Source organism: Trichomycterus rosablanca, chromosome 2, assembly GCF_030014385.1.
Source record: "Trichomycterus rosablanca isolate fTriRos1 chromosome 2, fTriRos1.hap1, whole genome shotgun sequence".
NCBI classification, from domain to species: domain Eukaryota; kingdom Metazoa; phylum Chordata; class Actinopteri; order Siluriformes; family Trichomycteridae; genus Trichomycterus; species Trichomycterus rosablanca.
Window position 1 is genome coordinate 59,361,290 of NC_085989.1, and position 288,358 is coordinate 59,649,647.

At 38.4% G+C, this 288,358-nt stretch overlaps 4 protein-coding genes, 2 long non-coding RNA genes and 2 pseudogenes across 7 annotated transcripts; 7 read left to right on the forward strand and 1 right to left on the reverse strand.

The window, feature by feature from the left end:
- Positions 1-14,048: 14,048 nt before the first annotated feature.
- LOC134302956 (zinc finger protein 345-like) lies at positions 14,049-30,227 on the forward strand (annotated as a pseudogene).
- Positions 30,228-35,654: 5,427 nt separating this feature from the next.
- On the forward strand, positions 35,655-84,366 carry LOC134302972 (zinc finger protein 271-like). Its single transcript, XM_062988200.1, has 8 exons — positions 35,655-35,685; positions 44,198-45,303; positions 56,722-57,454; positions 59,476-59,486; positions 63,942-64,903; positions 79,819-79,828; positions 83,121-83,635; positions 83,718-84,366. Exons 1-8 carry the CDS (start codon positions 35,655-35,657, stop codon positions 84,073-84,075), a joined length of 3,726 nt encoding a protein of 1,241 aa, XP_062844270.1. The 3' UTR covers positions 84,076-84,366.
- On the forward strand, positions 67,503-69,499 carry LOC134336256 (uncharacterized). Its single transcript, XR_010015704.1, has 3 exons — positions 67,503-67,547; positions 68,646-68,749; positions 69,272-69,499. It is a non-coding gene; the product is annotated as an uncharacterized LOC134336256 (long non-coding RNA).
- Positions 84,367-91,170: 6,804 nt separating the features above from the next.
- On the forward strand, positions 91,171-94,191 carry LOC134335974 (zinc finger protein 271-like; the record flags this gene model as incomplete). The annotated part of the gene is made up of 2 exons (XM_063018637.1): positions 91,171-92,769; positions 93,262-94,191. A coding segment is annotated over one exon (1,461 nt), but the record flags the coding sequence as incomplete, so codon positions are not given.
- A 996-nt stretch (positions 94,192-95,187) lies between these two features.
- On the forward strand, positions 95,188-171,970 carry LOC134302988 (zinc finger protein 721-like; annotated as a pseudogene).
- Positions 149,791-154,437, forward strand: LOC134336055 (ribonuclease inhibitor-like). 2 transcript variants are annotated; one of them, XR_010015683.1, is made up of 7 exons: positions 149,791-150,157; positions 150,807-150,980; positions 152,171-152,344; positions 152,777-152,950; positions 153,191-153,367; positions 153,557-153,915; positions 154,007-154,437. XR_010015683.1 is itself a non-coding variant. In XM_063018732.1 (5 exons), coding segments are annotated over exons 1-5 (609 nt in total). In that variant the 5' UTR covers positions 149,791-150,071; the 3' UTR covers positions 153,192-153,438. The 2 variants fall into 2 exon arrangements, 1 of the variants encoding a protein (XP_062874802.1); XM_063018732.1 differs by lacking the exons at positions 153,557-153,915; positions 154,007-154,437 and having other exon boundaries at positions 153,191-153,438.
- A 5,854-nt stretch (positions 171,971-177,824) lies between the features above and the next one.
- Positions 177,825-227,321, forward strand: LOC134335862 (zinc finger protein 271-like). Its single transcript, XM_063018474.1, has 7 exons — positions 177,825-177,886; positions 178,648-178,808; positions 181,317-181,432; positions 189,456-189,584; positions 192,490-193,376; positions 214,145-215,015; positions 225,365-227,321. The coding sequence occupies exons 3-7, from the start codon at positions 181,327-181,329 to the stop codon at positions 226,297-226,299; spliced, it is 2,928 nt and encodes a 975-aa protein (XP_062874544.1). The 5' UTR covers positions 177,825-177,886; positions 178,648-178,808; positions 181,317-181,326; the 3' UTR covers positions 226,300-227,321.
- Positions 179,538-180,106, reverse strand: LOC134336226 (uncharacterized). Its single transcript, XR_010015699.1, has 3 exons — positions 180,036-180,106; positions 179,769-179,840; positions 179,538-179,641 (listed from the first exon to the last, which is right to left on the reverse strand). It is a non-coding gene; the product is annotated as an uncharacterized LOC134336226 (long non-coding RNA).
- Positions 227,322-288,358: the final 61,037 nt, after the last annotated feature.

Sequence of the window (288,358 nt, forward strand, 5' to 3'; positions counted from 1 at the left end):
ATCCACAGCACATCACTGAACCCGAGAAAGACAGGATGTTGCAGCAGAACGGCGTATGTGACACTAATGAGATTGACGAGGAAGAACAGTGCTCAACCGGGGAAAAATTCGTTAAGAAAATGTGTTTGCTTGTAAATGTTATTCTAGCAGTAGCAGCAATAGCAGCAATAGCAGTAGTAGCAGTAGTAGCAGTAGTAGCTGCAGCAATAGTAGGAGAAGTAACAGCAGTAGCAGTAGCAGTAGTAGTAGTAGTAGCAGTAGCAGTAGCAGCAGTGGCAGGAGTAGTATCAGCAGCAGTAGGAGCAGTAGCAGCAGTAGTAGGAGCAGTAGAAACAGCAGTAAAATTAGCATAATAGTAGCAGTAAAACTAGCAGCTGCAGCAGTAGCAGCAGTAACAGAAGCAGCAGTAGTAGCAGCAGCAGCAGTAGCAGCAGTAGTAACAGCAGTAGTAACAGAAGCAGCAGTAGTAGCAGCAGCAGTAGTAACAGCAGCAGTAACAGAAGTAACAGTAGCAGTAACAGAAGCAATAGTAGCAGCAGTAGTAACAGCAGCAGTAACAGAAACCAGTAAGAAAACTATGATGATAACACTGAGTGGAGTTATATGAGGTACAGTTGGTGCTGGTGTGGCTCTATGGATAGATAAATACTGTAAAAATCACAAAGGAAATTAAGGATGAACAGATGTATGATGGGATTTCCTTGTGTGCAGTGTTAATAAAAGCATTACATTAATTAAACAATTAAATTAATACATGAATACATTTGTTTGATGTCACATTTGACTGAAACAACTGATCAAACGGGTCATAAATCAGATCTCATTCAAATTTTAACAAAAAGTTTTAACACTGGTGAGCGTGTGAGATGGTGTTGTGGTAATAATGAATTAAACAGATCATTTATTTCATCTAGAATGTAAAACAAACAAGTGGTGGAGCAATTTACCACATTTTACCTGTCCTGTCTGGTAACTTTTATTCTATAATACAAAGCAGAGAATAAAAATATTTACATACCAACCAAGTCACATAATTTTAAGGAAATGTTCCTCGTTCCTCATGTTCCACCAAACCATTAACAACAGAGAGTCGTTTACCAGAGTAAACCAAGAAGCAGCAGGTAGAAAACAACAGTAAAAAGCAATAATGTACTGTATTGTTTTTCAAGTGATTTAAATGAATCATTAAGGAGACACAGCAGGTAGTGTATGTACTGCACAGCCTCAGGGTCCTGAAGATTTGGATTTAAACCTCACCTTCAGTTACACTGTAAAAAAAAACACCTATAGGATCTACTCAAAAAAATTGAGGTAACAATTTGCTCCCAGTTTGTTTGGGTAGATTTTACTCAAATTGAACACCTCTGAAATACTAAATGAAAGTAGGTTAAACCTACTTAAAACATTTTATTACACAAATAATTTCTTTAAAAAAGTGTGTAACATTTATTCTTCAATTGCCAGTAGATAATATTAATCTATTTAATAATTATATCTATTAACTAATCTACTGTACAGTATATAACTAGCCATTACTCATTCAGGAAAGTTTTGCTTTACCTAAAAATATTGTCTACACAATACACAATATTCAGTATTTATATTGTAGAATTAATCATGTCGTAAAAAAAAATAAGCACAAAAGACCCTCTGTACTTCGCATAGTTTACTGAACAACTCAAACGTTTATAAAAATACTAAATACAAAGTACAAAATATTGTCGCATCTGCGTTGAAGAAACAGATGAAACAACTCTTTTATTGAGTTATGTGAATATAAACTCATTCTTACATGTAGACATTCATACCACATTCATACATCAATGTATTCATATATACTTCAATGTTTTTCTCAGCATAGCTGCACCATTCCTAACGCTGAGCAGCCCGGTCACGGTAGATCTGGATATCACTGCCGCAAGTCCTTCTGGATATACTCCGCCCCCTTCTAGTCCACAGCAGCGGGTCGCTACCCAGTGAATATGGTTAACATTAGATGTTTTTGAAATTATACAGTGCTTATGCTAATTATGTCTACTTAGGTACAGAAACTTAATTGAAGCATTATCTATAAAACATTTAAAAAACAAAAACAAAACGTTATTGTGGAATTAATTATATTCTCCAAAGTTCTCACTAGTTTTACTCATTTCACTTTAACAGTGAAGATGGTGCATTGCTTTCACTTAAAACCTGAGCTGAATGCGATTCTTGGCTCAATACATCACATCAATTACTTTAAATTCTTGTCTCACACAGCCGACTACATATCTTGTGATAAACCTTAAATACAGTATGCAATAAACAGAAAATATGGTAAATACCAACCTTACATCTAACACCACAGTCTGAAAGAGATGTGAGGGGGAAAAAGAAGCTCATAACTTCCCAAGTCGTGTGCATGTGCACAATGCAGGGCAGAACCAACAGTTTTTGAGTAAAGTTTATTAGATTTTTTAGGGTTGTTGTTGTTACTTTTAACAAATAGGTAGTATGGGTAAGATTTACCCGTTATTTACTTTTACATGCTGACTAATAAACATAAGTACATTTTAAACAATTTGTATAAGTTATTTCTACAACCCTCCAAAATCATTTTTTACAGTGTACTGTTCACATGAGCTCCTCTATAAATAAGAATAAAGGATGAAAGAGTGTCCGGCATTAAAATTGTACCAAATCAAGTATAAAGAAAAGAATAAAACACAACTTATAGATATTCAACAATAAGATAAGATAAGATAAGATAATCCTTTATTAGTCCCACAGTGGGGAAATTCACAGTGTTGCAGCAGCGAAGGGACAGTAAAGCACTCAGTACAAAAAATAGACAATAAAAAGTACAGTGTATAACAATAATAATAATAAAAAGTCAAAAACTCTGAAAAAACTAAATATTTACAAATAATTACAAACAATAATTGCACATGGGAAAAAAATATTGCACATATTGCACATTGCACATTGCACATTGTAATAATTACATGGGGAAGAAGTTGCACATTGTTATGAATAATGAATTATTTAGAGTGTGTGCGTGATCTGTCTGGAGCAGTGCTGGTTATACAGTCTAACAGCAGCAGGAAGAAAGGACCTGTAATACCGCTCCTTCACACATTTGGGGTGAAGCAACCTGTCACTGAAGGAGCTGCCCAGTGCTACCAGAGTCTCATGCATGGGGTGGGAGTCGTTCTCCAGCATGGATGCCAGCTTGGCTAACATCCTTCTGTCTCCCACCACCTGCACTGGGTCTAAGGGGCTCCCCAGGACAGAGCCGGCCCTCTTAATAAGTTTGTCTAGTCTCTTCCTGTCCGCTGTAGAGATGCTGCTGCCCCAACATACCACTCCATAAAAGATGGCTGATGCCACCACTGTATCAAAAAAAGTCCTCAAGAGTTCCCCCCGCACTCCAAATGACCGCAGTCTCCTGAGTAGGTAGAGTCTGCTCTGACCTTTTTTATAAAGTGCGTTAGTGTTAACTGACCAGTCCAGTTTGTTGTTGAGGTGAACACCCAGGTACTTGTAAGAGTCCACTCTCTCAATGTCCATTCCCTGGATGTTTACCGGTGACAAGGTGGGTCTGCACCTGCGGAAATCCACCACCAGTTATTTGGTCTTCCCCACGTTTAACTGGAGGTGGTTCTGCAGACACCAGTCCATGAAGTCCTGGATCAGTTCTCTGTACTCGCTGTCCTCGTCATTGTTTATAAGTCCGACAATCGCTGAGTCATCAGAGAACTTCTGGAGGTGACAGTCCGGTGATCTGTACATGAAGTCAGCCGTGTACAGGGTGAAGAGGAACGGTGCCAAGACCGTTCCCTGAGGGGCCCCTGTGCTGCTGACCACCATATCAGACACACAGTCTACATATGGAATACTATATGGAAATGTAATACATGACATATCTGTTTCTATATCAGTAATGGTGTTTCCACATATGTTACATGTAAGGTGATTTATTATTATAACATACGTGTCCTCTGGATATGTGTAATGTATGTAGGTATAAGATTATAACTATCACTGGTGGGTAAACCAGACTGGACATAGGGACAGCCCTTCCTCCCACCTTAAAAAATCTTTTAAGCACCAAGTCGCTTCAGGGGGTTACAGCCCAAAAAATAACAAACAAAATTAGTTCTAACTGGTGTAAACAAAAAAAAAAACTCAACTACCAAAACAAAATACAATGTTTTCCTGCCTCCCTCTCTACTGTAACCAGGAGAAAACATCATTAAACAAACAGGGCCGTACCCCCTACTCCGATTTTAGGCTTGATTAAAATAATAATAATAAAGAATTACATACATAATTTAACTTTTAACCAGAGAAAATACACAACACAACAATAAGTTTGGCGTTTTTGTGGCTGGCGGCGCAGGAGGGAAAGAGATGACTCTCGTTCAGCCGAAAGAAAGAGTCTTTATAGTGGCGGCTTTTTCCACTCCACCAATTACCAGGAGCCACGTCACAGACCAAGGTGGATCCTCTTAACTCCAGTGACCTGTCATTCAGAACAGACAGAGAGAAAAAAACCACCATACACAATAACGTAACAATAACATATATGTAATACCCATAATAAAATGTATGTACATATATTAAATATATCTATAGGATAACATTTTATATACTATGATATGTTGTATCCATATATGTTAGCATAAATACTTAATTTATAGATACAATTTTATTAACATAATATACAGTATATAATAATAATTCTTATTTACAGGCACTTATGTATATGTTTTGTTTTTGTAAATGTTGTATAATATCCACATATATTGAGGATATATTTATATAAAAACAGCTTATTTCAGTGTAAACCCCAGACCTTGCAACATATACTTAAATATAAAATTAAAAATGCACCCAATAATGTTATGCGGATAAAAGGAGCAGGACCCAAGATGCGGAGAACAAACGTAAATATCTTTATTTAAATGAAAGTATATTACAAAAGGTAAAAAGGAAACAAAAAACAGATCGGGCGAACCCCGATTGAAGCCGCTGGCGCCGCAGGCAACTGAAAAAGAAAGCAAAATGAAAAACAAAGATGCAACTCAGTGGAGCTGCAAACCCTGATCGCTGGCGTGCGAGGCAGATGCGTACTCCACAGAGCTATTACACAGTGCTGAAAAAGCAAGAGAAACTCGCGGTAATAAAGTGCGGTATAAACAGGAAACGCAGAACCAAAACCCGCAATGGAGCGGTTCGGGAGATGCTCGCGCTGCGAAGCACGGTAGTAATGAAATGAAAAATAAACAAAGCCGAAACTCGCAAGCTGCGGTTCGGGAGACGCTCGCACTGCAGAGCGCGGTATCAATAAAATGAAAATAAACAAAGCCAAAACTCGCAAACTGCGGTTCGGAATTGTGGATCGGCAGTGTCACCAGAAGCGACTTGCTGTGTCTGGGAAGGACCGAGCTGAAACAGAGCACATAAGAAAGGTAAATCACCGTTGCCAGACTCAGAGGCGACGGCTTTACCTGCTGGGCTACGCCGGTAGTGTGGAACCTGTGTGATTATTAGACACAAGGCTGTGTTACAGTTAGGCGCTGAACCGAATCCCTGTTAACAGTTCAGGAAGGGATTATTAGCGCAAACCCAAAACAACAGCAGCGCGAGGGCCGCGTGAAATCGCACCACCTTACCCTGGCAATAAAGGAGAAACAAAATGGTTCCTGGCTACCTCAGCCCCTCGGCTTACCAGCCCGACCGTCCTACAAGACGTCCGGGTTAACCGCTTTCCCTGCCAAACAAGGTGAGAGCGCACGCTACACACCGTGAAAACAAAAGGTGCGACAACCTGCGTCTGTGCAATGCCTGCTTAAGTAAGCGAGGCGCAGATGCAGGTTGTCAGCCCTAATTAGTAGGCCTCCTATTTGAGACCTTAGTTTGCGTTGTTCTGTAATTCCTGCGACGCCGGGAACTGGAGGTAAGTTCACCAGCCGCCGCAGGAACCCTAAAGGTACCCCCCCCCCTCTAGGGACAGCTCCCAAGGTCCCCAGACCTGCTGCTTGGTTCCTGCGGAACTCGCAGATCAGTTCAGGGTCCAGGATACGCCGAGCCGGAACCCATGAACGTTCCTCGGGGCCGTTACCTTCCCAATCCACCAGGTATTGGGTGCTACCCTGCACCCTCCTGCTATCCAGGAGGTGGCGAACCGTGAATGCAGGGGCACCCTGGATGATACGAGGGGCGGGAGGTTGGGGAGGGGGTGTAGCTCCCTCGCACGCAAATGGGCGAAGTTGGGAGACATGAAAGGTTGGATGCACTTTCATCCTGGGAGGAAGCTCCAACCTGAAGGTCAACGGGTTTATCCGCCTCACTACCTTGAACGGGCCAATGTACCTAGGTGCCAACTTGTGGGGGGTGCCTTTAACGGGGAGATCCCTCGTCGATAGAAGGACTCTTTGGCCCGGCCGGAACGTGAGAGCCGGCTGCCTCCTGCGGTCCGCATTGCGCTTCATGGTGCGCTGGGAGGCTAGGAGTGCCTGCTTAGCTTTGCGCCAGGCAGCGCGGCAGCAGCGGACATGTTGCTGCACGGTTGGGACTTTAAATTTAAATTAAACTTTTAGCTTCACCTACTGACCACAAGGGGTTAACTTGTCAGTTTTTTCAGCAGGTTTAGAGCTCTTCCAGGGTTCATCCCAGCTAACAAAATTATGTTCTGAGAACGTTCCCCAAACGATCTATTTTGGTTGTATGAATGTTTTATTAGAACGTTCCTTCATTGTTATTTTGTCAGTTTTTTGTCAGTTTTCTTTATATTCTCAAGATATTTAATACAAGTTAAAGAACCCAAGAACATGTTTAAATGTTTTAAATGTTACTTTAACATCCTTTTAACATAACTACAGAAAATGTTAATCCAAGACAATGTTCATCCCATATCTCTGTGATATACTGGATGAAGGAGATTACAGGCAGAGAGAGAATCTGTTTAACTCTGCACATTTATTCTCAACATATACATACAGTGGGGGAAATAAGTATTGGATCCCCTGCTGATTTTGTAAGTTTACCCCCTTACAAAGACTTGAACAGTCTATAATTTTTATGGAAGGTTTATTTTAACAGAGAGAGACAGAATATCAACAAAAAATCCAGAAAAAAAACATTAAATAAAGGTTATAAATTAATTTGTATTTAATTAAGGGAAATAAGTATTTGATCCCCTACCAACCAGCAAGAATTCTGACCCCCACAGACCGGTTATGTGCCCATGAGGCTACAAATTAGTCCTGTCCCTGTATAAAAGACTCCTGTCACAGAATCAGTTTCTTCCATTCAAATCTCTCGACCACCATGGGCAAGACCAAAGAGCTATCAAAGGACGTCAGGGACAAGATTGTAGACCTGCACAAGGCTGGAATGGGCTACAAGACCATCAGCAAGAAGCTTGGTGAGAAAGAGACCACTGTTGGTGCGATCATTCGAAAATGGAAGCAATACAAGATCACAGTCAATCACCCTCACTCTGGAGCTCCATGCAAGATCTCACCTGGTGGGGTAAGAATGATTCTGAGAAAGGTGAGGTCAGTCCAGAATTACACGGGAGGAGCTTGTCAATGATCTCAAGGGAGCTGGGAGCAGAGAAATGCTGGATATGACCCCAAGAACACCATCCCCACCGGGCATTTCTCTGCCTCCAAACACGGCGAGTGGAGTTGATGCCAAAGAGCTCAATTTTGGTCTCATCTGATCATATCACATTCTCCCAAGCTTTCTCTGAATCATTCAGGTGTTCATTGGCAAACTTCAGACGGGCCTGTACATGAACCTTCTTGAGCAAAGGGACTTTGCGGGCACTGCAGGATCTCAATCCATTACGGCGAAGTGTGTTACTAATGGTTTTCTTGGTGACTGTGCTCCCAGCTCCCTTGAGATCATTGACGAGCTCCTCCCGTGTAGTTCTGGACTGATCTCACCTTTCCCAGATACAGCATGGGGATTCGAACCCACGCCCACCTGCCACGCCCGGTTTTCAGCCCCATTCACTTCCATTCATTTTTTGAAAGTTCGAGATATCAACGCCATTCCAACTCTAAATCATGAAGCCCACTGATGTTACCCCGACTCAGATACAGCATGGGGATTCGAACCCACACCCACCTGCCACGCCCGGTTTTCAGCCCCATTCACTTCCATTCATTTTTTGAAAGTTTGAGATATCAACGCCGTTCCAACTCTAAATCGTAAAGCCCACTGATGTAACCCCAACTTGGGTACAGCATGGGGATTCGAACCCACGCTCACTTGCCACGCCCGTTTTTTGGTCCCATTCACTTCCATTCATTTTTTGAAAGTTCGAGATATCAACGCCGTTCCAACTCTAAATCGTAAAGCCCACTGATGTAACCCCGGCTTAAATACAGCATGGGGATTCAAACCCACGCCCACCTGCCACGCCCGTTTTTCGGCCCCATTCACTTCCATTAATTTTTTGAAAATTTGAGATATCGACGCCGTTCCAACTCTAAATCATAAGGCCCACTGATGACACCCCAACTTGGACACGGCATTGGGAAATGCGCACCTGCTTGCGCGCTGCACCGCAATCACACTCGCATTTTCTCCGGAAATGCACTCTCTAGTTATTATTACAACCCCAAATCAGAATGCAAAAACAATAAAAACACAGAGTTTCTTACATTGACTTTGACTTTTATTTGATGTCAGACAGGATGAATCTGAGATATTTAATCTTTATTTGGTCACTGGACACTGACACGCCCCCATACCATGACAGACCCTTGTACTGACACACCCCCATACCATGACAGACCCTGGTACTGACACACCCCATACCATGACAGACCCTGGTACTGACACACTTCATACCATGACACACCCTGGTACTGACACACCCCATACCATGACAGACCCTGTTACTGACACGCCCCCATACCATGACAGACCCTGGTACTGACACACCCCATACCATGACAGACCCTGGTACTGACACACCCCATACCATGACAGACCCTGGTACTGACACACCCCATACCATGACAGACCCTGGTACTGACACACTTCATACCATGACACACCCTGGTACTGACACACCCCATACCATGACAGACCCTGTTACTGACACGCCCCCATACCATGACAGACCCTGGTACTGACACACCCCATACCATGACAGACCCTGGTACTGACACACCCCATACCATGACAGACCCTGGTACTGACACACTTCATACCATGACAGACCCTGGTACTGACACCCCCGCATACCATGACAGACCCTGGTACTGACACGCCCCCATACCATGACAGACCCTGGTACTGACACACCCCCATTCCATGACACACCCTGGTACTGACACCCCCCATACCATGATACACCCTGGTACTGACACACCCCCATACCATGACAGACCCTGGTACTGACACACTTCATACCATGACAGACCCTGGTACTGACACCCCCGCATACCATGACAGACCCTGGTACTGACACGCCCCCATACCATGACAGACCCTGGTACTGACACACCCCATACCATGACAGACCCTGGTACTGACACACCCCATACCATGACAGACCCTGGTACTGACACACTTCATACCATGACAGACCCTGGTACTGACACCCCCGCATACCATGACAGACCCTGGTACTGACACGCCCCCATACCATGACAGACCCTGGTACTGACACACCCCCATTCCATGACAGACCCTGGTACTGACACCCCCCATACCATGATACACCCTGGTACTGACACACCCCCATACCATGACAGACCCTGGTACTGACACACTTCATACCATGACAGACCCTGGTACTGACACACCCCATACCATGACAGACCCTGGTACTGACACACTTCATACCATGACAGACCCTGGTACTGACACACCCCATACCATGATAGACCCTGGTACTGACACGCCCCCATACCATGACAGACCCTGGTACTGACACACCCCCATACCATGACAGACCCTGGTTACCATGATTACAATCACCTGTTCACATCACCTGTTTAAAATCACATCATTATTTAGTTTTTTTTACCTCATTACTAAACTTTTTTTGGAATGTGTTGCAACTACTAAGCTGCTGTTCAACTCCAGTCCAGTTGGTGGCGCTGGTGCGTCTTAAGTTGTTCTGCCAACCGCCATTAAACATCATCAGAAGAACAAGAAGCTGCTGTGTTTGTACTGTAGAGCCTCATCTGTAAGTAAAATATGTATTTAATTATAACCCTTATATTTAATTATAACTACATTCTAATTAATAATAAAACTAGAGTTCATAATAAAACATCACTGTGAGTATTTGAGGAGCTTTAACTCCAGTTTCATTTAAACACACGAACTGCTAGCTGCTCCGCTAACTGTTAGCATCACACATGATTCTGTACTGATGAACCGATGAATCAGTCGATCGTAACGGATTCAGAGTTTCTCCATTATGACATCTCACATTTTTTATATAAACACATTTCTTATGTTTAGGCTGATTCATGTATTTTGGAAATGTTTGATTGAACCAGTTTTAAGTTCGACTTAATAATTTAACTTTGGGCCACAAAACTGCTTCCACCAAACTCAAGAAAGTTCTACTGGAGATCTCTTCTGTCTGATGCTGCTCAGTTCCACAATAGTTTCAACATTTTCATCATGTTTACAGTTAAAAAAATAGGCAGTTAAAACAGTCTCATTCCCTTTAATGAGAAATAAAATACATCTATCCATCTGTCTATTAGATCTTTAATAATGGAGTCAGCAGAAGAGGGACACATCACCCCTGTGGATCTACAACATGAAGAATTCCAGAAGAAAATAATTAAAAAGGAGGAAGAAGATGGAAGTTACTTCTGTAAGTAAATGTGGAGCATGATGCCACTTTTTCACCAGACAGTGTGGTTAGTATAGTGAGGTACAGTATGGTACAATATAGTATGGTACAGGACAATGTGGTACAGTACAGTGTGGTACAGTACAGTATGGTACAGGACAGTGTGGTTAGTACAGTATGGTACAGTAAGGTACAGTACAGTGTGGTACAGTAAGGTACAGTACAGTGTGGTACAGTAAGGTAGAGTACAGTAAGGTACAGTACAGTGTGGTACAGTAAGGTAGAGTACAGTGTGGTACAGTAAGGTAGAGTACAGTGTGGTACAGTACAGTATGGTACAGTACAGTGTGGTACAGTAAGGTACAGTACAGTGTGGTACAGTAAGGTACAGTACAGTGAGGTACAGTACAGTATGGTACAGTGTGGTACAGTATGGTACAGTACAGTGTGGTACAGTACAGTGTTGTACAGTATGGTACAGTACAGTGTGGTACAGTAAGGTAGAGTACAGTAAGGTACAGTATGGTACAGTACAGTATAGTACAGTACAGTGTTGTACAGTATGGTACAGTACAGTGTGGTACAGTACAGTGTTGTACAGTATGGTACAGTACAGTGTGGTACAGTACAGTATGGTGCAGTACAGTGTGGTACAGTATGGTACAGGACAGTGTGGTACAGTATGGTACAGTACAGTGTGGTACAGTATGGTATAGTACAGTGATGTACAGTGTGGTACAGTATGGTACAGTGTGGTACAGTACAGTGTGGTACAGTATGGTACAGTACAGTGAGGTACAGTACAGTATGGTACAGTACAGTGTGGTACAGTATGGTACAGTGCAGTGATGTACAGTGTGGTACAGTATGGTACAGTGAGGTACAGTACAGTGTTGTACAGTATGGTACAGTACAGTGAGGTACAGTACAGTATGGTACAGTACAGTGTGGTACAGTACAGTGTTGTACAGTATGGTACAGTACAGTGATGTACAGTATGGTACAGTATGGTACAGTACAGTGTGGTACAGTATGGTACAGTACAGTGAGGTACAGTACAGTATGGTACAGTACAGTGTGGTACAGTACAGTATGGTACAGTACAGTGTTGTACAGTGTGGTACAGTACAGTGATGTACAGTGTGGTACAGTATGGTACAGTACAGTGAGGTACAGTATGGTATAGTACAGTGAGGTACAGTACAGTGTGGTACAGTATGGTACAGTACAGTGTGGTACAGTACAGTGTGGTACAGTATGGTACAGTGCAGTGAGGTACAGTACAGTGTGGTACAGTACAGTGAAATACAGTATGGTATAGTACAGTGAGGTACAGTACAGTGTGGTACAGTATGGAACAGTGTGGTACAGTGCAGTGAGGTACAGTATGGTATAGTACAGTGAGGTACAGTACAGTGTGGTACAGTACAGTGAAATACAGTATGGTATAGTACAGTGAGGTACAGTACAGTGTGGTACAGTATGGTACAGTATGGTACAGTATGGAACAGTGTGGTACAGTACAGTGTGGTACAGTACAGTGTTGTACAGTATGGTACAGTACAGTGAGGTACATTATGGTATAGTACAGTTTGGTACAGTACAGTGTTATACAGTATGGTACAGTACAGTGTTGTACAGTATGGTACAGTACAGTGTGGTACAGTATGGTACAGTACAGTGTGGTACAGTACAGTGAGGTACAGTATGGTACAGTACAGTGAGGTACAGTACAGTGTGGTACAGTATGGTACAGTACAGTGTGGTACAGTACAGTGAGGTACAGTATGGTACAGTACAGTTTGGTACAGTACAGTGTTATACAGTATGGTACAGTACAGTGTTGTACAGTATGGTACAGTACAGTATGGTACAGTGTGGTACAGTACAGTGTTGTACATTATGGTACAGTACAGTGTGGTACAGTACAGTGAGGTACAGTACAGTGTTGTACAGTATGGTACAGTACAGTGTGGTACAGTTTGGTACAGTACAGTGAGGTACAGTATGGTATAGTACAGTGAGGTACAGTACAGTGAGGTACAGTGCGGTATAGTACAGTGTGGTACAGTACAGTATGGTGCAGTCCAGTGTGGTACAGTACAGTATGGTACAGTACAGTATGGTACAGTACAGTGTGGTACAGTACAGTATGGTGCAGTCCAGTGTGGTACAGTACAGTATGGTACAGTTGTCTCCAGAAGCTACAAGAGCACTGATCTCTTGAGAGCCAGTCTTGCCACGACTTATGTTGGCAGGATTCAAACCATTATCCAGTGCTACGCAACAACCAATGTAGCAAAAGAAGAGGAGAAGGAAGAGTTCTACAGTTCTCTGCAACCGCTGTTCAATTGCATGCCATGAAGAGACTTGAAGATCATCATGGGCGATCTGAACGCCAAAGTAGGCGATGACAACACAGACAGAAAACCTATCATGGGAAAGCGTGGTGTGGGCCCCGGCAACGAAAACAGAGAGCTTTTCACAGACGTTCAATGACCTGGTCATTGGCGGCACATTTTCTCTGCGCAAGAAGATCCACAAGACCACTTGGACATCCCCAGACGGAAAGGTCAGAAATCAGACCACATCACCGTTGACCAGAAGTGTAGAAGATGTCTGTTAGACGTCAGAGTGAGGCGCTGATTCAGCCTCAGACCTGCAAATTCAACGTGCAGTTTTTGAAAGATAATAAAGAACAGGTTTGAGGGTGCTGGAGGGGCTGATCGAGGAAACAGTCACAGAACATTGGATAAGCTTTAAGAAAGCTGGAAGACCACCTACACTGGAGTTCCTGGAAAGAACACTTGACACCTGGACAAAGATAGAAGCGAGGATGAAGCTGAAGCAGAAGATCAACCAGTGCCAAGACAAGCAGGAGAAAGAGCTCAGAGCAAAGTACTGGGAAGTGAAGAAGAGTCAAGAAGAGTGAAAGGCGAGAGACAGTTCATACACAACATGACAGAAGAAGCAGCTAGCCAACACAACATGAAGAGGCTGTACGGAATTATACGTACCCTGTCTGGAAAAAAATTCAACCCCAGCAAACCAGTCAAGGAGAAAACCGGCAGAATCATCACCACTGAGACCGAACAGAGATCGTGTTTGGTGGAACACTTTGAGGAGATTCTTAATCAACCACCATCAGTAGCTGACATCCCACAGCTACCGTTTGAAGCTGAGTCAGACTAAGGCAGTCCTCCTGTATGGGTCTGAGACATGGCGAATGACAAACACCATCACCAATAAGCTTCAGACCTTCAGTAACAGATGCCTACGGCACATTCTCAACATCAAGTGGCCTGAGAAGATCTCCAACACAGACCTGTGGGTAAGACCTGCCAGAAACTCATTCAGCCAGGACGTAAAGAAACGGAAGTGGAGTTGGATTGGCCATACCCTACACAAACCGGCCCGGTAACATCACAAGACAAGCCCTGGACTGGAACCCACAGAGGAAACGCAGAGTGGGAAGGCCAAAGCAGACGTGGAGGGCAAGGCAAGAGACCTATCATGGACCCAGCTGAGGAGGGATGCACTGGGTTTGGAGGGGTGTGGTTGCAGCCCTTTGCTTCACAAGGAGCCTACAGGCATAATGATAATGAATCAGTAGAAATAATAAGAGAATGTGGATAGTGGGATTAGAACCTGTACTGTACCGTCCTGTCCTGTGCTGATACACTCCAGTCTGGATTTAAGTTTTAATCTAACTAGGATTTATTTGTGATTGGAAAACCAAACCCACAACCTTCAGTTTCCTCCAGTTGTTGAGTTTCTTCTTTACATATTAATGGAATTTCAGATGAAGGATCCATAATCCCTGTGGAACACGTCACCTCTGAGGAACACCTCACTCCAGTGGACCAACAGTGTGGAGGTTTCCAGATGAAGCCTGTGAAGAAGGAAGAACCTGAAGATAAAGATGAACTCAGTAAGATTTTTCTTTGGGTGAACAATGTGTTTCCTTTCTAACAATTACTAACAATGTTTATTATTTATAATGTTATAAATGTACAGTGGTGCTTGAAAGTTTGTGAACCCTTTAGAATTTTCTATATTTCTGCATAAATATGACCTAAAACATCATCAGATTTTCACACAAGTCCTAAAAGTAGATAAAGGGCACCCAGTTAAACAAATGAGACAAAAACATTATACTTGGTCATTTATTTATTGAGGAAAATGATCCAATATTACATATTTGTGAGTGGCAAAAGTATGTGAACCTCTAGGATTCGCAGTTAATTTGAAGGTGAAATTAGAGTCAGGTGTTTTCAATCAATGGGACGACAATCAGGTGTGAGTGGGCACCCTGTTTTATTTAAAGAACAGGGATCTATTAAAGTCTGCTCTTCACAACACATGTTTGTGGTAGTGTATCATGGCACGAACAAAGGAGATTTCTGAGGACCTCAGAAAAAGAGTTGTTGATGCTCATCAGGCTGGAAAAGGTTACAAAACCATCTCTAAAGAGTTTGGACTCCACCAATCCACAGTCAGACAGATTGTGTACAAATGGAGGAAATTCAAGACCATTGTTACTCTGCCCAGGAGTGGTCGACCAACGAAGATCACTCCAAGAGCAAGGCGTGTAATAGTCGGCGAGGTCACAAAGGACACCAGGGTAACTTCTAAGCAACTGAAGGCCTCTCTCACATTGGCTAATGTTAATGTTCATGAGTCCACCATCAGGAGAACACTGAACAACAATGGTGTGCATGGCAGGGTTGCAAGGAGAAAGCCACTGCTCTCCAAAAAGAACATTGCTGCTCGTCTGCAGTTTGCTACAGATCACGTGGACAAGTCAGAAGGCTATTGGAAAAATGTTTTGTGGACGGGATGAGACCAAAATAGAACTTTTTGGTTTAACCCTTTAAAGCCGGCCCATTCAAATTTCGAAACAATAATTTCGATGGCTTAAAGCCTTATATCTCCGCCGTCCAATCACTGATTGTAAATCTGAAAACTGCTCCAGGTAGCTGACAACCCAGGCTAAAAGGCAATGTCATTGGTCAAGCGGTTTGTGTCGTGGCTGGTTTGCATATTTAATGAGAAGGCGGATAATTAATTTTTTTCATTCGCCCCGCCCTCACACGGAGCGCAGCTGAGACGGTCGACTGGATAACAACACAGAAAGAGAAATTCTGTCAGTGAAATAAGGTAAGATTTATTTTAAAACTGTTTATTAGTGTTATTACTCTTCATTTCTACTCAGAAAACTTGGCTTTAATGGTAAAATTGTAATATTATTAGTGCTTTATGCTTTGGAAAAGCTGAGGTGATTCTGAGAGTTGCGTTCTAAGTTTAGTCAGTCAGCTGCACAACTCTCCTTTCTGAATCGATTGTAAGGTTTTTTATGTCCATCTAGATGGAAATAAATATGTGTGGAGAGTTTATCAGATACCTTTTTAGTCTCGTTTGTTTAGTAGTTTGTAAAGTATGCAGCAGTTTTACACAAATAAGGGAATAGCAGTGAGCTAAGCTAAACTACCGGAGCTGTGTGTTGCACCCTGCAGCCATGTGGTTTGAACAGGCTGCTCTCAAACTCCAAAGTTAGATTTTATGCATGTAATCTTGAAATCAGTTATAGCTTACTTGTTTTACTTCAATACTGTCTAAAGTCTGCTTAGAAATCACCTTAGCTTTGCTCATAATAGCATTACATTTTGCATTACATGCATTTAGCTGAGGCAGAAAGCATAAAGGTGGATTACATGTCAGTCTGGGCAATTTATAACCTTTATTTCCATGGTATATTTTATCTGTGGTAATTTGTACTTATAACAGAGAAATATTATTTTATCTATAAAATATTTCTGTGAAATTTGCATCATTTTCTAAAAAATTGCTGCATTTATTTGAAAGAGACTAAAGTATGCTATGCTACCATATAGGTGCATATAGGTAGATAACATGTCAGTCTGTGCAATTTATAACTTTTTCTTTACCATAATATATTTTTTTCTGTGGTAATTCTTACTTGTATCAGTGAAATATAGTTTTATCTATAAAATATTTCTGTCAGATTTGCATAATTTTCTAATGTATTGCAAGAGATATTTGAAAGGGACTAAAATATGGTATCAAGCTTTTTTTGAAAGCTTTTTTTGAAAGCATACAGGTGCATAACATTTCAGTCTGTGACTATTTACAACATTTTTAAATATAACCATATATTCTTGTAATTATTGCTCCTCTTAGATAATTATTGTTTTATGTGTAAACCATGTGCCAGATTTGAGAAACTTTTGTCATATGTATTGGTTCAGTGTACTTGAGTTTACTTTAAAACATGAGCCTGTGGACATTAGCGTCTCTGACAAAAACATATAGCGTATTTGTGATTGAATTCTACATATATGTAATTATTTTTAAAATAACATCACTGTCACCACCTTTATTCATTGTAATCTCTTTTCTTTTATTATTCTGAGATGGATGGAGACAAGGCTCAATATGCACACCTTATGGAGTCTCTGAAGAGGAGACAGCGGCTAGGCCCTGACGAGCTTAGGCTTATTGCTGAACATGACAGCGATGAAGATCATGAAGGCATGACCATTGAAGAGGAGGACTTCATGGACATGGAGCTCCTGGATGAAGGGGAAGAAGAGGATGAAGAAGAGCAAGATGAGCAGAGGAATCAACCAACAACCTCCTATCGGTAAATACATGTATTCCAAGTGTGTGTATTTGTAAATGTGTTTGTGTACATATATGCTGACAATAAATGTCAGCATTTGCACCCACACACACAATCAGGGCTGCCAACAAAATATAAAATCAACAAAAGAGTACAAACTCAGATTATGATTTTTACTAATGTTTGTTTTCTTTTATGGGTTTGGTTAGTCTTTCTTGTCCCATGTCAGGTAGGAAGCGGAAACGCTTTCCTGAATCTGTATCCTTTCCTTCCTATGCTGATGTAGACACAGAAGCACCAGAGCCCATACCATTTAATCCTTCTCGTCCAGTAGGTATAGATCTGGGAAGTGTGCACAGGGCTGTACGGTCAGCCACAAGTACCTTGCGTGAAATAGACTTCTTTAAGTTCAGGGCTCTAGAGTGCGACCAATTTGGTCGCACATGCGACCTAATTTCTCAATGGTGCGACTAAAAAAAATCTCAGGTCGCACCGGTGCGACCAGGCGTCCGAGGGAAAAAAAACAACAACAGACACACATTAGGCCAATATCATGGTCTAAACCAATCAGAGATAGTGAAGGGCGGGACAATATTGTAGCGGTGATATGTGAGCGACATTCAGCTCAGCCAATCAGAATGCAGCACCATGTTTCTACATGTGCGTTCGGACGTTCTGCAGTAAGTTTAGTTTTGTATATGAGACTCGCCGGATGTCCCCAGAATGGAAGTTCGGGTTCTGGAGCTCAGCGGTGTAAAGTGTTGTAACGCTCACTTAAGTCCTGACTAAACAGTTAAAGTGACTCTACCCTGTCGTGTGCCTTTATTCCCACACCTCCACCACCGCACAGCAAAAGACCCGCAGCATCCCCACCGGACAGCGGCTAGGTGAGCCGACCCTCTACAGTAGCAAGTGGCTAATGCTAGCGGTAAAGTGCGGCGATAGTGAAAGTAAAAACACGACAATATTTTCGTTAAGTAAAATATATAAATAACTAAAAGACCAAAATATATTACAATACATGTAGTCAAAATACGCAGTGAGTGCACCGCAAGCGATTTTGGGAATCTGTGTAAAAGATTCAGTAAAGCCGATAATATAATGCACTGCATTTAAGATTACACTCTAACACACACACAAACATATACATATAATTTTAAATATACACACACATATAAATAGATATACACACATACATACACATTTACTCTATTATTTTTATAATTTTTATAAGTGTGCTATAATTAGTCTGTAATACTATAATTAACTGTAAAGAGCATGGGAAGACAGTGGCCGGCAATAGTAAATTTGTGACTGGTTCTAATACATTTCGAATTGAAAGGCTGAAAAAGCCCAATGCATCTATAAAACACATTACATGCGGCGATAAATGCACTGCCCAAGTGTCCCCCTCTCCCCACTGCCCTTCATTGTCAGGCAGCAGCAAACAGATCATCAGACGAGGCCATGTTGACCAGATTGTTAGTTATTTCCAAGTCAATATTGCCTGTATGGACAGTGATTTAAAAAAAAAAAAAAAAAAAAAAAAGTGAACCTGTAAAACTGCGGTGTTAAATGCGATGCGGTCGAAAATTTGGGTGCACCTAACTTTTGTGCTGGTGCACCTAAGAAAAAAAGTTAGGTGCACCAGTGCAACCAGTGCAAAACGTTAGTCTAGAGCCCTGAAGTTGTTTTTCACGTACACCATTGTTGCTGAGATTTGCCAGTTTACAAACTCTAAGGGGTGGGAGCTTGTACTGAATAGGCCGTCTTATGTGAAACATCATGGGGGATGGGAAGAAGTGACCCCAGATGAATTCTACCGGTTTCTTGGGCTCCTCATTTACATGGGTTTCACGTCCCTCCACAGCATTCACAGATATTGGGGAACCAGATCTCTTCAGGGTTCATGGGCCAAGTTATTCATGTCCCGTGACCGTTTCAAGGAATTGATGGCAGCCCTCCATGTTGTAGATCCTGCCACAGAAAATAATCTTGATCGTCTTAGGAAGTTGCGTTACCTGATGGACCACCTCAAAACCAAGTGTCAGCAGCTTTTCCAGGCTGATGAAAATCTGAGCATAGACGAGAGAATGGTAAAATCAAAAGGTCGATCAGGATTCAAGCAGTATATGAAGAGCAAACCTACTCACTGGGGTTTCAAATTGTGGGTCATTGCAACTTCAGATTCGGGATATACCTTAGACTTTGATGTATACACAGGCAGTCTTGATGGCGCATAACTGATTTGGCTATAAAAGTGATCGAAGACCTTGTGCAGCCATTTAAAATCAAGGTCACACAGTTTGGTTTGACAACTTCTATACATCACCAACTGTTATGGTCCGACTTAAGGAGTGGGGAATCAATGCTTGTGGGACATGTAGGATTAATCGTAAGAAATTCCCAGTGGATTTCAAAGATGTGAAGAAATGGGAGCGGCAAGCTAACCGTGGTGATATGAGGTGGTGTAGAATTGACGGAAATGTCTTAGTTGTTCACTGGAAGGACACGCGAGCAGTTACATGCCTCTCTAATTTCCACAATGCTAATGATTCATCAGAGGTTTCTAGGATGGTAAAGAATGGTGCCACGTGGGACAGAAAAGTAGTCCGTCAACCAGCTGTAGTAAAGGACTACAATAAACACATGGGAGGTGTTGACAGATCTGATCAGATGTTAAACACATACAGTCTGCTTCAGAAAACTCAAAAGTGGTGGAAAACACTTTTCTTCCCTTTTGTGGACATAGCCGTCGTTAATAGTTTCATTTTGTTTCAGGACTGGCATCATTCCAATCCAGCATCACGTTATGGGTTTAGTTTAGCAGGCTACAGCCAGATAAACTTTAGGAAAAATCTTTCGCGCCAGCTTGCAGACATTGCAGTCGATTCAATTTTGCCATCTCCGCTTTCAGTAGCTCCAACCACTTCCTCATCGTTTTACGTCACCCACATTCCTCAGATGGAGCAAGTATCAAGAAATTGCTGGCTTTGCTACAAAAAATTCAAAAAAGAAAATAAAACAAAGATTGCATGCATGGCTCCTGAGTGCCAAGGTAGAAGATTTTGTTTAGTTGGCAATCGAAACTGTTTTCAGTCTTGGCATTCTAGTGAAGGAGATGAGTTTCGCAGTTAGACCTACACAGGGCTTCTGTCTTCTACTGTCAGTCCCTCTCATCTTTCCTCAACCCCTGTGTTTGTGTATATGTTCTTTGTTTCTCTTTCTCTTCACAGGTCAAAGTTCAGTGTGCATTGTTCATTGGAAGGAGGTAATTTGAGGTAATTATCCATTGTGCATTGTCTGTTAAATATTTTGTAGTGAATTTTTGGCAAAATGGCTTAGATGAGATTTGATATCCTGTTGCCTCTGAACTGTTTACTGAATTGTTCAATGATTATCCTGAACAAATAATTGCTTTTTCTTGTATTGTTGAATTGGATTATTTGAGAGTTTGTTTTATGGAGTGATGCATTGTTCATTGTTCTTCAATAGTGCTGAACTATATTGTATTGTTGTTTTAAAATTATTTCTAGAATGAGAAGTGTATATAATTCTAATAAAAATCTTTAATGTTTTTGAACTATACACTGTTGTTAGAGTGCTTATTTTGTCAAATACATTTTATCTGCTGTCTTATTTCAAAAATATGGATGTTGACAATTTAGTAATAATTAAGAAAAAAGTACACTTTCATTGGTTTATAGTGTATGCTGACATTGGTAAAAAGTGAAGTAAAGGAGCGACACGAACATTCTAAATTGCTAAATGACACGTTCTGCTAAATTGATCATAACTTTTGAATAGAAGATGATAGATTCAAAATTATTTTCTTGACAAATGGCTCACAAAATTGCAAAAATTTTATATATTCTATATTGTTCTCTATATTGCACAGAAATGTGTTAAAAATGTAAGTATTTATGAATTAAATAAAAAACGAGAGATTTTTTAGGTTGATTTTGAAGGTTTTTTGTAAACATTTATTATATTACACTTGAAAAACATTGTGTTTCATATAATTTTTAAGAACTGATTCTTCTGGTTATAATGGTGTGTATACAGTGCCTTGCAAAAGTATTCAGCCCCCTTGAACTTTTCAACCTTTTGCCACATTTCAGGCTTTAAACATAGAGATATGAAATTGTAATTTTTTGTGAAGAATCAACAACAAGCGGGACACAATCGTGAAGTGGAACGAAATTTATTGGATATTTTAAACTTTTTTTAGAAATAAAAAACTGAAAAGTGGGGCGTGCAATATTATTCAGCCCCCTTGCGTTAATACTTTGTAGCGCCACCTTTTGCTGCGATTACAGCTGCAAGTCGCTTGGGGTATGTCTCTATTAGTTTTGCACATCGAGATACTGAAATTTTTGCCCATTCTTTCTTGCAAAACAGCTCGAGCTCAGTGAGGTTGGATGGAGAGCGTTTGTGAACAGCAGTTTTCAGCTCTTTCCACAGATTCTCGATGGGATTCAGGTCTGGACTTTGACTTGGCCATTCTAACACCTGGATATGTTTATTTGTGAACCATTCCATTGTAGATTTTGCTTTATGTTTTGGATCATTGTCTTGTTGGAAGATAAATCACCGTCCCAGTCTCAGGTCTTTTGCAGACTGCAACAGGTTTTCTTCCAGAATGGTCCTGTATTTGGCTCCATCCATCTTCCCATCAATTTTAACCATCTTCCCGGTCCCTGCTGAAGAAAAGCAGGCCCAAACCATGATGCTGCCACCACCATGTTTGACAGTGGGGATGGTGTGTTCAGGGTGATGAGCTGTGTTGCTTTTATGCCAAACATAACGTTTTGCGTTGTGGCCAAAAAGTTCGATTTTGGTTTCATCTGACCAGAGCACCTTCTTCCACATGCTTGGTGTGTCTCCCAGGTGACTTTTTATAGATATCTTTGAGAAATGGCTTTCTTCTTGCCACTCTTCCATAAAGGCCAGATTTGTGCAGTGTACGACTGATTGTTGTCCTATGGACATTTTCTCCTACCTCAGCTGTAGATCTCTGCAGTTCATTCAGAGTGATCATGGGCCTCTTGGCTGCATCTCTGATCAGTCTTCTCCTTGTTTGAGCTGAAAGTTTAGAGGGACGGCCGGGTCTTGGTAGATTTGCAGTGGTCTGATACTCCCTTCATTTCAATATGATCGCTTGCACAGTGCTCCTTGAGATGTTTAAAGCTTGGGAAATCTTTTTGTATCCAAATTCGGCTTTAAACTTCTCCACAACAGTATCTCGGACCTGCCTGGTGTGTTTCTTGGTCTTCATGATGCTCTCTGCGCTTTAAACAGAACTCTGAGACTATCACAGAGCAGGTACATTTATACGGAGACTTGATTACACACAGGTGGATTCTATTTATCACCATCAGTCATTTAGGTCAACATTGGATCATTCAGAGATCCTCACTGAACTTCTGGAGTAAGTTTGCTGCACTGAAAGTAAAGGGGCTGAATAATATTGCACGCCCCACTTTTCAGGTTTTTATTTCTAAAAAAAGTTTAAAATATCCAATAAATTTCGTTCCACTTCACAATTGTGTCGCACTTGTTATTGATTCTTCACAAAAAAATTACAATTTCATATCTTTATGTTTAAAGCCTGAAATGTGGCAAAAGGTTGAAAAGTTCAAGGGGGCTGAATACTTTTGCAAGGCACTGTATATAGTCTATGCTATGTACGGTATTTACACAATAAGGTTTTTTCTATGACCATGTTACATAGTGTCCGAAAATGGAATGTTCCACTCAGGCATGAAAGGGTTAAATGAAGCGTTATGTTTGGAGAAAGGAAAACACTACATTCCAGCATAAGAACCTTATCCCATCTGTGAAACATGGTGGTAGTAGTATCATGGTTTGGGCCTGTTTTGCTGCATCTGGGCCAGGACGGCTTGCCATCATTGATGGAACAATGAATTCTGAATTATATCAGAGAATTCTTAAGGAAAATGTCAGGACATCTGTCCATGAACTGAATCTCAAGAGAAGGTGGGTCATGCAGCAAGACAACGAGCCTAAGCACACAAATCGTTCTACAAAGAATGGTTAAAGAAGAATAAAGTTCATGTTTTGGAATGGCCAAGTCAAAGTCCTGACCTTAATCCAATCGAAATGTTGTGGAAGGACCTGAAGCGAGCAGTTTATGTGAGGAAACCCACCAACATCCCAGAGTTGAAGCTGTTCTGTACGAAGGAATGGGCTAAAATTCCTCCAAGCCGGTGTGCAGGACTGATCAACAGTTACCGGAAACGTTTAGTTGCAGTTATTGCTGCAAAGGGGCGTCACACCAGATACTGAAAGCAAAGGTTCACATACTTTTGCCACTCACAAATATGTAATACTGGATCATTTTCCTCAATAAATAAATGACCAAGTACAATATTTTTGTCTAATTTGTTTAACTGGGTTCTCTTTATCTACTTTTAGGACTTGTGTGAAAATCTGATGATGTTTTAGGTCATATTTATGCAGAAATATAGAAAATTCTAAAGGGTTCACAAACTTTCAAGCACCACTGTATATATATATATTTAAATTTTCAGCATTTAGCAGACGCTTTTATCCAAAGCGACTTACACAGTGAGCAGAACACAATGAGCAACTGAGGGTTAAGGGCCTTGCTCAAGGACCCAACAGTGGCAACTTGTTGGTGGTGGGGCTTGAACCGGCAACCTTCTGTTTACTAGTCCAGTAAACAGATGTATTACAAATGTAATGTAAATGGCACAGTCGGCCGAGTGTCAGAATCGGCCAGAATCAATGTAGCCAGATCCGGCCCAGTTGTTACCACAGCTGGGTTTGGCTGGTGCTCGTAGAAATGCGTGCGCGTCGACGCTGGTTGTCCGGCTGTGGCCCAGCGTCCAGTCTCTGATTCAGTGGCGGCAGAATCACCCCTGTTGGTAATGCAGATCAGTGTGAGCAGGAAATGATGAATGCAGGATGAATCACGTTACAGGACTTTAGCATCGGATCTCAGTTTAACATTTACTAACAATCTTTATTATTTATAATGTTATAAATGTATTTTATTATTTATAATGTTATAAATGTATTTTATTATTTATAATGTTATAAATGTATTTTATTATTTATAATGTTATAAATGTAGTTTATTATTTACAGTGTATCACAAAAGTGAGTACACCCCTCACATTTCTGCAGATATTTAAGTATATCTTTTCATGGGACAACACTGACAAAATGACACTTTGACACAATGAAAAGTAGTCTGTGTGCAGCTTATATAACAGTGTAAATTTATTCTTCCCTCAAAATAACTCAATATACAGCCATTAATGTCTAAACCACCGGCAACAAAAGTGAGTACACCCCTTAGTGAAAGTTCCTGAAGTGTCAATATTTTGTGTGGCCACCATTATTTCCCAGAACTGCCTTAACTCTCCTGGGCATGGAGTTTACCAGAGCTTCACAGGTTGCCACTGGAATGCTTTTCCACTCCTCCATGACGACATCACGGAGCTGGCGGATATTCGAGACTTTGCGCTCCTCCACCTTCCGCTTGAGGATGCCCCAAAGATGTTCTATTGGGTTTAGGTCTGGAGACATGCTTGGCCAGTCCATCACCTTTACCCTCAGCCTCTTCAATAAAGCAGTGGTCGTCTTAGAGGTGTGTTTGGGGTCATTATCATGCTGGAACACTGCCCTGCGACCCAGTTTCCGGAGGGAGGGGATCATGCTCTGCTTCAGTATTTCACAGTACATATTGGAGTTCATGTGTCCCTCAATGAAATGTAACTCCCCAACACCTGCTGCACTCATGCAGCCCCAGACCATGGCATTCCCACCACCATGCTTGACTGTAGGCATGACACACTTATCTTTGTACTCCTCACCTGATTGCCGCCACACATGCTTGAGACCATCTGAACCAAACAAATTAATCTTGGTCTCATCAGACCATAGGACATGGTTCCAGTAATCCATGTCCTTTGTTGACATGTCTTCAGCAAACTGTTTGCGGGCTTTCTTGTGTAGAGACTTCAGAAGAGGCTTCCTTCTGGGGTGACGGCCATGCAGACCAATCTGATGTAGTGTGCGGCGTATGGTCTGAGCACTGACAGGCTGACCCCCCACCTTTTCAATCTCTGCAGCAATGCTGACAGCACTCCTGCGCCTATCTTTCAAAGACAGCAGTTGGATGTGACGCTGAGCACGTGCACTCAGCTTCTTTGGACGACCAACGCGAGGTCTGTTCTGAGTGGACCCTGCTCTTTTAAAACGCTGGATGATCTTGGCCACTGTGCTGCAGCTCAGTTTCAGCGTGTTGGCAATCTTCTTGTAGCCTTGGCCATCTTCATGTAGCGCAACAATTCGTCTTTTAAGATCCTCAGAGAGTTCTTTGCCATGAGGTGCCATGTTGGAACTTTCAGTGACCAGTATGAGAGAGTGTGAGAGCTGTACTACTAAATTGAACACACCTGCTCCCTATGCACACCTGAGACCTAGTAACACTAACAAATCACATGACATTTTGGAGGGAAAATGACAAGCAGTGCTCAATTTGGACATTTAGGGATGTAGTCTCTTAGGGGTGTACTCACTTTTGTTGCCAGTGGTTTAGACATTAATGGCTGTATATTGAGTTATTTTGAGGGAAGAATAAATTTACACTGTTATATAAGCTGCACACAGACTACTTTTCATTGTGTCAAAGTGTCATTTTGTCAGTGTTGTCCCATGAAAAGATATACTTAAATATCTGCAGAAATGTGAGGGGTGTACTCACTTTTGTGATACACTGTATATCGTTATAAATGTATTTTATTATTTATAATGTTATAAATGTATTTTATTATTTATAATGTTATAAATGTATTTTATTATTTATAATGTTATAAATGTATTTTATTATTTATAATGTTATAAATGTATATTATTATTTATAATGTTATAAATGTATTTTATTATTTATAATGTTATAAATGTATTTTATTATTTATAATGTTATAAATGTATTTTATTATTTATAATGTTATAAATGTATTTTATTATTTATAATGTTATAAATGTATTTGATTATTTATAATGTTATAAATGTAGTTTATTATTTATAATGTTATAAATGTATTTTATTATTTATAATGTTATAAATGTATTTGATTATTTATAATGTTATAAATGTATTTTATTATTTATAATGTTATAAATGTATTTGATTATTTATAATGTTATAAATGTATTTTATTACTTATAATGTTATAAATGTATTTGATTATTTATAATGTTATAAATGTATTTGATTATTTATAATGTTATAAATGTATTTGATTATTTATAATGTTATAAATGTATTTGATTATTTATAATGTTATAAATGTATTTTATTATTTATAATGTTATAAATGTGTTTTATTATTTATAATGTTGTAAATGTAGTTTATTATTTATAATGTTATAAATGTAGTTTATTATTTATAATGTTATAAATGTATTTTATTATTTATAATGTTATAAATGTGTTTTATTATTTATAATGTTATAAATGTATTTTATTATTTATAATGTTATAAATGTATTTTATTATTTTCTGCTTCAGAACTGAACAAGGATTCCTCCTGCTCCTCGTGTCCACGTTCCTCTACAACCCAAAATCACCTCCACAATCACATCAAGAGCTGCAACCATGATAAATATGATGCGCTGGTGAAGATTAAGACTGAACATGAGGATCTGACGCCCACCAGAAGCTCCAGTAATCAGCAAACGTCCTCTGGTACTGTCAGCATTAACACCTCTCTCAGTCCCACACAGGAAGAAGGAAACGTCTGCTCACAGTGTGGGAAGAGCTTCAGGTACCAGAGTGATCTCAAAAAACATCAGCGCATTCACACTGGAGAGAAACCGTATCAGTGCTCACAGTGTGGGAAGAGCTTCAGTTCACAGAGCACTCTAAAAAGACACCAGCGCATTCACACTGGAGAGAAACCGTATCAATGCTCACAGTGTGGGAAGAGCTTCAGTACCTGGAGTAATCTGAAAGTACACCAGCGCATTCACACTGAAGAAAAACCTTATTCCTGCTCACAGTGTGGAAAGAGCTTCAGTACCCGAGGTGCTCTCAAAATACACCAGCGTATTCACACTGGAGAGAAACCTTATTCCTGCTCACAGTGTGGGAAGAGCTTCACGTTCCTGAGTGCTTTCAAAATCCACCAGCGCATTCACACCGGAGAGAAACCGTATCAGTGCTCACAGTGTGGGAAGAGTTTTAACCGTCAAAGTAATCTCAAAACACACCAGCACATTCACACTGAAGAGAAACCGTATCAGTGCACACAGTGTGGAAAGAGATTTAAGACACCGTGTCATCTCAAACAACACCAGCGCATTCACACTGGAGACAAACCGTATCACTGTTTACAGTGTGGGAAGAGGTTTTATACACAGAGTCATCTTAAAGAACACCAGCACATTCACACGGGAGAGAAACCATATCAGTGCTCACAGTGTGGAAAAAGTTTTAATACTCGGGGTTATCTGAACTACCACAAGCGCATTCACACTGGAGAGAGACCGTATCAGTGCTCATATTGTGGGAAGAGTTATATTGATCGGAGTCATCTTAAAAAACACCAGCGCATTCACACTGGAGAGAAACCATATTGCTGCTCACAATGCGGAAAGAGTTTTAATAAACACATTCATCTCAAAGAACACCAGCACATTCACACTGGAAAGAAGCCGTATCAGTGCTCACAGTGTGGGAAGAGTTTCATAAGTGAGAATTATTGTAAAATACACCAGCGCATTCACACTGGAGAGAAACTGTATCAGTGCTCACAGTGTGGGAAGAGTTTTACTAGTCAGAGTGCTCTCAAAACACACCAGCACATTCACACTGGAGAGAAACCGTATCAGTGCTCACAGTGTGGGAAGAGTTTTATTACACAAAGTAATCTCAAACTACACCAGCACATTCACACTGGAGAGAAACCGTATCAGTGCACACAGTGTGGGAAGAGTTTTATTACACAAAGTAATCTCAAACTACACCAGCACATTCACACTGGAGAGAAACCGTATCAGTGCTTACAGTGTGGGAAGTGTTTTAATTATCAGTCTACTCTCAAAGAACACCAGCGCATTCACACTGGAGAGAAACCATATCAGTGCTCACAGTGTGGAAAGAGTTTTATTACACAGAGTTATCTCAAAATACATCAGCGCACTCACACTGGAAAGAAACCGTATCACTGCTCTCAGTGTGGGAAGAGTTTTGTTACACAGAGTAATCTTAAAAAACACCAGCGCATTCACACCGGAGAGAAACCGTATCAGTGTTTACAGTGTGGAAACAGTTTAATCACACAAAGTGATCTCAAAACCCACCAGCGCATTCACACTGGAGAGAAACCGTAGCAGTGCCCCGAGTGTGGAAGGAGTTTTAGTAAACAGAGTAATTTCAAAATACACCAGCGCATTCACACTGGAGAGAAACCGTATCCGTGTTTAATGTGTGGAAAGGGTTTTAATCGACCGAGTCATTTAAAAAAACACCAGCACACTCACACTGGAGAGTACCAGCTACTGAAGGTGTCGGAGGGGGCGTGTGTAGCAGTAGAGGTGAATTATGATCAGGTAATTGGATACGACTAGATTGGGATTTGACTGATGCTCTATCCAGGGTGAGTGAGTGAGGGTCTCTGGGTTTGAGTGAGTGATGTAGTAACTTTAGATGGATTGTATTAGGGTGCCTGCGGTAGCTGGTGAACGTACCCCGGGTTCCCCGCGCAGCAGCAGGCGTCGCACCTTTTGTTCTCTTGTTCTCATATGGCAGCTCGTCCATGCTCCTTTCTTAGGGCCAGTAGGTTACCCCGGGTGATACAAGGTCATTCGGGTGTGTAGACCGCAAGTTCGAGGTAGTTAGTCTTTTGCTTTTACCTCTGTTAGGATTAGAGTGGTGCGACGCCGCGCAGCCCTCGTGCTGCTATTATTTTGACGCTTAGCTTTAGCACTAGCGGCTTTGTTTAGCAATTTACAAGCGCTTGTTGTGATCTCCGCTATAGTATATTATTGTTAATGGATTCCAGAACCGCTGGGTGGCGACGCCGTTAAGCGTTCGGTTGTTTCGCCAGCAACCCCGGTTCGAATCCGCATCTATGAGCTTACCTAACTTAACCATTGACTTTCTGTCTTTTTTCAGTTTGGTGCGCCCTAGCCAACCGCTGTACTGGGGCTAGTCTTCCGCGTCAGCTCTCTGTAGCGCCTTTAGCGCTTTCTCATTCTCTCTCACCCGCGCTACAATAGCGCGGTGGTATCGCACCTGGCTCTCACCCAGACGACCGGGGTTCGCGTCCAGCATTCTTTATTTTTTCCTTTTCAGTTTTCGTTGCCTGCAGCGCCAGCGACTACCATCGGAGTTTGCGATCGGGTTTTGTTGTCTCATTTTTTTCTGTTTTTTCTTTCATTTGTCTTTAAAAATAAAATTATTATTTAATTTAATAATCTGCATTTGAGTCCTCCTTTCTCCCACGTAACAGATTGATGATTTATCCTGCTGACTGTGGTGAGAAAGTAAATCAGGACTTTTCTGCTCCTCAAGGAACTTCAGCTTCCATCTTCTCCATGTACGAGCTCCTTCATCTCCACTATCTTTAACCTTCTTAAATCATGTTTTTACTATATTATTTTCTTGTATTAAATATTCATTACATATAGAAATTATCTGAGTTAATAATGGATTAATAAGACTGGATTAGTAATAAATAAATATGATTTTCTTTAATAAAACACGTTTTGGTGTCATTGTGTTTTATAAATGTGATTTGCTGTTATTAGTATCACTTCTCTATAAATGTGGTTATGAAACAGTTCTAGTGGTGAAATTTAAGACTCAAATACACCTGAGCCATAAATAATAACATCACAAATCCCATCCAATCGCTGCACTGGTCAAGTCAACCTCATTCAAACTTTTAGCTGTTTTAATGTGCCAACCGTTATTCTTTGCCACTATACTGGGATGAGGGGACCACATAAAGAACCATAAACAAGAAGACACACGAACCAGACACAAAGATAGACAGGGAATAGGACTTGCTAAACAAACCCTATGCCAAACAATAATGCTAATGCTTATTACCATGAAACTAACAAGAGGTTCCTACTCTCAAGCACTACATGAACAGAAAGTGATAGTCTTGATGCTAAAGCCAAGTCTAAATACAAACACAGAGAGTCACTAGCCAAGAGACAAAACTTAAGTCTGGAGCAAGGAGGAACCCAGACTGAAACAAGAGTTTTTGGAAACACAACGCAGGATTACAGAGGCAGAAGTAATCACAGAAACCCACATGGAAGACATCAGACAGAGGTACATATTTACACAGTGTAATTACTGACGAATAAGGAACAACTGTAGTCATAAACATTGACACCAATGAGGGGGAAGAGGGGGTCTGAAACCACAACAAAAGCAATGAGTCTATGTGTTTAACCCTTTGATGTAGAAGCTAAGCAAACCCCTTCTAATGCACAACATGGGTCAAAAATGACCCATATTCATCCAGTCAAGAATATTTTCATGTGCACATTATTCAGTTATTCATGTATTTGCTGTCTTAGCTAATAAAAGCTATCTATACTAGAATATGTAAACAGCTTGCAAGCAAATAGTATTGGACATATTCAAGATTCAATAGCCTAATCTTTGGTTGTCTTTCAAAAGATCAGTAAATATGTTTTTGACTACAAACACTTACAAATGTCAGTAGTTTCTGTCAAATTCCATAGTAAATACATAAGAGTCATTTTTGACCCATGTTGTGCATTAGAAGGGTAGTGATACAAATTTTTTTTATTAAAAAAGTAAAAAATATAAAACTGAAATAAGGATTTGTGATTATCAAAAACAAGTTAATTGAGGAATTCATGGAAGCTTGAATGACGAAATTAATTTATTGCAAAGATGTAGAAAATAAAAACTCAGTTGGGTCACTTTTGACCCAGGTTGTGCATCAAAGGGTTAAAGAGCAGGGTGAGGAGACAAGATTACAGGAGAGCTGCCTGGAAGCATTAACCAAAGCGAGTTGGAGGATGAGGTGAGAGTCACTACAGTCATATTCCAATACACAGGGCAACATCAGCGTCTGATTCAAACATTATACAGAATAGGGAATCACCCCACTGGACTCTGTAACACTGTAATACACAGGAAACAGTCAAACTCAGATTAACAGATTACAAAAGGTATCAGAAAGAAAGAACAGAGTTAGAGAAACATGTTGGAAAACTAAACATGACATTAGAGAAACTGCTTGGAAGAACGTCTAGGACTGACTGTAGTCCTCTCTAAAGCTACCTGAGAGATACAGGGCTAATGAAGGTTTATTACTGCTAAGCTGCTGTTCAACTCCAGTCCAGTTGGTGGCGCTGGTGCGTCTTAAGTTGTTCTGCCAACCGCCATAAAACATCATCAGAAGAACAAGAAGCTGCTGTGTTTGTACTGTAGAGCCTCATCTGTAAGTAAAATATGTATTTAATTATAACCCTTATATTTAATTATAACTCCATTCTAATTAATAATAAAACTAGAGTTCATAATAAAACATCACTGTGAGGATTTGAGGAGCTTTAACTTCAGTTTCATTTAAACACACAAACTGCTAGCTGCTCCGCTAACTGTTAGCATCACACATGATTCAGTACTAATGAACCGATTCATTTGAGACGATCCAGCAAAATGAATCAATTGATTGAACTTAGTTTCTTCATTATTAAATCTAACATTTTGATATAAACGCGTCACATTTTCAGCTTTGTTTACAGTTTTTTTATGTTTTATGCAAACACACCGAGTTCTTTTAGCCTTGGTTACAGGTTGTTTTAGAGTTTTTTTAGTTAAAGTTAGAAGTATTAGTACATTAGTACACTATAAAAGTATTAGTACATTAGTACACTATAAAAGTATTAGTGCACTATAAAAGTATTAGTACATTAGTACACTATAAAAGTATTAGTACATTAGTACACTATAAAAGTATTAGTACATTAGTACACTATAAAAGTATTAGTACATTAGTACACTATAAAAGTATTAGTACATTAGTACACTATAAAAGTATTAGTACATTAGTGCACTATAAAAGTATTACTACATTAGTACACTATAAAAGTATTAGTACACTAGTGCACTATAAAAGTATTAGTACATTAGTGCACTATAAAAGTATTAGTACATTAGTACACTATAAAAGTATTAGTACATTAGTGCACTATAAAAGTATTAGTACATTAGTACACTATAAAAGTATTAGTACATTAGTGCACTATAAAAGTATTAGTACATTAGTACACTATAAAAGTATTAGTACATTAGTACACTATAAAAGTATTAGTACATTAGTGCACTATAAAAGTATTAGTACATTAGTACACTATAAAAGTATTAGTACATTAGTGCACTATAAAAGTATTAGTACATTAGTACACTATAAAAGTATTAGTACATTAGTGCACTATAAAAGTATTAGTACATTAGTGCACTATAAAAGTATTAGTACATTAGTACACTATAAAAGTATTAGTACATTAGTGCACTATAAAAGTATTAGTACATTAGTGCACTATAAAAGTATTAGTACATTAGTACGCTATAAAGGTATTAGTACATTAGTGCGCTATAAAAGTATTAGTACATTAGTACACTATAAAAGTATTAGTACATTAGTACACTATAAAAGTATTAGTACATTAGTACACTATAAAAGTATTAGTACATTAGTACACTATAAAAGTATTAGTACATTAGTGCACTATAAAAGTATTAGTACATTAGTGCACTATAAAAGTATTAGTACATTAGTACACTATAAAAGTATTAGTACATTAGTGCACTATAAAAGTATTAGTACATTAGTGCACTATAAAAGTATTAGTACATTAGTACACTATAAAAGTATTAGTACATTAGTGCACTATAAAAGTATTAGTACATTAGTACACTATAAAAGTATTAGTACATTAGTGCACTATAAAAGTATTAGTACATTAGTACACTATAAAAGTATTAGTACACTATAAAAGTATTAGTACATTAGTGCACTATAAAAGTATTAGTACATTAGTGCACTATAAAAGTATTAGTACATTAGTACACTATAAAAGTATTAGTACACTATAAAAGTATTAGTACATTAGTGCACTATAAAAGTATTAGTACATTAGTGCACTATAAAAGTATTAGTACATTAGTACACTATAAAAGTATTAGTACACTATAAAAGTATTACTACATTAGTGCACTATAAAAGTATTAGTACATTAGTGCACTATAAAAGTATTAGTACATTAGTACACTATAAAAGTATTAGTACATTAGTGCACTATAAAAGTATTAGTACATTAGTACACTATAAAAGTATTAGTACATTAGTACACTATAAAAGTATTAGTACATTAGTGCACTATAAAAGTATTAGTACATTAGTACACTATAAAAGTATTAGTACATTAGTACACTATAAAAGTATTAGTACATTAGTACACTATAAAAGTATTAGTACATTAGTACACTATAAAAGTATTAGTACATTAGTACACTATAAAAGTATTAGTACATTAGTGCACTATAAAAGTATTAGTACATTAGTGCACTATAAAAGTATTAGTACATTAGTACACTATAAAAGTATTAGTACATTAGTACACTATAAAAGTATTAGTACATTAGTACACTATAAAAGTATTAGTACATTAGTGCACTATAAAAGTATTAGTACATTAGTACACTATAAAAGTATTAGTACATTAGTGCACTATAAAAGTATTAGTACATTAGTACACTATAAAAGTATTAGTACATTAGTACACTATAAAAGTATTAGTACATTAGTACACTATAAAAGTATTAGTACATTAGTACACTATAAAAGTATTAGTACATTAGTCCACTATAAAAGTATTAGTACATTAGTGCACTATAAAAGTATTAGTACATTAGTACACTATAAAAGTATTAGTACATTAGTACACTATAAAAGTATTAGTACATTAGTGCACTATAAAAGTATTAGTACATTAGTGCACTATAAAAGTATTAGTACATTAGTACACTATAAAAGTATTAGTACATTAGTACACTATAAAAGTATTAGTACATTAGTACACTATAAAAGTATTAGTACATTAGTACACTATAAAAGTATTAGTACATTAGTACACTATAAAAGTATTAGTACATTAGTCCACTATAAAAGTATTAGTACATTAGTCCACTATAAAAGTATTAGTACATTAGTGCACTATAAAAGTATTAGTACATTAGTACACTATAAAAGTATTAGTACATTAGTACACTATAAAAGTATTAGTACATTAGTCCACTATAAAAGTATTAGTACATTAGTACACTATAAAAGTATTAGTACATTAGTACACTATAAAAGTATTAGTACATTAGTACACTATAAAAGTATTAGTACATTAGTACACTATAAAAGTATTAGTACATTAGTACACTATAAAAGTATTAGTACATTAGTACACTATAAAAGTATTAGTACATTAGTCCACTATAAAAGTATTAGTACATTAGTGCACTATAAAAGTATTAGTACATTAGTACACTATAAAAGTATTAGTACATTAGTACACTATAAAAGTATTAGTACATTAGTACACTATAAAAGTATTAGTACATTAGTGCACTATAAAAGTATTAGTACATTAGTACACTATAAAAGTATTAGTACATTAGTACACTATAAAAGTATTAGTACAGCACTATTTTCTACATTAGACGTAATTCTATTTAATCTAAATTTAGTAGAAAAGTTTCATGACATCCAGTTTTATGTCATTTACACAATCCTCAATCGTACTGACTGTGTTGATAAAAGTAGTAAAAAATTACCAGTAAAATTGTTTATAAATAATTTTTTCCTAATGGTAGCATGTAGAGCAGGGGTCACCAACACGTGGGCACCTGGTCGGCCGCAGGGAATGTTCTAAAATAGCACTAGTGACTATAGAGCTCCGTCTAAAAATTATTTAATCATTACTTTTGAATCAATAACACTTGCATGTAGATTTTAAAATGACAACACTGAATATAACATTTAAAAACTAAAATGTTGGATGTTTATATGAGCTCTGATCTACTCTGGGTGCGGAGTTTTATATTGTGCGCGTAATATAAAATAAATTAATATTTTCACAATGATTGGGAGGAACGTGGAGCGACACCTCAGTATGTGTTACTAAAACTTCCCTGTACATCACAGCTTTTATTTAAATCGTACATAACTGATAATAAACATGATTTGTTCTAAAATGTTGCAGGTAGTGATAAGTACAAACACGTCAGTATCTGACTGCGGTGAAGTTTAATATTCAACATTCGTTTAACATTTGCCATTCCGGTCTATATAAATGGTTGAAAAAACACCTAACACCTACTTTATTTATCATTTCTTACACAGATACATTTGGGCAACATACTACAAAAACTATTTTATGGTAATTTTAAGATGACATGTATTTATTTAAAGAAAGCTTAAAATTAAACCGCTGATGAAGCTCAGAAACAGATAAATAAATCCATTCAAGTCTTGTAATATATTGATGGATTAATGTCAAACTATTTTTTATACAAACACATTAAATACTACAAACCATATTAAAAAAAAAAAATAACGTTTGTATTTATTTTCCATTCATTTAAAAGTATCAATAAAGTATGAAAAAATGTATAATGTAGATGAATACATCTATAAAGATCTCAAGAAATTTTTTAGCATTTTTATATACAAACAATCAATCTTCCTCACCTACTACAAACCTTGTTTTAAAATTAATTTTTTTATTTATTTTATAATAATTTTATTGTGCAAATAAATAAATCTATTAAAATCTTGTATCATTTTATTAATTAATGTCTAACTATTTTTATATACACAATTAATGCCCCTTACCCCAACAAACCTTGTTTTAAAAAGATCATTTTATATATATTTTATATTAAAATATAATAAAGATCAGTAAATCCAAAATAAGTGTGATGATCATTTGTAAAAAATAAAAATAAAAAAAGGTGTGATTTTGATCAAAATGCTACATATGTGCTCATTCATACAAAACTGTCAAGAAAGATATTTACAAACATATCAGAGATGTGATCGCTCTGACTTTCAAATATTGAAATAGATTTAGATTAATAAAGATAAATAATGTTACATGTTGAAATATATGTTTCCTACCATGGTAAATCATTGTTACTAATTTTTCTGAGGAATCATTAACATTAACATATGATCAGACAGTCTCTTCATATACAGTGTATCACAAAAGTGAGTACACCCCTCACATTTCTGCAAATATTTCATTATATCTTTTCATGGGACAACACTATAGAAATAAAACTTGGATATAACTTAGAGTAGTCAGTGTACAGCTTGTATAGCAGTGTAGATTTACTGTCTTCTGAAAATAACTCAACACACAGCCATTAATGTCTAAATGGCTGGCAACATAAGTGAGTACACCCCACAGTGAACATGTCCAAATTGTGCCCAAAGTGTCAATATTTTGTGTGAGCACCATTATTATCCAGCACTGCCTTAACCCTCCTGGGCATGGAATTCACCAGAGCTGCACAGGTTGCTACTGGAATCCTCTTCCACTCCTCCATGATGACATCATGGAGCTGGTGGATGTTAGACACCTTGAACTCCTCCATCTTCCACTTGAGGATGCGCCACAGGTGCTCAACTGGGTTTAGTCCATCACCTTTACCTTCAGCTTCCTCAGCAAGGCAGTTGTCATCTTGGAGGTTGTGTTTGGGGTCGTTATCCTGTTGGAAAACTGCCATGAGGCCCAGTTTTCGAAGGGAGGGGATCATGCTCTGTTTCAGAGTGTCACAGTACATGTTGGAATTCATGTTTCCCTCAATGAACTGCAGCTCCCCAGTGCCAGCAACACTCATGCAGCCCAAGACCATGATGCTACCACCACCATGCTTGACTGTAGGCAAGATACAGTTGTCTTGGTACTTCTCACCAGGGCGCCGCCACACATGCTGGACACCATCTGAGCCAAACAAGTTTATCTTGGTCTCGTCAGACCACAGGGCATTCCAGTAATCCATGTTCTTGGACTGCTTGTCTTCATCAAACTGTTTGCTGGCTTTCTTGTGCGTCAGCTTCCTTCTGGGATGACGACCATGCAGACCGAGTTGATGCAGTGTGCGGTGTATGGTCTGAGCACTGACAGGCTGACCTCCCACGTCTTCAACCTCTGCAGCAATGCTGGAAGCACTCATGTGTCTATCTTTTTAAAGCCAACCTCTGGATATGACGCCGAACACGTGGACTCAACTTCTTTGGTCGACCCTGGCGAAGCCTGTTCCGAGTGGAACCTGTCCTGGAAAACCGCTGTATGACCTTGGCCACCATGCTGTAGCTCAGTTTCAGGGTGTTAGCAATCTTCTTATAGCCCAGGCCATCTTTGTGGAGAGCAACAATTCTATTTCTCACATCCTTAGAGAGTTCTTTGCCATGAGGTGCCATGTTGAATATCCAGTGGCCAGTATGAGAGAATTGTACCCAAAACACCAAATTTAACAGCCCTGCTCCCCATTTACACCTGGGACCTTGACACATGACACCAGGGAGGGACAACGACACATTTGGGCACAATTTGGACATGTTCACTGTGGGGTGTACTCACTTATGTTGCCAGCTATTTAGACATTAATGGCTGTGTGTTGAGTTATTTTCAGAAGACAGTAAATCTACACTGCTATACAAGCTGTACACTGACTACTCTAAGTTATATCCAAGTTTCATGTCTATAGTGTTGTCCCATGAAAAGATATAATGAAATATTTGCAGAAATGTGAGGGGTGTACTCACTTTTGTGATACACTGTATATGAATATTGATGATGATGATGATGATGATGATGATAATATCATTAAAGGTGAACCATGCAACTTTATGTTAATAAGGAAGTTTGTATCACCAAGTAGCTCTTCATATTATTCAGTAGCCTTGAAGTAGCTCTCGGTCTCGAAAAGGTTGGTGACCCCTGATGTAGAGTGTAAATAATAGAGTGTAAAGTTCCAGCACTAACCCATGTGGAACACCATACTTCTCTAATAGAACAAAAAAGCAGACATTAATAAGTCTATCCTAATTAATACAGTTTAGTACTAACTTAGCAGAAAATAATTGTGTTTGAAGTCATTATTTTTTTACCAAAGTAAAAAATTTTTGTTTACTCAGGTTTTTTATTTGTTAACCAGGAATGTGTGGGGACTGCTTAATAGGACTATGTGGCATTTTTTCTATCGTTAAAAATATTTTTAAAAATCATGGTGAGTGGCTGGTAAACTAGATTTAAAGAACTACAGAAAGGTTTTAACTAAACTTCTGTAAACAGATTCTGTAATTTGGCATTAATCCAAACGTAAGAATCTGTGATTTCTTCCAAGTTGCAAAAACACATTTCTTATATTTAGGCTGATTAATGTTTGAATGTGATGCCTGCAAAACACTCAATGTGTGGAACCAGCCAATATAAAACTAATAACATGACAAACAATAGACAGCTTCATTGTCTGTTTGTCTGTCTATCAGATCTTTAATAATGCAATCAGCAGAAAAGGGAAACGTCGCCCCTGTTAATCTACAACATGAAGAATTCCAGAAGAAACTAATAAAACAGGAGGAAGAAGATGGAAGTTACTTCTGTAAGTAAATGTGGAGCATGATGCTACTTTTCCACCAGACAGTGTGGTACAGTACAGTGTGGTACGGTATAGTACAGTACAGTGAGGTGCAGTACAGTGTGGTACAGTATAGTACAGTACAGTGAGGTGCAGTACAGTGTGGTACAGTATAGTACAGTACAGTGAGGTGCAGTACAGTGTGGTACAGTAGAGTGTGGTACAATACAGTATGATACAGTGTGGTGCAGTACAGTACAGTGTGGTACAGTACAGTATGGTTCAGTGCAGTGTTGAACAGTATGGTACAGTACAGTGTGGTACAGTACAGTATGGTACAGTACAGTGAGGTACAGTACAGTGTGGTACAGTACAGTGTGGTACAGTACAGTACAGTATGGTACAGTACAGTGTGGTACAGTACAGTGTGGTACAGTACAGTGTGGTACAGTGAGGTACAGTACAGTATGGTACAGTACAGTATGGTACAGTACAGTGTGGTACAGTGAGGTACAGTACAGTATGGTACAGTACAGTATGGTACAGTACAGTATGGTACAGTACAGTGTGGTACAGTGAGGTACAGTACAGTATGGTACAGTACAGTATGGTACAGTACAGTGTGGTACAGTGAGGTGCAGTATGGTACAGTACAGTATGGTACAGTACAGTGTGGTACAGTACACTATGGTACAGTACAGTATGGTACAGTACAGTGAGGTACAGTACAGTATGGTACAGTACAGTATGGTACAGTACAGTGTGGTACAGTACAGTATGGTACAGTACAGTGAGGTACAGTACAGTATGGTACAGTACAGTATGTTACAGTACAGTGTGGTACAGTACAGTATGGTACAGTACAGTATGGTACAGTACAGTGTGGTACAGTACAGTATGGTACAGTACAGTATGTTACAGTACAGTGTGGTACAGTACAGTATGGTACAGTACACTATGGTACAGTACAGTATGGTACAGTACAGTATGGTACAGTACAGTGTGGTTAGTATTGGAGTCACTCATCAGTAGAAATAATAAGAGAATGTGGATAGTGGGATTAGAACCTGTACTGTACCGTACTGTCCTGTGCTGATTTAATCTAACTAGGATTTATTTGTGATTGGAAATAAAACCCACAACCTTCAGTTTCATCCAGCTGTTGAGTTTCTTCTTCACATATTGATGATTTTCAGGTGAAGGATCCATAATCCCTGTGGAACTTGTCACCTCTGAGGAACATCTCACCCCAGCAGACCAACAGGATGGAGGTTTCCAGATGAAGTTTGTGAAGAAGGAAGAAGCTGAAGATAAAGATGAACTCAGTAAGATATTTGTATTGAATAGAATCAGAGGCACCTGGGATGAAGCATCATACAGCGAAAGCTTGTATTGTAAATACCACCCAACATTTTCTGCAGCTTATACGTGGATGAGATGATTTATGTATAAGCTACAGGAATCAGGATATAAAAACAGTAGAACAAAAGCTTCAACCCTGTATCAATAAAATACACAAATGGTTTTAAAATATCCAAAAGTAAAAAGACATGCATCAACTTCTGCCAGAACAGAAAACTACACCCAGATCCCAAACTCTTTTTAGAATGAGAACCCATAAAAATAGCAGAAACTACACGATACCTGGGCTTAACACTAGACCAAAGACTCACATTCACTCCTCATATTAAAGCACTAAGAGAGAAATGTTTCAAAAAACAAAAAATACTAAAAGTACTAGCCAGTACTAAATGGGGAGCAGATCTTAATATACTGTTGCGCCTACACAGAACATTAATCAGAACAAAACTAGATTGCGGATGCTTCATATATGGATCAGCCCAAAAATCCTACCTTAAGAGCCTGAACACAATACACCATCTAGGGATTGCCCTAGGAGCATACCGCACCTCTCCCATCCAAAGTCTCTACATAGAGTCACAAGAATAAAACTAGCATTACAATATACAGTCAGAATCATGAGCAACCCCAGAAACCCAGTATACAGAATAATACAGCCACCACGTCCCTTAACTCGACATAATAGACAAAATCAAATCCAACCATTTGGTATCTGAATCAAACCATACATAGACGACCTAAAACGTCCGAAGTCCAAATACAACAGCCCAGAACCCTCACAATACCGTACCTCCTTGGGAAATCAGAAAACCTAGCATCATCTTTGATCTTTGACAAAAGGAAAGGAACCACACATCCAAACAATGCAACATACCCGCACCACCAACCTACCGTCTACACGGACGGATCCAAAACCACAGACCAACAGCAGCTGTATATGGGTCAAAGACGAGACGTAACTTTTTAGTGTCCCCACTTGATAAATAATATACAATTATATTAATATAAGTGGATTTACCTTCAATCTACTCCATTTGTACATCTTTACTGAAACCTAAAGTAATTTTTACAGAAAATGTATGATTTAAAAAAAATAACCCTTGAAACCCCCAAAATGTCATTCAGTGCAACGGTCCCCCTACCTCTTTAAGTAATAAAACATTAAGAAAAAACTAATTAATCTTAAGTAAAACTTAAAATTTACTGCTTTGGCATAATTGTACAAATGTCATGTGTGACATATTAAATAATATTTAATCAGATGTGTTTTTTAATATTAATAATGTTCAGGATACTTTCAGTCCCCATTTTCCCAATCTTCAGTTGTCATTCAGTACAACGTTAATAAAAAGCCTTATTTTAATATGCAATCAAGCTACTGCAGTCATGTGACCAATTATAACAACAAAAGACTCCTGGGGACCCTTCAGCACACACACGAGGTCAATGCATTTTAACATTATCTGATAAAAATGTCTTTTTACTGACACAGTACATTAAAGAACAAAACTGAGTGTCATTCAGTACAACACAGAAAACTTAATATTACGGTTGATCTTGTAAACAAACAAGGTTATTAACATTTAAATGTGAATATGTGTAGAAATGTCTTTGAGCTAAGGTAAATGTTAGCTTTGGCTAACTACTGGGATAACTGTAAAATGTGCTAAAGTAAAATTTCTGTCATTCAGTGCAACAGAATTTCGCTGTTGCACTAAATTGACAATGACATAGTTATAAGAACTTAAAAACAAATTAAGTCATGAATATTCTGATGTAACAGGATAATTTGGAGTGTCATTCAGTGCAACATAAAATTATCATACAGTGCAACAAAAACATTTGCTTAAAATAACTGTAATAAGTAATTATTATATATTTTTTTCATGTGAATGCAAGAGAATCCAGACCTGCTTCATAGGAAACAGAGTTTGATTGGGTTTCAAAAAGAATAGAATGTGTAGCAAAAACATCTTGTATACAAATAAACAAAATCCAAAGACGCATTAGAGTACAAACAATGCACAGAAAATTCAAAACAGAGTAAGTACAGTTTCTTCTGAGGTTTTAAATCTTTTGTAAGAGATTTACTAAACTTATAAATTTGAAATGGCTAAGATTGTTCCTTGTGTGTGTATTTTGTCATAAATTAGTCGTTGCACTGAATGACATTTTTGTGCCCTTGTTGTGTGTCAACAACACTAAAATGATCAAATAAGCAAAATGCTGATTTACATAGGTGACACATTTGTGCACAATATTAAATGAAAAAATTATACAATTTAACCATTTAATTTTTTTGGTACTTGGAACACCCTATTCGTCTTTCACCCGTATACAGACAGATACACAGACAGAGTAAAATTACCCCAACCCAGCTCTATCCACAGCGCAGAAGCCCAGGCCATAGTTATGGCACTAAAATATGCGGAAGGAAAACAAAAACACAAAATCTTAATATGCACAGACTCACAATCACGCCTTTAAGCCCTGGAATCATGCACATCAGACCACCCTATACTTAACAATGTACAAAGGACAATCATCAAGCCAACAGAACAGCGGAATAGAAGGGAACGAAAAAGCAGATCAATTAGCTAGAGAAAAAACAAACCAAAATACGGCAAACATCAAAATCCCATCCACAGACTTAAAACCACTAATGCACACCTTCATCAGCAATTTACATAGGCAAAATGAATGGAACGCTCAGACCACCAACAAACTCAGAGAAATACACCCAATCATCAATACCAAACCAAGAACTCACCAGGGACGACGCATAGACCAAACCATACACACAAGATGCAGAACTGGCCAATCCCAGTAACCCACAAATACCTGGTAAAAGGAGAAAACTTACAACATGTAAAACACATTCTGAAAGGACGCCCTAAATACACCAAAGAAAGACAAGAAGTGCACATGCCTGAAACCATCCTTACACAAGACAACACAAAAACGGTATTATCCTACCTCACAGCTATAAAAATAAATATTAAAATATAAAATTGACCAAAAGATAAAGACAAGATAAAAAAAGACATATATAATACCCAGTTCCTGCCATTAAATAACACACATGTTTAACATGGCGTAAAAATCCCAAATAAATAAATGAAGTAAACAATCTTTATTATTTATAATATTATAAATGTATTTTATTATTTATAACGTTATCAATTTATTTTATTATTTAATGTTATAAATGTATTTTATTATTTATAATGTTATAAATGTATTTTATTATTTAATGTTATAAATGTATTTTATTATTTATAATGTTATAAATGTATTTTATTATTTATAATGTTATAAATGTATTTTATTATTTATAATGTTATAAATGTATTTTATTATTTATAATGTTATAAATGTATGTTATTATTTATAATGTTATAAATGTATTTTATTATTTATAATGTTATAAATGTGTTTTATTATTTATAATGTTATAAATGTATTTTATTATTTATAATGTTATAAATGTATTTTATTATTTATAATGTTATAAATGTGTTTTATTATTTATGATGTTATAAATGTATTTGATTATTTTCTGCTTCAGAACTGAACAAGGATTTCTCCTGCTCCTCGTGTCCACGTTCCTCTACAACCCAAAATCACCTCCACAATCACATCAAGAGCTGCAACCATGATAAATATGATGCGCTGGTGAAGATTAAGACTGAACATGAGGATCTGACGCCCACCAGAAGCTCCAGTAATCAGCAAACGTCCTCTGGTACTGTCAGCATTAACACCTCTCTCAGTCCCACACAGGAAGAAGGAAACGTCTGCTCACAGTGTGGGAAGAGCTTTAGATTCCAGAGTGGTCTCAAGGAACACCAGCGCATTCACACTGGAGAAAAACCATATCAGTGCTCTCAGTGTGGGAAGAGCTTTAATACACATAGTGATCTCAAAAAACACCAGCGCATTCACACTGGAGAGAAACCGTATCAGTGCTCACAGTGTGAGAAGAGTTTTAATCAACAGAGCAATCTCAAAATACACCAGCGCATTCACACTGGAGAAAAACCATATCAGTGCTCACAGTGTGGGAAGTGTTTTAATTGTCAGAGTGATCTCAAAAAACACCAGCGCATTCACACTGGAGAGAAACCGTATCAGTGCTCACAGTGTGTGAAGAGTTTTAATCAACAGAGCAATCTCAAAATACACCAGCGCATTCACACTGGAGAGAAACCGTATCAGTGCTCACAGTGTGGGAAGAGTTTTAATCAACAGGGTGATCTCAAAATACACCAGCGCATTCACACTGGAGAGAAACCGTATCAGTGCTCACAGTGTGGGAGGAGTTTTAATCGCCAGAGTCATCTCAAAGAACACCAGCGCATTCACACTGGAGAGAAACCGTATCAGTGCTCACAGTGTGGGAGGAGTTTTAATCGCCAGAGTAATCTCAAAGAACACCAGCGCATTCACACTGAAGAGAAACCATATCAGTGCTCACAGTGTGGAAAAAGTTTTAATCAACAGAGTGATCTCAAAAAACACCAGCGCAATCACACTGGAGAGAAGCCATATCTGTGCTTACAATGTAAGAAGAGTTTTAATCGCCAGAGTCGTCTCAAAGAACACCAGCGCATTCACACTGGAGAAAAACCGTATCAGTGTTCACAGTGTGGGAAGAGTTTTAATCAACAGAGTTATCTCAAAATACACCAGCGCATTCACACTGGAGAAAAACCCTATCTGTGCTTACAGTGTGGGAAGAGTTTTAATCAACAAAGTAATCTCACAATACACCAGCGCATTCACACTGGACAGAAATCGTATCAGTGATCTTAGTGTTTGATTAAATGAGCAAGTGTGTGAGCAGTTGTATGTGTATGTGCAGGTGAGTAAGTAATATCTTCAGGTGGAGTAATGTTGTATCCAGGGTGTGTTTATGTGAAACTATTGAGAGGATGTGATCTAATACTGATCTGCAGGAAGTGGTTAATAAAAATAAATGAATGAATCACTTTGTTGTCTCGTATTGACCATCCTGTTACCTGCTCTAGGATCACTTCTGAACCCTCTACAACTTGGCCTGCCCACAACTGGCGTCACGGTTTGGGCTGAAACCTAGTATTATTTGGTGCCTTCTAAAAACCTTCTAAAATCTTCTGACTGCATCTCTATCCACCTAGCATCAAGATCTTCTTTAGGCTGGATTATTCATCAGGGTTTAATCAGCATTAACACAGCTAAATATTTTATTATTTAAGAAATACAGGGTTGGTGAATAGGATTCAGTAGTAAATGGTTAAATACAGTAAACTATAATAAAGAGCACTGCAACCTTGACCAGGGTTACAGTGAATGTGGTGTTGATATCAGACTGCAGTCCAGTAGAGGCACCAATTAACCTGAAAAGACTGTATAGAGTTTTTTGCAAATGACTCAGTAAAATATCAAGTTGTTGATATACAAGTGCCATTAAGTAGAGGTTACAACTATCATAAGTACAAAACATGGAATTATGGGAAATAATCGATACAGGGTGTCTTGCTTGAAGACCATTTTCAGGTAATATCTAAACTTAACAGAAAAAAACAGGACAGAAGTTTTCCAGAATCAATTATGAAACCAGTAGGTTATATATAATAAGGTCCACCTTTTAAATCTATCTTACCTGTGTCCACGGCAGCAGGACAGCCACACAGGCCAGTGTCTCTCCCCCCCCCCCCCCCCCCCCCCCCATCCCAACACAGACATATCTCACTGGTTTACAATGTTATGACAGGTTTCCATTCGCTCAGACTGTAGCAACCGCTCAGGTATGTGAAGAACAAGTTTTATAAGTAACATCTGAGTCAACATGTGATAAACAGTTTTTATAAGTGGGTCAGGATGATCGTGACCTCTCAAATGAGCAGAAAAACTAGTTTCCTAAGCGAGTTGGAGGATGAGGTGAGAGTCACTACAGTCATATTCCAATGCACGGGGCAACATTAGCGCCAAATTCAAACATTACACATAATAAGGAAACACCCCACTAGTGTCTGTAAACACTGTAATACACAGGAAACAGTCAAACTCAGATTAACAGATTGTAAGGGCGTCACGGTGGCTAAGTGGGTAGCACTGTCACCTCACAGCAAGAAGCTCCTGGGTTCGATCCCCAGGTGGTAGGGTCCAGGTCCTTTCTGTGTGGAGTTTGCATGTTCTCCCTGTGTCTGTGTGGGTTTCCTGCAGGTGCTCCGGTTTCCTCCCACAGTCCAAAAACATGCAAGTCAGTTAAATTGGAGATACAAAATTGTCCATGACTGTGTTTGATATGACCTTGTGAACTGATGAATCTTGTGTGAAGATAAACTACCGTTGCCTGTCATGAATCTAACAAGAAGTGTAAAACATGACATTAAAATCCTAATAAACAAACAAACAAACAGATTGTAAAAGGTATAAGAAAGAAAGAACAGAGTTAGAGAAGCATGTTGGAAAAAAAAACATGACATTAGAGAGACTGCTTGAAAGAACGTCTAGGACTGACTGTAGTCCTCTCTAAAGCTACCTGATACCCCTTTTCCACTGACGCGATTCCGGTTCAGTTCTGGTTTCCGAACTTGATTTTGAACCGGTCCCCGTGTTTCCACCGGAAAAAAGAGGTTCCAGATAGTGAACTAACGGGCCAATCTGGCACCACAGAATACTTGCAGTGTCAACCGTGACGTCACCTGTGGGCGTGTCATGTTGTACAGCATAGCGACAGCAACAATGGCGTCAGCTGGTGTCTCTTTTGGAGATTAATGCTTCATTTTTATATTTTAAAGTTCACCTGATTACATTTTGAGCCAATTTGCCGCTGATGTTTTCAAAGCACCTTTAAAAAGATGAATTGTGTGATACGATGTGGTAAAAGTGACCCGGACAGAACGAACAATGCTTAACGTGAAAAATAAAGCTTAACGTGGCTTATTATACTAAAACACTGAGCGATTAATTTGGGCAAATTCGCTTCTCACGTCAATGAACTAAAGAAAACAACAACTGCAACAAACACGTCACGTCTTCTTATCACCAACAGCTGATCCATGCTTTTGCATAAAAATTAACATCTGTAACAACAGCACAAATGTTCGCACATAATATACACACTCCGCCATGATATTACTACTCTTAACTTTTGTTAAGCAACGCCCACCGTTGATGATGCAGGCTTGGTTCTCAAAAACTGGTGGAAACGTGGGTCGGTTCTCTACAGAAAACCATGGTTCTAAGAAACCCGAACAGATCCGGTTCAAGAACCATGGTTCTTTTGGTGGAAAAGTGCTATCAGAGATACAGGGCTAATGGAGGTTTATTACTGCTAAGCTGCTGTTCAACTCCAGTCCAGTTGGTGGCGCTGGTGCGTCTTAAGTTGTTCTGCCAACCGCCATTAAACATCATAAGAAGAACAAGAAGCTGCTGTGTTTGTACTGTAGAGCCTCATCTGTAAGTAAAATATGTATTTAATTATAACCCTTATATTTAATTATAACTACATTCTAATTAATAATAAAACTAGAGTTCATAATAAAACATCACTGTGAGGATTTGAGGAGCTTTAACTCCAGTTTCATTTAAACACACAAACTGCTAGCTGCTCCGCTAACTGTTAGCATCACACATGATTCAGTACTGATGAACCGACTCATTTGAACAGATTAATCAATAAATCGTAACAGATTCAGAGTTTCTTCATTAATAAATGTAACATTTTTATATAAATCACATTTTCAGCTTTGTTTACAGTTTTTAATGTTTTATAAAAACACACCGAGTTCTTGTAGCTTTGTTTACAGGTTTTTTTACAGTTTTATAATCAAAGTTAAAAGTATTTGTACAGCACTATTTTCTACATTAGACGTAAATCTAAATTTAGTAGAAAAAAGTTACATGACATCCAGTTTTATGTCGTTTATACAATCCTCAATCGTACTGACTGCGCTTATAAAAGTAGTGAAAATTAACAGTAAAATTGTTTATAAATATTTTTTTTCTACTGGCAGCATGTATAGTGTAAATAATACCCAGCACTAACCCCTGTGGAACACCATATTTCTCTTATAGAACAAAAACGAGGACGTTAATAGACCCTCATTAATACAGTTTAGTACTATAGTTGGGACTAAATCCAGATTGTATTGTTTCATGACTTCAGTTTCTATGCAGAGTAGAATTGTGTTTGAAGTCATTATTTTTTGACCAAATTAAAAAATATTTGTTTACTCGGGCTTTTTATTTGTATTTGTTAACCAGGGATGTGTGGCTCCTAGGGGACTGTTTAATAGGGCTATGTGGCATTTTTTTCTTTCGTTAGAAATATTTAAAAAATCATGGTGAGTTGATGGTGAACTAGATGTAAAGAACGTCAGAAAGGTCTGAACTAAACTTCTGTAAACAGATTCTGTAATTTATCATTAATCCAAACGTAAGATTAATGTTTGAATTTGATGCCTGCAAAACCCTCTAAAATGTGTGGAACCAGCCAATATTAAACAAACAACACGACAAACAATCCCAGCTTGATTATCTGTTTGTCTGTCTATCAGATCTTTAATAATGCAGTCAGCAGAGGAGAGACACGTCACCCCTGTGGATCTACAACATGAAGGATTTTTAATAAAACAAGAGGAAGAAGATGGAAGTTACTTCTGTAAGTAAATATGGAGCATGATGCCACTTTTCCACCAGAGTGTGGTACAGTACAGTACAGTGTGGTACAGTATGGTACAGTACACTGTGGTACAGTACAGTGTGGTTAGTATTGGAGTCACTAATCAGTAGAAATAATAAGAGAATGTGGATAGTGGGATTAGAACCTGTACTGTACCATATTGTCCCGTGCTGATACACACGTCTGGATTTAAGCTTTAATCTAACTAGGATTTATTTGTGATTAGAAAATCAAACCCACAACCTTCAGTTTCCTCCAGTTGTTGAGTTTCTTCTTCACATATTGATGGAATTTCAGATGAAGGAGACTTAATCCCTGTGGAACTTGTCACCTCTGAGGAACATCTCACCCCAGAGGACCAACAGTGTGGAGGTTTCCAGATGAAGCCTGTGAAGAAGGAAGAACCTGAAGATAAAGATAAACTCAGTAAGATATTTTTATTGAATAGAATCAGAGGCACCTGGGATGAAGCATCATACAGTGAAAGCTTGTATTGTAAATACCACCCAACATTTTCTGCAACTTATACGTGGATGAGATGATTTATTTATTTAAGCTACAGAAATCAGGATATAAAAACAGTAGAACAAAAGCTTCAACCCTGCATCAATAAAATACACAAATGGTTTTAAAATATCCAAAAGTAAAACGAGATACATCAATTTCTGCCAGAACAGAAAACTACATCCAGATCCCAAACTCTTTTTAGATTGAGAACCCATAAAAATAGCAGAAACTACACGTTACCTGGGCTTAACACTAGACCAAAGACTCACATTCACTCCTCATATTAAAGCACTAAGAGATAAATGTTTCAAAAAACTAAAAATACTAAAAGTTCTAGCCAGTACTTAATGGGGAGCAGATCTTAATATACTGTTGCACCTATACAGAGCATTAATCAGAACAAAACTAGATGCTTCATATATGGATCAGCCTAAAAATCCTATCTCAAGAGCCTGAACACAATACACCATCTTGGGATCAGAATTGCCCTAGGAGCATACCACACCTCTCCCATCCAAAGTCTCTACATAGAGTCACAAGAACCCCCGCTTGAACTCAGTAGAATAAAACTAGCATTACAATACACAATCAGAATCATGAGCAACCCCAGAAACCCAGTATACAGAATAATACAGCCACCACGTCCCTTAACCCAACATAACAGACTCATTAAAATCCAACCATTTGGGATCAGAATCAAACCATACATAGACGACCTAAAACTCCAAGTCCAAATACAACAGCCCAGAACCCTCACAATACCATACCTCCTTGGGAAATCAAAAAATCTTTGACATTGCAGACAAAAGGAAAGGAACCACACACCCAAACATATATATCGACAACTTTATCAAAGTCAGAGAGGAATACCCGCACCACCAACCTATCTACATGGACGGATCCAAAACCACAGACCAGGTAACAGCAGCTGTATCTACAAACAGATACACAGACAGAGTTGAATTACCCCAACCCAGCTCCATCTACAGCGCAGAAGCCCAGGCCATAGTTATGGCACTAAAATATGCGGAAGGAAAACAAAAAAACAAAATCTTAATATGCACAGACTCACAATCACTCCTTTAAGCCCTGGAATCATGCACATCAGACCACCCTATACTTAACAATGTACAAAGGACAATCAATAAGCTAACAGAACTGACGTATGACATAAAGCTATGCTGGGTACCAGGACACAACGGAATAGAAGGGAACGAAAAAGCAGATCAATTAGTTAGAGAAACGCAACCAAAATACGGCCATTAAATGACACACGTGTTTAACATGGCGTAAAAATCCCAAATAAATAAATAACGCTTGTATTGTGGTAATCAGAGGCGATTTAACCTGCCTGTGGGCCCAGGGGCTACGGCTGGTTGTGGGCCCAGGGGCTACGGCTGGTTGTGGGCCCCCACGTATAGTTTTCATAAAATCAATACACAACGCAAGACAACAGAGTTCAGTGGCGTAACTAGGAGCTCATGGGGCCCAGTGCAAAAAAAAATGTTGGGCCCCCCTATATACAGTGGGGAAAATAAGTATTTGATCCCCTACTGATTTTGTAAGTTTACCCCCTTACAAAGACTTGAACGGTCTATAATTTTTATGGAAGGTTTATTTTAACAGAGAGAGACAGAATATCAACAAAAAATCCAGAAAAAAAAACATTAAATAAAGGTTATAAATTAATTTGTATTTAATTAAGGGAACTAAGTATTTGATCCCCTACCAACCAGCAAGAATTCTGACCCCCACAGACCGGTTATGTGCCCATGAGGCACACAAATTAGTCCTGTCCCTGTATAAAAGACACCTGTCACAGAATCAGTTTCTTTCATTCAAATCTCTCCACCACCATGGGCAAGACCAAAGAACTATCAAAGGACGTCAGGGACAAGATTGTAGACCTGCACAAGGCTGGAATGGGCTACAAGACCATCAGCAAGAAGCTTGGTGAGAAAGAGACCACTGTTAGTGCGATAATTTGAAAATGGAGCTCCATGCAAGATCTCACCTTGTGGGGTAAGGATGATTCTGAGAAAGGTGAGGTCAGCCCAGAACTACACGGGAGGTGCTTGTCAATGATCTCAAGGGAGCTGGGAGCACAGTCACCAAGAAAACCATTATTAACACACTTCGCCGTAATGGATTGAGATCCTGCAGTGCCCGCAAAGTCCCTCTGCTCAAGAAGGCTCATGTACAGGCCTGTCTGAAGTTTGCCAATGAACACCTGAATGATTCAGAGAAAGCTTGGGAGAATGTGATATGGTCAGATGAGACCAAAATTGAGCTCTTTGGCATCAACTCCACTCGCCGTGTTTGGAGGCAGAGAAATGCCCGGTGGGGATGGTGTTCTTGGGGTCATATCCAGCATTTCTCTGCTCCCAGCTTTAAAATAAACCCTCCATAAAAATTATAGACTGTTGAAGTCTTTGTAAGGGGGTAAACTTACAAAATCAGCAGGGGATCAAATACTTAATCTCCCCACTGTATATATATATATATATATATATATATATATATATATATATATATATATATATATATGGTGCTGGTCATAAAATTAGAAAATCATGAAAAAGTTGATTTATTTCAGTAATTCCATTCAAAAAGTGAAACTTTTATATTATGTTCATTTATTACACACAGACTGATATATTTAAAATGTTTATTTCTTTTAATGTTGATGATTATAACTGACAACTAATGAAAACCCCAAATTCAGTATCTCAGAAAATTAGAATATTACTTAAGACCAATACAAAAAAAGGATTTTTAGAAATGTTGGCCAACTGAAAAGTATGAAGATGAAAAGTATGAGCATGTACAGAACTCAATACTTAGTTGGGGCTCCTTTTGCCTGGATTACTGCAGCAATGCGGCGTGGCATGGAGTCCATCAGTCTGTGGCACTGCTCAGGTGTTATGAGAGCCCAGGTTGCTCTGATAGTGGCCTTCAGCTCTTCTGAATTGTTGGGTCTGGCGTATCGCATCTTCCTCTTCACAATAGCCTATAGATTTTCTATGGGGTTAAGGTCAGGCGAGTTTGCTGGCCAGTTAAGAACAGGGATACCATGGTCCTTAAACCAGGTACTGGTAGCTTTGGCACTGTGTGCAGGTGCCAAGTCCTGTTGGAAAATGAAATCTGCATCTCCATAAAGTTGGTCAGCAGCAGGAAGCATGAAGTGCTCTAAAACTTCCTGGTAGACGGCTGCGTTGACCTTGGACCTCAGAAAACACAGTGGACCAACACCAGCAGATGACATGGCACTCCAAACCATCACTGACTGTGGAAACTTTACACTGGACCTCAAGCAATGTGGATTCTGTACCTCTCCTCTCTTCCTCCAGACTCTGGGACTTTGATTTCCAAAGGTAATGAAAAATTTACTTTCATCAGAGAACATAACTTTGGACCACTCAGCAGTCATTTTTGTCTTTAGCCCAGGCGAGACGCTTTTGACGCTGTCTCTTGTTCAAGAGTGGCTTGACACAAGGAATGCGACAGCAGACGTCCAGCTACAGTCCACTCTTTGTGAATCTCCCCCACATTTTTGAATGGGTTTTGTTTCACAATCCTCTCCAGGGTGCGGTTATCCCTATTGCTTGTACACTTTTTTCTACCACATCTTTTCCTTCCCTTCGCCTCTCTATTAATGTGCTTGGACACAGAGCTCTGTGAACAGCCAGCCTCTTTAGCAATGACCTTTTGTGTCTTGCCCTCCTTGTGCAAGGTGTCAATGGTCGTCTTTTGGACAACTGTCAAGTCAGCAGTCTTCCCCATGATTGTGTAGCCTACAGAACTAGACTGAGAGACCATTTAAAGGCCTTTGCAGGTGTTTTGAGTTAATTAGCTGATTAGAGTGTGGCACCAGGTGTCTTCAATATTGTACCTCGTCACAATATTCAAATTTTCTGAGATACTGAATTTGGGGTTTTCATTAGTTGTCAGTTATAATCATCAACATTAAAAGAAATAAACATTCGAAATATATCAGTCTGTGTGTAATGAATGAATATAATATACAAGTTTGACTTTTTAAATGGAATTACTGAAATAAATCAACTTTTTCATGATATTCTAATTTTATGACCAGCACCAGTATATATATATATATATATATATATATATATATATATATATATATATATATATATATATATATATATATATATATATATATATATATACTGTATATACAGTATATATATATATACAGTACCAGTCAAAAGTTTGGACACACCCTCTTATTCAATGGTTTTTATTATTTTCTACATTGTAGATTAATACTGAAGACATCCAAACTATGAAGGAACACATATAGAATTATGTAGTAAACAAAAAAGTGTTAAACAAACCAAAATATGTTTTATATTTTAGATTCTTCAAAGTAGCCACCTTTTGCTTTGATGACAGCTTTGCACACTCTTGGCATTCTCTCAATCAGCTTAATGAGGTAGCCATGTAGAATGGTTTTCCAACAGTCTTGAAGGAGTTCACAGAGGTGCTGAGCACTTGTTGGCTGCTTTGCCTTCACTCTGCGGTCCAACTCATCCCAAACCATCTCAATTGGGTTTAGGTCAGGTGATTGTGGAGGCCAGGTCATCTTACACAGCACTCCATCACTCTCTTTCTTGGTCAAATAGCCTTTACATAGCCTGGAGGTGTGTTTGGGGTCATTGTCCTGTTGAAAAGCAAATGATGGTCCCAATAAGCGCAAACCAGATGGGATGGCATGTCACTTCAGAATGCTGTGATAGCCATGCTGGTTAAGTGTGCCTTGGATTTTGAATAAATCACCAACAGTATCACCAGCAAAGCACCCCCATACCATCACACCTCCTCCTCAATGCTTCACGGTGGGAACCACGCATGTACAAACCATCCGCTCACCTTTTCTGCGTCCCACATAGACACGGCGGGTGGAACCAAAAATGTCAAATTTGGACTCATCAGACCAAAGGACAGATTTTCACTGGTCTAATGTCCATTCCTTGTGTTTCTTGGCCCAGATAATTCTCTTCTAATTGTTGTTCCTCCTCAAAAGTGGCTTCTTTGCAGCAATTCGACCATGAAGGCCTGATTCACATAGTCTCCTCTGAACAGTTGATGTTGAGATGTGTTTGCTACTTGAACTCTGTGAAGCATTTATGTGGGCTCTAATCTTAGGTGCTGTTAATTTGCAGTTTCTGAGGCTGGTAACTCTGATGAAATTAACTCTTGACAAGGCACACATGTTGATTAAAAACCATTCTACGTGGCTACCTCATGAAGCTGATTGAGAGAATGCCAGGAGTGTGCAAAGCTGTCATCAAAGCAAATTTTGAAGAATCTAAAATATAAAACATATTTTGGTTTGTTTAACACTTTTTTGTTTACTACATAATTCTATACGTGTTTCTTCATAGTTTGGACGTCTTCAGTATTAATCTGCAATGTAGAAAATAAAAACAATCAAGAAAAACCATTGAATGAGAAGGTGTGTCCAAACATTTGACTGGTACTGTATATATAGGTCTAGTAACATTAAGCAGGTTACACAGATTCCCAAAATCCCTTGCTGTGCACTCACTGTGTATTGTGATTACATGTATTCTGATTTTTTATGTATTCATGTATTTCATTGTCTTTTAGTTATTTTTATATTTTACTTAACAAAAATATTGTCGTGTTTTTACTTTCACTATCGCAGCACTTTACCGCTAGCATTAGCCACTTGCTACTGTAGAGGGTCGGCTCACCTAGCCGCTGTCCGGTGGGGATGCTACAGGTCTTTTGCTGTGCGGTGGTGGAGGTGTGGGAATAATAGGCACACGACAGGGTCGAGTCACTTTAACTGTTTAGTCAGGACTTCAATGAGCGTTACAGCACTTTAGATCGACTAGTTCCAGAACCCGAACTTCAATGCTGGGACCATAAGGCGAGTCTCATATACAAAACTAACTGCAGAACGTCCGAACACACATGTATAAACCTGGTGCTGCATTCTGATTGGCTGAGCTGAATGTCACTCACATACTAGCTCTAACGTTCACATTGCTTAACTGAAACCACCAATCAGAATTACAGCAGCTCGTTTATCTGGCCAATCAACAGTTAGAAATATGAATAACGTGTAAATGATTTACAAAATCATTGGTTTGTAAGCTTCCCCCCGTTCTTATTAACCAAAATAACTAACGAAATAAATAAAAAATAAAACAGCCAATCCGGGGCCCTCAATTATTCGGGGCCCCTGGGCTGGAGCCCAGGTAAGCATGTGCATTAAATCACCCCTGTTGGTAATGCAGATCAGTGTGAGCAGGAAATGATGAATGCAGGATGAATCACGTTACAGGACTTTAGCATCGGATCTCAGTTTAACATTTACTAACAATCTTTATTATTTATAATGTTATAAATGTATTTTATTATTTATAATGTTATAAATGTAGTTTATTATTTATAATGTTATAAATGTATTTTATTATTTATAATGTTATAAATGTATTTTATTATTTATAATGTTATAAATGTATTTTATTATTTATAATGTTATAAATGTATTTTATTATTTATAATGTTATAAATGTAGTTTATTATTTATGTTATAAATGTATTTTACTTTTTTATTTTATAAATGTATTTTATTATTTATAATGTTATAAATGTTGTTTATTATTTATAATGTTGTAAATGTATTTTATTATTTATAATGTTATAAATGTATTTGATTCTTTTCTGCTTCAGAACTGAACAAGGATTTCTCCTGCTCCTCGTGTCCACGTTCCTCTACAACCCAAAATCACCTCCACAATCACATCAAGAGCTGCAACCATGATAAATATGATGATGCGCTGGTGAAGATTAAGACTGAACATGAGGATCTGACGCCCACCAGAAGCTCCAGTAATCAGCAAACGTCCTCTGGTACTGTCAGCATTAACACCTCTCTCAGTCCCACACAGGAAGAAGGAAACGTCTGCTCACAGTGTGGGAAGAGCTTTAGGTTGCAGAGGGAACTCAAAATACACCAGCACATTCACACTGGAGAGAAACCGTATCCGTGCTCTCAGTGTGGGAAGAGTTTTAGGTACCAGAGTGATCTCAAAATACACCAGCGCATTCACACTGGAGAGAAACCATATCAGTGCTCACAGTGTGGGAAGAGTTTTAAAACACTGAGTCATCTCAAAAGACACCAGCACATTCACACTGGAGAGAAACTATATCAGTGCTCACAGTGTGGGAAGAGTTTTAATTGTCAGAGTAATCTGAAGAAACACCAGCGCATTCACACTGGAGAGAAACCATATCAGTGCTCACAGTGTGGGAAGAGTTTTAATTGTCACAGTAATCTGAAAATACACCAGCGCATTCACACTGGAGAGAAACTATATCAGTGCTCACAGTGTGGAAAGAGTTTTAATTGTCACAGTAATCTGAAAATACACCAGCGCATTCACACTGGAGAGAAACTGTATCAGTGCTCACAATGTGGAAAGAGGTTTAATCAACAGAGTAATCTCAAAATACACCAGCGCATTCACACTGGAGAGAAACTGTATCAGTGCTCACAATGTGGAAAGAGTTTTTATACACAGAGTCATCTCAAAATACACCAGCGCATTCACACTGGAGAGAAACCGCATCAGTGCTCACAGTGTGGAAAGGGTTTTAATACACAAAGTAATCTTAAAAAACACCAGCGCATTCACACTGTAGAGAAACCATATCAGTGCTCACAGTGTGGAAAGAGTTTTAATCATCAGAGTGCTCTCAGAAGGCACAAGCGCATTCACACTGGAGAGAAGCCATATCTGTGCTTACAATGTGCAAAGAGTTTTAATTGCGATAGTCGTCTCATAGAACACCAGCGCATTCACACTGGAGAGAAACCATATCAGTGCTCACAGTGTGGGAAGAGTTTTAATCAAGGCAAGCAGTAGCCTAGTGGTTAAGGTACTGGACTAGTAACCAGAAGGTCGCTGGTTCAAGCCCCACCACTGCCAGGTTGCTGCTGTTGGGCCCTTGAGCAAGGCCCTTAACCCTCAATTGCTCAGACTGTATACTGTAATGTAAGTCGCTTTGGATAAAGGCGTCTGCTAAATGCGTAAAATGTAAATGTAATCAACAGAGTTATCTCAAAATACACCAGCGCATTCACACTGGAGAAAAACCCTATCAGTGCTCACAGTGTGGGAAGAGTTGTAATCAACAAAGTAATCTCACAATACACCAGCGCATTCATACTGGACAGAAATTGTGTCAGTGATCTTAGTGTTTGATTAAACAAGCAAGTGTGTGAGCAGTTGTATGTGTATGTGCAGGTGAGTAAGTCATATCTTCAGGTGTGTTAATGTTGTATCCAGTGTGTGTTTATGTGTAACTATTGAGAGGATGTGATCTAATACTGATCTGCAGGAAGTGGTTACTGAAAATAAATGAATGAATCACTTAGTTGTCTTGTATTGACCATCCTGTTACCTGCTCTAGGATCAGTTCTGAACCCTCTACAACTTGGCCTGCCCACAATTGACGTCGCGGTTTGGGCTGAAAACCTAGTATTATTTGGTGCTTTCTAAAAACCTTCTGAAACCTTCTGAATGCAGCTCCATCCAGCTAGCATCAAGATCTTCTTTAGGCTGGATTATTCATCAGGGTTTAATCTGTAGAACTTGTTACAGGATCAATCAACAGGGTTGCTGAATAGAATTCAGTGGTAAATGGTTAAATACAGTAAACTATAATAAAGAGCACTGCAACCTTGACCAGGGTTACAATGAATGTGGTGTTGATATCAGACTGCAGTCCAGTAGAGGCACCAATTAACCTGAAAAGACTGTATAGAGTTTTTTGCAAATGACTCAGTAAAATATCAAGTTGTTGATATACAAGTGCCATTAAGTAGAGGTTACAACTATCATAAGTACAAAACATGGAATTATGGGACATAATCGATACAGGGTGTTTTGCTTGAAGACAATTTTCAGGTACTGTCTAGAATTTTTTGCAAAATATCAAGAAGTCACTACAGTCATATTCCAATACACAGGGCAACATCAGCGTCTGATTCAAACATTATACAGAATAGAGAATCACCCCACTGGACTCTGTAAACACTGTAATACACAGGAAACAGTCAAACTCAGATTAACAGATTGTAAAAGTTATAAGAAAGAAAGAACAGAGTTAGAGAAGCATGTTGGAAAACAAAACAAGACATTAGAGAAACTACTTGGAAGAACGTCTAGGACTGACTGTAGTCCTCTCTAAAGCTAGCTGAGAGATACAGGGCTAATGGAGGTTTATTACTGCTAAGCTGCTGTTCAACTCCAGTCCAGTTGGCGGCGCTGGTGCGTCTTAAGTTGTTCTTCCAACCGCCATTAAACATCATAAGAAGAACAAGAAGCTGCTGTGTTTGTACTGTAGAGCCTCATCTGTAAGTAAAATATGTATTTAATTATAACTCTTATATTTAATTATAAACTACTATTAATTAATAATAAAACTAGAGTTCATAATAAAACATCACTGTGAGGATTTGAGGAGCTTTAACTCCAGTTTCATTTAAACACACAAACTGCTAGCTGCTCTGCTAACTGTTAGCATCACACATGAATCAGCACTGATGAACCGATGAATCAGTTATTTAGATATAAACGCGTCACGTGTTCAGCTTTGTTTACAAAATTTAATGTTTTATACAAACACACCGAGTTCTTGTAGCTTTGTTTACAGGTTATTTACATGTTGTTTACAGGTTGTTTACAGGCTTTACAGGTTGTTTACAGGTTATTTACAGGTTGTTTACAGGTTATTTACAGGTTGTTTACAGGCTTTACATGTTGTTTACAGGTTGTTTACAGGTTATTTACAGGATGTTTACAGGTTATTTACAGGTTGTTTACAGGCTTTACATGTTGTTTACAGGTTATTTACAGGTTGTTTACAGGTTGTTTACAGGTTATTTACAGGATGTTTACAGGTTGTTTACAGGTTGTTTACAGGTTATTTACAGGTTATTTACAGGTTGTTTACAGGCTTTACATGTTGTTTACAGGTTGTTTACAGGTTATTTACAGGATGTTTACAGGTTATTTACAGGTTGTTTACAGGCTTTACAGGTTGTTTACAGGTTGTTTACAGGTTGTTTACAGGTTGTTTACAGGTTATTTACAGGCTTTACATGTTGTTTACAGGTTGTTTACAGGTTATTTACAGGTTGTTTACAGGTTATTTACAGGTTGTTTACAGGTTGTTTACAGGCTTTACATGTTGTTTACAGGTTATTTACAGGTTGTTTACAGGTTGTTTACAGGTTGTTTACAGGTTATTTACAGGATGTTTACAGGTTGTTTACAGGTTTATAGTAAAAGTTAACAGTATTAGTACAGCATGTTATTGGGAGTGGATAATAAACTAGATGTAAAGAACAGAAAGGTTTGAACTAAACTTCTGTAAACAGATTCTGTCATTTATCATGAATCCAAACGTAAGAATCTGTGATTTCTTCCCAGTTACAAAAACACATTTCTTATGTTTAGGCTGATTCATGTATTTTGGAAATGTTTGATTGAACCAGTTTTAAGTTTGACTTAATAATTTAACTTTGGGCCACAAAACTGCTTCCACCAAACTGCAGAAGTTCTACTGGAGATCTTTTCTGTCTGATGCTGCTCAGTTCCACAATAGTTTCAACATTTCACCCTGTTTACAGCCTCACAGCTTAACAATAGGCAGTTAAAACATTCTCATTCCCTTTAAAGAGAAATAAACTACATCTGTCTGTCTGTCCATTAGATCTGTAATAATGCAGTCAGCAGAAGAGAGACACGTCGCCCCTGTAGATCTACAACATGAAGGATTCCAGAAGAAACTAATAAAAAAGGAGGAGGATGAAGATGATGATGATGATTTCTTCTGTAAGTAAATGTGGAGCATGATGCCACTTTTCCACCAGACAGTGTGGTACAGTACAGTATGGTCCACAGGGGAGACCATGATCTATTCCAGACATGAAGATTTAGACCATGACCACACCCAGGGAGTAGGGCTTACTGATGTCTCCAGAAGCTACAAGAGCACTGATCTCTTGGGTGCCAGTCTTGCCACGACTTATGTTGGCAAGATTCAACTCCAAGGGAAGAAAGATCACCATTATCCAGTGCTCTGCAACAACTAATGTAGCAAAAGAAGAGAAGAAGGAAGAGTTCTACAGTTCTCTGCAAGCGCTGTTCAATTCCACGCCATGGAGAGACTTGAAGATCATCATGGGCGATCTGAACGCCAAAGTAGGCGATGACAACACAGACAGAAAACTTATCGTGGGAAAGCGTGGTGTCGGAGAGCTGTTCACGGACGTTCAATGACCTGATCATTGGCGGCACATTTTCTCTGCACAAGAAGATCCACAAGACCACTTGGACATCCCCAGACGGAAAGGTCAAAAATCAGACCATATCACCATTCATCGTAAGTGGAGAAGATGTCTGTTAGATAATAAGGAACAGGTTTGAGGTGCTGGAGGGGCTGATTGAGGAAACAGTCACAGAACATTGGATAAAGCTTCAAGAAACCTGGAAGACCGCCTACACTGGAGGACCTGGAAAGAACACTTGACACCTGGACAAAGATAGAAGAGAGAATGAAGCTGAAGCAGGAAATCAACCAGTGCAAAGAAGACCTCAGAGCAAAGTACTGGGAAGTGAACTGAAAAGCTCGTCAAAACAACATGAAGAGGCTTTACGGAATTACACGTACCCTGTCTGGAAAAAACCTCAACCCCAGCAAACCAGTCAAAGAGAAAACCAGAAGAATCATCACCACTGAGACCGAACAGAGATTGTGTTTGGTGGAGCACTTTGAGGAGATTCTTAATCGACCACCAGCACCATCAGTAGCTGACATCCCACAGCTACCGTTCGAAGCCGAGTCAACAAAGTCAGGCTAAGGCAGTCCTCCTGTATTGGTGACAAACACCATCACCAATAAGCTTCAGACCTTCAGTAACAGATGCCTGCGCCACATCCTCAACATCAAGAGGCCTGAGAAGATCTCCAACACAGACCTGTGGGTAGGAACCTGCCAGAAACCCATCAGCCAGGACATAAAGAAACGGAAGTGGAGTTGGATTGGCCAGACCCTACACAAACCGGCCCGGTAACATCACAAGACAAGCCCTGGACTGGAACCCACAGAGGAAACGCAGAGTGGGAAGGCCAAAGCAGACGTGGAGGGCAAGGCAAGAGACCTATCATGGACCCAGCTGAGGAGAACACACAGGGTGTGGAGGGGTGTGGTTGCGGCTCTTTGCTCCACAAGGAGCCTCCAGGTATAATGATAATGAATGTCAGTAGAAATAATAAGAGAATGTGGATAGTGGGATTAGAACCTGTACTGTACCGTACTGTCCTGTGCTGCTACACTCCAGTCTGGATTTAAGTTTTAATCTAACTACATTTATTTATGATTATAAAACCAAACCCACAACCTTCAGTTTCCTCCAGTTGTTGAGTTTCTTCTTCTCATGTTGATTAATTTCAGGTGAAGGATCCATAATCCCTGTGGTCACCTCTGAGGAACACTTTACCCCAGAGGACCAACAGTGTGGAGGTTTCCAGATGAAGCCTGTGAAGAAGGAAGAAGCTGAAGATAAAGATGAACTCAGTAAGATTTTTCTTTGGGTTCTAATTTATAAAATCTCAGTTTGGGTGAACAAACATTTACTAACAATCTTTATTATTTATAATGTTATAAATATATTTTATTATTTATAATGTTATAAATGTATTTTATTATTTATAATGTTATAAATGTATTTTATTATTTATAAAGTTATAAACATATTTTATTATTTATAATGTTATAAATGTATTTTATTATTTATAAAGTTATAAATGTATTTTATTATTTATAAAGTTATAAACATATTTTATTATTTATAATGTTATAAATGTATTTTATTATTTATAATGTTATAAATGTAGTTTATTATTTATAATGTTATAAATGTATTTTATTATTTATAATGTTATAAATGTATTTTATTATTTATAATGTTATAAATGTAGTTTATTATTTATAATGTTATAAATGTATTTTATTATTTATAATGTTATAAATGTATTTTATTATTTATAATGTTATAAATGTATTTTATTATTTATAATGTTATAAACGTATTTTATTATTTATAATGTTATAAATGTATTTTATTATTTATAAAGTTATAAACATATTTTATTATTTATAATGTTATAAATGTATTTTACTTTTTTATTTTATAAATGTATTTTATTATTTATAATGTTATAAATGTTGTTTATTATTTATAAAGTTATAAACATATTTTATTATTTATAATGTTATAAATGTATTTTATTATTTATAAAGTTATAAACATATTTTATTATTTATAATGTTATAAATGTATTTTATTATTTATAATGTTATAAATGTATTTTATTATTTATAATGTTATAAATGTATTTTATTATTTATAATGTTATAAATGTAGTTTATTATTTATAATGTTATAAATGTATTTTATTATTTATAATGTTATAAATGTATTTTATTATTTATAATGTTATAAATGTATTTTATTATTTATAATGTTATAAACGTATTTTATTATTTATAATGTTATAAATGTATTTTATTATTTATAAAGTTATAAACATATTTTATTATTTATAATGTTATAAATGTATTTTACTTTTTTATTTTATAAATGTATTTTATTATTTATAATGTTATAAATGTTGTTTATTATTTATAATGTTGTAAATTTATTTTATTATTTATAATGTTATAAATGTTGTTTATTATTTATAATGTTGTAAATGTATTTTATTATTTATAATGTTATAAATGTATTTTATTATTTATAATGTTATAAATGTATTTTATTATTTATAATGTTATAAATGTAGTTTATTATTTATCATGTTATAAATGTATTTGATTATTTTCTGCTTCAGAACTGAACAAGGATTTCTCCTGCTCCTCGTGTCCACGTTCCTCTACAACCCAAAATCACCTCCACAATCACATCAAGAGCTGCAACCATGATAAATATGATGCGCTGGTGAAGATTAAGACTGAACATGAGGATCTGACGCCCACCAGAAGCTCCAGTAATCAGCAAACGTCCTCTGGGACTGTCAGCATTAACACCTCTCTCAGTCCCACACAGGAAGAAGGAAACGTCTGCTCACAGTGTGGGAAGAGCTTTAGATTCCAGAGTGGTCTCAAGGAACACCAGCGCATTCACACTGGAGAAAAACCATATCAGTGCTCTCAGTGTGGGAAGAGCTTTAATACACATAGTGATCTCAAAAAACACCAGCGCATTCACACTGGAGAGAAACCGTATCAGTGCTCACAGTGTGAGAAGAGTTTTAATCAACAGAGCAATCTCAAAATACACCAGCGCATTCACACTGGAGAAAAACCATATCAGTGCTCACAGTGTGGGAAGTGTTTTAATTGTCAGAGTGATCTCAAAAAACACCAGCGCATTCACACTGGAGAGAAACCGTATCAGTGCTCACAGTGTGTGAAGAGTTTTAATCAACAGAGCAATCTCAAAATACACCAGCGCATTCACACTGGAGAGAAACCGTATCAGTGCTCACAGTGTGGGAAGAGTTTTAATCAACAGGGTGATCTCAAAATACACCAGCGCATTCACACTGGAGAGAAACCGTATCAGTGCTCACAGTGTGGGAGGAGTTTTAATCGCCAGAGTCATCTCAAAGAACACCAGCGCATTCACACTGGAGAGAAACCGTATCAGTGCTCACAGTGTGGGAGGAGTTTTAATCGCCAGAGTAATCTCAAAGAACACCAGCGCATTCACACTGAAGAGAAACCATATCAGTGCTCACAGTGTGGAAAAAGTTTTAATCAACAGAGTGATCTCAAAAAACACCAGCGCAATCACACTGGAGAGAAGCCATATCTGTGCTTACAATGTAAGAAGAGTTTTAATCGCCAGAGTCGTCTCAAAGAACACCAGCGCATTCACACTGGAGAAAAACCGTATCAGTGTTCACAGTGTGGGAAGAGTTTTAATCAACAGAGTTATCTCAAAATACACCAGCGCATTCACACTGGAGAAAAACCCTATCTGTGCTTACAGTGTGGGAAGAGTTTTAATCAACAAAGTAATCTCACAATACACCAGCGCATTCACACTGGACAGAAATCGTATCAGTGATCTTAGTGTTTGATTAAATGAGCAAGTGTGTGAGCAGTTGTATGTGTATGTGCAGGTGAGTAAGTAATATCTTCAGGTGGAGTAATGTTGTATCCAGGGTGTGTTTATGTGAAACTATTGAGAGGATGTGATCTAATACTGATCTGCAGGAAGTGGTTAATAAAAATAAATGAATGAATCACTTTGTTGTCTCGTATTGACCATCCTGTTACCTGCTCTAGGATCACTTCTGAACCCTCTACAACTTGGCCTGCCCACAACTGGCGTCACGGTTTGGGCTGAAACCTAGTATTATTTGGTGCCTTCTAAAAACCTTCTAAAATCTTCTGACTGCATCTCTATCCACCTAGCATCAAGATCTTCTTTAGGCTGGATTATTCATCAGGGTTTAATCAGCATTAACACAGCTAAATATTTTATTATTTAAGAAATACAGGGTTGGTGAATAGGATTCAGTAGTAAATGGTTAAATACAGTAAACTATAATAAAGAGCACTGCAACCTTGACCAGGGTTACAGTGAATGTGGTGTTGATATCAGACTGCAGTCCAGTAGAGGCACCAATTAACCTGAAAAGACTGTATAGAGTTTTTTGCAAATGACTCAGTAAAATATCAAGTTGTTGATATACAAGTGCCATTAAGTAGAGGTTACAACTATCATAAGTACAAAACATGGAATTATGGGAAATAATCGATACAGGGTGTCTTGCTTGAAGACCATTTTCAGGTAATATCTAAACTTAACAGAAAAAAACAGGACAGAAGTTTTCCAGAATCAATTATGAAACCAGTAGGTTATATATAATAAGGTCCACCTTTTAAATCTATCTTACCTGTGTCCACGGCAGCAGGACAGCCACACAGGCCAGTGTCTCTCCCCCCCCCCCCCCCCCCCCCCCCCCCATCCCAACACAGACATATCTCACTGGTTTACAATGTTATGACAGGTTTCCATTCGCTCAGACTGTAGCAACCGCTCAGGTATGTGAAGAACAAGTTTTATAAGTAACATCTGAGTCAACATGTGATAAACAGTTTTTATAAGTGGGTCAGGATGATCGTGACCTCTCAAATGAGCAGAAAAACTAGTTTCCTAAGCGAGTTGGAGGATGAGGTGAGAGTCACTACAGTCATATTCCAATGCACGGGGCAACATTAGCGCCAAATTCAAACATTACACATAATAAGGAAACACCCCACTAGTGTCTGTAAACACTGTAATACACAGGAAACAGTCAAACTCAGATTAACAGATTGTAAGGGCGTCACGGTGGCTAAGTGGGTAGCACTGTCACCTCACAGCAAGAAGCTCCTGGGTTCGATCCCCAGGTGGTAGGGTCCAGGTCCTTTCTGTGTGGAGTTTGCATGTTCTCCCTGTGTCTGTGTGGGTTTCCTGCAGGTGCTCCGGTTTCCTCCCACAGTCCAAAAACATGCAAGTCAGTTAAATTGGAGATACAAAATTGTCCATGACTGTGTTTGATATGACCTTGTGAACTGATGAATCTTGTGTGAAGATAAACTACCGTTGCCTGTCATGAATCTAACAAGAAGTGTAAAACATGACATTAAAATCCTAATAAACAAACAAACAAACAGATTGTAAAAGGTATAAGAAAGAAAGAACAGAGTTAGAGAAGCATGTTGGAAAAAAAAACATGACATTAGAGAGACTGCTTGAAAGAACGTCTAGGACTGACTGTAGTCCTCTCTAAAGCTACCTGATACCCCTTTTCCACTGACGCGATTCCGGTTCAGTTCTGGTTTCCGAACTTGATTTTGAACCGGTCCCCGTGTTTCCACCGGAAAAAAGAGGTTCCAGATAGTGAACTAACGGGCCAATCTGGCACCACAGAATACTTGCAGTGTCAACCGTGACGTCACCTGTGGGCGTGTCATGTTGTACAGCATAGCGACAGCAACAATGGCGTCAGCTGGTGTCTCTTTTGGAGATTAATGCTTCATTTTTATATTTTAAAGTTCACCTGATTACATTTTGAGCCAATTTGCCGCTGATGTTTTCAAAGCACCTTTAAAAAGATGAATTGTGTGATACGATGTGGTAAAAGTGACCCGGACAGAACGAACAATGCTTAACGTGAAAAATAAAGCTTAACGTGGCTTATTATACTAAAACACTGAGCGATTAATTTGGGCAAATTCGCTTCTCACGTCAATGAACTAAAGAAAACAACAACTGCAACAAACACGTCACGTCTTCTTATCACCAACAGCTGATCCATGCTTTTGCATAAAAATTAACATCTGTAACAACAGCACAAATGTTCGCACATAATATACACACTCCGCCATGATATTACTACTCTTAACTTTTGTTAAGCAACGCCCACCGTTGATGATGCAGGCTTGGTTCTCAAAAACTGGTGGAAACGTGGGTCGGTTCTCTACAGAAAACCATGGTTCTAAGAAACCCGAACAGATCCGGTTCAAGAACCATGGTTCTTTTGGTGGAAAAGTGCTATCAGAGATACAGGGCTAATGGAGGTTTATTACTGCTAAGCTGCTGTTCAACTCCAGTCCAGTTGGTGGCGCTGGTGCGTCTTAAGTTGTTCTGCCAACCGCCATTAAACATCATAAGAAGAACAAGAAGCTGCTGTGTTTGTACTGTAGAGCCTCATCTGTAAGTAAAATATGTATTTAATTATAACCCTTATTTTTAATTATAACTACATTCTAATTAATAATAAAACTAGAGTTCATAATAAAACATCACTGTGAGGATTTGAGGAGCTTTAACTCCAGTTTCATTTAAACACAAACTGCTAGCTGCTGCGCTAACTGTTAGCATCACACATGATTCAGTACTGATGAACCGATTCATTTGAACAGATTAATCAATAAATCGTAACAGATTCAGAGTTTCTTCATTAATAAATTGAACATTTTTATATAAATCACATTTTCAGCTTTGTTTACAGTTTTTAATGTTTTATAAAAACACACCGAGTTCTTGTAGCTCTGTTTACAGGTTGTTTTACAGTTTTATAATCAAAGTTAAAAGTATTTGTACAGCACTATTTTCTACATTAGACGTAAATCTAAATTTAGTAGAAAAAAGTTACATGACATCCAGTTTTATGTCGTTTATACAATCCTCAATCGTACTTACTGCGCTTATAAAAGTAGTGAAAATTAACAGTAAAATTGTTTATAAATATTTTTTTTCTACTGGCAGCATGTATAGTGTAAATAATACCCAGCACTAACCCCTGTGGAACACCATATTTCTCTTATAGAACAAAAACGAGGACGTTAATAGACCCTCATTAATACAGTTTAGTACTATAGTTGGGACTAAATCCAGATTGTATTGTTTCATGACTTCAGTTTCTATGCAGAGTAGAATTGTGTTTGAAGTCATTATTTTTTGACCAAATTAAAAAATATTTGTTTACTCGGGCTTTTTATTTGTATTTGTTAACCAGGGATGTGTGGCTCCTAGGGGACTGTTTAATAGGGCTATGTGGCATTTTTTTCTTTCGTTAGAAATATTTAAAAAATCATGGTGAGTTGATGGTGAACTAGATGTAAAGAACGTCAGAAAGGTCTGAACTAAACTTCTGTAAACAGATTCTGTAATTTATCATTAATCCAAACGTAAGATTAATGTTTGAATTTGATGCCTGCAAAACCCTCTAAAATGTGTGGAACCAGCCAATATTAAACAAACAACATGACAAACAATCCCAGCTTGATTATCTGTTTGTCTGTCTATCAGATCTTTAATAATGCAGTCAGCAGAGGAGAGACACGTCACCCCTGTGGATCTACAACATGAAGGATTTCTAATAAAACAAGAGGAAGAAGATGGAAGTTACTTCTGTAAGTAAATATGGAGCATGATGCCACTTTTCCACCAGACAGTGTGGTACAGTACAGTGTGGTACAGTACAGTATGGTACAGTATAGTATGGTACAGTACAGTACAGTGTGGTGCAGTACAGTATGGTACAGTATAGTATGGTACAGTACAGTGTGGTACAGTACAGTGAGGTACAGTACAGTATGGTACAGTACAGTGTGGTACAGTACGGTATGGTACAGTACAGTATGGTACAGTACAGTGTGGTACAGTACAGTGGGGTACAGTACAGTATGGTACAGTACAGTATGGTACAGTACAGTATGGTTAGTATTGGAGTCACTAATCAGTAGAAATAATAAGAGAATGTGGATAGTGGGATTAGAACCTGTACTGTACCGTATTGTCCCATGCTGATACACTCCAGTCTGGATTTAAGTTTTAATCTAACTAGGATTTATTTGTGATTGGAAAATCAAACCCACAACCTTCAGTTTCCTCCAGTTGTTGAGTTTCTTCTTTTCATATTGATGGAATTTCAGATGAAGGAGACTTAATCCCTGTGGAACTTGTCACCTCTGAGGAACATCTCTCCCCAGTGTACCAACAGTGTGGAGGTTTCCAGATGAAGCCTGTGAAGAAGGAAGAACCTGAAGATAAAGATGAACTTAGTAAGATATTTGTATTGAATAGAATCAGAGGCACCTGGGATGAAGCATCATACAGTGAAAGCTTGTATTGTAAATACCACCCAACATTTTCTGCAACTTATACGTGGATGAGATGATTTATTTATTTAAGCTACAGAAATCAGGATATAAAAACAGTAGAACAAAAGCTTCAACCCTGCATCAATAAAATACACAAATGGTTTTAAAATATCCAAAAGTAAAACGAGATACATCAATTTCTGCCAGAACAGAAAACTACATCCAGATCCCAAACTCTTTTTAGATTGAGAACCCATAAAAATAGCAGAAACTACACGTTACCTGGGCTTAACACTAGACCAAAGACTCACATTCACTCCTCATATTAAAGCACTTACTAAGAGATAAATGTTTTAAAAAACTAAAAATACTAAAAGTTCTAGCCAGTACTTAATGGGGAGCAGATCTTAATATACTGTTGCACCTATACAGAGCATTAATCAGAACAAAACTAAATGCTTCATATATGGATCAGCCTAAAAATCCTACCTCAAGAGCCTGAACACAATACACCATCTTGGGATCAGAATTGCCCTAGGAGCATACCACACCTCTCCCATCCAAAGTCTCTACATAGAGTCACAAGAACCCCCGCTTGAACTCAGTAGAATAAAACTAGCATTACAATACACAATCAGAATCATGAGCAACCCCAGAAACCCAGTATACAGAATAATACAGCCACCACGTCCCTTAACCCGACATAACAGACTCATTAAAATCCAACCATTTGGGATCAGAATCAAACCATACATAGACGACCTAAAACTCCAAGTCCAAATACAACAGCCCAGAACCCTCACAATACCGTACCTCCTTGGGAAATCAAAAAATCTTTGACATTGCAGACAAAAGGAAAGGAACCACACACCTAAACATATATATTGACAACTTTATCAAAGTCAGAGAGGAATACCCGCACCACCAACCTATCTACATGGACGGATCCAAAACCACAGACCAGGTAACAGCAGCTGTATCTACAAACAGATACACAGACAGAGTTGAATTACCCCAACCCAGCTCCATCAACAGCGCAGAAGCCCAGGCCATAGTTATGGCACTAAAATATGCGGAAGGAAAACAAAAACACAAAGTCTTAATATGCACAGACTCACAATCACTCCTTTAAGCCCTGGAATCATGCACATCAGACCACCCTATACTTAACAATGTACAAAGGACAATCAATAAGCTAACAGAACTGACGTATGACATAAAGCTATGCTGGGTACCAGGACACAACGGAATAGAAGGGAACGAAAAAGCAGATCAATTAGTTAGAGAAACGCAACCAAAATACGGCCATTAAATGACACACGTGTTTAACATGGCGTAAAAATCCCAAATAAATAAATAAAGCTTGTATTGTGGTAATCAGAGGCGATTTAACCTGCCTGTGGGCCCAGGGGCTACGGCTGGTTGTGGGCCCCCAGGTATAGTTTTCATAAAATCAATACACAACGCAAGACAACAGAGTTCAGTGGCGGAACTAGAAGCTCATGGGGCCCAGTGCAAAAAATAATTTTGGACCCCCCATTTTACAGTGGGGAAAATAAGTATTTATTTTAGTCCTGTCCCTGTATAAAAGACACCTGTCACAGAATCAGTTTCTTTCATTCAAATCACTTGACTACCATGGGCAAGACCAAAGAACTATCAAAGGATGTCAGAGACAAGATTGTAGACCTGCACAAGGCTGGAATGGGCTACAAGACCATCAGCAAGAAGCTTGGTGAGAAAGAGACCACTGTTGGTGCGATAATTTGAAAATGGAGCACCATGCAAGATCTCACCTTGTGGGGTAAGGATGATTCTGAGAAAGGTGAGGTCAGCCCAGAACTACACGGGAGGAGCTTGTCAATGATCTCAAGGGAGCTGGGAGCACAGTCACCAAGAAAACCATTAGTAACACACTTCGCCGTAATGGATTGAGATCCTGCAGTGCCCGCAAAGTCCCTCTGCTCAAGAAGGCTCATGTACAGGCCCGTCTGAAGTTTGCCAATGAACACCTGAATGATTCAGAGAAAGCTTGGGAGAATGTGATATGGTCAGATGAGACAAAAATTGAGCTCTTTGGCATCAACTCCACTCGCCGTGTTTGGAGGCAGAGAAATGCCCAGTGGGGATGGTGTTCTTGGGGTCATATCCAGCATTTCTCTGCTCCCAGCTTTAAAATAAACCCTCCTTAAAAATTATAGACTGTTGAAGTCTTTGTAAGGGGGTAAACCTACAAAATCAGCAGGGGATCAAATACTTAATCTCCTCACTGTATGTACAGTGTATCACGAAAGTGAGTACACCCCTCACATTTCTGCAAATATTTCATTATATCTTTTCATGGGACAACACTATAGACATGAAACTTGGATATAACTAAGAGTAGTCAGTGTACAACTTGTATAGCAGTGTAGATTTACTGTCTTCTGAAAATAACTCAACACACAGCCATTAATGTCTAAATAGCTGGCAACATAAGTGAGTACACCCCACAGTGAACATGTCCAAATTGTGCCTAAAGTGTCAATATTTTGTGTGACCACCATTATTATCACTGCCTTAACCCTCCTGGGCATGGAATTCACCAGAGCTGCACAGGTTGCTACTGGAATCCTCTTCCACTCCTCCGTGATGACATCACGGAGCTGGTGGATGTTAGACACCTTAAACTCCTCCACCTTCCACTTGAGGATGCGCCACAGGTGCTCAATTGGGTTTAGTCCATCACCTTTACCTTCAGCTTCCTCAGCAAGGCAGTTGTCATCTTGGAGGTTGTGTTTGGGGTCGTTATCCTGTTGGAAAACTGCCATGAGGCCCAGTTTTCGAAGGGAGGGGATCATGCTCTGTTTCAGAATGTCACAGTACATGTTGGAATTCATGTTTCCCTCAATGAACCGCAGCTCCCCAGTGCCAGCAACACTCATGCAGCCCAAGACCATGATGCTACCACCACCATGCTTGACTGTAGGCAAGATACAGTTGTCTTGGTACTTCTCACCAGGGCGCCGCCACACATGCTGGACACCATCTGAGCCAAACAAGTTTATCTTGGTCTCGTCAGACCACAGGGCATTCCAGTAATCCATGTTCTTGGACTGCTTGTCTTCAGCAAACTGTTTGCTGGCTTTCTTGTGCGTCAGCTTCCTTCTGAAATGACGACCATGCAGACCGAGTTGATGCAGTGTGCGGCGTATGGTCTGAGCACTGACAGGCTGACCTCCCACGTCTTCAACCTCTGCAGCAATGCTGGCAGCACTCATGTGTCTATTTTTTAAAGCCAACCTCTGGATATGACGCCGAACACGTGGACTCAACTTCTTTGGTCGACCCTGGCGAAGCCTGTTCCGAGTGGAACCTGTCCTGGAAAACCGCTGTATGACCTTGGCCACCATGCTGTAGCTCAGTTTCAGGGTGTTAGCAATCTTCTTATAGCCCAGGCCATCTTTGTGGAGAGCAACAATTCTATTTCTCACATCCTCAGAGAGTTCTTTGCCATGAGGTGCCATGTTGAATATCCAGTGGCCAGTATGAGAGAATTGTACCCAAAACACCAAATTTAACAGCCCTGCTCCCCATTTACACCTGGGACCTTGACACATGACACCAGGGAGGGACAACGACACATTTGGGCACAATTTGGACATGTTCACTGTGGGGTGTACTCACTTATGTTGCCAGCTATTTAGACATTAATGGCTGTGTGTTGAGTTATTTTCAGAAGACAGTAAATCTACACTGCTATACAAGCTGTACACTGACTACTCTAAGTTATATCCAAGTTTCATGTCTATAGTGTTGTCCCATGAAAAGATATAATGAAATATTTGCAGAAATGTGAGGGGTGTACTCACTTTCGTGATACACTGTATATATACGTATATACTGTGTATAAATATATATATATATATATATATATATACAGTGTATCACAAAAGTGAGTACACCCCTCACATTTCTGCAGATATTGAAGTATATCTTTTCATGGGACAACACTGACAAAATGACACTTTGACACAATGAAAAGTAGTCTGTGTGCAGCTTATATAACAGTGTAAATTTATTCTTCCCTCAAAATAACTCAATATACAGCCATTAATGTCTAAACCACCGGCAACAAAAGTGAGTACACCCCTAAGAGACTACACCCCTAAATGTCCAAATTGAGCACTGCTTGTAATTTTCCCTCCAAAATGTCATGTGATTTGTTAGTGTTACTAGGTCTCAGGTGTGCATAGGGAGCAGGTGTGTTCAATTTAGTAGTACAGCTCTCACACTCTCTCATACTGGTCACTGAAAGATCCAACATGGCACCTCATGGCAAAGAACTCTCTGAGGATCTTAAAAGACGAATTGTTGCGCTACATGAAAATGGCCAAGGTTACAAGAAGATTGCCAACACCCTGAAACTGAGCTGCAGCACAGTGGCCAAGATCATCCAGCGTTTTAAAAGAGCAGGGTCCACTCAGAACAGACCTCGCGTCGGTCGTCCAAAGAAGCTGAGTGCACGTGCTCAGCGTCACATCCAACTGCTGTCTTTGAAAGATAGGCGCAGGAGTGCTGTCAGCATTGCTGCAGAGATTGAAAAGGTGGGGGGTCAGCCTGTCAGTGCTCAGACCATACGCCGCACACTACATCAAATTGGTCTGCATGGCTGTCACCCCAGAAGGAAGTCTCTTCTGAAGTCTCTACACAAGAAAGCCTGCAAACAGTTTGCTGAAGACATGTCAACAAAGGACATGGATTACTGGAACCATGTTCTATGGTCTGATGAGACCAAGATTAATTTGTTTGGTTCAGATGGTCTCAAGCATGTGTGGCGGCAATCAGGTGAGGAGTACAAAGATAAGTGTGTCATGCCTACAGTCAAGCATGGTGGTGGGAATGCCATGGTCTGGGGCTGCATGGGTGCAGCAGGTGTTGGGGAGTTACATTTCATTGAGGGACACATGAACTCCAATATGTACTGTGAAATACTGAAGCAGAGCATGATCCCCTCCCTCCGGAAACTGGGTCGCAGGGCAGTGTTCCAGCATGATAATGACCCCAAACACACCTCTAAGACGACCACTGCTTTATTGAAGAGGCTGAGGGTAAAGGTGATGGACTGGCCAAGCATGTCTCCAGACCTAAACCCAATAGAACATCTTTGGGGCATTCTCAAGCGGAAGGTGGAAGAGCGCAAAGTCTGGAATATCCGCCAGCTCCGTGATGTCATCATGGAGGAGTGGAAAAGCATTCCAGTGGCAACCTGTGAAGCTCTGGTAAACTCCATGCCCAGGAGAGTTAAGGCAGTTCTGGGAAATAATGGTGGCCACACAAAATATTGACGCTTCAGGAACTTTCACTAAGGGGTGTACTCACTTTTGTTGCCGGTGGTTTAGACATTAATGGCTGTATATTGAGTTATTTTGAGGGAAGAATAAATTTACACTGTTATATAAGCTACACACAGACTACTTTTCATTGTGTCAAAGTGTCATTTTGTCAGTGTTGTCCCATGAAAAGATATACTTAAATATCTGCAGAAATGTGAGGGGTGTACTCACTTTTGTGATACACTGTATATATACAGTGTATCACAAAAGTGAGTACACCCCTCACATTTCTGCAAATATTTCATTATATCTTTTCATGGGACAACACTATAGACATGAAACTTGGATATAACTTAGAGTAGTCAGTGTACAACTTGTATAGCAGTGTAGATTTACTGTCTTCTGAAAATAACTCAACACACAGCCATTAATGTCTAAATAGCTGGCAACATAAGTGAGTACACCCCACAGTGAACATGTCCAAATTGTGCCCAAATGTGTCGTTGTCCCTCCCTGGTGTCATGTGTCAAGGTCCCAGGTGTAAATGGGGAGCAGGGCTGTTAAATTTGGTGTTTTGGGTACAATTCTCTCATACTGGCCACTGGATATTCAACATGGCACCTCATGGCAAAGAACTCTCTGAGGATGTGAGAAATAGAATTGGTGCTCTCCACAAAGATGGCCTGGGCTATAAGAAGATTGCTAACACCCTGAAACTGAGCTACAGCATGGTGGCCAAGGTCATACAGCGGTTTTCCAGGACAGGTTCCACTCGGAACAGGCTTCGCCAGGGTCGACCAAAGAAGTCGAGTCCACGTGTTCGGCGTCATATCCAGAGGTTGGCTTTAAAAAATAGACACATGAGTGCTGCCAGCATTGCTGCAGAGGTTGAAGACGTGGGAGGTCAGCCTGTCAGTGCTCAGACCATACGCCGCACACTGCATCAACTCGGTCTGCATGGTCGTCATCCCAGAAGGAAGCTGACGCACAAGAAAGCCCGCAAACAGTTTGCTGAAGACAAGCAGTCCAAGAACATGGATTACTGGAATGCCCTGTGGTCTGACGAGACCAAGATAAACTTGTTTGGCTCAGATGGTGTCCAGCATGTGTGGCGGCGCCCTGGTGAGAAGTACCAAGACAACTGTATCTTGCCTACAGTCAAGCATGGTGGTGGTAGCATCATGGTCTTGGGCTGCATGAGTGTTGCTGGCACTGGGGAGCTGCAGTTCATTGAGGGAAACATGAATTCCAACATGTACTGTGACATTCTGAAACAGAGCATGATCCCCTCCCTTCGAAAACTGGGCCTCATGGCAGTTTTCCAACAGGATAACGACCCCAAACACAACCTCCAAGATGACAACTGCCTTGCTGAGGAAGCTGAAGGTAAAGGTGATGGACTAAACCCAATTGAGCACCTGTGGCGCATCCTCAAGTGGAAGGTGGAGGAGTTCAAGGTGTCTAACATCCACCAGCTCCGTGATGTCATCATGGAGGAGTGGAAGAGGATTCCAGTAGCGACCTGTGCAGCTCTGGTGAATTCCATGCCCAGGAGGGTTAAGGCAGTGCTGGATAATAATGGTGGTCACACAAAATATTGACACTTTGGGCACAATTTGGACATGTTCACTGTGGGGTGTACTCACTTATATTGCCAGCTATTTAGACATTAATGGCTGTGTGTTGAGTTATTTTCAGAAGACAGTAAATCTACACTGCTATACAAGTTGTACACTGACTACTCTAAGTTATATCCAAGTTTTATTTCTATAGTGTTGTCCCATGAAAAGATATAATAAAATATTTGCAGAAATGTGAGGGGTGTACTCACTTTTGTGATACACTGTATATATATATATATGGTGCTGGTCATAAAATTTGAATATCATGAAAAAGTTGATTTATTTCAGTAATTCCATTCAAAAAGTGAAACTTGTATATTATATAAATTCATTACACACAGACTGATATATTTCAAATGTTTATTTCTTTTAATGTTGATGATTATAACTGACAACTAATGAAAACCCCAAATTCAGTATCTCAGAAAATTAGAATATTACTTAAGACCAATACAAAAAAAGGATTTTTAGAAATGTTGGCCAACTGAAAAGTATGAAGATGAAAAGTATGAGCATGTACAGCATTCAATACTTAGTTGGGGCTCCTTTTGCCTGGATTACTGCAGCAATGCGGCGTGGCATGGAGTCCATCAGTCTGTGGCACTGCTCAGGTGTTATGAGAGCCCAGGTTGCTCCGATAGTGGCCTTCAGCTCTTCTGAATTGTTGGGTCTGGCATATCGCATCTTCCTCTTCACAATACCCCATAGATTTTCTATGGGGTTAAGGTCAGGCGAGTTTGCTGGCCAGTTAAGAACAGGGATACCATGGTTCTTAAACCAGGTACTGGTAGCTTTGGCACTGTGTGCAGGTGCCAAGTCCTGTTGGAAAATGAAATCTGCATCTCCATGAAGTTGGTCAGCAGCAGGAAGCATGAAGTGCTCTAAAACCTCCTGGTAGATGGCTGCGTTGACCTTGGACCTCATAAAACACAGTGGACCAACACCAGCAGATGACATGGCACTCCAAACCATCACTGACTGTGGAAACTTTACACTGGACCTCAAGCAACGTGGATTCTGTGCCTCTCCTCTCTTCCTCCAGACTCTGGGACCTTGATTTCCAAAGGTAATGCAAAATTTACTTTCATCAGAGAACATAACTTTGGACCACTCAGCAGTCCTTTTTGTCTTTAGCCCAGGCAAGACACTTCTGACGCTGTCTCTTGTTCAAGAGTGGCTTGACACAAGGAATGCGACAGCAGACGTATGTCTTGCATACGTCTGTGCGTAGTGGTTCTTAAAGCACTGACTCCAGCTGCAGTCCACTCTTTGTGAATCTCCCCCACATTTTTGAATGGGTTTTGTTTCACAATCCTCTCCAGGGTGCGGTTATCCCTATTGCTTGTACACTTTTTTCTACCACATCTTTTCCTTCCCTTCGCCTCTCTATTAATGTGCTTGGACACAGAGCTCTGTGAACAGCCAGCCTCTTTAGCAATGACCTTTTGTGTCTTGCCCTCCTTGTGCAAGGTGTCGATGGTCGTCTTTTGGACAACCGTCAAGTCAGCAGTCTTCCCCATGATTGTGTAGCCTACAGAACTAGACTGAGAGACCATTTAAAGGCCTTTGCAGGTGTTTTGAGTTAATTAGCTGATTAGAGTGTGGCACCAGGTGTCTTCAATATTGTACCTTGTCAATATATTCTAATTTTCTGAGATACTGAATTTGGGCTTTTCATTAGTTGTCAGTTATAATCATCAACATTAAAAGAAATAAACATTTGAAATATATCAGTCTGTGTGTAATGAATGAATATAATATACAAGTTTCACTTTTTGAATGGAATTACTGAAATAAATCAACTTTTTCATGATATTCTAATTTTATGACTAGCACCAGTATATATACAGGTCCTTCTCAAAAAATTAGCATATTGTGATAAAGTTCATTATTTTCCATAATGTAATGATAAAAATTAAACTTTCATATATTTTAGATTCATTGCACACCAACTGAAATATTTCAGGTCTTTTATTGTTTTAATACTGATGATTTTGGCATACAGCTCATGAAAACCCAAAATTCCTATCTCAAAAAATTAGCATATTTCATCCGACCAATAAAAGAAAAGTGTTTTTAATTCAAAAAAAGTCAACCTTCAAATAATTATGTTCAGTTATGCACTCAATACTTGGTCGGGAATCCTTTTGCAGAAATGACTGCTTCAATGCGGCGTGGCATGGAGGCAATCAGCCTGTGTCACTGCTGAGGTGTTATGGAGGCCCAGGATGCTTCGATAGCGGCCTTAAGCTCATCCAGAGTGTTGGGTCTTGTGTCTCTCAACTTTCTCTTCACAATATCCCACAGATTCTCTATGGGGTTCAGGTCAGGAGAGTTGGCAGGCCAATTGAGCACAGTAATACCATGGTCAGTAAACCATTCACCAGTGGTTTTGGCACTGTGAGCAGGTGCCAGGTCGTGCTGAAAAATGAAATCTTAATCTCCATAAAGCTTTTCAGCAGATGGAAGCATGAAGTGCTCCAAAATCTCCTGATAGCTAGCTGCATTGACCCTGCCCTTGATAAAACACAGTGGACCAACACCAGCAGCTGACATGGCACCCCAGACCATCACTGACTGTGGGTACTTGACACTGGACTTCAGGCATTTTGGCATTTCCTTCTCCCCAGTCTTCCTCCAGACTCTGGCACCTTGATTTCCGAAAACAGTACTTTGGACCACTGAGCAACAGTCCAGTGCTGCTTCTCTGTAGCCCAGGTCAGGCGCTTCTGCCGCTGTTTCTGGTTCAAAAGTGGCTTGACCTGGGGAATGCGGCACCTGTAGCCCATTTCCTGCACACGCCTGTGCACGGTGGCTCTGGATGTTTCTACTCCAGACTCAGTCCACTGCTTCCGCAGGTCCCCCAAGGTCTGGAATCGGCCCTTCTCCACAATCTTCCTCAGGGTCCGGTCACCTCTTCTCGTTGTGCAGCGTTTTCTGCCACACTTTTTCCTTCCCACAGACTTCCCACTGAGGTGCCTTGATACAGCACTCTGGGAACAGCCTATTCGTTCAGAAATTTCTTTCTGTGTCTTACCCTCTTGCTTGAGGGTGTCAATGATGGCCTTCTGGACAGCAGTCAGGTCGGCAGTCTTACCCATGATTGCAGTTTTGAGTAATGAACCAGGCTGGGAGTTTTTAAAAGCCTCAGAAATCTTTTGCAGGTGTTTAGAGTTAATTCGTTGATTCAGATGATTAGGTTAATAGCTCGTTTAGAGAACCTTTTCATGATATGCTAATTTTTTGAGATAGGAATTTTGGGTTTTCATGAGCTGTATGCCAAAATCATCAGTATTAAAACAATAAAAGACCTGAAATATTTCAGTTGGTGTGCAATGAATCTAAAATATATGAAAGTTTAATTTTTATCATTACATTATGGAAAATAATGAACTTTATCACAATATGCTAATTTTTTGAGAAGGACCTGTATATATATTAGGGCTGTCGAAGTTAAATAAAAATAGTGCCGTTAACGCAAATTCTATTTCATGTTGAGACTTGACTGGTAGAACAAACGTTTTGATGTCGGACTTGCCACCGTTTTTCATTTGCGGTTTGTTAACATAATGTAACCGAGCATTATAGTGATGCACTTGCTTAATAAAGAAATAAATACACGCTATATTCACAAGTTGTCGGGAGCAGAACACTTTTTTTTTACTTATTCTGTTACGGTACCAAATACCGGAAAGCTGAGTCAAGCACGTTAGTCCATGAACTATGGAAGCCCAAAAGGGTCAAAACACACTCACTTCGTGTAGAAACGTCCATCAAACCATTGTCACAATACAACCACAGAAAAGTCTGTTACAATAACTACGCCTTATCCCACCTAAAGCACCGCTGATCTACAATGTTTGCTGATGGAGAAATTTTAACCTACAATCTGACATTTACTGCCTAGTATGTGAGTAAATAAAACTCCCTTACAGTTTTCTCTTGTCCCAGCAGTTTTTAACATCAGTACATTTAGCATAAAATGTGTTCACCATTTTAATTGTAACATTTCACTTAAAAATCCTTGTTTTCTATAACATTTACACAGATTTTTTTTTAATGCGATTAATCGCGATTAACTATATGCAATTCTGAGATTAATCGCGATTAAAAAATTTGAATCGTTTGACAGCCCTAATATACAGTATATATATACCGTATATATACTACATTGTAGATTAATACTGAAGACATTCAGACTATGAAGGAACACATATAGAATTATGTAGTAAAAAAAGTGTTAAACAAACCAAAATATGTTCTATATTTTAGATTCTTCAAAGTAGCCACCTTTTGCTTTGATGACAGCTTTGCACACTCTTGGCATTCTCTCAATCAGCTTAATGAGGTAGCCACGTAGAATGGTTTTCCAACAGTCTTGAAGGAGTTCCCAGAGGTGCTGAGCACTTGTTGGCTGCTTTGCCTTCACTCTGCGGTCCAACTCATCCCAAACCATCTCAATTGGGTTTAGGTCAGGTGATTGTGGAGGTCAGGTCATCTTACACAGCACTCCATCACTCTCTTTCTTGGTCAAATAGCCTTTACATAGCCTGGAGGTGTGTTTGGGGTCATTGTCCTGTTGAAAAGCAAATGATGGTCCCACTAAGCGCAAACCAGATGGGATGGCATGTCACTTCAGAATGCTGTGATAGCCATGCTGGTTAAGTGTGCCTTGGATTTTGAATAAATCACCAACAGTATCACCAGCAAAGCACGGCGGGTGGAACCAAAAATGTCAAATTTGGACTCATCAGACCAAAGGACAGATTTTCACTGGTCTAATGTCCATTCCTTGTGTTTCTTGGCCCAGATAATTCTCTTCTAATTGTTGTTCCTCCTCAAAAGTGGCTTCTTTGCAGCAATTCGACCATGAAGGCCTGATTCACATAGTCTCCTCTGAACAGTTGATGTTGAGATGTGTTTGCTACTTGAACTCTGTGAAGCATTTATGTGGGCTCTAATCTTAGGTGCTGTTAATTTGCAGTTTCTGAGGCTGGTAACTCTGATGAAATTAACTCTTGACAAGGCACACATGTTGATTAAAAACCATTCTACGTGGCTACCTCATGAAGCTGATTAAGAGAATGCCAGGAGTGTGCAAAGCTGTCATCAAAGCAAATTTTGAAGAATCTAAAATATAAAACATATTTTGGTTTGTTTAACACTTTTTTGTTTACTACATAATTCTATACGTGTTTCTTCATAGTTTAGACGTCTTCAGTATTAATCTACAATGTAGAAAATAAAAACAATCAAGAAAAACCATTGAATGAGAAGGTGTGTCCAAACATTTGACTGGTACTGTATATATAGGTCTAGTAACATTAAGCAGGTTACACAGATTCCCAAAATCCCTTGCTGTGCACTCACTGTGTATTGTGATTACATGTATTCTGATTTTGTATGTATTCATGTATTTCATTGTCTTTTAGTTATTTTTATATTTTACTTAACAAAAATATTGTCGTGTTTTTACTTTCACTATCGCAGCACTTTACCGCTAGCATTAGCCACTTGCTACTGTAGAGGGTCGGCTCACCTAGCCGCTGTCCGGTGGGGATGCTACAGGTCTTTTGCTGTGCGGTGGTGGAGGTGTGGGAATAATAGGCACACGACAGGGTCGAGTCACTTTAACTGTTTAGTCAGGACTTCAATGAGCGTTACAGCACTTTAGATCGACTAGTTCCAGAACCCGAACTTCAATGCTGGGACCATAAGGCGAGTCTCATATACAAAACTAACTGCAGAACGTCCGAACACACATGTATAAACCTGGTGCTGCATTCTGATTGGCTGAGCTGAATGTCACTCACATACTAGCTCTAACATTCACATTGCTTAACTGAAACCACCAATCAGAATTACAGCAGCTCGTTAGAGTTTATCTGGCCAATCAACAGTTAGAAATATGAATAACGTGTAAATGATTTACAAAATCATTGGTTTGTAAGCTTCCCCCCGTTCTTATTAACCAAAATAACTAACGAAATAAATAAAAAATAAAACAGCCAATCCGGGGCCCTCAATTATTCGGGGCCCCTGGGCTGGAGCCCAGGTAAGCATGTGCATTAAATCACCCCTGTTGGTAATGCAGATCAGTGTGAGCAGGAAATGATGAATGCAGGATGAATCACGTTACAGGACTTTAGCATCGGATCTCAGTTTAACATTTACTAACAATCTTTATTATTTATAATGTTATAAATGTATTTTATTATTTATAATGTTATAAATGTATTTTATTATTTATAATGTTATAAATGTATTTTATTATTTATAATGTTATAAATGTATTTTATTATTTATAATGTTATAAATGTATTTTATTATTTATAATGTTATAAATGTAGTTTATTATTTATGTTATAAATGTATTTTACTTTTTTATTTTATAAATGTATTTTATTATTTATAATGTTATAAATGTTGTTTATTATTTATAATGTTGTAAATGTATTTTATTATTTATAACGTTATAAATGTATTTTATTATTTTCTGCTTCAGAACTGAACAAGGATTTCTCCTGCTCCTCGTGTCCACGTTCCTCTACAACCCAAAATCACCTCCACAATCACATCAAGAGCTGCAACCATGATAAATATGATGCGCTGGTGAAGATTAAGACTGAACATGAGGATCTGACGCCCACCAGAAGCTCCAGTAATCAGCAAACGTCCTCTGGTACTGTCAGCATTAACACCTCTCTCAGTCCCACACAGGAAGAAGGAAACGTCTGCTCACAGTGTGGGAAGAGCTTCAGGTTGCAGAGGGAACTTAAAATACACCAGCACATTCACACTGGAGAGAAACCGTATCCGTGCTCTCAGTGTGGGAAGAGTTTTAGGTACCAGAGTGATCTCAAAATACACCAGCGCATTCACACTGGAGAGAAACCATATCAGTGCTCACAGTGTGGGAAGAGTTTTAAAACACTGAGTCATCTCAAAAGACACCAGCACATTCACACTGGAGAAAAACTATATCAGTGCTCACAGTGTGGGAAGAGTTTTAATTGTCAGAGTAATCTGAAAAAACACCAGCGCATTCACACTGGAGAGAAACCATATCAGTGCTCACAGTGTGGGAAGAGTTTTAATTGTCACAGTAATCTGAAAATACACCAGCGCATTCACACTGGAGAGAAACTATATCAGTGCTCACAGTGTGGAAAGAGTTTTAATTGTCACAGTAATCTGAAAATACACCAGCGCATTCACACTGGAGAGAAACTGTATCAGTGCTCACAATGTGGAAAGAGGTTTAATCAACAGAGTAATCTCAAAATACACCAGCGCATTCACACTGGAGAGAAACTGTATCAGTGCTCACAATGTGGAAAGAGTTTTTATACACAGTCATCTCAAAATACACCAGCGCATTCACACTGGAGAGAAACCGCATCAGTGCTCACAGTGTGGAAAGGGTTTTAATACACAAAGTAATCTTAAAAAACACCAGCGCATTCACACTGTAGAGAAACCATATCAGTGCTCACAGTGTGGAAAGAGTTTTAATCATCAGAGTGCTCTCAGAAGGCACAAGCGCATTCACACTGGAGAGAAGCCATATCTGTGCTTACAATGTGCAAAGAGTTTTAATTGCGATAGTCGTCTCATAGAACACCAGCGCATTCACACTGGAGAGAAACCATATCAGTGCTCACAGTGTGGGAAGAGTTTTAATCAAGGCAAGCAGTAGCCTAGTGGTTAAGGTACTGGACTAGTAACCAGAAGGTCGCTGGTTCAAGCCCCACCACTGCCAGGTTGCTGCTGTTGGGCCCTTGAGCAAGGCCCTTAACCCTCAATTGCTCAGACTGTATACTGTAATGTAAGTCGCTTTGGATAAAGGCGTCTGCTAAATGCGTAAAATGTAAATGTAATCAACAGAGTTATCTCAAAATACACCAGCGCATTCACACTGGAGAAAAACCCTATCAGTGCTCACAGTGTGGGAAGAGTTGTAATCAACAAAGTAATCTCACAATACACCAGCGCATTCACACTGGACAGAAATTGTATCAGTGATCTCAGCGTGGGAAGAGTTTTAATCAACAAAGTAATCTCACAATACACCAGCGCATTCATACTGGACAGAAATTGTGTCAGTGATCTTAGTGTTTGATTAAACAAGCAAGTGTGTGAGCAGTTGTATGTGTATGTGCAGGTGAGTAAGTCATATCTTCAGGTGTGTTAATGTTGTATCCAGTGTGTGTTTATGTGTAACTGTTGAGAGGATGTGATCTAATACTGATCTGCAGGAAGTGGTTACTGAAAATAAATGAATGAATCACTTAGTTGTCTCGTATTGACCATCCTGTTACCTGCTCTAGGATCAGTGCTGAACCCTCTACAACTTGGCCTGCCCACAATTGACGTCGCGGTTTGGGCTGAAACCTAGTATTATTTGGTGTCTTCTAAAAACCTTCTGAAACCTTCTGAATGCAGCTCCATCCAGCTAGCATCAAGATCTTCTTTAGGCTGGATTATTCATCAAGGTTTAATCTGTAGAACTTGTTACAGGATCAATCAACAGGGTTGATAAATAGAATTCAGTGGTAAATGGTTAAATACAGTAAACTATAATAAAGAGCACTGCAACCTTGATCAGGGTTACAATGAATGTGTTGTTGATATCAGTATTAAGATGGAAGTCCAGTAGAGGCACCAATTAACCTGAAAAGACTGTATAGAGTTTTTTGCAAATGACTCAGTAAAATATCAAGTTGTTGATATACAAGTGCCATTAAGTAGAGGTTACAACTATCATAAGTACAAAACATGGAATTATGGGACATAATCGATACAGGGTGTTTTGCTTGAAGACAATTTTCAGGTACTGTCTAGAATTTTTTGCAAAATATCAAGAAGTCACTACAGTCATATTCCAATACACAGGGCAACATCAGCGTCTGATTCAAACATTACACAGAATAGGGAATCACCCCACTGGACTCTGTAACACTGTAATACACAGGAAACAATCAAACTCAGATTAACAGATTACAAAAGGTATCAGACAGAAAGAACAGAGTTAGAGAAACATGTTGGAAAACTAAACACGACATTAGAGAAACTGCTTGGAAGAACGTCTAGGACTGACTGTAGTCCTCTCTAAAGCTACCTGAGAGATACAGGACTAATGGAGGTTTATTACTGCTAAGCTGCTGTTCAACTCCAGTCCAGTTGGCGGCGCTGGTGCGTCTTAAGTTCTGCCAACCGCCATTAAACATCATCAGAAGAACAAGAAGCTGCTGTGTTTGTACTGTAGAGCCTCATCTGTAAGTAAAATATGTATTTAATTATAACTCTTATATTTAATTATAAACTACTATTAATTAGTAATAAAACTAGAGTTCATAATAAAACATCACTGTGAGGATTTGAGGAGCTTTAACTCCAGTTTCATTTAAACACACAAACTGCTAGCTGCTCTGCTAACTGTTAGCATCACACATGAATCAGCACTGATGAACCGATGAATCAGTTATTTAGATATAAACGCGTCACGTGTTCAGCTTTGTTTACAAAATTTAATGTTTTATACAAACACACCGAGTTCTTGTAGCTTTGTTTACAGGTTATTTACAGGTTATTTACAGGTTGTTTACAGGCTTTACAGGTTGTTTACAGGTTATTTACAGGATGTTTACAGGTTGTTTACAGGTTTATAGTAAAAGTTAACAGTATTAGTACAGCATGTTATTGGGAGTGGATAATAAACTAGATGTAAAGAACAGAAAGGTTTGAACTAAACTTCTGTAAACAGATTCTGTCATTTATCATGAATCCAAACGTAAGAATCTGTGATTTCTTCCCAGTTACTAAAACACATTTCTTATGTTTAGGCTGATACATGTATTTTGGAAATGTTTGATTGAACCAGTTTTAAGTTTGACTTAATAATTTAACTTTGGGCCACAAAACTGCTTCCACCAAACTGCAGAAGTTCTACTGGAGATCTTTTCTGTCTGATGCTGCTCAGTTCCACAATAGTTTCAACATTTCACCCTGTTTACAGCCTCACAGCTTAACAATAGGCAGTTAAAACATTCTCATTCCCTTTAAAGAGAAATAAACTACATCTGTCTGTCTGTCCATTAGATCTGTAATAATGCAGTCAGCAGAAGAGAGACACGTCGCCCCTGTAGATCTACAACATGAAGGATTCCAGAAGAAACTAATAAAAAAGGAGGAGGATGAAGATGATGATGATGATTTCTTCTGTAAGTAAATGTGGAGCATGATGCCACTTTTCCACCAGACAGTGTGGTACAGTACAGTATGGTCCACAGGGGAGACCATGATCTATTCCAGACATGAAGATTTAGACCATGACCACACCCAGGGAGTAGGGCTTACTGATGTCTCCAGAAGCTACAAGAGCACTGATCTCTTGGGTGCCAGTCTTGCCACGACTTATGTTGGCAAGATTCAACTCCAAGGGAAGAAAGATCACCATTATCCAGTGCTCTGCAACAACCAATGTAGCAAAAGAAGAGAAGAAGGAAGAGTTCTACAGTTCTCTGCAAGCGCTGTTCAATTGCACGCCATGGAGAGACTTGAAGATCATCATGGGCGATCTGAACGCCAAAGTAGGCGATGACAACACAGACAGAAAACTTATCGTGGGAAAGCGTGGTGTCGGAGAGCTGTTCACGGACGTTCAATGACCTGATCATTGGCGGCACATTTTCTCTGCACAAGAAGATCCACAAGACCACTTGGACATCCCCAGACGGAAAGGTCAAAAATCAGACCATATCACCATTCATCGTAAGTGGAGAAGATGTCTGTTAGATAATAAGGAACAGGTTTGAGGTGCTGGAGGGGCTGATTGAGGAAACAGTCACAGAACATTGGATAAAGCTTCAAGAAACCTGGAAGACCGCCTACACTGGAGGACCTGGAAAGAACACTTGACACCTGGACAAAGATAGAAGAGAGAATGAAGCTGAAGCAGGAAATCAACCAGTGCAAAGAAGACCTCGGAGCAAAGTACTGGGAAGTGAACTGAAAAGCTCGTCAAAACAACATGAAGAGGCTTTACGGAATTACACGTACCCTGTCTGGAAAAAACCTCAACCCCAGCAAACCAGTCAAAGAGAAAACCAGAAGAATCATCACCACTGAGACCGAACAGAGATTGTGTTTGGTGGAGCACTTTGAGGAGATTCTTAATCGACCACCAGCACCATCAGTAGCTGACATCCCACAGCTACCGTTCGAAGCCGAGTCAACAAAGTCAGGCTAAGGCAGTCCTCCTGTATTGGTGACAAACACCATCACCAATAAGCTTCAGACCTTCAGTAACAGATGCCTGCGCCACATCCTCAACATCAAGAGGCCTGAGAAGATCTCCAACACAGACCTGTGGGTAGGAACCTGCCAGAAACCCATCAGCCAGGACATAAAGAAACGGAAGTGGAGTTGGATTGGCCAGACCCTACACAAACCAAGCCCTGGACTGGAACCCACAGAGGAAACACAGAGTGGGAAGGCCAAAACAGACGTGGAGGGGGAGGCCAGAGACTGGTCATGGACCCAGCTGAGGAGAACACACAGGGTGTGGAGGGGTGTGGTTGCAGCTCTTTGCTCCACAAGGAGCCTCCAGGTATAATGATAATGAATGTCAGTAGAAATAATAAGAGAATGTGGATAGTGGGATTAGAACCTGTACTGTACCGTACTGTCCTGTGCTGCTACACTCCAGTCTGGATTTAAGTTTTAATCTAACTACATTTATTTATGATTATAAAACCAAACCCACAACCTTCAGTTTCCTCCAGTTGTTGAGTTTCTTCTTCTCATGTTGATTAATTTCAGGTGAAGGATCCATAATCCCTGTGGTCACCTCTGAGGAACACCTCACCCCAGAGGACCAACAGTGTGGAGGTTTCCAGATGAAGCCTGTGAAGAAGGAAGAAGCTGAAGATAAAGATGAACTCAGTAAGATTTTTCTTTGGGTTCTAATTTATAAAATCTCAGTTTGGGTGAACAAACATTTACTAACAATCTTTATTATTTATAATGTTATAAATGTATTTTATTATTTATAATGTTATAAATGTATTTTATTATTTATAATGTTATAAATGTATTTTATTATTTATAAAGTTATAAACATATTTTATTATTTATAATGTTATAAATGTATTTTATTATTTATAAAGTTATAAATGTATTTTATTATTTATAATGTTATAAATGTATTTTATTATTTATAATGTTATAAATGTATTTTATTATTTATAAAGTTATAAACATATTTTATTATTTATAATGTTATAAATGTATTTTATTATTTATAAAGTTATAAATGTATTTTATTATTTATAAAGTTATAAACATATTTTATTATTTATAATGTTATAAATGTATTTTATTATTTATAAAGTTATAAATGTATTTTATTATTTATAATGTTATAAACGTATTTTATTATTTATAATGTTATAAATGTATTTTATTATTTATAAAGTTATAAACATATTTTATTATTTATAATGTTATAAATGTATTTTATTATTTATAATGTTATAAATGTATTTATTATTTATAATGTTATAAATGTATTTTATTATTTATAATGTTATAAATGTATTTATTATTTATAATGTTATAAATGTATTTTATTATTTATAATGTTATAAATGTATTTTATTATTTATAATGTTATAAATGTATTTTATTATTTATAATGTTATAAATGTATTTTATTATTTATAATGTTATAAATGTATTTTATTATTTATAATGTAATAAATTTATTTTATTATTTATAATGTTATAAATGTATTTATTATTTATAATGTTATAAATTTATTTTATTATTTATAATGTTATAAATGTATTTTATTATTTATAATGTAATAAATGTATTTTATTATTTATAATGTTATAAATGTATTTATTATTTATAATGTTATAAATGTATTTTATTATTTATAATGTAATAAATGTATTTTATTATTTATAATGTTATAAATGTATTTTATTATTTATAATGTTATAAATGTATTTTATTATTTATAATGTTATAAATGTATTTTATTATTTATAATGTTATAAATGTATTTTATTATTTATAATGTTATAAATGTATTTTATTATTTATAATGTTATAAATGTATTTTATTATTTATAATGTTATAAATGTATTTTATTATTTATAATGTTATAAATGTATTTTATTATTTATAATGTTATAAATGTATTTTATTATTTATAATGTTATAAATGTGTTTTATTATTTATAATGTTATAAATGTATTTTATTATTTATAATGTTATAAATGTATTTATTATTTATAATGTTATAAATGTATTTTATTATTTATAATGTTATAAATGTATTTATTATTTATAATGTTATCAATTTATTTTATTATTTATAATGTTATCAATGTATTTTATTATTTATAATGTTATCAATGTATTTTATTATTTATAATGTTATAAATGTATTTTATTATTTATAATGTTATAAATGTATTTTATTATTTATAATGGTATAAATGTATTTTATTATTTATAATGTTATAAATGTATTTTATTATTTATAATGTTATAAATGTATTTTATTATTTATAATGTTATAAATGTATTTTATTATTTATAATGTTATAAATGTATTTTATTATTTATAATGTTGTAAATGTATTTTATTATTTATAATGTTATAAATGTGTTTTATTATTTATAATGTTATAAATGTATTTTATTATTTATAATGTTATAAATGTATTTTATTATTTATAATGTTATAAATGTATTTTATTATTTATAATGTTATAAATGTATTTTATTATTTATAATGTTATAAATGTATTTTATTATTTATAATGTAATAAATGTATTTTATTATTTATAATGTTATAAATGTATTTTATTATTTATAATGTTATAAATGTATTTTATTATTTATAATGTTATAAATGTATTTTATTATTTATAATGTTATAAACGTATTTTATTATTTATAATGTTATAAATGTGTTTTATTATTTATAATGTTATAAACGTATTTTATTATTTATAATGTTATAAATGTGTTTTATTATTTATAATGTTATAAATGTATTTTATTATTTATAACGTTATAAATGTATTTTATTATTTATAATGTTATAAATGTAGTTTATTATTTATAATGTTATAAATGTATTTTATTATTTATAATGTTATAAATGTAGTTTATTATTTATAATGTTATAAATGTAGTTTAATATTTATAATGTTATAAATGTATTTTATTATTTATAATGTTATAAATGTAGTTTATTATTTATAATGTTATAAATGTAGTTTATTATTGATAATGTTATAAATGTAGTTTATTATTTATAATGTTATAAATGTAGTTTATTATTTATAATGTTATAAATGTATTTTATTATTTATAATGTTATAAATGTAGTTTATTATTTATAATGTTATAAATGTAGTTTATTATTTATAATGTTATAAATGTATTTTATTATTTATAATGTTATAAATGTAGTTTATTATTTATAATGTTATAAATGTATTTTATTATTTATAATGTTATAAATGTAGTTTATTATTTATAATGTTATAAATGTATTTTATTATTTTTAATGTTATAAATGTATTTTATTATAATGTTATAAATGTATTTGATTATTTATAATGTTATAAATGTATTTGATTATTTTCTGCTTCAGAACTGAACAAGGATTTCTCCTGCTCCTCGTGTCCACGTTCCTCTACAACCCAAAATCACCTCCACAATCACATCAAGAGCTGCAACCATGATAAATATGATGCGCTGGTGAAGATTAAGACTGAACATGAGGATCTGACGCCCACCAGAAGCTCCAGTAATCAGCAAACGTCCTCTGGTACTGTCAGCATTAACACCTCTCTCAGTCCCACACAGGAAGAAGGAAACGTCTGCTCACAGTGTGGGAAGAGCTTCAGGTTGCAGAGGGAACTCAAAATACACCAGCACATTCACACTGGAGAGAGACCGTATCAGTGCTCACATTGTGGACAGAGCTTCAGTACCTGGGGTGATCTCAAAAGACACCAGCGCATTCACACTGGAGAGAAATCGTATCAGTGCTCACACTGTGGGAAGAGCTTCAGGTTCCCGAGTGATCTCAAAATACACCAGCGCATTCATACTGGAGAGAAACCATATCAGTGCTCACAGTGTGGGAAGAGTTTTAATCAACAGTGTAATCTCAAAACCCACCAGCGCATTCACACCGGAGAAAAACCGTATCAGTGCTCACAATGTGGGAAGAGTTTTAATCAACTGAGTCAACTAAAAATACACCAGCACATTCACACCGAAGAGAGACCATATCACTGCTCTCAGTGTGGGAAGAGCTTTAGGTTCCAGATTGCTTTCAAAATACACCAGCGCATTCACACCGGAGAGAAACCCTATCAGTGCTCTCAGTGTGGAAAGTGTTTTAGTCAACAGAGTGCTCTCAAAAAACATCAGCGCATTCACACTGGAAAGAAACCGTATCAGTGCTCACAGTGTGGAAAGAGTTTTAGTCAACAGAGTTATTTCAAAACCCACCAGCGCATTCACACTGGAGAGAAACCACATCAGTGCTTACAGTGTGGAAAGAGTTTTAGTCAACAGAGTAATCTCAAGGAACACCAGCGCATTCACACTGGAGAGAAACCATATCAGTGCTTACAGTGTGTAAAGAGTTTTAGTCAACAAAGTCATCTCAGAGAACACCAGCGCATTCACACTGGAGAGAAACCGTATCAGTGCTCACAGTGTGGGAAGAGTTTTAGTTGTCAGAGTAATCTAAAAAAACACCAGCGCATTCACACTGGAGAGAAACCGTATCAGTGCTCACAGTGTGGGATGAATTTCTGTCATCAGAGTGCTCTCAAAATACACCAGCACATTCACACTGAAGACAAACCGTATCAGTGCTCACAGTGTGGGAAGAGTTTTTATCGTCAGACTACTCTTAAAAGACACCAGCGCATTCACACTGGAGAGAAACCATATCAGTGCTCACAGTGTGAGAAGAGTTTTAATTGTCAGAGTTATTTTAAAACCCACCAGCGCATTCACACTGGAGAGAAACCGTATCAGTGCTCACAGTGTGGAAAGAGTTTTAATCAACAGAGTGATCTCAAAAAACACCAGCGCATTCACACTGGAGAGAAACCGTATCAGTGCTCACAGTGTGGGAAGAGTTTTATTACACAGGGTCATCTCAAAATACACCAACGCATTCACACTGGAGAGAGGCCATAACCGTGCTCACAGTGTAGGAAGAGTTGGAGAGTACCAGCTACTGGAGGTGTCGGAGGGGGCGTGTGTAGCAGTAGAGGTGAATTATGATCAGGTAGTTGGATACGACTAGATTGGGATTGGACTGATGCTCTATCCAGGGTGAGTGAGTGAGTGAGTGAGTGAGTGAGGGTCTCTGGGTTTGGGTGAGTGAGTGAGTGAGGGTCTCTGGGTTTGGGTGAGTGAGTGAGTGAGTGAGGGTCTCTGGGTTTGGGTGAGTGAGTGAGTGAGTGAGTGAGGGTCTCTGGGTTTGGGTGAGTGAGTGAGTGAGGGTCTCTGGGTTTGAGTGAGTGAGGGAGGGTCTCTGGGTTTGAGTGAGTGAGTGAGTGAGTGAGTGAGGGTCTCTGGGTTTGGGTGAGTGAGTGAGTGAGTGAGGGTCTCTGGGTTTGAGTGAGTGAGGGAGGGTCTCTGGGTTTGAGTGAGTGAGTGAGGGTCTCTGGGTTTGAGTGAGTGAGTGAGGGTCTCTGGGTTTGGGTGAGTGAGTGAGTGAGGGTCTCTGGGGTTGAGTGAGTGATGTAGTAACTTTAGATGGATTGATGATTTATCCTGCTGACTGTGGTGAGAAAGTAACTCAGAACTTTTCTGCTCCTCAAGGAACTTCAGCTTCCATCTTCTCCATGTACGAGCTCCAGTAATCAGCAAACGTCCTCTGGTACTGTCAGCATTAACACCTCTCTCAGTCCCACACAGGAAGAAGGAAATGTCTGCTCACAGTGTGGGAAGAGCTTCAGTACCCGAAGGAATCTAAAAAGACACCAGCACATTCACACTGGAGTGAAACCGTATCAGTGCTCACAGTGTGGGAAGAGTTTCAGTCAACAGAGTGCTCTCAAAATACACCAGCGCGTTCACACTGGAGAGAAACCGTATAAGTGCTCACAGTGTGGGAAGAGTTTTATTATGCAGAACACCAGCACATTCACACTGGAGAGAAACCATATCAGTGCTCACAGTGTGGGAAGAGTTTTAATTGTCATAGTAATCTGAAAGTACACCAGCGCATTCACACTGGAGAGAAAGCATATCCATGCTCAGAGTGTGGGAAGAGTTTCTATCGTCAGAGTCATCTCAAAATACATTCACACTGGAGAGAAACCGTATCAGAGTTTTTATCAACAGTTTACTCTTAAAAGACACCAGCGCATTCACAGTGGAGGAAAAAAAAATGACCTGATGTTCTATTCTGGGTGAGTGAGTGAGGGTCTCTGGGTTTGGGTGAGTGAGTGAGTGAGGGTCTCTGGGTTTGGGTGAGTGAGTGAGTGAGTGAGGGTCTCTGGGGTTGAGTGAGTGATGTAGTAACTTTAGATGAATTGATGATTTATCCTGCTGACTGTGGTGAGAAAGTAACTCAGGACCTTTCTGCTCCTCAAGGAACTTTAGCTTCCATCTTCTTCATGTACGAGCTCTTTCATCTCCACTATCTTTAACCTTTTTAAATAATGTTTTTACTATATTATTTTCTTGTATTAAATATTTATTACATATAGAAATGATGTGAGTTAATAATGGATTAAAAAGACTGGAATGGTAATAAATAAATATGTATAATATTTTCTTTAATAAAACACTTTTTGGTGTCATTGTGTTTCATACATATGATTTGCTGTTATTAGTATCACTTCTTTATAAATGAGGTTATAATTGCTGCACTGGTCAAGTCAACCTTATACAAACTTTTAGCTGTTTTAATATGCCAACAGTTATTCCTTGCCACTATACTGGGATGAGGGGACTACATAAGAAACCATAAACAAGAAGACACACGAACCAGACACAAAGATAGACAGGGAATAGGACTTGCTAAACAAACCCTATGCCAAACAATAATGCTAATGCTTATTACCATGAAACTAACAAGAGGTTCCTACTCTTAAGCACTACATGAACAGAAAGTGATAGTCTTGATGCTAAAGCCAAGTCTAAATACAAACACAGAGAGACACTAGCCAAGAGACAAAACTTAAGACTGGAGCAAGGAGGAACCCAGACTGAAACGAGTTTTTTGGAAACGCAACGCAGGATTACAGAGGGAGTAGTAATCACCGAAGCCTACATGGAAGACATCAGACAGAGGCACATAACTTGCAGCTCTCTAAAGCATAGATCTAGTCATTGGCAAATTCCACATCGCCGAAAATACCTGGAGGCTGGCATTACAGGGGAGGAAAAAACAAGACAAGGTGGCAAAGAGGAGCATGGAGAGTCGTCTGAAAATGGTGACAAGGTTACAGGAGAGCTGCCTGGAAGCATTAACCAAATCTCAGAAGAGCCGTCTAAAGGCAGCGATAACATGACAGAAAAGCTGTCTAGAACCTGCAGACCTTAGCCATCTAGAGTCAGCGGAGAGGACCCTAAAGAGGTGTCTGGATTCAGCTGAGACAGAACTGGTCTTTGGGGTACTTTTTGACCTTTAAAAAGAGACCACTGTTTTGTAACCATTTGCCCAGACTGTAGCAACCACTCAGATATGTGAAGAACACGTTTTATAAGTAACATCTGTTTTAACATGTGAAAAACAGGATGATCGTGACCTCTCAAATGAGCAGAAAAACTCGTTTCCTAAGCGGGTTGGAGGATGAGGTGAGAGTCACTACAGTCATATTCCAATACACAGGGCAACATCAGCGTCTGATTTAAACATTATACAGAATAGGGAATCACCCCACTGGACTCTGTAACACTGTAATACACAGGAAACAGTCAAACTCAGATTAACAGATTACAAAAGGTGTAAGAAAGAAAGAACAGAGTTAGAGAAACATGTTGGAAAACAAAACATGACATTAGAGAAACTGCTTGGAAGAACGTCTAGGACTGACTGTAATCCTCTCTAAAGCTACCTGAGAGATACAGGGCTAATGAAGGTTTATTACTGCTAAGCTGCTGTTCAACTCCAGTCCAGTTGGTGGCACTGGTGCGTCTTAAGTTGTTCTGCCAACCGCCATTAAAAATCATAAGAACAAGAAGCTGCTGTGTTTGTACTGTAGAGCCTCATCTGTAAGTAAAATATGTATTTAATTATAACCTTTATTTTTAATTATAACTACATTCTAATTAATAATAAAACTAGAGTTCATAATAAAACATCACTGTGAGAATTTGAGGTGCTTTAACTCCAGTTTTATTTAAACACACAAACTGCTAGCTGCTGCGCTAACTGTTAGCATCCCACATGATTCTGTACTGATGAACCGATTCATTTGAACCGTATGGTTCAAATGAATCAATTGATCGTAACGGAGTTTCTTCATTATTATTAAATTGAACATTTTTATATAAATCACATTTTCAGCTTTGTTTACAGTTTTTAATGTTTTATAAAAACACACCGAGTTCTTGTAGCTCTGTTTACAGGTTGTTTTACAGTTTTATAATCAAAGTTAAAAGTATTTGTACAGCACTATTTTCTACATTAGACGTAAATCTAAATTTAGTAGAAAAAAGTTACATGACATCCAGTTTTATGTCGTTTATACAATCCTCAATCGTACTTACTGCGCTTATAAAAGTAGTGAAAATTAACAGTAAAATTGTTTATAAATATTTTTTTTTCTAATGGTAGCATGTATAGTGTAAATAATACCCAGCACTAACCCCTGTGGAACACCATATTTCTCTAATAGAACAAAAAAGAGGACGTTAATAGGTCTACCCTAATTAATACAGTTTTAGTACTATGGCTGAGTCTAAATCCAGATTGTGTTGTTTCATGAATTCAGTTTCTATGCAAAGAAGAATTGTGTTTGAAGTCATTATTTTTTGACCAAATTAAAAAATATTTGTTTGCTTTTTATTTGTATTTGTAAACCAGGGATGTGTGGCTCCGGTCCTAGGGGACTGCTTAATAGGGCTGTGTGGCATATCTTGTTTAAAATATTTAACTAAACTAGATTTAAAGAACTTTATAAAAGTTTGATCTAAACTTCTGTAAACAGATTCTGTAATTTGCCATTAATCCAAACATAAGAATCTGTGATTTCTCCCAAATTGCAAAAACACATTTCTTATGTTTAGGCTGATTAAGTTTGAATTTGATGCCTGCAAAACTCTCAAAAATGTGTGGAACCAGACAATATAAAACAAATAACACGACAAACAATAGACAGCTTGATTATTTGTCTGTCTATCAGATCTTTAATAATGCAGTCAGCAGAAGAGGGACACGTCGCCCCTGTGGATCTACAACATGAAGGATTTCTAATAAAACAGGAGGAAGAAGATGGAAGTTACTTCTGTAAGTAAATATGGAGCATAATGCCACTTTTCCACCAGACAGTGTGGTACAGTACAGTGTGGTACAGTACAGTACAGTATGGTACAGTACAGTGTGGAACAGTACAGTATGGTACAGTACAGTGTGGAACAGTACAGTATGGTACAGTACAGTGTAATACAGTACAGCGTGGTGTAGTACAGTACAGTATGGTACAGTACAGTGTGGTACAGTACAGTGTGGTACAGTACAGCGTGGTGTAGTACAGTACAGTGTGGTACAGTACAGTATGGTACAGTACAGTGTGGTACAGTACAGTATGGTACAGCACAGTGTCGTACAGTATGGTACAGTGTGGTACAGTATAGTACAGTACAGTGTGGTACAGTACAGTATGGTACAGTGAGGTACAGTACAGTTTGGTACAGTACAATGTGGTACAGTGTAGTACAGTACAATGTGGTACAGTATGGTACAGTACAGTATGGTAACATATGGTACAGTACAGTATGGTACAATACAGTAAGGTACAGTGTGGTACAGTACAGTATGGTACAGTACAATATGGTACAGTACAGTGTAGTACAGTTCAATGTGGTACAGTACATTGTAGTACAGTATGGTACAGTGTGGTACAGTACAGTATGGTACAGTGTGGTACAGTACAGTTTGGTACAGTCCAGTGTGGTACAGTACAGTGTTGCACAGTACAGTATATTACAGCGTAGTACAGTACAATGTGTTACAGTATGGTATAGTACAGTTTGGTACAGTACAGTATGGTACAATACAGTGTGGTACAGTACACTATGGTACAGTGTAGTACAGTATGGTACAGTACAGTGTGGTACAGTGCAGTATGGTACAGTACAGTATGGTACAGTGTGGTACAGTACAGTATGATACAGTACAGTATGGTACAGTATGGTACAGTACAGTGTGGTACAGTACAGTGTGGTACAGTACAGTATGGTACAGTGCAGTATGGTACAGTATTGTACAGTACAGTGTGGTACAGTACAGTATGGTACAGTACACTATGGTACAGTGTAGTACAGTATGGTACAGTACAGTATGGTACAGTACACTATGGTACAGTGTAGTACAGTATGGTACAGTACAGTGTGGTACAGTACAGTGGGGTACAGTACAGTGTGGTACAGTACAATAAGGTATAGTACAGTGTGGTACAGTACAGTGTGGTTAGTATTGGAGTCACTAATCAGTAGAAATAATATGAGAATGTGGATAGTGGGATTAGAACCTGTACTGTACCGTACTGTCCTGTGCTGATACACTCCAGTCTGGATTTAAGTTTTAATCTAACTAGGATTTATTTGTGATTGGAAAATCAAACCCACAACCTTCAGTTTCATCCAGTTTGTTGAGTTTCTTCCTCTCATATTGATGTAATTTCAGATGAAGGATCCATAATCCCTGTGGAACTCGTCACCCCTGAGGAACATCTCACCCCAGTGTACCAACAGTGTGGAGGTTTCCAGATGAAGCCTGTGAAGAAGGAAGAAGCTGAAGATGAAGATGAACTCAGTAAGATATTTGTATTGAATAGAATCAGAGGCACCTGGGATGAAGCATCATACAGTGAAAGCTTGTATTGTGCTCATGCAGATCAGTGTGAGCAGGAAATGATGAATGCAGGTTAAATCACGTTACAGGACTTTAGCATCGGATCTTAGTTTAATACTAACAATCTTTATTATTTATAATGTTATAAATGTATTTTATTATTTATAATGTTATAAATGTAGTTTATTATTTATAATGTTATAAATGTATTTTATTATTTATAATGTTATAAATGTATTTTATTATTTATACTGTTATAAATGTATTTAATGTTATAAATGTATTTTATTATTTATATTGTTATAAATGTATTTTATTATTTATGTTATAAATGTGTTTTATTATTTATAATGTTATAAATGTATTTTATTATTTATAATGTTATAAATGTATTTTATTATTTTCTGCTTCAGAACTGAACAACGATTTCTCCTGCTCCTCGTGTCCACGTTCCTCTACAACCCAAAATCACCTCCACAATCACATCAAGAGCTGCAACCATGATAAATATGATGCGCTGGTGAAGATTAAGACTGAACATGAGGATCTGACGCCCACCAGAAGCTCCAGTAATCAGCAAACGTCCTCTGGTACTGTCAGCATTAACACCTCTCTCAGTCCCACACAGGAAGAAGGAAACGTCTGCTCACAGTGTGGGAAGAGCTTCAGTTCTCGGAGGAATCTTAAAATACACCAGCGCATTCACACTGGACAGAAACCGTATCAGTGCTCACAGTGTGGGAAAAGTTATAATCAAGAGAATCATCTCAAAGAACACCAGCGCATTCACACTGGAGAGAAACCATATCAGTGCTCAGAGTGTGGAAAAGGTTTTAATCAACAGAGAAATCTCAGAAGACACCAGCGCATTCACACTGGAGAGAAGGAATATCAGTGCTCACAGTGTGGGAAGAGTTTTAATCAACAGAGTCATCTCAATAGACATCAGCGCATTCACAATGGAGAGAAACCGTATCAGTGTTTACAGTGTGGGAAGAGTTTTATTACACAGATTCATTTTGAAATACACCAGCGCATTCACAGTGGAGAGAAACCATACCAGTGCTCCCAGTGTGGAACAAGTTTTAATTGTCAGAGTGCTCTCAAAAGACACCAGCACATTCACACTGGAGAGAAACCGTATCAGTGCTCACAGTGTGAAAAAAGATTTAATCATCCGACTTCTCTAAAAGAACACCAGCGCATTCACACTGGAGAGAAACCATATCAGTGCTCACAGTGTGGGAAGAGTTTTAATTATCAGAGTTATCTCAAAAAACACCAGCGCATTCACACTGGAGAGAAACCGTATCAGTGTACACAGTGTGGGAAGAGTTTTAATCAACAGAGTCATCTCAAAAAACACCAGCGCATTCACACTGGAGAGAAACCCTATCAGTGCTCAGTGTGTGGGAACAGTTTTAATCAACAGAGAAATCTCAGAAGACACCAGCACGTTCACACTGGAGAGAAACCATATACGTGTTTTCAGTGTGGAAAGAGTTTTAATCAACAGAGTGATCTTAGAAGACACCAGCGCATTCACACTGGAGAGAAACCATATCAGTGCTCACAGTGTAGGAAGAGTTTTAATCAACAGAGTGATCTCAGAAGACACCAGCACATTCACAGCTGAGAGAAACTGTATCAAGCTCTAAAAATCACCAGTGTGGGGCAATGCCTTTCCAGTTCATGAGTTTGAATCTCAGCTCTGCTATCAGCTAGCGAGGCGCCTATATAGAAAATAATCGGCTTGTCCGGGGAGGGAGGGTCGAAGTTCGCTTAACTGCTGCACTCATGGTCTCTTCTGGCTGGTTGATTGTGCCTGCACAGAGACGGGGGATGATGGGGGTCGGTGAGTTACTCTCTGTGTGTGATACAGATCCACATATGAACTCGTCTTGTACCTGTGAATGAAAACGATCAGGTAGAATGTAGAATGTTTTGTGATCACGATGATGTTTTATCATGTTAATTTTTATATTAAATTTACATCAGTAATGCTGCGGGTGTAGAGGGGATTCATATGATTGTAATGGTAATAACTGCCCAATTTGATTGATATGATGGGCAGAGCCGTTGGAACTCAGACTGTGACTATAAATCGCAATATGGATTCCATCTTGGAGAAACTAACGGCTTTGCAAACGGTGTGAACCAGAGACTGACTCAATCTGAGAGCATGTGTTAAAGAAATTGTACTCGTGCATAGATTAAAAAACAAGTCATTTCTGCTCTTTGGCTTCCCCTGTTATCAGCATCGGCCTTGCTGATAAGGAAATTCCTCCAGAGGATCTGTTGCTACGGGTCATCTCGTACCTACCCTCCCCTGCTCTCTGACTCTTTTTCATTCAGGGTAGCAACTGCTGTAAAACGCCATCTTATCGCGAACTTTGTACAGACTTTTTGCTTACAGGAATGAAGAGCTGACAGAACTTTTCCCAACCCAACGTCTCCACTCTTAGCTTAATCCCACCAATACGGCAGGACAGGTCTGCAGCGCGCGCCGGTGGCTACGAATCGCCGGATGGCTGCTTGTCGTAGTTGGTTACTTTTCCTATCCACACATCCCTAACCTGTGGCTCGTTGTGTGACTATGTTATGTTCTTATGTTTACATGTGCTTGTGTGCTGTAAGGGGCTTTTTTTCGTGTTACCATAGTGTGCTCCTCAGGGAGCACAATCTGGTTGCTGGGTTTTTTTTTATCTCCTACTCTCCTAATGTGTTATCATTTCTTGTTTCTTATCCTCTCTTCCCGTTCTGTCTCCTTCCTTGTCATATTGAATGTTCTGGACGGGTTGATGGCTAATTTCACTGTAACTGTACCTGTTGCAATTACAAGTGACAATAAAGTTCTATTCTTATTCTTATAAATCAGTATGATTTTTATTTTTAATAAATGATTATTTAATGATACGTTGTATTTTATAATAGAAAATGATTTGCTGTTATTAGTATCACTTCTCTATAAATGTGGTTATGAAACAGTTGTGGTGGTGAAATTTAACACTCAAATACACCTGAGCCATAAATAATAAGAACATCACAAATCCCATCCAGTCGCCTCTTTTAATACGCCGTCTTGACAGAGCCAACATGTTAATCCTTGCCAGTTATTTTTAAACTGTACATGATTTGACACTCAGCCATAAACATTGGGACCAAAGTCCCTAAGCCATAAGTATTAAGACAGCCAAATTCCCTGAGCATTAAGTATTTAAATCTAAATATTTTAGCACACTAGAGCCAAAATAATATTAAGAAAGGTATATATGCACCAAAAAAACTGCCTTTGTCAAGCCAATATAAACATTTGCTCACAAACTTTTACCTTTTCAGTTATGAGATTCAATCAACTTGAATAGGGCAGGGTAAAAAGTGCAACATAAGATTTACACATCTGATGGGTCCAGGTTAGCAGTGTATGTTGGGAGAACATTGGTGAAGATAATAGAGGTGATAGGGAGGTGTTGGGTAGATACAGGGTTAAGAACAGAAAGAAGGAAGGGCAGATGGCAGTGGTGTATAGTAACGAAGTAATAATACATATATATTTATAAATATAATATATAATATAAATATAAATATATAATATAAAAAATTTCGTTAACTTTCACTCTTACTCCGATACATTTACCGTATGTAAATTCGTTACTCGTTACTACAAAATAAAACGACAAGTTTTAGATTGAGCTGAATGATGTGAGATGTGTGACAGACTGCACGCAGGTTTGGCGAATCTGTGCTTGTAAATGAGATCTTCTGTGGTTGAACACAAAACAGCGCAGATGCAAACATGTTTTCTAAAAGTGATCAGAGGAAGCGCGTCTTTCACGCCGATCAAAGACACGGAAATATCAGCATTTCAGAATCTCCCCGTCCAACACACTGATGTAAGTTAAGAATGATTAACACAGTAAAGCATCAGTGTTTTATTATTGTTAGTATTAGCATTAACATTGTTCAGATATCTAGCTACCATTTTCGATTACATTCGAACCACAAGTATAAAACGTTTCACTAAATTAGTTTGTAATTAATTCATGAAGACGTGTCCATTATTTAAAACTCACCCACGGACAGATATTTCCTCAGATAACTTCTGCAGAGGAGAGATTCATGGTGCTGAGGAAAACATCTTCAACTTTTTAATGGTCTCAACAAGAACTCAACTTATCCCACTTATTATGGAGGATTTTTCAGCTGCTGCTTCAAGTTGACACATAAGTTAGAAATGATATTTTCTTAAAGTAGGAATACCAATATCTTTTTAGTTTAACACATGCCAATCAGGGAGTAGATACGGCCCATTATTTAAATGCAGCTTATTTTACCCAAATATTTAGATTTAAACTAACGGTTGAGCAGATCATTAAAGTGCTAAAAGTGCCACATGTTTTGTTAAACTCTCTTGAGTTTTGCTTCAAATTAATTCTGCCAAAATTCTGTTGTTTTAGGTTATTGGGATATATACAGTATCAATGACTTGAATGTACAATCTAAATAAAAAAATGTGACAGTATAAAAAATGTAAATAAAATAGACGCAGTGTTTCTTACATTTACATCGACTCTTATTTCATTGTTGTTTTGTTTTGTCTGGTCAACTTCATTACAATTCTTAACATACATTAACATGCATTTTAAGCCTACAACACATTCTAAAAAGGTTGGAACAGGGCAATGTGGGGCTAGTAATAAGGTTTTAAAAAAATACTAAATAATGATGTGATTTCAAATAGGTGATGAGAACAGCTGATTATAATCATGAACTGGCACAAATCATGTTCAGATGGAAGGAAGAAAAAAGGTTGTTAAGGTTTACAGGCTTAAAAGAACAATCTTAATAAACGACGGCTTCAGTTTAAACTAACAGCATTTACTTTTACTTCTACTTTTAATACTTAAGTACATTTAATATCAAATTACTTTTAATACTTAAGTACAGTAAACATCAGATACTTTTAGACTTTTACTCAAGTAATATTCTAAAAGGAGCTTTTACTTCTATCAAAGTAAATTTCTGGTAAATTCAGGTAAATTTCTGGTAAGATACTTCTACTTTTACTCAAGTATGGACTTCAGGTACTTTATACACCACTGGCAGATGGTGGTAAACACTGTAATACACAGGAAACAGTCAAACTCAGATTAACAGATTGTAAAAGTTATAAGAAAGAAAAGAACAGAGTTAGAGAAGCATGTTGGAAAACAAAACATGACATTAGAGAAACTGCTTGGAAGAACGTCTAGGACTGACAGTATATAAAATGAATAAAAGTGGACTTAGGATTGAGCCTTGAGGAACACCCTTAGTTACATTAAGACAACTGGAAGTAAAACCTTCTATTCGCACACATTGACACCTGTTGGACGAGTAATTCTCAAACCATTCTATTGCTTGCTTAGAAATTCCACTTTCAAAAAGCCTTCTCAGTATGATTTCATGGTCTACTGTATCAAAAGCTTTTGCCATATCAATAAAGAGGGCGGCACAGTGTTGCTTTTTATCTAAGAAATCAATAAAATCATTTACTACTTTCAAAGTTGCTGTAGTAGTACTGTGCATTCTTCTAAAACCAGATTGTAAGTTATTTAAAATACTATTTGTGATTAAAAAATCTTTCAGTTGTTCACTGACCAGGGACTCCAGAACCTTAGCCAATACAGACAACTTAGAGAAGGGCCTATAATTATTTAAATCCGTGAGGTCACCACCACTACATAAACAGATTTCCATATCAACGGAATATTGATATTCGACCAGAGCCAAAAAAATATACGTTAAAGGAGGTGTGATAAAATCTACAGCTAACTTTAAGAAAAAATCCTCCAATTGATCAGGACCTGCAGATTTTCTGGAGTCTAAATCTTTGATAGCGTTAAATACCTCCAAAACAGTTTGTCATTGTAATGGTAAAATATTTTAATAAAGAATTAGTCATTGTTGTGTTATTAAGTGTAAATGATTTGCTTGTATTAGTATCACTTTTCTATAGATGTCGTGTAGCGCAGGACTGACAGACTCGGACGTACTCATAGAGACGTACTAATTATCATTTATCAAAACGAACCCGATGCATCCTCAATAATTCAGGTACACAAATCCACAAAGTTGAATCAGTTCATCTGAACACAAGTTGGTTGTAGAGAAACGTTTCATCACTCATCCAAGTGACTCCTTCAGTCTGAGCGATTTGCATAACAATGGAACCGGTGATCAGGTCCATATGCAAATCACAATGAACATTAATTAGAGTGGCCATATGTGCCGTTCACATATGATTGGGGTTTAGATGTACTCTTCAACCCCCCCAAGGATGGTCTTTCACTCTTCACATAAATTCCCTCCTCCTTATCAAGGATCTGCACATCTTCATCATTAAATGAGTGGTCGCTGGCTTGCAGGTGAGTTAAACTGCCCATGTATCCATCTAAAATATTCTAAATGCAGCTCTATCCAGCCAGCATCAGGATCAAGGTCTTACAGGGAGAGTATTTTACTGCAGAGCTGCTGTTCAACTCCAGTCCAGTTGGTGGCGCTGGTGCGTCTTAAGTTCTGCCAACCGCCATTAAACATCATAAGAAGAACAAGAAGCTGCTGTGTTTGTACTGTAGAGCCTCATCTGTAAGTAAAATATGTATTTAATTATAACCCTTATATTTAATTATAACCACATTCTAATTAATAATAAAACTAGAGTTCATAATAAAAACATCACTGTGAGGATTTGAGGAGCTTTAACTCCAGTATCATTTAAACACACAAACTGCTAGCTGCTCCGCTAACTGTTAGCATCACACATGATTCAGTACTGATCTTCAGATCTTTATTATTAAATCTTACATTTTTATATAAACATCATATTTTTAACTTTGTTTACAGTTGAACTTTGTTTATAGTTGAAATTTGTTTACAGTTGAACTTTGTTTACAGTTGAACTTTGTTTACAGTTGAAATTTGTTTACAGTTTAACTTTGTTTACAGTTGAAATTTGTTTACAGTTGAAATTTGTTTACAGTTGAAATTTTTTTACAGTTTAACTTTGTTTATAGTTTAACTTTGTTTACAGTTGAGCTTTGTTTATAGTTGAACTTTGTTTACAGTTGAACTTTGTTTACAGGTGAACTTTGTTAATAGTTTAACTTTGTTTACAGTTGAACTTTGTTTATAGAGGAACTTTATTTACAGCTGAACTTAGTTTACAGGTGGTTTGTACAGTTTTATAGTCACAGTCAGGTGAAAAGTGTAAGCGAGCGTCTTTAATTGTGTACTAGCTTGATGAAATAAATAAAGTGTTGATGCACAAATGATCTGGAGCCTCATACTTTAATGACATAAAATTAGCAAACTGGTTTTGTTTTAAATGTCATCCTTATGATCATAAAGAACATTTACTCTAGTACTGATGTTGTAATTTATATACATTTTTACTGTAGGCATTTTGAGTAATGGGATAACAAACTCATGTAAAATGTCTATTCGGTTCTATAAAGACAATTTTTTGGAGATTAATAAAAAAAAGAAATCAAATTGTTATCAGGTGTCACCCCTATGATCATGCAGGACACTTACTCTAGTACTAATCTTGTGAGTTTGAGATAATTGTACTGTAGGAATTCAAAATAATGGGATGACAAACTTAGGCAAAGTGTCAGTTTAGTTGTGTACAGACTACTTTTTGCTGCCTGGAGCCACAGTAGCTTCAATTCATAACAATAACAACAGCCAGTTAAAACCATCTTAAGAATTTCCCTTTAATTATGAATACAGCACATCCATTTATCTATCTATTTATCTATCTGTCTGTCTGTCTGTCTGCCTGTTAGATCTATTAGTACAGTGTGGTACAGTACAGTACAGTATGGTACAGTACAGTGTGGTTAGTACAGTATGGTACAGTACAGTGGTACAGTACAGTGTGGTACAGTATGGTACAGTACAGTATGGTACAGTACAGTATGGTACAGTACAGTGGTACAGTACAGTGTGGTACAGTACAGTGAGGTACAGTACAGTATGGTACAGTACAGTGTGGTACAGTACAGTGTGGTACAGTACAGTATGGTGCAGTACAGTATGGTACAGTACAGTGTGGTACAGTACAGTATGGTGCAGTACAGTGTGGTACAGTACAGTGTGGTACAGTACAGTATGGTGCAGTACAGTGTGGTACAGTACAGTGTGGTACAGTACAGTATGGTACAGTACAGTGTGGTACAGTACAGTGTGGTACAGTACAGTATGGTGCAGTACAGTGTGGTACAGTACAGTATGGTACAGTACAGTGTGGTACAGTACAGTGTGGTACAGTACAGTATGGTACAGTACAGTGAGGTACAGTACAGTGAGGTACAGTACAGTGTGGTACAGTATGGTACAGTACAGTGGTACAGTACAGTATGGTACAGTACAGTGGTACAGTACAGTGTGGTACAGTACAGTGTGGTTAGTATTGGAGTCACTAATGAGAGAATGTGGATAGTGGGATTAGAACCTGTACTGTACCGTACTGTCCTGTGCTGCTACACTCCAGTCTGGATTTAAGTTTTAATCTAAGTAGGATGTGTTTGCGATTGGAAAATCAAACCCACAACCTTCAGTTTCCTCCAGTTGTTGAGTTTCTTTTTCTTATATTGATGAATTTCAGGTGAAGTAACTTTAATCCCTCCGGAACTCGTCCCTTCTGTGGAGCTGCTCTTCTCAGAGGACCAACAGTGTGGAGGTTTCCAGATGAAGCTTGTGAAGAAGGAAGAAGCTGAAGATAAAGATGAACTCAGTAAGATCTTTTTATATAACGTTTTTATAAAATAATTTCTATTAAAGTAATATTTTTGTGATCTAGTGTTTAGATTGTAGATTTTAGTGCATAAGTGAGCAGGTGAGTGAAATGAGGAGACAGAAGATAAAGAATATTAAACAGATCATGCTGACTGTACACTGTATAGATTAGTATATAATTACAGAGTAATGTGAGGTGAATAAAAGTGGCTGAATGATTGGGTAATGAATGAGAATAAATAAAGTCGAGTATATAAGCAGATATATTCAATATATACATGATTGTTTGTGCTGATTGTATATACAGGTGAGATGGTTCACTTGTGAATAGTACAGAGTTCCAGAATGCAGTGATACTTTTAAAGTGGTGTGGAAGAGTTTAGCAGGGTTACAGTTACAGACTGATGCGCTGATGCTAAGATGACTGAGCTGCAAGATAAATGCTGAACTGAAGTTGATGAAAAGCATCCTAACATAGGAGTTATGGCAGTTCAAGTGGGTCAGTGTAGTGAAGTGCAGTGGAGATAGCATCATCTACTGACCTGTTGAGATGATACGCTAATTGGTGTTGCTCTAGTGTAGCAGGTAGACAGGATTCCAAGTAAGAGAGAACTTGTCTTTCAAAGCACTTGGAGATGATGGGCGTGAGAGCAACAGGTCGGAAATCATTTAGTGTTGAAGCAGTTGAATGTTGGCACAATGGTGGCTGTCTTAAAGCTCAATGGAATCACAATCTGGGCCAGAGACAGATTGAAAAGCTGCTTAGCACAAGCTTTCAGCGCGTGGCCTCCATCAGGGCCAGCTGCCTTCCTAACACTTTGTTTATTCTCGGTGGAGAGTGTGATTGGCTGCTCATCTGGAGGAAGATCTGTGTTCAAAGCTAATGTAGAGGTTATCAAGCTCATCGGGGAGCGAGTCATCAACATAGGGAGCTGCATTGTGTGGGTTAAAGTCAGTGATTGTTTTTATCCCTTTGCCACATATGCCGAGGGTCGGCGGAATTGAAGTGGTCCTCAATCCGCTGTTTATAACTGTGTTTAGCCCTGGAGATACTTTCCTTCAGACTGGCTCTGGCTTTGCTGGGCCTTTTTGAGGATGGAGTTGGTGTTGGCAACTTGGCATCCCACTTTAGGTCATTGGAAATTGCAGTTCCCAACAACCTGAAGTGTTTGAGGCAGGATGGGACCTCACACAGCGCCAGTGACTCATTTGCATTTACATTTTCAGCACTTAGCAGAGGCTTTCATCCAAAGCGACTTACAGCACTGTGACAGTATACTGTCTAAGCAATTGAGGGTTAAGGGCCCAACAGTGGAAACCTGGCAGTGGTGGGGCTTGAACCGGCAACCTTCTGGTTACTGGACCCGTACCTTAACCACTAGGCTATACAGCTGCCCTGACTCATTAAAAAAGATCTTTGTAAAAATAGGAGCCAGTTGATCATAGGGCTGCAACTAACGATTATTTTAGTAGTTGACTAATCTGACGATTATTTTTTCATACCCTCCATCTCTGCCTTAACATAACAAAACTCTGTTATGTTATTTAAGTTCCAATATCAAATTAAAATACTGACCCATGAAACATGAATATGAAACTTAAGCTTGATAGTTTAATTAAATATATTTGAAACATTAATACACAATCACAATAAAAAAAATGCAATGAAATAAGAAAGCTTTGGACAGCATTAGAAGCTGTTATGTTTCAGAAGTTATCACTCTGGAAGTCAAAAACATTTATAACATCGTTGAGAAACATGTGAATGCTGTCTGTGAGGACCTCAGCCATTTGAGGGGTGCATGAACCTCTTCTCATCCACAATCCATTGCTTAGTGCTATTAATAGAAAGAGCAAAAGAGAAAGCTGTATTAATGATCACAAACTAAAGGCTATGTATCATAGTTTATTACAAATAGTGTACCGGCTATGCGAACTAAACCATAACTGGTTAAATATCTTAACTAAATTATCTGCTGAGCTAACTAGCTATCATTAAGTGGAGGAGGCTTATTATTTAGAATGAATGCTCTCATTAACGAGAGCAAAAAATATGGAAGACAAGACAGGGTAACGTTAGGCTATAATGTTGAGTTATATAACGTTACTCATATAAATTACTGATTAACTATTGCACTTAATGCGTTAGCTAGCTAAAAAACCTGGCTGAAATGCTCCTGAAATACTTTAGAAAGTTTCGGTCTCTCTATCTTTGCCTCTCTGTCTTCATAAACTCCCCGCTGCGCCATGGAAGCGATGCTGCGCCCCCCTGCAGTTCCTTTATTGTGTTGCAATAATAACGACGCGTCGACAATGAAATTCCACGTCGACAAATTTTTATAGTCGACGTTATCGATTATGTCGACTAATCGTTGCAGCCCTAGTTGATCAGCACAGGCTTTGAGACATGACGATGAGACTCCATCTGGGCCTGGTGCCTTCCTTGTTTTTTGTCTTTGGAAGAGTCGTCTCACGTCCATCTCACCTATTTGTAATGCAGATTGTGTATCCATGGGGGAATGTGTGGTGATAGCTGAAGGTGTGATATGGGCTGTTGATGTGCAGGGGTGGAGGGTGGGTGTGAATGTGTCCTTCTCAAACCTACAATAGAAAACATTAAGGTCGTCAGCCAGGTCTGTGTTTGCCTCAGTGGAGTTGGGTGATCTCCTGTAGTTAGTTGTCTCTTGCAGACCTCTCCATACTGATGTAAAACCTGTTTTTCAGCTTTTCAGTGTAGCTGTTTTTGGCGACTCTGATCTCCTTGGTCAGCATGTTTCTGGCCTGTGTGTACTGGGATCTTTCCCCACTTTTGTAGGCATCCTTCTTTGCTTGACGAAGTTTTCTTAGTCTGGCTGTAATCCATGGTTTGTCATTGTTGTATTTGCAGAAGGTTTTGGTGGGCACACAAACGTCTTCACAGAAGCTAATGTACGATGTCACAGTGTCAGTGAGTTCATCCAAACTATTGGTTGCAGTCTCAAAAACACTCCAATCAGTACAGTCGAAACAGTCCTGTAGTTCCTGCTTTGCCTCGCTGGTCCATTTCTTCACAGTTTTAACACAGGCTTAGCTGATTTTAGTTTCTGCCTGTATGTTGGAACAAGATGAACCAAGCAGTGATCAGAATGTCCCAGAGCTGCACAGGGCTCAGAGCGGTACGCATCTTTAATTACAGTGTAGCAGCGGTCCAATGTGTTATTGCCCCTGGTGGGACAATTGATGTGTTGTCTGTATTTTGGAAGTTCGTGGTTCAGTTTTGCCCTTTTAAAGTCCCCAAGTATGATAAAAAGTGAATCTGTATGTTTCTGCTTCAAATAGGTTATCTGGTCAGCCAGGCTTTTCTGTGTAGCATCCACATTAGCCTGAGGTGGAATGTAAACACTGACCAAGATAAAGGAGGAGAACTCCCGCGGTGAATAAAACGGCTTGCAGTTAATGAACAATGTTTCTAAATCGGGGTGCAGTGTTTGTTTAACACTGTGACATCTGTGCACCAGTTTTCATTGATGTAAAAACAAATTCCACCACCTTACGTTTTACCTGAGAGTCCCATTACGCGATCCGCTCGGTGTAGACGAAAGCCCGGCAGAAGTAATCCACTGTCAGGAATGGATTCACTGAGCCAAGTTTCAGTAAACCAAAGTGCAGTGGAATGTGCAAAGTCTCTTTTAATTTTGTTAAGGAGAAGCAGCTCATCCATTTTGTTGTTTAGAAAGTGGTATAAATGAATGTCCATCAGCATCTTTCTGTCGTATGTGTAGTTCACACGAATGATTCAAGTGAAAAAGCAGTAAATTGCCAGGTAAACAAACACTAGATCACTAAGCCTGGTGAGACGCTGAGGTACACGCGCTGCCATCTTACCCAAGGACGGAAATGTGTAATGTGGTCAGATGAATCAGCATTTTAAGTTTTTTTATGGAAAAAATTGACCATCCAGACTGTTATCAGCAACATGTGCTGCCTTCAAGACGTCATCTTTTCCAGGGACGTCCAGCATTTTTCAACAAGACGATGCAAAACCACCTGCTGCACACATTACAAAGGCGTGGCTGTGGAAGAAGAGGGTACGGGTACTGGACTGGCCTGCCTGCAGTCCTGACCTGTCCCCAATAGAGAACTGTCCCAACATTTTTTGGAATGTGTTGCAGGCCTGAAATGCAGGAATGGATGTTTATTAATAAATGAAATGAAGTTGAGCAGATAAAAGATTAAATATCTAAGGTTCATCCTGTCTGACATTTAATAAAAGTCAATGTAAGAAACTCTTACTATTTTTATTATTATTTACATTTTCCATCCTGTCCCAACTTTTTCTGATTTGGGGCTGTATTATTATTATTATTATTATTATTATCATTATTAAATCTGCTGAAACCCTGTTTGAACAAAGGTTTATAGGTCGTCTTTTTTGACAGATAGTATAGAAGTACGTGTCTGTTAGTCCTAACTTAAGTGCTTAATAAAGAAGTTGGTCGTTACTACCAACAATAACAACCTTATTTTTTTCTTCACAAAACAAAGAAATTTCAGGTGAAGGAACCTCAATCCCTGTGGAACACGTCACCTCTGTGGAACATCTCACCCCAGAGGACCAACAGTGTGGAGGTTTCCAGATGAAGCCTGTGAAGAAGGAAGAAGCTGAAGATGAAGATGAACTCAGTAAGATATTTGTATTGAATAGAATCAGAGGCACCTGGGATGAAACATCATACAGTGAAAGCTTGTATTGTGCTCATGCAGATCAGTGTGAGCAGGAAATGATGAATGCAGGATGAATCACGTTACAGGACTTTAGCATCGGATCTCAGTTTAACATTTACTAACAATCTTTATTATTTATAATGTTATAAATGTATTTTATTATTTATGTTATAAATGTATTTTATTATTTATAATGTTATAAATGTATTATATTATTTATAATGTTATAAATGTATTTTATTATTTATAATGTTATAAATGTATTTTATTATTTTCTGCTTCAGAACTGAACAAGGATTTCTCCTGCTCCTCGTGTCCACGTTCCTCTACAACCCAAAATCACCTCCACAATCACATCAAGAGCTGCAACCATGATAAATATGATGCGCTGGTGAAGATTAAGACTGAACATGAGGATCTGACGCCCACCAGAAGCTCCAGTAATCAGCAAACGTCCTCTGGTCCTGTCAACATTAACACCTCTCTCAGTCCCACACAGGAAGAAGGAAACGTCTGCTCACAGTGTGGGAAGAGCTTCAGGTTCCTGAGTGATCTCAAAATACACCAGCGCATTCACACTGGAGAGAGACCTTATCAGTGCTCACAGTGTGGGAAGAGTTTTATTCAACAGGGTCATCTCAAAGAACACCAGCGCATTCACACTGGACAGAAACCGTATCAGTGCTCACATTGTGGGAAGAGTTTTAGTTGTCAGAGTAATCTGAAAAAACACCAGAACATTCACACTGGAGAGAAAACGTATCAGTGCTCACAGTGTGGAAAGAGTTTTAATTGTCAGAGTAATCTTAAAACACACCAGCACATTCACACTGGAGAAAAACCCTATCAGTGCTTACAGTGTGGGAAGAGTTTCTATCGTCAGAGTCATCTTAAAAGACACCAGCGCATTCACACTGAAGTGAAACAGTATCAGTGCTCACAGTGTGGTAAGGGTTTTAATAGTCAGAGTCATCTCAAAACACACCAGCGCATTCACACTGGAGAGAAACCGTATCAGTGCTCACAGTGTGGGAAGAGTTTTAATAGTCAGAGTCATCTCAAGACACACCAGCGCATTCACACTGGAGAGAAACCGTATCAGTGCTCACAGTGTGGGAAGAGTTTTAATCAGCAGGGTGATCTCAAAACACACCAGCGCATTCACACTGGCGTGAAACCGTATCAGTGTTCTCAGTGTGGAAAGGGTTTTAATGGACATGGTGATCTAAAAAAACACCAGCGCATTCACACTGGAGAGAAACCGTTTCAGTGCTCTCAGTGTGGAAAGAGTTTTAATCAACAGAGTAGTCTCAAAAAACACCAGCACATTCACATTTTACAGAAATGATGCTCACAGTGTGGGAACTGCTTTGCTCATTTATCAGCTTTTATACACAAGTGTGACACATCAGATTGTACCAAGCAGGCTAAAATATATAAATCTTCCTTAAGTGAGTGAGTGTTCTAGTTTAATTAATGAATTTTATTGTGTAAGTAATAGCACCACTGTCAGTTTTAGGGAAATTACAAGGAAATCCAGATTTATAACAGATCAGTGACAATGTTGGAGTAAAGTTTGTTAGGACGATTATTTCTCTCACTTAGGGAATTAAACTCACAGTGCTAAATTCTGAATCATTAAAATATTTATTGAACTCTAAAACATAACACATACAATTACATAATTATTAAGTTAACTTAATACATTAATGAGTAAATAGTAATAATAAAAGTATAAATCTTAAGGTAAAACTATTACTGGGAAATAATGTGATTATTTATAGTGAAGTGAATGGTGGGTAGAACCAGGAGGTTTAGAGCCTGATGTAAGTAAATGCTATCAGCTGATATTGGAAGTGAATTGAAAAAAAAAGGTATTGAAAATAAACACCTCACCCTTGAGCACATGATGCGTGCACCTGTCAGCTGATGAAGGAAGATCTTGCAGGAAGAGGCCTGTAGTTGAATCACCTCGTCTGTTGGTTCTTTTCTCTGGCCCTGTTCAGTGGAGAAATTGACTTTCTGTACCTGCAACACTTCGCTCAGGTGCCTCGATCCATTGAAGTGTGTATATGTTTGGTTTTAGGGGAGTAAATCATCTTCGGTCTTTGAAAGTCCAGATTTGGGATTCCAGAGTGAAGGATGTTTGATTTGCATGCACAGAGAGGGAAAGTAGATTGAAGGTTTGTTCCTTCATGTACCAGTCTCTGGTCCTGTGTTTGCATCAGTTTGGCACCAGTTTTTATTCAAACCAATGATGTGCCTTCAAAAATGGAAGTAAACAGTAATAACAAGATGGCGGAGTGCATAGATTACCTAAGAGCATTTGTGCTATTGTTTAAGATAGGCAAGCCTACTTGCATGGTCAGGGTCATCCTGACCTGCTTAATTAAACTGTTTTTATATGTTGACACAGATGTTACTTATATAACCTGTTTTTCACACATTTTCATGGTTACGTTTATATAACTGTTTTCAGTTTGGTACAATCTGATGTTTTCATATACTTGAGCAGTTGCTACAGTCTGGGCAAATAGCTACTCATTTTTTTGTAGTAGATCTTGGAGTGTGTTTGCATCAGTGTAAGGGTGGGCATTTGAGCAGCGCAAAAAGACACTTAGCATGCACACTCAAGTTTGGTATAGAAATTAGGGGTCCATGTCCATGGCAGTGGACATACTGGGCAGTATTTTTCCTGATCAGCTGAGCTCGTGCCAAGACTTCACGTACCTCCCAGTCTAGACTGGGCAGGATGATGATGAGCTGATCTGTGAGGTTGTTCTTGTTTTTTTCCTTTTGCTATGTGTTACATGGATTAGTATTGTTATGATCATTTATGTGTCATTTATGTATTTAGCTTGTTATTGCTTGTTTGTTAATAAAATATCTACATATTTAACCTTAATCCTTGGTCTCATTATTTATTCATGAAAGCTTCTGTCCTGTTTTCAGATTAATAAAAACATGTTTAGCATTGATTGCGAACTGAAATTCTGTATTGGGAATATTAACATTTCCCTCAGTTCTGTTGGTACATTTTAACAAAAAGACTCCATATATCCAAAAAAACAATAATTACTATTAGCATTGATCGCTAACTGAAATTCTGTATACAGCTACATCGAGAATATCAACAATTACCTCAGTTCTGTTGGTACATTGTTAAAAACTTCCCCATATTCCTAATATAACATTAGTTACTACTAGCATTGATCGCTAACTGAAATTCTGTATACAACTACATTGAGAATATCAACATTTACCTCAGGTATGTTGGTACCAGGGTTATTATTGTTAACGAAAATGAACGAAATAACGAAAACTGAAATTGAAAAAACATTTTCGTTAACTGAAATAAATAAAAACGGTAATTAAAAGAAAAAACGATAACTAACTGAAACTGTATTATGCGTTTACAAAACTAACTAAAACGTACTAAAATTATAGATAGAATACCCTTCGTTTTCGTGTTTGTCAATTTATTTATGAGCTTTGTGAACTGATATGAAATCGATTATTTCCACTCGAGCAGTTACGTTAGCTGCCGGCTCCGTACGGTACCTCATGCGGCCTTTCCCAATCCGTTTCTGCTCACCACGCTAGCCTGCAAAATGACCACAGCAAAAGTTAAGTTGATGTTTTTCTCAGATTGAGCTCCCTGATGTGTGTCTCATGAATTAGTTTATATTATTATTAGGGCTGTCATTAATCACGATTAACACGTTATATTTTTAATCGCGGTAAAAAAAAAATCTCAAGATGAAACATTTTAATCAAACTATTTTTATTGGGTTCTTGTGCCACGTAAATGTGTGTCTTTGTGGTTAATTGCATTTCTTAAAAGTGCATGAAGCAGAACGCTGATTAAGAACAATATAATGGCCAGTGATAGCTCAGTGGTTAAGGTACTGGACTAGTAAACAGAAGGTTGCCAGTTCAAGCCCCGCCACCACCAAGTTGCCACTGTTGGGTTCCTGAGCAATGCCCTAAACCCTCAATTGCTCATCGTGTAAGTCGCTTTGTCTGCTAAATGCTGAAAATGTAAATATAAATATAAGCACAGGTGGACACGGTCAATTCTGAGACCTTCCCTACACACTTGCTCCGTATGCCCTATAGTACACTTAACATTCTTAAAAGGCCAGACAATATATTTGTAATTCACATTACATGACCAGTGAGACGTTAGAAAACAACATTCTTTTTCTTAGAATAGCCTCTTTTTAAAGAAAAATAGTTCTTGTGTGAATTACAAGGGCAGGAAAAACTATGGCAGATACAAAAGGTACCGGGGCCCATGGCAGGGGTGCCTCCACGACATGAACTCAACCACTCACCTCACTGCCCCCTCCACATTGGCTGCACTCACCAGGTCATCATTATTATATTACAATAATTTCGTTAAGTAAAATTTAAAGAACTGAAACTGTGCAGTAAAAATACCAGAGGCAGGAATTTGGACTTGAGGTGTAACTTCTGAGTAACTTTTAATTCATTCTGATCAGCTATCAGTATATGCAATTTGTTGAGGGGGCCCAACATTATTTATCGCGTGACAGCCCTAATTATTATGTTCATGTGTGTCCTTTTCAGCAGCAGTATTACACACATTTTGCACCTAAGGCTGCTATCTTGTGGACTGTTGCAGTTTTTGTGGACAGTTGATTGTTCAACAGTAATTGAATACATTTTTTAAATGGTATCTTTTGTTGAGTTTTTATTACACAATACTTACTCTGACCTTTTTGAATCCTGCACCTGAAAAATAACCCAAAGTATAAAAAAACTAAAACTAATACTAGAACTAATAAAAACTAAACTAAAACTAAGCATTAAAAAAAAAAAAAAAAATAATAAAAACTATCAAACCCACTCTAAAAACTAATTAAAACTAACTGAATTAGAGAGAAAAAAGTCAAAACGAAATAAAACTAAACTATAATGAAAAATCCAAAACTATTATAACCTTGGTTGGTACGTTGTTAAAAACTTCTCCATATTCCTAATATAACATTAATTACTATTAGCATTGATCGCTAACTGAAATTCTGTATACATCTACATTGAGAATATCAACATACAGTGGGGAAAATAAGTATTTGATCCCCTGCTGATTTTGTAAGTTTACCCCCTTACAAAGACTTGAACAGACTATAATTTTTATGGAAGGTTTATTTTAACAGAGAGAGACAGAATATCAACAAAAAATCCAAAAAAATAAAAGATAAACATTAAATAAAGGTTATAAATTAATTTGTATTTAATTAAGGGAAATAAGTATTTGATCCCCTACCAACCAGCAAGAATTCTGACCCCCACAGACAGGTTATGTGCACAAAAGGCACACAAATTAGTCCTGTCCCTATATAAAAGACTCCTGTCACAGAATCAGTTTCTTCCATTCAAATCTCTCGACCACCATGGGCAAGACCAAAGAGCTATCAAAGGACATCAGGGACAAGATTGTAGACCCGCACAAGGCTGGAATGGGCTACAAGACCATCAGCAAGAAGCTTGGTGAGAAAGAGACCACTGTTGGTGCGATAATTCGAAAATTGAAGAAATACAAGTCAATCACCCTCACTCTGGAGCTCCAAGCAAGATCTCACCTCGTGGGGTAAGAATGATTCTGAGAAAGGTGAGGTCAGCCCAGAATTACACGGGAAAGGGAGATCATTGACATTTGTGTGCCTCATGGGCACATAACCGGTCTGTGGTGGTCAATATTCTTGCTGGTTGGTAGGGGATCAAATACTTATTTCCCTTAATTAAATACAAATTAATTTATAACATTTATTTAATGGGTTTTTTTCTGGATTTTTTGTTGATATTCTGTCTCTCTCTGTTAAAATAAACCTTCCATAAAAATTATAGACTGTTCAAGTCTTTGTAAGGGGGTAAACTTACAAAATCAGCAGGGGATCAAATACTTATTTTCCCCACTGTATACCTCAGTTCTGTTGGTACATTGTTAAAAACTTCCCCATATTCCTAATGTAACATGAGTTACTACTAGCATTGATCGCTAACTGAAATTCTGTATACAGCTACATCGAGAATATCAACATTTACCTCAGATATTTTGGTACATTAGTAAAAAATCACTCCATATTGCTAATATAACATTAATTACTATTAGCATTGATCGCTAACTAAAATTCTGTATACAGCTACATCGAGAATATCAACATTTACCTCAGATATGTTGGTATATTGTAAAAAATCACTCCATATTGCTAATATAACAACAATTACTATTAGCATTGATCGCTAACTGAAATTCTGTATACAGCTACATCAAGAATATCAACATTTACCTCAGTTCTGTTGATACGGTAAAAAATGACACCATATTGCTAATATTACAATAATTACTATTAGCATTGATTGCTAACTAAGATTCTGTATACAGCTACATCGAGAATATCAACATTTACCTCAGTTATGTTGGTACATTGTTAAAAAATGACTCCATAGTGCTAATATAACATCAATTACTATTAGCATTGATCGCTAACTGAAATTCTGTATACAGCTACATCAAGAATATCAACATTTACCTCAGTTCTGTTGATACGGTAAAAAATGACACCATATTGCTAATATTACAATAATTACTATTAGCATTGATTGCTAACTAAGATTCTGTATACAGCTACATCGAGAATATCAACATTTACCTCAGTTATGTTGGTACATTGTTAAAAAATGACTCCATAGTGCTAATATAACATCAATTACTATTAGCATTGATCGCTAACTGAAATTCTGTATACAGCTACATCAAGAATATCAACATTTACCTTAGTTCTGTTGATACGGTAAAAATTACACCATATTGCTAATATTACAATAATTACTATTAGCATTGATCGCTAACTAAGATTCTGTATACAGCTACATCGAGAATATCAACATTTACCTTGGGTATGTTGGTACTTTGGTAAAAAAAATTACTCCATATTGCTAACACAACAGTAATTACTATTAGCATTGATCGCTAACTAAAATTGTGCTCAGCTATATTGGGAACATCAGCTATAAGGAGAATGAAGAGTAGAGAGGAGGAGGTGAGAGCAGCTATAAGGAGAATGAAGAGTAGAAAGAAGGAGGTGAGAGCAGCTATAAGGAGAATGAAGAGTAGAGAGGAGGAGGTGAGAGCAGCTATAAGGAGAATGAAGAGTAGAGAGGAGGAGGTGAGAGCAGCTATAAGGAGAATGAAGAGTAGAGAGGAGGAGGTGAGAGCAGCTATAAGGAGAATGAAGAGTAGAGAGGAGGAGGTGAGAGCAGCTATAAGGAGAATGAAGAGTAGAGAGGAGGAGGTGAGAGCAGCTATAAGGAGAATGAAGAGTAGAGAGGAGGAGGTGAGAGCAGCTATAAGGAGAATGAAGAGTAGAAAGGCAGTTGGCTCAGAGAACATAGGAGTGGAAGCGTGGAAATGTTCAGGAGAGACGGCAGTGGAGTTTTAACTAGATTGTTTAACAAAATCTTGTAAATGTGAGAAGATGAACGATGCTTTTTTTTGTGCTAAAGTGAGAGGAGAAGAGTCTACATGACAGTAGTTAGGTCTGTTATTTTGTAAGGCTTGGAGGCCGTGACACTGACAAAAAGAAGTGGGAGCTGGAGGTGACAGAGATGAGGATGCTGTGATTCTTATTGTTAGTGACGAGGATGGAGAACATCAGCAGGGAGTTTATTATAATAATGGTGCGGGTGGGATGTTTTGGAATTAGCAAGGTGAGAATGAGATAGTTTGAGCATGTGCAGAGGAGGGATGAGAATTATAGAGGGAGAGGGGTACAGAGGATGGAACCGTCAGGCTGAAGGAGAGGAAGGCCAAAGAGGAGCTTTATGGATGTAGTGAGGGAGAATATGCAGGTTGTTGGTGTGATCGAGGAGAATGTTCAGGACAAGATGGAGATGAACGTTAACCAACCAGAACCAGCATATTGTTTTTTAATGATTATTATTATTATTGCAAGAACCACCACACATGATGTTGGTAAATCATTTATCTTGTGCTTTTATGGAGCAATTAAACTTATTTTGCATTTTCTTGATGTTTTAATGTCAAACAATTTTCTCCATAAAACTTCTCACTTCTCACTTCTCACACACCTCTAACAACTAAGAGCAGAAATAACATTTATAGAATCTGTGTCAGCCATGTTCCAGCAGCTTCTAACTCATGACAGACCTGTTTTTGGTGCTTCCCCCAGACCAAATATTCCCTCAGCATAAAGTAAGAGTTTGGGGTACATTTTGACGTTTAAAAAGAGACCATTCTCTCATGTGCCTTTTAATGGTACTTTTTAACACACACACCCCCCCCCCCCCAACACAGACACATTTCATTGGTTTACACTGTTATGACAGGTGACCATTTGCTCAGACTGTAGCAACCGCTCAGGTATGTGAAGAACAAGTTTTATAAGTATCATCTGAGTCAACATGTGAAAACAGTTTTCATAAGTGGGTCAGGATGAGCGTGACCTCTCAAATGAGCAGAATAACTAGTTTCCTAAGCAGGTTGGAGGATGAGGTGAGAGTCACTACAGTCATATTCCAATACACAGGGCAACATCAGTGCTGGATTCAAACATTACACAGAATAGGGAATCACCCCACTGGACTCTGTAAACACTGTAATACACAGGAAACTATTGAACTCAGATTAACCCTCTACAGCACAGCATTGCTCTCAGGCAACAGAAAGTTTTCTTAAGCACCATGTCCAGTGCCTGATTTCTATCTAATACAGTTTGACATTCAACATCAAGCATCATTTTAAGGTGGGACTGCATTTCCTGACACACGAGTGGAGTGTAGAAAAAGGTTTGAGCAAAAATTAAAATATAGAGTTTTAATGTTATACAGCAGACAACATACAAAAAGTTGTTGAGGAATATTGGAGCAATATCAAGCTGTGACAATAATTGTTTTATTATTGTGTTTTTGTTGGCATTGGAAATATACTCAAGACACCAGTGAGGAAGAAGACAATTTGTCAGAAGACAGTAGTTCTTCCTAAATCCCTTGATGAAAAACACACCTTTGCCTCTACAGTACCCCTGAATGGCTACACATTTCTCCATCAGCCAGTGAAATGTTGGCATGTATACAGATAGAATTGTGCTAACAATGGCATAATAAGAAGTGACCTTGTGCATCTTTATGCCTTTAAGTCCCAATTTGCACATAGTTTGTGCAATTACAAATAAGATGTCAAGAAGAGAGAGCGACCCAGTGGTGGGATTTACCAACAGTATTAGAAGAAGAGGGGGAAGCAGGGCCCCACAGCACCTATCCCTAACCAACATATCAGACTGGACAACATCTCACACTGGCCAATAATGTGTGACAAGAAGGGAGGATGCAGGGTTCCTGGGTTCACAAGAATGATCAAAGTTATGTGCACAAAGTGTAACGTACCACACCACAGCAGAGAAGAACTGCTTTTTAAAGTTTTATGAGCGAAGTCTTAGTGCATGACACAACACACTACATAATACAAAGCTATACCCATGTCCAAAAACAATACACGTTTCTAGTGCTTTTTTCTTTCCTTTTTAATTGTTTGTTGACATTTTTTAAAAGATTTTCTGATTTAGTACTGCTCTCTGAGTAGTTCATTATGATCTGTTTATTCATCATTTTCTCTGAGAATACGTACCATTGTTGCACAACATTGCCTTTAGGCAACAAAAAATATTTTGTGATGGGGGGGGTAAAAAAAAAAAAAAAAAAGATATTTTATCAATAAAATGTCCCAAAATTAACCTAAAAATAATGTGGAATCATTTTTTTTTTCATGTACCACCAAAATGCATGCAGTAGAGGGTTAACAGATTGCAAAAGGTGTAAGAAAGAAAGAACAGAGTTAGAGAAGCATGTTGGAAAACAAAACATGACATTAGAGAAACTGCTTGGAAGAACGTCTAGGACTGACTGTAGTCCTCTCTAAAGCTAGCTGAGAGATACAGGGCTAATGTAGATTTATTACTGCTGAGCTGCTGTTCAACTCCAGTCCAGTTGGTGGCGCTGGTGCGTATTAAGTTGTTCTGCCAACCGCCATTAAACATCATAAGAAGAACAAGAAGCTGCTGTGTTTGTACTGTAGAGCCTCATCTGTAAGTAAAATATGTATTTAATTATAACCCTTACATTTAATTATAACTACATTCTAATTAATAATAAAACTAGAGTAATAAAACATCACTGTGAGGATTTGAGGAGTTTTAACTCCAGTTTCATTTAAACACACAAACTGCTAGCTGCTCCGCTAACTGTTAGCATCACACATGAGTCAGTGCCGATGAACCGATTCATTTGAACCGATCCAGCAAAATGAATCAATTGCGCGAAACTGATTTATTTTTTAATGTTTTACACAAACACAAGTTTTTTTAAACTTTGTTTACAGATGAACTTTGTTTACAGTTGAACTTTGTTTACATTATAACTTTGTTTACAGTTGAACTTTGTTTACAGTTTAACTTTGTTTATAGTTTAACTTTGTTTACAGTTTAACTTTGTTTATAGTTGAACTTTGTTTATAGTTGAACTTTGTTTATAGTTGAAGTTTGTTTACAGTTGAAGTTTGTTTACAGTTAAAGTTTGTTTACAGTTGAAGTTTGTTTACATTATAACTTTGTTTACAGTTTAACTTTGTTTACAGTTTAACTTTGTTTACAGTTAAAGTTTGTTTACAGTTGAAGTTTGTTTACATTATAACTTTGTTTACAGTTTAACTTTGTTTATAGTTTAACTTTGTTTAAAGTTTAACTTTGTTTAATGATCGGGAGCCTCATACTAATGACTTATTCCAGAAAGATAGTTAACGTGTTGGGAGTTTTGCTGCTCCATTGATCAAGGAAACCCCAAAAGGGACAAAACACAATCAACACGGAATTATCACTGCGGTCACAGCGCCATCTACACTAAACGTTTTACTGCACGTCTAAACCATGTATTAATGTCTGTTTATTAGATTTTTAATAATGCAGTCAGCAGAAGAGGGGCACGTCACCCCTGTGGATCTACAAAATGAAGGATTCCAGAAGAAACTAATAAAAAAGGAGGAGGATGAAGATGATGATGATGATGATGATTTTTTCTGTAAGTAAATGTGGAGCACCAGACAGTGTGGTACAGTACAGTGAGATACAGTACAGTGCGGTTAGTATTGGGGTCATTAATCAGTAGAAATACAGTGAGGAAAATAAGTATTTGATACACTGCCGATTTCGCAAGTTTTCCCACATACAAAGAATGGAGAGGCCTGTAATTTTTATTGTTGGTTCACTTCAACTGTGAGAGACAGAATCTAAAAAAAAAATCCAGATAATCACATTGTATGATTTTTAAATAATTAATTTGCATTTTATTGCATGAAATAAGTATTTGCTCACCTATCAACCAGCAAGAATTCTGGCTCTCACAGACCTGTTGGTTTTTCTTTAAGAAGCTCCTCCTATTCTGCACTCATTACCTGTATTTATTGCACCTGTTTGAACACATAGTCTGTATAAAAGACACCTGTCCACACACTCAATCAATCACACTACTACCTCTTCACCATGGCCAAGACCAAAGAGCTGTCTAAGGACACCAGGGACAAAATTGTAGACCTGCACAAGGCTGGGATGGGCTACAGGACAATAGCAAGCAGCTTGGTGAGAAGGCAACAACTGTTGGTGCAATTATTAGAAAATGGAAGAAACACAAGATGACTGTCAATCTTTCTCAGTCTGCTGCTCCATGCAAGATCTCACCTCGTGGGGTAAGGGTGATCCTGAGAAAGGTCAGGAATCAGCCCAGAACCACACGGGAGGAACTGGTCAATGACCTGAAGAGAGCTGGGACCACAGTCTCAAAGATTACCGTTAGTAACACACTACGCCACCATGGATTAAAATCCTGCAGGGCACGCAAGGTCCCCCTGCTCACGCCAGCACTTGTCCAGGCCCGTTTGAAGTTCACCAATCAGGGCTCTAGACTAACTTTTTGCACTGGTTGCACTGGTGCGCCTAACTTTTTTTCTTAGGTGCACCAGCACAAAAGTTAGGTGCACCCTAATTTTCAACTGCATCGCATTTAACACCTTAGTTTTACAGGTTCACTTGTTTTTTCGCTGTCCATATAGGCAATATTGACTTGTAAATGATTAAATAACAGTCTGGTCAACATGGCCTCGTCTGTTGATGTTTGTTGCTGTCTGCCGCTGAAAGGCAGTGGGGAGAGGGGACCCATGGGCAGTGCATTTACTGCGGCATGTAATGTGTTTTATAGATGCATTGTGCTTTTCATCCTTTCAATTCAAAATGTATTAGAACCAGTCACAAATACAATTTTGACGGCCATGGTTTTCCCATGCTCTTTACAGTTAATTATAGTATTATAATCTCATTATAGTACACTATTATAAAAATTATAACAATAATAATAGAGTATATCTATTCATGTATGTATGTATGTATATATATATGTTTGTGTGTGTGTGTGTGTGTGTATGGGGCTCTAGTGTTAGAGTGTAATCTTAAATAAAGTGCATTATATTATCGGCTTTACTGGATCTTTTACAGATTCCCAAAATCGATTGCGGTGCACTCACTGTGTATTTTGATTACATGTACTCTAACACTTCACTGTCTTTTAGTTATTTTTATATTTTACTTAACGAAAATATTATTGTGTTTTTACTTTCGCTATCGTCGCACTTAACCGCTAGCATTAGCCTATTGCTACTAGAGGGTCGGCTCACCACTGTTACGGGTCTCTTGCTGTGTGGTGATGAATGTGTGGGAATAAAAGCACACGACAAGGTAGACTTCACTGTAACGGTTTAGTCAGGACTTCAGTAAGCGTTACAACACTTTAAACTGCCTAGCTCCAGAAACCGAACTTTTATACTTTGGCCGTCCGGCGAGTCTCATATACAAAACTAAACTAACTGAACGTCCGGTGCTGCATTCTGATTGGTTGAGCTGAATGTCGCTCACATATCACCGATACAATATTGTCCCGCTCTTCACTGTCTCTGATTGGTTTAGACCATGATATGGGCCTAATGTGTGTCTGTTGTTGAACCACGGGAAGACTTTCAGAGTAGCGGAGACTTTTTTCCCCTTGAACTGCTGGTCGCACCGGTGCGACCTGAGATTTTTTTTAGTCGCACCATTGAGAAATTAGGTCGCATGTGCGACCAAATTGGTCGCACTCTAGAGCCCTGCCAATGACCATCTGGATGATCCAGAGGAGGCATGGCAGAAGGTCATGTGGTTAGATGAGACCAAAATAGAGCTTTTTGGTATCAACTGAACTCGCCATGTTTGGAGGAAGAAGAAGGACGAGTACAACCGTCCCAACCTTGAAGCATGGGGGTGGAAACCTCATAATTTGGGGGTGCTTTTTTGCAAAGGGGACAGGACGACTGCACCGTATTGAAGGGAGGATGGATGGGGTCATGTATAGCGAGATTTTGGCCAACAACCTCCTTCCCTCAGTAAGAGCATTGAAGATGGATCGTGGCTGGGTCTTCCAGCATGACAATGACCCGAAACACACAGCCAACTACGGAGTGGCTCCGTAAGAAGCATTTCAAGGTCCTGGAGTGGCCTAGCCAGTCTCCAGACCTGAACCCAATAGAAAATCTTTGGAGGAAGCTGAAACTCAATGTTGCCCAGTGACAGCCCCGAAACCTGAAAGATCTGGAGAAGATCTGTATGGAGGAGTGGGCCAAAATCCCTGCTGCAGTGTGTGCAAACTTGGTCAAGAACTACAGGAAACGTCTGACCTCTGTGAAGGTTTCTGTACCAAATATTAAGTTCTGTTTTTCCATTGTATCAAATACTTATTTCATGCAATAAAATGCAAATTAATTATTTAAAAATCATACAATGTGATTATCTTGATTTTTTTTTTAGATTCTGTCTCTCACAGTTGAAGTGTAACTACAATAAAAATTACAGGCCTCTCCATTCTTTGTAGGTGGGAAAACTTGCAAAATCGGCAGTGTATCAAATACTTATTTTACTCACTGTAGTAAGAGAATGTGGATAGTGGGATTAGAACCTGTACTGTACCGTACTGGCCTGTGCTGCTACACTCCAGTCTGGATTTAAGCTTTAATCTAAGTAAGATTTATTTGTTGAGTTTCTTCCTCTCATATTGATGAATTTCAGATGAAGTATCTTTAATCCCTGTGGAACTCGTTGCTTCTGTGGAACACCGCGTCTCAGAGGACCAACAGTGTGGAGGTTTCCAGATAAAGCCTGTGAAGAAGGAAAAACCTGAAGATAAAGATGAACTCAGTAAGATAATTTTTATAACTTGAGCAAAATAATTTCTCCTAATTTGGTCGTGTCTAAATTACTTGTAATATTTTTTGTGATCTAGTGTTTAGATTGTAGATTTTAGTGCATAAGTGAGCAGGTGAGTGAAATGAGGAGACAGAAGATAAAGAATATTAAACAGATAATGCTGACTGTACAGTGTATAGAGTAGTATATAATTACAGAGTAATGCAAGGTGAATAAAAGTGGCTGAATGATTGAGAATAAATAAAGTCGGGTATATAAGCAGATATATTCAATATATACATGATTGTTTGTGCTGATGGTATATACAGGTGAGATGGTGCACTTGTGAATAGTACAGAGTTCCAGAGTGCAGTGATACTTTTAAAGTGGTGTGGAAGAGTTTAGCAGGGTTACAGTTACAGAGTGATGCGTTGATGCTAAGATGACTGAGCTTCAAGATCAACTTGGATGGAATCACCTTGTTAAATGCTGAACTGAAGTCGATGAAAAGCATCCTAACATAGGAGTTATGGCAGTCCAAGTGGGTCAGTGCAGTGTGAAGTGCAGTGGAGATAGCATCCTCTACTGACCTGTTAAGACGATATGCTAAGTGATGCTGATCTAGTGTAGCAGGTAGACAGGATTCCAAGTGAGAGAGAACTTGTCTTTCAAAGCACTTGGAGATGATGGGAGTGAGAGCAACAGGTCGGAAATCGTTCAGAAGCGGTTGAATGTTTTGGTACTGGCACAATGGTGGCTGTCCTGAAGCTCTCTGTGCCAGAAACGCTGCTTAACCACAAGCTTTAAGCATGTGTCCAGATACTCCATCAAGGCCAGCTGCCTTCCTAGCATTCACCTTGTTTATTCTCGATGGAGAGTGTGATTGGCTGCTCATCTGGAGGAAGATCTGTTTTCAAAGCGAGTGTAGAAGTTATTGAGCTCAACGGGGAGCGAGTCATCAGCATAGGGAGCTGCATTGTGTGGTTTAAAGTCAGTGATTGTTTTTATCCCTTTGCCACATACGCCGAGGGTCTGAAGGCAGTATTCCTCACTTTTAGCAGAAAAACCTCACTGTTCATCCAGGACTTCTGGTTAGGATCTGTTTTATTTATTGTGTGTTGTTACATTGTCCACACAGTTATTAATATGGTCCAGTGTAGGAGTGGTGTAAAAAGCAACAAAGCAACTTTACAAAATCTAGGACCAACAGATACAAAAAAACCCTGTGCTGGCTGGTGTGGATGCAAACCTCCGTGTTTACCCCTGTTTTGTTTATGGTCTCGGCGCCGGGCTCTTCCCATTGGGATGAACAGCTTGCTTGGGTGCAGTGTTCTGCTGACCTCTAGAAGTAGCTGGTTAAATTTGAATGGACGGTCCAAAACAACGTTTGAGTGGTATAAATGAATGTCCAACAGCGTGTCTGTCGTATGTGTAGTTCACATTAGTGATTCGAGTTAAAATGCAGTAAATTGCCAAGTAAACACTAGATCGCTAAGCCTGGTGAGGTACACGTGCCGCCATCTTGCCCAAGGGTGGAAACGTGTATTGTGGTCAGATGAATCAGCATTTCAGGTCTTTTTATGGAAAAAAAATGGACGGCGTGTGATCCGGACCAAAGACGAAAAGGATCCAGATTGTTATCAACAACATGTGCTGCCTTCAAGATGTCGTCTTTTCCAGGGACGTCCAGCATTTTTTAACAAGACGATGCAAAACCACCTGCTGCACACATTACAAAGGCGTGGCTGCAGAAGAAGAGGGTACGGGTACTGGACTGGTCTGCCTTATTATTAAATCTGCTGAAACCCTGTTTGAACAAAGGTTTATGGGTCGTCTTTTTTGACAGATAGTATAGAAGTACGTGTCTGTTAGTTCTAACTTAAGTGCTTAATAAAGAAGTTGGTCGTTACTACCAACAATAACAACCTTATTTTTTTCTTCACAAAACAAAGAAATTTCAGGTGAAGGAACCTCAATCCCTGTAGAACACGTCACCTCTGTGGAACATCTCACCCCAGAGGACCAACAGTGTGGAGGTTTCCAGATGAAGCCTGTGAAGAAGGAAGAAGCTGAAGATAAAGATGAACTCAGTAAGATAATTTTATTGAATAGAATCAGAGGCACCTGGGATGAAGCATCATACAGTGAAAGCTTGTATTGTGCTCATGCAGAGCGGTAGAGAGAACAGAGTGGCGACACTCCCATAGGGAACCGTTGGAAAGGGGGCGGGACATATTTTCTGTGCAGCTTCCGGGTTGTGGAGCTCTGTATAGTTCCAAACATCCCATAGAGCCCCATTCATTTTCACTACTTATCAAGCATTTTTAGCTGTTTGTTGCTTTGTTTTAAAAAAATAATGAATTTGATGTCATTAATATACTTAATACTGTTATTGTTTAGCATTTGCTCAGCACTAAATGTTACATGTTTATCTTAATTAATAGGTGTAACTGAATTTAGCTTAGTCAGCTAAGCTAAATTATTGACACTAGAGTCTTTTCACCTAAAATTGATTAATTAAAAGTTGATTAATCAAGAGTCTTGTTACAGAAATGATAATAAAACATCAGAGCCATAATAAATCATGCTACTTTTACTTTCATTCTTAAGTACATTTGAAGGTAAATTTAGTTTAGTACTTTAGTGGAGGTAAAGAGTATTTTACTTTTACTACTACTTTTACTGGAGTAATATTTCACCTTGGATATCTCTACTTCAACTCAGCTACATGGTTTGTGTATCTTGTCCACCACTTACATTAGACAAAATGAACTAGTGCATATTAATTATGAATTAATTCATGTATTACATGTAGGAATAAATTATTACTTACTCATGAAATAAGACATGAATTAATGCTATTTCATGTACCTGCACTATAATGTTAAAGGTATTGGTACGGTAGTGTGTTTATGAATCTGTTCATTCAGTGCAGGTAAACCTTATGAATCCAGCCACATGGCTTAGTGTTTAACCAAAATGATTATTATTATGAATCCTCGGGAAAGTGAAGGGAGATTAGTTTATGTAAAAAACTAAACATAAAAAACTCTTTAATCTCTGTACTGTATATCGTCTCTACTACTTAATGATATCACATTATGTAATGTATGCTAATATAATGTACTGTGTGTTAACAAGAACGACCTATTAAGTCATTATAAACATCAATCTTCCACTTCATATACCAAATTGATATTAAAGCAGATGCAGTAAATGTAAAGGCAGGTGAAAATACCCAGAAATTGTACAAATGTTTATTATTTAATGTTTAATATTTCATTTACTGCTGCCGGTCCCATAGGAGAACATGACAGCGCCGGGTTTGTTTGGAACTATTGGAGGGTTACATGAACCACGTGACCGCGTGGCGGCGAGATCAAGGAGTGTCGCAACTCTCTCTATCTACGGCTCTGTGCTCATGCAGATCAGTGTGAGCAGGAAATGATGAATGCAGGATGAATCACGTTACAGAACTTTAGCATCGGATCTCAGTTTAACATTTACTAACAATCTTTATAATTTATAATGTTATAAATGTATTTTATTATTTATAATGTTATAAATGTATTTTATTATTTATAATGTTATAAATGTGTTTTATTATTTATAATGTTATAAATGTATTTTATTATTTATAATGTTATAAATGTATTTTATTATTTATAATGTTATAAATGTGTTTTATTATTTATAATGTTATAAATGTATTTTATTATTTATAATGTTATAAATGTATTTTATTATTTATAATGTTATAAATGTGTTTTATTATTTATAATGTTATAAATGTATTTTATTATTTATAATGTTATAAATGTATTTTATTATTTATAATGTTATAAATGTATTTTATTATTTATAATGTTATAAATGTATTTAATTATTTATAATGTTATAAATGTATTTTATTATTTATAATGTTATAAATGTGTTTTATTATTTATAATGTTATAAATGTATTTTATTATTTATAATGTTATAAATGTATTTTATTATTTATAATGTTATAAATGTATTTTATTATTTATAATGTTAAAAATGTATTTTATTATTTATAATGTTATAAATGTAGTTTATTATTTATAATGTTATAAATGTGTTTTATTATTTATAATGTTATAAATGTATTTTATTATTTATAATGTTATAAATGTATTTTATTATTTATAATGTTATAAATGTATTTTATTATTTATAATGTTATAAATGTATTTTATTATTTATAATGTTATAAATGTATTTTATTATTTATAATGTTACAAATGTAGTTTATTATTTATAATGTTATAAATGTGTTTTATTATTTATAATGTTATAAATGTATGTTATTATTTATAATGTTATAAATGTATTTTATTATTTATAATGTTATAAATGTATTTTATTATTTATAATGTTATAAATGTATTTTATTTTTTATAATGTTATAAATGTATTTTATTATTTATAATGTTATAAATGTATTTTATTTTTTATAATGTTATAAATGTATTTTATTTTTTATAATGTTATAAATGTATTTTATTATTTATAATGTTACAAATGTAGTTTATTATTTATAATGTTATAAATGTGTTTTATTATTTATAATGTTATAAATGTATGTTATTATTTATAATGTTATAAATGTATTTTATTATTTATAATGTTATAAATGTATTTTATTATTTATAATGTTATAAATGTATTTTATTTTTTATAATGTTATAAATGTAGTTTATTATTTATAATGTTATAAATGTATTTTATTTTTTATAATGTTATAAATGTATTTTATTTTTTATAATGTTATAAATGTATTTTATTATTTATAACGTTATAAATGTATTTTATTATTTATAATGTTATAAATGTATTTATTATTTATAATGTTATAAATGTATTTATTATTTATAATGTTATAAATGTATTTATTATTTATAATGTTATAAATGTATTTTATTATTTATAATGTTATAAATGTATTTTATTATTTATAATGTTATAAATGTGTTTTATTATTTATAATGTTATAAATGTATTTTATTATTTATAATGTTATAAATGTATTTATTATTTATAATGTTATAAATGTAGTTTATTATTTATAATGTTATAAATGTATTTTATTATTTATAATGTTATAAATGTATTTATTATTTATAATGTTATAAATGTATTTATTACTTATAATGTTATAAATGTATTTTATTATTTATAATGTTATAAATGTATTTTATTATTTATAATGTTATAAATGTATTTTATTATTTATAATGTTATGAATGTGTTTTATTATTTATAATGTTATAAATGTAGTTTATTATTTATAATGTTATAAATGTTTTCATTATTTATAATGTTATAAATGTATTTATTACTTATAATGTTATAAATGTATTTTATTATTTATAATGTTATAAATGTATTTTATTATTTATAATGTTATAAATGTATTTTATTATTTATAATGTTATAAATGTGTTTTATTATTTATAATGTTATAAATGTATTTTATTATTTATAATGTTATAAATGTATTTATTTTTTATAATGTTATAAATGTAGTTTATTATTTATAATGTTATAAATGTATTTTATTATTTATAATGTTATAAATGTATTTTATTATTTATAATGTTATAAATGTATTTTATTATTTATAATGTTATAAATGTATTTTATTATTTATAATGTTATAAATGTATTTTATTATATATAATGTTATAAATGTATTTTATTATTTATAATGTTATAAATGTATTTTATTATTTATAATGTTATAAATGTATTTTATTATTTATAATGTTATAAATGTATTTTATTATTTATAACGTTATAAATGTATTTTATTATTTATAATGTTATAAATGTAGTTTATTATTTATAATGTTATAAATGTATTTTATTATTTATAATGTTATAAATGTAGTTTATTATTTATAATGTTATAAATGTAGTTTATTATTTATAATGTTATAAATGTATTTTATTATTTATAATGTTATAAATGTATTTTATTATTTATAATGTTATAAATGTATTTTATTATTTATAAGGTTATAAATGTATTTTATTATTCATAAGGTTATAAATGTAGTTTATTATTTATAATGTTATAAATGTAGTTTATTATTTATAATGTTATAAATGTATTTTATTATTTATAATGTTATAAATGTATTTTATTATTTATAATGTTATAAATGTATTTTATTATTTATAATGTTATAAATGTATTTTATTATTTATAATGTTATAAATGTATTTTATTATTTATAATGTTATAAATGTAGTTTATTATTTATAATGTTATAAATGTATTTGATTATATATAATGTTATAAATTAGGGCTGTCGAAGTTAACGCGATAATAACGCATTAACGCAATCTCAATTTAACGCGATTAAAAAAATTTGTGCCGTTAACGCAAATTCTATTTGGCCCTGCGAGTCATCCGTAGTTCATGTTGAGACTTGACCGTGCACCAACGTTTTAACGTCGGACTTGCCACCGTTTGTTTCATTTGCGGTTTGTTAACATAATGTAACCGAGCGTGTAGTGATGCACTTGCTTAATAAAGAAATAAATACACGGTATATTCACAAGTTGTCGGGAGCAGAACACTTTATTACTTCCTCTGTTACCGAATAGCAAACAGCTAGAGTCATACTGTTAGCCAAGCATGCTATTCCATGCACTATGGAAGCCCCAAAGGGTCAAAACACACTCACAATGTTTGCTGATGGAGAAATTTTAACCTACAATCTGACATTTATACGAAGTCAAGGGTCTCTTGAGTGAATAAAACTCCCTTACAGTTTTCTCTTGTCCCAGCAGTTTTTAACATAAGTACATTTAGCATAAAATGTGTTCACCATTTTAATTGTAACATTTCACTTAAAAATCCTTGTTTTCTATAACATTTACACAGATTTAAAAAAAATGCGATTAAATGCGATTAATCGCGATTAACTATATGAAATTCTGAGATTAATCGCGATTAAAAAATTTAATCGTTTGACAGCCCTATTATAAATGTATTTTATTATTTATAATGTTATAAATGTATTTTATTATTTAAAATGTTATAAATGTATTTTATTATTTATAATGTTATGAATGTGTTTTATTATTTATAATGTTATAAATGTATTTTATTATTTATAATGTTATAAATGTATTTTATTATTTATAATGTTATAAATGTATTTTATTATTTATAACGTTATAAATGTATTTTATTATTTATTTATAATGTTATAAATGTATTTTATTATTTTCTGCTTCAGAACTGAACAAGGATTTCTCCTGCTCCTCGTGTCCACGTTCCTCTACAACCCAAAATCACCTCCACAATGACATCAAGAGCTGCAACCATGATAAAGATGATGCGCTGGTGAAGATTAAGACTGAACATGAGGATCTGACGCCCACCAGAAGCTCCAGTAATCAGCAAACGTCCTCTGGTACTGTCAGCATTAACACCTCTCTCAGTCCCACACAGGAAGAAGGAAACGTCTGCTCACAGTGTGGGAAAAGCTTCAGGTCCCAGAGTGCCCTGAAGGTACACCAGCGCATTCACACTGGAGAGAAACCGTATCAGTGCTCACAGTGTGGGAAGAGTTTCAGGTTCCAGAGTCATCTCAAAATACACCAGCGCATTCACACTGGAGAGAAACCGAATCAGTGCTCACAGTGTGGGAAGAGTTTTAGGTTCCAGAGTGATCTTAAAGTACACCAGCGCATTCACACTGGAGAGAAACCATATCAGTGCTCACAGTGTGGAACGAGTTTTAATACACAGAGTCATCTCAAAAAACACCAGCGCATTCACACTGGAGAGAAACCGTATCAGTGCTCACAGTGTGGGAAGAGTTTTAATACACAGACTAATCTCAAAATACACCAGCGCATTCACACTGGAGAGAAACCGTATCAGTGCTCACAGTGTGGGAAGAGTTTTAATACACAGTATAATTTCGAAATACACCAGCGCATTCACACTGGAGTGAAACCGTATCAGTGCTCACAGTGTGGGAAGAGTTTTAGGTTCCAGAGTGATCTTAAAGTACACCAGCGCATTCACACTGGAGAGAAACCGTATCAGTGCTCACAGTGTGGGAAGAGTTTTAATACACAGAGTGCTCTCAAAAAACACCAGCGCATTCACACTGGAGAGAAACCTTATCAGTGCTCACAGTGTGGGAAGAGTTTTAATACACAGACTAATCTCAAAATACACCAGCGCATTCACACTGGAGAGAAACCTTATCAGTGCTCACAGTGTGGGAAGAGTTTTAATACACAGTATAATCTCGAAATACACCAGCGCATTCACACTGGAGTGAAACCGTATCAGTGCTCACAGTGTGGGAAGAATTTTACTGCACAGAGTGCTCTGAAAAAACACCAGCACATTCACATTTTACAGAAATGATGCTATCAGTGTGGGAACTGCTTGTGTGACACATCAGATTTTACCAAACAAGCTAAAATATAAATGCCTCAAGTGAGTGAGTGAGTAAATTAGTTGGGGAAAGTGTTGGGGAAAATAGTTAGCAGTCAATGAATTTTACAGTGTAATTAATAGCCAATAATCAATTACAGGGCACCACTGTCAGTTTTTGTTAAGGTTGGCACTAGGGAGCGGCAGCAGGGGTGATCAAACCGCTGAGCAGGGAAGAGGGAGGAGATGAGCAGGAACCAAGGAGAAGGCAGGGAGAACCGGCAGGAGTGCTGGAGGCAGGAGGGACTGGGAGGATGGTCGGAGAAGGCAGCAGTAGAGCAGGAGGCGGATGGAACCAGACAGCCGGCAGGAGGATCGGTGGCAGAGTTGGAGCCAGGTGAATCCAGGTAGAAGGCAGGAGAAACCGGCGGAAGCACTGGAGCCAGGAACAAGGAACACCGGAAATCCAGGGGAAGCAAAGAGCTGTAGAAAAGTTCACAAAACCAAGAGATCTGAGCAGTCTTTCAAACTGGTATCATCAGACAATCTGGTGAAGAGTGGTGGAAAGTCAGAGCCTTATGAAGGCTGGGGAATGAGGAGTTAATTGGGAACAGGTGAGCTCAATCAGCACTGGGAGAGATCTATTGGCTGGGGAATTGGGCTGATGATCCCCTTGGCTCCACCAGGTGTCGCCAGAATGTTCCAATGCAAGGTATAATGATAAAATCAGCCTGGTGGAACTCCTAACAGTTTTAGGGAAAATTACAATGAAAACCCTTATTTATAACAGATCAGTCACTTCCTGTCAATTAATAGTGGAATCGAATTTTAAAAGAAGGTATCAAAACCAAGAAGTGAGCTTTCTGTGCCTGCAACACTTTGCTCAGGAGCCACGATCCAACGACTGTCGGTTCTGAGGTGTTTAAATAATAATGAAGCACTCTTCTTTGTTTCAAACGATGTGTAGAAGTGGGGCACAAAGGACAGTGAAGAGGTTGGATTCTCTACATGCAGCCAAAGAGGAACTTTACCTTGACTGCTGGTAGAACTCTTCCAAAACTCTAAAACTTCTTCTATTTTAAAAAAACTCTCCTTTGAAACTTTCTAATTTTAAATGACCGTGTCGCCACTTTTTTAACTCAATTATACCCCTTTTCCACTGATGCGGTTCCGGGTCCATTCCGTTCCCGTCCGTTCCGGTTCCCGAACTTGATTTTGAACCGGTTCCACATGTTTCCACTGAATAAAAGAGGTTCCAGACTGCGAACTAGCGGGCCAATCTAGCACCACAGAATACAGCAGAGTACAGCATAGCAACAGCAACAATGGCATCCGCTGGTGTCTCGTATGGAGCTTAATGCTGTCTTTTTTGTATCTGTGGGCGTGTCAGAGTGTAGAGGTTTGAAGTGGATGTTTTCACATAACACTAATTCCTGTAATCACCTGATTACATTTTCAGCCAGTTTGCCGCTGATATTTTCCAATGAACCAGCACACGTGAAGTAAATCCAGTTAAACACGGATACATGTGGAGTTTGACTGGGTTTGATGGTTATTTCACACAGATGTTTGTTCGTGTCGTGGAACTTTAGTGTTTTATCGCTCAAGTCGAGCACTGAGCGAATCGACTATTTAAGCCGAGAGTCGCGTGAGAGCGAAGCGCAAAACGCTTCTTACGTCAATGAACTAAAGAAAACAACAACTGCAACAAACACGTCTACGTCTTCTTATCACCAACAGCTGATCGATGCTTTTTACATAAGACTGAACATCTGTAACGACAGCACAAATGCTCGAACATAATTTACACACTCCGCCATCAGGCTACTCTTTACTTTCGCTGTGTAACGCTCGCTGTTGATGACGCAGCTTGTTTTCCAAAAACTGGTGGAAACGTGCGTCGGTTCTCTACAAAACACCAAGGTTTGAAGAAACCTGAACAGAACCAGTTCAAGAACCATGGTTCTTTTGGTGGAAAAGTGCTATTAGAGAAGTGTGGTGTGCAGAAGATGTAGACAGTGGTAGATAAACTTTCCTTAAGTGCCTACCATGCAAGTTAACTTAGCTTAGTTCTTTTTCAGATCGGATTGATCATGGTCCCGATTCATGTCACTGGAATTCCAGATGAGTTTGTGTGTGTGAGAGAGATTGTATGTTTGCATTACCGCACATAAAATAGTTTCTTGGAACATAACAGTCCCTTACCCCCAGAAAGGTTGTAAAAGAATTTGAGATCACTTGGGATGAAAGATCAGAGTCGATGCTTTATCCAGCCAACTGTGGGGAAATGTAACACAGAACTGCCCCCAGTAAACTGTACTTTATTACTTTTAAACTTTGCTAACTTGCTAAAAGTTAAAAGTTGAACCATTCTATGTAAAACACATTAGTGTGAAACAGTGAACGTCTCAATATTCAGTGATGCATCAATCCAAACCCATAATGTGCAACATGACCTTAATGTCAAAGATGTAAAACATTATCAAACAGTGTAAACCCAAACAATCATGTTCTTTTAGTGTAGGATGTTATTATTATTATTTCCTTGATTATTGGTTAGTCTCCAGTTTGAGGTGGCAGGATGATGAAGAGCTGATCTATGAGGTTCTTCTTGTTTTTTCCCTTTTGCTATGTGTTGCATGGATTAGTATTGTTATTGTCATTTATGTGTCATTTATGTATTTTGCTTGTTATTGCTTGTTTGTTAATAAGATATATACATGTTGAACCTTAATCCTCCGTCTCATTATTGATTCTGTCCTGTTTTCTGATAAATAAAAACTAGGGCTGTCGAAGTTAACGCGATAATAACGCATTAACGCGATTTCAATTTAACGCGATTAAAAATAATAGTGCCGTTAACGCAAATTCTAGTTAATGTTGAGACTTGACTGGTAGAACTACAACGCTCGGTTACATTATGTTAACATTATGTTAAAACAAACGTTTTAATGTCGGACTTGCCACCGTTTTTCATTTGCGGTTTGTTAGCATAATGTAACCGAGCGTTGTAGTGATGCACTTATAAAGAAATAAATACACGCTATATTCACAAGTTGTCGGGAGCAGAACACTTTTATTAACTTATTCTGTTAAGGTACCAAATACCGGAAAGCTGAGTCAAGCACGTTAGTCCATGAACTATGGAAGCCCCAAAGGGTCAAAACACACTCACTTCGTGTAGAAACGGCCATCAAACCATTGTCACAATACAACCACAGAAAAGTCTGTTACAATAACTACGCCTTATCCCACCTAAAGCACCGCTGATCTACAATGTTTGCTGATGGAGAAATTCTAAACTACAATCTGACATTTACTGCCTAGTATGTGAGTGAATAAAACTCCCTTACAGTTTTCTCTTGTCCCAGCAGTTTTTAACATCAGTACATTTAGCATAAAATGTGTTCACCATTTTAATTGTAACATTTCACATAAAAATCCTTGTTTTCTATAACATTTACACAGATTTTTTTTAATGCGATTAATCACGATTAACTATATGAAATTCTGAGATTAATCGCGATAAAAAATTTTAATCGTTTGACAGCCCTAATAAAAACATGTTTAGCATTGATTGCTAACTGAAATTCTGTATACAGCTACATCGAGAATATCAACATTTACCTCAGTTCTGTTGGTACATTGTTAAAGTACACAACCCTGTGGAGCACCCGTACTGATGATTTGGGTCCCTGAGGTGAACTTTCCCAGTCCCACCTGCTGTTTTCTGCCAGTAAGGAAGTTGGTGATCCACTGGCAGGTGGAGGCTGGTACACTGAGCTCGGTCAGTTTGCTGTGTAGTTGTACCGGAATAATAGTGATGAAGGCTGAGCTGAAGTTGCATGGTGTTGCATCAAGGTGTTGGAGGATAAAGTAGAGACTGCACCGTCCACTGCAAGTCAGTTCACTGCATCGTCCACTGACTTGTTGGCTCTATATGTCTTAGATCAGCAAGGAGGAGGTGAGAGCAGCTATAAGGAGAATGAAGAGTAGAGAGGAGGAGATGAGAGCAGCTATAAGGAGAATGAAGAGTAGAGAGGAGGAGGTGAGAGCAGCTATAATGAGAATGTAGATCCAAAGTTCGTAAAAGTTTTAAGATGATGCGGAGACCTCTGGCTGACGCGTGTTCCACTAATATCTAGTCCACTCGATCCAAAAAAAGCAAAAAGACTGCACTTTTCTTTATATGTTGAATTTTATTTAACTATAATAAACATATAAAATACCTTAAAAATGCATGCACTTCAGCTACAGCGTCTAATTATTATATCGAATTAATCTAAATTACCAGACACGGTCAGAAAACCGTTTGGCTCCACCCTCAATCATCATAAATCTAACCTGCGCACTAGCACTCAGTATAGCAAATATGACAGTAGCTCTTAAAGTAACAGCTATCACTTAAACATGACACAATAACAGAGATTAATATAAACAAATATGGACTTCCAAATTCAGCAATAACAAAATTATTCCAATACAAACAATATCCACATATGAATATAACCTAAACATAAAAAAGTTAAATTATTAAATTATCTAGGGGCATTTTGGCACCTACAGAAAATGAAGAGTAGAGAGGAGGAGGTGAGAGCAGCTATAAGGAGAATGAAGAGTAGAAAGGAGGAGGTGAGAGCAGCTATAAGGAGAATGAAGAGTAGAGAGGAGGAGGTGAGAGCAGCTATAAGGAGAATGAAGAGTAGAGAGGAGGAGGTGAGAGCAGCTATAAGGAGAATGAAGAGTAGAGAGGAGGAGATGAGAGCAGCTATAAGGAGAATGAAGAGTAGAGAGGAGGAGGTGAGAGCAGCTATAAGCAGAAAGAAGAGTAGAGAGGAGGAGGTGAGAGCAGCTATAAGGAGAATGAAGAGTAGAGAGGAGGAGGTGAGAGCAGCTATAAGGAGAATGAAGAGTAGAGAGGAGGAGGTGAGAGCAGCTATAAGGAGAATGAAGAGTAGAGAGGAGGAGGTGAGAGCAGCTATAAGGAGAATGAAGAGTAGAGAGGAGGAGGTGAGAGCAGCTATAAGGAGAATGAAGAGTAGAGAGGAGGAGGTGAGAGCAGCTATAAGGAGAATGAAGAGTAGAGAGGAGGAGGTGAGAGCAGATATAAGGAGAATGAAGAGTAGAGAGGAGGAGGTGAGAGCAGCTATAAGGAGAATGAAGAGTAGAGAGGAGGAGGTGAGAGCAGCTATAAGGAGAATGAAGAGTAGAGAGGAGGAGGTGAGAGCAGCTATAAGGAGAAAGAAGAGTAGAGAGGAGGAGGTGAGAGCAGCTATAAGGAGAATGAAGAGTAGAGAGGAGGAGGTGAGAGCAGCTATAAGTAGAATGAAGAGTAGAGAGGAGGAGGTGAGAGCAGCTATAAGAAGAATGAAGAGTAGAGAGGAGGAGGTGAGAGCAGCTATAAGGAGAATGAAGATTAGAGAGGAGGAGGTGAGAGCAGCTATAAGCAGAATGAAGAGTAGAGAGGAGGAGGTGAGAGCAGCTATAAGCAGAATGAAGAGTAGAAAGGAGGAGGTGAGAGCAGCTATAAGCAGAATGAAGAGTAGAGGAGGAGGTGAGAGCAGCTATAAGCAGAATGAAGAAAGGAGGAGGTGAGAGCAGCTATAAGGAGAATGAAGAGTAGAGAGGAGGAGGTGAGAGCAGCTATAAGGAGAAAGAAGAGTAGAGAGGAGGAGGTGAGAGCAGCTATAAGGAGAATGAAGAGTAGAAAGGAGGAGGTGAGAGCAGCTATAAGCAGAATGAAGAGTAGAGAGGAGGAGGTGAGAGCAGCTATAAGCAGAAAGAAGAGTAGAGAGGAGGTGAGAGCAGCTATAAGGAGAATGAAGAGTAGAGAGGAGGAGGTGAGAGCAGCTATAAGGAGAATGAAGAGTAGAGAGGAGGAGGTGAGAGCAGATATAAGGAGAATGAAGAGTAGAGAGGAGGAGGTGAGAGCAGCTATAAGGAGAATGAAGAGTAGAGAGGAGGAGGTGAGAGCAGCTATAAGGAGAAAGAAGAGTAGAGAGGAGGAGGTGAGAGCAGCTATAAGGAGAATGAAGAGTAGAGAGGAGGAGGTGAGAGCAGCTATAAGTAGAATGAAGAGTAGAGAGGAGGAGGTGAGAGCAGCTATAAGAAGAATGAAGAGTAGAGAGGAGGAGGTGAGAGCAGCTATAAGGAGAATGAAGATTAGAGAGGAGGAGGTGAGAGCAGCTATAAGCAGAATGAAGAGTAGAGAGGAGGAGGTGAGAGCAGCTACAAGCAGAATGAAGAGTAGAAAGGAGGAGGTGAGAGCAGCTATAAGCAGAATGAAGAGTAGAGAGGAGGAGGTGAGAGCAGCTATAAGGAGAATGAAGAGTAGAGAGGAGGAGGTGAGAGCAGCTATAAGCAGAATGAAGAGTAGAAAGGAGGAGGTGAGAGCAGCTATATGGAGAATGAAGAGTAGAGAGGAGGAGATGAGAGCAGCTATAAGGAGAATGAAGAGTAGAGAGGAGGAGGTGAGAGCAGCTATAAGGAGAATGAAGAGTAGAAAGGAGGAGCTGAGAGCAGCTATAAGCAGAATGAAGAGTAGAGAGGAGGAGGTGAGAGCAGCTATAAGCAGAATGAAGAGTAGAAAGGAGGAGGTGAGAGCAGCTATAAGGAGAATGAAGAGTAGAGAGTAGAAAGGCAGTTGGATCAGAAGACACAAGTGGAAGCATGGAAATGTTCAGGAAATGTATAGGGAGAGGGGTATAAAGGATGGAACCGTCAGGCTGAAGGAGAGGAAGGCCAAAGAGGAGGTTTATGGATGTAGTGAGGGAGAACATGCAAACTAGCTTACTGTTTATTCCTGAATCCAAACATTACACAGAATAGAGAATCACCTCACTGGACTCTGTAACACTGTAATACACAGGAAACAGTCAAACTCAGATTAACAGATTACAAAAGGTATCAGAAAGAAAGAACAGAGTTAGAGAAACATGTTGGAAAACAAAACATGACATCAGAGAAACTGCTTAGAAGAACGTCTAGGACTGACTGTAGTCCTCTCTAAAGCTAGCTGAGAGATACAGGGCTAATGGAGGTTTATTACTGCTAAGCTGCTGTTCAACTCCAGTCCAGTTGGTGGCGCTGGTGCGTCTTAAGTTGTTCTGCCAACCGCCATTAAACATCATAAGAAGAACAAGAAGCTGCTGTGTTTGTACTGTAGAGCCTCATCTGTAAGTAAAATATGTATTTAATTATAACCCTTATATTTAATTATAACTACATTCTAATTAATAATAAAACTAGAGTTCATAATAAAACATCACTGTGAGGATTTGAGGAGATTTAACTACAGTTGAACTTTGTTTACAGTTGAACTTTGTTTACAGGTGAACTTTGTTTACAGGTGAACTTTGTTTACAGTTGAACTTTGTTTATAGTTGAACTTTGTTTACAGTTGAACTTTGTTTATAGTTGAACTTTGTTTACAGTTGAACTTTGTTTATAGTTGAACTTTGTTTACAGGTGGTTTGTACAGTTTTATAGTCACAGTCAGGTGAAAAGTGTAAGCGAGCGTCTTTAATTGTGTACTAGCTTGATGAAGAAAGAAATAAAGTGTTGATGCACAAATGATCAGGAGCCTCATACATCTACCGTGCTCTGATGCACAAAGGCGTCTAATGGTAATAAAGGTGTCTACTAAATGCTGAAAATGTAAATTTTAAATTCCTACAGTAAAATTGTCTCAGAATCACAGCATGTGTACTAGAGTAAGTCTTCTTCATGATCATAGTGGTGGCTTTTAATAACAATATCAAAAAACCCTAAAACTCCCTAATTATTACAAGGAAGAAACCTTTGCAGGTACCAAACTCAACAGGGACTCTCGATGCTGCCTGGTGCCACAGTAGCTTCAGTTCATACCAATAACAACATCCAGTTAACATAGTCTAACAGAATTTCCCTGAATTTCCCATTAATGATAAATAAAGAACATTTATTTATTCATCTGTATTTTAGATCTTTAATAATGCAGTCAGCAGAAGAGGGACACGTCGCCCCTGTGAATCTACAACATGAAGGATTCCAGCAGAAACTAATAAAAAAAGGAGGAAGATGAAGCTGGTGATGATTTCTTCTGTAAGTAAATGTGGAGCATGATGCCACCAGACAGTATGGTACAGTACAGTGTAGTACAGTACAGTGTGGTTAGTAATGGAGTCACTAATCAGTAGAAATAATAAGAGAATGTGGATAGTGGGATTAGAACCTGTACTGTACCGTACTGTCCTGTGCTGATACACTCCAGTCTGGATTTAAGCTTTAATCTAACTAGGATTTATTTGTGATTGGAAAATCAAACCCACAACCTTCAGTTTCCTCCAGTTGTTGAGTTTCTTCTTCACATATTGATGAATTTCAGGTGAAGTAACTTTAATCCCTCCGGAACTCGTCCCTTCTGTGGAGCTGCTCTTCTCAGAGGACCAACAGTGTGGAGGTTTCCAGATGAAGCCTGTGAAGAAGGAAGAACTTGAAGATAAAGATGAACTCAGTAAGATATTTTTTATAAAATAATTTATCCTAATTTGGTCATGTCTGAATTTCTTTTTGTAATATTTTTGTGATCTAGTGTTTAGATTGTAGATTTTAGTGCATAAGTGAGCAGGTGAGTGAAATGAGGAGACAGAAGATAAAGAATATTAAACAGATCATGCTGACTGTACAGTGTATAGACTAGTATATAATTACAGAGTAATGCAAGGTGAATAAAAGTGACTGAATGATTGGGTAATGAATGAGAATAAATAAAGTCGAGTATATAAGCAGATAAATTCAATATATACATGATTGTTTGTGCTGATGGTATATACAGGCGAGATGGTTCACTTGTGAATAGTACAGAGTTCCAGAGTGCAGTGATACTTTTAAAGTGGTGTGGAAGAGTTTTGCAGGGTTACCGTTACAGACTGATGCGCTGATGCTAAGCTGACTGAGCTTCAAGATCAACTCAGATGTAATCACCGTGTTAAATGCTGAACTGAAGTCGATGAAAAGCATCCTAACATAGGTGTTATGGCAGTCCAAGTGGGTCAGTGCAGTGTGAAGTGCAGTGGCGATAGCATCATCTACTGACCTGTTGAGACGATACGCTAATTGGTGCTGGTCTAGTGTAGCAGGTAGGCAGGATTCCAAGTGAGAGAGAACTTGTCTTTCAAAGCACTTGGAGATGATGGGAGTGCAACAGGTCGGAAATCGTTCAGAAACAGTTGAATGTTTTGGTGCTGGCATGATGGTGGCTGTCCTGACACTCGTAATAACAGTCTGGGCCAGACACAGATTGAAAATGTCAGTGAAGACCTTAAGCACAAGTCTGGGTACTCCATCAGGGCCAGCTGCCTTCCTAGCATTCACTTTGTTCATCCTTGGTGGAGAGTGTGATTGGCTGCTCATCTGGAGGAAGATCTGTTTTGAAGGCAACCATGTTGTTATCCAATGCAAGCTCATCAGTAAGTCAGTGATTGTTTTCAGCCCTTGCCACATAAGCAGAGGGTCGGAGGAATTAACCCCTTCCGGTCCGACGTTGAGCCCCACTCGACATCGTATTTCGTTGTAGCAGGTCCAACGTCGAGTGTCGGGTTTTATTCATGTCATTTACGTGGCTTGTGTGCCATCTACTGTCATGTTTCCGGACTCCTTAGTCTTTCACCAGTACTTCATTATTTTGTTGTGTCTTCTCATGACCTTTTCAAGTGAATAACTCAATAAAATTCGAGTGTGCACTGGAGCGTAACTGATACATGTGTTTTACTATAACCATTGCGATAGATCCAGATGAAATAAGGGAAGAAGTTGAGAAAAGCAGTGTCAAAGAAAGCTATTTATCTGGATCATCTGAGTATATACATATTATGGCAAGCCAAACAGGAAATATATATAGCAAACACTTATATATATGGAATGAAACTCGATATATATATATATATACTGTATATATATAATGGAAATCGAGATATATATATATATATATACAGTGTATCACAAAAGTGAGTACACCCCTCACATTTCTGCAGATATTTAAGTATATCTTTTCATGGGACAACACTGACAAAATGACACTTTGACACAATGAAAAGTAGTCTGTGTGCAGCTTATATAACAGTGTAAATTTAATCTTCCCTCAAAATAACTCAATATACAGCCATTAATGTCTAAACCACCGGCAACAAAAGTGAGTACACCCCTAAGAGACTACACCCCTAAATGTCCAAATTGAGCACTGCTTGTCATTTTCCCTCCAAAATGTCATGTGATTTGTTAGTGTTACTAGGTCTCAGGTGTGCATAGGGAGCAGGTGTGTTCAATTTAGTAGTACAGCTCTCACACTCTCTCATACTGGTCACTGAAAGTTCCAACATGGCACCTCATGGCAAAGAACTCTCTGAGGATCTTAAAAGACGAATTGTTGCGCTACATGAAGATGGCCAAGGCTACAAGAAGATTGCCAACACCCTGAAACTGAGCTGCAGCACAGTGGCCAAGATCATCCAGCGTTTTAAAAGAGCAGGGTCCACTCAGAACAGACCTCGCGTTGGTCGTCCAAAGAAGCTGAGTGCACGTGCTCAGCGTCACATCCAACTGCTGTCTTTGAAAGATAGGCGCAGGAGTGCTGTCAGCATTGCTGCAGAGATTGAAAAGGTGGGGGGTCAGCCTGTCAGTGCTCAGACCATACGCCGCACACTACATCAAATTGGTCTGCATGGCTGTCACCCCAGAAGGAAGCCTCTTCTGAAGTCTCTACACAAGAAAGCCCGCAAACAGTTTGCTGAAGACATGTCAACAAAGGACATGGAATACTGGAACCATGTCCTATGGTCTGATGAGACCAAGATTAATTTGTTTGGTTCAGATGGTCTCAAGCATGTGTGGCGGCAATCAGGTGAGGAGTACAAAGATAAGTGTGTCATGCCTACAGTCAAGCATGGTGGTGGGAATGCCATGGTCTGGGGCTGCATGAGTGCAGCAGGTGTTGGGGAGTTACATTTCATTGAGGGACACATGAACTCCAATATGTACTGTGAAATACTGAGCAGAGCATGATCCCCTCCCTCCGGAAACTGGGTCGCAGGGCAGTGTTCCAGCATGATAATGACCCCAAACACACCTCTAAGACGACCACTGCTTTATTGAAGAGGCTGAGGGTAAAGGTGATGGACTGGCCAAGCATGTCTCCAGACCTAAACCCAATAGAACATCTTTGGGGCATCCTCAAGCGGAAGGTGGAGGAGCGCAAAGTCTCGAATATCCGCCAGCTCCGTGATGTCGTCATGGAGGAGTGGAAAAGCATTCCAGTGGCAACCTGTGAAGCTCTGGTAAACTCCATGCCCAGGAGAGTTAAGGCAGTTCTGGGAAATAATGGTGGCCACACAAAATATTGACACTTCAGGAACTTTCACTAAGGGGTGTACTCACTTTTGTTGCCGGTGGTTTAGACATTAATGGCTGTATATTGAGTTATTTTGAGGGAAGAATAAATTTACACTGTTATATAAGCTGCACACAGACTACTTTTCATTGTGTCAAAGTGTCATTTTGTCAGTGTTGTCCCATGAAAAGATATACTTAAATATCTGCAGAAATGTGAGGGGTGTACTCACTTTTGTGATACACTGTATATATATAGAAACTTGATATATATACAGTGGGGGAAATAAGTATTTGATCCCCTGCTGATTTTGTAAGTTTACCCCCTTACAAAGACTTGAACAGTCTATAATTTTTATGGAAGGTTTATTTTAACAGAGAGAGACAGAATATCAACAAAAAATCCAGAAAAAAAAACATTAAATAAAAGTTATAAATTAATTTGTATTTAATTAAGGGAAATAAGTATTTGATCCCCTACCAACCAGCAAGAATTCTGACCCCCACAGACCAGTTATGTGCCCATGAGGCACACAAATTAATCCTGTCCCTGTATAAAAGACTCCTGTCACAGAATCAGTTTCTTCCGTTCAAATCTCTCGACCACCATGGGCAAGACCAAAGAGCTATCAAAGGACGTCAGGGACAAGATTGTAGACCTGCACAAGGCTGGAATGGGCTACAAGACCATCAGCAAGAAGCTTGGTGAGAAAGAGACCACTGTTGGCATGATAATTCGAAAATGGAAGAAATACAAGATCACAGTCAATCACCCTCGCTCTGGAGCTCCATGCAAGATCTCACCTGGTGGGGTAAGAATGATTCTGAGAAAGGTGAGGTCAGTCCAGAACTACACGGGAGGAGCTTGTCAATGATCTCAAGGGAGCTTGGAGCACAGTCACCAAGAAAACCATTAGTAACACACTTCGCCGTAATGGATTGAGATCCTGCAGTGCCCGCAAAGTCCCTCTGCTCAAGAAGGCTCATGTACAGGCCCGTCTGAAGTTTGCCAATGAACACCTGAATGATTCAGAGAAAGCTTGGGAGAATGTGAGATGGTCAGATGAGATCAAAATTGAGCTCTTTGGCATCAACTCCACTCGCCGTGTTTGGAGGCAGATAAATGCCCAGTGGGGATGGTGTTCTTGGGGTCATATCCAGCATTTCTCTGCTCCCAGCTCCCTTGAGATCATTGACAAGCTCCTCCCGTGTAATTCTGGGCTGACCTCACCTTTCTCAGAATCATTCTTACCCCACCAGGTGAGATGTTGTAGAGTATGCGTCCAAATTTTAATGTTAACATTTAGATTCATAATTGTAGTAAAAATATTGATAATTTATTTTAGAATGTAAAATCATATCAGTGGTGGTTGTGTTATTAGCATACGGGTGTTAAACAAGGAAGCACTATCGAACGTAGCTAAATTTGCAGACATTTAAAACTGAGACATTCTTTTTTTTTTTTTTTAAATAGAAGATGTGACTTTAGATTAACTAAACTAGATGCTAACTATTTTGGTGTGCCCTTGTGCTTTTTGTGTATTTTTGACACAGTGATGAACTGCTAATTGTTTATTACATTTTATTACCCTCAAATTAGCCAACAATTTGTGTTAAATTAAAACATGTACAGGATGAAGTTGTTGGTTTTGGTAACTGTGTAATGAGTGGTGTGTACTAAAAATACTGATACCAAAACAGCTTTTCTTGAGCAGGCTGAAACAAAAATCTTTTACTTTCTATTTCTCAATATATTATATACTTTAAATTTAACATTCATTGGTTCCTTTATGTTCCTTGACGTTTGGTTTTAGTCAAACTCCAGTGTGATGGAGGGTGCGAGACCAGATTCACCTGAACCCGGCTGTGTCTCCATGAAGAGCGACCAGTCAATGGAACCGATATTTCAGTTTAAAGATGGAGGATTTTCTACTGATCTGAGGTCAGTATAATCTCCTGCTTTAGTGCAGTTTTTTCACTCCTTCTAGAGGATAGAGAATTCTAGAGGATAGAATGTGCTGGTGTACAGTACGGTTCTGTATAGTCATTGATGCAGCTTTATCATTATTAAGTCATTATTATATCATTGCTTTTTCATCTTTTTTAAAGACAACAAAAGAAGAAATTAAAAGTTACTTACAGAGATCAGCTGGAATCTGTATCCAAGGTTTGTATGTGTGTGTGTTATATTAATGATGCTAATGTAGTTTGCCGTTGGTTTAATGAATGGTCTTTATTTTTGTATTTATGGGGTTAATGGGACTTATTAGGGGCATTACACACACAACCTTCCACATTTTCATAATCGAGACTGGTTCAGGCAGAGGTAAAATCCCAGTTTAAAACGTATGCACAATTGCTGTTTATTCATTTACTGAACTTAAAATAAAGAGAAAAATAAAACAATGCAGCTCACACAAGTTATTATACAGCGCTACCTTGTAACTCGACATCAGTTGGTTCTGGGAGTGGTGTTAAGTTTAAAAGACGTTGAGGAAACCTGTTAATGTGTCCATGGTCCCGTAGAGCTGCATATATTTAAGTCTCGTGTAAAATAATTAGGTTGTTTTCTCGGCAAAGGGATTCGAGTTTCAAAGATTTAGAGTTTAAGGGACGTGAAGTTACAAGGTACAGCTGTACTAGTCTAAAGGTATTACAACAACTAGTTTTAGAATAACGTTAGAACTACACCACTCCTTATATGGTCACATCAGTCATCTTTTTTATTATCTCATGGTGCTTCTTGTGATGATCTTCTAAATTCCTCAACAGGAACTGGAGCTCAAAGTCATCAGCATGTTAAAGAATGAGCTAAACAAGTACAAAAAGCTACTGAATGAAGATTACCCAGCATGCTCTGAGCAGGAAATGAAGGATGTGGAAGATCTGAGGAGTTTCAGAGAGGGGGCGCAAAAGATCACACTGAATGTCCTGAAGATCATGAACCAGACAGACCTCGCTAACACCCTGCAGAGGAGTAAGAGACCTACATACTTACATTATTAATTTCTTTACCATTAGATAAAGAAACTCTTCCATATTCATCTTGGTTCCAGAATCATCTGTACTTTTAATTGGTTTTTAGAATTTATTATATAACATTTTATGAGCATCAGGTACTTAATACAGGTACATCTCTTCAAATAAGCCAATTATAATCATAGAGGTTAATATTTACAAATAGAAAATAATTTAGTAATGTTATAAAAAGTTAAAGTTTGATCATGCAGTAAAATATTGATCACCATCTTCTGTTTATTAGAACTATTAGTCTCTGAGTGTCAGAAAACACTTAAATCCAACCTGGGAGAAAAATTTTAAAGAATTCATGAAGGAATCTCCCAGCATGGAAGCTCAGCACTTCTAAATGAGATCTTCACAGAGCTCTACATCACAGAGGGTTGGAGTGCAGACGTCAATAATGAACATGAGGTCAGACATATTGAAGCTACATCCAGGAGACCAGCAGTACAGGAGATTCCCATCAAATGCAACGACCTCTTTAAAGACACGTCCATCGGAACTGTGCTGACTAAAGGAATCGCTGGAATTGGAAAAACAGTCTCAGTGCAGAAGTTCATTCTGGACTGGGCTGAAGGAAAAGCCAATCAGGACGTTCTCTTCATATTTCCACTTCCTTTTAGAGAGCTGAACTTGATGAAGCAGGAAAATCTCAGTCTGATGGAACTTCTTCATCAGTTTTTTCCAGAAGTGAAAGATCTTCCATCATTAGACTGTGATGCTTATAAAGTTTTGTTCATCTTTGATGGTCTGGATGAGTGTCGACTTCCTCTAGATTTTCAAAATAATGAGCGATTGTGTAACATTACAAAATCAGTAAAAATGGACATGCTCCTCTCCAGAAAAGTCCATCAATCTGTTCCACTGTCTGATGACTCTCTAGTGCAGGACGTCCAAACATACCTGAACAGACGGGATTACCAGTGTCTTGGTGGACAACGTCTCTCTCCTGCTCAGTGGTCGGCGCTGGTGTTTGTGTTGCTGAACTCGGGCCAGGAGCTGGATGAGTTTGATTTGGAAAAAATATTATCGAACACATGAAGGTCTTCTGAAGCTGCTGCCAGTATTAAAAGCTTCTAGAAGAGCTGAGTGAGTGATTTACTGATAAACATTTGATTCAAGGATTCATCACTTAAACAATAATGGTTAGATGTACAAAGCTGAGAAGGTGCAGAACTAAAGTGTTGCAGTCGGATCTCAAAATATGTATGAAATTAACATCTAATTTAGTAATAGTCAAAAAAAATGCTACTTGTTTTTGCACCACCTTCTAACTGCACTCTTCTAATTATACTGTGTGGTAAATCTGATGTGCAATGGTGGAAATGATTAAACACAGAGCTCAAAAAATATCAGGAATAAACTGTAAAAGTTCAGTAATAAAAGGAGAAACTGTTAAAGTCTTTTAAACTTTTAAAGTCGAATGCCCTACCGTCGTCCCGCTATGTGGCTTGACATTACCGGCTTTCCCTGACAAAATAAACAAGCGCAATGTAGCGTGAAAGCAAGCAGAAGATGCGACGGTGAACCTCGCTCGCTCTTCTGCTTAAATACTCATCCTCATTAATGGTTCGCAATTGAGGGTTATTTTATACAGATGTTTGTTCGTGTCGTAGAACTTTAGTGATGTTTTATCGCACCGCTTAAGCCGAGCACTGAGCAAATTGAGGGTGCAGTGCAGTTTGGGTAATATTATCAGGTCTTCATTTCTCTGTTTGATCTGATTATTTCTCTCCAGGTTGAATGATTGTTCTCTAACAGAGGAAAGTTGTGAAGTTCTGTCCTCAGTTCTCAGTTTAAACTCCTCCAGTCTGAAACATCTGAACCTGAATAACAATAAACTGAAGTATTCAGGAGTGAAGCTGCTCTCTGCTGGACTGGAGAATCCACACTGTAAACTGGAGAAACTGGAGTAAGATCTACTGTATATCACATCTATCACTTTCTGATTTAGCATGTTAGCTATGTTTTAGCATTATATCTCTGATTTAGCATGTTAGCTCAGACTAGCTTGTAATTTGACAATTCAGTCTGATTTGCAGCTGCAACTTAAATAATATTGCATAATAAATACATAATATTGCATTTTTGCACCTTACTCTTAATATATCTCTGCTGCTATAAACTCTACGTTGCTAACTGTATATCAGAATATGTTTTAACCTCAGCTATCATTTACTCAGTACCATGTACTGACCATCAGTTGTCTCTAGTCTTGTCTCCTTTAATTACTTTTAGATTAGAAACGTATTTTTGTATTTATTGTTCTGTTGTTTATCTGCACTGTGTACTGTACTCTCTTGCAATTTTTGTTCTATGTTGCACCCTGGTCCTGGTCCCGGTCCTGGAGGAACGTTGTTTCGTTTCGATGTGTACTTGTATTGAGCTGAAATGACAATAAAGCCTCTCTTGAACTTGAACTCTGACCACTTCATCCTGGTCAGGGGTATGGTGGGAAACTATTGGTATACAGTAGAAACACCCTGGACAGATGCTGCTTTTAGGTGCATGGTGGGTGGTAGGTTCCTCTGAGGTGAAACTCGTTTACCTGACTGGGTCTTGTTCATGTGGTTTGTGTGGGAAATAAAAGAAGAAACACGGAAGCTGTTTCAACATTAGCTCTCGATTTTAGCCACAAATGTCAGTTTTAAACAGAAATGTAGCAAAATAAATATGTGCTGATTATTGACATTTACAAACAATATTTACTGTTAGAATTAACACACAAATTGTTAAAGTTCATATTTAATATTTAATATTGATGAATTGTTCGACCATGTTAAAAAAGCATTTACTTTACGGTCAGTTTGTGCTTGATTGAAAGTATCTATGTGTCCAACTTTAGCTTCTGATTTCAGAGGGGGTTCATGTGGTGCCTCCTGTTGGGAAACTTGTTTTTTCCATTAAACCCACACCAATTAAAAGCAAAGAGAGTGTCAAACCATCTTAAAGCAACTTACACACATTCTACATACAATAACTCGCACCAGGAGCAAATTGGAGTAGCTAATTTACCCTTGGTGTGGGTTTTTGTGAGTTTAGTCCTACTGCTGCAGGGTGACGTCTTTAATTTCTCTGATTTATCTGATTGTTTCTCTCCAGGTTGGTTAATTGTGATCTAACAGAGGAAAGTTGTGAAGTTCTGTCCTCAGTTCTCAGTTTAAACTCCTCCAGTCTGAAACATCTAGACCTGGGTTACAATAAACTGAAGGATTCAGGAGTGAAGCTGCTCTCTGCTGCACTGGAGAGTCCACACTGTACACTGGAGATATTGAGGTGAGATCTTCACCTTCACACTGGAGATACAGAAGATCTGTCCTAATTTAAAACATCATTTAAATCAGTCATACATCATCCAAGCAGGATTGTTTCTTTTCTTTTCAGGAATAAAATAATTTGTTAAAGTGCTTGCAAAAACACAGAGCCTCAGTTAGTGGAAACGGAATTGTTTTTTTAAAATAATTGTACAATATTACATATGTCTGGTGGCTTAAAATACAGTGAACAGTGGAAATATTCAGAATTATTAAATACATTAATGATTGCTAAATAAATAAATAAAACAATTTAAAGTGTTTCTTTAATATTAAACTCTACAGTACAGACTTTATTTTTTACTTCATTGTAAACTCTATTCAGAGCTGAAACTGCAGTTTTGTGTTTGTACTTACTAAAAGGGAAAATATTTATCTAATTATTTCTCTCCAGGTTGTGGGATTGTGATCTAACAGAGGAAAGTTGTGAAGTTCTGTCCTCAGTTCTCAGTTTAACCTCCTCCAGTCTGAAACATCTGATCCTGGGTAACAATAAACTGAAGGATTCAGGAGTGAAGCTGCTCTCTGCTGGACTGGAGAATCCACACTGTACACTGGAGATACTGTGGTAAGATCTTCACTTTCACACTGTAGATACAGAAGATCCTTCATACAGAAACTGTTATTGATGTGTGTATGAGTTTTACTAACCCACACAAGATAAACGCTTCATCATTAATATAATAGAATTCTTTTACATGTTGAAGATGTTCTCAGTGATGTTGTCTGGTTGTGGATCTGAATGGAGATGGAGGAGGAGGTGGGAGAAGATGATGTATGATTTTTATTAAATAATTTTATTCTGCAGATTGAGAAGCTGCAGTATTACAGATGAAGGTTTTACTGCTCTGGCTTCAGCTCTAAAATCAAATCCGTCATCACGTCTGAGAGAACTGCAACTGATTGACAATCGTCCAGGAAAATCAGGAGTAAAACTGCTCAAAGATCTACAGGTGGATCCACAATGTTACCTGAAGGAGCTACAGTGAGTTACTGTTGATTTATACACAGACACACACCTAAACACTCACCTGCACACACACACTCACATACAGACCTCTACACACACATTACATACACTTACAGACCTATACACACCACACACACATTACATACACATACGATGGTATGTCTGTGGTGAGTTAACAAACAGAACTTTCTCGTTCTCTATCAGTTCCAATCTCAGCTCTGTTACCGGTCGGATGGACGCCCCCTAGCAGGCACAATTGGCAGTTAGTCTGCGGGGAAAAGACGGGACTAAAAAGTGGGCAGGGTCCTCAAGGCTGTGTAAGTACCCTGGTTAGTAGGCTGAAGCGCCTGTACAGAAGTGGAGGAACGTGGAGATCAGCGTGTGACTCTCCATGACCGACCTCACGCACCGATCCACCGAAGCACAGGCGAATATGAAGGGGTCGGTGGAGCGTGCACGCATCAGATGGAGGGCGTACACCATCAGGGTTTCCAGCAGAGGAAGAGGAACTGGCTACGTCTAAAATGGGGAAAAAACTGCATGTTCTATCATCGTTCCACCTGGTGTGTGTGCGCGGGTGTTTATGACTGATTCTGATTATGTCGAGTCTGATCTGTGACTAAAACAACTGATCACGTCTGATCTCTTCCACAGCTTCAGAGCGGTGACTTCTGTTCTGGACTTTAAGCTCTGGCCTGTTCAAGATCAACAGTCTTAACCCCACTCTGACGTTGGTCAAAGGTGGAAGACATGGATCCACAAACATGGAGGTGTGACCTTCTGGGGCCGTTTAGCTTCCACACATCCTGGATGAATTATATTTCATGAAACCATGAATGAATTCTGCTTGCTCTTTAAAAATCCTGAAGAAGGATATCCGCCCATCAGTTCTTGACTTGCCAAAGTGAACACAAGCAAGTCCACCGTTGAACAGCTCAACAGAAACAAAATTTGGTTCTGGAGAGGAGAGTCCTGAATCCCATTAAAGTGCTAGTAATATGCTATTTCGTACAATAAATCCTCAGTTATAGCGTGTTATATTGAGAATATCAACATTTCCATCAATTCTGTTGGTACATTGGTTAATAAAGTCTCCATATTGCTAATATAACACTAATTTCACATAGCATTGATTGCAGACTCAAATTCTTTGTTTAGCTATATTGGGAATATCAACATTTACCTCAGGTGTGTTGGTACATTGTTAAAAAATGACTCCGTATTGCTAATATAACAACAATTACTAATAGCATTGATCGCTAATTGAAATTCTGTGTTGCACTACATTGAGAATATCAACATTTACCTCAAGTATGTTGGTATATTGGTAAAAAATTACTCCATATTGCTAATATAACAGTAATTCCTCTTAGCATTGATCGCTGACTAAAATTCTGTATACAGCTACATCAAGAATATTAACATTTACCTCAGTTCTGTTGGTACATTGTTAAAAAACTGCTCCATATTGCTAATATAACAATAATTACTATTAGCATTGATCGCTAACTGAAATTGTGTATACAGCTACATTGAGAGTATCAACATTTACCTCAGTTCTACAATAGTAAAAAAAATATTCCATATTGCTAATATAACAAGGGGAATAAGTAAATAAGTAAAAGGGTATAGGTCTACATGACAGTAGTGAGGTCTGCTATGTTGTAAGGCTTGGAGGCCGTGACACTGAGCTGGAAGTGACAGAGATGAGGATGGAGAAGATCAGGAGGGAGTTTATTATAATGATGGTGCAGGTGGGATGTTTTGAAGTTAGTGAGGTAAGATTGAGATGGTTTGAACATGTGTAGAGGACGGATGAGAGTTATAAGAAGGTATCAGAAAGAAAGAACAGAGTTAGAGAAGCATGTTGGAAAACAAAACATGACATTAGAGAAACTGCTTAGAAGAACGTCTAGGACTGACTGTAGTCCTCTCTAAAGCTAGCTGAGAGATACAGGGCTAATGGAGGTTTATTACTGCTAAGCTGCTGTTCAACTCCAGTCCAGTTGGTGGCGCTGGTGCGTCTTAAGTTGTTCTGCCAACCGCCATAAAACATCATCAGAACAAGAAGCTGCTGTGTTTGTACTGTAGAGCCTCATCTGTAAGTAAAATATGTATTTAATTATAACCCTTATATTTAATTATAACTACATTCTAATTAATAATAAAACTAGAGTTCATAATAAAACATCACTGTGAGGATTTGAGGAGATTTAACTCCAGTTTCATTTAAACACACGAACTGCTAGCTGTTAGCATCACACATGAATCAGTACTGATGAACCGATTCATTTGAACAGATGAATCAATAAATCGTAAAAGATTCAGAGTTTCTTCATTATTAAATGTAACATTTTTATATAAATCACATTTTCAGCTTTGTTTACAGTTTTTAATGTTTTATACAAACACACCGAGGTCTTGTAGCTCTGTTTACAGGTTATTTACATGTTGTTTACAGGTTTATAGTTAAAGTTAAAAGTATTAGTACAGCACTATTATTGGGAGTGGATGGTGAACTAGATTTAAAGTTTATCTATCTGTCTGTCTGTTTATCAGATCTGTAATAATGCAGTCAGCAGAAGAGGGACACGTCGCCCCTGTTAATCTACAACATGAAGGATTCCAGAAGAAACTAATAAAAAAGGAGGAAGATGATGATGGAAGTTTCTTCAGTAAGTAAATGGAGCAATATGACACATTTTTGTCCAGAGAGTGTGGTTAGTATTGGAGTCACTAATAAGAGAATGTGGATAGTGGGATTAGAACCTGTACTGTACCGTACTGTGCTGTGCTGATACACTCCAGTCTGGATTAAATCTAAGTCGTATTTATTTGTGGTAACCAAACCCACAACCTTCAGTTTCCTCTAGTTGTTGAGTTTCTTTTTCACATGTTGATGAAATTTCAGGTGAAGGATCCATAATCCCTGTGGAACTCGTCACCTCTGAGGAACATCTCACCCCAGCGGACCAACAGGATGGAGGTTTCCAGATGAAGCCTGTGAAGAAGGAAGAAGCTGAAGATAAAGATGAACTCAGTAAGATATTTGTATTGAATAGAATCAGAGGCACCTGGGATGAAGCATCATACAGTGAAAGCTTGTATTGTGCTCATGCAGATCAGTGTGAGCAGGAAATGATGAATGCAGGATGAATCACGTTACAGGACTTTAGCATCGGATCTCAGTTTAACATTTACTAACAATCTTTATTATTTATAATGTTATAAATGTATTTTATTATTTATAATGTTATAAATGTTGTTTATTATTTATAATGTTATAAATGTATTTTATTATTTATAATGTTATAAATGTATTTTATTATTTATAGTGTTATAAATGTATTTTATTATTTATAATGTTATAAATGTATTTTATTATTTATAGTGTTATAAATGTATTTTATTATTTATAGTGTTATAAATGTATTTTATTATTTATAATGTTATAAATGTATTTTATTATTTATAGTGTTATAAATGTATTTTATTATTTATAGTGTTATAAATGTATTTTATTATTTATAATGTTATAAATGTATTTTATTATTTATAATGTTATAAATGTATTTTATTATTTATAATGTTATAAGTGTATTTTATTATTTATAATGTTATAAATGTATTTGATTATTTATAATGTTATAAATGTATTTTATTATTTATAGTGTTATAAATGTATTTTATTATTTATAGTGTTATAAATGTATTTTATTATTTATAATGTTATAAATGTATTTTATTATTTATAATGTTATAAATGTATTTTATTATTTATAATGTTATAAATGTATTTTATTATTTATAATGTTATAAATGTAATTTATTATTTATAATGTTATAAGTGTGTTTTATTATTTATAATGTTATAAATGTATTTTATTATTTATAATGTTATAAATGTATTTTATTATTTATAATGTTATAAATGTATTTTATTATTTATAATGTTATAAATGTATTTTATTATTTATAATGTTATAAATGTGTTTTATTATTTATAATGTTATAAATGTATTTTATTATTTATAATGTTATAAATGTATTTTATTATTTATAATGTTATAAATGTATTTTATTATTTATAATGTTATAAATGTATTTTATTATTTATAATGTTATAAATGTATTTTATTATTTATAATGTTATAAATGTATTTTATTATTTATAATGTTATAAATGTATTTTATTATTTATAATGTTATAAATATATTTTATTTTATTATTTATAAATAATAAACATTTATAATGTTATAAATGTATTTTATTATTTATGATGTTATAAATGTATTTTATTATTTATAATGTTATAAATGTATTTTATTATTTATAATGTTATAAATGTATTTTATTATTTATAATGTTATAAATGTATTTAATTATTTATAATGTTATAAATATATTTTATTATTTATAATGTTTTAAATGTATTTTATTATTTATAATGTTATAAATGTATTTTATTATTTATAATGTTATAAATGTATTTTATTATTTATAGTGTTATAAATGTATTTTATTATTTATAATGTTATAAATGTATTTTATTATTTATAATGTTATAAATGTATTTTATTATTTTAGTGTTATAAATGTATTTTATTATTTATAATGTTATAAGTGTATTTTATTATTTATAATGTTATAAATATATTTTATTATTTATAATGTTATAAATATATTTTATTATTTATGATGTTTTAAATGTATTTTATTATTTATAATGTTATAAATGTATTTTATTATTTATGATGTTATAAATGTATTTTATTATTTATAATGTTATAAATGTATTTTATTATTTATAATGTTATAAATGTATTTTATTATTTATAATGTTATAAATGTATTTTATTATTTATAATGTTATAAATGTATTTTATTATTTATAATGTTATAAATATATTTTATTATTTATAATGTTTTAAATGTATTTATTATTTATAATGTTATAAATATATTTTATTATTTATAATGTTATAAATGTATTTTATTATTTATAATGTTATAAATGTATTTTATTATTTATAATGTTATAAATGTATTTTATTATTTATAATGTTATAAATATATTTTATTATTTATAATGGTATAAATGTTTTTTATTATTTATAATGTTATAAATGTATGTTATTATTTATAATGTTATAAATGTATTTTATTATTTATAATGTTATAAATATATTTTGTTATTTATAATGTTATAAATGTATTTTATTATTTATAATGTTATAAATGTATTTTATTATTTATAATGTTATAAATGTATTTTATTATTTATAATGTTATAAATGTATTTTATTATTTATAATGTTATAAATATATTTTATTATTTATGTTTTAAATGTATTTTATTATTTATAATGTTATAAATATATTTTATTATTTATAATGTTATAAATATATTTTATTATTTATAATGTTATAAATGTATTTTATTATTTATAATGTTATAAATGTATTTTATTATTTTTTACTTCAGAACTGAACAAGGATTTCTCCTGCTCCTCGTGTCCACGTTCCTCTACAACCCAAAATCACCTCCACAATCACATCAAGAGCTGCAACCATGATAAATATGATGATGCGCTGGTGAAGATTAAGACTGAACGTGAGGATCTGACGCCCACCAGAAGCTCCAGTAATCAGCAAACGTCCTCTGGTACTGTCAGCATTAACACCTCTCTCAGTCCCACACAGGAAGAAGGAAACGTCTGCTCACAGTGTGGGAAGAGCTTTAAGTACCAGAGTGCTCTCAAGATACACCAGCGCATTCACACTGGAGAGAAACCATATCAGTGCTCACAGTGTGGAAAGAAGTTTAATCAACAGAGTCATCTCAAAGAACACCAGCGCATTCACACTGGTGAGAAGCTGTATCAGTGCACACAGTGTGGGAAGAGTTTTAATAGACAGAAAAATCTGAAAATACACCAGCGCATTCACACTAGAGAGAAACCGTATCAGTGCTCACAGTGTGGAAAGTGTTTTAATCAACAGAGTGATCTCAGAAGACACCAGCGCATTCACACTGGCGAGAGACCATATCAGTGCTCACAATGTGGGAAGAGTTTTAACACACAGAGTAATCTTAAACAACACCAGCGCATTCACATTGGTGAGAAACCGTATCAGTGCTCACAGTGTGGAAAAACTTTTATTACACGGAATAATTTGAAAATACACCAGCGCATTCACACTGGAGAGAAACCGTATCAGTGCTCACAGTGTGCAAAGACTTTTATTACACAGAGTGATCTCAAAAAACACCAGCGCATTCACACTGGAGAGAAACCGTATCAGTGTTTACTGTGTGGAAAAAGTTTTAATACACAAAGTGAAGTCAACAAACACCAGCGCATTCACACTGGAGAGAAACCGTATCTGTGTTTACTGTGTGGAAAGAGTTTTAATACACAGAGTGATCTCAACAAACACCAGCGCATTCACACTGGAGAAAAACCTTATCAGTGCTCGGAGTGTGGGAAGAGATTTTATCAACAGAGTGATCTCAAAATACACCAGCGCATTCACACTGGAGAGAAACCATACAAGTGTTTTCAGTGTGGAAAGAGTTTTAATCAACAGGGTAATCTCAAAATCCACCAGCGCATTCACACTGGAGAAAAACCCTATCAGTGCTCACAGTGTGGAAAGAGTTTTAATCAGCAGGGTGATCTCAAAAGACACCAGCGCATTCACAGCTGAGAGAAATCATATCAATACCTAAAAATCAACAGTGTGGGGCAATGCCTTTCCAACTCACGAGTTTGACTCTCAGCTTTGCTATCAGCTAGCGAGGCGCCTATACAGAAAATAATCGGCTCGTCCGGGGAGGGAGGGTCGAAGTTCGCTTAACTGCTGCATTCATGGTCTCTTCTGGCTGGTTGATGGTGCCTGCACAGAGACGGGGGATGATGGGGGTCGGTGAGTGACTCTGATTACAAGAAAGACAGAAGGAAGTCTAGAGTCAGAGATTTGTGGTTAGTTCTCCAAGATGTTTGGAACAACCTTCCTGCTGAGTTCCTTCAAAAACTGTGTGTACCTAGAAGAACTGATGCTCTCCTAAAGGCAAATGTATATACAGTATATATATATATATATATATATATACAGTAGTGTTCAAAATAATAGCAGTCCAACACCATTAACCTGATAAATCACTGTTTTTAGTAGAAGTGATATTTCTACATAGCAAAAAATTGACTTGAAAGTGTAGTAGAGTAATGAAAACAAAACAAACCCAACAATTAGGACGTGCATGCCGCTCATTCTGAGTAATCGAAGCATTGATTGAAAGGGGGTTGTTCAAAATAATAGCAGTGAGGAGTTCAATTGGTGAAGTCATTCATTCTGCAGAAGAACAGGTGTCAATTTTGGCCCTTATTTAAGGTAGGAGGGGGGCAAATGTTGCACAGGTTGGTCATAGCACATTTCCTTTTGAAGTACTGGGGAAAATGAGTTGTTCCAGACATTGTTCTGATGAACAGCGTACTTTGATTAAAAAGTTGATTGTAGAGAGAAAAAACATACAGAGAAGTGCAGCTAATTACAGCCTGCTCAGCTAAAATGATCTCAAATGCCTTGAAGTGACAACCAAAACCTGAAAGATGCAGAAGGAAGCGTGGAACTACTGTTCAAAAGGATTGAAGATTAGCCAAAATGGCAAATACTCAGTCAATGATCACCTCCAGAAAGATCAAGGAACATCTAAATTTACCAGAGAGTACAGAAGATGATTAAGTGAAGCCAATTTACCAGCAGGAACTCCTTGCAAAGTCCCGTTGTTAAGAAAAAGACGTTTCCTGAATGGGTTAACATTTGCCAAGGAACACATTGACTGGTCCAAAGAGAAATGGCTGAACATTTTGTGGACTGGTGAAAGCAAAATTGTTCTTTTTGGGTCTAGTGGCCGTAGACAGTATGTCAGACGCACTGAATTCAAGCCAAAGTTCACTGTGAAGACAGTAAAGCACGGTGGTACAAAATGATGATATGAGGATGTTTTTCATACCGTGGTGTTACGTCTATTTATCACATACGAGGGATCATGGATCAGTTTAAATATATCAGAATACTTGAGGAGATCATGTTGCCCTATGTCAAAGAAGCAATGTCCTTAAAATGGGTGTTTCAACATGACAATGACCCAAAACATCTTGGTAACAGACAAACAAGATTGAGGTAATAGAGTGACCAGCACAATCCCCTGACTTCAATCCCAGAGAGAACTTGTGGGCTGACATCTGAAACGTGTTTTTTTTAGGCAAAACCCAAAATTGCAGAAGAACTGTGGAATGTCGTCTAATCATCCTGGACTGGAATACCTGTTCAGAGGTGCCAGAAGTTGGTCGACTCCATGCAACACAGATCTCGGAAACAATTGTTCTGCCACTAAATATTAGTTCAGTAATTTAAAGTAAAGTGAAACCTCAAACATTTTTTCATGTTATACATACATTTTTTGAGTTTTTAAAGAAAAATGCTGCACTGCTATTTTTTTTGAACAGTCTAATATTAATTTTTCTTAATTTTCTGTAAAGGATGAACACAAACTGACTAAATTTTGTTAATGTTTTGATTTAGAATTGAAAGTGTAGAATTTTCAGTGCATTTGCATTTATGGAAATAAAAGTTATAATGATTTTGTGCTTTATTCGCTTTTTTAAAATCACTGCTATTTTTTTGAACACCACTGTATATACAGTACAGGCCAAAAGTTTGGACACACCTTCTCATTCCTGTGGTTTTTCTTAATTTTTTTTAAATTTTCTACATTGTAGATTAATACTAACGACATCCAAACTATGAAGGAACACATATGGAATTATGTAGTAAACAAAAAAGTGTTAAACAAACCAGAATATGTTTTATATTTTAGATTCTTCAAAGTAGCCATCTTTTGCTTTAATGACAGATTTGCACACTCTTTGAAATTTTCTCAACCAGCTTTATTAGGTATCCACCTGGAATGGTTTTCAATGAATGTTTGCGCCTTGTCTAGAGTGAATTTTTGGAATTTGTTGCTTTTTTAATGTGTTTGAGACCATCAGTTGGGTTGTGCAGAGGTAGAGTTGGTCAAATATAAAACATATTCTGGTTTGTTTAACACTTTTTGGTTCACTACATAATTCTTCATAGTTTGGATGTCTTCAGTATTAATCTACAATGTAGAAAATAAAAATAATCAAGAAAAAACATTGAAGAGAAGGTGTGTCCAAACTTTTGACTGGTGTGTCCAAACTTTTGGCCTGTACTGTATATATGTATATATATATACAGTGTATCACGAAAGTGAGTACACCCCTCACATTTCTGCAAATATTTCATTATATCTTTTCATGGGACAACACTATAGACATGAAACTTGGATATAACTTAGAGTAGTCAGTGTACAGCTTGTATAGCAGTGTAGATTTACTGTCTTCTGAAAATAACTCAACACACAGCCATTAATGTCTAAATAGCTGGCAACATAAGTGAGTACACCCCACAGTGAACATGTCCAAATTGAGCCTAAAGTGTCAATATTTTGTGTGACCACCATTATTATCACTGCCTTAACCCTCCTGGGCATGGAATTCACCAGAGCTGCACAGGTTGCTACTGGAATCCTCTTCCACTCCTCCGTGATGACATCACGGAGCTGGTGGATGTTAGACACCTTAAACTCCTCCACCTTCCACTTGAGGATGCGCCACAGGTGCTCAATTGGGTTTAGTCCATCACCTTTACCTTCAGCTTCCTCAGCAAGGCAGTTGTCATCTTGGAGGTTGTGTTTGGGGTCGTTATCCTGTTGGAAAACTGCCATGAGGCCCAGTTTTCGAAGGGAGGGGATCATGCTCTGTTTCAGAATGTCACAGTACATGTTGGAATTCATGTTTCCCTCAATGAACTGCAGCTCCCCAGTGCCAGCAACACTCATGCAGCCCAAGACCATGATGCTACCACCACCATGCTTGACTGTAGGCAAGATACAGTTGTCTTGGTACTTCTCACCAGGGCGCCGCCACACATGCTGGACACCATCTGAGCCAAACAAGTTTATCTTGGTCTCGTCAGACCACAGGGCAGTCCAGTAATCCATGTTCTTGGACTGCTTGTCTTCAGCAAACTGTTTGCTGGCTTTCTTGTGCGTCAGCTTCCTTCTGGGATGACGACCATGCAGACCGAGTTGATGCAGTGTGCGGCGTATGGTCTGAGCACTGACAGGCTGACCTCCCACGTGTTCAACCTCTGCAGCAATGCTGGCAGCACTCATGTGTCTATTTTTTAAAGCCAACCTCTGGATATGACGCCGAACACGTGGACTCAACTTCTTTGGTTGACCCTGGCGAAGCCTGTTCCGAGTGGAACCTGTCCTGGAAAACCGCTGTATGACCTTGGCCACCATGCTGTAGCTCAGTTTCAGGGTGTTAGCAATCTTCTTATAGCCCAGGCCATCTTTGTGGAGAGCAACAATTCTATTTCTCACATCCTCAGAGAGTTCTTTGCCATGAGGTGCCATGTTGAATATCCAGTGGCCAGTATGAGAGAATTGTACCCAAAACACCAAATTTAACAGCCCTGCTCCCCATTTACACCTGGGACCTTGACACATGACACCAGGGAGGGACAACGACACATTTGGGCACAATTTGGACATGTTCACTGTGGGGTGTACTCACTTATGTTGCCAGCTATTTAGACATTAATGGCTGTGTGTTGAGTTATTTTCAGAAGACAGTAAATCTACACTGCTATACAAGCTGTACACTGACTATTCTAAGTTATATCCAAGTTTCATGTCTATAGTGTTGTCCCATGAAAAGATATAATGAAATATTTGCAGAAATGTGAGGGGTGTACTCACTTTTGTGATACACTGTATATATATATATATATATATACAGTATATTAGGGCTGTCATGCGATTAAAATTTTTAATCGATATTAATCGCAATTAAAGAGCCTAATTAATCGCAAACTAATAATTAAGTAAAATTCAAACAGTTATGCACATTTCTTTTGCAAGAATCATTTCTAGATGCAACACCAGTGGTGTAACTAGGAGCTCATGGGCCCCAGTTAATAAAAAAAAAAGTTGGGCCCCCTCAACAAATTGGATATGCTGATGGCTGAACAGAATAAATTGTGTGACTCAGAAGTTACAATTCCTGCCTCTGGTATTTCTAATGCACAGTTTTAGTTTTTTTTAGTTGTACTTAACGAAAAAATTTTAATGTAATAAAAATGATTTGGCAAGTGCAGGACCCCAGAACCCCTCCCCCAGAAACCCATCATGTTTTTTGCAGAAACATGATGGGGAAATACTGTTCTAAATTACCATTTAAACATCTATAAATACCTGAAACAGTCAAGTTACCAGACATTATCTATAAATTATTGACTGTAGCTATAAAAAGTGTTAATTAATACAGTCCATGTAAATGCTTAGTCCATATAAATATCAGATACAAATGTGATACAACGCAGCTTCACTTCTGTATCAAACAATACCTGAGGGAAGGAGGCGGAGCTACGCGGTTTTGATGGACTGGTCTAGCAGCCAATAGAAATACTCGTTACAAAGCCTGCGTGATTTCATTCATCTTTTCATCAACACGTAAAAATAGTGAAAACTGCTAAAAGTAGTTTTTCATCGGACAGCGACGATAATTTATTACTTTTTTCTGTTTGACTGCGCTGGCGGGTCACAAGTAATGCAGTTTAAAACAGAAGATGCGGGCCGTATAAAACCAGATCCGGTGTGGACAGAACACCCCGGAGTTTGTGATCCATTTAACAGCAGTGTTTGTAAAGTTCTGTGTACAGTTCATGCGCTTTACATCCAAATTCATCTAAAATACAGTTCATTACCACAGAGACACATATTTACGTGGCAGAAACAGCCAAATAAAAACAGTTAGATTATATATATATGTGTGTGTGTGTGTTCATGTACATTGTGCAGTAGGTATGTTGGTACATCGAAATAAAAACTCTAATTACTATTAGCATTGATCACTAAGTGAAGTTCTGTGTTCAGTTATATTGGGAACATCAACATTTCCCTCAGGTATGTTGGTACATTGGTTAAAAAACTCTCTACGTTGATAATAAATCACTAATTACACGTAGCATTGATTGCCGGTCATTCTTTGCACGATGAGGAACTGAACCGTGTTCACTAAAGAGATGAACCATCATGTTTACAACAGCGCTGTGATTCTGTCATTAATCCAACATGTTGATGAAGTGAAAGTAAACTCGAGTGGAGGATGTGATCCGAGTTCATTCTCTTATGATGCTGCAGATACAAAACTAACACAACGTGGATTAACAATCGGTACGTAAACAATCACAATCTGTAGATCAGGTAAACAACAGCACTTCATCCTCCAGTGCAGCAGGTTTAGGATCGCAGCATGAAAATGCATCTAAATATCACCGGTCATCCGTGCTCTCATCTTCTGTAAATAAATCCTTCTCGCTTAATTCTCTTGGCACCTCACACTTCTGCTGTCAGTGATAAGTTGACACTTTTTTCTAAGTGGAATCTTGATCATGTGGCAGACGGGGGTGGACTCACCTACCAATCAGATGCAGTGGCGGCTTCTGCCAAATCTCTCAGGGGGGGCAATTGTTGCGATGATGGCCAAGGTGACCCGTTCAATGGGTAAATTAAAGCTTAAATAATTAACATCTTAAGTCATCTGTCAGTTTGCCCTCACAAATAACTCTGAACATGGAGAGAGAGCAGCGTTACCATTAATCATAAAATGAAGTAACGCTTCACACTAACCATTTAATTCAGTCTTCATCAGATAGCATTTTATTTTAGGTGCAGCAGATCCAGAATAAAGATTCGGGGCATCGGGGCTGATGTGCAATGAATAAAGAAGTACAATTAAACAATTGGGGAGACACAATACAAGATAAACAATTGGGGAAATACAATAAGTGCAATCACAATTTACTATTAAAAACTTACATTACTTATTTGTATTGAAATTTTGCTCGTCTCTCTTTCAAAGCAGCAAAGTGATCAATTACCCTCTCATTAAAGTCAGGCATGTTCCTGACTGGTTCCCTCTCCATGGAAAGCACGGCCAGTGCGTTCAGACGTTCCTGTCCCATTGCATTTAGTCATTTAGTCATTTAGTCATGCTAGCTGCTCCAATTATCGCTACACCAGGTTACGTGTGACGCAGGGATGTAAGTGCGAGCCCTCCTGGAACCCATTCAGAATGTATTGCAGCGCCTGCAGTTAGAAAAAAAGTGTTTTAACATGAGAGTCTATCAGAGCGATCCAGAGCGATTTTCAATCAGACTGAAGTCGCCCAAAAAGGGGCGGTACTGTACGGAACACAACTCCACGCTGATTGGACGATATTCAGAAGCAAGACAGACTCCAGAACAGTCACAGCTAGTTTAACGCTGGTTTAATGCGATAGAAAAATTTCTTCCCTTTCGCCCTTTGGTGGTGCATCGCCCTAATGAACTAATATTAATGGGTCACGGGTTTAAAATGACCATGGGGGCTATGATACTCCTTAAGTACTAAAGTAGCCTGTAAGCATGTGCATTTTAATAATAATTATAATAGTAATAATAATAATATTAATAATAATGAAACTATATTGTGTTGTTTTGCTTACAAGAAAATATGCTGCATTACTAATCTATACCTCTACTGATAATAATAATAATAATAATAATAATAATAATAATAATAATAAATAGCATGTGCATAAAATCAGCCACATAACGAACACCAGTGAGTTTAACTTATTTATTGGAATATTTAACTTATTACTGAGATTCACGGACTGGAGTCGGTTCAGCAGAATCATCTGATTCCGCGGTGTTTAGGTGAGTCGTGATTCCTGATTCAGTACAAAGATTCGAATCATTAACTCGGGTGATTCAGGAACCGCCCAGATCTAAACCAGACAGCAAACTCAAGAAGAAGAAGCAGCTGAAACCGTTAATGTGTTTGTATTAAAGTGAATCATCTGTAAGTAGGATGTTTATTTATTTATTACACTTTATTTAAGTACATTCTAATTAATAATATAATAAACAAAAGAACTAACTATACTAAACTTCCCTACTCAAACATAAATACAATGGATGGCACATGCTTCTTACCTAGTGTGTATATACATAGGTTAGCTACATGATGTAAATGTATGAGCGCGCCCTTCTTTACCTGTCCAGGCCCTAGGGTGGCCAGATTCATAGTAACAAAAAGGAGGACATTACACCAAAAAGACGGACATCATATTAGGAACAGGGGGGACATGCTACTGCAACATACAGAATGAATCCAGAACCCATATAACAGAGTTTTTGACCAATTTAAGCAAGAATTCTATAACAAATGACTGTTTTACTCACTAAATGTTGTGTCCACTTCTCATATTTAAGTCCGTTTCTTGCTGCCTCCAAAAGTTTACTTTTTGGCATTTTCACAGAGTTCCTGAGCATGAGTGAGTGATTGACTCAGGTAGAGGTGTTTACAGAACAGAGCGGGCGGGCGAAATCCAACCACTCAATCACAGACTAGCATTTAGAGGGCGGACCTTCTCCGATTGGCCAGTGGTAGCTCTATAAGGAGTCAAATGAGGCTGTTAAACCAATGAAATACAAAGCATTTGTTTTGACATGTACCTGAGCCAATGGCAAATAATATTGATCAAAAATGAAACCAGTTCACTCCAAAAGGAGGATTTTTAAGTGTCCGTCCTAGCGTTGCATGAATGGAGGACTGGCAGCTGAAAAGCCGGACTGTCCGGCCTAAAACCGGACGTCTGGCCACCCTACCAGGCCCCAACACACAAACTGGAACAAAGGGTCAAAAGGACTATACACAAAGAGACCACAAAGAATCTCAGCATTCAAAACATGTGCCACTGAGCCAAACACCAGCCAGTAACCAAACACACTAGCTTGACATGCTAGGCTGCTAAATTGCTAGCTGCCCGTCGTCTTCTGCTTCCTCTTTATATTGTCTGGCTCCGCCCATGCTTCCATCTTTCCTGTTGGACCACCCGCTGCAATAAAAGACTCAGCATCAAAACAAAACAAAACAGTCAGATAGCAGCATAAATACACAAAACAATACTACTACTATTACTACTACTACTACTACTAATAATAATAATAATAATATGTGCCTTTGCACGTAACAACATCTATAACCCCAATGTTTCTGAGGGAGAACTGAGTGGTTCCCTTAAACAATAAACTGGATCATTTGAATTTAAACCATGAACCGACAAAGCCAGTTGAAACAGTCATAAAGATTTTCCCCAAATTTCCCTTTAAGGAGAAATAAAGTTTATCTATCTGTCTGTCTGTTTATCAGATCTTTAATAATGCAGTCAGCAGAAGAGGAACACGTCACTCCTGTAGCTTTACAACATGAAGGATTTCAGGAGAAACTAATAAAAAAGGAGGAAGATGATGATGGAAGTTACTTCTGTAAGTAAATTTGGAGCAATATGACACCTTTTCTCCAGACAGTGAGGTACAGTACAGTGTGGTACAGTACAGTATGGTACAGTACAGTGTGGTACAGTACAGTATGGTACAGTACAGTGTGGTACAGTACAGTATGGTACAGTACAATATGGTACAGTACAGTGTGGTACAGTACAGTATGGTACAGTACAGTGAGGTACAGTACAGTGTGGTACAGTACAGTGAGGTACAGTACAGTGTGGTACAGTACAGTGTGGTACAGTACAGTATGGTACAGTACAATATGGTACAGTACAGTGTGGTACAGTACAGTATGGTACAGTACAGTGAGGTACAGTACAGTGTGGTACAGTACAGTGAGGTACAGTACAGTGTGGTACAGTATGGTACAGTACAGTATGGTACAGTACAGTGTGGTACAGTACAGTATGGTACAGTACAGTGAGGTACAGTACAGTGAGGTACAGTACAGTGTGGTACAGTACAGTATGGTACAGTACAGTGTGGTACAGTACAGTATGGTACAGTACAGTGTGGTACAGTACAGTATGGTACAGTACAGTGAGGTACAGTACAGTGTGGTACAGTACAGTGAGGTACAGTACAGTGTGGTACAGTACAGTGTGGTACAGTACAGTATGGTACAGTACAATATGGTACAGTACAGTGTGGTACAGTACAGTATGGTACAGTACAGTGAGGTACAGTACAGTGTGGTACAGTACAGTGAGGTACAGTACAGTGTGGTACAGTACAGTATGGTACAGTACAGTATGGTACAGTACAGTGTGGTACAGTACAGTGTGGTACAGTACAGTGAGGTACAGTACAGTGTGGTACAGTACAGTGTGGTACAGTATGGTACAGTACAGTGAGGTACAGTACAGTATGGTACAGTACAGTGTGGTACAGTACAGTATGGTACAGTACAGTGAGGTACAGTACAGTATGGTACAGTACAGTGTGGTACAGTATGGTACAGTACAGTATGGTACAGTACAGTATGGTACAGTACAGTGTGGTACAGTACAGTGTGGTACAGTACAGTTAGTTCTGGAGTCACTAATCAGTAGAAATGATGAGAGAATGTGGATAGTGGGATTAGAACCTGTACTGTACCGTACTGTGCTGTGCTGCTACACTCCAGTCTGGATTAAATCTAAGTCGTATCTATTTCTGGTAACTAAACCCACAACCTTCAGTTTCCTCCAGTTGTTGCGTTTCTTCTTCACATATTGATGGAATTTCAGGTGAAGGATCCATAATCCCTGTGGAACACGTCACCTCTGAGGAACACCTCACCCCAGAGGATCAACAGGATGGAGGTTTCCAGCCTGTGAAGAAGGAAGAACCTGAAGATAAAGATGAACTCAGTAAGATATTTGTATTGAATAGAATCAGAGGCACCTGGGATGAAGCATCATACAGTGAAAGCTTGTATTGTGCTCATGCAGATCAGTGTGAGCAGGAAATGATGAATGCAGGATGAATCACGTTACAGGACTTTAGCATCGGATCTCAGTTTAACATTTACTAACAATCTTTATTATTTATAATGTTATAAATGTATTTTATTATTTATAATGTTATAAATGTATTTTATTATTTTCTGCTTCAGAACTGAACAAGGATTTCTCCTGCTCCTCGTGTCCACGTTCCTCTACAACCCAAAATGACCTCCACAATCACATCAAGAGCTGCAACCATGATAAATATGATGATGCGCTGGTGAAGATTAAGACTGAACATGAGGATCTGACGCCCACCAGAAGCTCCAGTAATCAGCAAACGTCCTCTGGTACTGTCAGCATTAACACCTCTCTCAGTCACACACAGGAAGAAGGAAACGTCTGCTCACAGTGTGGGAAGAGTTTCAGGTTTCTGAGTGCTCTTAAAATACACCAGCGCATTCACACAGGAGAGAAACTGTATCAGTGCTCAGAGTGTGGAAAGAGCTTTATTACACTGAGTAATTTTAAAGTACACCAGCGCATTCACACTGGAGAAAAACCGTATCAGTGCTCACAGTGTGGGAAAAGTTTTAATCAACAGAGAAATTTCAGAAGACACCAGCACATTCACACTGGAGAGAAACCATATCAGTGCTCACAGTGTGGGAAGAGTTTTAATCAACAGAGTCATCTTAAAAGACATCAGCGCAATCACAATGGTGAGAAACCGTATCAGTGCTCAGAGTGTGGGAAGAGTTTTACTACACAGATTAATCTTCAAATACACCAGCGCATTCACAATGGAGAGAAACCGTATCAGTGCTCCCAGTGTGGAACGAGTTTTAATAATCAGAGTGCTCTCAAAAGACACCAGCACATTCACACTGGAGAGAAACCGTATCAGTGCTCCCAGTGTGGAACGAGTTTTAATAATCAGAGTCATCTTAAAAGACACCAGCGCATTCACACTGGAGAGAAACCATATCAATGCTCACAGTGTGGAAAAAGATTTAGTCATCAGAGTTCTCTAAAAAAACACCAGCGCATTCACACTGGAGAGAAACCATGTCAGTGCTCACAGTGTGGGAAGAGTTTTAATCAACAGAGTCATCTCAAAAGACACCAGCACATTCATACTGGAGAGAAACCATATCAGTGCTCGGAGTGTGGGAACAGTTTTAATCGACAGAGTCATCTCAGAAAACACCAGAGCATTCACAGCTGAGAGAAACTGTATTAATCTCTAAAAATCACCAGTGTGGGGCAATGCCTTTTCAACTCATGAGTTTGAATCTCAGCTCTGCTATCAGCTAGTGAGGCGCCTATACAGAAAATAATCGGCTCGTCCAGGGAGGGAGGGTCGAAGTTTGCTTAACTGCTGCACTCATGGTCTCTTCTGGCTGGTTGATGGTGCCTGTACAGAGACGGGGGATGATGGGGGTCGGTGAGTGACTCTCTGTGTGTGATACAGATCCACATATGAACTCGTCTTGTACCTGTGAAAGAAAACGATCAGGTAGAATGTAGAATGTTTTGTGATCACGATGATGTTTTATCATGTTAATTTTTATATTAAATTTACATCAGTAATGCTGCGGGTGTAGAGGGGATTCATATGATTGTAATGATAATAAATCAGTATGATTATTATTTTTAATAAATGATTTGCTGTTATTAGTATCACTTCCCTATAAATGTGGTTATGAAACAGTTGTGGTGGTGAAATTTAAGACTCAAATACACCTGAGTCATAAATAATAAAAACATCACAAATCCAATCCAGTCGCTGCACTGGTCAAGTCAACCTCATTCAAACTTTTACCTCCTTCAATATTTGCCAGAGCCAACATGTTATTTCTTGCCAGTTATTAGTCAGAAGCATTGGGACAACCAAATCCCCTGAGACATAAGTATTGTTATTATTATTAGTAGTAATAGTGGTAGTAGTAGAAGTACTAGGAGTATGTTAGCAACCAAGCCTTTGGGGGTGCAGGGATCCCAAGACTGTGTAAATATGGATGGTTGCATTTGGAAGTGTGTACAGTGAAAAACCTTTACCAAATGTAATCTGCTGATCAAAAATGAGATTTACGAGGTCCAGGTTAACAGTGTTAATGTTGGGAGCATGCTGGTGAAGGTAATAGAGGTGATACAGAGGTGTTCTGTAGGTACGGTGTTAAGAACAGAAAAAGGATTGAAATTGCTGTAGTGAACACACATTTTAGGCCGAAGTACGAACACAGAATGACCAAAGATGCCTTGGATTAGCAAGAAGGGCAGTCGTAGCCTGGTGGTTAAGGTACTGGACCAGTAATCAGAAGGTTGCTGATTCAAGCCCCACCACTGCCAGTTTGCCACTGTTGGGCCGTTGAGCAAGGCCCTTCCCAGCTAGCAAAAAATGTATGGCCGGGAACTTTTTGTGTCGGCCCACATCTGGCAGCCGGACCTGGCCCGGTGTCAAAATGAATGACGGTTTGATTCTGGCCCGTGTACGGCTGCCCAGATCCCAGCCATGACTGCCAGCAATAAGCCAACACTTAACCACCTGCTAGCCAGAACAACCATTATCGGGCCAATAACCACCTGCTAGCCAGAACAACCATTATCGGGCCAAATATGGCCCAGTTCTGGCCCAGTTCTTGCTTCTTATTAAGAAGTCCTACCACTACTAATGTAATAATAAGAAGACGAATGTACACACATTAAGCACTCAGTGTATTTACATCTCTTGTAAGCACGTTGAGATATTACCTATGAAAATACTCTGTAAAATACAACCCCAATTCCAATGAAGTTGGGACGTTGTGTAAAACATAAATAAAAACAGAATACGATGATTTGAAAATCCTTTTCAACCCATATTCAATTGAATACACTACAGAGACAAGATATTTAATGTTCAAACGGATAAACTTTATTGTTTTTTTTGCAAATATTCACTCATTTTGAATTTGATGCCTGCAACACGTTCCAAAGAAGTCGGGACGGGGCAACAAAAGACTGGGAAAGTTGAGGAATGCTCAAAAAACAGCTGTTTGGAACATTCCACAGGTGAACAGGTTAATTGGAAACAGGTAAATGTCATGATTGGTATAAAGGGAGCATCCCCGAAAGAATCAGTCGTTCACAAGCAAGGTTCACCACTTTGTGAACAACTGCGTGAGCAAATAGTCCAACAGTTTAAGAACAACGTTTCTCAATGTGCAATTGCAAGGAATTTAGGGATTTCATCATCTACAGTCCATAATATCATCAAAAGATTCAGAGAATCTGGAGAAATCTGTGCAAGTAAGCGGCAAGGCCGAAAACCAACATTGAATGCCCGTGACCTTCGATCCCTCAGGCGGCACTGCATTAAAAACCAACATCATTCTGTAACGGATATTACCACATGGGCTCAGGAACACTTCAGAAAACCATCGTCAGTGAACACAGTTCGTCGCTCCATCTACAAGTGCAAGTTAAAACTCTACCATGCAAAGTGAAAGCCAAATATCAACAACACATAGAAACACCGCCGGCTTCTCTGGGCCCGAGCTCATCTAAGATGGACTGACACAAAGTGGAAAAGTGTCCTGTGGTCTGACGAGTCCACATTTCAAATTGTTTTTGGAAATCATGGACGTCGGGCCAAAGAGGAAAAGGACTGTCCGGATTGTTATCAGTTCAAAGTTCAAAAGCCAGCATCTCTGATAGTATGGGGGTGTGTTAGTGCCCATGGCAGGGGTAACTTACACATCTGTGAAGGCACCATTAATGCTGAAAGGTACATCCAGGTTTTGGAGCAACATATGCTGCCATCCAAGCAACGTCTTTTTCAGGGACGTCCCTGCTTATTTCAGCAAGACGATGCCAAGCCACCTTCTGCACGTGTTACAACAGCGTGGCTTCGTAGTAAAAGAGTGCGGGTACTAGACTGGCCTGCCTGCAGTCCAGACCTGTCTCCCATTGAAAATGTGTGGCATTATGAAGCGCAAAATACTACAACGAAGACCCCGGACTGTTGAGCAACTGAAGTTGTACATCAAGCAAGAATGGGAAAGAATTCCACCTACAAAGCTTCAACAATTAGTGTCCTCAGTTCCCAAACGCTTATTGAGTGTTGTTGAAAGGAAAGGTGATGTAACACAGTGGTAAACATGCCCCTGTCCCAACTTCTTTGGAACGTGTTGCAGGCATCAAATTCAAAATGAGTGAATATTTGCAAAAAACAATAAAGTTTATCCATTTGAACATTAAATATCTTGTCTTTGTAGTGTATTCAATTGAATATGGGTTGAAAAGGATTTGCAAATCATCGTATTCTGTTTTTATTTATGTTTTACGCAACGTCCCAACTTCATTGGAATTGGGTTTGTATATATACTTTATTATAATTAACTATAAGTAAAAATATATAATGAGCAGTTAAAATAGTAACAGAAGAAAACACCAAGTATTTTAAGTATTTTATTTATTATAAGTTTGCCAAAAAATAGTATGTTTTGTCTTGCCATAATTGACTGCTGATCTCACACTGTTCTTTAATTCTGGAATGAAAACAAAAACAGAATTTGATGCTATTTTTCACAGACCAATGTGGATCTTATTTGTCTTATTCAAAATTTTCAGTTCCAGTTAAAAATAACTGCTGCACCAGTTATGATGGGAAAGAAATGTTGAAGAAAAAAAGTAATTTTACTTTAAATATGTTTACCTGGTTAAAAATGGTTCACTCTGGCAGCAGGAGTGGCATCACTACCAGCAGTATCCAGAACAATGCTAGAGCAGAATAAACAGTGCCTTTAGTAGGCTGAAGAACATGTAAGAACATGTAAATATGTGCTTTAGACATGATTCTGTGATTTTTTGATGATAACATTTTACAGTGTTGTGTACAGTGCTTGCGTACAGTTTCCCTAATCTATCTTAAAAATGTATTTCAAACAGTATATTGTAGTGTCGCCACTGGGGGGCCGGCACAGGCTTTACCCAGAAAGCCTTGCGGCCGTGGTATCCAGGCTTACCGGAGCCGTGTAGCCCAGTGTTGGGGATGGGGTGGCTGCGGTAAGGGCTGGATAGGCAGCTATATGTTTGTCTGTCTGTTGTGTGAATGTCTATGTGTATGAATGGTTGTCTTTAAATAAGGTCCAACACCCCTCCCTTCATACTTGCCGGCGCCACAATATGTTGATAAAAGCAGATTTTGTAAACATCTTACCAGGATCAGTGTAGGCCAAATAACAGGTGGTTGAGTGAGCTGGACTCAGGGGTGCACAAAAAGTCACTGCAGAAATATAAATACTTATACCGCATAGCTAACTAACGTCATCGAATCAAATCTCATGTATGTAATATATCTCGGCTATATTGTTAGATGGTTTGTATCGTATTCATAATATAAATGTAAGTTACATTTAGATGTATGTTTCAAATTATCTTTGATAGACTTTTGCTTTCATGGCGGCACGGTGGCTTAGTGGGTAGCACTGTCGCCTCACAACAAGAAGGTCCTGGGTTCAATCCCCAGGTGGGGCGGTCCGGGTCCTTTCTGTGCGGAGTTTGCATGTTCTCCCCGTGTCCGCGTGGGTTTCCTCCGGGTACTCCGGTTTCCTCCCACAGTCCAAAAACATGCCACCAGGTTAATTGGAAACACTGAATTGTCCTATAGATACCTAGTCGCTAGATGCACTAGTGCATTGTAGTGCCGGTCCCAAGCCCGGATAAATTAGGGAGGGTTGCGTCAGGAAGGGCATCCGGCGTAAAAATTGTGCCAAATCAATGAGCGATCATGAGGATGACTCGCTGTGGCGACCCCTGAAAAAGGGAAAAAGCCGAAAGAAGAAGAAGAAGAAGACTTTTGCTTTCATATTTATGTATTGCTGGCTAGATAATTAGTTTAACGTACAAGCTAGCATTTTTGGCGTTAAAACATAGTGGTGGTGAGGCTTGAACCGGCAACTTTCTGATTACTAGTCCAGTACCTTAACCACTGGGCTATTACTGCCAAAGTAAATGAGTTAGAAGTGTAAGAAGTTGCTATAAATGAAATAAATCTGATTTATAGATCATGTGAACAACAGCGATTCATCCTCCAGTGGCGCAGGTGAGTATTGCAGCTTCTTCACAACCAGACAAACTCAAGGAGAAGGGTATCTCTGCAGACCGGAGCCCGCCGCAAGTAGGCGGGGCTTATACCGCAAGTGGGAGGATACCCGCAAGTGGGAGGGGCTTATACAAAAAGTGGGTGGTACAACTCAAAACGGGTGTTACAAAACCATTCCACAAGTTTCCGTTAAGCGTTTTATATTCATATAAATATTCCAATGATATGTTATACAGTATGATTCAAAACTGTCTGTGTGTGATCATAAAATAAAAAAGGTAAACATTTTTATTTGAGACCACATAAAATGTGTTCTACAAGGGGGAAAATGTCTGCATACATATAGGCTACTACTCCCTTTTTATAAAAAGATTTGAAAGTTAATATGGGTGGGGAGGAACCCATGGGAATTGCCTGTAAATATATGGAAGTGTAACAGTGTACACTTTTTTTCTCTAATGAAAGCACAATGGACTCACTAATATCAAGTAGAGATATAATAATCTATTATTAATACAAAAGTTATATAATAATTGAACACACTGTAATTAACTTCTTTCTGAAATGAACTATATGAAAGCATAATCATCAAAACCCTAGTCCAACTTAACCCTTAAGAGCCATTTTTTTATTCAAACCATTTTGGCTGTGTTGAATAAATACAGCTCATATTTGCCAGAGGTTATTCATTTTTAACAAATTTTAGAATTATGTCAATTCCTTAAATTAGCCTAAAATAACTAAGCTACACAAAAACTGACACATTTGTTCCTAAGGACAAAATTGAAAACCATTGAAAATGCTATTTTTAACCCACATTCATCTAAACATAAACTAATGTTTTCATTTAGGTTAAAGTTTCATTTAGAACTACTAGATTTCAATTTTTTATTTCTATATTTTTATAACAGTTGGCACTACTTTTTCCCTTTTAAAGCATGCAGCAACATTTCACAATTTTTACTGTTTTCTAAAAGGGTGCCTTGATATGTGTGTCGCTATTGATGTTGGATAATAGTGTGTGTGTGTGTGTGTGTGTGTGTGTGTGTGTGTGTGTGAAAAAAGAAATATTAAGTGTCTTGAAAAGTGTATCACTATTGATGTTGGATAACGGTGTGTGTCCAACTTCATAAATCTTGACCAGGAGTGGTCAGGAGATGGCAAGTCAGGAGGTGCTGGAATTGATCATGCACTCTGAGTGCGAGGATGGCTCCAGGGACACATCATTACCTGTGACAATTTTCTCACCTCCTTCACACTGGCAGAGGAGCTGCTCAGATGGAAACTGGCCCTGATTGGCACAATTCACAGACACAAGCCTGAGCTTCCCCTCAGTTGCTCCAGGCAAGAGCAAGAGCGCTCTTCTCCTCCACCTTTGCTTTTATGAAGACCCACACACTGGTCACTTATTCCTTGACTGGACAAGGATGTGCTGCTCCTAAGCACGAAACACCGCACAAGGTGGGAGAAATGCCCCACACATCAAAAAGAGAGGGCGTCTTCTATGCTCATCAGCTGCTGCAGTAGTAATTTAACTTACTTGCTCTCTCTCTCTCTCCCTCTCTCTCTCTCTCTCTCTCTCTCTCTCTCTCTCTCTCTCTCTCGCCCTATATATATTTTTACAGCAGTTTTTGGGAAGTAGTAATTTTTTGGCCTTGAGTGTGACTTTTTCTTTTAATCTGACACTGCAAAAAAACCACAAAAAAAAAAATCAATGTTGCTGCCAATCATTGACCCATCTCAGGGCCTAATAACAGTAAGAATCAAATGCTCCTTGAAATGTATTTTATGGAAATTATTTTAGTTTTTTTTTTTAAATGTAAATGTTTTTTTTTTATGTAAACATACCAGCATTTAAAAGGTTAAAAAAGTAATATTTGATATGTATATTTCAGGCAGAAGTAGTTTTAAAAGTTTTATATTCATGCATAATATTTTTACAGCAGTTTTGCAAAGAGGCAATTTTTTGTCCTTAGGGACAAATGTGTTAGAATATTAAGGACCTCTTAAAGGTTAATTATTTGGGTTTTAGATTTACAAGAAGGGGGTTATAATGTTATGTCTGATTGGTGTATGCTATTACTAATATTGTTTAGTAATACCTCTTATCCAAAATCAGAATGTAAATGCATTTTATTTAACTTGTACCTTTAACCTGACAATGATATTTGAACAATAACAGGTAACATATACTATTTTAATTGTATTTTTATTATGTTTCCGATGTGAAAGTTGCATATTAAATAGTGGGTTAAGACCGGAAATTCATTGAATCCTACTCCTTTAGGACCCTGTCTTGCAAAGACGTTCTTTCGCTGATATCCGCCCACTTGCGGCATAAGCCCCTCCTACTCACGGTTCTCCGGTCTGCAGAGATACATACTTGAACTCAAGAAGAAGAAGAAGCAGCTGAACCCGGTGCTGTGTTTGGTTTAACGTGAATCATCTGTAAGTAGGATGTTTATTTATTTATTACTGTTTGATTAAGTACATTCTAATTAATAATAAAACTAGAGTTTATAATAAAACATCACTGTGAGGATTTGAGGAGCTTTAACTCCCGTCTTATATAAACACACAAACTGCTAGCTGCTCCGCTAACTGTTAGCATCACACATGATTCAGTACTGATGAACCGATTCATTTAAACCGGTCCAGCAAAATGAATCAATTGATCGGAATTTAGTTTTTATTATTTTATTATTAAATATAACTTTTGTACTGAAACACATCGAGGTCTTTTAGCTTTGTTTACAGGTTATTCCTGTAGTTTTATCGAAACTCATCGAGTTAAGAAAAGATTTGATCCCCATGTACGACAGCTATAATACTGATAGAGTTAATAAAATAGAGTAGAATTAAATAGTAATATTGACTATATTAGGGGTATTCAACTACAACTACAGCTACAAAAATCAGTAGCCTACCCAGCTAGCAAAAAATGTGTGGCCCAGTTCTGGCCTACAGTAGATTTTTAAAAGGCTTTCCCCAGCCATATGTAACCTGTAATGGTTACTGGGACTACTACAACTGTTCTTGCTTCTTATTGCTATGAAAATACTCTGTAATATATATATATATATATATATATATACCTTATTATAATTACAAGTAATAATAATAATAATAGAGTACAATTAAAACAGTAACAGAAGAAAACAAATGTACGCCAAAATAAATTTTTCAATATTTTATTTCAAGTATTTTTATTTATTATAAAAATGTTTTGTCCTGCCATAATTGACTGCTGATCTCCTGCCTCCTGACACTGGTCTGTAATTCTGGAATGAAAACAAAAACTATTTTTCACAGATCAATGTGGATCTTATTCAAATTTTTCAGTTCTACTTAATGATGGAAAAGAAATGTTGAATAAGAAAAAAGTAACTGTAGTTTAAATATGTTTACCTGGTTAAAATGGTTTATTGGTTTACTCAGGCAGCAGGAGTGGCATCACGAAAAGCAGTTTCCAGAACAGTGCTAGAGCAGAATAAACAGTGCCTTTAGTAGGCTGAGGAACATAAGCGCAAACTTGGAAATATGTGCTTTAGACATGATAATGTGCTTTATGATTATGATATTTTACAGTGAGTGTACAGTACATTATCCCTAATCGATCCTGAAAATGTCTTTCAAACTGTATGATGATAAAAGCAGCTTTTGTAAACATCTTACCAAGATCAGTGTAGGACAAATAACACAAGGTGGCTGAGTGAGCTGGACTCAGGGGTGCACAAAAAGTCACTGCAGAAATATAAACTAGGGATGTCCCGATCACGTTTTTTTTGTTCCCGATACCGATCCAGATTATTAATTTTGATACAGATTCTCAAACCGATACTTGTATTTTCTAGATATTGTCTAGATAAGAACTAGATAATACTGTTCACACAGTGCACACTTCAAGTACATTACAGTTATCCAAATTAATCCAGTGTACATGTTTAACAACTGAATAGCTCTGCAGTGCTGAAGGGAAAAATGCTGCATCCAAACTATTGCTTAATGTTTTTGTATTTTTACAAAATAAATCAAAATGATTGAGATAATTACAGTTTTACTTTAAACTTTACATTCAAAGAAAAAATTTTTTTAATGCAGTGATACACTAAACATGAACAGAAATCTGTGTAGCAGCTTAACTTGAATATAAGAAAAAAAAGTTACTTAAAAGCATTACAGTAAAACCTGAATACCAAAATAAAATGGAAAGGCTCTTTTGTTATGAAAGAAAGAAGTGAACTGATTCTGTCTGTTCCTGGTTAAAAATAGTTAAAAATCACTTATCAGTTATCATTGTTATAAACAGTTATCATGGCTTAGAGTACGTACGTCTGGTTCAAGTCAAACAAGCTTATCAAACGACTGTAAAATAATTTTACACATACATATACAACTATTATATTGAATTAAAAAAGTTGCTTTGAGTCTCAGTCAGCCGACATGCAGCCATATTCGGGCCAGATGCGGGGTGCCGAGCCGACAGACAGCCGACACCGCCGAACCGGAATAGGCCCAGATCTATCGTGCTAGTTGGGTAGTTACTGGACGCGTTTATCTAAATCAACTTACAATTATGTCTAAATACAAGCGAGCAATGGAGGGTTAAAGACCTTTCCAACAGTGGCAGCCTAGCAGAGGTGTGACTAGAACCAGTACCCTTCTGAATACTAGTTTAGTACTTTAAGTACTGAGTTACCACTGAGTTATTTTAGCTTTGTTCTCAGTTATTTACCCCTCACTTCAGGGTTTTTTCTTTTGCCACCACATTCATGTTTACATCTACAACCCCAATGTTTCTGAGGGAGAACTGCCTGATTCTCCTAAACACTTCCAAACCTGGATCATTTGTATTTAAACCATGATCTGACAAAGCCAGTTAAAACAGTCTTGAGTATTTCCCCAAATTTTTCCCTTTAAGGAGAAATAAAGTTTATTTATCTGTCTGTTTATCAGATCTGTAATAATGCAGTCAGCAGAAGAGGGAAACGTCACTCCTGTAGATCTACAGCATGAAGGATTCCAGGAGAAACTAATAAAAAAGGAAGAAGATGAAGATGGAGGTTACTACTGTAAGTAAATGTGGAGCAATATGACACATTTTCTCCAGACAGAGTGGAACAGTACAGTGTGGTACAGTACAGTGTGGTACAGTGTGGTACAGTGTGGTACAGTGTGGTACAGTACAGTGTGGTACAGTACAGTGTGGTACAGTACAGTGAGGTACAGTACAGTGTGGTACAGTACAGTGAGGTACAGTACAGTGATACAGTATAGTACAGTGAGGTACAGTACAGTGTGGTACAGTACAGTACAGTGAGGTACAGTACAGTGGTACAGTATAGTACAGTGAGGTATAGTACAGTATGGTACAGTACGGTACAGTACAGTGAGGTACAGTACAGTGAGGTACAGTACAGTACAGTGAGGTACAGTACAGTGTGGTACAGTACAGTGAGGTACAGTACGGTGTGGTACAGAACAGTATGGTACAGGACAGTGAGGTACAGGACAGTGTGGTGCAGTACAGTGTGGTACAGTACAGTGTGGTACAGTAGTGTGGTTGTGGCTCTCCCGGAGAATGTCCTGTTTCTCAGATTAATACTGCCTTCCACAACAACAGGATACCTAAAACAGTAGATATCCCGACATTGTGGAGACAGAACAACCAAATCCCTTCCGTGAGAATCCCGGAATAGAATAGGTTCTCAGCACCCCCTTGCTGTTCGTAAGAAGCGAACAAATGGGGCGCCCCGTTTGCCGTAGGGTGCGACCCGTGTCTGTGGAGGAAGGGATCCTGGTGTTTGAGGGCAGTGGCAGCTGGGGCTCCCACATGCCCAACACAACACTTTGGCCCCGAATTCACATAGACGGGAGGTTGGAGTGGCCCGCTCCAATCAATCGGCTGGTCAAGTCATGCCCTGGGGTTTCCTGGTCTGAGTACCTCAGTACTCCCACGAACCCCAGAAGGCGTTTGCCAAGGGTCAAGCGAGTACCAATTTAACACCTCGTGGTTGCTCGCGTATATCATTCCTGTAGCCCTGGTGCACAACCAGAGGATATCCGTGGCTCTGTGTACCCCCTTGTTGGACTCCGAGGTGGGTGGGGAGCAGGGATGATGAAACTCTAAAACTACAAACATGGATAAACTAACTAACAAACGAAAACAAATGGACACGGAACAGACTTATGGACTCTCAGAAAACTATCTAAACCTTAGCGACAACTGGCAACGCTTTGTACTCTTAGAATCTATATCATCAGAAATGTCACTGACCAAACTATCACCTTTTGCAATACACAAAGCCATCATGGGAATAGCTGGAACAGTAAAGAATACAAAAAAGCTAAGAACTGGACAGATACTAGTCGAATGTGTTAAAAAAAACCAAGTAGATAACCTGCTGCACGCAACTGAACTTGCTGGAATACGGATGAAATCCCAACCACACCCTTTCTTAAACAGCAGCAAAGGAGTAATCCGGACCAAAGAGCTGGAAGACATGGAAGAAACAGAGATACAATTTGAACTATCTAACCAAGGGATTACCAATGTAAAACGCATTATTATAAAATGCCAAGAGAGAACAATTAAAAGAAACACCTACATTCTCACCTTCAACAGACCACATCCTCCTGAGAAAATAGAAATCGGTTACTTAAAAGTACAAGTAAACTTATACATACCCAATCCACTCAGATGCTATAAATGTCAGAAGTATGGTCACGGATCCACAGTTTGCAGAAGAGACGCCATCTGCTACAACTGTGGTGAAAAAGAACATGGCCCAGGGTGCCAAAACCCACCAAAATGCGCAAACTGTAAAGGAAATCACAGTGCAGCTTCTAAAGACTGTCCCATCTGGAATAAAGAAAAAGAAATACAAAAAATTAGACAAGCACAGAAACTTAGCTACCCAGAAGCAAGAAAAATGGTCGAAAACAGACTAGATTTCAAGTTAGAAAGATCCTTTGCTGATATAGTAAAAACAAAAGTAATGATTAACAGAGATAGTCAAACTAACATCACCTGGGTGAGAGGAGAAAAACCACAACCTATAAGTTTACAGAAGACAACCACTGAAAAACCTAAAACAACTAACCAGGAAACAAAGTCAACAGAAACAGATCCTAGAAGCAAGATAAAGGAGAAATCAAGTATGGAAAAGAAGCAAAGTTGAGAAAAGAATAAAACCAAAGACGATGAACCGAAGGACATAGAGATGATCGAAAAACCGAGAATCAAATCTCGAAGTCAGTCACCAAAAGATAGACAAAGACAGAAACCCCCAATACTACCCACCTGATGTAACACACCATAATCCAATGGAACTGCAGAGGAATCAAAGCAAACTTTTCAGAATTACAAAGGCTATCCACTACAATAAATCCAATAGCCTACTGTTTACAAGAGACCATGCTCAAAGCTGAAAATACAACACACCTAAAAGGTTACATAATGTACAACTCACCAGGTCCAGACTCTCACCGACCAACAGGAGGAGCAGCAATTCTTATAAAAAAAAATATAATTCACAGCCCAATACACCTTCAAACAGATATCCAAGCAACTGCAGTTCTTATAACATTACATAAAACCATCACCCTCTGTTCTATATACCTTCCGCCAGATAGACACTACCCCCATACAAAACTAGAAAACATTCTTAAAGAACTACCCACACCCTATATTGTTATGGGCGACTTTAACAGCCACAACGTATTATGGGGAAGTAAGAAGACAGATGCAAAAGGAAGAACCATAGAACAGATTATAACAACGAATGATCTATGCCTTCTAAATAATGGAGAAAACACCTACCTTCACCCCAGTCATGGAACCTACTCAGCCATAGACCTTACCTTTTGCTCACCAGAGATCTATCTCGACACAATCTGGGAGAAACTAGACGACCTCTGTGGAAGCGATCACTTCCCAATCAAAATAAAATTTATATCCAAGACAAAAACACAAACCACAAGGAGATGGCAACTAAAAAAAGCTGACTGGGTCAAGTTTGATATACTTTGTGGAGAAAAACTAAAAAATCTCAACCAAACCGCACAATACACGATAGAACAAATCACCAAAACCATCATAGAAGCAGCAGTCCAGGCCATTCCGATGACATCAGCCAAACCCAAAAGACCACATAACCCATGGTTCAACAACGAATGCAAAATAGCAATTAAAGCCCGGAAAAAGGCGGAAAAGATTTTTAACAAATTCCCTACTACAGAAAACCTAATCAACCTTAAAATGCACAGAGCAAGAACACGAAAAATAATCAACCAAACCAAGAAAAATACATGGGAAAATTTTGTATCTCAACTAAATGCCAGTTCACCCTCCAAGACAGTGTGGAATATGATAAGGCATATGAAGAGTAAAGGAAAACAACCACAGATACAACATATCGAAATAAAGGGACAACTACTAACCACAGAGAAAGAAATAGCTAATGTCCTTGCCGAAAGATTCCAGTCAGTTTCCTCTATAGAAAACTACACCCCGAACTTTAACAAAATTAGAGAATTACATGAAAAAGTAACTATTAACTTCATGTCAGAAAACACAGAGCCCTACAACAAACTATTTACACTCGAAGAACTCATAATGGCTATAAATAAATCACATGATACCGCCCCCGGACCAGACACCCTCCACTACCAGTTTCTAAAACACCTTTCAGATTTTCATTTAAACACCTTATTGAGCTATCTACACAAAATCTGGATCTCCAACAATTACCCTCTGAAATGGACAGAAGCAATCGTCATACCATTTCTCAAACCAGGGAAAGACCCAAAAGATCCAAGCAGTTATAGACCAATTGCTTTAACCAGCTGTCTAGGGAAAACTTTAGAGAGAATGGTAAACCAACGGCTTGTATGGTTTTTGGAACACAATAACATTATTAATAAATATCAGAGTGGTTTTAGGAAAAATAGAAGCACAATTGATCTTCTCGTCAGAATGGAAAGTTACATCCGAGATGGTTTTCTAAATAAACAACACATTGTAGCAGTCTTTTTCGATATTGAAAAGGCATATGACACAACCTGGCGGCATGGAATCCTAGAAGACCTACATACAATGGGACTACGAGGTCGCCTACCCATACTCATTACAAACTACTTAAAAAATAGAAAAGTCAAAGTCAATAACACCTTATCTGACCTATACACCCAAGAACAAGGAGTTCCACAAGGCGGCATCCTATCAGTAACACTGTTCAACTTCAAGATAAATAACATTACTCAACACATACCTCCCAACATCATGACTTGCTTATATGTAGATGATTTATGCATCTGTAGCAAAGGACGATACATGCCACAAATTGAACGCACACTACAACTTGCAATAAACCGCCTGGAAAAATGGACATCACAAAATGGTTTCCAACTGTCAAAAACCAAAACTGTCTGCAATCACTTCTGCCAATTAAGATCCTTACATCCGGCTCCTTTGTTAACTCTAAATGGAGAAGTTATAAAAGTAGAAAAAACAGTTAGATTTTTGGGATTAATTCTAGATAATAAACTCTCTTTTATCCCTCATATACAATCACTTAAAATCAAGTGCACAAAGAGGCTGAATATCATAAAAATACTGGCAAATACAAGATGGGGTTCAGATACTCAACTACTAAAACTTCTCTACACCACGCTAATCCGTTCACGCCTAGATTATGGAAGTGCAATCTACGGAGGAGCCAGACCATCTTACTTGAAACCTCTCAACACTATTCACCATCAAGGGCTTAGATTGACTTAGGGAGCATACAAAACATCACCCGTAGAAAGCTTGTATGTAGAAGCAGATGAACCACCTTTACACATCCGAAGACTAAGAGTAGGTTTACAATATGCCTTAAAGAACCAAGGGAATAAAGAAAACCCAGCTCAACAATCTCTCTTTCAGAACCATTACCACCACTTATATGAAACCAGAAGAAATTTCATCAAGCCACTAGGACTTCGTATAAAAACCCATCTAGAAGCTTTTTTTTTTTGTATCTGTTGGTCCTGGATTTTGTAAAGTTGCTTTGAGACAATGTCTATTGTAAAAAGCGCTATATAAATAAAGTTGACTTGACTTGACTATAAACATCCCAAAAAAACACACAAAATGTCCTCTGATACCCCCATGGAAAGTCATAAAACCAAAAGTAATCTTCAAACTAAATAAACATACAAAACAGGATACCCTCCCCACAACTTATCAAAGCAAATACATGACAATCTTAGAAATGCACCCAAACCACCAAATTATCTATACTGATGGATCAAAAACGGAATCACATGTAGGAGCAGCAATCTATACATCAAACTATCAACAAAGCATACGCCTTCCCCAATACAGCTCTATTTTTACAGCAGAAGCTCACGCCATTCTACTAGCCATGAACTAAATTCTAATTAGCACACACAAATTGTTTTTAATATGTTCAGACTCAAAATCCTGTCTACAAGCAATGACATCACTACAAACAGATCATCCAGTCATCTTGGAGATCTTAGCCATAGAAAAAGATCTTAGAAAATACGGAGTCTACATCACATATTGCTGTATCCCCAGCCACTGCGATATTCAAGGAAATGAAAAAGCAGATAACCTGGCAAAAAAAGCTGTTGAAAAACAAATTACCTGGTGTTACGTTCCACCCACTGATGCCTTCTATATAATTCGAACACTTTGCAAAAACATATGGCAAGAAGAATGGGATAGCAACACAGCAAACAAACTCTATGAAATAAGACCACAACTTAACAGTACCCAAACTCGTTATCCATCGAAAAGACATGATCAAACAGTTCTAACAAGATGCCGTATAGGACATTCAGCACTGACGCATAGACACCTACTACTGAGGGAAGAGGCACCAAATTGCCAGTACTGTCAAACACAATTATCAATAAAACATATACTGACAGAATGTCAAGCTATTGACAATAGCAGGAAAATATACTACAAAGACACTAACATGAAAGATCTTTTTCAACATAATCCACAAAAAATACTAAATTTCTTGAATCATCTAAAAATTAAAAATCAAATATAATATAACAATTTTAAACTAAATTAAACCTACCACTTTTATTTTATATATATATATATATATATATATATATATATATATATATATATATATATATATATATATGTATATATATATATATATATATATATATATATATATTATTATTATTATTTTTTTTTTTTTTTTTTTTTTTTTTTTCCCCCACTCGTAAAATGCCATGTACATAGCCACACTGAGCTGGAATGGCAATAAACAAAAACAAACAAACAGTAGTGTGGTACAGTACAGTATGGTACAGTACAGTGTGGTACAGTACAGTATGGTGCAGTACAGTGTGGTATAGTACAGTATGGTACGGTACAGTGTGGTACGGTACAGTATAGTATGGTACATTGTGGTACGGTACAGTACAGTATAGTATGGTACAGTGGTACGGTACAGTATAGTATGGTACAGTGTGGTACGGTACAGTACAGTATAGTATGGTAGTGTGGTACAGTACAGTATAGTATGGTACAGTGTGGTACGGTACAGTATGGTACGGTACAGTATAGTATGGTACAGTGTGGTACAGTACAGTGTGGTACAGTACAGTGTGGTATAGTACAGTGTGGTATAGTACAGTATGGTACGGTACAGTGTGGTACGGTACAGTATAGTATGGTACAGTGTGGTACGGTACAGTACAGTATAGTATGGTACAGTGTGGTACGGTACAGTATGGTACGGTACAGTGTGGTACGGTACAGTATAGTATGGTACAGTGTGGTACAGTACAGTGTGGTACAGTACAGTGTGGTACAGTACAGTGTGGTACGGTACAGTACAGTAAGGTACAGTACAGTACGGTACAGTACAGTAAGGTACAGTACAGTATGGTACAGTACAGTGTGGTACAGTACAGTATGGTACAGTACAGTGTAGTACAGTACAGTACGGTACAGTAAGGTACAGTACAGTATGGTACAGTACAGTGTGGTACAGTACAGTATGGTACAGTACAGTGTAGTACAGTACAGTATAGTATGGTACAGTGTGGTACGCTACAGTATGGTACGGTACAGTATGGTACGGTACAGTGTGGTACGGTACAGTGTGGTACGGTACAGTATAGTATGGTACAGTGTGGTACGGTACAGTACAGTATAGTATGGTACAGTGTGGTACGGTACAGTATGGTACGGTACAGTATAGTATGGTACAGTGTGGTACGGTACAGTATGGTACGGTACAGTATAGTATGGTACAGTGTGGTACGGTACAGTGTGGTACGGTACAGTACAGTAAGGTACAGTACAGTGTGGTACAGTACAGTATGGTACATGTGGTACAGTACAGTGAGGTACAGTACAGTGAGGTACAGTACAGTGTGTTACAGTACAGTGAGGTACAGTACAGTATGGTACAGTACAGTATGGTACAGTACAGTGTGGTTAGTACAGTATGGTACAGTACAGTGAGGTACAGTACAGTATGGTACAGTACAGTATGGTACAGTACAGTATGGTACAGTACAGTGAGGTACAGTACAGTGTGGTACAGTACAGTGTGGTACAGTACAGTGTGGTACAGTACAGTATGGTACAGTGTGGTACAGTACAGTGTGGTACAGTACAGTGTGTTACAGTACAGTGAGGTACAGTACAGTGTGGTACAGTACAGTGTGGTACAGTACAGTGTGGTACAGTACGGTATGGTACAGTACGGTATGGTACAGTAGAGTATGGTACAGTAGAGTATGGTACAGTACAGTGTGGTACAGTACATTGAGGTACAGTACAGTATGGTACAGTACAGTATGGTACAGTACAGTATGGTACAGTACAGTGTGGTTAGTATTGGAGTCACTAATCAGTAGAAATAATATGAGAATGTGGATAGTGGGATTAGAACCTGTACTGTACCGTACTGTCCTGTGCTGCTACACTCCAGTCTGGATTTAAGTTTTAATCTAACTAGGATTTATTTGTGATTGGAAAATCAAACCCACAACCTCCAGTTTCCTCCAGTTGTTGAGTTTCTTCTTCTCATATTGATGGAGTTTCAGATAAAGGATCCATAATCCCTGTGGAACTCGTCACCTCTGAGGAACATCTTACCCCAGCGGACCAACAGGATGGAGGTTTCCAGATGAAGCCTGTGAAGAAGGAAGAAGCTGAAGATGAAGATGAACTCAGTAAGATATTTGTATTGAATAGAATCAGAGGCACCTGGGATGAAGCATCATACAGTGAAAGCTTGTATTGTGCTCATGCAGATCAGTGTGAGCAGGAAATGATGAATGCAGGATGAATCACGTTACAGGACTTTAGCATCGGATCTCAGTTTAACATTTACTAACAATCTTTATTATTTATAATGTTATAAATGTATTTTATTATTTATAATGTTATAAATGTATTTTATTATTTATAATGTTATAAATGTATTTTACTATTTATAATGTTATAAATGTGTTTTATTATTTATAATGTTATAAATGTATTTTATTATTTATAATGTTATAAATGTATTTTATTGTTTATAATGTTATAAATGTATTTTATTATTTATAATGTTATAAATGTATTTTATTATTTATAATGTTATAAATGTATTTTATTGTTTATAATGTTATAAATGTATGTTATTATTTATAATGTTATAAATGTATTTTATTATTTATAATGTTATAAATGTATGTTATTATTTATAATGTTATAAATGTATTTTATTGTTTATAATGTTATAAATGTATGTTATTATTTATAATGTTATAAATGTATGTTATTATTTATAATGTTATAAATGTATTTTATTATTTGTAATGTTATAAATGTATGTTATTATTTATAATGTTATAAATGTATTTTATTATTTGTAATGTTATAAATGTAGTTTATTATTTATAATGTTATAAATGTATTTTATTATTTATAATGTTATAAATGTATTTTATTATTCATAACGTTATAAATGTATTTTATTATTCATAACGTTATAAATGTATTTTATTATTCATAACGTTATAAATGTATTTTATTATTCATAATGTTATAAATGTATTTTATTATTCATAACGTTATAAATGTATTTTATTATTCATAACGTTATAAATGTATTTTATTATTCATAACGTTATAAATGTATTTTATTATTCATAACGTTATAAATGTATTTTATTATTTATAATGTTATAAATGTATTTTATTATTTATAATGTTATAAATGTATTTTATTATTTATAATGTTATAAATGTATTTTATTATTTGTAATGTTATAAATGTAGTTTATTATTTATAATGTTATAAATGTATTTTATTATTTATAATGTTATAAATGTATTTTATTATTCATAACGTTATAAATGTATTTTATTATTCATAACGTTATAAATGTATTTTATTATTCATAACGTTATAAATGTATTTTATTATTCATAACGTTATAAATGTATTTTATTATTCATAACGTTATAAATGTATTTTATTATTTATAATGTTATAAATGTATTTTATTATTTATAATGTTATAAATGTATTTTATTATTCATAACGTTATAAATGTATTTTATTATTCATAACGTTATAAATGTATTTTATTATTCATAACGTTATAAATGTATTTTATTATTCATAACGTTATAAATGTATTTTATTATTCATAATGTTATAAATGTATTTTATTATTCATAACGTTATAAATGTATTTTATTATTTATAATGTTATAAATGTATTTTATTATTTATAATGTTATAAATGTATTTTATTATTTATAATGTTATAAATGTATTTTATTATTTATAATGTTATAAATGTATTTTATTATTTATAATGTTATAAATGTATTTTATTATTTATAATGTTATAAATGTATTTTATTATTTATAATGTTATAAATGTATTTTATTATTCATAACGTTATAAATGTATTTTATTATTCATAACGTTATAAATGTATTTTATTATTCATAACGTTATAAATGTATTTTATTATTTATAATGTTATAAATGTATTTTATTATTTATAATGTTATAAATGTATTTTATTATTTGTAATGTTATAAATGTAGTTTATTATTTATAATGTTATAAATGTATTTTATTATTTATAATGTTATAAATGTATTTTATTATTCATAACGTTATAAATGTATTTTATTATTCATAACGTTATAAATGTATTTTATTATTCAGAATGTTATAAATGTATTTTATTATTCATAACGTTATAAATGTATTTTATTATTTATAACGTTATAAATGTATTTTATTATTTATAACGTTATAAATGTATTTTATTATTTATAATGTTATAAATGTATTTTATTATTTATAATGTTATAAATGTATTTTATTATTCATAACGTTATAAATGTATTTTATTATTCATAACGTTATAAATGTATTTTATTATTCATAATGTTATAAATGTATTTTATTATTCATAACGTTATAAATGTATTTTATTATTCATAACGTTATAAATGTATTTTATTATTCATAACGTTATAAATGTATTTTATTATTCATAACGTTATAAATGTATTTTATTATTTATAATGTTATAAATGTATTTTATTATTTATAATGTTATAAATGTATTTTATTATTTATAATGTTATAAATGTATTTTATTATTTGTAATGTTATAAATGTAGTTTATTATTTATAATGTTATAAATGTATTTTATTATTTATAATGTTATAAATGTATTTTATTATTCATAACGTTATAAATGTATTTTATTATTCATAACGTTATAAATGTATTTTATTATTCATAACGTTATAAATGTATTTTATTATTCATAACGTTATAAATGTATTTTATTATTCATAACGTTATAAATGTATTTTATTATTTATAATGTTATAAATGTATTTTATTATTTATAATGTTATAAATGTATTTTATTATTTATAATGTTATAAATGTATTTTATTATTTATAATGTTATAAATGTATTTTATTATTCATAACGTTATAAATGTATTTTATTATTCATAACGTTATAAATGTATTTTATTATTCATAACGTTATAAATGTATTTTATTATTTATAATGTTATAAATGTATTTGATTATTTTCTGCTTCAGAACTGAACAAGGATTCCTCCTGCTCCTCGTGTCCACGTTCCTCTACAACCCAAAATCACCTCCACAATCACATCAAGAGCTGCAACCATGATAAATATGATGCGCTGGTGAAGATTAAGACTGAACATGAGGATCTGACGCCCACCAGAAGCTCCAGTAATCAGCAAACGTCCTCTGGTACTGTCAGCATTAACACCTCTCTCAGTCCCACACAGGAAGAAGGAAACGTCTGCTCACTGTGTGGGAAGAGCTTCAAGTTCCAGAGTTATCTCAAAATACACCAGCGCATTCACACTGGAGAGAGACCTTATCAGTGCTCACAGTGTGAGAAGAGTTTTAGTACACAGGGTGTTTTCAGAATACACCAGCGCATTCACACTGGAGAGAAACCGTATCAGTGCTCACAGTGTGGGAAGAGTTTTAGTACACAGGGTAATCTCAAAATACACCAGCGCAATCACACTGGAGAGAAACCGTATCAGTGCTCACAGTGTGGGAAGAGTTTTAATCATGAAAGTGCTATCAAAAGACACCAGCGCATTCACACTAGTGAGAATCCGTATCAGTGCTCACAGTGTGGGAAGAGTTTTAGTACACAGGGTAATCTCAAAATACACCAGCGCAATCACACTGGAGAGAAACTGTATCAGTGCTCACAGTGTGGGAAGAGTTTTATTCATGAAAGTGTTATCAAAAGACACCAGCGCATTCACACTGGTGAGAAACCGTATCAGTGCTCACAGTGTGGGAAGAGTTTTAATGAACAAAGTAATCTGAAAGTACACCAGCGCATTCACACTAGAGATAAACCGCATGAGTTTTCACAGTGTGGGAAAAGTTTTAATTGTCAGAGTAATCTGAATACACACCAGCACATTCACACTGGAGTGAAACCGTTGAAAGTTTGCTTAACTGCTGCACTCGTGGTCTCTCCTTGTTGGTTGATGGTGCCTGTACAGATACAGGGTATGATGGGGGTCGGTGAGTGACTCTCTGTGTGTGATACAGATCCACATATGAACTCGTCTTGTACCTGTGAGAGAAAACGTAGGTAGAATGTAGAACGTTTTGTGATCACAATGATGTTTTATCATGTTAATTTTTATATTAAATTTACATCAGTAATGCTGCGGGTGTAGAAGGGATTAATACGATTGTAATGGTAATAAATCAGTATGATTATTATTTTTAATAAATGGTTATTTAATGATACGTTGTATTTTATAATAGAAAATGATTTGCTGTGATTAGTATCACTTCTCTATAAATGTGGTTATGAAACAGTTGTGGTGAAATTTAACACTTAAATACACTGAACCATAAATAATAAAAACATCACAAATCTCATCCATTCGCCTCTTTTAATACGCCGTCCTGACAGAACCAACATGTTATTCCTAAACCATATATGATTTGACACACTCAGTCTTAAACATTGGGACCAAAGTCCCTGAGCCATAAGTATTAAGACAGCTGAATTCCCTGAGCATTAAGTATTTAAATCTATATATTTCAACACCTTAGAGCCAAAATAATATTAAGAGAGCTTACAAACTTTTACCTCTCTAGTTATGAGATTCAACATACTCTTTTATGTATTATTATTAGTAGTAGTCGTCGTAGTAATAATAGTATGTTAACTAGAGATGGGACGATCGATCGGCTATGAATCGGTATCGGCCGATTTTTAATCAAACTATGCGATCGGCAATCGGTCGATATTTCCCAAATGTAGCCGATCCGATCGTGTGATATATAAAGATCATGTTAAGATAACAGCTCAGTGGATTGATCCAGACTTTGAGCTACGAAGCACCAACCATCGCATCAAAATTCATCAACAATCACACAGAAACCATCGTGAAAGCTCTTCATGACCTAAAATAACATCATTAACGTTGTGCATCATACATACGATGTAATTTTGCTGATTGAAATATTTACTTTAAAAAGATAATTCAACCCGGTCACATCTGAGTCGATTCTATCAGCACGTTATATAAACTCCTGGTTCACTTTGGTAAATCGTAAGTGGTTCTTGCTTGTGATGTAGATGAGAACAGAAAACGTTACAGAGCCAATCGGAGGCAAAAGTTTATTCATTACCAAATTCATTAGTTCAGGATCATCTGCTGAACTTTTAGACGGAACGAGTCTGACTCGGTTACAGATCTGTGGTAATAGCAGTTTAATTAAGCTTGTTGCACCCCCCCCCGATCGGAATCGGCTATTGGCCGATCGCCCTGAAAGGAGATTGGAGGTCAAAATCGGCGCCAAAAACCCTGATCGGTACATCTCTAATGTTAACAACCTAGCCATTGGGGGTGCACGTGTCCCAGGGCAGGGTAAAAAAAGTGCAACATAAGATTTACACATCTGATGGGTCTAGTTTACCAGTGTTAGTGTATGTTGGGAGATTGTTGGTGAAAATAATAGAGGTGATAAGGAGGGGTTGGGTGGATAGTGCTAGGAACAGAAATAAGGAAGGGCAGATGATGGTAGATTTTGCAAAAAGGACTGAAATTGCTGTAGTGAACACAGAATGGAGAGAAAGTGACTGCAGCGATAAAGAGAATGAAGAGTGGAAAGGCAGTCGGCTCACAAGACGAGGCGTGGAAATGTTTAAGAAAGCCGACAGTGGAGTTTTTAACTACATTCTCTAACAAATAATAAGAAGAAGTGTAATGGTTTCTACTTTCAGGAACAAGTGTAATGTGCAGAGCTGCAGTAAATACAGAAACATAAAATCAATCAGCCACAGCATGTAAATCTGGGTAGTGGAAGTCGGGCTAGATTTGTGAACAGCAGTATAGTTTCATTTCAGCAAAGTGCACCAAAGATGCAGTGTTAACTTTGAGAATGTTCATACAGAAGTAAAGGGAAGGCCAGAAGGTGCTTGTGTGTTTATGGATCTAGAAGAAGTTTATAATTGGGTGCAAAAAGAGGAGCTGTGGTATTGCATGAGGAAATCCAGAGTAGCAGAGAAGTATGCAAGATATGTATGAGGACAGCGTGACAGTGGTAGTGGTAAGATGGGACATAATCGATACAGGGTGTTTTGCTTGAAGACAATTATCAAGTAATATCTAAACTTAACTGAAATAATCCTAAAACAGGACAGAAGTTTTCTGGAATCAATTATGAAACCTGTAGGTAATATATAATAAGGTCCACCTTTTAAATCAATCTTAGCTGTGTCTACGCCAGCAGGACAGCCGTGCTGGCCAGTTGACCCCCCCTTGACAATGTCATGACAGGTGACCATTTGCTCGGACTGTAGCAACCGCTCAGGTATGTGAAGAACAAGTTTTATAAGTAACATCTGAGTCAACATGTAAAAAACAGCTTTCATAAGTGGGTCAGGATGATCGTGACCTCTCAAATAAGCAGCTGAACAAGTCTCCTAAGCGGGTTGGAGGATGAGGCGAGAGTCACTACAGTCATATTCCAATACTCAGAGCAACATCAGCGTCTGATTCAAACATTACACAGAATAGGGAATCACCCCACTGGACTCTGTAACACTGTAATACACAGGAAACAGTCAAACTCAGATTAACAGATTACAAAAGGTATAAGAAAGAAAGAACAGAGTTAGAGAAGCATATTGGAGAACTAAACATGACATTAGAGAAACTGCTTGGAAGAACGTCTAGGACTGACTGTAGTCCTCTCTAAAGCTACCTGAGAGATACGGGGCTAATGGAGGTTTATTACTGCTAAGCTGCTGTTCAACTCCAGTCAAGTTGGTGGCGCTGGTGCGTCTTAAGTTGTTCTTCCAACCGCCATCAAACATAAGAAGAACAAGAAGCTGCTGTGTTTGTACTGTAGAGCCTCATCTTTAAGTAAAATATGTATTTAATTATAACCCTTATATTTAATTATAACTCCATTCTAATTAATAATAAAACTAGAGTTCATAATAAAACATCACTGTGAGGATTTGAGGAGATTTAACTCCAGTTTCATTTAAACACACAAACTGTTAGCTGCTCCGCTAACTGTTAGCATCACACATGATTCAGTACGGAGGAACCGATTCATTTGAACCGATCCAGCAAAATGAATCAGTTAATCGTAACGGAGTTTCTTCGTTATTAAATCTAACATTTTTATATAAACGCGTCACATTTTCAGCTTTGTTTACAGTTTTTAATGTTTCATTCAAACACACCGAGTTCTTCCCAGCTAGCACGATAGATCTCGGCCGATTCCGGCTCCGGTTCGGCGGTGTCGGCTGTCTGTCGGCTCGGCACCCCAAATCTGGCCCGAATATGGCTGCATGTCGGCTGACTGAGACTCAAAGCAACTTTTTTAATCCAATATAACAGTTGTATATGTATGTGTAAAATTATTTAACAGTCGCTTGATAAGCTTGTTTGACTTGAACCAGATGTACGTACGCTAAGCCATGATAATTGTTTATAACAATGATAACTGATAAGTGATTTTTAACTATTACCTTAATGTTAATTAGTGATGGGTCGGTCGCGAACGATCCGGCTCTAAGAGCCGGCTCTTTAAAGTGAACGACGGGATCCGGCTCCTTACTGGGAGCCGATTCGTTTTTTTCCAGGTTTTTTTTTTCCTGTCAAAACCGCACGTGATTGGTCAAGAGACGTGGTGGCGTTTGTGTAATTACACTGAGCAGGAGGGGAGAGGTCACACACACACACACAGAGAGAGAGAGACAGCGTGCACACGAACAGGAGAGAGAGAGAGAGAGAGAGAGAGAGAGAGAGAGAACTCAGCGCTTTACACAGCCAGACATTACATGCTGGAAAGGTGAGGAAAATGAGTGAGAGGAAACATAGTAAAGTTTGGACACGAGGAACCACTTTTACAGAAAAGTTCAGACCCACTGAACTGATGGAAGACCAAGTGTTCAGTCTACCCACATCTTATACATGTGATGGCACATAGACTGTGTATCTGTCCCCTCAGAGAGAATCTATTTTAACAGGGCAGATCATAACAGAAAGGAGAAACAGGATCAACCCATCAAAGATGAGCTGCTTGGTTTTTCTGAATGCCAATCTTCACTAAATACTTACAAATACTGTCACCTGGATATTTCTTTTTGTTTTGCACATTTTCATTTATATTTTGTTGAGTGATGCTTCGTTGATGTGTTGTTGTTTCACTCTAGATGCTTGTTTATTTTGTTTTGTTTATTAGGATTTTAACGTCACGTTTTACACTTTGGTTACATTCATGACAGGAACATTCACCTCACTTGCATGTCTTTGGACTGTGAAAGGACATGGGAAAGACATGCAAACTCCACACAGAAAGGACCTGGTTTTTGTATTTTATGGCTGCTATACAAGCTGTACACTGACTACTCTAAGTTATATCCAAGTTTCATGTCTATAGTGTTGTCCCATGAAAAGGTATAATGAAATATTTGCAGAAATGTGAGGGGTGTACTCACAGCTTGTATAGCAGTGTAGATTTACTGTCTTCTGAAAATAACTCAACACACAGCTATTAATGTTTAAATAGCTGGCAACATAAGTGAGTACACCCCACAGTGAACATGTCCAAATTGTGCCCAAATGTGTCGTTGTCCCTCCCTGGTGTCATGTGTCAAGGTCCCAGGTGTAAATGGGGAGCAGGGCTGTTAAATTTAGTGTTTTGGGTACAATTCTCTCATACTGGCCACTGGATATTCAACATGGCACCTCATGGCAAAGAACTCTCTGAGGATGTGAGAAATAGAATTGTTGCTCTCCACAAAGATGGCCTGGGCTATAAGAAGATTGCTAACACCCTGAAACTGAGCTACAGCATGGTGGCCAAGGTCATACAGCGGTTTTCCAGGACAGGTTCCACTCGGAACAGGCTTCGCCAGGGTCGACCAAAGAAGTTGAGTCCACGTGTTCGGCGTCATATCCAGAGGTTGGCTTTAAAAAATAGACACATGAGTGCTGCCAGCATTGCTGCAGAGGTTGAAGACGTGGGAGGTCAGCCTGTCAGTGCTCAGACCATACACCGCACACTGCATCAACTCTGTCTGCATGGTCGTCATCCCAGAAGGAAGCTGACACAAGAAAGCACGCAAACAGTTTGCTGAAGACAAGCAGTCCAAGAACATGGATTACTGGAATGCCCTGTGGTCTGACGAGACCAAGATAAACTTGTTTGGCTCAGATGGTGTCCAGCATGTGTGGGGGCGCCCTGGTGAGAAGTACCAAGACAACTGTATCTTGCCTGCAGTCAAGCATGGTGGTGGTAGCATCATGGTCTTGGGCTGCATGAGTGTTGCTGGCACTGGGGAGCTGCAGTTCATTGAGGGAAACATGAATTCCAACATGTACTGTGACATTCTGAAACAGAGCATGATCCCCTCCCTTTGAAAACTGGGCCTCATGGCAGTTTTCCAACAGGATAACGACCCCAAACACAACCTCCAAGATGACAACTGCCTTGCTGAGGAAGCTGAAGGTAAAGGTGATGGACTAAACCCAATTGAGCACCTGTGGCGCATCCTCAAGTGGAAGGTGGAGGAGTTCAAGGTGTCTAACATCCACCAGCTCCGTGATGTCATCATGGAGGAGTGGAAGAGGATTCCAGTAGCAACCTGTGCAGCTCTGGTGAATTCCATGCCCAGGAGGGTTAAGGCAGTGCTGGATAATAATGGTGGTCACACAAAATATTGACACTTTGGGCACAATTTGGACATGTTCACTGTGGGGTGTACTCACTTATGTTGCCAGCTATTTAGACAATAATGGCTGTGTGTTGAGTTATTTTCAGAAGACAGTAAATCTACACTGCTATACAAGTTGTACACTGACTACTCTAAGTTATATCCAAGTTTTATTTCTATAGTGTTGTCCCATGAAAAGATATAATAAAATATTTGCAGAAATGTGAGGGGTGTACTCACTTTTGTGATACACTGTATATATATATATATATATATATATATATATATATATATATATATATATATATATATATACAGTGTATCACAAAAGTGAGTACACCCCTCACATTTCTGCAGATATTTAAGTATATCTTTTCATGGGACAACACTGACAAAATGACACTTTGACACAATGAAAAGTAGTCTGTGTGCAGCTTATATAACAGTGTAAATTTATTCTTCCCTAAAAATAACTCAATATACAGCCATTAATGTCTAAACCACCAGCAACAAAAGTGAGTACACCCCTAAGAGACTACACCCCTAAATGTCCGAATTGAGCACTGCTTGTCATTTTCCCTCCAATTGAAAAGATATACTTAAATATCTGCAGAAATGTGAGGGGTGTACTCACTTTTGTGATACACTGTATATATATATATATATATACAGTGTATCACAAAAGTGAGTACACCCCTCACATTTCTGCAGATATTTAAGTATATCTTTTCATGGGACAACACTGACAAAATGACACTTTGACACAATGAAAAGTAGTCTGTGTGCAGCTTATATAACAGTGTAAATTTTTTCTTCCCTCAAAATAACTCAATATACAGCCATTAATGTCTAAACCACCAGCAACAAAAGTGAGTACACCCCTAAGAGACTACACCCCTAAATGTCCAAATTGAGCACTGCTTGTCATTTTCCCTCCAAAATGTCATGTGACTCGTTAGTGTTACTAGGTCTCAGGTGTGCATAGGGAGCAGGTGTGTTCAATTTAGTAGTACAGCTCTCACACTCTCTCATACTGGTCACTGAAAGTTCCAACATGGCACCTCATGGCAAAGAACTCTCTGAGGATCTTAAAAGACGAATTGTTGCGCTACATGAAGATGGCCAAGGCTACAAGGAGATTGCCAACACCCTGAAACTGAGCTGCAGCACAGTGGCCAAGATCATCCAGCGTTTTAAAAGAGCAGGGTCCACTTAGAACAGACCTCGCGTTGGTCGTCCAAAGAAGCTGAGTGCACGTGCTCAGCGTCACATCCAACTGTTGTCTTTGAAAGATAGGCGCAGGAGTGCTGTCAGCATTGCTGCAGAGATTGAAAAGGTGGGGGGTCAGCCTGTCAGTGCTCAGACCATACGCCGCACACTACATCAAATTGGTCTGCATGGCTGTCACCCCAGAAGGAAGCCTCTTCTGAAGTCTCTACACAAGAAAGCCCGCAAACAGTTTGCTGAAGACATGTCAACAAAGGACATGGATTACTGGAACCATGTCCTATGGTCTGATGAGACCAAGATTAATTTGTTTGGTTCAGATGGTCTCAAGCATGTGTGGCGGCAATCAGGTGAGGAGTACAAAGATAAGTGTGTCATGCCTACAGTCAAGCATGGTGGTGGGAATGCCATGGTCTGGGGCTGCATGAGTGCAGCAGGTGTTGGGGAGTTACATTTCATTGAGGGACACATGAACTCCAATATGTACTGTGAAATACTGAAGCAGAGCATGATCCCCTCCCTCCAGAAACTGGGTCGCAGGGCAGTGTTCCAGCATGATAATGACCCCAAACACACCTCTAAGACGACCACTGCTTTATTGAAGAGGCTGAGGGTAAAGGTGATGGACTGGCCAAGCATGTCTCTAGACCTAAACCCAATAGAACATCTTTGGGGCATCCTCAAGCGGAAGGTGCAGGAGCGCAAAGTCTCGAATATCCGCCAGCTCCGTGATGTCGTCATGGAGGAGTGGAAAAGCATTCCAGTGGCAACCTGTGAAGCTCTGGTAAACTCCATGCCCAGGAGAGTTAAGGCAGTTCTGGGAAATAATGGTGGCCACACAAACTTCAGGAACTTTCACTAAGGGGTGTACTCACTTTTGTTGCCGGTGGTTTAGACATTAATGGCTGTATATTGAGTTATTTTGAGGGAAGAATAAATTTACACTGTTATATAAGCTGCACACAGACTACTTTTCATTGTGTCAAAGTGTCATTTTGTCAGTGTTGTCCCATGAAAAGATATACTTAAATATCTGCAGAAATGTGAGGGGTGTACTCACTTTTGTGATACACTGTACCTTACCTGTCTGTCTGTCTATCTACCTAGCTACCAGTGGCGAACGGGAGGGAGAGAGAGAGAGAACTTGATGAAGTTTTACATTGCCCTTTACATAGGCAGACATTACACGCTGGAAAGGTGAGGAAAATGAGTGAGAGGAGACATAGTAAAGTTTGGACATGAGGAGCCCTTTTTACAGAGAAGTTCAGACCCACTGAACTGGTGGGAGACCAAGTATTCAGTCTACCAACATCTTATACATGTGATGGCACATAGACTGTAATGTAGCAACATCTGCCCCCTCAGAGAAAATCTTAAAAAAAAAAAAAAACAGGGCAGATGAAAACAGAAGGAGAAACAGGATCTTCACTAAAGACTTACAAATACTGTAACCTGGATGCTGCTTTTTTTTTGTTTGTTTTGCACATTTTTATTTATATTTTGTTGAGTGATGCTTTGTTGATGTGTTCTTTTGCTCTAGATGCAAATTTAAAAGTAATATACACAATCAGACCTTTTTGTCTAATTGAGATGGGTCTTTGTTTTTGTATTTTATCATTTATTGTTGTAGCACTCTGTTCCATGTTGAGTATATAAATAAAGCAATTTAAATAATAAACATTTGATACAATGTTTTTACATTAGTAATTAATTTTACATGTAATTTGGTAATAAATTAATTTAAGGAACAAAAAAATCTAAGGAGCCACTTGGGAGCCGAAAGAGCCGGCTCTTTTTAGTGAGCCGAGCCAAAAGAACCGGCTCTCTAAAAAGAGCCGGAATTCCCATCACTAGCGTCCAGACCCGCCCACAGCTCCATTCACCCCCAGAGATGCTCAGCGTCCGGGGGCGGGAAAAAATCGTGGCATTTATCCAATGACCGGCAAGTTTCGAAAACCCTCCCATGCAGCCCCATAGAAGTGAAGAGACGCTCAGCTTCTGCGGGTAAATGCATTGACGCTCCGGGAACGTATGAGTTAAGTTCACAAAATCGAGTCGATTTGTGATAAGTAGCTGATTCTGAACGAACTCGTCTTCAAGATGAACGTGCTCTAACGCATTTGTAGTCAATGAAATGTTAACACAACTGTACATATTTCACCATTTAATTTTTTACATTTTAGGGGAAGCTGAGCTTCCCTTGCAGTCTTAGAGAAATCGCCACGAGTATCTACTTACCTACCTACCTACCTGTCTGTCTGTCTACCTACCTGTCTGTCTATCTACCTACCTGTCTGTCTGTCTACCTACCTATCCGTCTGTCTATCTAGCTACCTACCTACCTACCTACTTACCTACCTACCTACCTATATACCTTCCTGTTTGTCTGTCTACCTACCTGTCTGTCTATCTATCTACCTGTTTGTCTATCTATCTACCTGTCTGTCTGTCTACCTACCTGTCTGTCTCTTCTGCAAATCAGGGTCCTTGCACAGCGCATGAAGACCCACCCACCCACATATAGTCCGGTCCCCCACCCTGCAGGCACTGCCAATTATGCCCGCCAGATGGCGCCCAGCCAACCGGTGGCAACACCTCGAACCGGGAGGTTCAGAAACTCGGTGCTGGTGCATCAGCGGAATATCCCGCTGCGCCACCTGGGCGCCTCCAGAGTTCTTTTGGTGGAAAAGTGCTATCAGAATTTCATGATAAAGTGAACATTTCACGACTGGGAAAATTAATGTGACCCCGTACAACCTTTGTATGAACCCCCGGCCAGGGCGTGGCTGTGCTATGATTGGAAGTTGTGACAGTAGTTCGCTAGCACATTAGACTGCTGCACCATCCGAGCGTCCATGTTTTTATTACTTAATTACATTTAATACATTAGAAAATAATGAAATCTGACAACGTTTTATCATTTAATAATTAACATTTTATTAAATTAACGACTATTTATAAATGTTGTACAGCAGAAAAAATTTTAAGAAGTTTTAACTTACACCGATCAGCCATAACATTTAAACCACCTCCTTGTTTCTACACTCACTGTCCAGTTTATCAGCTCCACTTACCATATAGAAACACTTTGTAGTTCTACAATTACTGACTGTAGTCCATCTGTTTCTCTACATGCTTTGTTACCCTATTTCATGCTGTTCTTCAATGGTCAGGACCACCACAGAGCAGGTATTATTTAGGTGGTGGATCATTCTCAGCACTGCAGTGACACTGACATGGTGGTGGTGTGTTAGTGTGTGTTGTGCTGGTATGAGTGGATCAGACACAGCAGCGCTGCTGGAGTTTTGAAACACCTCACTGTCACTGCTGGACTGAGAATCGTCCACTATCTATATATATACACTATATATTCAGCCAACAGCGCCCCGTGGGCAGCGTCCTGTGCCCACTGATGAAGGTCTAGAAGATGACCGACTCAAACAGCAGCAATAGATGAGCGATCGTCTCTGACTTTACATCTACAAGGTGGACCAACTAGGTAGGAGTGTCTAATAGAGTGGACAGTGAGTGGACACAACATGTCTGATCCACTCATACCAGCGCAACACACACTAACACACCACCACCATGTCAGTGTCACTGCAGTGCTGAGAATGATCCACCACCTAAATAATACCTGCTCTGTGGGGGTCCTAACAAAGCATGTTGAGAAACAGATGGACTGCAGTCAGTAATTGTAGAACTACAAAGTGCTTCTATGTGGTAAGTGGAGCTGATAAAATGGACAGTGAGTGTAGAAACAAGGAGGTGGTTATAATGTTATGCCTGATCGGTGTATATTAACTATAAATCGGGGTGTATAAAGTTTAGGGACAGTCTGGTTCTGTTTTCTTTATCGTGTAAAACTTACATTTACTAAAACTTTACATTTTTTTGGTATTTTCTGTTTATTCATTTCCCCCCAACTTTTCTCCATATTTAGTCATATCCAGTTCCCTGACCGAGGGCCGTAACTAACACACGCCCTGTGCAGTGCTGACCGCTTTCTTTTACCTGCACCAGGCTGGTTCAAACCACAGTCTCATCCAAGCAACCCCAACCTTTTTTGAACGTTTTTAGGATTATTATAATATTTTCATAAAATCACATGAATTGTTTTTCTTTACATAAAGTAATAAATTTGCTCCGAATCCTTCTAATCAGCTTGAATATTAATTGATTAAAAGATTTAAATGTTAATTTTTCACTTGTGGAACACCTCTCCACCTGGTTGCTCCCTCCATTTTAGTGTGATGTTCAGTTCCATCCCATGCTCCTTCAGTTTCTGCAGGATCTGAGGAACAGAAGATGATTAGGACGATGAACTGATGTGATGTGTTGAGTATAAAGATGGTAGAAGAACTGAATCCAGCAGCAGATGATGGTTACAGTACAGCCTGAGGATCAGAGCTTGATGGACACTGAGGTTCTTGCTGCTGGAATAATGAGGAACTGAACATTATCAGTAGAATCTTGTAGAGAGTGAGACCCACCTTCTCCAGGAGAGCTGCCTTTACTGCAGGATCGTTCATGTTCTGATCCGACTGAACCCTGATGTTCAGGATCTGGATCTGACCTGTTATAACTGTTCACACACACAAACACACACAAATTAAACTGAAATTATTAAAAATAATTTAAATGAATCTAAATATGAGACTGAACAGAACTTGAACTCACTTCTATAACAGAAGGAAGGTTTGATTTGTGAGCACCGAGCATCAGCAGCCTGAAAATTAGATAAACAACCACAATCTTCATACGCGTTTTTATTATCAGGTTGTCCAGACTTCCAGGTGATGTTGGCAGGGTTGGTCTGATCTGACCACTTCCAGGTGATCCTGGACAGACCGATCCAGGTCCACTCAGAGATCATTCCAGCTACAATAGAGTTTTCAGTTGAATCTCTTGAGCTGGCCAGGTCGGTGTGATACAGCCTGCAGTAACGCTGAGCCTCAAACCTGGACTTTAAGGTGGAGATGTAGACGTACCTGCTGCTCCCAGAGTTCCTCTCTGTCAGATTTAAACACACAGTAAAATATTTACTGTACATCATTTCCACGGGTGTGGTTCCGGTTCCGGTTCTGTTCAGTTCTGTTACATGAACACCAAACAACTTTCTGAACATCTAAACTCTGGTCAAAGACGCCAGCGTAGTTGATGAATGTGTTGTACCAGGGCCTCCTGATGTCTCGTTTGTTATTAGGATTAGGGTGCTATCGTGCTGCAGTACATGGCGACGTCACATTACAGCAAGAATGTGGAGTTTGCATGTTCTCCCTGCGTCCACGTGGCTTTCCTCCGGGCGCCGAGGTTCAGGGTGGTTCAGGGTTTCCTCCCACAAGTACATGCAGTCAGGCCAGTTGGAGCTACAAAAATAACCCTAAACAGGTGTGTGTGTGTGTGTGTGTGTGTGTGTGTTCCCTGTGAGGTCTGTTCACTGTAGCGCTAGTTTGACTGGTCTGTCAGACCAGGGGTTTGAACCTGTGCTGTGAGGAGTACCTGTCCAGGGGGGCGTGGCATTATGAGATTAGATGTTTTTTTTACTTCTGAAACTGAAGCAATTTATTTTTCACCCATAAGAGACGTATTTGATTCACTCACGTCTAACGTTGTACGGCTCAGTCTGGAAATAGAAGCGTTGGTCAGTGAAATGTAAAAATAGAGATATTCGTCTGACGTCAGAATAGGGCCAAAAGTATCGAGAACCAAAACACAGATTATGATCTTTAAAAAGCAGATTTTAAGAACCAGAACACAGATTATGGTTTCACTTTGTATTTTACATTTATAAATAGTTTTTTACTTTTCGCTGAGCTTTTCCTCAGTCACGCTTCTCTCAGTCTCACTTTCAGTTTTGAAAGTTTCTCGCTTCCGCTGGTTTTTTCTACTCGGCTCATTTACGCTTCTCTCAGCCTCTCTCAGCTCAACATTTTTTCCTGGGTAAGAGTTTTGGCCCTGTTTTTATGGGTGGGCGGGATCTCGTCAGTCATTGGCCGCTGGAGATAAGCCCCGCTCACCGAGTACATCCTACAGACGACCTTCGTCTCCCTGATCCAGCCTGAAAAAGTTCCGACTCCTCTGAAGGAGACGATGTGTCTGAATCTTCATTTAGCGAGCAGAAATGACAAGAAACGGGTTTTAACAACTTTGTGATCTCGTAAACTTTAGAGGCGACTGTAAATCACCTCTTACCAGCTGCTCTCCACATCTGGAGGAGAGATGGAAATGACCCACACGAAAAAGGGGAGCAATAACGAATGCTAACAAACCAAAAATAACACAGACACGATGTAGTCAGGCATTCAACCGTTAAGGTACTTGGTGAGCGGGGCTTATTTCCAGCAGCCAATGAGTGACGAGATCCCCCCCACCTGTCAAAATAGGGCCAAAACTCTTACTGGAGAAAACTGTAGAGCTGAGAGAGGCTAAGAAAAGTGTAAATGAGCCGAGTACAAACAACAGTGAGACTGAGAGAAGCGTGATTGAGAAAAAGCGAAAAGCAAAAAATTTTACTATTTATAAATGTAAAATACAAAGTGGACCCAACATCTGCTTCTTAATTATTAAAATCTGCTTTATAATTATTAAAATCTGCTTTTTAATTATTAAAATCTGCTTTTTAATTATTAAAATCTGCTTTATAATTATGAAAATCTGCTTTTTGAATATTAAAATCTGCTTTTTGAATATTAAAATCTGCTTTTTAATTATTAAAATCTGCTTTTTAATTATTAAAATCTGCTTTATAATTATGAAAATCTGCTTTTTGAATATTAAAATCTGCTTTTTAATTATTAAAATCTGCTTTTTAATTATGAAAATCTGCTTTATAATTATGAAAATCTGCTTTTTGAATATTAAAATCCACTTTTTGAATATTAAAATCTGCTTTTTAAATATAAAAATCTGCTTTGTGAATATTAAAATCTGCTTTTTGAATATTCAAATCTGCTTTTTGAATATTAAAATCTGCTTTTTAAATATCAAAATCTGCTTTCTGAATATTAAAATCTGCTTTTTGAATATTAAAATCTGCTTTTTGAATATTAAAATCAGCTTTTTGAATATTAAAATCTGCTTTTTGAATATTAAAATCTGCTTTATAATTATGAAAATCTGCTTTTTGAATATTAAAATCTGCTTTTTAATTATTAAAATCTGCTTTTTAAATATAAAAATCTGCTTTTTGAATATTAAAATCTGCTTTTTTAATATTAAAATCAGCTTTTTGAATATTAAAATCTGCTTTTTAAATATCAAAATCTGCTTTTTGAATATTAAAATCTGCTTTTTATTTATTAAAATCTGCTTTTTAATTATTAAAATCTGCTTTTTAAATATCAAAATCTGCTTTTTGAATATCAAAATCTGCTAAGGTATGGATTATATTGACAATTTTAATTTATTCTGGGGGCGCAGAGAATTTTTTTTACCCAGATGGCACCCACCTAAGCAAGACTGGAGTAAAGGCACTAAAGGACAACCTCCATTTTGCTCTTCGCCACCCATCTGCTTCTTGGACTGACTCGACACAATACGTGCATCCTCAACCTCCCTCACCTGCCTTCAACCATGAAGGACCATCAAACATACAATCCCCATCACTGGAGAACACGGCTCAGGCTGAGTTTCTGACTCTTGACGAAAGCTATTACGACCTTCATCATCAGGCAGTGACACAGCAGTCAACAGCAGAGACATCACAGTCATCCTCCAACTTCTCTCTCTCAACAACATCGCCTCCACATATGGATTTCAGAGAGAAAATGGAGAAACTGGTGTGTGTTGGGACTAAATTCTCACACTCCATCTCAGGCAGTCCACAGGTTTCACCCAAAAAGCACAGGGCACCCCTTCCCCCCTGTCCACAGCCCCCTCCCCGTTCTCTGAGGCCACTTCAGCACCGTCAGCAGCAGCCTTGTACTTCATCTCCTCTGGCTGTACAGAGTTCAGAATGTTCAGCGAGCGCTACTGATAGCGGCTTCAGAATACAAAACAATGATAACTCGTTGTGATGTGTTCAGGGTCCTTGCTATAGCAGATATGATACTGACAACAGTTTGGAGAGTAAGCTTGGACCCAGTATGCCTGAAATGTTTTCTATTCCTGTGTTGATTAGAAATAGAAAGAATAGAACGCATTCAGCATACCAAGTCAACCAGTCTAACCTCTTACCTGTACCACGACAACCTCGGGCTGCCCCAGGGGCTCCTGTGGTTCCTTAAAAGCTAGCTCTGCTTAATGTTAGATCTCTAGCCAACAAATCATTTTTAGTGAATGACATAATTCTATCCTACAGTTTAGATTTTCTGTTTCTAACTGAAACATGGTTAGCAGAAGGCAGCAGTGCCACTGTTCTTAATGAAACAGCACCAGCAAACTTCAGTTCTATGAATGTGTGTGGAAGTGGTAGGAAAGGTGGAGGAGTAGCTGCCTTATTTAAAGATATGTATTCCAGTGCAAAGAGACTGTACTTGGCAATTTTATGTCTTTTGAATACCTCTGTTTTATTTTGCAGGGTACTCCCAAAATTTTATTTTTAACCATTTATAAACCTCCAAGATACTCTGCACATTTTATAGTTGAACTTGCTGAACTACTGTCAGTTATCTCCACTGAGTACAGCTTCTTCATCATAACTGGGGATTTTAACATCCACTTAGATAATAACAAGGACAATAACACCAAAGAACTTTTTGGACTTTTTGACAATTGCAACATGTGAAAGGGCCTACACATACTCGAGGGCACACTCTGGATCTAGTTATTTCTAAAGGTCTTAACATTTCCTCTGTTATGGTCAAGGACTTGGCCCTCTCTGATCATTTTTGTGTCTTCTTTGAAATGCTGATCACTCCAGATGCTCAAACTAGCTCTGTTTCTGTTAAGAAAAGGTGCATAAATAAAAGTACTAGTTCTTAGTTTATGGAGGCCATAGCTATATCACCAACTTTAATTGCAGAGTCAGTTGATGAACTCCTGGATAACTTTAATGTGAAAATATTGACGGTCATGGATGTGGTTGCCCCGGTAAAAGTCATGAAAACGTTGAGCAAACAGAAAGCACCATGGCGTAACACAATGATGGTAATAGCTCTGAAAAGAGAATGCAGGAGAGCTGAACGTAAGTGGAGGAAAACTAAACTTCAAATCCACTATGATCTCTATAAGCAAAGCCTTTGTAGTTTTAACTCGGAGTTATGCAGGGCTAGACAGCTGCACTTCTCTAAGATCATTAACAGGAACATCAACAACACCCGCACTCTATTCAACGTGGTCGACAAGCTTACAAATCCTCCAAAACGGATCACGCCAGAACTTCTGTCCACAGAGAAATGTAATGAATTTGCTCATTTCTTCTGTGAAAAAATCAAAACTATTAGACTGACCATCAACGCCACTCAGTCAAACGATGAAACCATGCTGCCCCTACAGACACCTAAAAATAACATGACTATTATGTCACAATTTAATACAATAGACCAAAAAACTCTGGAGAAAACAGTTCAGCATCTTAAATCATCGACATGTTGTCTCGACATACTGCCATCTTTTTTAATCATCATTATCATTTTGAAAACTATTTTTAACTAATTTTTAACTGTAAAAACTGATTTGCAACAAATAGTTAATGGCTCACTAGAATCAGGCGTTTTCTCAAAGTCACTGAAAACAGCTGCCATTAAGCCACTCCTAAAAAAGAGAACTCTGGATGCGTCTGTGTTAAACAACTACAGGCCGATCTCAAATCTTCCTTTCATAGCTAAGATCATTGAGAAAGTTGTTTACAATCAAGTCAGCAGTTTTTTGAATTCCAGTGGTTATTTTGACAAATTTCAGTCAGGCTTTCGAGCTCACCACAGCACTGAAACGGCTCTCATAAAAGTGTTAAATGATCTACGGCTGAATACTGACTCGGGTAAAATATCAGTTCTGGTTTTACTGGATCTTAGTGCTGCCTTTGACACTGTAGATCAGGGGTCCTCAAACTTTTTAACCAAAGGGCCAGATTACTGTTCATCAGTGTTTCGGGGGGCCGGACCGCAGGTGAAATAGTAAACACACCCAAAAAAAGCTATTTACTATGTATACTGGATGTATTGTCTGTGCTTTGTATAATTGTAGTTCATAATGATAATGAAGAAATTTTATTTATTTTAATAATTTCCATTATCCTTCCTCATACAGTGTTAACTTAAAAAATCAGTGTGAACTGTGAGCCTGCTTTTGCCTGACGAGACAGTAAGCGTCAGGTTCCATATTTGTTACTGCCAGTCATAATAGCTAATAAATGTTGATCAGTGAGTCTGGATCTGGTTGGAGATTTAAGGTGTTTCAACTTCGAAAAAGTCTGCTCACAGATGTAGATGCTCCCGAAAATGGTAGTTACTCTGAGTGCATGTTTTATTGAGATCGGGGAGCAATGGAAAGAGAAGCATAAAAATTAAACAATGTGCTTGAGTTTTGATTTTGGATGCATAAATGTGTTGATCTCCGGGAGCAGGTCGTTAAAACATTTCAAAACTCGCCCCAACTCAGCCAGCGGATCTCAGTACAGCACAGAATTCCTGAAACTGCCTGTAGTTAAGAGCATTAGCTTTAATGAAATTAACACAGGACACAAGGATTTTCATAACGAAATCCCACTTAACTGCTTTGCAACACAGTTCAGTGGCTGCGGTCGCTCATCTCTCTATTGATGCGCCAATCACTCCCCTCATGCTTGGAGCGCCACCCGTTGGATCGCTGCTGTATAATCTACTAAAACTCCGGGTGGCCAATTTTTGTTTCCTCTGTTAGTTTTTCCCCCGTTATAATACTGTGAGTTCGAAGATGAACAGTGGCATGTATTGCTGCTGTGGTTAAAGGGGCCGGTCAAATTAAAGCATCGGGCCGTAGTTTGATGACCCCTGCTGTAGATCATAGAATATTGCTGGATAGGTTGGAAAACTGGGTTGGACTTTCCGGAACAGTCCTTAATTGGTTCAAGTCTTATTTAGAAGACCGGAGTTACTTCGTCACTATTGGCAGCTGTGAATCTGACAGGGTGGCTATGACATGTGGAATCCCCCAGGGATCAGTTCTCGGACCTCTTCTGTTCAATCTTTATATGCTGCCATTAGGCCAAATGCTACAGGCTAACAACATTGATTACCATAGTTATGCAGATGACACACAGATATATCTGGCTCTCTCACCAGATGATTACAGCCCAATAGATTCACTGTGTCAGTGTCTGGAGGACATCAATAACTGGATGAGCCCGAATTTTTTACAGTTAAATAAGAAGAAAACAGAGATTGTTGTGTTTGGCAGCAAAGAAAAGAGGACCAGTGTCAGTGAACACCTCAGTTCCCGGGCTCTAAATACCAAAGACCCGAAATCTTGGCGTTCTAATAGACTCAGATCTCACATTCACCAGCCATATAAAAACCATCACCAAAACAGCCTTCTACCATCTTAGAAATATAGCCAAAATCAAGGGTCTAGTGTGCCAACAAGACCTAGAGAAGCTGATCCATGCTTTTATCTCCAGTAGGGTGGACTATTGTAATGGTCTCTTAACTGGACTTCCCAAAAGACCATTAAACAGTTCGAGCTCATTCAGAACGCTGCTGCTAGAGTTTTAACTAAGACGAAGAGAACTGAGCACATCACTCCAGTTCTAAAATCTCTACACTGGTTTCCAGTTAGTTACAGAATAGAATTTAAAGTGCTGCTACTGGTCTATAAATCACTGAATGGGTTCGGCCCAGAATACATCTCAGAAATGTTTAGAGAATATAAACCCAGTAGATCTCTTAGATCCATGGACTCAGGTCAGCTAGTTGAGCCCAGAGTCCAAACTAAACATGGTGAAGCAGCATTTAGCTGTCGGGCTGCATATAACTGGAACAGACTGCCAGGAGATATTAGATGTTCCTTAAATGTAGAAATGTTTAAATCCAGGTTAAAAACTTTTCTTTTTTCTTGTGCCTATGATTGAGCTCAAGATTTTTGCTATTACCCTCATTTTACCATATTTCTTTTAGTTCTTCATGCTCTTCTAAATTGTAGGGTATATTTTACTATATTTTCTTTTAGTTTTCATGTTCTTAATTGCTTATCTCTCTTGTTTGAATTTCATGTTGTCTTAATTGTAACTAAATGTTTGCAAGTAGTCTTTCTGAGGTTCTAGATCTCAGGAATGTTTTAATGCTTTTAATTAATTTTTTCCTTGTAAAGCACTTTGAATTGCCACTGTGTATGAAAGGTGCTATACAAATAAACTTGCCTTGCCTTACAGTACAGTATGGTACAGTGTGGTACAGTACAGTATGGTACAGTACAGTGTGGTTAGTATTGGAGTCACTAATCAGTAGAAATAACAATAGAATGTGGATAGTGGGATTAGAACCTGTACTGTACTGTCCTATGGAGAAGTGCTGCTACACTCCAGTCTGGATTAAAGTCGTATCTATTTCTGGTAACCAAACTCACAACCTTCAGTTTCCTCCAGTTGTTGAGTTTCTTCTTCTTATATTGATGGAATTTCAGGTGAAGTAACTTTAATCCCTGCGGAACTCGTCCCTTCTGTGGAGCTGCTCTTCTCAGAGGACCAACAGTGTGGAGGTTTCCAGATGAAGCCTGTGAAGAAGGAAGAAGCTGAAGATAAAGATGAACTCAGTAAGATATTTGTATTGAATAGAATCAGAGGCACCTGGGATGAAGCATCATACAGTGAAAGCTTGTATTGTGCTCATGCAGATCAGTGTGAGCAGGAAATGATGAATGCAGGATGAATCACGTTACAGGACTTTAGCATCGGATCTCAGTTTAACATTTACTAACAATCTTTATTATTTATAATGTTATAAATGTATTTTATTATTTATAATGTTATAAATGTAGTTTATTATTTATAATGTTATAAATGTATTTTATTATTTATAATGTTATAAATGTATTTTATTATTTATAATGTTATAAATGTATTTTATTATTTATAATGTTATAAATGTATTTTATTATTTATAATGTTATAAATGTGTTTTATTATTTATAATGTTATAAATGTATTTTATTATTTATAATGTTATAAATGTATTTTATTATTTATGATGTTATAAATGTATTTTATTATTTATAATGTTATAAATGTATTTTATTATTTATAATGTTATAAATGTATTTTATTATTTATAATGTTATAAATGTATTTTATTATTTATAATTTTATAAATGTGTTTTATTATTTATAATGTTATAAATGTATTTTATTATTTATAATGTTATAAATGTATTTTATTATTTATGATGTTATAAATGTGTTTTATTATTTATAATGTTATAAATGTGTTTTATTATTTATAATGTTATAAATGTATTTTATTATTTATAATGTTATAAATGTATTTGATTATTTATAATGTTATAAATGTATTTGATTATTTATAATGTTATAAATGTATTTGATTATTTATAATGTTATAAATGTATTTTATTATTTATAATGTTATAAATGTATTTTATTATTTATAATGTTATAAATGTATTTTATTATTTTCTGCTTCAGAACTGAACAAGGATTTCTCCTGCTCCTCGTGTCCACGTTCCTCTACAACCCAAAATCACCTCCACAATCACATCAAGAGCTGCAACCATGATAAATATGATGATGCGCTGGTGAAGATTAAGACTGAACATGAGGATCTGACGCCCACCAGAAGCTCCAGTAATCAGCAAACGTCCTCTGGTACTGTCAGCATTAACACCTCTCTCAGTCCCACACAGGAAGAAGGAAACGTCTGCTCACAGTGTGGGAAGAGCTTCAGATTCCAGAGTGCTCTTAAAATACACCAGCGCATTCACACTGGAGAGAAACCCTATCAGTGCATAGAGTGTGGGAAGAGCTTTATTACACTGAGCAATCTCAAAGTACACCAGCGCATTCACACTGGAGAAAAACCCTATCAGTGCTCACAGTGTGGGAAAAGTTTTAATCAACATAGAAATTTCAGAACACACCAGCGCATTCACACTGGAGAGAAACCATATCAGTGCTCACAGTGTGGAAAGAGTTTCAATACACAGAGTCATCTTAAAAGACACCAGCGCATTCACACTGGTGAAAAAACGTATCAGTGCTCACAGTGTGGAAAGAGTTTCAATACACAGGTTAATCTTGAAACACACCAGCGCATTCACAATGGAGAGAAACCATATCAGTGCTCACAGTGTGGAACGGGTTTTAATAATCAGAGTGCTCTTAAAAGACACCAGCACATTCACACTGGAGATAAACCGTATCTGTGCTCACAGTGTGGAAAGAGTTTTATTCAACAGAGTCATCTCAAAATACACCAGCGCATTCACACTGGAGAGAAACCGTATCAGTGTTCGGAGTGTGGAAAAATATTTACTCATCAGAGTTCTCTAAAAAAACACCAGCACATTCACACTGGAGAGAAACCGTATCAGTGCCCACAGTGTGGGAAGAGTTTTAATCAACAGAGTTCTCTAAAAACACACCAGCGCATTCATACTGGAGAGAAACCATATCAGTGCTCGGATTGTGGGAAGTGTTTTAATCGACAGAGTCATCTTAAAAAACACCAGCACATTCACAGCCGAGAGAAACCGTATCGATCTCTAAAAATCACCAGTGTGGGGCAATGCCTTTCCAACTCATGAGTTTGAATCTCAGCTCTGCTATCAGCTAGTGAGGCGCCTATACAGAAAATAATCGGCTCGTCCGGGGAGGGAGGGTCGAAGTTCGCTTAACTGCTGCACTCATGGTCTCTTCTGGCTGGTTGATGGTGCCTGTACAGAGACGGGGGATGATGGGGGTCGGTGAGTGACTCTCTGTGTGTGATACAGATCCACATATGAACTCGTCTTGTACCTGTGAAAGAAAACGATCAGGTAGAATGTAGAACGTTTTGTGATCACAATGATTTTTATCATGTTGTTTTTTATATTAAATTTACATCAGTAATGCTGCGGGTGTAGAGGGGATTCATATGATTGTAATGGTAATAAATCAGTATGATTATTATTTTTAATAAATGATTATTTAATGATACGTTGTATTTTATAATAGAAAATGATTTGCTGTTATTAGTATCACTTCTCTATAAATGTGGTTATGAAACAGTTGTGGTGGTGAAATTTAACACTCAAATACACCTGAGCCATAAATAATAAAAACATCACAAATCCAGTCCAGTCGCTGCACTGGTCAAGTCAACATAAACCTTTTAGCTCTTTTAATATTTGCCAGAGTTTTGTTTTACAGAGATTCTTTTCCTCAGAATTATGAAGTCGAAACTTAATATTTTTAGTAGCTAGCTACATTAAAGTAGAAAGCAAGGATGGTCGGGTGTTACGCCTTTGGTTGCAGTTACCAAACTGGAGGTATTGTGGGCTGCTCATTTCGTCGTAACCAAATAACCTGTTAATAAATAAAAAATAAAAAAATTTTTAATTATCTATTATTTCCCACTTTTTCCCCCCAATTTTTTATTCCTATTCTAGTCATGTCCAGTTACCCTGATTGTGTCCTCTATACTGATTCGACCCTTTTGCCGCTGACTGAGGACGCCACTCAACTGACTTGCGCCCCCTTCCGGCACGCAATCAGTACAGCCTGCATTTTTCACCCGCACGAGCCGAGTTCATACACTGAGAGACATTGCGCACGGAGGATCACACCCCCCTCAATGTTATTCCTCAGCCCTGTGCAGGCGCCGTCAGTCAACCAGCAGGGGCTGCAGTCGTACCAGTTATGAGGACCTATGATCCGACTCTGCCCCTAACCCTGAACAACAGCCAAACGTTGTTCATACTGCCGCCCAGCCCAGTTGGAAAGGCAGAGCTGAGTTTCGATACGATGCATCTAGAAACCCAACTCTGGTGCGCTAGCGTACTTTACCGCTGTGCCACCTGAGCAGCAATAAATTACATTTTTAATTGTTTTTTAAAATGTTATATTTGCAAATTACACAACTGGAACAAAAGAAAAAGAAAACAGAAGCTGGTGATGAGCTGGATTTTTCAGCATGGACGTAGGTTACAGTGCAGTCCTTTATCTAATACTCACTGAGACGTGATGGAGCTTTCCCTTCTGTTCATAGCTTGCTTTAACAAGCCCTACAAGATGACCTGCACTGAGGCTCCACATGACCAGACTGAAAGTGCTTTTCACCTCTTTTAATACTCTTGTAAAAGGAGGACAAACCACAAAGCGATACGACCACCACAGTACGCCTTGCTTTGGTGTAGTTCAGTGACGTCTAATTAATGCGCAGTAGCATTAGCGTTCGTGTAGCATTATAAGTATTACGACCCTTTAACGACCTCGTCATTCAGAGGATCTGGTGATGTTCAGGAGGAAAATGTACACAGGACAAAACGTACAGGGTTCTGAACATGTTTATTTAGCACAGGATGCGTTAGAGCCGATTTTTTTGAAAACCCCGTTCATTTTTGCCATTGAAAATCGGGCTTAGACCCGGTTCTCCAAATATGGGCAGAACGAGGACTACAGAATGACGCACGACTTCAGTGGTCTATAGAGGTGATACAGAGGTGTTCGGTAGGCAGGGGTGATTTAATGCATGGGCTTATCTGGGCTTCAGCCCAGGGGCCCCGAATAATTGAGGGCCCCGGATTGGCTGTTTTATTTTTTATTTATTTTGTTAGTTATTTTGGTTAATAAGAACGGGGAAGCTTACAAACCAATGATTTTGTAAATCATTTACACGTTATTCATATTTCTGACTGTTGATTGGCCAGATAAACTCTTAACGAACTGCTGTAATTCTGATTGGTGGTTTCAGCCCAGCCAATCAGAATGCAGCACCAGGTTTATACATGTGTGTTCGGATGTTCTGCAGTTAGTTTTGTATATGAGTCTCACCTTGTGGTTCCAGCATGGAAGTTCGGGTTCTGGAACTAGGCTCATTGAAGTCCTGACTAAACAGTTAGCTGTCGTGTGCCTTTATTCCCACACCTCCACCACCGCACAGCAAAAGACCTGTAGCATCCCCACCGGACAGCGGCTAGGTGAGCCGACGCTCTACAGTAGCAAGTGGCTAATGCTAGCGGTAAAGTGCCGCGATAGTGAAAGTAAAAACACGACAATATTTTCGTTAAGTAAAATAAATATATATATATATATATATATATATATATATACAGTGTATCACAAAAGTGAGTACACCCCTCACATTTCTGCAGATATTTAAGTATATCTTTTCATGGGACAACACTGACAAAATGACACTTTGACACAATGAAAAGTAGTCTGTGTGCAGCTTATATAACAGTGTAAATTTATTCTTCCCTCAAAATAACTCAATATACAGCCATTAATGTCTAAACCACCGGCAACAAAAGTGAGTACACCCCTTAGTGAAAGTTCCTGAAGTGTCAATATTTTGTGTGGCCATCATTATTTCCCAGAACTGCCTTAACTCTCCTGGGCATGGAGTTTACCAGAGCTTCACAGGTTGCCACTGGAATGCTTTTCCACTCCTCCATGACGACATCACGGAGCTGGCGGATATTCGAGACTTTGCGCTCCTCCACCTTCCGCTTGAGGATGCCCCAAAGATTTTCTACTGGGTTTAGGTCTGGAGACATGCTTGGCCAGTCCATCACCTTTACCCTCAGCCTCTTCAATAAAGCAGTGGTCGTCTTAGAGGTGTGTTTGGGGTCATTATCATGCTGGAACACTGCCCTGCGACCCAGTTTCCGGAGGGAGGGGATCATGCTCTGCTTCAGTATTTCACAGTACATATTGGAGTTCATGTGTCCCTCAATGAAATGTAACTCCCCAACACCTGCTGCACTCATGCAGCCCCAGACCATGGCATTCCCACCACCATGCTTGACTGTAGGCATGACACACTTATCTTTGTACTCCTCACCTGATTGCCGCCACACATGCTTGAGACCATCTGAACCAAACAAATTAATCTTGGTCTCATCAGACCATAGGACATGGTTCCAGTAATCCATGTCCTTTGTTGACATGTCTTCAGCAAACTGTTTGCAGGCTTTCTTGTGTAGAGACTTCAGAAGAGGCTTCCTTCTGAGGTGACAGCCATGCAGACCAATTTGATGTAGTGTGCGGCGTATGGTCTGAGCACTGACAGGCTGACCCCCCACCTTTTCAATCTCTGCAGCAATGCTGACAGCACTCCTGCGCCTATCTTTCAAAGACAGCAGTTGGATGTGACGCTGAGCACGTGCACTCAGCTTCTTTGGACGACCAACGCGAGGTCTGTTCTGAGTGGACCCTGCTCTTTTAAAACGCTGGATGATCTTGGCCACTGTGCTGCAGCCCAGTTTCAGGGTGTTGGCAATCTTCTTGTAGCCTTGGCCATCTTCATGTAGCGCAACAATTCGTCTTTTAGGATCCTCAGAGAGTTCTTTGCCATGAGGTGCCATGTTGGAACTTTCAGTGACCAGTATGAGAGAGTGTGAGAGCTGTACTACTAAATTGAACACACCTGCTCCCTATGCACACCTGAGACCTAGTAACACTAACAAATCACATGACATTTTGGAGGGAAAATGACAAGCAGTGCTCAATTTGGACATTTAGGGGTGTAGTCTCTTAGGGGTGTACTCACTTTTGTTGCCGGTGGTTTAGACATTAATGGCTGTATATTGAGTTATTTTGAGGGAAGAATAAATTTACACTGTTATATAAGCTGCACACAGACTACTTTTCATTGTGTCAAAGTGTCATTTTGTCAGTGTTGTCCCATGAAAAGATATACTTAAATATCTGCAGAAATGTCAGGGGTGTACTCACTTTTGTGATACACTGTATATATATATATATAGAGAGAGAGAGAGAGAGAGAGAGAGAGAGAGAGAGAGAGAGAGAGAGAGGACGGCTCAAAAAAATTTTTTGCACTGCGGCCCATGAGCTCCTAGTTACGCCACTGAACTCTGTTGTCTTGCGTTGTGTACTGATTTTATGAAAACTATACGTGGGGGCCCACAACCAGCCGTAGCCCCTGGGCCCACAGGCAGGTTAAATCGCCTCTGTCGGTAGGTACAGGGTTAGGAACAGAAATGGGATGCAAAAAGGATTGACATTGCTGTAGTGAACCCACATTTTAAGTCGAATCATGAACACAGAATGACCAGAGATGCTCCGGATTAGCAAGAAGGAAGTGGCGGCAGCTATAAAGAGAATGGAGAGTGGAAAGGCGGTCGGCCCACAAGACGAGGCGTGGAAATGTTCAGGAGAGACGACAGTGGAGCTTTTAACTAGATTGTTTAACAAAATCTTGTAAGAATGTGACAGGACGCCTGATTAACAGGTTAGAGGTGTAAGAAGTTGCTATAAATGAAATAAATCTGATCTGTAGATCATGTGAACAACAGCGATTCATCCTCCAGTGGAGCAGGTGAGTATTGCAGCTCTTCAGCTCCTTCACAACCAGACAGCAAACTCGAGAAGAAGAAGCAGCTGAACCCGGTGCTGTGTTTGGTTTAAAGTGAATCATCTGTAAGTAGGATGTTTATTTATTTATTACACTTTAATTGTAACTACATTCTAATTAATAATAAAACTAGAGTTCATAATAGAACATCACTGTGAGGATTTGAGGAGCTTTAACTCTTCTCATATAAACACACAAACTGCTAGCTGCTGCGCTAACTGTTAGCATCACACATGATTCAGTACTGATGAACCGATTCATTTGAACAGGTCCAGCAAAATGAATCAATTGATCGGAATTTCGTTTTTTATTATTTTATTATTAAGTATTACTTATGTACTGAAACACATCCAGGTCTTTTAGCTTTGTTTACAGGTTATTCCTGTAGTTTTATCGAAACTCATCGAGTTAAGAAAAGATTTGATCCCCATGTGGGACAGACGAGTGTTACAATAGCTGTAATACTGATAGAGTTAATAACATAGAGTAGAATTAAATAGAAATATTGACTATATCAGGGGAATTCAACTAAAATTTAAAGAGTCCAGTTAGAGAAAATGTCTTGGAGCAAAGATCCGAAAGATCATAATGTCTGACTATTTAGTGTGAGATATACAGTATATATATATATAAGTAGCCTAGTAGTTGTATTAACATCTGCATGTAATCAATACCTGACTGTTAAATCAAATGTGTGTTTGTTTATTAGGATTTTAACATCATGTTTTACACTTTGGTTACATTCATGACAGGAACGGTACATGGTCATGGACATTTTAGTATCTCTAATTCACCTCACTTGCACGTTTTTGCACTGTTGGAGGAAACCGGAGCACCCGGAGGAAACCCACGCATGCACGGGGAGAACATGCAAACTCCACACAGAAAGGACCCGGACCGCCCCACCTGGACCTTCTTGCTGTGAGGCGACAGTGCTGCCCACTTAGCCACCGTGCCGCCCTCAGATCAAATGAATTCACTACTATTCAAAAACGTTTTGACAATATTTATTGTCACGTAACATAGAACTGAACATATGTGTAGGACTGTCGATATGTATGACGTCCTCTCATTTACTAAATGAAAGTCAGGTTGCATTTCAAAATGAGAGAAAATAACATGAGTGCTCCCCGTGGGAAATAAGAACAGAAACGAGTCTCTCCATTCTGGATTAAATGCTCTATTTTCACTGTCTTTCTTTTTTTGGAGAGCGACATTTGTTCCTTATTTTTTTATTTTTTTTCAGAATCTAGCAGATGCTTTTATCCAAAGCAACTTATGGTACCGTGACAGTATACAGTCTAAGCAATTGAGGGTTAGGGGCCTTGCTCAGGGGCCCAACAGTGTCAGCCTGGCGGTGGTGGGGCTTGAACCAGCAACCTTCTGATTACTAGTCCAGTATCTTAACCACTAGGCCACATCTGTCCCCTATTTTTCTCTCCCTTTCTGTCTCACCCGTCTTTTTCTCAACTTTCTCCGGTGCAGTCGTCTGTATCTCTTTGTTTTCTCTACATTTGCCGTCTTTCTTTTTCTTTCTACCATCTTTTCATGTGGAACTCGTCTCTGACTCTCTCATCTGTCTGCACTGTAGAGTCGCAGTGTTAACCGCCTGGAATGCACAGACTTGATTGGCTGAGTGGTGTCACGTGGGAACTCGCATGCAGTTGGTCTGTGCGTTTTCTCATCCACTAAAGCACTACCGTAAAGACTACAAAAGTAAAATGGTTAAAATAGAAGCGCCTCGTCAGGTTTTAAATCATAACCTTCTGTTTTGGCTGTAGGTCCGGGTCCGTATGGGACGGCTTCTGGGTCTGGACCGCGGTCTGCCTGTTAGTGACCTTTGGACTATATAATTCAGTTACTATTATACAGCAATATGACAAATTGCAACTATATAGCAATATATACTGTATATACGTATATATATATATATATATATACATACAATTATGCACATTTGTTATTCATACTTACATTTATGACAATTAGTTGATGCGTTTATCAAGCAATTAACTTTTAAGGACAACAGTGGCAGCATAAAAAAGGTGACTCTAGAACCAGTGACCTTCCGATACTAGACCAGTACCTTAACCACTGAGCTACCACTGACCCTGAGTTGTTTAGCTTTGTTCTCAGTTATTTAATTCCTCACTTCAGGATCCTTTCTTCTGACACCACATTCATGTTTACATCTACAACCCCAATAAAAAACCTGACACAAGTCAAACAAGTTATTGTTACATCACACTGGGATGAGAACCACTTTTTGAGACGATCAGTTTTTAAGTAAACAGAGGCAGCTCCACAAAGACACTGTTTTACTAGTAACAAACCATGGATTTTAAAGAAATAATCATTAATCATTATTAATATTTGAAAAAAAAAAGAATAATAGGAATGCAAATATCATCAGAGTAAAACACAATTCTACAAAGGCCGGCAACAAGATAAAGCTGAAGTTAGAGTAAAACCACTGAAAAGGTTTGAGATTGTTTGAGGATCATCACCAGCTCCCATCATCCAGAAAAAAATGGTTGAGGGGAATTTATATAGGACCAACAAACTGTTTTAACAGGATTGAGTGCAGGTAGCAGCTTATCAACATCCAGCTTAGTAAATGTAGAACCTCTTTAATACACCAGGCAAAGTTTATTTATAAAGCATCTTTCACACACTGGCTTTACAAGTTAGCTTTGTCATTTTTGGGAGTCCAGTTAGGAGACCAAATTATTTTTGACAAAGTAGATCCAACCTTGCAGGTGTAAACTGAACCATTTCCAAACTCTATAATATTGTTATGGTCAGTGGTATCAAAAGAAAGCACTGAGATTGAAAAGTAGTGGAGGAGATATTTTGTGAAAGGGGGAAATATGACATCAGAATGAAGTAAATGTGTTAGAAATTAAATAGTTCTTCTAAGCAAATGGGGGCTTTCCAAGCATCAAATAATGGAAACTGAGGATTTCTGAGCTAGTACTGCACGGTTCTCCTAAACACTTTGCCAAAACTGGATCATTTGTATTTAAAATATGATCTGGCAAATCCAGTTAAACAGTCTAAAAGAATTTCCCCTACAAGGAGAAATAAAGTTTATCTATCTGTTTGTTTATCAGATGTTTAATAATGCAGTCAGCAGAAGAGGGACACGTCACTCCTGTGGTTCTACAACATGAAGGATTACAGAAGAAACTAATAAAAGAAGAAGAAGATGATGATGATTTTTATTGTAAGTAAATGTGGAGCTTTATGTCACTTTTCCACCAGACTGTGGTACAGTGTGGTACAGTGTGGTACAGTACAGTGTGGTACAGTACAGTGAGGTACAGTATGGTACAGTACAGTGTGGTACAGTATGGTACAGTACAGTGTGGTACAGTACAGTATGGTACAGTACAGTGTGGTTAGTACAGTATGGTACAGTACAGTGTGGTTAGTATTAAAATCACTAATCAGTAGAAATAGAACCTGTACTGTATCGTACTGTCCTGTGCTGATACACTCCAGTCTGGATTGAAGTTTTAATCTAACTAGGATTTATTTGTGATTGGAAAATCAAACCCACAACCTCCAGTTTCCTCTAGTTGTTGAGTTTCTTCTTCAAATATTGATGGAATTTCAGATGAAGGATCCATAATCCCTGTGGAACTCGTCACCTCTGAGGATGAACAGTGTGGAGGTTTCCAGATGAACCCTGTGAGAAAGGAAGAACCTGAAGATAAAGATGAACTCAGTAAGATATAACAACTTTATTTGTGTCTATCACTAATCCCACCACCACCAACCCCTCTGTGAATCAGGAACCTCTGTCAGATACGTCCTCTATGAAAACCAAAACAATAAACTACAACAGAATTAACTTCTAAAATACAGACACACCTCGGGCCAGAGAGGTCGGCAGCCTGTTGCAACATCTCTCTCCTACTGTTTTATGGTTGTTTAGTATTTAACTGTCTTGTACTGTGTTACTGTGACGCTTTTCAGTTGTAGTGCTTCTGTGTTTATTTTTTTGAAATATGACCACTTACATTTGCGACAAGCTACTGTGATACAGGCGTGTCTCCTCTGCTCACATACATGAGGAGATGTGTAGACAGAGTAAATGTACGGGAGAGGATTGAGAAGGACAGGAAAATCAAACCTTACCTTCTTATGGTTATTTTTGGGGATGTGAGGTATCTCACTAACAAAGTGGATGAACTATCAGCTCTGGTGAACAAGCAGCAGGTCTGGAGAGAGTTTAGTCTCGTGTGCTCCATGGAAACATGGCTGCATGAGAATGTACCGGCTAGTCTAACTGAACTAGCTGGATTCTCGCAAGTATGAGCAGACAGAGTGAAACAAAACTCAGTTTGTGTCGACGTCCCCAATCCTCAGGGATCCGTATGTGTCAGTTTGCTTTACACGTCCACTTCCGAATGCCCTTCATCTCGGGTTGTAAACTTACAATCCAAGAAGGCTAAACTGTAGTTTCTTGCATCCTCCCCTGTAGTGTTAAATGTTGGGAAAAGATGTTAGCAGTTCATTATACAGGGTGAGTCAAAAGTCTCAGGACACTCTTTTATTTCAGAAACGAAAGGGAAAATGACATATCTGAATACCCCAGCAAGTAATGGGTGAGGGGGCCTACAGCTCTGTGTTCAGCACCAGGGACAACACACTGAACACGTCAACTAGCTGTGCATCACAGGGAACGGTCCTGCTTGTTGTTGCAACTTTCTGTGTTGATAACTTTTGAACCACAAGAGATATTGCAAATCTTGTCAAAATCAAGTCTTCTTTGATATGCTACATGACCACCTTCCCATTAGAAAAACTTGCCCTTGATCCAAGGCAGCTGCCTGTGTAGGCAGTAAGACAGTGAGGCAGCTCACTAGGTTATCGAACACACCCCTAGTCTAGGGCTGCACTGATCCGATACTCTGTATCCGATATTGGCCTGGATTGGATATCGGAAGAAAAAAAAAAAAACATGTGATCCGATCCGATACTGTTGCTTAATCTGGTCCCAGCTTGGAGATCTCTCACATCCTCAACCATTAATCCATTAGTGTTATGAATTAAAACAAACTGCACCGTTTCCTGTTTAGCCACAGACGTTAAAATCTTTAAAATCCAGCAGGTTTTAATCATCTAAAAACGTGATGGAACTTTAACGGAAATTCTCATGCTGTAAAGCGAGAGTACATTAGCATCGGATCTCAGTTTAACATTTACTAACAATCTTTATTATTTATAATGTTATAAATGTATTTTATTATTTATAATGTTATAAATGTATTTTATTATTTATAATGTTATAAATGTATTTGATTATTTTCTGCTTCAGAACTGAACAAGGATTTCTCCTGCTCCTCGTGTCCACGTTCCTCTACAACCCAAAATCACCTCCACAATCACATCAAGAGCTGCAACCATGATAAAGATGATGCGCTGGTGAAGATTAAGACTGAACATGAGGATCTGACGCCCACCAGAAGCTCCAGTAATCAGCAAACGTCCTCTGGTACTGTCAGCATTAACACCTCTCTCAGTCCCACACAGGAAGAAGGAAACGTCTGCTCACAGTGTGGGAGGAGCTTCAGGGTCCTCAGCGCCCTCAAGAGACACCAGCGCATTCACACTGGAGAGAAACCGTATCAGTGCCCACAGTGTGGGAAGAGTTTTACTCTACAGAGTAGTCTAATAAAACACCAGCGCATTCACACTGGAGAGAAACCGTATCAGTGCTCACATTGTGGGAGGAGTTTCACTCAACAGTGTAATCTAAAAAAGCACCAGCACATTCACACTGGTGAGAAACCGTATCAGTGCTCACAATGTGGAAAGAGTTTTAATACACAGACTGATCTAAAAATACACCAGCGCATTCACACTGGAGAGAAACCATATCAGTGCTCACTTTGTGGAAAGAGGTTTAATACACAGAGTGCTCTCAAAAAACACCAGCACATTCACACCGGAGACAAACCGCATCAGTGCTCACAGTGTGGAAAGAGCTTTTATCAACAGAGTGATCTTAAAAATCACCAGCGCATTCACAGTGGAGAGAAACCGTATGAGTGCTCACAGTGTGGAAAAAGTTTTAATCATCAGGGTAATCTCAAAATCCACCTGCGCATTCACACCGGAGAAAAACCCTATCAGTGCTCACAGTGCGGGAAGAGCTTTAATCAACAGAATTGTTTAAAAATACACCAGCACATTCACACTGGAGAGAAACTGTATCAGTGCTCACAGTGTGGGAAGAGTTTCAATTATCAAAGTCATCTTAAAGAACACCAGCGCATTCACACTGGAGAGAAACCGTACCAGTGCTCACAGTGTGGAAAGAGTTGCAAACGGCTGAGTCATCTCAAAACCCATCAGCGCATTCACACTGGAGAGAGACCGTATCAGTGCTCACAGTGTGGGAAGAGTTTTAATCAACAGAGTCATCTCAAAACACACCAGCGCATTCACACTGGTGAGAAACCATATCAGTGAAGAGTTTTAATACACTGAAAATAATTTTTAGGCTTGTCTCATACTTGCTGCACCTCAGCTGGATGTCAGTGACATTCATACCATCACCGTCTGCATGCCAGAGATCACCATCACCTCTCTGTACAAACCACCTACCACCCAAATGCAGACTTTAACTCTCACCACACGATGTGGGGCTACGATTCTACTGACAGTGATGAACTAGTCGAACAGCTGGATGGAGAATATGCAGCAGGAGTAATACACAACGCTAAACTCCCAAAGTCCTTTAACAGCAGCGGCTGGAAAAGAGGTTACAACCCAGGCCAGAGATTAGCACATCTGAGCCCAAAGACTGACCAAAGAAAACATTAAAATGAAATTTTGCTGGATCCCAGGGCAGAAACAAATGGCAGCTTGAATGGGAATCACAACACAATAATAAACGTCATGAAATACCCCAATATCAACACACACCACAAATCTACACCAACTAACGGAACGGAGCAATCTGTATGGACTAAATGCCGCATCGGACACACCGAATTAACTCTTTCACACCTAATTCTTTTCTGTTAAGATGGGTCAGTTTTCCTCCCCATCAGCACCTTTTACATGTGGGGTACCTCAGGGCTCTATTTTGGGTCCTATTCTGTTTTAATTATACATGCTCCCCCTTGGGTCCATTTTTCAGAAGTATCAAATCCCTTATCACTGTTATGCAGATGACACTCAGCTCTACCTTCCACTAAAACCAGGAGTTAATGGTTATCTGCACCTCATCTTTGACTGTCTGAGAGATATTAACAGCTGAGTGTTTAAAACTTTCTTAATTTATACCAAGACAAAACCGATATTATTGTTTTTGGAAATCCTGATTCGGCCAGAGCCGTAGCTAATGACCTGGGGCCATTAGCATTGTATGTAGATAGCCATGTAAAAATCTGGGTGTTGTTTTTTATTCTGCTGTTAAGTTTGAGAAGCAAGTGAATGCTGTTGTGAGAGGTTAGGAGGATAGCAAAAATAAAAAGCATCCTGTCTTTTAAGGACTTGGAAACAGTTGTTCATGCTTTTATTTCCTCTCGCATCGACTACTGCGACTCGCTGTGCTCGGGGATCGGTCAGTCAAGCTTGTCACGTCTACAGCCGGTCCAAAATGCAGCCGCGAGGCTCCCGACTGGTACCAAGAAAAGGAAGAGCATCACCCCCAAACTTGTGTCACTGCTCTGGTTACCAGTAAAATACAGAAAAGAATTTAAGTTTTATTATTTGTTTTTAAGGCTTTGCATGGCTTGGCCCCAAGCTATATCACTGACCTTCTCTGTTTTCATTCCACCTCACGAGCTTTACGATCTTCTAACCAGTTGCTCTTAGCCATTTCACGCTCTCGGATGAGGTTCAAGGGTGACCGGGCCTTTTCTGTAGCTGCCCCAAGACTTTGGAACAGTCTTCCACTTTTCATAAAGGAATCCCCCACAATAGATGCTTTTAAGTCAAATTTAAAAACCCATTTGTTTTCTTTGGCATTTGGGTCCTTTTAATGAATATGTGTTCAATACTTGTTCTGTCTAGGTTGTGTCCGTCACGTAATAAAATATCTTGCAAATACTGGACTAATCACAAACATGTGAACAACAAAACACCTCCAAACCACGATTATTAACTTCATGTCGACATGACGTTAAACCCCCTCAATCAACCCATCATTCAGGAATATAAAACTGAGGACTCACATATGAAGATAAACAAAACAAAAACGAAACAAGAAAGACTATGACTGAAAAATAAATAAATAAATAAATAAAAAACTTCAGCGATCCTGCCATGAATGTAACCAATGTGTTAACATGGCGTTTAACCATAAAATAAACAAATAAAAATAAACTGAGTGAAAAAGCAGTGCTGAAACCACTCCCACAATCACAACACTGCCCGGTCTCAATCACTATAAAGTCTGAAGTTCCCTTTAGACGTCGTTTCATCCTCAAGAAATGGAAAATGCTCTTCTGGACGTTGAACCCTCACCTGACAACTATGCCAAGTGTGTCCAGGCAGTAAAGAGTTTGAAAAACCCATTTTCCGATACCACTCTGATATCCACCTGATATAGCGCTTTTCCACCAAAACAACCCTGGTTCTGGAACCGGTTCTGTTCAGGTGTTTTGTAGAGAACCGACCCGCGTTTCCACCAATTTTTGGGAACCAAGCCTGCTTTTAGCTAAGTATAATTTTTTTTTTTTTTTTTTTTTTTTTTTTTTTTTTACTATTCTATGATTTTATGAACTATTATTACTTGACGTTTAATGTATGGATGTAAACAACTTGTTATCCCAATTAGTGGTGGGCGGATCGATCCAAATATCGATATTATTGATACCAACGTTGGTATTATCGGATCGATACTTTAGTTTTACTTTTTCTACGCTACATTCAGCTCGTTTCTCCCATTTAATCAGAAAGTAAAGATCATGTGTGTACAGACTCTCCTCTCACATCTTACATGCTCACCTTACTCCTTTCCTCCTGCTCTGCTGGCTTTACTGTGGTACCGTCACGTTGTTATGTTGTTATAATCCTAACAGACATCAGTACATTGGTAGGCATTGGAAGATTGTAAGTTTTTCGATACTTTGCTTTGCAGATACAGAAATAGGGGTTATTTTATGGTAATAATAGTGTAAACTATACGTACATAAAGTACGGACGCACCTTACGCACTTTGCGCATCCTACACAAATGAATCGAAGCATGTAGTGAGGCTCTTATTCCGTGTGTTTGTGTTGTGGTGAATGAGAGCTCTTTTCTTTTGACTTTGTGCTTATAAATGTAAACAGAATAGCATCGATATTTATTTTAAATGAACAAGGACACACATATTTGGTCACTATTAAAAATGTACAGATGTATTCACCCAGCAAACACAACTATGTAGTATGAGTTAGCCGCTTGGTGGTGATACACCATGATGGTAACGTTGTGAGAAAGTAAAGCACCAGAAACAAGAAATCTGAGCTTAAAACATCTGAATTTATTTACAACCCTACTGAGAGCAGCTACTTACAACAAAATGTATGTATTACAATAATACACCTAAAGGTCATGAAAATTCATTCAGATTTAGCAATTTGATGATGTATCTACCTTAATTATTAAAAAGTATCGATATCGGTGATACTGGCCCTGTATTTACTTGGTATCGGATCGATACTAAATTTTGCAGTATCGCACACCACTAATCCCAATAGTACCATATCATCACCCACATATTACCGATCTGTAATGTACAGTGCAGGAGGACCATAACACAATTCTACAGTAATGATCTATAGAATAATAAATAATAACGTTTGTGTTAAACAGAAGCGTAACACCATTCTTATCATCTATAGAATAATAAACATTTACTATCACTTTTCTATCATGTAGAATCATGACACCATTCAAATCATCTCTAGAATAATCAGTGTTGCCAACTCCTCAGTAAGGACAGTAGCTATTGGACGTCATCTGTGGGCGTGTCACAGTGTAGAGGCTGTAAAACCCTTTGCGCTGTTCTTTCATATTTTAAAAGTTCACCTGATTAAATTCTGAGCCAGTTTGCCGCTGATATTTTCAAAGTGAAGAACTGTGTGATATGACGTGGTAAAAGTGACTCGGACAGAAAGAACGAAGCTTAACGTGACTTATTGTACTAAAACAACGGATGAATTTCGGCAGTACAGAGACACTTATAACCAGTAATAACGTAGAGACGTTTAGTTCCTGTGTGGTACTTTTAGTACATTCAGACACGTTACGCTTTATTTTTTATATATATTTTCTTCATCCTGTTACTGCCCACCGTTGATGACGCAGGCTCGGTTCCCAACAACTGGTAGAAATGCGGCTTGTAAGACTGACCGCCTGTGAGTGCTGTGGGACGTTTCTGCTCGTTGAGGACAGTAACTGCAGGACGATTTGTGCTTTCACGTCCGAGTCTCCAAAAGTCTCCAACAACACCAGAAAAAGTCGCTGAGTTGGCAACACTGAGAATAATAAGTAATAAACCTTTGTTTTATAAAAAACCATGTTATTATTCCAATAATCTACTGAATAATAATACATGTTTTTACGTTATATAGAACCATGTTATTATTCCAATAATCTACTGAATAATAATAAGTTTTTACGTTATATAGAACCATGTTATTATTCCAATAATCTACTGAATAATAATACATGTTTTTACGTTATATAGAACCATGTTATTATTCCAATAATCTACTGAATAATAATACATGTTTTTACGTTATATAGAACCATGTTATTATTCCAATAATCTACTGAATAATAATACATGTTTTTACGTTATATAGAACCATGTTATTATTCCAATAATCTACTGAATAATAATACATGTTTTTACGTTATATAGAACCATGTTATTATTCCAATAATCTACTGAATAATAATACATGTTTTTACGTTATATAGAACCATGTTATTATTCCAATAATCTACTGAATAATAATACGTTTTTACGTTATATAGAACCATGTTATTATTCCAATAATCTACTGAATAATAATACATATTTTTACGTTATATAGAACCATAGAATAGATGTGATAGGATTTTGTTCTATCGTCGATCTGATGATGTTTACTTTATGGTAGTCTCATCCTGGCCTGGTGGGGTTTAGGGGCAGGTGCAGGAAGGTTAGGGGATGATGTTGATCTGCTAATGCATCCTTTATTAACTATGCTAATTTCTCTGAATGTTTCTGATTGCAAATCTTTATAATCACACTGAAGCATCCAGAAACATGAACGTCTTCTGGAACACCTCTCCACCTGGTCGCTCCCTCCACTTCAGTGTGAAGTCCTGTACTATGCCGTGTTCCTTCAGTTTCTGCAGGATCTGAGGAACAGAAGATGATGAAACTTATGTTAATGTTTACGCTTCAGTCTGTAGATCAGAGCTTGATGGACGCTGAGGTTCTTGCTGCTTGAACTGTAAGGAACATTATCAGTAGAAGCTTGTACAGAGTGAGACCCACCTTCTCCAGGAGAGCTGCCTTCACTGCAGGATCGTTCATGTTCTGATCCGACTGAACCCTAAACCTCAGGATCTGCTTCCTGTCCGGTAGAGCTGATCACACACAGAAACAGAACCAAATTAAACTTATATTATAAATGCAATTAGGAGATTCATCTAAACCTAAAGATGAACAAACGTCATTCATTTACCCTCATGACAGAAGAAAGGTTTGATTTGTGAGCACCGAGCATCAGCAGCCTGAAAATTAGATAAATAACCACAATCCTCATAAGCCAGGTTATTATCAGGCTGTCCAGACTTCCAGGTAATGTCGGCCATGTTGGTCTGATCTAACCACCTCCAGGACGTCCTGGACAGACCGATCCAAGTGTTTATACTAGTCAATCCAGCTATAATTGAGTTTTCGGTTGCATCTCTTGCGCTGGCCAGGTCGGTGTGATACAGTCTGCAGTAGCTCTGAGCTTCAAACCAGGTCTTATTGGTATTGATGTAAACGTACCTGCTGCTCCCAGAATTCCTCTCTGTCAGATTTAAACAACACATGATTAACTTACAGATAAAGTTCATTAAATTCATTGTTTTATTCTGGCATGGTGGCTAAGTGGGTAGCACTGTCGCAGTGTCTGGGTGGGTTTCTGGGTCTGTGTGGGTTTCCTCCGGGAGCTCCGGTTTCCTCCCACAGTCCAAAAACATGCAGCCAGGTTAACTGGAGATACAAAATTGCCCTATAGGTGAATGTGTGTGTGTTTGCCCTGCGATGGACTGGCGCCCCGTCCAGGGTGTTACTGTGTGCTTTGCATCCATTGAACCCATTGAAGGTAAAATACGGTTAGTAAACCCCCCATCTGCTACTGACCCAGCCCGTCTGTCAAATTTTAAAACCCAGTGTGGCCCTTGAGCCAGTAAGTTTGCCCACCCCTGTACTAGTTGGATAAGGGGTTAAGAAAGTGAGAGAGATATTTAGAGAGGCTAATTTATGTTGTTTAATCATCATTCACCATAACAAAACCACTTACCATCATAGCACAGAAACGGGCGTAACCCCAAACAATATTCATCCCCCCAACCACCAGCTGGATTTGTCATAACACACTCCTGATTGCCTCCATAATTGTTGGGCTGACCAGCAGCCCATCCCGTCACCGTTCCCATAGACTCGTTTCTGTAGGACCAGCGCCAGTCATGTGGTTCTTTGTAGAGTCCAAACCAGGCGTCAGCAGTGAACTGGTGTATCTGAGCTTCAGCTTGTAGTTTAACCATGTCATAATCACTGCGGATGGTAGCCAGGTCGGTGTACGTAGCTCTGCAGTAGGTCTTAGCATCACTCCATGTTTTCCCCTGCTGGACCAGGTAGTATTTCAGTTCCACAGAAGAGACGAGGGGGATGAGGGAGGCGACCCCTGTGGATCAGATTTCAACATGTCAACATTATTGGCAGCCTTAAATATTAATGACACCATGTCAAGTGAAACAGCTTAGACTCGTATGCTTAATACAGAAAAGCACAAAATAGAAACCCGTGCCGGCCGTGATTACCTGCACCATTTTTAGTTTAAAATAAAGATCAACATTAGACCTGTGATTAATTAGAAATAAGACTCACATGCGCCCTCTGTAGTGAGCCTGTGAATGGAGACTTTGATGCTTAAAAAGTCAAAACTTCTGTTTGCGATGTTATGTTAACCATGTCCAGAAGCGGCGTCGACTTCTCTGGGCTCTGAGGCATCTAGGATGGACCATCACACAGTGGAAACGTGTATTGTGGTCAGATGAATCAGCATTCCAGGTCCAAAAGCCAGAGTGTGTCATGGTATGGGGGTGTGTCAGTACCAGGGTGTATCATGGTATGGGGGTGTGTCAGTACCAGGGTGTGCCATGGTATGGGGGTGTGTCAGTACAAGAGTCTGTCATGGTATGGGGGTGTGTCAGTACCAGGGTCTGTCATGGTGTGGGGGTGTGTCAGTACAAGAGTCTGTCATGGTATGGGGGTGTGTCAGTACCCGGGTGTATCATGGTATGGGGGTGTGTCAGTACAAGAGTCTGTCATGGTATGGGGGTGTGTCAGTACCAGGGTGTATCATGGTATGGGGGTGTGTCAGTACAAGAGTCTGTCATGGTATGGGGGTGTGTCAGTACCAGGGTGTATCATGGTATGGGGGTGTGTCAGTACCAGAGTGTATCATGGTATGGGGGTGTGTCAGTACAAGAGTCTGTCATGGTATGGGGGGGTGTCAGTACCAGGGTGTGTCATGGTATGGGGGTGTGTCAGTACCAGGGTGTATCATGGTATGGGGGTGTGTCATGGTATGGGGGCGTGTCAGTACCAGGGTCTATCATGGTATGGGGGTGTGTCAGTACCAGGGTGTGTCATGGTATGGGGGTGTGTCAGTACCAGGGTGTATCATGGTATGGGGGTGTGTCAGTACCAGGGTCTTTCATAGTATGGGGGTGTGTCAGTACCAGGGTGTGTCATGGTATGGGGGTGTGTCAGTACCAGGGTGTATCATGGTATGGGGGTGTGTCAGTACCAGGGTGTGTCATGGTATGGGGTGTATTAGTACCAGGGTCTGTCATGGTATGGGGTGTGTCAGTACCAGGGTGTATCATGGTATGGGGTGTTTCAGTACCAGGGTGTATCATGGTATGGGGGTGTGTCAGTACCAGGGTGTGTCATGGTATGGGGTGTTTCAGTACCAGGGTGTATCATGGTATGGGGGTGTGTCAGTACCAGGGTGTATCATGGTATGGGGTGTATTAGTACCAGGGTCTGTCATGGTATGGGGTGTGTCAGTACCAGGGTGTATCATGGTATGTGGTGTTTCAGTACCAGGGTGTATCATGGTATGGGGGTGTGTCAGTACCAGGGTCTTTCATGGTATGGGGGTGTGTCAGTACCAGGGTCTGTCATGGTATGGGGGTGTGTCAGTACCAGGGTGTATCATGGTATGAGGGTGTTTCAGTACCAGGGTGTATCATGGTATGGGGTGTGTCAGTACCAGGGTCTTTCATGGTTTGGGGGTGTGTCAGTACCAGGGTGTGTCATGGTATGGGGTGTGTCAGTACCAGGGTCTTTCATGGTATGTGGGTGTTTCAGTACCAGGGTGTATCATGGTATGGGGGTGTGTCAGTACCAGGGTGTATCATGATACTCATGGATCAGTCGAGAGTTTTCCAGTTTGTGAATCACACAGCTTTAGGCTCCCTCTTATGCCTAGTTCACACTACACGATTTTTGCCCTGACTTTCGACTGGTCGGCGCTAGATTTGTCGGCTCGGCGATCTAAACTCGGCTCTCAATCGCTATGTGTGAACTACTCAACACCTCGATCTGAGCGGCTCTCCAAGCACAAGCGAGATATCTAGAATAACTGGCTCCGAGTTTCCTGACTGGCAATGAGTGCTATGTCGAACAGCCAATGAGAACGCAGGATACGGTGTGAGGGGAAACACAGGGCAGGAGTGTATAAAGGTGGTACAGGGGTGTAATATAGTTTATATCAGAATACATCAGCACACACACAAGTCTTACAGTATTTCTGACCTGATCGTTCTCTACAAAACACCCACGCTGCATTGCAATAATATTTATTAACCTCCAACTCACTACAGAACAATCCATGCTGCTCGTGTTGCCAGATCCACTCAGATTCATTAATTTTCCTCCTTGATTTTACGCTGCACATCAGCACACAAACTTTGATCACTCGCTACTTGTTGACGTGTATTTTTGGACGTGGTATCATTAAACCCCTCGTCACTTCTCACGTGTTTTCATGACTAAACATAGTTTGGGAGAGCAGAGAAGCTCGCTTGAGATTCTAGTTGGTGATAGATGGTGTAGTGTGTGACCCCCTATCACCCATCAGTCGTGTAGTGTGAAATACACACCGACCTGAAAGACTCCCGATTACAAGAGATCCAGTCGTGTAGTGAGAACTGTACAGCGACCCGACGACTTGGAAAGTTTTTGGCATGAATGAAAAGGATTCTGCATCAGCACCCCCCAGTCACACCACAGGACCTACTCAGCAATAGGGTTGGGTGGTATTGCCGATTTTCATACCGTCATACCGTCTTCAGAAAATACTGCGGTATACGGTATTACCGCGGAAGGTGGGGGATGGGGGGGGGGGGGGGGGGGTGCGGGTGTAATATTGCAATATTTCAATGTTTTATTACAAAAAAAATTAAACAATCAGAACGTCAAACATTGCTTATCCTATCTGATCTATAATAAATACGCATAAGTGTAAATGCATCTGTATCATTTACACTTTTAAACATAGTAACATATAACATTTAGCCATTGTAATCTCTCACTGCCCACACAAAACAGAATAATAGCAGGCTAAACACTTCAATATATTTCAAAAGTTAACTGCTTAGTTTATAGTTACAGCTATTTCTTAAAAGTGTATGAACGTGTACCATTAGTTATGCCTGTAATACAGAATTAAGTTCTATACCGTAACAAAAAAAAAAAAAGAATGTAAATGTTAATGTTGCGATGACGGTGATGTAAAATAATGTAAAATAATTCAAAGTCCAAACATTCGAGTGGTTTAACGAGAACGCTACTTTACATGTCACACAAGCTCAGTGCAAAACAACATGAGCACAGTCGGAAACGGTCAATTCCGATATCTTCCCTACACACTCGCTCCCTACGCCCTAGTATAGTGCACTTAACATTCTTAAAGGGCCAGACAATATATTTATAATTCACATTACATGACAGGTGAGACATTAGAAAACAACATTCTTTTTTCTTAATATAGCGCTTTTATTTAGGAATAAATAGTCCTTACACGGGCAGAAAAAACTACGGCAGACACAAGAGTCAGAACAGCGGATTGGGCGTAACGTTATTATTACTGTTTGCTCCTTATTCTCAACACTTGTGCTCGATTTACACTGAATATATATGAAGTAAATAAGTACATGTCAGCGCATGCACGCGCTTGTGTTCATTTCTGGTTGAACTGATAAAAAATGTTGATTTCGAAAAATTAAAATAAGAGCCGTTTTCAGTTTCTGCTTGTTACCTCACAGCTAACGCTAGCCATTGTGGCTCTTCACTTGTCTCTCTGTGTTATCACCTTACACAGTCAGCACCCCACAACCAATCAGTGAGCTCCAACCGCCTACCACTCCCACCCCTCCCTTACTGTGGATGCGCAAATGTCCTAAAGTCTCAGTTTTCAAGGTAGACCTGAAGCAGAAATTTGGCGCTTCACATTTTAAAAATACCGTCACCATTTTTGAATACCGTCACAAGTTTTAAATACCGCGGTATACGGTAATATCGTCATACCGCCCAACCCTACTCAGCAAGCCAGCTTTGTTCTACACAGTCTTAATCTGGAGATGTTTTCAACCTCTTCAGGTGAGATCAGGCTACTTAACGTTACGCTTATGACCATAAATGTTCCAACGTTTCCAGCTAATCACTCTTAATTTGAAGAATACGACACTTGCCTGTGAGAACCAGGAGGACGTTCAGCATCTGTTTCATCACGAATGTGGTGGTGAGGTTCTCTTAACAGCTCCACCTAAAATCAAGCAGAATAAACAGAAGGTGGAACCAAATATGAACAAACAGGAAGTAATACGTACATTTAAAAAAAAAACTAAATAAAAGTAGAAGCACTGATGCGTTCCAGAATAGATTTACTACTTTAATGCATCATTCATGAGCTGCTCCAGGTCCTGTTCAGTAGTGAAGCAGTGATTTCTGATGCTGCTCGTACTGTTATTATATAAAAACTAACAGTTTGGTTTATTTCCTATAACCATATACCGGCTCTGACATCGACTGGGAGAAAGTTTTTCCTCATCCTCCATGCAGAATTTCTTCAGCTGTGTGAGTTTCGAGGGGTTTCTTGCCTGCACAGCCTGTTTTAAATAGCCCCACAGCATCTCAGTAGGATTAAGATCCGGGTTTCACCTCTTCATTTCTTTCTTTTGATTCGTTCCTTGGTGGATTTACTGGAATGTTTTGGGTCGTCGTCATGTTGCATGGTCCACCTCCGCTTCAGCTTCAGTTTTTGGACAGATGGTCTTACATTTTCCTCAAGCACCCTCTGATACAGTGAGGAATTCATTGTGGATTCTATAATGGAGAGCTTGCCAGGCCCTGCTGCTGCAAAGCAGCCCCAAACCATGACACTTCCACCTCCATGCTTCACGGTTCTTCTGCTCAAATGCTGTGTTTGGTTTGCACCAATCATGTCTTCTGTTACTGTGCCCAAATAATTCAGCTTTGGATTCATCTGTCCAGAGCACATTGTTCCAGAAGTCCTGGTCTTGGTCTCGGTGTTTCTCTGGAAAACTTTAGTCTCCTGATGTTTTTTTTTTTGACAGCATTTGATCTACTGATGGTAGATGCATGAACCTTGACATCAACTGTGGCAGGAGCTCCTGTAGGTCTCGTGATGACATTGTAGGATTATTGGAGACTTCGTTACACATCTTGCGCTCTGCTCTTGGGCTGAACTTGTTAGGACGTCCTGACCTGACCATGTTGTTAGTTGTTTTAAATGTTCTCCACTTGTAAATGATTGTCTGGACAGTGGAACGGCTGATTTCTAATTGTTTTGAGATCTTTTTAAATCCCTTCCCAGACTCATATGCATCTACAAGCTTCTTTCTGAAACCTCAGAGAGCTCTTTAGATCTCACCATGGTGATAACACTCACTTCAACAATCAAGAGCAAACCAAACTAACGACTGAGGTTTAAATAAAACTCCAGTGTCCTCTAACGATGCTCTAATCATTACAGCTGATGTGGTGACCTGATTGTAAGTTTAGTTATATAAGCTGCATCTCTCAATACTGTTGAAATGAAGCTCAAATGTTCATTATGTTTAAATATGTATAAAACGACGAAGGTTCTAATGGGGTGTCCTAACTTTTACACATGACTGTAGCTTCAACTCCAATTTACAACAAGCATTTAATACTATTATATAAAATACTCAATTTACAACGTTTATTCCTTCATTGTTTGTTTTACCACCTGCTTTTTTCTACTCAGGGTTGCGGTAGAATTTAGAATAATGACCCACAATAAATTCTACAATAGTGATACAATAGAAGCTGAAATAAATATTACTTATTTTTGTTTATATTAAACAAGTTTAAATGTATTCACTTTAATACTGAACATTGCTTAAACAGGGCAGTTGTAGCCTAGCGGTAAAGGTACTGGCCTAGTTTACCTCAATTCAAAAGTAAAAGAAAAAAGTGAAAAAGTTAAAAGAAGAGAAAATGTTCGTACTTACTAACAAAGTCTGAATCAGAGCTTCTAAAAATCACTGGGACGTTTAGCTGCAGGTTATCATCTAATACAATTATTTCATGCAAAACTCGCCTTCTTCCCTTAGTCTGAATCCATCCTAAAACCCTCAGTTTGATTGGTCAACATACATTTGAATTCTACTCTCCATGTTTGTTATTCAAACCAACATCTGAGGTCACGATTAAATCTGAGCAGAGGCAGAATGTACGACAATATACATCCAAGATCAGTTTATTTTCTATTAAAGTAAAATAATTAGAGTAAAACATGAGCAGAAACCAATATTATTTATTAAACACGTTGATATTTTAAAGTGCTTGTGTGGCACACCTGAGTTCTCCGTCCATCTAAGATGATTATGGTACAAAATCAACAACAATCATAAAAATAAAATCATTTTCTTGGATTTAATCAATATTATCCTTCAGACGTCAGAATAACTTCATCATCCCACAGGAATCTGGTCAGTTTCTTCACAATGTTCATCACAACTAGCATTAAAGACAAAATACGAGTCCGAGTCAATATAATCTCCACAAAACATATATTATAAATGTAGCGTAGAAATAAAGAAATAATCTGTAAGTTCAGATAAAAAACAGATTAGCGAGTGTATTTAGCCGTTTTACTTCGTGTCTTTACTTTCCTCCTCATTGTGTAAATGAATGTAATTTCTGTAACAAGAAGGTTCCAGTTAAAAGCTTCAACTGGTACGTTTTGTTTTCATTACAGAACAAAAGCGCTCGATAAATCCAAAACACAGCAAAAACATCATAACCGCTGCTTACCTTAGCTTCTGTTCTTCCAGATGCTATTACATTTATAAGCGTGCGTCCCATTAGGAATAGAATCCGTTATTTTGTAAATGTACATTATTTTGTAAATGTGCTTGCTCTCGTGGAAGGCGGTTGCATTTTCCCTCCTCCCTTATCTCTCCTGCTTGGCTTCTCCTGTATCGTACTGTCTCGTCTACTCTACTCTACAGAGATTTTCTCAGCACAGCTCCTCAAAGAACAAATTATGGAATTGGTTAAATGGTCTCTGAATGCTATTGACACCATCTTCTCATCGAGAAGTTCGGGTTCGGGGGAACCCACATGCCCCGATGGAATGCAGATGGCAGGATATGCGACGGACTCGTGGGGGAAGTGGAGAGTCGTGTGCCTGGCACCTCTTTCGTTGGAGGACGTAGAGGATGTTTACCTATTCGGAACTTTAATTGTGGGGTTTCTGCTGATTGGTTTAGGCTTAGCCCTGCTGTATCGGGAAATTAAAAAAGTTGGGTCAGTTGTCAATGGTCCCAAGGAACTGCCCAATTTGATTGATATGGTGGGTAGAGCTGTTGGAACTCAGACTGTGGTTATTAATCGCAACATGGATTCCATTTTGGAGAAACTAACGGCTTTGCGAAATGAGACGGATCAGAGACGCATTAATTCCGTGAGTTCTTGTTAAATTTGTATTAGGGCTCAGACTAAACAACATGTCATTTCTGCTCTTGGCTCCCACTGTTATCATCAACGACCTTGGTGATAAGAAAATTCCTCCAGAGGATCTGCTGCGAAGTACCCTACCCTCCCTCCACTGGCTGGTTCATTCGGGGCAGTAAGAGCTGTCAACAACTATGTCATCGTGAACTTTGTACAGACTTTTTCTTGCTGCACGAATGACAGAACTTTACCAACCCAAAACAACGTCTCCACTCTCTTAGCTTGATCCCACCAATACGGCAGGACGGGTCTGCAGTGTGCGCCTGCAAATGGCTGCAAATCGCTGAGGCTGTTTGTCGTAGCTGGTACCTTCCCTATCCCCTCACCCCTAACCCGTGGCTCGTTGTGTGACTATGTTATGTTCTTATGTTTACATGTGCTTGTGTGCTGTTAGGGGCTTTTTTTCATGTTACCACAGTGTGCTCCTCAGGGAGCACAATCTGGTTGCTAGTTTTTTTTTATCTCCTACTCTCCCAATGTATTACCATTTCTAACGATGCAAATTTCCCCATTGTGGGATTAATAAAGGATATCTTATCTTATCTTATAATTAAAAACCTCCAAACTTTTCCTGGTTGTGAAGTAAAACAGGAAGTGGTTAGAAAGCCGATCGAGCGTTTCATTACCACGTCATCTGTGTGACGCAAACTGAATAAATGCAAATAACAGCATTTCTTACTAACAATTACAATCAGAAGCTCTGATTGGTTCAGAAAGCGCTCTTTTTTTAATTTTTTTATAAATTTTTATAGAAAGCGCTCTTTTAATCATTAGCACCGATTCTGTTGGAGCGTTCCATTCACCCCAGCTGTTCCTGTGAAGTGCACTACATAGGGTATTCCACCATTTTAAGTGAGATTCTGATCCAAAGGTAACGAGAATGTTCAAATAAAGTGAACTTCAGACTGTGTAGGGAGTAGGGAGCGACGCTTCATCACTACGCCGGAAGCTGCTGGAACATTTACACATTGTGTGTGTTGTGGGTTAAGACGCCAAAACGGGTTAATTATCACACGTAACTAATGTTAACACATGCTGAGGCTAGAGACTCTTGTTCTTTACGAGTCATTTTTTTGCGAGTCGAGTCTGAAGTCACTGTGTGTGACGTTAGAAGGGATTTGCATGTTCTCCCTCTACAGTGCAGAATATCATTAAACCATTCAAGGAATCAGGAGGAATTTCAGTGTGTAAAGGTCGAGGGTGCGAGCTTAATCTGAACGCTCGTGATCTTCTATCCCTCAGACAGCATCAAGAACCTCCACTCAGCACTAGCTGATATAACCACATGGGTGAGGGATTAGTTTATCAAACTGTTATCAGCTCTACAATACAGAGTTACTACACAAATAATACTTAACACTTTACTGTGCAAAAAAGAAGCCTTATGTTAACCATGTCTAGAAGCGGCGTCCACTTCTCTGGGATCGGAGGCATCTAGGATGGACCATCACACAGTGGACAAAATAAAAGCTGAAACACTAAATCATTTGGTCTCCTCGGTGCCAAAACCTCTTTTAAGTGGTGAAAAGAAACGGCGACATTACAAAGTGGTAAATGCTTTACTGTCCCAACTTTTTTTGGAATGTGTTGCAGGTCTGAAATGCAGGAATGGATGTTTATTAATAAATGAAATGAAGTTGAGCAGATAAAAGATGAAAAATCTCAGCTTCATCCTGTCTGACATCAAGTCAAAGTCAATGTAAGAAACTCTGTGTTTATATTTTTATTTGCATTTTCCATCCTGTCCCAACTTTTTCTTTCATCTTTTTTATTGTAATCATTTTCATTTTTAACTGATGCTACATTATCTAAGATTGTGTGAATATGAATAAGTGTTGGGTTGCCAGTTCAAGCATTATGAGCATGGATGGTGACACAGTGGTTCATTCTGGCTGTAAATGTAAAGTTGAGGAACGATTTTCAGTAGTTTTTTTTGCTCTTAAACAAAATGGCATGTCATGTTCAACCCCTAAGAAAACAAGAGAGTAAATGGATTCATTGAGCTGTTGTTTATCCTCCTTAATTTAATTTGTTATGCAAACGAACCTCACTCCCTGTTCTGTTTGTACCTTAACCAAAGCGGATGAAAATGACAGCGGTCATGAGAAGCTAAACTGAAAAGCAAAAACAACTGAAACTGAAGAGCACAGAGGTGGTGGAGGTCATATTTTACTCCTTTAACCCTTTAATGATCTGCTCAAGCGTCTGATGAAGCTTTACTGTGAAACTAAATAAGCAGTATTTAAATAACCGTGTTTGGTCGTATCTACTGCCTGGTTGACGTGTTAAACACAATCAGGGACAAGTTTGTATCTCCAGTTCACCTCACTTGCACTTGCTTTGTACTGTGGGAGGAAACCCAGACACAGACACTGGGAGAACATGCAAACTCCATACAGAATGGACCCGGGGACTGCTACACCTGGGAATCGAACTCAGGACCTTTTTGCTGTGAGTGCTACCCACCGAGCCCAGGATGGTCATTTGTGGACAGGGCCTGCATGACACAATGACCTTGAGGTCTGGCAGCACTAAATGTTGTGATGGTACTTAAGTTTAAGCTTAACTGCAGAAAAAATTTGCAAAGCGCAGGAAGCATCGGATCAGCCAGACAAAAGTGAGGCGAGGTTGATAAGTGAAAGCCATTGATCACACCCCTGTTTCCAGAATGGTTATGGAGATGACAGAACTGAGCTTTCTCCAGCTTGACAAATGTGTATCACTTTCACGCGTCACATGTTCATCTTATTGTAGTCTTGCTGTATATTAAGGTGTCGTCCAGATAATCAAACACGTAGCAGCCCAAAGCTTCCCAAAGCACCTCTTTAAGAAGCAGAGATGTTCACAAGTCACAAAATACGAGTCCAAGTCGAGTCACGAGTCTTTAGGCTAGAGTCCAAGTCTAGTCACAAGTTTTTAGGCTAGAGTCCGAGTCGAGTAACGAGTCTTTAGGCTAGAGTCCAAGTCGAGTCACAAGTCTTTAGGCTAGAGTCCGATTCGAGTCACGAGTCTTTAGGCTAGAGTCCGAGTCAAGTCACAAGTAACAAAATACAAGTCTGAGTCAAGTCACGAGTCTTTAGACTAGAGTCAGAGTCAAGTCACGAGTCTTTAAGCTAGTCAGAGTCAAGTCACGAGTCTTTAGGCTGGAGTCCGAGTCAAGTCATGAGTCTAGGCTAGAGTCCAAGTCAAGTCATGAGTCTTTAGGCTAGAGTCCGAGTCTAGTCATGAGTCTTTAGGCTAGAGTCCGAGTCAAGTCATGAGTCTTTAGGCTAGAGTTCGTGTCGAGTCACGAGTCTTTAGGCTAGAGTCCGAGTCAAGTCACGAATCTTTAGACTAGAGTCAGAGTTAAGTCACGAGTCTTTAGGCTAGAGTCCGAGTCTAGTCACAAGTCTTTAGTCTAGAGTCCGAGTCAAGTCACGAGTCTTTAGGCTAGAGTCTGAATCAAGTCATGAGTCTTTAGGCTAGAGTCCGAGTCAAGTCACGAGTAACAAAATACAAGTCTGAGTCAAGTCACGAGTCTTTAGGCTAGAGTCCGAGTCGAGTAACGAGTCTTTAGGCTAGAGTCCAAGTCAAGTCACAAGTCTTTAGGCTAGAGTCCGATTCGAGTCACGAGTCTTTAGGCTAGAGTCCGAGTCAAGTCACAAGTAACAAAATACAAGTCTGAGTCAAGTCACGAGTCTTTAGACTAGAGTCAGAGTCAAGTCACGAGTCTTTAAGCTAGAGTCAGAGTCAAGTCACGAGTCTTTAGGCTAGAGTCCGAGTCAAGTCATGAGTCTTTAGGCTAGAGTCCGAGTCAAGTAATGAGTCTTTAGGCTAGAGTCCGAGTCTAGTCATGAGTCTTTAGGCTAGAGTCCGAGTCAAGTCATGAGTCTTTAGGCTAGAGTTCGTGTCGAGTCACGAGTCTTTAGGCTAGAGTCCGAGTCAAGTCACGAGTAACAAAATACAAGTCTGAGTCAAGTCACGAGTCTTTAGACTAGAGTCAGAGTCAAGTCATGAGTCTTTAGGCTAGAGTCCGAGTCTAGTCACAAGTCTTTAGTTTAGAGTCCGAGTCAAGTCACGAGTCTTTAGGTTAGAGTCTGAGTCAAGTCATGAGTTTTTAGGCTAGAGTCTGAGTCAAGTCATGAGTCTTTAGGCTAAACAGGTAAAGATCCTCACTTTTACCAGATCATGTGAACAAACTCATTTTAAATAACTGACTGAAAGATGGTAACTGTTAACAACTCTATATAGGCACTGTCTGGCATTCTTAAATAATTTAGATTTAATTATTTTAACATAATTTTATGAATTTTTATTGGTAAACACGTTCTTAGTTTATACTAGCACTCATAACCTTCATGCTCTTTAATTGTATGATAAACACAGCTAAAACAGCTTCTATAGCTTTATTTAATGAGCTTTTATGCTTTAATTAGAGGGATATAATAAATATATAATAAATAACATATAATAAAACAACAAAGAGGCAGCAAAAGCAGTACTAACAGAAACAATCAATTTATATTCTAAAGTGCTGTGAAAAGTATTCACCCCTTTCCAATTTCTTCTGTTTTGGAATATTTCTCACACTTTCATGTTTTAGATCATTAAACTGCTTAATAACTGCTCATTATGTGAAATGATGCATTTAGAACAAAATAAATCTTTAAACTTTGTAACAGAACAGACTCAGTGTGCAGAAGTTGTAAAAGGAGAAAAACGTGTACATGTGGTTGATACACCAGGATACTGTGACCTAACATTGCCACAAGAAGAGTTAGCCAAGCAGCTGAGCAGGAATGTTCAAGTCTCACAATCAGAGGTTCATGCTCTCATTCTGGTTTTCATATTTACTCAAGCTGACAGGGTAGGAAATGATTTAGATCAGGAAAGCAGAAATGAACATCTCAGGAGGTTATTAGATAAATGCAAAGGAGGCCATGGCTTCATTACCATCACAGATTCAGGTAGCAGACATCAGCCCACTGAGCTTCTGCAGAGGATAGACAGCATGTTACAGCGACATGGAAAAGAAATTCACTCCAACAATATTTATGGGGAATGTGTCTTTAATAGTGATGGGTCGGTCGCGAACGATCCGGCTCTAAGAGTCGGCTCTTTAAAGTGAACGACGGGATCCGGCTCCTGATCGGGAGCCGATTCGTTTTTTTTTGTTAAAGCTACACGTGATTGGTCAAGATGCGTAGTGGCGTGCACAGACAGCATGCACACGAACAGGAGGGAGAGAGAGAGAACGAACTTGATGAAGTTTTACATTGCGCTTTACATAGGCAGACATTACACGCTGGAAAGGTGAGGAAAATGAGTGAGAGGAGACATAGTAAAGTTTGGACATGAGGAACCACTTTTACAAAGAAGTGCAGACCCACTGAACTGGTGGGAGACCAAGTGTTCAGTCTACCCACATCTTATACATGTGTACATCTTAGACTGTGTAATGTCCTGGGTCCTGGGTTCGATCCCTAGGTGGGGCGGTCTGGGTCCTTTCGGTGTGGAGTTTGCATGTTCTTCCCGTGTCTGCGTGGGTTTACTCCGGGTGCTCCAGTTTCCTCCCACAGTCCAAAAACATGCAAGTGAGGTGAATTGGAGACACTAAATTGTCCATGAGTGTGTTCGATATAACCTTGTGAACTGAAGAACCTTATGTGAAGATAAACTACCGTTTTCTTTCATGTATGTAACCAAAAGTGTCAAACATGACATTAAAGACCTAATAAACAATCAAACAAACAATGTTTCATGTTGAGTATATAGATAAAGCCGTTTAATAATAAACATTTGACACAATGTTTTTACATTAGTAATTAATTTGACATGTAATTTGGTAATAAATTAATTTAAGCAACAAAAAAATCTAAGGAGCCACTTGGGAGCCGAAAGAGCCGGCTCACTAAAAGCAGCCGGAATTCCCATCACTAGTCTTTAAGGCAGCATTTGCTCAAGAGGTAAAGCAGGAAGAGAAACAGGGACTGTTCAGAAGGTCCAGACAGGTTAATAGTATGGAGAAACTTATTTTGTTTAAGAAAGCAGGTAGAGCAGGAATGTAAAGTTCTGTTCTGAAGGTTGAATACTGAGCTGGTACAGATATGAGTGCTCTCTAAATATTTTGTAAATAAAGAGAAATGATCTAAAACGTCATTATTTCTATAATTATTTATGTTAGAATTATTTTAGTTTTTTTCAGTTTTCAGTCTTCAGTTTTTATTGACAATAATATCAAGTAAATCTAATTTGTACTTTTTTTTTAAAGATTATGTGTAACCCTGTAGGTTTCAGAAATATCTTGCTGGCAAAAAAATAGTAAATACAGTCCAATGAAGAAGTAATTGCCTCCTTTTACTGACTTCTTCTATTTGTGCTTATTTATCATCTTTAAAAATGTAGGCTCTCAACCCCAAGCCCAAGTTTGGACAGCATGGAAAATGTAAATAATAAAAAAAACACAGAGTTTCTTACACTGACTTTGACTTTTATTTGAGTGCAGACATGATGAATCTGAGATATTTCATCTTTTATCTGCTCAACTTCATTTCATTTATTAATAAACATCCATTGAAGGCAGCATATGTTGCATATTACTTCCAAAAAAGAGCTGGAATGCTGATTCATTTGACCACAATACAAGTTTCCACTGTGTGATGGTCCATCCTAGATGTCTCCAAGCCCAGAGAAGTGGACGTTGCTTCTGGATGTGGTTAACATGAGGCTTCTTGTTTGCACAGTAAAGTGTTAAGTATGATTTGTGCAGTAACTCTGTATTGTAGAGCTGATAAAGGTTTGATAAACTAATCCCTCACCCATGTGCTTATATCAGCTAGTGTTGAGTGGAGGTTCTTGATGCGGCGCCTTCTGAGGGCCCTAAATTGCCCCGTCCCAACTTTTTTTGGAATGTGTTGCAAGAATGAGATGCAGGAATGGATGTTTATTAATAAATGAAATGAATTTAAGCAGATAAAAGATGAAATATCTCAGCTTCATCCTGTCTGACAACAATTTTTTTTTAAACCCAATTATCACCCATGTGAAAAAGTAATCAACCCCCTGAACCTAAACTGGTGTTTCCAACCTTGTGATCATTTGTGATGCTGTGGAGGAATTCTGGCCTACTCTTATTGCCGTTTCTTCTCAACATGAACTGTCTGTTTAGATCTTCCCTCAGAATCTCACAGTGATTAAAGTCAGGACTGTAACTCAGCCCCTCCAACCTATAATGTAGGTTTTTTGAGCTATTCAGAGGTGGATTCGCTTGAGTGCTTCGGATCTTCATCAATCTGCTGCAGAACCCAAATGCAGTTGATCTTTCAGGATCAGGATGTTCTGGACGAGAAGAGAATTCATGGTTCCATTTATGATAGTTATGACAAGTTGTCCAGATACTGCAGAAGCAAAGCAGCCCCAGACCATCACACTACCACCACCACACTTGACTGTGGGTATGATGCTCGTATGGTTGAATGTGGTGTTAGCTTTACACTGTGTTCCAAAAAGTTCCACCTAAAAGTATTGATGGTCATCTAGATGTTTTTTGGCAAATGAAAGATGAGCTTTTGTATTCTTTTTGGTCATCAATGGTTTGTGCTTGCAGCTCTCCCACTGATACCATTTTTTGCCCAGTGTCTTTATTATTGTGGAATCATAGAGGTGATGGTGAGGCCTGCAGTTCTTTAGATGTTCCTCTGGGTTCTGTTGTGATTTTTTTTTATCACAAATCATCACTTCTTTCTTGGTAACATTTTCGAGGGCCAGCCACTCCCTGCAACTAATTAGCCCAGGGAGAGATGGCAGTAAATTCACTTTTCTACAATCGTACAATCAGCCCTGCAGAGAAGATGTAAATATCACATTTGAATTTTCCATCATGAGATGACAATGTAAAGCAGCAGAACTCCACTCCCTACAATGTTTTACCTCCCAACTCCCAAAATATTTACATGTTCAGGTAAAACCTTTACCACCCCAAATCAGAAAAAGTTGAGACAGGATGGAAAATGTAAATAAAATAAAAACACAGAGTTTCTTACATTAATTTTGACTGTTATTTAATGTCAGACAGGATGAAGCTGAGATATTTCATCTTTTATCTGCTCAACCACATCTAGAACCTCCACTTAACACTAGCTGATATAACCACATGGGTGAGGGATTAGGTTATCAAACCTTTATCAGCTTTACAATACAGAGTTACTGCACTAATCATACTTTACTGTGCAAAAAAAAAAAAAAAAGCCTCATGTTAACCATGTCCAGAAGCGGCGTCCACTTCTCTGGGCTCGGAGACATTTAGGATGGACCATCACACAGTGAAAACGTCGTGAACGCTGTATGATCTGGACCAAAGACAAAAATGATCCAGACTGTTATCAACAACACGTCCCAACTTTTTTTGATTTGGGGGGCTACATTTTCCATAAATGATAGAACAGATATAAAGTTTATTATTGAGCTCTTTCAGTCACTTTATTATTTCACTGTAACTAAACACTTTCTATCATTTGATCTGAATCTCTCGTGTTACTGTAAAGGAATCGAAGCTTCACTTTTATCTCCCACTTTCAGGTCTAGTCAGAACTTTTACTAGGTAACATCAAAACCTTCACTCAGTTTCATTGTTTAGGTGTTACTGTGTTGTTTTATTGGTGTAACTGTAGTAAGTGGGTAAATCTGGGTAAATGAACACAGGATAAATATAAACATTTACCTTTTTACATCTTCTTCTGCTGTTATTTCATTTGTCACTAAGCTTTTGTGTCAGCAGGCTGGTCAGAGTAAAATGTTCCCAGGTTCCTCTAGTATGAAATCTCTTACTGTGGTTTGGTAAAGACTCTGTAATCCTTCAAACCCTAATATAATATATTTTTTACTTGGTGACACAGTGTCCAAGGAGAAACTTACAAAAGCTGTTTGATTTTGTTAGGTCCAGTTTCTCATGACTTTAACTTGTCTGCTTTGATTCCGCCTACCAGCTGGGATTTAAAAAGAATGGCAACACACAAGATTGTATTAATATACAAGATCAAGTTTAATTACAAGAACAAAGTGTGTAAATGAAGTAAATGTAGGTGGTGGTGACAAGTCAAATAAAAACGTTGGTTACAGCAGACAGAAAAAGTGGATTGCTAGACTGCAGTAACAGACACTAACACACAAACACGGCCAATATAATTAATTCTACTGTCTTCAGAATTAATAAAAGGGTTTACTTCATTTTATTAAATAAAACCATGATAAATAATGATATGATAAATAAAGATGCAGGAAACAGGAAACGTTCTAATGTAAGCAGTAAAACAAATGAATAAATAATTGTCAGATTAAAGTGATTAAAAGTTTCAACAAAATAAGTATTTCAACTAGTAATAATGTTTCTGTGTTAGTATGACAGTTTATATTTGTAATATTTAATCATTTAATCGCATATTTATCAATGTTTTTCACCTCCTCCTGCTCACAGTGAAGCACCACAAACCACTTCCTTCCTAAATCCCAGTTACCACCTAAATAATCCCATTATCACTGACACCACTCCTATAATAACTGCTGCTGCTACTACTAGTATCATCACAGATCCAGCTAGAACATCAGCTGCAGTGGAAATTAATTATCTAAATAATGCTGCCACCCCCTTAATAACTGCTGTTGGTGTCAGCTTACCTAGAGCTAGAACATTAGCTCTAATGAAAAATAATGTTTTGAATCTCTCCCAGAATTCCTCCCAGGTTAAGCTCTGTGCTTCCTCATACACCTCGATAGTATAAAATCCTCTATTCCACTGCACCATCCTGTCTATTTTCTGCAGAAGTTCAGTGACCTGCTGTCTGTTCTGTGCTTCTGCATTATTATTAAAGATGTGAAATCTTCCTCCACACTGATCTAAAACCCTTCTGAGATGTTCATTTCTGTTTCTTTCATGATGTATAATTTCCTCTCTTACACCCTCAGCGTGAGTAAACAAAATGATCATTTGATCTGTAACCTGTTCACCAAAACCCTCCTGTAAGCGTCTAATTATTTCTACTTCCTGTTCTGTGAAATGATCAAACCTGAAGACCAGAATGAAAGCATGAACTCCTGGTTGTGGAAGATAAACACTCCTGCCCAACTCCATCGCTAACTGGTTTAGTGTCAATGATCTTGTGTCAAATAATCCTGGTGTATCAACCACACGTACACGGTTTCCTCCTATCACAGCTTCTGCACGTTCACTGTGTTGTGTTACAGAATATAAAGATCGTTCTGATCTGAAAGCATTTCTTCCCAGGATGGTGTTTCCTGTTGAGCTCTTCCCAGCACCAGTCCTCCCCAGCAGCACGATCCTCCGTTCCTCCTGGTTCATCTCAGCAGATCTGATCTCTGGATCTCTTACTGGATCCTATTAGTACCACAGAAAACCTCCGTTACACACTTATAACTTCACACACACACAATTTAATATATTATTATTACATAATTTTGGGGATAAATTTCACTAATCACCACTTAAATGGGACTTTTTAATTATAAAAATGGATATAATTTAATAAACTGTGTTTAAGAATTTATTAGTTTATTAGTTTATTGTTCTACATGAACGTAAAGTACAATAATGAATCAGAACGTTTTCACTCAGCACTAAAACTGTAAAACAGAGTTTATAGACTCAGGAATGTAACTTCATGCTGCTGTTTAAGTTTTTAACGTCTCTTAACACTTTAGTGATTAATAGAGTTAAAATAAAGTTGTGTATGTTTGGTTGTTATGCTGTTGGCACTTAGCCTCAGTTTGTTAGCACAGCAACAGTCATGCACAATATTAATAAACTAAATAAATAAATAAATATTTAAAAGTGGTAACAAACACAAACTAACACATGTATAAACCCATCAGACCAGTATAGCGTTAATACATTAATGAAAGAATATAAAGATATGAAAAGTAAAACATATTTACAAAGACTTGGAGCATTTTGGCTTTTTAGCGTTTAATAAAGTAATAAAAACTGAACTACCACCGTATATATTATTATTTATGTGCTTTATATGTTTACATGTAATATTTATTCTTATGACTTTTATATAACAAACTGTAAAACTGAATTTATTTAGGATTAAAACTCAATATCATTTTTATTATTAATGTTAATTCCTCTGCATCTCCAGTTCTTTTATTTATACTTATATATGTATAAATGCATACAATTATATCTAAATATATAAAACATATATCTTTATTTCATTAGAATAAAGAAAATAAAAAATGTATGTGATACATAAACTAGATAAACGTTTATATTTTATTCCTCAAGTGCATTATGGTTATATAATGTATATAATGTATATGTACAATAATGTGTTTGTGTTTGTAAAATACATTTAAAGTAAAAACTTAACAGCTACAATTTTAAATAAAGGTAAATGTCAAATAAAATGTGATATAAATTTACTCACCTCTGATTGAGTTGTGTAGTTCAAGCCGTAGCCTAGTGACTAGTTATCCAAAGGTTGCTGGTTCAAGCCCCACCACTGCTAGGTTGCTGCTGTTGGGCCCTAGATAAAGGTGTCTGCTAAATGCCGAAAATGTAGTAAAATTTTCTGTTTCTCCTTCTGAAATTAGCCTGAACTCCACCTACTGTAACCACTGGACTATACATGACGAGAGACGGGCGGAGACACACACACACACACACACACACACACATATGTTTCTAACATCTATTTCAAACAATAGACAACTAACACACGACCTAAGCTAAATGCTAATGTTAATCTAAACACACACAACATGACTAAACTATTCTGAACAGGTACAAGACTAAACAAGACTTCTAACCAAGGAGTGTGACTGGAAATGTTATATTTTATTAGTTATTTGCATTAAACTCATAAGTTTTTGCTTTCTTATTTAATTAGCAGGGTAGAAGAGACTTTTTTGAAGGTTTCAGAATTCCAAAGACTGATACACACACACACACACACACACCCACACACACACACACACACACCCACACACACACACACACACACCCACACACACACCCACACACACACACACACACCCACCCACACACACCCACAAAACTGTGTTCACAACAAACTGACCGTTCCTGTAAAATGATAAACAAGTTTGGTGTGGAAAGTCGGCCTTGAACTAGATTACTGAGCCAGTGTTGCCAACTCCTCAGTAAGGAAAGCTGCTATTGGCTGTCCTAAAAGTCGCTAAATGACATCATCACCTAATTTGCATAAGGGTTGGTGCATGTGGATAGGTATATCTCTTATTATAAATAGTGATAGAACATCTCAATAGATTTATATTATTATGAACTATAGGAAGCAGATCTCGATAGATCCATTGATCTGTATCTCAGCCATTTATTTTAAAATTATTTATTAGGATTTTAATTACATTCTATATGAGCCAGTATACAAAACTTTTTGTAGTAAATATTATGCTAAGCCTCTATGAGGAACATCTTCTAAGGTTTTGCCTCCATGATTTATCTTACGCTGTTGGATATAATCCCAGTATGGGAACTATAGATCAAACAGATTTTATCTATAGCTACAAAAAACATGGAATAAGGAACAAATAATTAGAACTGAACTGACAAGCGAAAAGCAACAAAAACTAAGTACAAGATAAGGTAATAAATGCTGAACATATTCACTCAGTAATAAACTTTATTACAGAACCTTTACTGTACTAAATAAACTGCTAAGAAAGCATTTTGTGTTGTCGTAATGTTTTTTTTTTTTTTTAACATTCTTTTTATTAAGGTTTTGCAGTACATGTGACAAAGACAGGACAAAACCGTCCTTTTGTAGAGAAGAAATCCAAGATGGCCGCCAAGCCACACTTGTGTGTTACACTTGTGTGTTACACTTGTGTGAATCTCAGTGAATCTCAGTGAATGCGATTTTAAAAATGTAGGGTTTTATGTGATTTTTTACTTTTCAAGAATAAGACAAGACATCTCCTTCATATCGGGATTATTTTGATGATTTTTTTAATCTGAATTTTGAATCTGAACTCTATCCTGGATTATTTGACTAACTGAAATCTGTCTGCTGGAGCATTATATATAAGTGAACAAGTCAGCTGGACATTGCATAGATATTGTGTTTGAAGACTAACAACTTGAACAAGAAGTAGGAGACCTTGTGGTTGATTTCTTGCTGGGCTCAAATCGGCCACCTTTTCCATCTGCATATATGAAGTGGTTAGCTTGGCCTGTTAGCCTCTGCTAGCCTCTGCTATTGTTTGCTGGCTTGATGTGAAGAGCCTAGCCTGCTTTCTATCACGTGGTTGTACTGCCTGCTAGCTATTACCATCTGAAGCCAGTTTGGATTGCTATCACTCAGGATACTGGTAGTTTTGCTTGCTAGCCACCTTCTGGATGCCTTGCTTGCTAGCTTGTTGCTAGTAGTTCTGCTAGCATATTGCTAGGAGCCCTGGTTGCTAGTTTTGACTGTTGACTGTTGGATTCCTGCTATGAGCTAGTTTCAAACCTTTGTTCAGTTTTATTAAATTATCAAATAGGTAACTAGGTATAATGTATTTTTTAATACTCTTAGTACTTATACAGTCTAGTCCTGTGTCAGATGAACTCAATGGGTCCAAAATAAGAGGCTGTATATTAATACAGTTGAATTATGGTCAAATTTCAACTTCATCTACAAGTTATTTTGAGTTATACCATCAGCTAATCAACCTGTGTCAAAACCCTTTCTGTTCACAAGCAAATAAGATCCTGTATCTTCAGAATCTACTGTTGTTAAATGACTATTTTATTGTTTCCAATTTTTCATCTACTCAGTTCGAAAAGGACAATAGAAATGATAAATATTATTCAGTTAAACATAAGTTGCGTTGTATGATTATGCTTTTATTGATGTTGTCTGGTAATGTTCAGCCAAATCCTGGTCCTGCTGAGTCTACTAACACCTTGCAATCCTTAATTACTCCTTCTGACTTCAAAAACAGATGTGGTCTTGGTTTTTTACATTTAAATGTTAGAAGTCTTGTCCCTAAAATGGATTTGATCAAGATCTGGGCAAGTACAACTAACACTGATATTATTATTATCTCTGAGACCTGGCTTAAAAAATCTGTACCTGATGAATTAATTTTCATAGAAGGATATAATGTTTTTAGATCGGACCGGGTTGGCAAAGGAGGTGGGGTTGCCGTATATGTGAAAACGAAGTTTTTAAGTTCTGTAACTCTGTCAGTTACTAAAGCTAAACAGTTTGAAATTCTGGCAATTAAAGTGACTATATCAAAGGATTCTGATATTACAGTAGTTGGATGCTATAGACTCCATCTGCTTCAAATGATGCTTTTCAATCTATATCTGATATACTACATAAACTCAATGACTCTGAATTTATTCTCATGGGTGATCTGAATTGGGATTGGCTCTCAGGGAACTCAGATTGTGTTAAAAATTTGTGTAACAATTTAAACATGGTGCAACTCATTAATGAGCCAACAAGAATAAATCCAAAAGCACAAATAAAATCAACCCTGCTTGATCTAATCATAACAAACACAGCTCATAAATACACCTCGGCTGCTGTGTTTTGTAATGATGTTAGTGACCATTGTGTAATTGCATGTGTTAGAAATACAAAAATCCCTAAGGCAAAACCCAGTGTCATTTTAAAAAGACATTTTAAAAGTTTTGACCAACAAGCCTTTCTGCATGATTTGTATCACAGTGAGCTTAGCAGGGTATCTTTGATTTCAGATTCTGAATTGGCATGGGATTTTTTTCATTCAATTTTTCTTTCAATTATAAATAAACATGTACCAATTAAGAAGTTTAGGATCAGTGGTAAAGACAATCCTTGGTTCTCAGACAGTCTGTCAGAACTAATTTATCTGAGAAATAAATTGTGGACACAAGCTAGATTATCCAACTCTTCTGCTGACTGGACTTTGTTTAGAACAATAAGAAACAAGTGTACTTTAATGATTTGAAAATCAAAATCTGAGTTTTATCTGAAGTCTGTCACAGAAAATTTAAAAAACCCTTTTGTTTTGGAAGTTTTGGAAGTCAGTTAAATCTTTGTCTGGTGAGCATGTGACTTCTAACCTGCCAAATCAGATTCTAGTTGGTTCTGATGAAATAAAAGATAAAAAAGCTATGGTCAATCATTTTAATAATCATTTTATTTATGCTGGTTCTATATTTGATCAAACAGTTCATACACATCCTGCCATTTCTGAAACTGAACATGAAAATGGAAATTTGGAACCTTTTCATTTCAGACCTATTTTAGTGTCAGAAGTTCATAAAGCTCTGAAAGACATTGATTATAAAAAGTCTACTGGTCCTAATAATCTCGATCCATTTCTTCTAAAGTTGTCGGCTGATTTTATTGCTGATCCTATTGCGTATATTTTTAATCTAAGTCTTTTTTCCAATTCTATTCCTAAAAGTTGGAAAACAGCCCATGTTTTCCCCTTATATAAAGGTGGAGACCCATCGGATCTGAATAATTATCGCCCAATATCTAAACTTTCAGTTTTGCCTAAGATTTTTGAATCATTTGTAAATTTACAGTTAAAACAATTTTTATCTGATAAAAACATTTTAAATCATTTTCAGTCAGGGTTTAGAAGTGGTCATAGCACTATCACTGCTGCTACATTAGTGACAAGCCATATTATAGAAGCTTTGGACAAAAAACAACATTGTGCTGCATTATTTGTCGATTTCTCCAAGGCATTTGATTCAGTTAGTCATGAGTTGTTACTAACCAAATTAAGATCAATTGGTTTAAGTACGAAGGCTGTTACATGGTTTCAGAACTATCTTGAAGATCGTACTCAATGTGTTTATGCTGAAGGTTATAAATCTGAATTTCTTGAGGTAACCAAAGGTGTCCCTCAAGGATCAATCTTGGGGCCCATTCTGTTTTCAATTTTTATAAATGATTTAGGTAAAGACATTCAAGCAAAATTACATTTATACGCTGATGATACAGTAGTGTATACATGCGCGACCACTATTTCAGGAGCAGCACAAGAACTACAGGCTGCATTTCAGACCTTACAAAACACATTTCTGAATCTAAAACTAATTTTAAATACAAAGAAAACAAAGTTCATGGTCTTTTCAAAAGCTAGAACACAGCAGTTGGATAATTGCGGAATCTTGTCTTTAGAAGGGAAATTCATTGAGAGAGTGTCTTCTTACAAGTACTTAGGAATATGGATAGATGATAAGCTATCTTTTAATGTACATATTGCAAATTTAGTTAAAAAGCTTAAAGCAAAACTTGGTTTTTATTTTAGAAACAAATCATGTTTTACATTCAGTGCTAAAAAGAAACTTGTAGAAGCTACTTTTCTGTCTGTGATTGATTATGGTGACATATTGTACATGCATGCTGCATCCCACATATTGCGACATGTGGATTCAGTGTATCATGCTTCATTACGCTTCATTACAAATTCCAAGTCCCTTACTCATCACTGTATCCTTTATAATTTAGTTGGTTGGACATCCCTTACAATTCGTAGACAACAGCATTGGTATATTTTTATCTATAAAGCAATACTTGGCAAACTTCCAATGTATCTTTGTAATCTCCTGTTTGTTAGCTCTGGTCCATATTAGCTTCGCTCTAATAAGTGGTTGCTTTTTAATGTACCACGAGTGTCAACTGAATTAGGAAAAACTGCATTCTCCTATTCGGCAGCTTGGGGATGGAATAAAATACAAAAAGTGCTCAAAATAGAAACACTTATGTCCTTAAATAGATTTAAAGCTATCTTAAAGGATGTAGTGATGGAGACTTGTACTTGTTTTTCTTGAGACTCTTTGTATTTTTATATTGTGTTCTATTTATTATATTGCACATGTTTAATTATTTAAAATGTAAATTGTTTTAAGATGTTGTTAATTCTTGTTTTGTGGTTTGGCTGCAACCTTGGCCAGGTCTCTCTTGTAAAAGAGATTTTGAATCTCAATGGGACCTCCTGGTTAAATAAAGGTTAAATAAAAAAAATAAAAAAATAAAAATAACCCCCCCCCCCCGATTCCCAGTTGGACCTACTTCAACAGCCCTTCAGCCTACTTCACAAAAAAAGGACTTAAGAGAGTAGAAATAATAGATAAAACATAAAGTTGTATACGAACATAATTCTACATAAGCGGAAAGACATTCTTTCATCTAAGCAGGATTAGGTGCCTTGCCAGGAGTGTAAAGAAGGCTACAACACTGGAATATGAGGCAGAGAGTAAAACGTCTTTGGGCGATAACCCAAACAGAGCGACCAAGGGGCAGGGTCTGATGGGTTTGTTCCAGAATGGTAGAAAAGCACTGGAAAATTGATCACCAGAAGTTTGTAATAGCGGGACACTCCCAAAATATGTGGCAGAAAAATGCTGGATATGACCCCAAGAACACCATCCCCACTGTCAAACATGGAGGTGGAAACATTCTGCTTTGGGGCTGTTTCTCTGCTAAGGGTACAGGAAGACTTCATGGCATTGAGGGGCTGATGAACGGGGCCATGTACTGTAGAATCTTGAATGAGAACCTCCTGGCCTTAGCCAGAACACTGTAGATGGGTCGTGGATGGGTCTTCCAGCATGACAGTGACCCAAAACATACGGCCAAGGCAACAAAGGACTGGCTTAAGAAGAAGCACATTAAGATCCTAGAGTGGCCTAGCCAGTCTCCAGACCTTAATCCCCTAGAAAATCTGTGGAGGGAGCTCAAACTTCCAGTTTCCAAGCGACAGCCCCGAAACCTTCAGGATTTGGAGAGATTCTGTAAAGAGTAGTGGGCCAAAATCCCCCCTGAGATGTGCACAAACCTGGTGACCAACTACAAGAAACGTCTGACCTCTGTGCTTTCCAACAAGGGTTTCTCCACCAATAATAATAATAATAATAAGTAGTATACGCACATGGGTGTACATATACAATAAACCACAGCATGACATTCAATTGTAAGTGAGTGCATGAGCTAGCCACAGCCCTATAACAGTAAAAACAAAGGAGTGTCTGGAATGTCAAGGGTAGCAATATCGGAGAACTACTCCAGAAATGTTCCCCAAGCATAAGATAAACCCTCTGTGTGGCCCTTCATTGTGCAACGGATCTTCTCTAAATAAAGGAATTCTGCAACATCCCTTAGCCAATAATTGTACGTAAGCGGAAAGACATTCTTTCATCTAAGCAGGATTAGGCGCCTTGCCAGGAGTGTAGAGAAGGCTACAACACTGGAATATGAGGCAGAGAGTAAAATGTCTTTGGGCGATAACCCAAACAGAGCGACCAAGGGGCAGGGTCTGATGGGTTTGTTCCAGAATGGTAGAAAAGCACTGGAAAATTGATCGCCAGAAGTTTGTAATAGCGGGACACTCCCAAAATATGTAAATAAGCGTGGCTCGGGCCAGATCACATATGTCACAAGTGGGGTCGAGGTTTGGATGAATTTTGGCTAGTTTAGATTTGGTCCAGTATACCCGATGTACTAGTTTAAGCTGAATTAGACTGTGTCTGGAAGAAACTGAAGAGGAGTAAATTCTGCGAAGAATTTCATTCCAGTCTTCGTCGTCGAAAGTAAGTTTCAGGTCAGTTTCCCAATGGTGTCTCACAGATAGTGGAGAGGAGGAGGTATTGGCCAGAATCATAGAATACAGACGAGCGATAATGCCTTTTCCAGTTATTTCTACACCAAGGACCGAATCCAGCATTGTTTTAGAGGGAAGATTGGGAAATTGTGGGAACACTTTTTTAACATAGCTTCGGATCTGTAGATAACGAAAGAAGTGGGATTAGGAAGGGTAAATTTTGAGCTTATTTGAGAAAAGGAAGCAAAAACTTCATCCTCATATAAATCCTGAAGGCTCCTGATGCCAGCTTGGTGCCAACTATGAAAGGCTGAGTCTAATAGAGATGGAGGAAACAGTGGGTTGCCGTAGATTGGGATTGAAGGAGAAGGAGATTGTAGACTCTGCTCAAGAAGGCTCATGTACAGGCCCGTCTGAAGTTTGCCAATGAACACCTAAATGATTCAGAGAAAGCTTGGGAGAATGTGATATGGTCAGATGAGACCAAAATTGAGCTCTTTGGCATCAACTCCACTCGCCGTGTTTGGAGGCAGAGAAATGCTGGATAAGACACCAAGAACACCATCCCCACTGTCAAACATGGAGGTGGAAACATTCTACTTTGGGGCTGTTTCTCTGCTAAGGATACAGGAAGACTTCATGGCATTGAGGTGCTGATGAACGGGGCCATGTACTGTAGAATCTTGAATGAGAACCTCCTGGCCTCAGCCAGAACACTGTAGATGGGTCGTGGATGGGTCTTCCAGCATGACAGTGACCCAAAACCTACGGCCAAGGCAACAAAGGACTGGCTTAAGAAGAAGCACATTAAGATCCTAGAGTGGCCTAGCCAGTCTCCAGACCTTAATCCCCTAGAAAATCTGTGGAGGGAGCTCAAACTTCCAGTTTCCAAGCGACAGCCCCGAAACCTTCAGGATTTGGAGAGATTCTGTAAATAGTAGTGGGCCAAAATCCCCCCTGAGATGTGCACAAACCTGGCGACCAACTACAAGAAACGTCTGACCTCTGTGCTTTCCAACAAGGGTTTCTCCACCAAGTACTAAGTCATGTTTTGCTAGGGGATCAAATACTTATTTCACTTAATCAAATACAAAATACTGTATAACCTTTATTTTTTTTCTGGATTTTTTGTTGATATTCTGTCTCTTTCTGTTAAAATAAGCCTTCCATTAAAAATTATAGACAGTTCAAGTCTTTGCAAGGGGGTAAACTTACAAAATCAGCAGTGTATACCCCACTGTATATACAGTGTATCACAAAAGTGAGTACACCCCTCACATTTCTGCAGATATTTAAGTATATCTTTTCATGGGACAACACTGACAAAATGACACTTTGACACAATGAAAAGTAGTCTGTGTGCAGCTTATATAACAGTGTAAATTTATTCTTCCCTCAAAATAACTCAATATACAGCCATTAATGTCTAAACCACCGGCAACAAAAGTGAGTACACCCCTAAGAGACTACACCCCTAAATGTCCAAATTGAGCACTGCTTGTCATTTTCCCTCCAAAATGTCATGTGATTTGTTAGTGTTACTAGGTCTCAGGTGTGCATAGGGAGCAGGTGTGTTCAATTTAGTAGTACAGCTCTCACACTCTCTCATACTGGTCACTGAAAGTTCCAACATGGCACCTCATGGCAAAGAACTCTCTGAGGATCTTAAAAGACGAATTGTTGCGCTACATGAAGATGGCCAAGGCTACAAGAAGATTGCCAACACCCTGAAACTGAGCTGCAGCACAGTGGCCAAGATCATCCAGCGTTTTAAAAGAGCAGGGTCCACTCAGAACAGACCTCGCGTTGGTCGTCCAAAGAAGCTGAGTGCACGTGCTCAGCGTCACATCCAACTGCTGTCTTTGAAAGATAGGCGCAGGAGTGCTGTCAGCATTGCTGCAGAAATTGAAAAGGTGGGGGGTCAGCCTGTCAGTGCTCAGACCATACGCCGCACACTACATCAAATTGGTCTGCATGGCTGTCACCCCAGAAGGAAGCCTCTTCTGAAGTCTCTACACAAGAAAGCCCGCAAACAGTTTGCTGAAGACATGTCAACAAAGGACATGGATTACTGGAACCATGTCCTATGGTCTGATGAGACCAAGATTAATTTGTTTGGTTCAGATGGTCTCAAGCATGTGTGGCGGCAATCAGGTGAGGAGTACAAAGATAAGTGTGTCATGCCTACAGTCAAGCATGGTGGTGGGAATGCCATGGTCTGGGGCTGCATGGGTGCAGCAGGTGTTGGGGAGTTACATTTCATTGAGGGACACATGAACTCCAATATGTACTGTGAAATACTGAAGCAGAGCATGATCCCCTCCCTCCGGAAACTGGGTCGCAGGGCAGTGTTCCAGCATGATAACGACCCCAAACACACCTCTAAGACGACCACTGCTTTATTGAAGAGGCTGAGGGTAAAGGTGATGGACTGGCCAAGCATGTCTCCAGACCTAAACCCAATAGAACATCTTTGGGGCATCCTCAAGCGGAAGGTGGAGGAGCGCAAAGTCTCGAATATCCGCCAGCTCTGTGATGTCGTCATGGAGGAGTGGAAAAGCATTCCAGTGGCAACCTGTGAAGCTCTGGTAAACTCCATGCCCAGGAGAGTTAAGGCAGTTCTGGGAAATAATGGTGGCCACACAAAATATTGACACTTCAGGAACTTTCACTAAGGGGTGTACTCACTTTTGTTGCCGGTGGTTTAGACATTAATGGCTGTATATTGAGTTATTTTGAGGGAAGAATAAATTTACACTGTTATATAAGCTGCACACAGACTACTTTTCATTGTGTCAAAGTGTCATTTTGTCAGTGTTGTCCCATGAAAAGATATACTTAAATATCTGCAGAAATGTGAGGGGTGTACTCACTTTTGTGATACACTGTATATACATATATATACAGTATATATATATAACACAACATTTAGATTAATAAAACATTTACATAAATGCCTGAAAATAAAAGAAATCATGTTTGCATACTGTTAGGGTGCCTGCGACGTCTGGTGAACATACCACCAGTTCCCAGCGTTGCAGGCATTACAGAACAAAGAGCAGCGTGGCCTCAAATAGGAGGCCAGCTGATTAGGGCGAACTACCTGCAGCTGCGAGCCCCCTATTTAAGGGGGCGTCGCCAGACTGCAGGCGTCACACCTGTTGTTCTCTTTCAGGGCTATGGCTGCACTGCACCAGCCTTTTCCTTTTTGTAGGGTCAGTTCGGTTACCCCAGGCACTGTATAGTGGTTGGGTGTGTAGGTCGAAAGGCCAAGGTAATTCTGGATTTTGTTTGCATTATTAGGGAAAGCCGGTGCGATTTGGTGCAGCCCGCGAGCTGCGGTTTGTTTTTGATCTTGCTATAACCTGCGCTTGCATGGTTAGCAGCGGGCTAATACTAGCATTTCCCTCTGCTTACCGCAGCCCTCTTAAGGCGCTTCGTCATTTCCCGATTTGTCACCGTCTGTTTGGCTGAGTGGTTAGAACGATGCTCTGGTATCAGTGCAACCCCGGTTCAAATCCATGCCTCGCCCCTTTTCTCTTTTTCCTAATTCACATCGGCTTCTTCCCAGCTACCCCGTGCTGCTGACAATGCCGACTTGGCTTGCTTAAAAGCCCTTTTGTGTGCTGCTTTGGTATTCTCTCAGATCTTATCCGGAGATCCGCCCCTCACTACGCTCCTTACAAGCCTAAGGAGCTGATCTGCTCTCAGCCACGCCGTAGTGTTGTGTGATACGCATTCGGTCCGTATGTTATTTAAAACTGTTGGTTATTAGTTGGTTATAGAGGTGATTTTTTTTTTTATTGTCCGGCTAAATATCTAAACTAAATCTGATCATTTAACAAAAATTTTTGCAAGCAATTTTTGGTTACTTAGTTCTATAAACAAGTTTTACAGAATAAAACACTTTTATGAGTAAATGTAATAAATGTTCAGGGTTAGTAAATGTAATCTGTAGGTTGTAGCTCTGAACAAGACCAATAATAATACATTCCTTCCATATTTCAATAAATGACAAGTAAAACACTCACGTTCAGTTCAGTTCGGTTTGAGTTCAGTCTCTATCTGAGCACTAAAGCAGAATATTGAAACTCTGCTTTATAATGCAGGTCTAAACTCCAACTACCAGATGTATCACGTGTCAGTTTCAGTGTGATTTTCAACATACAGCCTGATAATAAAATATTTATAATAAAACTGACACGTGTGTTTTTGTTTTTATTCTTTTAACATTTTTAGTTTCCCTCAACTTACAAACATCATGTTTATACTGAAACTGAAACTCAGCTTCTGATCATCAACCCTCATCCTGACTTCTGGATGAAGACAATCTATATAAACATCAACCCTCCACCATCAAAGCTTTCCATTAGAGATGGAGATAAATCAGTTGACTTGGGAAAATCATAATTAACAGCAAACTAACCTCACATCCACACCAAAACCTTCATTTACTCCTCCATGTGGTTTATAACTAGGAAGTTTATAGACACTCCTGGTCAAATTCAGTATTTAGTTTATTTTATAAGTGAGAACAAGTTTTAGTTCAGACACTGAAATGTTATTCTGTACATTTAATTATTGTTTATTTACTGATTTTAATACAGTAACAGTGAAACATTGTAAAAAAAAAAAAAGTGCCACCTTTGCAATGTGTTAATAATTTAATAAATAAATAATTGTGTATTTAAATGTGCAGAATTCTAAAATAATAATAATCCATGAATGTGGTGATGTACACACATTACTGTCTAACACTAATTATAAAAATACATTTTAGTTCAGATCGTTCTACAGAGTTTGTTTATTTATGAAGCTCTAGTCATGAATTCACTTTTCTACAATATTCTGTAACTATAAAGAGAGAACGTGTAAGAAAAACATTGAAATGAAAATATCAGCCCTGTGGAGAAGATTTAAATGTTGATTTAGAATTTTCCATCACGAGAGGACAATGTAAAGCAGCAGAGCTCACTCCCTACAATGTTTTACCTCCCAACTCCCATAATATTTACATGTTTAGGTTAGACTTTTACATCCTAAATCAGAAAAAAGTTGGGAGAGTATGAAAAATGTAACTAAAATAAAACCAGTTTACTTACTTTGACTTGAATTTGATGTCAGACAGAATTAACCTGATATATTAATAATAATAATACATTTTAGTTATATAGCACTTTCCAAGATAGTCAAAAACAATTTACATTTTACATGAAAAGCAAATAAAACAATACAGAACGGTACAAATCATAGTACAAAATTCACAGACCACATCAAACATCAAATTAATTCATTAAAACATACAAGAAGAAAGCAAAGAAAACAGCATTAAGACAGTTCATTAAAACATATAAGCAAGAATATGAGAGGTATAGATAGAGGTAGGAGGAGGTCAGAAAAACCATCAACAATAAAACATACACTAAACATATCCAAAATAATAGAAAATGTATAAATAAAAACAATTAGATTATTACAAGTTACTCCTGCATTTCAGTCCTGGAATGGATGTTCTTTAATAAATGAAATGAAGTTGAGCAGATAAAAGATGAAATATCTCAGATTCATCCTGTCTGACATCTAATAAACATTAAAGTCAATATAAGAAACTCTGTGTTTATATTATTTACATTTTCTAACCTGTCCCAATTTTTTCTGATTTGGGCTTGTAAAATATTACCTTAACATGTGAATATTTTAAGATTTGGGAGGTAAAACATTAAAGAGAGTCGAGTTCTGCTGCTTTGAATTGTCGTCTTGTGATGGAAAATTCAAATATAATATTTAAAGGAAAAACTCCCCGAAAATTACAGGAAGAAACTTTGAGAGGAACCAGACTCAGCAGGGCCCATCCTTCTTGGGTGAAAGAAGGATTTTATTGAATTATTAACACATTGTAAAGGTTTATTATTTAATGTTTCACTGTGTTACTATTAGAGACGCAAGTTGTTGCACCTTTTGTTTGTTTTACACCAGCTAGCACCTTTGTCAGGGAAAGCCGGTGAACCCGGGCACCATAAGGGCGGTCAGGCTCGTAGGTCGTAAGGCCGAGGTAGCTAGGGACCTTTTGGTTTTTCTCCTCTCTGTTTCAGGGAAAGTTGGTGTGACTTTGCGCAGCCCTCGCACTGCGGTTGTTTTGGCTTGTCCGTTAGCCACTTCCTGCATGGTTAGCAGGTGGAGTAACATCCCCCAGCAACGCGACTCTCTTAGTACGCTGTTCGCACGGTTTTTCCTCAACTCCAGTTGACTAGCGGGTAAAGCCATTGCCCATTGCCGCATCACTGGTTCGAGTCACGCTGTGCCTAACGTACTCTCATTTTTGTTTGTTTTTTACAGATCAGCTTCTCCCAGAGACTGTGACCCAGGTCTGGTCACTACCCTGATCTGGGTTTCCGTACCGCATACCAGCGGACTGCGGTTTCGTTTTGTTTTCGGACTATTCCGTTCGCGCTTCATAAGCAAAAGATCCTTGCTCTAATGTGCCTTGTCTTTTTCTTGTTTTACAGATCGGCCTTCCCCAGGATTCGCTTAATCCGGCGCATAACCCATTCCACACTTTCTAAGCATGTGCCGCTGTAACACAGTGGAGACCGCGACCACCTCGCACCCCAGCGACCGGGGTTCGCAGCTCCACTCGACTCCTTTTTTTGTGTCTTCTTTTTTCTCCTTTTTTTAATAGCCTGCGTCGACAGCAGAGTCAATCAGGGTTCGCCCGATTAGTTTTTTGTTCTTGTATGTTCTTAGTTTGTGTTTCTTATACTCTATTTAATAAAATTTATACTTTGGTTCTCTGCATTTTGGGTCTGCCTCCTGTCTTCATAACAGTTACTATACTAAAATCAGTAAATAAACAATGATTGTTTAATTAAATGTACAGAATAATATTTCAGTTTCTTCCCTGTACAGGATGTGTCACTTGTTCTCACTAATAAAATGAAGAAAATACTGAATTTGACCAGGAGTGTCTATAAACTCTTCTTATTTAGCTCTTTGAGTCACTTTATCACTTTATTATTTCACTGTAATTAAACACTTTCTATCATTTGATCTAAATCTCTCGTGTTACTGTAAAGGAATCGAAGCTCCACTTTTATCTCCCACTTTCAGGTCTAGTCAGAACTTTTACTAGGTAACATAAAACCTTCACTCAGTTCCATTGTTTAGGTGCCACTTTGTTGTTTTTTATTGGTGTAACTGTAGTAAGTGGGTAAATCTGGGTAAATAAACACAGGATAAATATAAACATGCACCTTTTTACATCTTCTTCTGCTATTTTATTTGTCACTAAGCTTTTGTGTACGTGTCAGCAGGCTGGTTAGAGTAAAATGTTCCCAGGTTCCTCTAGTATGAAATCTCTTACTGTGGTTTGGTAAAGACTCCGAGGCTCTGTAATCCTTCAAACACTAATATTTAATCTTTTAATTGTAATTAATATCTGGTGACACAGTGTCCAAGGAGAAACTTATAGGTGCTGTTTGATTTTGTTAGGTCCAGTTTCTGATGACTTTAACTTGTCTGCTTTGATTCCTCCTACCAGCTGGGATTTTAAAAAGTATGGCAACACACAAGATTGTATTTTTATACAAGATCAAGTTTTATTACAAGAACAAAGTGTGTAAATGTAGGTGGTGTTCACAAGTCAAATAAAAACTGGTTACAGCAGACAGACAGAAACATGGCAGGTAAATGTGAGGGGTGAAATGTCCATGTTTTTGTGTAGTATAGAATACTAATCAAGCAGAGATATAACACTGAATCTATAAGGTCAGGGTTCACAATCATTTATAAATAAATAAAACAGATGAATAAGAATAATGAGCCGACACGCCCAGTGTAGTTTTCATGTTTATAACCTCATGCTAGATAACTTCAGCTGTGTGATGATGAACGTGTGATTGTTGTATTCAGTAGAAGATAAAAGTTCAGAACTGTGGAGTCAGTTTAATAGAAATGAATATTAGATTTTAATGTAAAGATTTAATAGCCTACAGATCATATTAATATTAGTTACTGTTTATATTAATATTAACATACAATAACACACAAACACGTCCAATAAAATCACTTCTACAATCTACAAGATCATTAATACACTAAACTGGTTAAATATCATTAAATAAAACCAGACTAAAATAATGATACTACAAATAAAAATGCAGGAAACAGTAAATGTTTTATATATGCAGTAGAACAAATGATTAAAATATTATACAATGATAAAGTATGTGATTCAAAAGCTTTAACAAAATTATTTAAACTGGTATTAATATTTCCGAGACGTTTGTATTATTAACATTTGTAATATTTAATCATTTTGTTGTGCAGCTCGATTTACTGAAGTGCCACAATCCTTCATAAATCTTCCTACATAAATCCCAGTTACCGCCTAAATAATCCTGCTATCCACCCTAATACCTGCTCCATAACTGCTGCTGGATTGACATTCTCCCAGAATTCCTCCCAGGTTGAGCGCTGTGCTCCCTCATACATCTCATTAGTATAAAATCTTCCTCTATTCTGCTGCACCATTCTGTCTGTTTGTGAGATGATGATTAACATTTGTGATATTAAAACCTCCTGCTGCTGCTCCTACTGAAGCCCCACAAACCTTCTTCAATCCCATCAATCCCACTTCCAACATCAATCCCACTTCCTACATGCCATTTCCTATTGTATTATATTTTACCGCATTGTAAAGCACTTCGTGGCTTGGTCCTAGAAAAGTGCTATATAAATAAACTTTACTTACTTACTTCCTACATAACCCCACTTCCTACATCCCACTTCCTACATCCCACTTCCTACATCAATCCTACTTCCTACATAAATCCCACTTCCTACATAAATCCCACTTCCTACATAAATCCCACTTCCTACATCCCACTTCCTACATAAATCCCACTTCCTACATGAATCCCACTTCCTACATAAATCCCACTTCCTACATCCCACTTCCTACATAAATCCCACTTCCTACATCCCACTTCCTACATAAATCCCACTTCCTACATCCCACTTCCTACATAAATCCCACTTCCTACATCCCACTTCCTACATAAATCCCACTTCCTACATCCCACTTCCTATATAAATCCCATTTCCTACATCCCACTTCCTATATAAAAAACCTGTGTGTGGTGTACCAGCTGTACCTCATATAACTCCACTCAGTGTTATCATCATAGTGTGGGTGATGTACCAGCTGTACCTCATATAACTCCACTCAGTGTTATCATCATAGTGTGGGTGGTGTACCAGCTGTACCTCATATAACTCCACTCAGTGTTATCATCATAGTGTGGGTGATGTACCAGCTGTACCTCATATAACTCCACTCAGTGTTATCATCATAGTGTGGGTGGTGTACCAGCTGTACCTCATATAACTCCACTCAGTGTTATCATCATAGTGTGGGTGGTGTACCAGCTGTGCTATCATCGTGAATGATTACTACTATCAATTAGCTTCACCAGACGCTGATCTTCCCCTTTTATCAGTGTTGATAATTGTGAAGGACACGGTGTGTAAAAGATGAAACTGTACACTGATTTACACTTAATACTTTTATCTCATCTCAGAGTAATGAACACTTTTACAGTGGATTCATGATATTTTACTTGTTATTTACTACAGTATAATAAACATTTCAAACATGTTTATTCAGAATTCATTCACATTAAAGTTTGTATCTTTATTCAGATTGCTGTAAACTTTGTCAGAAGTTTATTTTATTTTTCTAATGATGTAAATACAGAAATTGTATAATAATTTAAACCCTGATTATTATTATTATTATTATTATACAATAAAACATGATTAAATGAATAATAATAATGATAATAACTTTGCATACAATTAAAAACATCAAACAGAATCAGTTTCCTCAGTTATAATCTACAGCAGGTGTATTCAACTAAAATGTAAAGAGTTCCAGTTAGACAAAATTTCTTGAAGCAAAGGTCCGGAATGCTTAAATATATATATATTCAGCATTTAGCAGACGCTTTTATCCAAAGCGACTTACACAATGAGTAATTGAGGGTTAAGGGCCTTTCTCAGGGACCCAACAGTGGCAACTTGGTGGTGGTGGGGCTTGAACCGGCAACCTTCTGTTTACTAGTCCAGTACCTTAACCACTAAGCTATCACTGCTATATATATAAGTAGCCTAGTAGTTGTATCAACATCTGCATGTAATCAATAACTGACTGTCAAATCAAATATCTGTTTATTTATTAGGATTTTAACATCATGTTTTACACTTGGGTTACATTCATGACAGGAACGGTAGTTACTCATTACACAAGACTCATCAGGTCACAAGTTTATATCGAACACAGTCATGGACAGTTTAGTGTCCCCAATTCACCTCACTTGTACATCGTTGGACTGTGGGAGGAAACCGGAGCACCGAAGGAAACCCATGCGGACACGGGGAGAACATGCAAACTCCACACACGGAGGACCCGGACCGCACCACCTTATTAAACCTTTCTCTTATCAAATTAAGAGAATATAAAAATAAATTGTGCTCCAGTGGGAAGTAAGAACAGACATTAGTCTCTCCATCACGGATTAAATGCTGTATTCTCGCTGTACACGTTTCTTTTTTGGAGAGCGTCATTTGTCTCCTGTCTCACTTTTTCTTTTCATGGTGGGTGATGTACCATCTGTACCTCATATACCTCCACTCAGTGTTATCATCATAGTCTGGGTGATGTACCAGCTGTACCTCATATAACTCCACTCAGCGTTATCATCATAGTGTGGGTGATGTACCGGCTGTACCTCATATAAACCTTCCAAAAGTCTCTTTGACCTCTGCTAATTAAACTAAGACAGCAGAAACTTATAAGTTTAATGCAAATAACTAATAAAATTACATTTATTCATAAACATCCATTCTGGCATTTCAGTCCTGCAACACATTCCAAAAAAAGTTGGGATGGGGGTGATTTAGGGCGAGTAATGAGGTGAAAACACTAAATAATGATGTGATGTTAAACAGGTGATGTGAACAGGTGATTGTGATCATGGTTTGGTACAAAAGCAGCATCCAGGAAAGACTGAGAGTCTCTGATGAGTAAAGATGATCAGAGGATCCAGTTTGTCCACAAATGTGTGAGAAAATGATTAAAATGTTTAAAAACAATAAACCTCAAAGAAAGATTGGAAGAGATTTGCATGTTCTCCCTCTACAGTGCAGAATATCATTAAACCATTCAAGGAATCAGGAGGAATTTCAGTGTTTGCAGGAAGAGACAAAACGAGACAAAATAAAAGCTGAAACACTAAATCACTTGGTCTCCTCGGTGCCAAAACCTCTTTTAAGTGGTGAAAAGGAACGGCAGCATTACAAAGTGGTAAATGCTTCACCATCCCAACTTTTTTTGGAATGTGTTGCAGGGCTGAAATGCAGGAACGGATGTTTATTAATAAATGAAATGAAGTTGAGCAGATAAAAGATGAAATATCTCAGCTTCATCCTGTCTGACATCTAATAAAAGTCAAAGTTAATGTAGGAAACTCTGTGTTTTATTTTATTTTCATTTTCCATCCTGTCCCAACTTTTTCTGATTTGGGGTTGTATAAGAGTTGATATTTTATGGTCCAAAAGCATTTTCCATAAATGATAGAACAGATATAAAGTTTATTATTTAGCTCTTTAGTCTCTTTATTCCTTCTTATTTATAGAGGAGCTCACGTGAACAGTAACTGGAGGTGAGGTTTAAACCCAAGTCTCTAGAACCCTGATGCTGTGTGGTACCTACACCACCTGCTGCGTCTTCTTAATGATTAATTATTAATTTTATGTATAATTTATGTAAAACTTTATATAATATAAATAACTTCATATGTAATTATTCACTATTATCTATCTATGTGATAATAAATAATCACTTGATAACTGCTGTAGAGACGTTCCTGCTTTTTACTGTTGTTTTTCTACCTGCTGTTCTTGGTTACTTTCACTTCCTGGTAAACGACCCTCTGTTGCAAATGGTTGGATGGAACATGAGCTGCTGTTCTTTGAAATAATGTGAACAGCAACAGAAATAATCTCCCTGTTTTGTATTTTAGAATGAAAGTACCAGACAGGACTGGTGTGTTGTGGTACTTTGTCCAGCAGGTGTTTGTTTCACATTCTAGATGAATTAAATGATCTGTTTAATTCATGACCTGCTTTATTACCACAACACCATCTCACACCGTCACCAGTGTTAAAACTCAGATCAAATTAGCGCATGAGGTTTGCGTACACTTGTGTGGGACGTGTATTTCAGAGAAGTCTTGTGATTTTAATGGCTTCTGTAGTTGTTCTTTTTACGTGACTGAATTATTGGAAGACGAACGTCTTACCTAATGGGTTAAACTTCAGCCCCCCCACAACCCTAATTATGATAAGAAGCTGATGAATGAATGAGTTAAATTATACAAGAATTGGGTCTACAAAGACAGGAAGTGGAAGTATATTTTTACTCCAGGTGCACTTGGAATACTGATTAAATGCTTTAATTTCACTTTAAGTTTATGTGAAACATGCTGTAATATACTTGGATTAAATATACTGTACTTAAAATAGTCTCAATTTAGTACAGTTTAGTACTTAATACAATTATTAAGCTTTTGTATTTTTTTTTTGTACAACCAAATTATAAGTACATAAAAGGTTGTTCCAGTTTAGCTCTCATTGGGTAGAGCATCTAAATAATCTGATTATGACTCCATGGGTGTGTTCGAAAACCTAGTGAGCTGCCTTGCTGTCTTACTGACTACATAGGCAGCTTCCTCAGTAGAGAGGATTCTAATAAGTCAGTGACTTATAAGGCAGGTTATTCGAACTCGCTACTTAGACAGCGATTCCATCGGGTTTCGCATTTAGCATTTTGTCATTCAAACCCATGGGATGGGGTGGCACAACATGCTAGCATGTCAACTAACTCTCTTCTCCCGATCTCCCTCTGTGTATCGAAAACTGATAGATTCGCTGACAAGCCCAAACTTGCAAATAAAAATACTTGTACAAGTTTATACAAGTTAAAAATCAATAATAATTTATTTACGTTTGAAAATAACTCCATTCATTTCTCTGCCCAGTCAGCCATGTTTTTATTATTTTTCTGTGAGAGAAGAGCTGCCGCACTGAATGCTGGGATTGCCTTGATCACTAAGGACGCTTCTGATGCTCACTCGTTCTTGGGTCAAAATAACATTGAAATATTAAGATGCCTCAGTAGTGAGGATTTTAAGGCATCTAGGATTTCAAACAGCCTCCTTCTCGGGAGCGCAGCACAGGATGACATAAAATGCTGCCTATACAGAGAGCTCTCTAGCTTTTCGAACACACCCCACATGTGTTATTAGAATCCTCTTTACTGAGGAGCTGATCAGGTAGGTAGGGGGAGCAGGGCGGGTCACCAGGTTTTTACACAGAACTTTTAAGTGTATTGATCATTAGTAAGACAGCAGGTACAGTATAGTGCACTGTAGAATATTATTATAGAAGATTATTATACTTAAGTCTACGTTTTTCACCAGGGCACAAAGAACCAGACAGGGCTGAACATCTTTTTTTCTTTAATGAATGAAATTATTATTAAAAATGTGTTTATTTAAGTCTTTGTCTAAGATTAAATGTGGTTTGATGATCTGAAACATATGCAAGATACGGTGTGAGGGGAAACGCAGGGGAGGAGTGTAAAAAGGTGGGACAGAGGTATAATATAGTTTATTTATCAGAATACATCGACACACAAGTTTGACAGTATTTCTGACCTTATCGTTCTCTACAAAACACCCACGCAGCATTAAAAACAATATTTATTAACCTCCAACTCACTACAGAACAATTCATGCTGTTCCTATTTTTCCTCTTTGATTTTACGCTGCACATCAGCGCACAAACTTTGATCTCTCGCTACTTGTTGACGTGTATTTTTGGTCGTGGTATCATTAAACCCCTCGTCACTTCTCACGTTTGTTTTCATGACAGAACAAAGTTTGGGAGACCAGAGAAGCTCACCTGTGATTCCAGTTGGTGATAGATGGTGTAGTGTGAAACCCCCATCACCCATCAGGCGTGTAGAGTGAAAGACCTGAAAGACTCCCGATTACAAGAGATCCAGTCGTGTAGTGAGAACTTGGCATAAGTGTTGCTTTATTTTATGAAGCAACGGTATGATTTCAAACACAAGCACAAAAACAACTGGTAAGGATTCCTTCTAAATGGTGAACCGATAACACATTTACCAACGTGGCATTCTATATTGTGATGTCAAATGTACAATAATAATAGTAATATAGAAAATAATAGTAATAGATTGTATTTGTTATATTATAACAATTATATTACATGTATTAATTTATTTTACAATAGTAATTATACAAGAATATAACTTTATTATACAGTAATATATTATACAATTATATAATTGAATAATATATTGTGGTATAAACCAATATATAACCTCTATACATACATAATGAAAAAATCTAATTTATAATCATTCACTATGCATTTATTTATGGCAGTACTAAGTGCTTGGATGTGCCCTATGTCTTTGTGTGTGGGGGGTGTGAATTGTGACATGAATTACACCTCTTGTTTTCCAAGCTTGTCCACATTGTCGAATGTGCTGGTGAAGAACACGTTCTGGACCTCCTTCATGGGGAAAATCTGCTCGGCCACCTTTAAAAATGCAAAAAAAAAAATTTTAAAAAATTAAACATTTGCCTCCATCACCTCTAAGCTACAGGGGCGCTAATATATTTCATCAGCGATGCATTACATCTGATGTGTATCAGTATATAAATGCAAACATATATTTATACATGGTCAAAAGTTTGATTGATCTTAAGCAGAAGGTAAAGTGACAGACAACCGTGTATTTTATTATTCAATATAATCTGTTGTTTGAGTGCTCAATATATGACGATATACAGTATATGAACTTTGTGACTTCATCATTAATTCTCATGGTGCACAAACATGACTTACCTTCATCTGCACTAATGCACTGCTGCAGACAGATGTTCTCTCTCTCTTTAATGCCATTATTTTAGTAGCTCAGACGGACTAAAGATGGATCAGCATGGACCATCTGAATCATCAGAATCTTCTGATTCACTAGTAGACTGAAAAAAGGATCAAACAATTCATTCATATCGGCAGCTACGCAATCAGTACACAGTTTAGCATTAACCCCGTAGTAACACACCCAACAGAAGCTGAAAACAGTCAGGGCTTTAATCATATATAGATGGGCAGGCGGGCACAAAGGTGGATGAATGGATGGATGAATAGATATTGTCAGCACCAAAACTGTAAAGAAGTTGTTTCACATATTTTAAACACAATCTATTTTTCAAAAATCAACTAGCACTTACTTCAAGTTTCCGAGATCCAGATCTCCTTGTACTTTTCTCTTTTACAGCATAGTCCTAGAATAAAATGATTTAGGATATGTAGTTATCTGAGGCTACAAAAACAGTAACATTCTGTGGATGTGGTTGTAAAGTAATGTACTAAGTAATCAAACTTGCTGCTACTATCATGAACAAGAATATGGAAAACCCATCCTGATGTGCTGATGTAAATGTAGGCAGATACTGTTATCTACAATACCCGGGTCTTCTCTGTTGGACACTGAGACTCTCTCAACCTCAGCAGTGTACTAGACTGCTGAGCAGTGTACTAGACATGTGGCCATTTTCCTGGAATAAAAAACCTGTTTTTAATGTCATATTTTAAATCTGTAGTTAACAGAAAGCTACAATAACTAAACACAATGGCACAAATGCAGGGTTTTACCTGGGTTGTTGGTGGGCTTAGGTGGTGTGGTCACTGGGCTGGAGCTTAGGTGGTGTGGTCACTGGGCTGGAGCTTAGGTGCTACAGTCGCTTCCTGGGACATCCGTCTTTAAGTCGTTTGAGAGCGTCAAAAACACAAACTTCAGAAGAATATAAGTAGCTGACTGGGTTAGACAACCTACTCTTCCTACTTATTTAGAGTTTTGGTACACTTTAGTAGCCTGCGTTAGGCTACTATGCTACCACACTCACTAGAATAACCAGTATACAGTAGCCTGCGTTAGCCTACCCGCTAGCTCTAGCACGGCTTTTACTCCTCCTCGGGCTCTCTCTCCGACAACCCTTCACCGGAGCTTCCCATAAAAGTCGGTTAAGTTACGATTAACTCTCGTTATATCACATAGATATACATGCGGTACCTCATAACTCTCAAACTTTTCTATCGTTCTCCTCTTTTCCCGCTCTTTTCTCTGTTCTCCCACTCTCTTTCTATTCCCCTCAGCCGATGCCACGCCCCCTTCAACACCGTTCAGAGAAAAAAAAAAAAAAAAAAGTCATTTTGATATCTAAGAATCGACTCAGTCGAACACTGAATTATTGAAATATATTAAGAACTGAAGAATAAAAAGAATTAAATAAATTAGAACTTTCATTAACATAAACAAAACATAAATGAACTTATTATTTTCAAGGGGGCTACATCTGTTAATTATTATAAACTGTTTAGGTTTATGACTTACCATCGAACTACAGGGTTTAGCTTCACCAAAGTCTTTTTATCCATTTCTCACTTTCCAGATAACCATAACAGTTTAGCCGTTGACGAGATCTTCCGCCGTCAGATTCTTGTGTCCTGTAACAAGCTCTGACTCAATAACACATCTGACAGGAACTTCATCTTTAAGAGAATACACAGCGCGTATTGACAGACTCATTTCTGAGAATGAAATAACTGAAAACTCTAAATGTGTATTTGGCGCGGTTCATCTGACGCGAAGCTCTGTGTGTGTGGAGGCAGAGACAGCTGGTAGATTTAACGGTCGCAAGTCAAGTGTCGCATGTGCGCATGTCCAGAAAATAACTGTAGGCGCATGCCGAAATCTGTGAAGTGTCCGTACATAGAGACTGACTCCTTGTCTGAAGAAGAGAGGTTTGTGCAGAACAGGTATAATAAAAGTGCTATAAAGTTTGTCTGAGTGATAAATAATGTAATATTTGTCCTGTCTGCATGAGGGTCCATGTCTGCTCTCTTCTTATTATGCCTGAGGAGCAAAAGTGTATTTTTGTAACATTATAAATATGTAAATTAATGCTGTATTCTTTCTAACTGGAATATTATTAATATATTGAACATTTGTATATTATATTTAGTTATAAATAATGTAGTCTTTTTGACATGTTTTCCATGTCATGTACAACCCCAATTCCAATGAAGAATACGATGATTTGCAAATCCTTTTCAACCCATATTCAATTGAATACACTACAAAGACAAAATATTTAATGTTCAAACTGATAAACTTTATTGTGTTTTTGCAAATATTCACTCATTTTGAATTTGATGCCTGCAACACGTTCCAAAGAAGTTGGGACAGGGGCAACAAAAGACTGAGGAATGCTCAAAAAACACCTGTTTGGAACATTCCACAGGTGAACAGGTTCATTGGAAACAGGTGAGTGTTATGATTGGGTATAAAGGGAGCGTCCCCGAAAGGCTCAGTAGTTCACAAGCAAGGATGGAGCGAGGTTCACCACTTTGAGAACAACTGAGAGCAAATAGTCCAACAGTTTAAGAACAACGTTTCTCAACGTGCAATTACAAGCAATTTAGGGATTTCATCATCTACAGTCCATAATATCATCAAAAGATTCAGAGAATCTGGAGAAATCTGTGCAAGTAAGCGGCAAGGCCGAAAACCAACATTGGATGCCCGTGACCTTCGATCCCACAGGCGGCACTGCATTAAAAACCCACATCATTCTGTAACGGAAATTACCACATGGGCTCAGGAACACTTCAGAAAACCATCGTCAGTGAACACAGTTCGTCGCTCCATCTACAAGTGCAAGTTAAAACTCTACCATGCAAAGCGAAAGCCATATATCAACAACACCCAGAAACACCGCCGGCTTCTCTGGGCCCGAGCTCATCTGAGATGGACCGATGCAAAGTGGAAAAGTGTCCTGTGGTCTGACGAGTCCACATTTCAAATTGTTTTTTGGAAATCATGGACGTCGTGTCCTCCGGGCCAAAGAGGAAAAGGACTGTCCGGATTGTTATCAGCACTAAGTTGAAGAGGCAGCATCTCTGATGGTATGGGGGGGGTGTTAGTGACCATGGCATGGGTAACTTACACATCTGTGAAGGCACCATTAATGCTGAAAGGTACATCCAGGTTTTGGAGCAACATATGCTGCCATCCAAGTAACGTCTTTTTCAGGGACGTCCCTGCTTATTTCAGCAAGACGATGCCAAGCCACCTTCTGCACGTGTTACAACAGCGTGGCTTCGTAGTAAAAGAGTGCGGGTACTAGACTGGCCTGCCTGCAGTCCAGTCCTGTCTCCCATTGAAAATGTGTGGAGCTTTATGAAGCGCAAAATACGACAACGGAGACCCCGGACTGTTGAGCAACTGAAGTTGTACATCAAGCAAGAATGGGAAAGAATTCCACCTACAAAGCTTTAACAATTAGTGTCCTCAGTTCCCAAACGCTTACTGAGTGTTGTTAAAAGGAAAGGTGATGTAACACAGTGGTAAACATGCCCCTGTCCCAACTTCTTTGGAACGTGTTGCAGGCATCAAATTCAAAATGAGTGAATATTTGCCAAACACAATAAAGTTTATCCGTTTGAACATTAAATATCTTGTGTTTGTAGTGGATTCAATTGAATATGGGTTGAAAAGGATTTGCAAATCATCGTATTCTGTTTTTATTTATGTTTTACACAACGTCCCAACTTCATTGGAATTGGGGTTGTAAAAAGAACTACAGCAGCCATTAAAATCACAAGACTTCTGTGAAATACACGTCCCACACAAGTGTACACAGACCTCATACGCTAATTTGATCAAAGTTTTAACACTGGTGACGGTGTGAGATGGTGTTGTGGTGATAAAGCAGGTCATGATTTAAACAGATCATTTCTTTTATCTAGAGCAGACCTGGGCATTGTACGGCCCGCAAGACATCCCCAGCCGGCCCGCATGAGGTTCGAGGCAATTCAAAATGAGATGTAAATAAATGTACTGTACATCACACATGCAATATAACAGGATTGATTTTGACGGGAGCGCTGTGTCTTTAAATATCCGCAAGTTTCGATTTACGTATGCGCATGTGCGCAAGTGTATCAGCTTCACCGTAATGCGAACAGAACTGAGTGTGACTGATGGTGGAGTTTTTAACAAGTGTTAGGATGAATCTTTTAGTTCAAAAGGTCCTGAAGAAAGCAGTCGGGAAGTCCAGAAAGTACTCTTTAAAACACTTTATTAAGTGTAAAAATGATCTGTGAATATATATCAGAGCTAAGCCGACCGACGCTCCTTTCTCCTGCAGTATAGAAACACAACCACGTAAGAAAGAGACCGAGCCTCTCTCCCCGCCGGTTTTTAAACTCAGCTAGGCTCCTCCTCCTTTACTGCTGGTGGAGCCAATGAAGTGTGCTAACAAGCCCAGGGCTCCGCCTCCCCCCCTCAGTAGGAGTCAGGGAGGGATCCGGGTCACGGCGCCATTTTGAACAATAGGCCATGCGGCCTGGATGTAAAATTGCCGTAAAACTTCCCATATTGAAATTATGTTTAATAATGATGTTTAATAATGATGTTATGTTCCAAAAATCCTAACAATACCCCCTTGAAAGCATCTTAATGCTTTCACATCAACTTTTAACTATAGGTTAGGTGTCACTAGATTCCAGGAGATAGGATAGCCGTCAGCAACCCCCAATTTAACCCCTTCTGACTACATGGCCACTGGGCTGAATTTTTTACAATAAAAGGTATCTAAAAAATAAAAGGCTACCAGTTAAACTAAAGGAACCGTACCTATCGCAACAGCTCCTTGTTACGGGGCTCAAACGCCTCGTGTTGTGTTTTCCCAGATCTTAAATAACGGTCTGGTGGGACCCAAAAGCAGATTTGAAAAATCGCAGTGAATGAGATTCGAACCGGGATCGCGGGTGTTAAAGAGCTTTGCTCTACCCGATTCGCTATGGGTTTGGTTAAAGTGCTTGTGACTTTAAACTACTTAACGGTTTTAAATGATAACTATTAAATGTAAACAAATAGCAGAAGATATATGTGTATTTATATATATATATAAAGGAACTGTGTGTTTGTTGAAAAAAAGGGAAAACAGAGAGGAAAGACTGACTGAAATAGCGGAGACCGCAACTTGATAATAAAAAATAAAAGGTGTGGTTTCGAACCCCGCACGTCAGCGTACTGAGCTCGAGAGACTGAGGCACTAACCACTACTCTATAGGGTAAACTAAAGAAACAGCGATCTGAATCACTTATTAACATATGCGCCTCAAACAGGCGGGAAACGAAACAAAGGATGCCAAACAAACCCAAAAAAATACACAAAGAAAAACTAATCTGATGAGCTACCCGCTGGCTGTTGGGTAGTCGTTTCAGAACTCAAAGAGACCTCAACAAAGGTGTGAGGTTACTAAAGAAATGATAAATTACTTTACTTTTCTAAAACTGTTTCAGTTATTTAAACAGGGAGATAAACAAAAAGGTCTTTCTTTTAGGGGAAAACCAATGTTCCCGAAACAGAGAAAAAGAGGACGAAAGATGTCTTTCTTAAGAAGAGAATACCAAATTACCGGCGAGGTCTGGTATTACTACATTAACACAAGACTCTGCGCCGAGTGAGCCGTGCGCAGCCTTTATAAAGGTGCTGCACAGCTGATGTCAATCAGCTTAATTATCCCTGGGTGTGGCACGCGGTCTCCCTCTAGTGGTGGGAGGATGGCGGTGTCTTACAGGACCCCCTCCCCGAGGGGTGTCTCCTGACATCCCCAGGCCGGTCACTCGATCCCGGTTAAAGGTCCGGATGAGATCGGGATCGAGAATCTGCGCTGCCGGTACCCAGGAACGCTCTTCCGGGCCATATCCCTCCCAGTCCACCAAATATTGGACTCGATTTTGGACTTGTCGGGAATCGAGTATCCTATTTACTGTGTAGGCTGGAGAACCGTCAACCATGCGAACAGGGGGAGGTTTTGGTGATCGGGTCCCAGGGGAACACAGGTATGGTTTGAGGCGGGAAACGTGAAAGGTTGGATTAACCCTGAACGAGGGCGGGAGTTGCAACCTGTAGGAAACTGGGTTGATGCGTCTGACTATTTTGAATGGTCCAACGTATCGAGGCGCCAGTTTTCTGTTGCTGACCTTCAGAGGTAAGTCTTTTGCGCTTAGCCATACTCGTTGGCCCGGGCGGAAAGTATTTCCCAACCTTCTCTTACGGTCTGCTGTGCTCTTCCGTGAGGTTGTTTGGGCTACCAGGACCGCCCGAGCTCGTCGCCAGGTGGACCTGCAACGGCGTACCATATGGCTGGCTGACGATGTGGCCAGCTGAGTTTCCTGTTCAGGGAACAGGGGAGGTGGATAGCCAAACTGGCACTCAAAGGGGGACATGCCCAAAGAGGAGTGCCAGAGAGTATTGTGGGCGAATTCCGCCCACAATAGGTGATCCGCCCAGGTGGAGGGGCTGGTTGAAGCCAGACACCTTAGCGACTGCTCTAGATCTTGGTTCACCCTTTCAGTCTGCCCATTGGACTGGGGGTGAAAACCTGAAGAGAGGCTGACAGAGGCCCCTAGGGAAGCACAAAAAGCTTTCCAAAATTGGCTAGCAAACTGAGGACCCCTATCTGAAACCAGGTCTGTGGGCAGGCCATGATACCGCACAACCTGTTGAAGGATGAGGTGGGCCGTCTCTCTGGCTGAGGGAAGTTTGGGCAAGCCAATGAATCTGGCGGCCTTAGAAAACCTGTCTACCACCACCAGAATTACTGACAGGCCTTTAGAATTGGGCAGGCCAGTGATAAAGTCCAGAGACAGATGTGACCATGGACGATGGGGAATGGGCAAAGGGTGTAACAACCCTGGTGGCTTGGCTCTGGAGTCCTTGTTGCGTGCACACGTTTCACACACAGAGACGAATTGCCGGATATCCCGAGCCATATTAGCCCACCAGAACCGCCTCTGAATTAACTTCAGGGTGCGAGTAGCTCCAGGGTGTCCTGCGAAGAAGCTCTCGTGCCCCCATTGCAAGACCTGAGTCCGGGCTGATGCGGGGACATACAGGCAATGGGTAGGGGTTCCCCCTGGGTCGGGTTCGGCTAGAAGGGCTCTCTTGACTACTTCCTCAACTCCCCAACGCAGCGGTGCCACTATGCGTTCTGGAGGAAGGATGGGTAATGTTGGTCGGGCTTGTGGCTCCTCCCACTGTCTGGAGAGGGCGTCAGGTTTGGCGTTCTTGGTGCCTGGCCGGTATGAGAGGGTGAAGTCAAAGCGACTAAAAAATAGCGTCCAACGGGCTTGCCGGGGGTTTAGTCGTTTGGCTTCCTGAATGTATGCAAGGTTCTTATGGTCCGTCCAGACCAAGAACGGATGTTTGGCCCCCTCTAGCCAGTGCCGCCACTCTTCGAGAGCCATCTTGACTGCAAGGAGTTCTCTATCTCCTACACCATAATTGCGTTCAGTAGGCGTTAGGCGATGGGAGAAGTAGGCGCAAGGATGAAGTTTCCTGTCCACGCCCGAGCGCTGAGAAAGGATTGCCCCTACCCCTACCTCGGAGGCATCTACCTCCACTAGAAAAGGAAGTTGGGGATCAGGAAGATGAAGAATGGGCGCCGAGATCAGTCTACGCTTAAGTTCGTCGAACGCCTTCTGTGCTTCGTCTGTCCACCGAAAAGGTCCTGGCACTTTTCGGGTAAGAGCCGTCAGGGGCGCTGCGACTGACCCAAAACCTCTAACAAACCGTCGGTAAAAGTTGGTAAAACCCAAAAAGCGTTGGACCAGCCGGAGAGAGGTTGGACGTGGCCATTCAGCCACAGCCTTGAGTTTAGCAGGGTCCATGGCCAGTTTGCCCTGGGAAACCACAAACCCTAGAAAGTGGACCTCGGGTATGTGGAACTGGGATTTCTCCAGTTTCACGAAAAGGTGGTTCTCAAGGAGTAGTTGAAGCACTCGTCGTACATGGCCGACGTGTTCCTTCACAGTTTTACTAAAGATGAGAATATCATCAAGGTATACAAAGGCGTAGAGACCAAGTGTTTCTCGGAGGACCTCGTGGATCAGGCGCTGAAAGACAGCTGGTGCGTTCATCAACCCGAACGGCATGACCAAGTATTCATAGTGACCGGTCGGGGTGATGAACGCTGTTTTCCATTCATCCCCAGATCTAACTCGCACGAGGTTATAGGCACTGCGAAGGTCTAGTTTAGAGAAAACAGACGCTTGTTGCAGTGTCTCGAAAGCAGATGTCATAAGGGGCAAGGGATATCGGTCTTTGACTGTGATTTTGTTAAGGCCTCTGTAATCGATACAGGGCCGTAGGCCTCCGTCCTTCTTGCCTACGAAGAAAAAGCCCGCTCCAGCGGGAGAGGATGAGGGTCTGATAAAGCCTTGGGCTAAGGCTTCTTGGACGTACTTCTCCATTGCTGTTCTCTCGGGTCCAGAGAGAGAGAAAAGGCGCCCCCTAGGGGGAGATGTGCCCGGTAGCAGATCAATGGCACAATCGAACGAGCGGTGGGCAGGTAGCACCTCCGTCTTCCGTTTACTAAAGGCTTCTCGTAGGTCATGGTAGGTCACCGGAACCTTGCTCAAATCGACTGGTTCTTGAGAGAGGCTGCCTGGGTGACACCTAGGAGCCAAACAGGAGCCCTGACAATATGGGCCCCAGTGTCGGATGGATTTGGAAAGCCAGTGGATTCGGGGGTTATGTCTGACCAACCAGGGGAATCCTAGGATGACCGGCAAATCCGGCGCTTGCGTTAAAAAAAATGAAAGTGACTCCGAGTGTTGACCTACACTCACAGTAATGGGTCTGGTCTGTCTTTTGATGGCCCCAGACCGGAGTGGGAACCCGTCAATGGCAGCCACCGGTAGCGGTGTCACCAAAGGTTCCATGGGTAGCCCTAGTTCTAGGGCCATTGTGAGGTCCATAAAATTACCTGCGGCGCCGGAATCTATGAAGGCCTGCAATCTTTTTTCGGCGCGCGAGTTGTTCCAGCTCAACGTGACAGGAAGGAACAACCCACTGGACCTGGGGCCTAGAACTGGGCCTACCCTGGGGCCCCCTACCGGGGGTAGGCCTGGCCTTTTACTGGCCTGACTGGACACTGAGCCAGCTTGTGGCTTCCCTCCCCACAGTACATGCACCGCCCCCCCTGGCGACGTTGCTCAACCTCTTGGGGAGTCAGGTGAGCCCGCCCAATCTGCATGGGCTCACCTCCTTCGGAAGAGGCCGCAAGTCGGGGGCGGACAGGCGCTTCCTCTGGGGTCAGGGCTCGTTGTGCCTTCTTATTGGTCCGCCGACGCTCACGTAGGCGGTTGTCAAGTTTGGTAGTGACCTCGTACAGGTCCTCCAAACTGGCAGGAGGGTCTCTGGTGGCCAAGAGGTCTTTAAGGTCCTCATTAAGCCCCTGTTGGTAGACGGCCATCAGAGCCTCCGAGTTCCAACCACTCTCCGCTGCCCAAGTGCGGAAGGAGATGGTATAATCGGCGACTGAGAGTGAGCCCTGCCGTAAATTCAGAAGGGCTGAAGCAGCTTCGGCACCTCGTACAGGACTATCGAAGGTCCGCTTCATAGCTGCGGTAAAATCCGCAACTGTGCTACAGTCAGAAGACTTGCTCTCCCACAAGGCTGTAGCCCACGTTAAAGCTCTGTCCGTGAGGAGAGAAATCATATATGCGACCTTGGCTCCTTCAGTGGGGAACCGGGTGGGTGCTAGTTGGAATGTCAGGGAACACTGAAGCAGAAATCCCCTGCATGCCCCTGGTTCACCACTGAATCTAATGGGTGCTGGTAGCATGACGTCCTGGTGGATAGAGGGGAGTGGCTGATCAGGTGAAACAGAAGGTGTCTCCTCCTTGGGAGGGGAGTTTAACCGTTGGACTGCCAATGTTAGTTCATGCATGCGTTGGGCCAATTGGCTCAGCGCCTCCTCATGCTCCCCTAACCGGGCCCCCTGGGCTGTTATGGCTTGCTGCAACCTATTCCTGTCTGCTGGGTCCATGCTGGCAGAGTCTTTCTGTTACGGGGCTCAAACGCCTCGTGTTGTGTTTTCCCAGATCTTAAATAACGGTCTGGTGGGACCCAAAAGCAGATTTATAAAATCGCAGTGAATGAGATTCGAACCGGGATCGCGGGTGTTAAAGAGCTTTGCTCTACCCGATTCGCTATGGGTTTGGTTAAAGTGCTTGTGACTTTAAACTACTTAACGGTTTTAAATGATAACTATTAAATGTAAACAAATAGCAGAAGATATATGTGTATTTATATATATATATAAAGGAACTGTGTGTTTGTTGAAAAAAAGGGAAAACAGAGAGGAAAGACTGACTGAAATAGCGGAGACCGCAACTTGATAATAAAAAATAAAAGGTGTGGTTTCGAACCCCGCACGTCAGCGTACTGAGCTCGAGAGACTGAGGCACTAACCACTACTCTATAGGGTAAACTAAAGAAACAGCGATCTGAATCACTTATTAACATATGCGCCTCAAACAGGCGGGAAACGAAACAAAGGATGCCAAACAAACCCAAAAAAATACACAAAGAAAAACTAATCTGATGAGCTACCCGCTGGCTGTTGGGTAGTCGTTTCAGAACTCAAAGAGACCTCCACAAAGGTGTGAGGTTACTAAAGAAATGATAAATTACTTTACTTTTCTAAAACTGTTTCAGTTATTTAAACAGGGAGATAAACAAAAAGGTCTTTCTTTTAGGGGAAAACCAATGTTCCCGAAACAGAGAAAAAGAGGACGAAAGATGTCTTTCTTAAGAAGAGAATACCAAATTACCGGCGAGGTCTGGTATTACTACATTAACACAAGACTCTGCGCCGAGTGAGCCGTGCGCAGCCTTTATAAAGGTGCTGCACAGCTGATGTCAATCAGCTTAATTATCCCTGGGTGTGGCACGCGGTCTCCCTCTAGTGGTGGGAGGATGGCGGTGTCTTACACTCCTACCCTTAAACCAAACAAACAAACATAAATAGTAAATAAAATAAGAATAGGAAAACAAAATAAAGCAATTTAAAAATAGGAAATCAAAAACGAGAAAAATAAAATAAAAACAATGGGTGCGTGGCTTCTACAGGAAGTCCGTTCAGGTTGTCCTCCACCAGACGGAGCTGCAGATATTCAGAAGGGGCCCATAGCTCCTGTGTCTCTGCATGACTCCTAATGTCTTATGGATTCTCCCCTGTCGGTCTTACCTGTTTCCACAGCAGCACAAACATTTAAACGATGAAACACAGAGAATATCCCTCCTAAAAATAGCAAAGTATCAAACATATGTACATTGTAAACAATCCTGAACTAACTGTAACACCTGAAGTAAATAATGTAATATTATATAAGCTACTGGACCAGTTCTAGGTTCTATTGGAGTGGGGTGAACATACAAAACTAAGCCAGAGACCAGATTTCTTTATGCAAATATTAGCACTTTACTAGAAGTAAACAGCAAAACAGTGCTCCAACATGTGAATTCAGCAATATATAACACAATATATAACAAAATACATTAATATATGAATATAGCTCACAGTTTCCCTTATTTCTTTACTTAAATTAAAGATTATTTCTGTAGAATGTATAACAAAATAGCTCCTTTATCTATTTTATGTTAGACCGGTCTAGAATTAAACTAATCTATATTGCCAATAAACAGTATCTTTTCTTTAGAGTTTCGACACAGTTCAATATTTTAATTCAAACTTTAGAGAAATACAATTATATAACAAAATCATATACATAAGGTGCATTGCAAAATATACTATACTTAAATTGTGTTTCAGTTCCGAATATGTTCAAATCTTAGTTCAGTTCTTTCACTTTATTCTCAGATCTCAGTTCGTGTCAAAAAAAGAAGTGTCTCCATAATCCTACCGCTCTGGTAGCAACTCTTTATAATCCAAACCGGTGGAATTTAACAGTAGATGATGAAATCCTCCCGCGCACGCGGGAAAAACGAGTTCTTGCCTTTAAGAATGAAGTCCGTGGGTCTGGCTCGCCATCATGTTTACATCAGCTTGCATGCGCACCACTCACACATTACAAAAGCCTCTCTTTCAACTTAGAAAACTCCTATTATTCACCGGAGCTGTCCGATTAAGAAACTGTTATTATAACTTTCCCAAAGAAACAGACAAATATCAGCATGTAACAATAAACTGGCTGCGTTAACGAGAAAATAGAAAATAATCACACTACTTTTCAGCTGTGTTACTCCACTTTTTCCGCACTTTCCCTCCGTTCAATCCGGGAATTCACCGGCTCTAATGTAGCAGCCATTTCTTAAAGGGGAAGCGTCACCGAATTCCCATAAAAGGCATACTCCTTATTTATTCATTAAATTATTATCAGTCATTTTCAGTTGATTCTGAATCAATGAAATGTGTGAACTTTTAATGAACTACACCTGTACATATGTTTTAACAAGTCATAATGGTATATTTATATAAGAAATGCTTAACACTTTATTTATTTATTTTTTAATTTCCCTTTTTAATGTGGGTTACATCCCCCCTGCCTTACTCTTTGTACGTCCTCGTGCATCTTATTAGATCTATACTGTAAAAGTTCTGTGTTGTTCTACAAAGTTAGGTTTGGCAAGTAAATCTGCAACTGCTTCACTCAAACTTTGAAACAAAGATTGGACTACTGTAATTAATGGATTCCCTAACTCAGAGTAGGTTAGCCGTTCAGTGGCCTTTCTATCTCTGGTGGATCTTCTCAAAAACTCTCCAATCCTGGTTTCAGTTTGCTCTCTCACAACGCCACTTTCACTCTTTTCTTCAGTGGTCTGGGTAAGAGAAGGGACATCATTAACATTCTCTTCAGGAAGATTTCCAGGGTCCTGTTCAGCGGGTAAGACATCCACCTCAGATGTTAGTGAGTTATTTTCCCTAGGATCAAATGTGTTTAAATCACAAGTTCCCTCTGGAGCAACTTGAGGGAAAAACCCAGTTTCGTCTGGAGGATCTGGCTCAACAGCGGTCACTACTTTGGGAAGTTCTGAACCAACTCTATCCGGAACTTGTTCCAAGGGCTTGGAAGTGTGGTTGAAGCCTAGAGTCTCCACCCCTAAATTTATATAGCTCTCATGGTAGTATCCCCCAGAGTCGGGCTGAGATTCGCTCCAATCAGCTTCGTCTGAGCTGTCTTCTCTATGGTATTGTCGAGTCCTTGGTCGCCTTGGAACCTTTGTTGTGTCAGCTTCTACTATGGTTAAGGGGAGAAAACCACAGGGCAGCAAAAGATCTCGATGAAGGGTCCTCTGCGGACCTTTTCTAGCTTCAGGTGTGACAGTATATACTGGGACATCTCCACATTGCTTTAAAACAATATACACATCTGGTTCCCACCTGTCAGCTAGCTTATGCTTGCCTTGCAGACGGACATTTCTCACCAAAACTCTGTCGCCTTCTCTCAAAGTGGATTCAACCACATGCCTATCAAATCTCACTTTGTTGCGTTCTGCCATTTTCTGCAGCAACCCGGTAGCTTGTCTCAAGATGAGATTTCAGGTTCTGGACATACTGAGAATGTGACCCTGATTGGTGATGGACTGGCAAGCCAAAGGCTAGATCAATTGGTAATCTAGGCTGTCGCCCAAACATCAACTCGTAAGGGGTAAATCCTGTTACCTCATGTTTGGTACAATTGTATGCATGTACTAGTGGCTTAACGTAATGATGCCACTGACCCTTCTTCTTGTTTTCAAGTGTCCCCAGCATGTTTAGCAGGGTTCTATTGAAACGTTCAACGGGATTCCCTCTTGGATGATAGGGGGTGGTTCTTATTTTTTGAGTGCCAATAATGTCACACAGTTCTTTTATTGTTCGGGACTCAAAGTCAGGACCCTGATCACTATGAAGCCTTTCAGGGATACCGTAGTGTACAAGAAAGTGGTCCCATAGGCACTTGGCCACTGTTTTAGCCTTTTGGTTTGGAGTCGGAATGGCTACTGCATATTTTGTGAAATGGTCAGTGATGACCAAAATGTCCTTGGTATTACTTGAGTCTGGTTCTACTGTGAGAAAATCCATGCAGACAAGTTCAAGTGGTCTTGTAGCTGTGATATTGACAAGTGGTGCGGCTTTGACGGGCAAAGACTTTCGCCGTATGCAGCGACCACAAGTTCTAATCTTGTTCTCCACATCGACAGACATCTTGGGCCAATAGAATCGTGCTCTGACAAGGTCTATTGTGCGCTCTATGCCCATGTGGCCAACATCATCGTGTAGGCTCTTTAGGACCAAGGATCTCAGTTCCTCTGGTAGAACAAGCTGGTGAGAAACTCGTCCATTTTCCTGTCTCCTTCGGTACAAAATGCCGCCTACTAGTTCCAGACGATTCCATTCCCTTAGCATTAAGCAAAGCTCAGGAAGTTCTTTTCTCACTGTTGGTGGGGTTTTCTCTCCAGATTCCATCTGATGTATTACCTCTCGGATACTTGCATCGGCCCTTTGTTTTATTATCAGCTCGGCAGCTGTAAGATGTGGAATGATAGGGAGACCCCCACACTGATCTTCATCCCCAAAGCTTGATGGTATAGCCTCCGAGTGATGGGAAAGAGACAGGACGAAAGTGGTGACCGGTGTTATCCCCACAGGCGCATCATC

What these genes read in the sequence shown, in the direction of transcription:
- LOC134302972 (XM_062988200.1), top strand. Translation starts at nt 35,655, where the DNA reads ATGATTGGGAGGAACGTGGAGCGACACCTCA. An exon ending in GAACGTGGAGCGACACCTCA is followed by an intron (nt 35,686 to 44,197) that starts GTATGTGTTACT and finishes AATATGATGCGC; the next exon opens with TGGTGAAGATTAAGACTGAA. An exon ending in TGCTCACAATGTGGAAAGAG is followed by an intron (nt 83,636 to 83,717) that starts GTTTAATCAACA and finishes CAATGTGGAAAG; the next exon opens with AGTTTTTATACACAGTCATC.
- LOC134336055 (XM_063018732.1), top strand. Translation starts at nt 150,072, where the DNA reads ATGAGTTTGATTTGGAAAAAATATTATCGAACACATGAAGGTCTTCTG. An exon ending in AAAGCTTCTAGAAGAGCTGA is followed by an intron (nt 150,158 to 150,806) that starts GTGAGTGATTTA and finishes ATTTCTCTCCAG; the next exon opens with GTTGAATGATTGTTCTCTAA. An exon ending in TGTAAACTGGAGAAACTGGA is followed by an intron (nt 150,981 to 152,170) that starts GTAAGATCTACT and finishes GTTTCTCTCCAG; the next exon opens with GTTGGTTAATTGTGATCTAA.
- LOC134335862 (XM_063018474.1), top strand. Translation starts at nt 181,327, where the DNA reads ATGCAGTCAGCAGAAGAGGGAAACGTCACTCCTGTAGATCTACAGCAT. An exon ending in TGAAGATGAAGATGAACTCA is followed by an intron (nt 189,585 to 192,489) that starts GTAAGATATTTG and finishes TTTCTGCTTCAG; the next exon opens with AACTGAACAAGGATTCCTCC. An exon ending in ACCAGCACATTCACACTGGA is followed by an intron (nt 193,377 to 214,144) that starts GTGAAACCGTTG and finishes AGTCCCACACAG; the next exon opens with GAAGAAGGAAACGTCTGCTC.